At 45.0% G+C, this 259,345-nt stretch overlaps 9 protein-coding genes across 13 annotated transcripts; 4 read left to right on the forward strand and 5 right to left on the reverse strand.

Moving 5' to 3' along the window:
• The first annotated feature begins 312 nt into the window (after window positions 1-312).
• On the forward strand, window positions 313-5,098 carry LOC118788184 (hyaluronan and proteoglycan link protein 3-like). 2 transcript variants are annotated; one of them, XM_036544084.1, is made up of 5 exons: window positions 313-377; window positions 2,101-2,283; window positions 2,397-2,765; window positions 3,287-3,589; window positions 4,215-5,098. In XM_036544084.1, the coding sequence occupies exons 2-5, from the start codon at window positions 2,160-2,162 to the stop codon at window positions 4,496-4,498; spliced, it is 1,080 nt and encodes a 359-aa protein (XP_036399977.1). In that variant the 5' UTR covers window positions 313-377; window positions 2,101-2,159; the 3' UTR covers window positions 4,499-5,098. The 2 variants fall into 2 exon arrangements, with proteins under 2 accessions (XP_036399977.1, XP_036399978.1); XM_036544085.1 differs by lacking the exon at window positions 313-377 and adding an exon at window positions 1,679-1,689 and having other exon boundaries at window positions 2,168-2,283.
• Window positions 5,099-8,734: 3,636 nt separating this feature from the next.
• Window positions 8,735-31,487, reverse strand: LOC118788417 (aggrecan core protein-like). Its single transcript, XM_036544400.1, has 18 exons — window positions 31,165-31,487; window positions 23,422-23,501; window positions 22,855-23,238; window positions 22,345-22,519; window positions 21,600-21,727; window positions 21,199-21,492; window positions 20,643-20,945; window positions 19,389-19,563; window positions 19,081-19,208; window positions 18,319-18,612; window positions 18,126-18,224; window positions 16,702-17,925; window positions 16,396-16,509; window positions 13,284-13,442; window positions 13,103-13,185; window positions 12,168-12,312; window positions 11,523-11,705; window positions 8,735-11,109 (listed from the first exon to the last, which is right to left on the reverse strand). The coding sequence occupies exons 2-18, from the start codon at window positions 23,492-23,494 to the stop codon at window positions 11,021-11,023; spliced, it is 4,050 nt and encodes a 1,349-aa protein (XP_036400293.1). The 5' UTR covers window positions 23,495-23,501; window positions 31,165-31,487; the 3' UTR covers window positions 8,735-11,020.
• Window positions 31,488-46,001: 14,514 nt separating this feature from the next.
• Window positions 46,002-83,164, forward strand: LOC118788400 (inositol hexakisphosphate and diphosphoinositol-pentakisphosphate kinase 2-like). Of its 3 annotated transcripts, XM_036544379.1 has the most exons (31): window positions 46,002-46,078; window positions 50,153-50,672; window positions 51,302-51,497; window positions 51,856-51,946; window positions 52,391-52,476; window positions 54,108-54,262; window positions 55,423-55,524; window positions 55,959-56,120; window positions 56,764-56,885; window positions 56,993-57,094; window positions 57,568-57,654; window positions 57,760-57,835; window positions 58,143-58,252; window positions 59,746-59,831; window positions 60,377-60,502; window positions 63,922-64,043; window positions 64,736-64,918; window positions 65,941-66,082; window positions 66,374-66,597; window positions 66,682-66,809; window positions 67,004-67,118; window positions 67,461-67,568; window positions 67,647-67,763; window positions 67,950-68,090; window positions 68,406-68,499; window positions 69,481-69,606; window positions 72,554-72,616; window positions 76,290-76,469; window positions 79,750-79,887; window positions 80,204-80,317; window positions 80,983-83,164. In XM_036544379.1, exons 2-31 carry the CDS (start codon window positions 50,526-50,528, stop codon window positions 81,540-81,542), a joined length of 4,203 nt encoding a protein of 1,400 aa, XP_036400272.1. In that variant the 5' UTR covers window positions 46,002-46,078; window positions 50,153-50,525; the 3' UTR covers window positions 81,543-83,164. The 3 variants fall into 3 exon arrangements, with proteins under 3 accessions (XP_036400272.1, XP_036400274.1, XP_036400275.1); XM_036544381.1 differs by lacking the exon at window positions 76,290-76,469; XM_036544382.1 differs by lacking the exons at window positions 72,554-72,616; window positions 76,290-76,469.
• Window positions 83,165-92,918: 9,754 nt separating this feature from the next.
• On the reverse strand, window positions 92,919-149,375 carry map1aa (microtubule-associated protein 1Aa). Of its 2 annotated transcripts, XM_036543153.1 has the most exons (7): window positions 148,919-149,375; window positions 142,946-143,047; window positions 107,991-108,073; window positions 107,523-107,663; window positions 99,005-107,177; window positions 98,409-98,641; window positions 92,919-98,249 (listed from the first exon to the last, which is right to left on the reverse strand). In XM_036543153.1, exons 1-7 carry the CDS (start codon window positions 149,178-149,180, stop codon window positions 98,094-98,096), a joined length of 9,150 nt encoding a protein of 3,049 aa, XP_036399046.1. In that variant the 5' UTR covers window positions 149,181-149,375; the 3' UTR covers window positions 92,919-98,093. The 2 variants fall into 2 exon arrangements, with proteins under 2 accessions (XP_036399046.1, XP_036399048.1); XM_036543155.1 differs by lacking the exons at window positions 142,946-143,047; window positions 148,919-149,375 and adding an exon at window positions 125,705-125,872.
• A 9,891-nt stretch (window positions 149,376-159,266) lies between these two features.
• tp53bp1 (tumor protein p53 binding protein, 1) lies at window positions 159,267-175,446 on the forward strand. Its single transcript, XM_036544052.1, has 29 exons — window positions 159,267-159,338; window positions 160,050-160,261; window positions 160,359-160,446; window positions 160,560-160,641; window positions 161,671-161,744; window positions 162,102-162,242; window positions 162,352-162,409; window positions 162,520-162,698; window positions 162,828-162,954; window positions 163,355-163,449; window positions 163,561-163,775; window positions 163,865-165,287; window positions 165,409-165,525; window positions 165,698-165,913; window positions 166,109-166,175; window positions 166,732-166,833; window positions 167,885-168,275; window positions 168,629-168,697; window positions 168,808-168,960; window positions 169,385-169,608; window positions 170,638-170,772; window positions 171,172-171,557; window positions 171,992-172,183; window positions 172,542-172,724; window positions 173,559-173,756; window positions 174,026-174,120; window positions 174,419-174,615; window positions 174,868-175,004; window positions 175,178-175,446. The coding sequence occupies exons 2-29, from the start codon at window positions 160,082-160,084 to the stop codon at window positions 175,360-175,362; spliced, it is 5,709 nt and encodes a 1,902-aa protein (XP_036399945.1). The 5' UTR covers window positions 159,267-159,338; window positions 160,050-160,081; the 3' UTR covers window positions 175,363-175,446.
• A 120-nt stretch (window positions 175,447-175,566) lies between these two features.
• Window positions 175,567-181,892, reverse strand: tubgcp4 (tubulin, gamma complex associated protein 4). Its single transcript, XM_036544238.1, has 18 exons — window positions 181,707-181,892; window positions 181,230-181,358; window positions 180,947-181,069; window positions 180,789-180,842; window positions 180,628-180,684; window positions 180,373-180,452; window positions 179,721-179,922; window positions 178,820-178,985; window positions 178,423-178,547; window positions 178,250-178,300; window positions 178,055-178,160; window positions 177,635-177,742; window positions 177,410-177,554; window positions 177,077-177,254; window positions 176,577-176,711; window positions 176,215-176,331; window positions 175,931-176,070; window positions 175,567-175,833 (listed from the first exon to the last, which is right to left on the reverse strand). Exons 1-18 carry the CDS (start codon window positions 181,782-181,784, stop codon window positions 175,821-175,823), a joined length of 2,007 nt encoding a protein of 668 aa, XP_036400131.1. The 5' UTR covers window positions 181,785-181,892; the 3' UTR covers window positions 175,567-175,820.
• Window positions 181,893-189,011: 7,119 nt separating this feature from the next.
• On the reverse strand, window positions 189,012-190,535 carry LOC118788116 (cocaine- and amphetamine-regulated transcript protein-like). Its single transcript, XM_036543994.1, has 3 exons — window positions 190,291-190,535; window positions 189,998-190,081; window positions 189,012-189,561 (listed from the first exon to the last, which is right to left on the reverse strand). The coding sequence occupies exons 1-3, from the start codon at window positions 190,453-190,455 to the stop codon at window positions 189,454-189,456; spliced, it is 357 nt and encodes a 118-aa protein (XP_036399887.1). The 5' UTR covers window positions 190,456-190,535; the 3' UTR covers window positions 189,012-189,453.
• A 27,043-nt stretch (window positions 190,536-217,578) lies between these two features.
• Window positions 217,579-219,414, reverse strand: cartl (cocaine- and amphetamine-regulated transcript-like). Its single transcript, XM_036543137.1, has 3 exons — window positions 219,170-219,414; window positions 218,692-218,769; window positions 217,579-217,798 (listed from the first exon to the last, which is right to left on the reverse strand). The coding sequence occupies exons 1-3, from the start codon at window positions 219,302-219,304 to the stop codon at window positions 217,691-217,693; spliced, it is 321 nt and encodes a 106-aa protein (XP_036399030.1). The 5' UTR covers window positions 219,305-219,414; the 3' UTR covers window positions 217,579-217,690.
• A 2,316-nt stretch (window positions 219,415-221,730) lies between these two features.
• iqgap1 (IQ motif containing GTPase activating protein 1) lies at window positions 221,731-258,598 on the forward strand. The gene is made up of 37 exons (XM_036543235.1): window positions 221,731-221,942; window positions 224,471-224,573; window positions 235,420-235,576; window positions 235,701-235,778; window positions 236,290-236,366; window positions 237,189-237,256; window positions 238,079-238,192; window positions 238,454-238,632; window positions 238,899-238,986; window positions 239,107-239,270; window positions 239,463-239,547; window positions 239,763-239,926; window positions 240,336-240,496; window positions 240,777-240,901; window positions 241,116-241,279; window positions 244,650-244,740; window positions 244,927-245,094; window positions 245,189-245,331; window positions 245,718-245,888; window positions 246,726-246,809; window positions 247,214-247,285; window positions 248,203-248,272; window positions 248,793-249,157; window positions 249,476-249,639; window positions 249,872-250,096; window positions 250,243-250,383; window positions 250,536-250,620; window positions 251,561-251,793; window positions 252,010-252,142; window positions 252,507-252,609; window positions 252,729-252,864; window positions 253,228-253,315; window positions 253,441-253,650; window positions 254,608-254,774; window positions 254,889-255,011; window positions 255,797-255,905; window positions 256,379-258,598. Exons 1-37 carry the CDS (start codon window positions 221,897-221,899, stop codon window positions 256,490-256,492), a joined length of 4,968 nt encoding a protein of 1,655 aa, XP_036399128.1. The 5' UTR covers window positions 221,731-221,896; the 3' UTR covers window positions 256,493-258,598.
• Window positions 258,599-259,345: the final 747 nt, after the last annotated feature.

Below are 259,345 nucleotides of genomic sequence, written 5' to 3' on the forward strand. Positions count from 1 at the left end.
TAATCATTAAATACTCTGGTTAATGTTATGGCGCTCTTCCTCCAAAGTATCTACCGATTGAGGATTCGCACTCTTTCTGTCACTTCCATTTTTCCTTGCACATCTTTCTCCTTATGTTTAAATATGATGTTCAAAGGTCAGGGTCGTTAATTTCCTCGCATTATTACAGGCATTATGGTAATGTCCCTTTAACAGCAGGCGTTATCTTTGTGCTGAGGGGCCGTCTTGCTCTGGTGACGTCATATTTTCTGTTTTTCTCCAAAGATCAATGAGGAGTAGGGTAACTTTTTCTGTTACAACCAAAGTGCTTCTCTGCCGACAGAGAGGAAAAAGGAGCAAAGAAGCAAACACGACAAGCGTGATCCAGCTCTAAGTCTGTAAGTAACTGTGATGTTTTATAATTTACTTAAATACAGCATTGCCATCAAATGTGTTTTAATATTAATGTTAATATATAAAGTCTAATACACCATCATAAGAACAGAAATACTGTAAGCTGCGTATAAGAAAGTGTTCAGCTGTGTTAAAGTGTTTCATCATATGCGGTACAGTAATGATTGGAAGGATGTATAAGTACTTGATATGCTCTTTTGTCATAAGGTGTATGACCCCAAGTCAGAAGGAAGAAGAATGTCCTATAAGAAAACCGAATCCGTCATTTTAAACTTCTGAAAGCGCAGTTTCGGATGAATTAAATGTTGCAAAAATGGCATGAATCGTTGCGCTATAATCGTCTAAAAACACCCAAAACACAGCACAAAATATAAAACGCATATAGACTCAGGTCAAATGCACTTGCACACCCCCGACAGTATTTAGATGTGTTCCCTTCAAGACAAATGTATCCGCTTCGTTGTGATCAGACCTTGATTTTACATGCTTTTCGCTCACCAGGGTTTTTACCAAATTGATGTTGACAGTGTCAATACAGGCGGCGTAAACAACTGCGCAACTATAGCGTTGGTGTGTTTGAAAGTTTAAACTTAGCTGAGCGCTGGGAATTGTAAATCAAGGCAATCATGCAAATGTTATGCGTCCCGTTTGATGTACCGCTGGACTATTCCTACAGTGTGATCGATGTTGCGTATATCGTAGTCTACTGCCAACAGACTTGGGTGTTGTATTTAAAATTAGGAAGGGGCTGTGGTGGTTAGCGATAGTATTCATCGGTACATAAGGATTCTGTTACTGTCTAAAGTCCTTGATAAAATACATTTTAATAATTCTGTTGACCACAATTAGCACATGACGTTGAATAAAACAATGTCGTTGACCACGCCCCCCTATTGACAGGTGAATTACCGTCCATAATTAAAATTTCCTAACGAGCATTCTTCTCATTTGCTGGCATTTTTCGTTGTATCTGAATTTTAGGGTAATCGTCACCTATTTAGGTATTTGATCTGAATTACATTTAATTCATAGAAACGTTTCTTCTGAAGGAAGACATACATACATAAGCGTATTTAGTTGCTGAAACGCGAGTGACCACCATGAGAGTTCATCTTTTTACAGATTAGGAAAATTACTTAATACTTTTTGTAGATAATTGGCTTCAAAACAGACCAGCCCGATATCACCAATATGCCATTTTTACCAATTAAATAAACTTAATCGATCTTAAAACGTAATTTTGTGTTATGTGACTTAAATGATGATGTTTAGCCCCGTACCCCATATGCTTTCTATGTTTGTATCATTGTATATTTATATAATGTACAATGATATATTTTTTGTAATATTGGATATTGGATATTTTCATGACTTGGAGAATGGATTCTGTTTTTCTTCACTTATTAAAATAGTATAAAAATTAATCACTGCTACAAAATTAATCAACAATATCTTATAACTGAAAATCGTCATCTAAAAAGTAACTATCTTCCATGCATTTATATGAAAGTGTCGAAAGGTGTTCTGCGTTTCGTAGTGTATGCAACATGGTGTGTGACTGTCTTCTATTGGTAGCAATATGTTTTTGCTTAACCATCTTACCTTACCCTATCTTTAGAGATGAAACTGGCTACTAAGAGAACAAACTTAGCGACTGTATTTGCGATAGTAGAATTAATAAGAGCAGTAATTATAATGTTTTTTTAGGTTAGAAAATCATTGTTCGAGGAAGACCGCACAGGGACACAGTAAGAGTGATTGGTACCATGATGAGGACGCGCCCCCTGCTGGCTGTGCTGCTGCAGTTCCTCTGCTCGTGCCAAGCCGCTCCAGGCTATTCCAACGGCTTCTTTTACCATGACATTATGAACGGCAACGGTAACGGAGAAAGTACGCGTGTGTAAAGCTGTGTAACTATACCATTTTGACGATTTTACCGTCTCCACTCAAGGTAATCGGTCAGTTTTCTACTTCAGTGTCTGTTTTGCATTGCTTTTGTACAGTTTATTTCAACGGGGTGCGTCTTCATGTGGAGACGACCGATACGCCGGTGTCTGCCGTGCGGGGGAGCAACGTCACGCTGCCCTGTCATTACCGCTACGAACCCAAGCTGAGCGCCCCCCGCAGGACCCGCGTGAAGTGGTCCTGGCTGCCGTCTGTCGGGGGCCACGAAACAGACGTGATCGTCGCAGTCGGCAACCGGCACCGCAGCTACGGGGACTTCAAAGGGCGCGTACACCTGCGGCAGGAATCCCCCGGCGAAGTGTCCTTGGTCATCTCCGACCTGCACCTCAACGACACCGGGCGATACCGCTGCGAGGTCATCGACGGTCTGGAGGACGAGAGCGCCAGCGTGGATCTGGAGTTACGCGGTACAACAGAGCGTCCATATTCTCCCTCTTACACACTGCTATGCCATTGTACTTTATGTTTGTGTGGTTGTGTAGGATTTAATCAAGCACACCCATTTTACTGGCTCCAAACTACCCAAGCATACAGTGTATACTCCTCCATTCCTTTGATATAACTCTCAAACTTAACCTGATCAGCCTTTTTGTAGCCAGCTGTATTACCTAAAGTCTGATTTGAAGATAAACATCTCAAGGTGATTGATGGGAGAAGATTAGGCTTCGTTTGAAATTTCACTGAATGTTATAAATGATTCGAGGTTTTGAGACAAATGAGATGATTAGTGCTTTACAGGCCAGGATGTTAAAAGGAGCTGAAATAATGTTGAATTCTGGGCCACCCACGTGTGGTTTGAGGTCTGTCCAAGGAGCTACCTTCCAAAGTAAACATATTCATTTCTTTGTCTCTCTTACCAATCAAGAAACCGCACACCTTTGGCAGGTTCTACTCTGAGACGGTTATCCTTTCCCACTCTTTCCCTCAGGAGTGGTGTTTCCTTACCAGCCCCTCAGGGGGCGATATCACCTGAACTTTGTGTCAGCTCAGCGGGCATGCGAGGAGCAGGACTCGGCGCTGGCCACCTTCGAGCAGCTGTTCACAGCCTGGGAGGAGGGGTTGGACTGGTGCAACGCGGGCTGGCTGGCGGACGGCACCGTGCAGTACCCCATCACCCTGCCGCGCAAGCCCTGCGGGGGCCTCGGAGTCGCGCCGGGCGTCCGCAGCTACGGTGCCCGTCACCGGCAGCTGCACCTGTACGATGCCTTCTGCTTCTCCTCCTCTCTCCGAGGTAGAGACCTCAGCACAGTCTCTCTCTCACCCGCTCCCTTTTCCCTTTCGCCTTCTCTTTTTCCTTTTCATCCTCTCTTTTTCCTTTCTCCCTCTTTCTCTCTGTCTCTGTGGTGTTTGCTGCAGCTCAGAGCTAAGTCTTCAATCTGTTCACCACCCAACGCCCTGCATTTTTGTAGATTACTGTTTGTACAGTAACTGATATCCTTTTATCTTGAACCTAACCTTAACCATATCTTGCACAAAGCTTAAACTCCAGTGCCAAGTGAAATGATGGGGCAAGTATGTGAGGCAGTGGTGAGAGAAACAAGCTAGATGTGTAAGGCTTTATACCAACCCCAAACAGGGAAGGTGTAACAATGCTTTGATAACTTCCTGGTTATTTGATTTAATTGAGTTATTAAAGTTATTATAAGTTGTTTAAGTTATTGAATCCTGCGCTGGGAAATTAGGATGGCCCGTCTTACCTTTAACCCACAAGAGCTTATGTTAATGTACAGAAACTTGGAGAGTGAAAACTTAACCAAACATTAAAAATTAAACCAAAACCCACATTCTCGGGTTACCGTTTGTGTTGTGCACATTGTAAGCTAACGAGCTGCTGTGTCTCTGCTCCCCCCCCCCAGGGAGTGTGTACTTCCTGCAGCACCCTCTCAAGCTCAACTTCACTGAAGCAGTGCGGGCCTGCAAGCAGGACGGGGCCGAGATCGCCAAGGTGGGCCAGCTCTACGCTGCCTGGAGGTTCATGGGCCTGGACCGCTGTGACGCGGGGTGGCTGGCCGACGGGAGCCTGCGCTACCCCATCGCCGTCCCCCGCCCCAACTGCGGCCCCCATGAGCCAGGAGTGCGCAGTTTCGGCTTCCCTGCCCAGAGCCAGAAATACGGTGTCTACTGCTATGGCTCCCGGTAAACCCCTGCTTCTCTGCAGTCTGAGTGGGGGGATGAATTATCCTTTTTCCCATCAGTCCGTGGGAGGGGGTGGGTCACCGCTCCACTCACCTCCAACTCAGCTTCTCTAGTGTGTTTATGTCAATGGAAGTGTGCCGCCTGTGGGTGGGTGCCTTTAGTGATGGTGCCGTTTCGGGCTTGGCGGCCATGTTTTAAGACATCCCGGTGGCAGGGCTGCTGAGTTAGAGGAAATGACATGAACCGTACTGGTGTAAATACAAAACAGGCAGCAAGATTCACTGAGACAGGTTCGAGTGAACGCAGGCTCAAACACCCAGTGTAAAGCACATGAGCGTTCACTAATGTTCGCATGAACCAGACCACACACACAGTGCTAGGACTCAGGTAAATGAAACAAAAAGGACTACACAACAAATGGTTATGATTTCGGTAGGGACATATCTTTATGGAAGCATTCTCATGACCCTTGAACTGTTAAGCAGATACCCTTATTAGGATTTACATAGCTCACATTTTTGACATTACAGTTTTTTACGGAAGGATCTTTACTGAACCAATACGTGGTACAACGGCAGTTTCCCATTTGGAATCTGTCTCTACTGTCAGCACATTTAGTTCACATTCAACCTGATGTTTTTTGTGTTTGTTTTATATTGCCATATATTGGCCAATAAATGCCATCATGTTGGCTGTGATAATTGAGGTGGACTGATCTCCAAATGTATCATTAAGTATGCATATGGACTTTAGTTTTCTTTTTTTACCTTCAAGACTTCTGTGAATTCACTGTTACTAGTATTATTATTTATAACTGACATATTCTATGATTTTCTTTTCGATATAATAAAAAGCAGAGAATTTTCCTGGATAATGTAGCAAATTTACTTAAAAGACATATACCTTTGAGATGAATTAAAATGCCATTCAAGGCTGCTACGCTATGGACTGTGGTTGCAGTTTAACAGAAGGACACACCCACTTGATGTGATGTTCCATGTCTGAAACATATACTGTATCTTTTATATTTTACTGAACTTCAGTTTATCTGTTTATAAACACCACTGAAGGGCTTCAATTTCATATGAAAAATAGAAGAGCCCTATTTTTTTGTAAAATAAATAAAGTCTGTCATAAAGACATTAATGACATGTGGCAAAGTGATTCCTGTATTATTGAAATTATGAAGTTCTTGCACTTCATGACATCTACTGTTACTTTTTTTTTACTTTCTACATATATAGGTCCAGTCAGGGACAGGTTGTGTCTAGGATGACCATGAACTTTGTGATTATGGTGAGGTGGTGAGAAAAAGGGCTGAAAATTTAGTGAATGTTGTGATAAAATAGTTGCCAATCAAGAGCCTATCCTTGGATTTTGTGAAAAGGAATGGAGCGATCAATGTGACGTGTAAAGGGAAGCATGTGGCCAACATATTTTTGATTGGTACATTTACTGCCTTCTTTTCTAATGTAGCTTCATAACATTAGGCAACATTTTAAAGTCATTCTACTCATTATTTGAGCTTTTGAAAAAATACACTAAATTATCTGACTGAAGATGTCAAGATGTCCAGTGTTAGCTGAGTGTAACTGCTACTGTGTTACTGTTGTAACCTATCTAGCCAGCTGTTATGATAGACACATAATAACACTGCATGGATTAGCTGCCGCCTTTGATACTACGAAACAAGCGAATTCAAGCCAGTAAGGCAGCTGAAACTCAGCGGTGATAACAATTCTACATTACATAAATGAGCATGATCCAAAAATGAAAAAAAAAAAAGACAAATTAGCATAATTCAGAATTCAATGTCCATTTGTTAGGGATTCTCATGAACACTAAACAACCATGCTGGTAATGGATTTTAACATTATTGGATATCACACCACATTAGTATGCATGTACATGCTTAAACGGTGGGGTTCATCATTGCCAATGCATTGTTCCATTGTAACGCATTACACTAGAAAGGCCCACCATTGGGACTCTACATTGAGACATACTGTATCCAGAAATTCAGTACTGAGAAATTCAACTTTATCCATTTCAGAGAGTAACTTATGAATAACTTGTCAGATGAAGAAAGAAGAAGAATTCTTGGAAACTGTGAAACAACTTGTGAAGCAAATGAGCAAGGAAATATTGACGATGGCTGCCAGCTGGCCAGAAATTAATAACAGACTTAAGAACATAAAAGGGTTGGAAAATGGTAGGACATTGGCAGACAAAGGTGACATGGATGAAAATAAGTTCAAATTAACTCAAAGTGCAAACACTGTGTCCTCTGTCTCACACTGATAGCACATGCATTGTGGGACAGAGGACACAGCCAGGCCCAGGGGCTTACACATCTGTTCATGGGTATCTTATAAAACGAAAAGGGGTAGGTCTGATAGGTACAGCGTCAAAAACTGCCTTTCCTCATCAGCAAAGGCTAATGTGAATACCACGGTATCACTACATACCACAGGACTCACTAAAACTGAGTAAAGGCTGAACAGGATGGAGTGGAGACTGAAAGGGACAAAATGCTGAAGATGTTTGTACAGTTGAACTGTTATTGAATGCACATTTAGCCTTTGGCAGTTGTTGGCAGTTGATATGGTTATGGCTGTGGTTGTGTTCATCAGTTATCCATGTCCATGTTCACCCTTTGCTCGTTTACTATTACTTTTAGAAAATCTGCAGAATTTGGAATTATAATGTCAGTGTGCATGTTTATACATGGAAAGTACAGGTAATTGATGTTAACTATAACCCGTCCTGGCTGTAGTCACGTACAGTAAATGCTGGAGGGATTTACAGTATTCCCTGCTTCTTATATTGGCCACTAGAGGGCGCAGAATACAAGCAGGAAAGGGAGGGCCCCAACGAGGGGCTCTGGGTTAGAGAGGAGAAACGGCACAAATATACAGGCGGCCAGTGTGCGAGGGTGGCAGAGCCCCTCGATAAGGGCTTCATTCATTCAGGGGAAAGACGAATGCATTAGCCCCCCCCTTGAAGGGCGAATGAAAAAAGTCCCTAAAATTTTTTTATTATTCTTACAACTCAAAGACATATCCTTTTTACACCAACCTGTTTCAAAAACACTGCTGAAACTCGGGTTTGAGGCAAAAAAGGCACATTTGTTCCCCTAGCTGTTTAGATAACATGAGGTGAATGAATGTGCACTCTGTGAGACAGGAACATAGCCAGAGATGTGATTGATAGTTATTCCTTTTCTAGTGTTGAGAGAGTGTTGGAGGCAAGCATACACTAAATTGCTCATTTGTAATGACAGTGCTGGGGTATGTAACTTGGGCGTTTACCTTATGTAAGTGAATGGCTAATGACTTTAACATGAATAAGATCTAATAATCCCAGTTTACAATGAAGTTCATAATAATAATGAATGTGGGCACAATGCATAGAAACGTGTCTTTATGTATACTTGATATAGTGAAGGGAAGGCATTGCTTATTTTATATCAGGCCATGAATAAAAACTGTGAACATGTCTTTATGTTGGCTGTTGTTTCAAAACCTATTTGCTTACACCTAATAGTCTATTCTTTTCAGCAAGCTGTCTGCTTCCAAAAATTTAAACATATTTGAAAATGTAAAACAAAATTGCTGAGAGGCAAAAATAAGTAATGTTCATTAAAAATTTGAAGAACATATACTGAAGTTATGAGAAGGGTATGCAATTTAATGAATGACACAGGTAACATATTGCTTGTTTAACATGTCTAAAATACTACTAAGAGAAACTAAATATTGCAAATTTTATTAAACAATTTGTTATACCATGCAGTCTCATCAAAACAGTCACACATACATACATATCACATTTCTGTGTAGTGTGAGACACACATGCAGTACACTCACATGCAACCATGCACAAACGCACACACACACACACACACACACACACACACACACACACACACACACACACACACACACACACAGACCATACACAGGGGCACGCCTCGGCCCACCCCGCACACATGAAGCTACAGTCCTATCAGACATAAAATACAGAGTGTTTTATTTGGCATCATTTGCGATGTCTGAGCAAATTGAAATACACATATCAAAACACAAAGCCGTTTCTCTGGTCATTTCTGGGATGCATTTGCGTTCTGCAGATCTCTGACAGACACCAGCCTGGTGCCATGGCTGCGGCATGATTACATGAGGAGAAGTTCACTTACAGCAACAGTCCCTGCCTCCCCTGACCCCCCCACCCCCCCAGTTCAGTCATTGCGGCTCTTCCTCGCTTACAGAGAGAAAGCTGAATTCTCATTCATTTATTTTTGTATGCAGGATATGTGTAAACTCACAGTGGAGTCTGACGTAAATGACCAGGGATGTGCAAACTTACGCAGGAGTGCTTTATCTCACCCCTTTGTCGAGAGGAAGTGTGGTGTGTTGTGTTTTCGACCATGTGCAAGACGACCCTTTCCCTTTGCCACACGACATCTCCGCCCTGACTCTGCGCTTCGGCTTCTGACAGGTCAATCCATTCTGCCGAGCACAGAGGTCCACGGCTAACCCCACCATTTTCATGGTTTTTGCTGCTTTATGTCTTTTCCGCCCTTATAGGCAGCAGATAGTGAATGAGATGCACTACGATAATTGCAATCCTACTTTTTAAAAAAGGAAACGTCTGGGAAGAGCGCAGTGTTAACCAGTTCAACATCCGACATGAGAAACCCTCAAAGCGTGACCTGACCTGGGATCCTGGCCCACCTCAGATTCTATCATACACTGAGAATCTGCTCTACTGGCTTGCCCATGCAGAAAAAGCTATCACTTACGGGTGTCTTAAATTAGGGTTGAGGGAACAGGAGGCACAGCCTCCATGAACATTATGACAGACACGAGAATCATAGATACCACACGAAGAGCCAAGCAAAGGCAAAAGCTCTAGGAGTCCCAGCAATCGGCATAATGTTTCTTGCGAAGTAGACCAACAATGTGACGCCAAACTGTTTTTTTTTTTTGTGTAATTTCATTTTGTTGTTTCTGCTCCTGAGTTTGGAAGTGCCTGAGACTCAACGACAGACAAAGAGGGAGAGAGAGACCAGAAAGAGAGAAAACAGTTGCTGTAAGCAGGTTGTTCTGGCTTGCACTGGCCCCACAGAAATACTGTGCACTGCACGGCCCTGGGGGGAGAAGACACTGGCAAAAATAAAAGCCAAAACAAAAAACAAAAAAGGCCGCTATTTTCATCACAAAACTGACAGTGTACACGAAAACCAAGGATCCTGCTGTAGCCACAAACGCCTTATTTTCTTCCCAACATTCAGTCACTCCATTTGCCAGGGGAGAGGGTTAACCAAACTCTCCCCCAATGGTGGAGTGTGCCAGGCTCAGCCAATCACAGCAGGGCGCTGCCAGCCCATGTGCCAGTCAGATCCCAGCGCTGTGAGAAATCAATAAATAATTCTATATTCACATTATGCAGACATAACCAGCTCCAGAAAGTACCAAGATTAGTCAGGAGGATGCCGACCCCTGTGTGCTTTGCGTCTAGATCACTATCTTTCCACGGCTGAGATTAAATAGACTAGGTTTCTGCTATGGCCCCTTCCCCCCGCTACTCGTACTTATCTTTTACCTTACAAGTAGGACTTTCTTGATCCACAATTTCTTGCTAAAAAGGTTAATGCCGTACACAAGTCTCACCACTGCTAGATTGTGCTGACGAATCTGGTTGATCACTTCTACCCCCGCGATGGTTCCCCAATAGCTAACTTCAAGATTAAATTTAACAACCTCACTTTCGTGAAAAAATAATGTGCGCTGTTTCTCCCCCTGCTGTTTAAAGCTCAGTCTACGTGCGTTTGACAAGCGCTTCCAGGACCCAAACCCAATTTAACAGGCCTTCAGCTTCCTGTCCTCTGTTGTTGCCAGGGAGACAGCTTTGGTTCAGTTCACAATGCGGTGCCAGTCCACCGCAGAACACTAGCTGGTCTGGGTGTAATATTTACATCCAGATAGTCTGTAAAATCCAGGTTTGGGAATGCACTGGGAAATACAGATGGAATGCCTGAAGAATGCTACGGTTTTAACCACCAACAAAGGGCTGCGATCCAACATGGCTGACTGAGGGGGCAGTAACACTTTAGCACTTCTTCCCAGCTTGCAGACTGCATACAGTCCTCTCAAACTCTAAATCTGGCTTGCTGTCCTCAAAACAAAACCAAAAAAATCCAAATAATCATTTAAACAATAATATAATAATTCAAACATTTTTTTTTTCAGTGTGTCTGGCACAAGAACAACAACAACAAAATAAAATCTTCACTTATTTTATCCCCCTAAAGCAAGACACAGAGTGACACTCAGAAACCAATACATCAGCCAGATGGACTACACAATTACGTTTAACTTGCTTTGGTGTTTGTATATATATACAAGGTGGGCAATCTTATTTCATAATCTCTTTTTTAGATGGAAAATGACTTTTTAATATAAATGTTCTTTTTAAAATAATTATCTTTTAAAATCTCTCTTTTGAATCCCTTTTTTCAGTTTTAGCGGAGTTTTCCCCAAGATTTGCTGTTGGCTGATTTTGTTCGTCTCCTGATGGACCTCTTCTGTAGACTATGGCTGGTTGTATCGGCTGGAAGAAAAAGCACACAGTGATGTCTTATGAATAAGCAGAATGCAGCAAAGTCTAAATGTATTCGGTAATAATCTCTGTGCAGGTACGAAGGAGATATATCTGCATCACTTCTACGTCAACATTCTGGAAGACTTTAATATGCAAAACACTGAACTTCGTTTCTATACAAATTTTCATTGTGCTCCAACCTTACTGTAAAGTTCCTCAGCAAGTTATTGATCTAGACTCTGCAGTCTGCAAGGATGGCCATGCTTTCATGCTTTCTTTTGGGGTTGGAAACAGCTAATGTCATCTGAAGAGGTTTAATTTTCAATAACACAAAAAAGTGCTTACATTACTTAGCGCATGCAGCGTTGAAATAGCTGTGGGTGCAGACATCGATGAGTGTTAGCAGGGCCGGATGCACTCACCTCCTATACACTCCACCCTCGGCCTCTCCCACTGTCCGTCTGCCATGCAGCGGACCACAGGCAGGTGGCGCTGCAGGAACCCGGGGTTACATTGGTAGCGGATTACGGAGTTGACCTGGTAGCGGTCTCTCCTGTTCCCAAACATCCTGGCGTTCTCCACTTCGGGAGGGGGGCCACATAAAACTGAGGTGGGGGGATTATGAAACAAGAACATAAGGTCAATGGAGCTTATTGGAACAAAGGAAACCATTCCCATTTCTCGATTTGAGATTCACAGTTTGTAATTTTCGGGCCAGGCAGCACTTCCTTCTCCTGTTTTCTGTTCTCAGGCCCCAGAGTGCTCTCTCACATTTATTTCACACATTACATGAGTACATAGCATTATTATATAACTGTCCATATGAATCATGTTTATTACATAATTACATTGTTTTCAGACTAGAACGTGTTGAGACCAAATCCCCCTTGTGTAAGGCCTTATTATTTGCTCCAGTGTTATCCCCGTGCAGAGGTTGCATCCCTGTGATTGATGACGGTCTCCTGCATTAGAATGGGGTTGTTGGAGGGAAAACCGCAACGTTTGGGAAGGCATGTGCTTTAACCACCTCACAAAGCAACCACAGTTGCTCTGACTGCGGCACTCACCTGGCCCGGTCTTGCAGGTGAAGGGCAGGTGGTAGTTGCAGGGCACGTCATTCCACTGGCCACCTTCATGCCAGATCATCACCACGCAGTCCTCTCCAAAGTTAAAGTAGTTGTCCGGCTGATTCGGCCTCCAGTTCTCATATTGCTGAAAGTAATCATGTCAGCAGAGGAATGGGTAATATTGACTACTGATCTGACCTTATATAGCAATATAACAATATCATAACTGATTTAAGGACAAGAGTGTAATAACATGCGGACGCAAATTGTAGCAACCACAAAGTAATGCTTGAGGAGCAGCAGGTTTGTAGAGTTATGGAAAAGCATGCAATGAATCTGTGCCTCAGCTGAATTGTAATATGAAGGTGTGTAAATCTGTAGAGTTGCACATTATTTACATTGTGGTTGTCATGACAACGAGCTGTTACAAACTCATTCGAAAAGCAATTAAAATGTCGTTATGCTGGTATAAATAAGGTCAGCTTAATGTAAAGTGTTACCAAGGCATGAAAAAGAATCAGTGACTGAAAAACAAGTTGTTTTTTTTTTTTCTGGATGAGAATCATCACTATGTCGTAATTAATAGACCACACACACTGCCCTGCTTAGTCAGCGTCCACCTGGTGTGACGACAGTGACACTGAGGACATAGAGACAGAGACTCTGACTCATGGGGAACTGAAGAAGAGGAAGGAGGAGGGGAAACCATTGAGCCTCGGGGATGAATGAGTTGAAAGGAAACACGCAACGGGCGAACAAAACGGCCTTTGGGCCGTCTCCTGGGAAAGTCCGGGAAGACTGAGGGCAACGGGCGAGCGCGGGGGATTAGCGCGGTGCCCTGGACACCAGCAGGCCAAGGGGCGCTGTGTAACGAATCACTTCATCTCCCATTAATCACACAGCGGGGCGGCTCACTGGAGCAGGGGGGAACTCACCAGGGGGGTTCCGTCTGTCCAGCGGAAGTCATTCTCCACCGTCTTGTCGTTGAGTCCAATCCACTGGTAGTCCTGTGCGTTGGCTGGAGGGAGGAGGGAGGAGGGAGGAGGGGGCCGGTCAGGACGAGCACGGCTGCAGCAGGAGTGCCAGCCACAGGGGCAGCGAGAGTGGTCTACTCACAGCTGACGAAGTGCTGCTCCTCTGGTGAAACGATGCTGACCAGGTGGGAGTTCAGGTCCCGGCAGCGCTGCTCGGCGTCCTGCCAGGTCTCCCGCTCAGAGAAGTGCAGGTAGCAGTTGCCCTGGAACTTTGTCCAGCCCTCCTCGCAGCTGTGCACATCTGCAGTGACAGCAGGGGGCGACAGTGAGTCAACAAGACCCAATGGAGTGGCTGCGAGTTTTGGGTTTTGGGAGAACTTAGGAAAAGACCATTCGCCAAATTCAGCAGCATACAATTCCTGCTTTCCGTAGAAGCAAATTAATCTTTTTTCCCCTATACCATGATGACTCATGTTCTACCCTAAATGTACAAATCAGTCACACGATATAGGTTTCCAAAGCCAGAACTGATGGCATTGCTGAAACACTGGTCTCCGCACATAAACACAAGCAAATTCAGACATCCCACTTCTCTGGAAAATATAACCTGTAAATTTTAAACTTGAAGTTTATTACAGATTCTGTCTCCCATTTCTGTTAACCAGAAGAAGCCATCAACAGAAAGGACGTGGGCTGTATCCCTTGTATGTGTTTGACACCTGCAGCTACCCTCACCACCACTGTAACTGAGTGCACCAGCTAGAATATAATTCAAAAGCTGTACTGGGTCTCTGTGGATGAAAGCACTGCATCTGTTACCTGATTAATTGCGGAATATACCCATGTTATACTTCAGTTCACATAACCTGTGAGCCTTGTATAACATTAAATAATTCACAAATACAGTACACACTGTATCTCAGACTGAGTGCTTTGTCCACACGGAAAAAAGCTTGACAGAATGTGCCTCAGCTGAGCTCAAGCTGTGGTCCTCCTGTGACCCAGAATGCACCTCCCAGTGGTGACTGACAAGAAGGCACCATAGATCTTTTTTACTTCCATAGACATTTGCAAACATGTTTTTGTTGCTTTAAGGAAATAAACAGTCTATGAGACTGTTTATCTCACTTGAGTGATTGGTTCCCTACAAGTCCCTGCATTATTAAAAAACAAGGATGAATAGTTATTTTCCCATTTTCCCACATGCCGAATAGCTATTTTCCCAGTGTTTTTTTCCTGTAAGAAGGGTGTCATTCATTCATTTGCGGTGCCTTAATGACTGACAATTTCACCAAATGACAACAAACTCCTCCGGCACTCCTGGAGGAGAAGGGTAAAGGTAGCAGACCTCTGGAAAAACACCATCAGTCAATGGAGATCTCGCTGAGCACAAAAAAGAAACACAAGAGCAAAAAAAACCTGAACACTGAACAACAAGACACGCCCCCAATCTGACCGATGGTGCAAACAACCGTGCCTTTTGTTGGTTTGCTTCAGTTTTGTTTTCGTCAGGTTTTTTTTTTTTGAGAGGCCGTTAGTGCAATTAGCTGAAGCCAACCTCATACCGATCTCACAGCGGTCCCCTCCGTAGCTGGGCAGGCATAAGCATTTGTAAGAGTCCGCGCCATCGATGCAGGTTGCTCCGTTGGCGCACGGGTTCGAGTGGCACGCGTCACCCTCTGCAAAAAAGGTCTGGCGGTTAAGATTCCTGCCCTGGGGGGGAAGGTCCCAGCGTGGGCGGTGCCAAAGCCGGAGAGAGGCTGATGGAGGACAGCGCCACGATTGGAATCAAAGCCTCTAAGCCGCTGCAACATTGTTATCCATACGCTGTCCCGAGGGCCAACACGAACACACATTTCCATTAATGTTGTGTACGAGGCAAAGCCAAAGGCATACTACAGAATACATACAGAAGAACACTACTGTATTACATAATACATTTCCTGTGGTTACCCAGCTCATTAATTGTACTGAGGTCAGTCTTGACAAGATATAAATAATTCATTTGAATTAAAATGTAAAGACAAAAGCACAAATTTTCTTTCTGTTTTTCTCTCTTTTTTTTGTTTTTACTTTTAGATAACAAAAGTGGCCAGCGTCAGGATCAACAACATGTTTTGCAGCAGGGCATTGCACACATTTGTAATAAATGCTGAGGAGAAGGAGGAGGTGTTATCAGGTCAGGTGTTATGAGGCATGCAGGGGCTTTGAGAATGGGTTTCTGGGTTTAGCTTACAGGAGCATAGCCACTGCTAGTCAAAAGCAGCACAGCAGGACCATCACCTAAAAGAATATAATAAGGAGAGGTTGTCATCTGGAAAGTAAGGTTTCGTATCCATGACGACATGCCAAACACCCTGCAATCCACACAAAGCACAAAGAACGGCAACAACCAAACCAATCACCGAAAAAAAATAACAGGGAAAAGCAAACAGGATAATAGACACAAACAACGAACATCCAGACAAAGAAAAAAAAAGAAACAATATCAATTCACGTCGAAACATGTTCAGAGCAACTCCTGTTTGACTCTTTTTAAACGAAGATTATCCTAACAATATGTTACTTACCTGACTGTTCGCTGGATCTAACGTGTACCAAAGCATTTAGAATAAACTCATAATCATCACAATCGTACACATCTGCTTTGCCACCAACTGAGTATGCATACGTAATAACTCAAATGTATAAGAAACCACAAAATGAATTTGAAATGACCTCAAAAATGGGTGAAAACCTTGCCCTATTTTTTAATACCTAGATCAATGTAAGTCAGTTCTGTTTTGCAAAATAATTTTCGAGGATACTTTGACGCAGTTCATGTCAGTCAGTATATTATGATGTCTGCAGAAACGAAATCTGAAGCACTTAAAAATTCAATAAATTCTGAAAATATTGTGATGAACGGCTAGACAAACCTCTTGTCATCTAGTTGAAAAAGAGCAATAATTGAAGTATTCCTTATGAAATATTTAACCCCAATCACTTTGTGAATGTAACCTTCATAAGGGTGGCAGTGTAGCGTAGTGGTAAGGAGCAGAGCTCAATACTGAAAAGTTGCTGATTCGATTCCCTGCTGGGACACTGCTGCTGTACCCTTGGGTACTTAACCGAGCTTTACAAATGGATAACATGTAAAAATTGCAACCTGTATAAGTCGTTCTAGATAACAGCGCCTGCTAACTGACAGTAATGTAATGTAAAGTAATATTTGCCGAGTGTGGAACGCCGTCTAAACGGGCACTGGTACTCACCCTGCTCACACTCCTCTCCGCTCGTGCCAGGCGGGCATTGGCACAAGCCGATGCCGTCCTGCACCGTGCATGAGCCAGCACCGCAGGGGTTTGGGTCACATGGATTCGGGGTAGCTGGGGGTTCAAAGCACAATCACCTGAATGACTAAATGTTCCAAACAGCAGTGGGAAATGTGATGGAGCACCTACAGCCCATTTAATAGCAGGCTCCTAATACAGGCTGACTTGAAACACATGACAGCCTGGCAATGAGAGCTGTAATACAGATAAAAGGAATAACAGCAGGAGAGGCTTTTGATGACACACCTTCGACTGACAGAGGCTCTGCCACGACGGCTGGTGTCTGCAGGGAGATGGAGGGGGCGGTGGTGACCGCAACCGGCGCAGTGGCGGTGGCGTAGAATGCGCCGGTGGTCTCCTCCAGCTCGGAGAGGGCCTCTTCCGGTCCCTCTGTCCTAGCGGTGAGCTCCTGATCCTCAGATCCGGTGGTCAAGACCACTGGGGGCATTGTTTCGTATAAATGGTCAACCGAGGGGACTCCGCTGGGAGTTTCGGGGTGGTCCTCGTGACCAGAAAAGAACTCCAGCCCGCTGCCCAATCCGCTGAACTCCACCGGGCCCTTGCCAAGCTCTGCTCTCTCTGTCGGACGGATGGAGACTTCGATCATCTCCTCATCTGTCAGGAAAGAGACGTCCCCACTGGCAGAGCCCGACTCCTCCCCTGAAAGGATACCAGATACACCGTAGGGATAACCGCTCACATCAGCAGATCCCAACCCAGAGGCCTCCTGCTCACCAGGTCTCTTTGTCAGATCAATAAGGTGATGGTCCACATAGATCACATCAGGGAATCCACTTCCCAGTGCGGAGCCGCTAACATCGCCGCTGGGCAAGCCGCTCATCCCGGATGCTGAAACGTCCCCCGAGCCGCTGAACTCCACCCGGCCGCCTCCTTGCTCCTGCTCCTTCGGCTGCTGTGTGGTAGGTATTTCTACCCATCTGCCATCCACTATGATAATCGTAGAATCCCCGCTGCCGGAGACGTCTCCCGAGACGCCGCTGACGTCGCCTGAGGGAAAGAGTCCCGACGGGAGGCCACTGTATCCAGAGAACTCCTCGCTGATACCCGAAGCGCTTGGCACTCCAGAGAGTTCCCCGCTCTCTCCGGAGCCGCTCTCCTCCACACTGACGCCGGAGGGGATGCCAGATCCAGACAGGTCCCCGCTGACACCGGAGGGAAATCCGCTGAAGTCTCCCGATCCCATCCCAGACGGGAGCGTAATGATCCCGGGGATTTCCCCCCCGGCCTCCTCGGGCAGCCCAGACACTGACCCCTCAGCAGAGATGGTAATCCCGCTTCCCGAAAAGGTGACCTCAATGCCTGACCCGTCAGCGCTCAGGCCGGACGCCCCACTGGGCAGCTCCGCGCTGCCGGAAACGTCCCCGGAGAAGCCGCTGGCCCCGGAGACCAGATCAGCGGAGCCTGACCCTGACACGTCCACGGAGATGGGTGGGGCAATGGAGGGAATCACTGCGGAGAAGGAGAAGGGAAGAGGGAAAGGGAGGAGGGGGGAAAAAACAAATAACGCACTTTTACAGCACTAGATTAACACCATTCAATGCTCAGCAGAGAAAAAGATTTTCATAAAAGAGAGCACAGAAAAATCCACACAGAGCAAAATTAGCAACAAAAGATTTCCTGTGCTAAGTTAAAACCAGTGAGGCGTTTACCAGGTCTTAGTAGATCAGTTATGGATGTGATGTTAACCAGTTCCTCCTCAATCGCGGTTATGTTCAATCCGGTGTCGTTGAGAAGAGCCAACAGGTCAGCTGTGAGGTACACAAAGCAGACACATTTTCACTGGGTCCTGGTATAAACGAACAGGGCTGAATTCTTTTTCCTGCGAGGTGGCCTCGCACTCACCTCGGAAGCAGTAGGCATCGTATCTGGCTTTGAGATCAGGGTAGCCGGTCTGGTTGGGGAAGGCATACACGGTGTGGATTCCCGCTTTGTTTCCTCCGCACTGCGGCCTGGGGTTGTTGATCGGGTACCTGACGGCCTGGTCGATCAGCCAGCCGGCCCGGCACTTGTCCAACCCCTGCTTCCAGGCGGCGTACAGCTCCCCCGTAGATGCCAGAGTGGCATTGTGCTCCACGCAGTAGGACATGGCCTCGTCATATGTGAAGCCCTCGGGTGAGGTGCCGTGCAAAACCTCCCCTGTAAAAGTGTAGGGATACGCAGACCAACAACACCTTCACCAGCAACTCTGAACTTTAACTTTGTGTTACTTGAATGTTACTTGCTTCCAGAACTTACAAAGCACTTAGTTTTGTCCCATGACAAAATAAGACCTATAGCTGGACAAAGGAGATGTCTGCAAATGAACACTTTGCTATGCATGCTAGTTACTACCATTACTGGCATTACTGCTAGCGTGTACTTGGTATATCCACATAACTGCTATTCTTGGCATAATTATGATCATTCACTGTCTTTTATCCTGGAGTAAGCTCTTATGAGTAAGCTCTAAGCCACATACTTTACACATACCAGTTGTGACGCACATACTGGTCGATTAGTACAGAATGTTATGAGTATGCTCCTAGATTTTCAAAATCACACAAACCCATTCTATTGAATGTCACCAAAAATACTATGAAGACCTAAGCTGAGCAGAGTTCTTACCCTTCAGCCCATCGATGTAGCAATACACATCATAGCGTTCATCTGCCGGCCTCAAGCCGTAGCTTCTCACACCCGGAAACTGCTCCAGACCGCCTGAGCATTTGTCCCGCGGAAACACTATTGGGTACCTTTGAAATAACAACAGAACCGTTTTAATACGATGAGTACAGGTGCAGCGCAGGAGAGCTTTCCATCAAACACGGGAGACTGAATGCCTTGTAAACTGCTGAGGTAAAGACACAGGAGGGGTCAATGAATGTGGGCTGAGCCTGACTGGTTGTCAGTGGGTGATTGACAGGAGGCTTCACCTGACGGTCTGGTCGAGGAGCCAGCCGGCGTCGCACTGGTGGAAGCCGGCCTCGAAGGCGGCCTGCAGCTGCTTAGGGCTGGCGATGACTGCGCCGATGCCCTGGCAGGCCAGCTGAGCCTCCACGAAAGTGAAGCCGTAGCGGCCGGAGCCGGCACGGTAATGGAAGACCACGCCTGCCCAATGCATTGCACAACAAACAGGGGGGACAGGAAGCATGTCATCATTATTACATTAAACGCAGTTCAATGTACACAGAATCAGAGAGGACCTGAAAAAGAGCAAACCTCTGTTACAAAAAGAACATGAGTTAAAGCATAAGAATAACAAGAAAGCACAAAATAATAGTAATAAGTTAAGAAGTAAGAAGTTATATTAACAGACTATAACTTCCTGACCTATTGGCTTATGCTGATGTGACCTTGATGATATTTCATATGAATACGTACTCAAAACTTAAATGGGGGATGTTGATTTCCAAAGCGATCACAGCTTGACTGAAAGAAAGATTACTAACTGCTAGCTTGACAGATTTGCTCACTAGCTCGATATCCTACTGTGCAAACAAACAAGTTAGCAAAGAGATCTCTAGTTTTCCTCACTGGATGGATAAAATAAATAAATAGAACATGTGAGTAAGATGGGAGTCAGAAAAGCAGAAAAGAGGTTATTTTTTATACCTAGTGCTGTTCTTTCTTTAATATTCTGTTGAATAAGACTACGCTGAACAGACAGGTAATTGTTATAGAGCACAAATGCTGTTTTCTGCCAGCATGTTTTCATGCCTTAATTACAATTATTATCTAACAGATCTAACTGGAGCTCAAAATGAGTTTTAGGTGTGCTGGCAAAAGGTAGCAATTGTTTTGCAAATTAATACCAGAGGTTGTGTCCGATTGGAGATGTCAAGTGGGTGGTTGTGTAGCATAGTGATAAGGAGCAGGGCTTATAATCAAAAGGTTGCTGGGTCAATTCCCTACTGCTGCTGTACCCTTTGACAAGGTACGTTAACCCACAATTGCCTCAGTAAATATCCAATTGTAGAAATGGATAACATGTAAAAACAGTAACATATATAAGTCACTCTAGATAAGGTCTGCTATATGACAATAACGTAATGTATACCAAGCAATGGTCTTGCTACCAGCTTAATAGCCGAAACTCTACCCCTTGTATTATTTTACCATAAGACCACATTACATGCTTTGTGATTAACTTTCTCATGGATCATTCAGATGAGAGCTGCAGTGCTGACCTCTAGGAGACATCACAGGCTCCGTGTCGTTCTCCGGGGGGAACACTGACTCCACAGGACGGACGGTCGCAGCGGCAATGATCTCCTCTGTGACGTTCAGATAGTCTACTGTGGCACTGGGAGGCGGGTACAGGGGAAGCTCTGTTCCGATGGTCTCCCCACGTGCCTCGGTCTCTGCAGTGACCGTGAGGACGACCTCAGGGCCCTCGGTAAGCGTGGCCACGGTCACCACGCCTGGTTCCGGGGTGGTTGTCCGAGGGCTGGGGATTGGTGTGGGAATGGCTGGGCCCTCCTCCTTCACATCTACAAACACAGCAACATCACGGTACACAATGCAGATGAAACCCCTTGGGTTAATCTGGGACCTTTTTATTCATAATTGAACTAAAAATTAAATGTCCATAATGACTGAATAATGAATAATGAATAATGATTCTAGACAAAAATGATGCTATCAAATGCCTTCATCAGCAAAACTGTTCTTGAGTCAAGATCCTCCATGATGTGCATGGTTTCTATTAGAGGGATACCTTGAATTACCAGAGGAGCTGGTTACCTTGGTAGCAGATAGCATCATAGCGCGAGTCCGGATGGGGGTAGCCCGTCTGGTTTGGGTAGAGGTAGACGGTGCGCACCCCCAGAAGGCCGCCTCCACACTGGGGCCGGGCGATGTTGATGGGGTAGCGGACGCTCCTGTCTGCCAGCCAGCCAGCATTGCACACGTCCATGCCTACCTTCCACGCCAGGTACAGCTGCCCCGTGGTGGCCAGCTGGGCACCCAGCTTCGAGCACTGCTCCTCTGCCTCAGCAAAGGTGAACTTGTCCGGGGACATGGAGTAGAAAACCCTGCCTGGGTGTTCAAGAAGCGACGATGAAGGGGAGGTCAAACACCCATGCTGTGCACCTTTCTTTCTCTGAGATTTGGAATTAACTTTTTGGGACAGTCATGTACAGTACCTGTCATCCTCTCAGCGAAGCAGTACACATCGTAAGTCTCGGTGACATCTCTCACTCCATAGGTTCGCACTCCGGGGAACTCATCCTTGTCACCATAGCAACCCTCTCTTGGATCATGTATGGGGTACCTTTAGTAAAGGGCAAAGGTTAGTCCGAAATCACCTCTACAGTAGCACTTGGCATGATATAAATAGCAACTATAACTGAGACTAAAGGAACCATGCAACAAGTTTCCTCCTATGACACAGGAACCTACTTCCTGTTCAATACTGGATGTGAATGCTTTTGCTTCTGTATCTAAAGCTCCTAACTACTCCTGTGTGAACCAGAGCTCTTAAGAGGGGTGAAGAAAAACAGACCTGTGGAGATCAGAGGAAAAGTAAATGTTTTTTCTTCCGCGTTTTGAGACGGATTAAAAAAGGGAAAAGAAAAAACGTTTGTGTGAGGTAAAGGCGAGGGGCGAGTGCCGAATCCTGTCTAACTTAGTAAAATTTGGAAAGAAACCTCAATGAAAGAGGCCTGTATTTTCTACCGTGCTGACAAACACACAGACCAGGCCATTCAAAGTGGCTAGTTAGAGTGAGAAAAATATTACATCTTACACAGAGATTCCTGCACGGTTTCCTCCATAAGGAGGGGAAAAAAAACTCTAGAAGCGCGGAAGCTCACTACAGCCATGCCTTCAAAGAGACTCAATGCTTTGATTCTGCCTCAGCCAGCAGTAGATGTGGAATTCGGGGCTGACCTCACGGTCTGGTCAGACAGCCAGCCAGCATCGCACTGGTGGAAGCCGTCATCGTAGGCGGCCTGCAGCTGGGCTGGGGTGGCGATCACTGCGCTGTTCTGGATGCAGGCGGCCTTGGCCTTCTCGAAAGTCAGGGTATAGCGGGTGGAAATGGCACGGTAGTGGAAGACGATACCTGGGACAGATAAAAACTGCCAGCGTCACCATCACTACAAGCGGTCATTCTCATGCTACTGGCGAATTTTGATAGCTAGCGTGGAAGGGAAACACCGTATATGTCTGTGGGTCAAGGCTGTAGGAGGCTTATGTATATCTGAGCCAATTAAAAAGCCAAAAATGAGCATTTCACATGAAGTAACTAGGCAGTGAAATTCTGAGACTGACTCTGTGGCAACATCTTCTGTCAAATACGTCCATTATATATGACAAACATGCACAAAAATGGCAAGTCATCAACAAGGAAAGCCATATATGGAAACTGTCATTTTCTGTCTGTGTTTTGTACTGTACCTTGGACCTGGATGTCAACGGTGTCGAAGCTGTCCTCGATGCCGTGCATGACCTCGCAGCGGTAGGTGCCTGTGTCGTTGGAGCGCAGCTCCGTGATCTCCATGCTGACGTCCGTCGGCACCATCGGATAGTTGACCATAGTGACTCGGTCCAGGTACTCCGACTCGACTCGCACTATGCCCTCCGTGGCCACCATGATGACCGTCACCTTGTCCTTGGTGATGTGGCTCCACTTGATGCGGTGGGACAGGGGCGCGATGGTGGGGGCGCCGGGGTCATGGATTGTATGGTCCAGGAAGTAGCAGGGCACCACCAGCGTTCCACCCAGCAGGGGGCGCAGCGGGGCATCAGAGGGGATGCTGACGCTCAGAGTGGTGTCGAGATCTGCGGGGCAAGGACAGTGAGTGAGAACACAGCACCCTCAAAAACATCAGAGCCTGCTGAGGGCTCCCTGAGGGCTCATTACAGTTATACAAGTGATGCTGCATGTGGCCTTGACACTCGGGGCAAACATGACCAAATCTTAAACCATTACGGGACATAGTCAATCCACAAAGTGAAACTTACCGGTGCCTGACATGTCTTCAAAGGACATTGTTGCCGCAGTGACGCCCCAAAACATACACAGTAGTAGCAACATGATGTTCCTGAAAATGACGGAGATAGAAAAAAACTATTTCTTAGTAAACTATATAGCATATGCAGCACAACAAAAAATTATGACACTGACATCAGAAGCAGTACATTCAATATCTGAACATTTCTTTGTATGCTACCAAATCCCAGGACATTGGACTGATCATAGATTCTAGCACAGTCTGCCTCAAGACAGCCTCTAGGAAGGTTGTAAACACAGCTGATACAAAGTTCCCAATGGCCATCATGACCATTGCTGAAAATACACTTCACTTTCATTTATGTTACATATACCAACAAGCCACAACTGCAAAGAGCAGTCCATAACTGCGGTCTAGTACAGCTGATACTGCCATACCATCGAGCACTTTTGGAACTAATGAGATGTCAAGGTCGTTTTACATATTCAAGGTGATGTTTTTTTTATGAATGCACACACACACACATACACACACACACACATACACACACACACACACACAGACACACACACACACACACACACACACACACACATACACACACACACACACACACACACACACACATACACACAGACACACACACACAAACACACACACACACACACACACACACACACACGCACACATACAGTACGTGAAGAAAAGACCAATGTTGCTGACCCAGGAGAGTTCACAGTGAAGAATTTAAAAAAAGAATTTTGCTCATTTCAAAAGAAAAGGAAGACGAACAACACGTGATTCACGCAGCCGGTGTTTCCCCTTCCGTTTTCTCAGCTGTATAAAATGTGAATAATTCTGCTCCTTCTCTGTTCCAGGCCTTTCAGAAATAGCTGTTTCTTTGCCATATTTACAGAGGTTGCGATGCCAGACTCGAGCTCAGCACCGCCTGTGTGAAAGATGCAGCAGGAACACAGAGGCCAAAAGTCACCTTACTTGCCACTTCAGATGAATTATGGGGCCTAGCACCCACTCACCACTGCGTCTGACTCATGCAGCCCCCTGCTTTACCATTATTAGTGTGAAATCATTAAATCCATTATCTGAACAATCTAAATGTCTGAGTTCATAAGCCCTATAGCTAACACACATAAAAAAGGTAACAACCTGATCATTGGAAAAAGAGGCAAGAAAAACAGTCCTAAACCTGCACCACAGAATGAAAACATTGTACTCAACTCAACCAAGATAAAACAAACCTTTGTAGGTATATTTTAACACTCTCGGAACATTAACTAATTATTGTGATGTGTGAATGACTTCACTGACCTGACAAAAAAAAGAGATACAATTGCAGTCATTCTCCTTGTGTTTCTCCTGCTGTGTGGTTAAATCAACATATGCAGCATAATTCAGAAACAACTCAATGAATTAACTGCTTGGCTACTTTATAGCACCCATTTGGTCACATACAGATATCGGGTTGCTGGAAAGCACCACAGGGTTGAACTGGCAACACAAAGGGCTGTATTGAAACAGAGAATAAACAGCTTTACATTCAAATTTATTTGGGCACACTTTCATGCCCACTCTAGGCCGACGTCTGGATGGCTTACGGGGTTTTTTCCTTTTTTACAAGAGTTCACCTAATCCCCTGGGAGCTCAACCTCTCATTTAACATAGAGAAAACTCGGGCTGCACATTATGTGGAATGTAATGGTCCATTCTTCGAAGGACCGGCCCTCACACTTCAGTAACATAAACAAAGAGTTAATGTTAACAAGTCAGGCATTCTCGGTGGAAAAGCATCAGTGGCAGAATTCCTTAATCACTAATGTCAACCACACATTTTACTGTGCTGCTCCACAGAGTAAGACTCAATGTGTAAGATTTCAGCGGTGATTTCTAACTTAGCTTTAAACAAACGTCTACTATGAACATGCAATTCACCAGCTTGTATGACAGAGAAAAATGAGTGGAAATCCTCATTAAAATGTACTGTTGTATGCTAAAATAGGCTAAAAGAAGCTATTTATACAGACGCTGAGCTGTCTAATGCTCAGACGTGAGAAGAACAGAGGTAAGATGTTTACAGCGGATATGGAGAGGAACAGGCTGTTTTCCTGGCCTACATTAGACCTGTGAGCTACTTGAAGAAACTGGGATCCAGACGGAGGAGATGTTCGCTCTGGCTCTCGCCAGCGTGAGGAGCCGGGAAGGGAGGTGATGAATGTGAAGCGCTGGCGCGGCTTCACTCGGACCCGCAGAGGTGACACAAACGTCGCGCTCTGGTGAGACGGAGCTCTGAACACAGCGTGCTCGGTAGGTACGCTCTGTGGGAAAGATGAATGCCTTACAATCGCTTAACGCTGGAGCAGTGATTATGTCAGTGTGAACTCACATACAAACCGTTGCTTTAATATAGAATGTGCTCACTGGGTCCCACAGCCTACCAGAGCTACCCCCAGGGAACAAAAACAATCCCATGACTCAATGCACAGAGTAATAGGTAAGTAAATTGGTACATGTAATGGAAAGAGTGCTTCAGCAAAAGGAAAAAGGTATATTAAGTTAAGCTGGAGAACACAGGTATGTGACAAGTGGCAAACAGAGTTTACAATATGTTACTGTATACAGCACTTCCTCCGCAGTGAAAAGGGCTGGGCTCTTCTTATAGATGATAATGTACACACAAGGAGGAAATGCACTTTGCTTGACTGAGTGGATTAAAACTCAGCTAACTGGACCTGGGGTTCAGGGCTCAATATCCACGGCCTATATGTCACAGACCTAATCCAGCTCCCATTCGTGTGTGTGTGTGCGTCTTCAGAGCAGCGTTAGCAAGCACATGTTGATCTCTGCAAACTCAGCGAGTGTTTGCTGACACTGCAAAAATAATCAAACTGAAAAGAGCACTGTTGGCACTGAGATTTTGTTGGGGGGAGGAAAGGGGCGGGGGGGGGGGGGGGGGGGTGAGGGGGGGGGTTACCCTAATCTCTCATTAGCTTTCTAATGCGTTACACCACCAGAGAGCATGGCATTGCAAGGAGCCGGCTGTTTACTGGCCCCACTGCTCATCTTTTCATTGCTGTAACAAACAGCCACTTGATGCGAAACACTGCACTGCGGAGCTCTGGGGGGAGGGGGGGGCGGGGGGGTGAGGGGTGAGCCAGAGTGAGAGAGATGAACACTCATACCCACACACTTGCTCATACATAAACCGCCTGTTCTCTGCCAGTAACAAGGAGTCACTCACACCGAGAGTTTTTTTTCCCCCCTCTCTAAGTAAACTTTAAGGTTTCCGTTATTGCGTTGGTGCTTGATTTGGTTATTTTTGAGTAACAGTCCTCCCCTTTAAATAAAAAAAAAACTGTAGCTTTTGCCTGCTCCTCCAGGGACAGTGTATGAGAGAGAGGCTACTTTCCAGTGAGCCGCCCAGAGCAGGCCCTGAACACCTCTTTTGTTGGCAAGGGGAACTGAGAAATCAGGCGCCACCCTGTGGTGACATATGGACCAGCAAGTACTTGACCAGAACTGAGGTAAGACTTGGAGGTGAGCACTTCATTGATCCTATTCTATCCTGTGAGGTTTATAATCCCTTCTCTGCATGATAGGTCATAAGTGGGATGTTTCTGGACCAAGAGGTGGTTTATGATATGCACCTATTTGTAATGGTCTCAAAGCCAACCATGTTAGTTGATAAATTGATCAACATTGGTGAGACAATCCACAGTTGTATTTAAGTAGGTCTAGCTTTATTACTGTTGTTCACCATAAACTTTGCAACTTTGGAAAAAATTTGAACACCAGGGCCATCTCTGTGTTGCGACCTACAGTCGTGCAACACAAAGTACAAAAAAAAACAAAGTACAATTTTTACTGGTGGCCAAACTGCAGTGAGTTCCCAAATAGCCCACTGGAGATACTGAAAGATCTAAATCCACTTACATTCCCAGGGACACAAATAACGAGAGATCCCTTAGAAGTGCAGCACTCTCCAACCTCTGCCTTCTGCTCTTGGTATATATGGGTTCAATATTTGCACATCTTACGGAGCTCAGATACTGACGATAACCTTATTTTGGGCAGAAGGGCAAAGAGGCACCTGCCCTTGGCCTCTGGAATATCACCTGTATCCAAGACGCCACACCACAGCTTTGGAAGAGCCCCTCTTTTTCTCTCAATGCTAACACTGGCACCAATGCTAAAAGTTTAGGCATTATGGTTTTTGAAAATTGACAATAAAAAATAACTGAATGCACATACATATTTTCACATGTCTGAAATGCTTTTTATTTTACTTCTAATCATTACATGTTTTCTGTCATATATAATTGGTACAAGGAACACAAGCCTGACACCAGCTGTAAAGAACACCCAAAATGCGGTTTGTTGCTCAGGGGGTGCCTGCAAATGGAGGCACTCCCTCTAGAAAACAAATACCTTATTAAGGAAAAATCATGACGTCTGCAAATGAGCCATGAATGCAGAATGGAAACACTACAGGCGCTGTGAGCAGAAAGCTATTCTGCAAAAGGAAGGTAACACCCACATGTAAGAAAACAACAAACAAGCCGGTGTAGAAACTGTCCCTTCAGTACAGGTAATGTAAACTACAACATATTTTAAAGAAGAAGAAATGGTCTTTACCAAGGTTACTATTCACCAAAATCAAATATTAATGATAATTTTTAATTCAGGAATTAAATCCAAATGCATGAAATACTGATATCATGGCTTTCTGGGTTCTGGACACATTTTATTTCCTTAATTCATGTGCTACAGTCCTCCTTTTAGTGCAGCTGTCCCTGAATAACCTTTAGCATGAAAGCCAAGCATTGGCCATCCGTGGGAGGAGGGTAGTGTATAGATTTTGGCAGCGGCTGTGTATGCTGTAGTACAGTATGGATGGAGCCGTGCCATGTTTCTGTGCATATGTGCGAATACAGCAGCAGGAAGTCTAATCCCTTTCACAGACCCACTCCTCCTGCCTGTCTTAGCATAGCAAAACGTTAACGCAAGCATGTCATATGTTGGACTTGCTGAGCATGTGGCATTATTTAATCTGAAGAGAAAAATAAACTTCTCTGTGTTTCCACCACCTCTTAATCAATTTTATATGGTTGCATAATTTCAGTGGTTTTACATTTAACATGGTCTGGGCAGCTGAAGGTAGAACAATGGGGAACTGGTTAATACCCATCAATCCCTGAGATCAATTACTATGACACCTACTCTAGGTACATTTCTGGCAGCGAACTCCGCTGAAGAGTTAAAAAGCTTAAAAAATGTGACTATTCATTGGCCCCTGTGTTATATGGAGGCTGTGCCGGTGGAGGGTCTTACAGTATTTCCATTCAGCTGGTGTGGTATGTTCTATTCCCGTTGAGGTGCAGGCCAATAAGAACCGGTCTGTTCCCACTGAAGTCTGCATTATAGGACCTCTAACTGCATTAAGGCCAACATAAATAGTACAGTGTATTCCAAGGGAGGCCCATGCCACTCCGCCGGTGCCCCATGGCGGCAGAACACTGTCTACATTCAGGTGAAGGCCTTAGAATATATGGCAGCGCTTAGGTCCATGGCAGTAAAAAAAAAAAAACAAAATCAAATTCAATGTCTTTCTGACAGAACACGCTTTCCTTCCTCACTCTTTGGCATTCTAACAGTCTTTTCTGTTTTAAGACACAGGCAGCTTTGCCACCAATAAAGATGCAACCAATTCCATCATTGATGAGTACCATATATTATCAGGAGACAGAATAGTGCAGGGGGTTGCAGTCACACCCATGGGTGGGTGTCACAGCAATCACGTGGCAATAGGGGAGCATTATTAAGTTGCACAGGCATAGCCTACACTTTTTTTATAACTTTGTCACACGTCACACTGCTATATCCTTGAATGTAAAACAAAGAAATACTGATTTACAGAGAAGTGTTAGTAATAAAGAACTCAAATGTACACTGAAATAGCTTTCAAAACTTCTACTAAAGGCCCTACTGGAGTAAGGGTAACCTCATCATGGCAAAATTAATAACACTTAATAAAAATGTAATAATGAACAATTATTTTCAGTACATAATCATTGGACATTTACCAAATTGCAATCAGTGGGTCCTTTTGAGTGATGAATCAAATGTAAGTGAGAAATAGAATTTTCCACTGTGCTGTCCTTGCAAATTGGAAGCTGCTTGCTGTGTATTTGTCAATGAACTATTCAGTTTTCATTGATTATCTCTGAGAGTTCAGTTTTCAAATGAAAGTTTTGACTTTGGATGAAAATATGCAGTTTTTATGATAAAACCCCACCACTGTCCCTTGGTCCTTTCCTTAGGCACTGATTTGCCAACCCTGGGCCTATGGACAATACTGCATCAACATTTGATATACTATAGAGGAAACCCAAGTATACACTATGCTCTAATTCAACATCATTTCATCAGAATTGGCTTAGTTTTCCACTGTAGATGATGCCCCTCAATAATGTAAAGAGATAGACAGTAAATGTTGCAACCTGACAATGAGCACATCAGTAAGACCTCAAACTCACTTCTAAATCTCAAATCCATCATCAGCACAAATTTTAACAATGTACACTCAAAGGATACAAATCTATTATTTTTATTATACAAAAGAATTGTACATAAGTTAAAGACATGTTATTCCTTCTCTTTCCAGTTTTTGCTGGTCTCACTTTTTTGCTAGTATCACTTCATTTAGGCGCAAGTGCATTCTCAATGCACTGCCACCTTTTCAAGGTGCTGTTGCTCGTCCATTGATATGAATGAAAGCGAGACAGGAAGACACTAAATGTATTATTTTCACTGCTGTCTATTGCTTATATTTATGTTCTCGTGACGAGATAGAATATATGTAGGAAAGGCTGGAATAAAATATAATAAAAAGACATTAAAAAGTGTGACTGCCATTAACATAAAAATAATGAATTAACAGTGAGCTTGTGATTAAACACTAGGATCTCCTTCTGTGTGTACCTTGACTGGTTTTTGTCAATACCATATTGTTCACCAAAGGCATATCAAAAGGCATGCAGGACCGATTTAGAGCCTTGTGCTGCTGTGGCTCTGATTTATGCATGATCAGATCACCACCTGCAGAAAGTTAGTCTTACCACATTTTTATATATGTTCATTAAAAAATTCACATATATGACAATGTGTGGTAGATTTGATGTTACCTTTTTATTATTGATTATTGGTGACTATTGATTACATGATGTTTATACTCTGAAACCCTGTTAACCCCTAGAAAATGTTGTACCATAGCTCAAACAATTTAGATATGATGGTGCTTTATGATAAGCATCACTTTGGGTTCTTCTATTGTGTTGTACTCACCCAGCATGAGAAATTACCAGCATCCTTTCAAAACTGGCCACTTCAATTTCAGTTTGCTTCACATACATGGCTAGATCTAATCCAAATCTAAAAACTGGTTCCTTGTTCATTGTGATGTGTCAGAGTCTATTCATAAACATTTGTTTTTGTGTCTACTATAAGCATTATCTTGAAAACAGAAACTTTACTTATCTAAATAAAATGAACAATGGAAATTCTTACAGTACAAATACATCTGAGCTAAACCCTGTCAACATTCAAAGGTAGCATTTACAGTAATTCAGAGCTTGCGAGCAATTAAATCAATTAAAACTTTCTTCTTCCCTAAATACAGTGTCACTTAGTTTAACAACAATAAAATCAACAAGTGTGCATCTACCAAATTGATATTTACCTTCAACTAGGCTGTAGACAGTTCCAGAAATCCAAGTCCCACAAACACCAAAATTCTTTAAGTAGTTTTCTTGAAGGTTTGAAACTTTTCAGGTACCGTTTGTGTATTGTCCGTCTTTTAGAAATGTTATTCTTGCTTTTTCCCCTTTGAAGAACCGATGTCTTCAGCCTTTGGTAGGTTGTGATGCGCAGTGGATGTTAATGGTTCATGAGATGCAGCCGATAATTTCGCCCCTCGTTGAAAATCCTTGAGCGCTCTGACAGCTCGCGGGCCCAGGTAGAGCGTTGCTCCGCGTGTGGGTTAGGAGCAGAAAGAATCCCTTTTCAAACAGTGAACACGTTTAGCTGTCAAAGACCGGGGAAAAGGGGAGGAAGGGAAACGGAGAGGAGGGGAGGGAGATGGAGAGGGCGCGCACAGATTTCGGAGAAGTCCAGACTCCTCCTGCCGGGTAATTAAAATAAGATCTACCGTCGGCGCATCACAGCAAAGACGCATTGTATCACCTGTAATGGACGGCTATAGCCTCTTTGTGGTCTGAATGCATTGTTTACCCATAAGAATCCCGGTTACGTCATGTGTTACCCTTTTTGTTTGCGGGTTTGAGTTTTTATTACTATCGTCATTCGGAAAGAAAAAAGTGCAACAACAGCTTTTACTTCAAAATGTAACATACAGAAGAAGACAAGTTAGAAGCTTTTTTCGTTGTTGCTAACAGATAAAATAACCCTACTCTCGAATTTTTCCTGTAACGTTTTATTGTCAATGATTTAAATACGTGTACGTGTATTTGGCATTGGCAAAGACATGACTAACTTCAGCTCAGAACATAATCATTTCAATGAGCATATTGAGATCTTGGACCCACCTACCTATATGAGATATTGTATTGTAGTTTCTGTGTCAGGCAATTGTCTTTATTCATAGTTAGTGTGGGGAAAAAAACATGAATCTGAATTTGGAATGGATCACACAGTACAGTACATGTACTGTACATATGTGGGGCCAGTTGACCTTAGGGAATTCTGGCCACTGCTGAATTGTCCTGTTTTTTTCTGTTCTTTGCGACTGGATTAAATAACCTCATTAAATACAAAAAAGAAAGCGGAGGATGTTTTGGATTTGGGATTTAGAGTATAAAAGAACATTTCAGGAGTAGGCCAAAGCCTTGCTGGAGAGGAGCATGAAGGTGGAGCCACTATGATAGTCTACGTGCTGAAGTTAATCAGCCTGCTACAGTAGCTTCAATATTGAAGCCTTTTTTAAAGAAAAAAGCACCCCATTGAGTAAAGATGTTAATCATTTTTCCCATACAAACACAGCACTGAGACTTGGCCTCTTTGTTATTTCCTGCAAGCAATACAACATTATTTTATTTTGATCTACTGCAATAGATTCTTGCTTTACGTAAATCATTCATTTACTCCAAGATATCTGCAACAACAAAATATTCTGTCAATAATTAATCCCTAAGGAACACAGATGATAATTATTTTTAATCCTAGTGTACATTGCATAAAACTGCCTGCCCAGTTTAATTGCCTTATTTGCTATGCATTATCTGGTAGCTTGGAAGTCAACATTCATTTGCACAAATGTGAAACACAACACATTAAGAAGCTTAGAACTCTGGAAATGTGGAAACCATGAAAGGAAGTGTCAGGAGTCAGAAGTGACTCCAGGAGGCCTTGCCACTGTGTCCTCTTCTATGATCCCCTGGACTTCCACACACAGGAAGTAGGTCACACAGACTGTGTGTTTTTCCTGTGACCTACTAACATGGCCATGCGATACATGCCAAATGCAGTCCCAGCATCCTGTCTGACAGTCCCATACCTTCAAAAAAGGGTGGCAGAAAGGTAGTTCACTGGGAGGAGGAAGAATGATGGCTAACATGATGACAGTGTGTACTTACAGACACTGGAGTGTCAATGATAAATGTTAGCTCAATTATAATTTACAGGTTACAGTGTTTGCCTGTAACCTTAATGCTTTGAGACTCAAAGGGGCATTACAGAATGTGGCAGGTCACAGGGAATATCTGGAAACATGACAGGTTCTTATAGGATCAGTGGGACAAAGGAGCATCATTGTCCAAACCTCTTGTCTGATGAAGCAGTTTTTCCACTTTGAGGGTCAGCTTTTTGGGTTGAGACTTGCGCTAATCCCCTGGACTCTAAAAGGAAGAGTCCATTCAGCAACTCTGAGAGGTTGTTTTATAACAGAAAAATACTGTACATACAGTGCCTGGGAGTGGTGGGGTGGAGATAACATTCTAACGAAGACAGGTTCATTGATGTCCAGTGGGATGCACTGATGGATCACAAGGGTGGTGGGGAAGCAGTGAGTTCCACTGTGTTCATCACCCCATTTTGTCTTACCTTATACAATATAAACAACAGGAGAGAAAAATAACCACTGAAGAAGTCTCTCACAGCAGTTCAAGATAGGATCTGTGGATGTATATGCATGTCAGTTGATGCTGAGAACCACAAATACTGCAGGAGGCCATGCTAGACTGAGACAGAAGAATGAGAGAAGGCGGAGAATGTCCATTTTAGGGCATAACTTGTAATGATTTAAAATGGAACAAGCTGCACAGGCTAACTTCGTTATAGAAGCCTACTAAGGTGGAGCATATCCCCTCAGTTTCCAGAGCAATCCGTGGACTACGCCCCTGCAGGCCCAGGACTTGCACCCACACCCAGGTGCAGACAGAGGGCTCCTTTCAGTCCGGTCGCGACTGTTCCTGTGGTCGGCCTGCAGGCCTCTGAAAGCTCTCTGTGCAACAGGAAATAGCAACACATGCAATTAAAAAAAATTATGCACATAAAAATGAGTGGGAGGTGAGAGGTGCTTGGAAATGGGTGCTTGGTGTGATAGGTACGTTAATTCGGCAGTTCAGCCAGTTCGATTTTAAAAATTCAAACCAAAATACCAATTTCCCAGTATGCATTTCGGTGCATTTTTTTGAAAGTTTTTTCCTGTTCTATAAACACTTGACGTGATGAATAACTATTAACGTCCATCAGCCTCCAGAAATCTTTCTGGAAGACAGTCTCATTCCTGAAGATCTTAATAACTGTAGATGATGAAACATTGTTTTGGAGATAATTTGGAGTTGAAATGTGTTTTTAGTACAACTGCTGTCTACACCAAAAATAATTGTGCAGACAGCACACATAATTAGTGATAACTTAGTTCAGATTCTTAACAGTTTATTTCCAAACAAAGAGATGTTTGTACTGTGAAGGAATAGCTGCGCATTCAAAGACAAAACATCATTTTCCACCTCATTGCTTTATATATAAGCCTTTCCTGATACAGCCTTGAATCATAACCGGTCAAAAATGTATGAAACACATGGATATTTTATATCTGTTCCGTCAAGCACCGTACCACATAAACATAACTGTGTAGACACAAAAGTTTACTAGAGAGTACTTAATGCACTGGAAGTGTCAACCATAATTTTATAAAATGAGTTGAACAGAGAACAATAATGGTGTGAGTACTTGGCGAATATATTTTTTCACTGTTGCCTCTGTATGTGTACCTTTCGATCATGGTGACATGGTCATGAGCAATTTTAAGTAGTGACAAAATATGTAATCGTTGATGGATTGGATTTACTGTTACAACTCCAAAAGTCTTTATCTCAGCTACTTAGTTGTGACTATGCAGTACAGTCTCTCCTTCTCTTTCTCCTCACCTCTCATATTGTATCTGTACATGCTCATCTAATGCACACACACTAACCTGCTAACCTGGATGCAGTGACATCAGAGTGCATAACAAGCTTGTGTGAGGCAGCATTGCTATAAGGAAATACTTACTCAGAAATACTCTACCACCAGTTTTCTGCTACTGAAAAAAGAATTGTTTGTCAGCTGTGATCAAATGAAAGTATGTTTCGCTCCCAGTTATTTAGAACCTTTAATTTACTGGGACTGAAAACGGCTGGCATTGTGGATGACAGCTGCCAGAACCATTGTAAAGGTGAGCATGTACAGATACAATGTAATTTACTGACGTTATGATTTCTGAAGCATTTTAAAGTCTGGGTCTACACTAGTGTGTTGAAGTATTTTTTGGAACTCTCCAGGTGAATTCCACAATAGTGACACAGAAACCTCTGTTACAGACATCCTGTGGCTAATCTGTTCCACTACTACTACTACTTTCCCACATTGAACACAAGGTCTGGTCCAACCACGTGACTATCCAGAAATCAACTCAAGAGCCACAGTTATTCTTTCTGTCACACTCCTGTCATTAACCTGCTTAAATAAATGGCCTGTTGAATCTGTGATATTTTAAGTAGCTATTGAATTGGAAACTCTGTTACATCTAACTCTGACTTCCTTGTCCTCCATTTGTGAACCACTGGGGTGCTTTCTTTATGTTACCTGGATTTTTCCAGTGAGGTTACTTTTTTTGGTGGTCAGTTGTCATGGCGACACCTTAGGTGTGTCAGTATTTAAATGTTCTCGACTGGGGCTTGTTTTAGGAAAAATCCCAAAGCAGACCGACCGATTTTGTTGATCTCTGACACTTCCATCACTCTATAAATACAAACGTCATGGAGCAGCAAAGACCGTTAAAGGCCAGTAGTGGCTGGGGGAAGGGTTTGCTCATTCCACCTTGCTTGGATTTAAACACAAAAATGTCACAGAGCGGCCTTAACTCAACTTCAAAAAGGGTTGGTCCAGGGTTCACAGCCAACTTGTATGGCTGCATTGTGCGGCCAAGTTTAGGCTTCTGTAAGTCTCAAACGGAAAAGACTTTGAGCAGACTTAGACTTCTGTGAGTTTCTAACGGAAAATAAATGCAAAGGAGCTTTTGGGTTTACACCCTCCCTCCACCTCTTCACCAATTTCCACCCGCCATGACTGCTCTGCGTCAACTGTTCTGTGCTGGTGCGATTTCTGCCTGAACTCACGAAGTCCCTGGTCGCTCTCCAGTCCGTTAATGGCAGTACGGGTAAGCACAAGCAAGACAAAGAGGATTCATTCATACAAAGCTAATCCTGTGTGCTGGGATGCAATGTTTCTGGGCACCTTCTGTCAGTCTGCAATATGTTTACTTGTCCAAATTTTTGTGGGGGTTTGTCTGTGTGAGACAGACAGGAAGAAAAACCCAAAGGCGTGGCAATGATGGGAAAGGTAGGTTGACACAGCTGGGAGAAGAAGGTACATGCTTTTGCGAGTGAGTTTTTCCAGCTCAGTGTAACCTGCACCTCAAGGCACATACTGTAAATATCCCATGACCTCAGTCCATATCGGCTTCACTTAGAAGGCCTTCATACGTTTCCTGTTGCCCGATGAGACGATGTTCAAGTACTTAAATACTTAAATACCTAAATTCAAGTACTTAAAAATACGGTCTGAAATAGAAGGACACTCATTACATACTAAAAAAGAACTTTGAAGGCTCACCTACTTGTTCCTAGCTGCATACAAGTCAATTTGCGAATGCGTACCCTGACAAAAAATCGACGACAACAACACAAACTTAATTTTCTCATATTCGAGAGGAGATCTTCACTCATTGACCCCAAACCTGAAAAAAAATTCAGACTAGGTACAAGAGGGAAATAAACAAATGGTAGGTGGGACTCAAAAATTCTTCTCTGTGCATGACTATTTCTGCCTACAAACAGCCCCATGATGTAATATTAGTGCTGCTGTGCATATTTGGTATTATTGTTTTGACACACCTGACTGCATCTTATGACCTCTCAGCTGACGGGCCTATATTAAAAGTAGGCCCGACACTGTTTTCTGCCCCTACTGGTGTTATTATACAGCATAGTTCAGTTTGTGTTTGTCTCACCGTACACCCTGAAGAACTCTATGTACAGTGCCCACGTCAGACAATTCCTCAGTCACTTTCATCTCAGTCTCTCCACCAGCTACCACGAAACACTACCCAAAATACACTTCTGTAAGAAAACAATCATAAACTTGCTATCATCTCATAATAATAAAGTATTTAATTCACAAGTAAAGCATTTCTGGTAAGAGGGGCCCCTTGTGTTCAACTGTGGGCTGTTTCTGATGTTAGAATATTGTTATAAACGGTACATTGTTTTGCCAGGGGCTGTATTAAGATAAGCCGATGCCTGGCGCTTGAGTGACCAGGCACTTCAATAAAACACTGCAGGCTGGTCCAGCTTGATGGTAAATGCATCATACTCTTTTTGTCTCCACATCTTCCCCTTGGTTTATCGTTCTTTCAGGTGGTTCATTTTCTCGACAGATATTCTGATGAGGGCTCGGCAGGCAGGCGGGTGCTTGAGGCAGATGACACAGTTTCAGCTGAAGCCTAGAGGGACCGGCGAGGCATTTGCCTTTCTTCACAGGCTCTTTTCATCCAAAAGGTCGCAAATGCTTGAGACGCATGGAGCATTCTTACATGGCGGGTGAACTTTGAATGAGCGAATATAAAACGTAAGTTCGCAGCAAAGCACAAAGGCTTCTTCTCCGAGGCCCTGAAAGCAGGCGCGGAGAGTTCCTCAGGCCACTTGTAATTTCAGGCTCTCTTCCTCTCCCCAGACCTGCTGCTTTGTACTCAGCTGTTTGCTTTAGAGTCTGGAAGGGGAGGTGGGAAACTGCCTCAGCTCCAAACTTACAAACTTGGGGATGTATTAACAGAGAGGAAAAAAAGAGAGCTGGAAAAGCCGTGCTGTTGGAGAGCGAATGCCTTGCAGTTAGTGTGCGGCTTTTCCCCTCAAACAGACCGATTTTGAGCCAGTAAAAAATTTGCTGATGCGACTGCCGAAGTTTGTGAGCTCAATGGAAGGGGTGACTATGGAATCAACAGCACACCGAACACGTATACACGACAGAGAGAGAGAGAGAGAGAGAGAGAGAGAGATTTAAATACAGCTCTCTTTAAGTCTCTTTACGCAGGCTGTGCAGCAGAATTTGAAGGAATTTTTAAACATTCATGGATTTCACACAGATTGGTTATAACTAAAATGTTTTTGAACCTTACTTGCAGAACTTGATGATAATATGATGATGATGAACTGTGGCGACCGCATACAGAAGGCTGGTCACCAAGGTCATTTTCCTGCACATCATCGCCGGTTAGAACAGCGGTAAACGAACTGTCATTCTGTGCGCTGCTTCGCGGCTCTACCCAGTTCAGCCAGCAGAGGGAGCCGTCCGTGAAAGGAGACTGCGTGGTACCCGCCACTGAAATTCGTACAGGATCATGTTTGGGCGAGCCATGATGCGCAAAATTACACCGGCCGAGATTTTAAATGTTTAAAGTTGGGATTCAGATAAAATTGTGAGAGTCGCGTTTTCCTAACCCAGTCCTTTAGCCATATGCCTTTGAAATCATCTAAAGGTGGGATCTGTTATAAAATGCTATTTTAAATATTATATATATATTTAATATTACTTTAAAAAATAATTAAAAAACAACAGTTTCCTCTCTTTTTCTCTCGTTTCCGTTCATCAAATACACACACACGCACATATGTATACGCTATAGTATTTCCTGAGCAAGCTGATGGTCACGTGAGGTGAGAATAGCGAATGAAAACTGTTAACTTTTATCAGGAAAAAAGGCACGCTCCTGCTATTTACACGCCCTTGAAGAAGGATCTGTCCTGATACGATTAACGGGTCTGTACACGGTCGTCCCCGCGGTGAGCTTTTCGAGGGGGCGGTTGTATCTGCTATGTAGATCAGTATATCACGCCCAATCAGGGCGGGGTGGGCGGAGCCGAACCAAAAAAAGCCTCTTTGACTCAGTTTCCAATCACCCTTGCACACAAGCTTGCAGTGTCTGTCAGGGGTCTTGAAGCCTCTGAGGGGAAAAGTGTGCTTTTTTCAGTCCATTGAAATGAATGGGTTTATTATGGACACAGTCCTCAGAGCCTTAGTCCTAACTAGCTCCAACTGCATGCTTGAGAGAATATCAAATATTGACCAAATAATTTTTTTATAAATACATCTGGCACTTCGCCTCTATGGTGGTCAGTCATGTATCTTCTGACCAGCAGAGCTGGAAATCTGTATAGCAACATGTCCCGGGTTTACCTCTTCCTGGAAAGATTACAGCTGCCTACAGTATCCTTGTTTTCCACTAATTTATCTTCTTATATATATATATATATATATATATATATATATATATATATGTGTGTGTGTGTGTGTGTGTGTGTATATATATATATATATATATATATGTATATATATATATGTGTGTGTGTGTGTGTGTGTGTATATATATATATATATATATATAAAATATATAAAATACATACACATTTCTCAGAAGATAAACACATTTTCCTTCGTGCCCCATCCACTGCATATCATGCATATTATCCATAAAGAAGCTGGTTTTCATGATTGCCCAATAAGACAAGAAGTTCAGGATTATTTGTTCTGCTGTAAGTTTACTTACTAACTTACTTAGAGCGAGTTCACTCTTCTCTGCTTACAAAAATAATTTCCATGAACGCTTTGTGAATTTCCTGCTGTGCTGAAACCGTCTGATAGCCCGCTGGGAAAAATATCAGGCCGGTATGATCTGCTTAATGTTTCAGCGGTGTAGGGTGATGGGCCTTCCCATAAAGAAAAGCGTCATTGTAGGACCTTGGAGCATTTTTTTTTTTTAAGCTGAACATATTTATTTTAGTTTCCTGTGCGGAGTGAACAGTGCATTGTAGCTGGCAGAGCACTGCTTCTCTATGCAGGGTCGAGAGCAGAGGGTAAGAACAGCGGCATTCTCTCAATGAAGCCCATTTACCCACTAATGTTACCCTAGTGGGTAAATTCATTAGCTGTGACTATGCAATACAAAGTACCCCCCCCCCCCCTTCCTCCCCCTTTCTCCTGCTTTAGCTCTCCTCCTTTCAGTGTGGTACAGGTAAGCGGACAATGCTGACCCAGGTTTACGTTTGTTCTCCAGACTCCAGCCATCAGCGTATTGTTGGGCACACCCTTACCAAATCCCTTCACCCACTGTTTCAGAAACTTCTCTGAATTGGCAGGGGGCACTATGTGTCACCAGAGATGCCCGTGGGCACCTGATGGCAATCAGAATGGCCATCAACGTTAGCCTCCTTCAGAAAACATAGAACTACGATGACGAGTGTGTGTGTATGTGTGTGTATGTATGTACATTTGTGTTTGCGTGTGTGTGCGCCCCCTAATGTTGGAAGTGCCTTCAGATGTATCTGATGTTGCCAGTTACTGTACATTTGGCTCGCTCAGCGTTAATCTTGGACTGGTTAAGTTAAGGTAAAGGTTGCAGGGCTTTAAAGGATCAGCTGCCTTCCTGAGAGGGGAAAGAGGAAAAGCAAATACCAAGGTAAAGTGGCACTTTGAGGAAACAGGTCTCGGTGTTTTATCCTGATGAAAGAAAACACACATGGTAAATGTATGTGTTTTGAAAGCCGGGGATAAAATAGTGTAAGTTAACTTCTATGTAAACATTACATTTTACAAAAAATATTCCTTTAGAATAAGGCTAGAGCATCTTTATACAGTACAAGGCAATGAAACATGGAGGGGTAACAATTGGGCCCATGTATTAATTTGATTAAATGATTTCATAAGGACTTATGTATCAATATGCAATTGTTCCAACTTGCTGTTTAACACTCCAACACAACAGGTTAAACTGTTAGGCCTTGTAACATGGAACAGCGCAAAACTACCCTTCCCTTCCTCTCCTTGCACTCGCTCACCCCGTCACAGACAGGGCGCAAGCCAATATATGAAAACTTAGCGGTGCCAGACAGCTTTCCCTTGACAACTAAATGGACGCTTGGACTGAGTGGTTGAGGGCATGAGTAATTTAGGACCAGCGTGCTAAAATTAAAGCAAGCTTTTCCGCTGCATGGACCTTGGCTCCGGCGGTCATAATCCTGAAGCCCCTTATAGTTGACCGCTGGATAAAAGAGGTTTGCTTTACATGAACCCCACTCTTCTACTCTGCCTGTCCACTTTAGACCAAGGTTGCTGACTGGGAACAAAGGGCTGATTTTTAACAGTGTGAGCCAGGGAAAGATGGATGTCAGAGCTGTTGGGCCACTGGCACCAGCCTGTTCTTCTCTTAAGATAGAAGAAAGGGCACTTCACAACGTTTGGGATTTTGCTGTTGGGTTTAGTTTGGAAACATTACATAATTGCGGCTGTCTGTGCTGAGGCAGGGAGGGCTAAAGAGAGGTGGCGCTAGTGTGTGTGTTTGTGTGTGCACCTGTCTGTGCCTATGTGTGTGTGTGTGTGTGTGTGTGTGTGTGTGTGCGAGCGTGCATGAAGCCCGGGGTGCTGAGGGGGGTGCCCATTTGCGGGAACACTATATCCTTATGCCAAAACACAGACTTGCCTCTCTTCTCCCAGCATGCTTCTATGCTGGAAGAGAGGCCTGCATTCTCTGCACACTGAGGTGATTTAGACACATGCCTGCAGCCTTAGCACCAATCCTGCCATCTTTACTGGCCCTTCGGGGTCCTTAGCCAAAACACTTTATACACGTCTGCAATCTGCATGTATATTTGTACAACTTGCACTTGTATATCAGTTCCTTTTAAAAAGTCCCTTTACAATTGGTTTTGGTCTAATGTAAGGAAACATGAAAACGCTGAGTGGATGAATTGAGTTGTACAATAGTGTGCATGTTTACCGAAGGAAACGGTTGTGATGACAGTGTGAGAGTAAAGCCTGATCTATGGCAGACTGGCAGTATGCATGTGCACATACACTAACATGTTTAACAGAGTTTTTAGTATAGCATTTGTAACATCTCCAGCAGTATAGCAGAATAATTCATATGTCTGTGCATCTTTCTTGCAAATAGCATTGTTTCATGCTACATATTCATTCCAAAACACAATCCTGTTTTAGAATTGATAACTGTGTACTAGGCTTATCTCACCATGACCTCTGCATTTGGGAAGGACAGTTGAAGTGAGAAGAACGCAATCCTCTTATACACTCACATATTGCCAACAGCTATTCTTCACACAGCAAATCACACAGCACACTAGAGTGGAGGGGATGCTCATTGGAGAATAGCCGTTACACTGCTGACATCATCTGAGCAACTCGCATGTACCTGACAAACAGCACAGGGCCTGAGAGAGGTGAGCCAAGGGGACCCTGGCTGAGATTCCCACCCCTTTTCCCTGGTGGAATGAAAATGAATGCCTTAACCACTGAGCCACTCAGGAGACCCAAACTAAAATTACTTAATCCAACACTGACACAATACTTGAATTTTCACAGAATTATGAAATTCATGCAAGTAGCATTTGCTGTTAGAGATTGTATTTCATGTGCTTCAGAACCCTCAATGCAGCCTTGAGATCTATTTTATTAATGAAATTGTAGTCAGTAAAAGGGAAAATGCATATGTTCTTGTAATGTGACAAGGTGTACCACTCATTTATATATATCTTAGTAGTGATATATTTACATATGTTGACATTTCCATTTATGTGCAATGTTCAGCTGCAACACATACCATAGCTTGCAGATTCAATGGAGATATAGAACTGTCAAGTACTTGTCTATGCCACCCTGGCAGTCCTCCACCTTGCTGGCTCCTTTCCCCTGGGTGCTAATGCCTATACTTCAGCAAGAGGTGAGTACAGTGTGTGAACAGTAATGTCTATTGAGATGAATATGTCAAATGTTGCCAGGTCTCTACGCTGACCCTCGGGCCTCTGCAGCCTGCGGGTACTGCAGGAGGTCTCTAAACGAAATATTTACGGCCCCCAGTGCACTCCACCACAGGGGCTGATTTACCATGATGGATGGCTGCTCCTGAATCAGCTTCCCCGTCCTGTCGCTGAGGGACAGTAGGAAGCTTCATGGACGCCAACCCCTCCTCAGCGATCAGCTTCTCTGATGAAAGGACACTCTCACACTTGGCTTCCCCTAAGATCAGGGTCCATTCATTCTCTCTCTCTCTCTTTCAAAGACTGACAGGAGCTCCAGCACACATGTATGATTGCCCTGATGTGCATAATGGCAGCAAGGTGAGCTTTACTTCTTTGATTGCTTTTAAAAGCTTTTTTAGCTTTCAGGTTGTATAAAAGCCAGTCCCTGAAAAAAACTCATACTTTAACAAAATAAGGTCTTTTCTGTTACTGATTTACTTCTAAAACCAAAGAAAGTTTCTGGTTCCCTACGTATGCAGAATAAGACAATGGAGGTTTTGACATCTGTGCGGGTTTATCTTCTCAAGGGTCCATATGTGTGTACCCCTCAGAGAAATGGACACCCGTCCCACAACGCTCGGTTCTAGATTAGTTAAGAGGTCCTTGTGTACATGTCTGGCGTCTGCATTCATCCAGTGCGCGGGTCTGCTGACAGCTCGTTGGAACATGTTCACTGAGAATGAGTGGTGCCCCACTTCCAGCCCCCTTCCAGCAGACATGAACAGCAGATCGCACACATGGCATAGAGTCATTGCCCTTGCTTTTGAGATCCAATGGCGGGCATTGTTGCCGCTGGATGCTTGATAAGAGTGCTGACAAGGGTGCAGGGAGAGCGCACAAAGCCGCTGGTTCTCCAGATCCCGGGTGTCGAGACCCAACCATGGCCTGGGACGGAGCATGGAGATTGGGGAGGCCTCAGGAGGCCCCCTGCGCTTATAATGGGCCCTGTTGTCCTGGGCTGACCCAGCGAGGTCACATGCTTCGCAGCACCTCTGGCTGCACAAAATAGGAAACACATGTGGCTGTTGGACCGGTGAAGGCTGGAAACAGAGGGTCTTTTGTGGATCCATTCAGGAGGAAGAGAGGGGCAGGGTGGAAGGATGAGGTATGCCAGGGCTCAGCCCCCATAGATGGACAGCATGGAGTCCGTCCTCCCATCATCCTCTTACACGGAGCAGGTTCGGTACTCATATCCACAGCACATAAGCCTGTTAGTTACGAGTGCATCTGCTTTGCTGTTTATCCTACATGCTCACACTAAAAATATGTTTGTACAGTTAGATGATACAAGAGAACAGTGTCAAATAAACAACAACAAAAAAGTGCTGCTCATATATTATAACTAATTGAATTAATGTCTAACTAGGTTTGATCAGAAGCTTTTCATGAAATTACATCACCATACAGAACACAGGTATATTACTGGAATAAATTTAGGGTCCCTTTTAATGTTGTTATGGCTCAATAAATTGTAAGTCTCCAGAGGGCAGCCTGTGGCTTCTGCTTATTCAAACACTGTCCACCCACTTATGATTGATTTTATTTTCTTTTGAACAATACTGCTAAGAACTGACCTGACCTATTCTAAAAACAATCAGTAAATCAAAACATTTCAGTGTAGTGTCATGTGAGGTAAAAGCCTAAAAATGTAAGCATTAAATAATTAGATTTGGATTTGTCAGCCACATACAGTAATTAGTTATATGAATTAGTGGGACATGCACAGATGAATACTGGATCTTAAGGCCCTCTGCTGGAATTAGGAGTGACTAGTTGTGCTATTGGTTGGCAATAATTCCTGTTTCAGCTGACAGCTTTTTCCCTTCACTGCACTTGATCCTATATCAAGAACGTTATTTTGCATTCAAGATCTAGGCACTGCTTGTGTTTAATGACTATAGGGAACTTGTCAAGAAAAAATGTGTGCGCATGTTTGTATTTCTTGGTGTGTCAGCCAAGTGTGTGTGTGCATGTTGCGCCCGCGTTTCTCTCAAAGGCGGGCCTTGTTCACACAGGCTGTTGACCTTGCTGTTTATAAAATACCCTTTTCATCAGCAGCATAGAGGCTCACTGTGACCCCACCAACCCATCCGCTTATAACCCCCCACCACTGAAACCGCACCAACAAGTCCCTGCATGGGCGGCAAACAGGCTTGGTGCCAGGGGGGTGCTGGCTTGCGACTGACACCAAGCTGGGCCAAGGGCCCACAGGGGGATCTCTGTGAGAAAGAGGCCATGGTCTGACGTCAGGTTCTAGTCCTGGGCTGGAGAGCGGCCTACAGTCGCTCCAGTGTCCAGAACAAGGCCTGTCTGTGACTCCCCCTGCACCGAGGCAGCCTCACACTGCCAGACATTGTGAGTGAAGGAAAACCGAGGAAACCTGAGTTTATATTCATGAGCAGATAACGCCTCGTTTTTTTTCTTCTCTCCAAGTGACCCAAAACTCTTGAGCTGCTGTTCTGTGATCTTCAGTTACTCCTACGGTACAAAGTCTTGCATCGGCACTACTTTAGCAATCGCACTTTTAACTGCAATGAAGTGCAGCCTCCCCTCAGTCCTCCCACCTTTGCACCTCCTTTGCATTACCTGCACTCTTTTATTTTCCTCAGACTTATGCTGCTCTGTTGGGATGACATGCCTGTTTCCAAAGCAGACAACAATCAATCAATAATATAAAAGTTTTTTTTTTCAAACACACATAGATACAACAGTCTTGAACGCTAAACTGGCAAAAACATGAATTCTAACAATGAATCTACAGTCAATTCAGGGATGAATTTTGCTCAGGTAGGAAAACACCCATTTGGCTGTTTTTAAAAGAGGGAGGTAAAATCACTTTCATGCATGGCTGCTTTCTGTTCGCAATACGCCAGCTAATAGGATAACGAAACTGTGCGTGGCAAGTATCGATACCAACGAAGGCAAGAACTACCAACATCCATCCGCCGTGGCTGCGCTTCGTCATCTGACGGCTAGAGGTCTCGCTCCGTCCTTGTTTTGGGGAAAAAAAATCGAACAAACCTGACACTGCAAATGCCTAAACCTCGCGCTGCCATTGGTTACTCCTCCGCCTTGGAGACCGGCCCCCGCAGGCCTCTCCGCAGCTCCGATTGGCTGAATCCGGTTTGTCGTATTGACGGTCAAAATCCTCAAAGAAGGTAGGTTGTGCCCGCAAGCTGTCAAGGGAGAAGGAAGCGAACAACCGTCAACAAAGTCGTTTAATTTGTAAGTAGCTAGAGCAGCTTGTCTCTGGTGGAATGTCAGGTGCAGTTATCCGTTTCTTTTGTCGCCAACTAGCTATACGTTCAGCCAACAAATGTGGTGGTGCAGATCACACCGACGCGAAAGACATAAGTAGCTAGCTCCATCGTCTTGTTTACACAGCAAGCAAGTTAGCTAGCTGACAGGCTAGCAGCTAGCAGGCTATTGATATCGGGGTGTCTTGCGAGCTAGCTAAGTTAGATCTGGTTGCATATAGGATTCTGTGGAGAATGAAGGGAACGAAACAGCTGCTAAGCTAGCAGGGTAGTGAACTACATGCCTTAAAGTTTAGCTTACATTAGATGGCAAACTGGAGCTTACTCGGGCGGGGCTTTAACGATCAACAAGTGACCGTCTCCGCCGTTTTGTTCAGAATTTTGGTGATTTCAGCTACGCTAGCTAACTAGCTAAGGAGAAGGGCTAGCTCTCTCGCTACAGTGGTATCAGTCTGCTTGGAGTTCGCTACATAGCTAACTCGCTGGTTAACGTTAGTCTCCAATTCGTCTTTGCACGACGTTAGCTACTATTACTTATTTCATTTAGCGTGGTAACTGAAGCTTGGTAACTAGTTAAGCGAATTTGCGGTGTGTTATGTCTTCTAACTAGTCTCACTATAGGTAGCTAACGTTAACTAGACAGGTAGGCTAGCTTTTCAGGCTAGCTAACCTCCCCGTGTATGTATATGTGAGAGTGAGTCCAGGCGCTAAACTGTAGCGTCGTTTAAAGAGTCGATCTCGACAGCTGGCCTGTTAACTAGTCAACTAGTTAGCTGGCCGAGTGACCGAGATTTTTAATGTAGCTAAGCTCCAGTTTATTGTCTACCCAGATCAGATGGCCAATTCAGGGAAGCATTTAAACGACAAATTACAGATGATTATTTTTCTAAGAAAATGTTTCGAATGTCATCTCTGAGATGCTCATCACTTAGGGGGAGGGAGCGGGGTGTTATTGTTGTGCAGTTGAGATGTGCAAAGTGTTGTGTCAGTTATATATAACTATACCTGTTCAGTCCTTGAATAGAACATATAAAGAAATAACGCAGTTAATTATTTATCAGGTTGTTCACCTACTAAATCCTATCTGTAAGATTCTGCCTGGGCCAGGCAGGCATAAATGCAAACCTCCTCAAGGAATAACGCTCGCTCTCGATCTGTCTCTCCTATAGGCTGATATGAAACTGCAACGCATTTTTCGGAAGACACGATTCTTCTCGTGTATCGTTTCAACGTTGCATTAGCTAATCAGAGAGGTGAGGTAAATTAGACAGTTAAGCGCCACCTGTTAATGCCTGGTGTAATCGTGTTAAGCGTGGAAAGGCACCTTCGGTTCGCCAAAATGCAACAGGGTTTGCTTTGTATACCTAGCTTTGATTGATCATTTGTTTGCCATCTGTACTGATCTTGAGTCTTGGTGTGAGGGAGGCTGGCCCATGATAATGTGTGAGCCAGCTGCGTGCTTTGTGATTAAACCCGGTCAGAGATTAGAGTTTTCTTATGAAGGGTAATTTTCGTGCACTTGAAAGCAAGTATCTCAGTTTCTTCAAGTGTGAGGGGTGTATCCCTCTTGGAGGGACACTCTTGGAGGCTGGTGGCATCTTGTCTGCAGACTCCTTCCGGTGTTCAGTGTGTATGCACCAAAACCATGAAGCTGGCAAATTTGTCACCTCCATTGAGGATTATATTATTTCAGAGGCATTAGTGCAAGCTTTTTTGCTCAGAGAAAGGAAAATTGTTGACATGACTCCAGCTTTTTCTGTAGCCCGCATTGAAACAAGCATGATTAGTGTCTATATCTTTCCAAATCGCCTTTGGACTCCGGCTTACTTTGGAGTTTGATAATCTTTTCTACTATTGAGGAGGCTGGCTGATAAATGGTGCCAAGCAGATTAAAGCAATACAATCTCCATTGGTTACTACTGCACAATAACTCAATTTAATGAGCAGGGGCCGATAAAATCCCTTTCCTTTGCAGATCTGAGTTGTGCTAACATGAAGCACTGCACGACATTCTGAGCAATTGAAAATAATTATTACTGAACAAGTATTGTTTCAGATACAGTACATTGTATTGACCTTGGATGTTTGCGCTCTGTTTTTGTGTTAAGAGATTATTATACTGTGATATTTGCTCTTCCAAGAGAATTCTCGAAGACTGATTGTGCAGTAGTTATATAGTGGTCATAAAGATAATCCATGCTTTGTTGCATGCTGGCTCTCCCCTCACTATTCACCCAGTGAGTTCAGGAAAGGGCATTGTCTCAAGGGTAGAAAGATTTTTTTCTAAGGTGGTTCTGTTTCAGGGATTGGTGTCTGTTTAATGTCATTAGTCAGAAGAGTGCTGCGGAGAAACATCGCAGGGCCGAAATGGAGCCATCATTCTGCACTGCTTAATGACTCGGGCAGGCTTCCGGCTGCCTCTGTGTGGCAGGTGTGGCGAGAGAGCTCTGTCGGTGAAGCTGCTGGCTTCTCGCGCTCTGGTCCCCTGTTTCATCACTCCCCTAAATTGCCCGAGTCATAGAGCAGATGTCGCCGGCTTGTTTTCGCCGGGCTCGCTTGCGTGACGTTTTTAGCGTCGGCGTTCTCTAACGTGGGGCGCATTCCTCCCGTGTGCTTCGCTCTTTCATCACCTTGGTTGGTGGATGAGTTATTTTAGGGAAGCAGGGACCTGGGCGCCGGGCCCCCCCGAAAAGCGTGAAGGCAGAGACCGGGGCGAACAGTGGCTCACAGGCTCAGCTTAAAGAGCACGCTGCAGGTTGGAGGACCCAGTGTGATCCCCCCAAAAACACCAGGACTGCAGCAGTCTGTATGAGCCAAATTGTTCCCTTTTTTGCTCTCTGCCTTACAAGAGCTTTCTCCAAAGTTATTTCTTCCAGCACAGGAGGGGGGGGTGAAACGATTTCAGAACTGTATGATATCTCGCTACATGATATCTTAACTGAAGAGTGATAGCTGGTACTGTATACAGTATCTTGCCAAAGGCAGTTGGGCAACCTTTCCCCTTTAGTCATCAGAGCTATCAGGCTCTGCACTGTGGAACCAGGTCTGGTTCTGTCACTTTGATGCGGTCAATTTAATTTGCTTGTTTGGAATTCATGGTGGGAGTCCCTCTTTTCCAGCACCATGGGGCTGGATTAAGTCTCATTTTTCTAACACCAGGCATTATTTTTCCATTGCTTTGTGATGTGGGATTTACTCTCTGTTCAGATCTGTTACCCCACATTGGGTACAGCATGGACACAATATCCAATGTTACACATGTTAAATACACATGGTGTTACAGTTCACCTTGTGTACAAATACACAAGGTGAACTGTAACAGATTCTAGCATCTTTATGTTTATCTTTAACCCCTTGTTTATGACATGACAAAGCAGAGCAGGAATTAGTACTATAAGTTGCCTAAATTTTCCCATGGGAGTGTGCTCTGTTTGGGTATTTTTTGGCTGTGCTGAGTTATTATCTGGTGACCAAAGGTATCACTAGCTAGGCACCTAAAATTGGAGGTAGTAACATGATGTAATGACTGGTTTGAGTAGAGGGAAAACTTTTGGGAAGATGTTACGTGTGTGTTTTGGGTTGCCGTTGTACTTGCAGACACAAGCCCCTGGAGTATAGACTCCTGTTGCCTGAAGCGGTGAGACACCAGAGTGCTGAGTAAGCTGGCACGCCTCAGGGGAGGCAGGACAATGTTAGGATAAGCAGGATTCCTACGGTAGCTATTTGCAATTCTCAGTTCTGAGCCAGGTTGTGCCCATTGAGGGGGACAGAATCGGGGCGGGATCAGGAATCCAAGTTTTAAGGTTGAATCATCCCATGTGGGCTGTTAGAGTAACACCTCATTTTTAACTCTAACTCTTTTTAACCCTTTTCTCTGTATAATGTTCATGTTAACAGTGTGTTAACAAATATAGAGGTTATGATATATTTTTTTTGCCCCCAACACATTCTGAACAGACGTTAGAGTTGTACTCTGAGCTGTATGTCCAGCAGTCATACTCTCTCTACGGTTCATTGAATGTGTTCCATGTTTGTCTTGCAGGCAGTGGCCTTTGGACTGACACTCTGGCCTTTGGAAAGAGGAATGAGGTCCCTTGCAGCTGGTTCAGGAACTCTCAGCTCTCGAGGCGACCGTTGGCCTGAGGCACAGCGCGCGATCGCTGATTGAAGCAGGAGTCCTCTGCATCGCCTCTTCATCACCTCCTCATCAGCTCTGGACCCCGGTGCCCGCCGCCCCTCTCCCGGCGCCCGTCCCGCGGTCTCCCCCGTCCCCGCTCTCTCTCTCTCCTCCCGTCCCAGAGCGTGCCCCGGGCCTTGTGCAGCGCTCGCGGCCCCGTGCCCCCCGCCGGCAGCCCCGCTGTGTGTTGGCGTGCGATGGCGCGGCGGGACACCGAAGGTTGCCGCGCCGGGCTGTGATGTCAGAGCCCAGCAGCCCCGGAGAGAGCCAGTGTGGCGCTCCTAGATTCTTCGTGGGCTGCGAGGACGATGAGAACGAGAGCCTGGACGACTGCAGCATGAGGACAGACATGGAGCTGTACGAGGATGACGAGGAGGCCGACTCGGTGAGGGGGGGCGGGGTCTGGGGGTGGGCACGGGCTGTGGAGATAAACGTGTGTGTGTGTGTGTGTGTCTGTCTCTCTCTCTCTCTCTGCCTGTCTGTGTCAGGGGGCGGGGTGGGAGTTAAGGTGAGGGTGAGGTTGAGGGCCACGCTGTGGGGGTAGATACGGTGAGGGGCTTATTTTCATGAACAGAAAGAGCTCGGTGCAGGATATGTGTCAGTCACCAGACTCAGCACAATCATGTTTTTAAAAAATTTTAATTACATGTTTGCGTAAGTGTAAATGAGCCTGCCACTGTAAACACAATTACTGGATACGTGGATGAAGAAGCGCTTTCATATCCCCTTGTGGTTATGTAACTACACAAGGGAGGGGTGGACTGAAATTACTGTAGATATACTGAAAATGACACAGACACAGATCTTGGCCCCTGCAAGTTTACACAATTTACTCTGCCTGTACTGTAGGCAGAAATGAGTTCCGTGAGCCCAGAGGATCTGGAGTATGGTGCAGAGTGGAGAGTTTATTTTCTGTAGGAGGTGGCTGTTATGATGGCTGATATGACTCCATCGTATGCGGTTGGCGTAGAGAGAGGAGCTGACTGGCCCGCTGCGGCTCCTGTGTCTCCTCAGCCCCCAGAGCGGCAGATCGTGGTGGGGATCTGCTCGATGATGAAGAAGTCCAAGTCCAAGCCCATGACCCAGATCCTGGAGCGGCTCTGCAAGTTCGAGTACATCACCGTCGTCATCTTCCCCGAGGACGTGATACTCAACGAGGCCGTGGAGAACTGGCCCCTCTGCGACTGCCTCATCTCCTTCCACTCCAAAGGTGACGCAGCCGGGAGGGTGGGGGGGTCACATGACTGCCTTTGGCTTTGCTGCCGATCTGTGAAGCCTGAGTCACTTTGGCGAGTAATGCTCCAACAATCTCTGTGTTTCCTGCTTGGCATCTAGGCAAGAGATGGCCTGCAGAGACAAGAGCATGCCACAACAATACTGCACGTTTAATACTTCATTGTGTTGAGTTTTTATTTCCTTGTGCTCATCAAAGAACACATTTAAGCCAGTCAAATGAGTCACACGAAGTGGTCGTTTCTTTTCTTAGCAGTAATGGCTTTTGTTTTATATTTTTGGAAGAAAAACTCATAGCATATCTGTATGTTTGTGTGTTGTGTGTGTGAATGCAGGATTTCCTCTGGACAAAGCAGTGAGTTACGCAAAACTCAGAAACCCACTTCTCATCAACGACCTGAACATGCAGTACTTCATACAGGACAGGTATAAAACTAGAGAGTCCCTATGTTTACACCCAGTCGTGCGCTTCACGCTGTTGAAAATGGCACAGCAACGGGCTGTCAGAGGCAAGTGGTGTATCCCTCAAGGTCGTCTATAGTCGAGTGCTTGAATGTGGGAGGGGTTATACAAATAAAGGCACATATGATTTGCTGTTGGGTGTAGGAACCTGCTGCATCTAGAGCACATGTGCTTCAAATGCACATTTTAAAGCACATCATGTAATTTAAATACATATTTTAATGTATTTATTTATGCATCGTACATTTCTAAGAAAATTCTTCCCTGCACAAAAACAGACGCACAAGTCACCGGCGCCTGCTGTTGTGATAACAGCCAGTGGCTGAAAATTTGTCTCGCTTCGCCTGTTTGTTTTGCCTCCTGCGCTGTGAACACCTAACACACGGGCCTGGCGTAATTGCTTTGCAGGAGGGAGGTGTATCGCATTTTGCAGGAAGAAGGGATCGATTTACCGCGCTACGCCATATTAAACCGGGACCCAGACAAGCCGGAGGGTGAGTGTTGCACTGCGGACGGGAGCCTCATTCAACCGTGTCCTTGCCTCTGAGCTCTGCAGCCCGTTCCAGCAGGGCTGTGGCTGCATCCCGAACAGCTGCGTCCAGGCCGAAAACAATCAGCCGGCCCTTTGCTTCAGTTTTTACCCCACAGGAAACAAATAGGGAAAGATGTCTTAAGCTTTAATGGCGCAGTCCCATCGTGCAGTCATTATGTACGGACATTATATTTAGCCATTTGGCAGATGCTCTTTTCCGGAGTGATTTATGAGGCAAAGGTGAGTGCCTTTGCGTTGTAAGTCGTAAGTCAGGCTGGTCAGCCTAATGCAGTTTATTTTTGTCCCCGAGTAAATATAGGAGCTCACTGATTGTGAGGCAATGGTGAGAGCTTATAATGGATCAGTGAAAAGATTGCTGTTCAACAGGACAAGACATGATTTGCCACATTGTCTCTGATGTCCTGTATGCCCTTGACAGCTAACCAGCTTGACGTCACTGAAGAGTGTTTACTCAGTGTTAACTTTTCCTCTCAAGTCTCAAATGGGTATTTCAGGCTCATTTCAGGAGATTAATAGATGAAACTGCCTGAAAGCCTTTAGAGTGAGAGTTTTAACGCTGATGCGGTACATTGCGGTAGGTACACGGGAATGCATTGAGCTGGGTCCCATATGCTCTAACGAGACAGAGTGATGAGAGAAAGTGGCTCCTTCATTTTGTTAAAGGTTATGGCAGCAGGGAACATAGAATTGTTTTTTTGGTGACTTAATCAGTCATTCAGTAACAATGATTTTTTGACACATACTTGCCAAAAATCTTGGGCAAAATTTCACAATAGGAATTGTAGTTTCCTGTTTGAGAGATCACTGTGGAATTTTGTATTTCTGTCATATTTTAAGCTGGTTTTACTCTACATCCCTAAGCAGTTAATAAGTGAAATACAGTGTGTCCATTGTAGTGGATTAGAGGTGCCCCCCAGCTGCCTCCGACTGTTCTGTTGGAGTTTATTGGGTTCCTCTAATCCACCAAATTGGACATGATTTTTCTTAACAGCGGATTCCAGATAATGGACATATGTGGAATAGAATTGGCACAAACTCACTACATTTCTTAATTAAAAGGAAACCAGGTCAAAAAATGCAAATAAATACTTAAAATAACATCTCATGGGTGTAGTGGGATTTGTCTTTAATTTAATTTTTTTTTTATTAACCCAACACCACCCCCACCACCCTCATCTGAGGACAAACGTTTTGTGAAGTTATGAGAGTGCATATTGAAGGTTCTTAGATGTTCTCCCCCATCCTTCAGACTGGGACCGCTATCAAGCCCCTTCACCCCCTCCCACACCCAGTCAATGTGTGGCCAGATACATTGCACACCGATAGGCAAACGGGCAGTAATTATCCACAGAGAGAAACGAGGAGACCGTAATGGGGCACAGGAGGAGCAGAGCTTGATGAGGAAATGTGATATCTGTCAATAGCTGTCCTACTCATATGCTTGAATGAAAAAGTGAGCAAATTTGACAATTTGCATTGAACTTATAAACCACCCAATGGTTGCTTCTCTCACTATGCTATCATGGTGTTACTCTTGCATCTGATTGGCCAGCGTCTGTTTCTGCATCCCAGAGTGCAACCTGGTTGAAGGAGAGGACCACGTGGAGGTGAACGGGGAGGTCTTCCAGAAGCCTTTTGTGGAGAAGCCGGTCTGCGCCGAGGACCACAACGTGTACATCTACTACCCCACCTCCGCCGGCGGGGGCAGCCAGCGCCTCTTCCGAAAGGTCCATTCCCACGTTCTCATTCCTCCTGCCCCGCCCGTGCAGGCCGGGCCCGTTTAAAATGGCTCTCGTCCTAGTGCCACCCGCAGAGAGAGATGCGCCGCCGGTGTGGAAATAGAACAGGCAGGGTGTGAAGCTGTAACGGCACGCCGTGTCATTAAGCGGTAAAGCACACTGTGGTGTTGTGTTTCACGGCCTGCTGAATCAAAGAATAAATCAGCGTCTTTGGCTGCCGCCTCTCGTGAGGCCGTAAATCCTCGCGCCGTGCAGGCGGTGATCGGCCTTGATGGCCTCCGCGCAGGCTGGCTCTCAGGGCACACATGCAAATGAGGGGGACTCGAGCAGCACGACGCCGTCGTTGTTAGCCTACCATTGAAATGCAAAATGTTTGTCGAGCGCTCTCCGTGTCCACGAGTAGCAAATGTATCTGCAGCTCACCGAACAAGTGTAGAACTGGACAGCATCCAAAACATTGACCCAATGTGCTTGTAACCATGGTGTCCAGCTGAACAGATTGCAGTTTATTCAGGTTTTCAGTGGGCCCGCATGTGTTGTGTACACTGAAATTTTGCTTTTGTTTTTAGCGCATGTTGATTTTGTTACTACCTTGAAAGCTGGATTGCACTGCTTGTGTATTTTTGAAAATTACAGTATTTCTTCACATTTAAATTTTTGGACATTTGTTCTATGAACATTAACTGTCCTTTGTTAAAAAACATACCAAAGGACAGTTAGTGAGTTGTTCTTTGAAATATTATCAAGCACTTAACACTGGCTCAGTAACACTTGTTGGCTAACTGGAAACATTCAAAAAGTTTTTAAAGATAATCCCCAGAGAAAGTGTTTAGCTTACACCGAAGAACACACTTAGGAGCACATCCAGGTAATCGCCCTCATATGACTAGTTCATAACTGCTCAGTACATCCAATCAAAAACTTTCCCCGGATTTTATCCTGTCATTGAACTAGCTGTGGTGATTTTTTTAAGAGTATGAATGAGTAGTTTATGCTGTGTTTTCAAGTGTACAGTGTACTGTGTGTACCAAATCGGCTTTTCCCCGATGACTGGCCAGCAGAGAGTAAGCACTGGCACACATAGGGCTGACAGATCTCTCTCTCTCTTTCTCTCTCTCTCTCCCTCCCTCTCTCTCTCTCTCCTGTAGATTGGGAGCCGCAGCAGTGTGTACTCACCGGAGAGCAGCGTGCGGAAGACGGGCTCCTACATCTACGAGGAGTTCATGCCCACAGACGGCACAGACGTGAAGGTACAGCGCGGGCGTACCCGCCCTCCTGTCCTGCCCTGACACGCGGGGGGAACCCCTTAGAGTATAAAGCAGCCACAGCTCTGCCATTCTGGATTGAATCACCTCATTGTGCTGTTATGTTGGGGGCTGGAGACAGAGATGTTGGAGAGATGTCGGCTTCATAGCTTTGAAAATAAAATGGCTTAGCTGGTTGAGGACAACCACCTGAACATGCCCATAGGGCTCGTATTGCCTGAAGTATCCTTCAGAGTCAAAATTTGCCAATAATCGACTGCTTAGTGTTCACTTAATTCTGATTTAAAAAAAAAAAAAAAATTAAAAAATTAGCAGTGTGTTTAGCAGTCACGCTTTACTGTTTTGCTTTAAGCGACTGTGTGTATGTAAGTTTTTGTTTGTGTGTGTGTGTGTGTGTGTGTGTGTGTGTGCGCGCGCAGGTGTACACAGTGGGTCCGGATTACGCCCATGCTGAGGCTCGTAAATCCCCAGCCCTGGACGGGAAGGTGGAACGGGACAGCGAGGGAAAAGAGATCCGCTACCCAGTGATGCTTACTGCCATGGAGAAGCTAGTGGCTCGCAAGGTGTGCCTGGCTTTCAAGGTGAGGTTTGCCTCTCTCTTCCTTCTCTCTCTCACATACACACACACACACACACACACACACACAGGTGACACAGGTGTGCCAGCCTTCAAGTTGAGCCTTCTTTCACACACACAGGTGGTCCTGGCCTTCAATGTGAGACTTTTATTTCTCTCCCTCTCCCTCACACACAGACAGAAAAACAGGCTAAACCACCCAGCTTACCTGTAATTGCCTATATCTTACCTGTGTTTTTAGAGGTCTCATCCCTCAAATTACGGTATAATAAAGGATTATTGAAAGATTTTGTTTCAGATTGGGCTCGGTTCAGGCGGTGAAAAGGGTTTGTACATTAAATTCCATCACATAAATCTGTATTGCCCATAACATGTTCAGATGTGGCCTGTCATGTTCTGTATGACTTAATTAGAAGCTCTTTTGTACCCGCACTTTGTTAATTGCTCTGGGTAGGAGTGTCTACTGTGTGACTCTGTAAGTCTAAGGTTGGGCCTCTCCCTCTTGTTCAGTTGTCATGACAGTGTGAAAAATAGGATGCCTTGTGTGGCTTTAAACCTGAGGTGGCCTTGATCATTTCCAGTTAATTCCGGTTTAATTCAGTTCGATTTCATTCTGCACAGCTGACTGACGCTCGTTTTCATCACAGCAAACGGTGTGTGGCTTTGACCTCCTTCGAGCGAACGGACACTCCTATGTCTGTGATGTCAATGGCTTCAGCTTTGTGAAGAACTCCATGAAGTACTACGATGACTGTGCCAAGATCCTGGGGTGGGTGCAGAGCACTTTATTCTATCAGCATCTATCAACCTTATTGCGCTGTTCAGCAGTGAAGCAGTAGAAATAAAGACATTTCTCTGGTCTCTGTTCCTTCCCAGGAACATCGTGATGAGGGAGCTGGCTCCCCAGTTTCAGATCCCCTGGTCCGTCCCTGCCGAAGCGGAGGACATCCCCATTGTCCCCACCACGTCTGGAACCATGTGAGTGCACGGCCTCTCAGTGCAGCCAAGACTGACCACTTAACTGAACCACTTAATTAAATGAATTGATGACTAATGCAGACATGCTGCTCAGATTCATTAATCTTTGTAGTCTGTGGACCAGACCATGAAGTGAGTTCAGTGAATAGGCTGGGTCATCCAGATGATTTAATGACCAGAAAATTTGTGCAGCAATGACTCAGAAGCGACTGCCTCATAACTTGCATGCTCAGTATTTTCATATATTTAGTTTAGTACATTTTGTACGTATAACGTACATTAGTACATAAATGTAGTTTTATGTTGCATGTAGTGTATGATCATCTGAGCATAGAGTTGTTACTTAAGTACTTTTAGGAAAGAGCCCTGCACTGAACACAGGTATTTGTTGATGATGGCTTGGTTAAAGCGTTTCACCCCTGAAACTGTGATCAAATCAGTGATCTGTGAATGCTGTGCTTTCTTTGCCGCAGGATGGAGCTGCGCTGTGTCATTGCGGTAATCCGGCACGGGGACCGAACCCCCAAACAGAAGATGAAGATGGAAGTGAGAAACCCGATGTAAGTTAATGTACCGGGAACCAAGGCGCAAACCTGCATGCCCCTCAGCTCCAGATCCCAATAAACCAACGGAGTGCTTTTTTAATTCCTTTTTTTCCTCATTAGGTTCTTCGATCTGTTTGAAAAATACGGAGGCTATAAGACAGGGAAGCTGAAACTGAAGAAGCCAAAGCAGTTACAGGTAAATGCTTCTTTGTTAGGCAGAATCCAAGGGAGCACTTTAATTGCACATATCAGGCATTTATGAGCGGACTTACTTGATGTGGATTTGGTGCAAACCATTTCAAGTTTCAATTAAATATACACATACCATATAAAATAATTGTAAGGTAAACCACTGATATTGTAGCCTACAGAGAGCAGACAGTGTGCCCTTTGATTCACTGTGTGGGATGACTGACATGAGATGCGCTTTTGTGTTACATGCATTTCACGCGGTCGAGTGAAAGGAGACTCATTTTTGTGCTGTCTCTCTCTCCCTCTCTCAGGAGGTGCTGGACATTGCCCGGCAGCTGTTGGCAGATCTGGGACAGCACAATGACTGTGAGATTGAAGAGAAGAAGTCCAAATTGGAGCAGCTTAAAACAGTTCTGGAGATGTGAGTGATCCCATTACAGCAGGGCCAAGTGACATCATAACAGATTGCGTACCATAAGCCTTTAACCCATACAGCACAGCACATGGCTGTAGGACTGACTGCGCTGTGGGTCGTCGTTAGGCGTGGTAGAAAGGCCACTCCTGAAGCTGACTGGTGTTCTGTGCTGTTAAAGGGCAAAGCTCACAGTGACATTTCGGCGCCCTGCTCTTTAGCAGATGAGGCTGTCCCTTCCTCTCCCACCGTTTGACTTCGCTGTCACTGCTGTCTGCACACACTCTGCAGCATCTCTCTGGCTTTTGTCACACTTTTCAGCACATGCTCTTGCCAAACTTCCTGTTTCTCCTTGTTTACATTGGAAGTGAGGCTTTTCATCTGTGTAAAAATAAAAAGAGGAAGTGTGTAGCTAGAAGTATGAAGCGTATAAATGCTGTGTCATGCTTAGGTGTGTGCATGGTACATCCAGCTAACCGCTTTCCTTGGGGGTCATTTTAGGAAATATATTTGCTTGTCAAGAAAACAGAATCAATTTAATCCCCGATTGAAGATGACAATGGGCAATCTACTGATGTTTGACCGAAGTGTTCAAAGGCGTGTGGAGCATGGTGGTGCCCATTGTAAGGCAGCCCTGACAACTTCACATATTGCATTAGTCTTCATCTGTATGTGAGCTGTTGCAATGTCTCCTAGTCATTGTGTTATTTCCATAAGGGGCCATTTCTTACTGATGAACATTTCCTTCCCTCTCTCTCCCTCCCACTCTCTCTGTGAAGGCAATCCAGTGCCAGTGACTTATCAGTTCACTCTCATCACTCATGTTGTTTTTGGAAGGAAAGGAAGGTTTCCCTTTCGTTATCATTTGCATTGTGAAAATAACCTTGGTAACCACATTCACCTTCACCTCCACCGTGGGCCTCTGCTTTAACAGGGGGCCTGCTGCGGGTAATACAATGCCTCCACTGTGGCCGGGAATAAGAGGGCCCCTGTTTGGGTTGAGTTTGTAAAAGAGGCTGTTGGTTTAGGGTTAGGCTCGGCTTGTACCTGCAGTACCGAGGCACATCTGTCAGCCTATTCATGAAAACGTCCCAGTAACACCCTCTGTATGTTTCAGCTTCACCCACTTCACATGTGCCACTGTTTGAATATGCTTACACCAGCCATGGGTTAAAGGTAACCGATTCACTATGCAGATTTATTAGGTGTTTTATGGCCCAGCTGGTAAGAATGTGACATTAACATGCCTATCACTCTGTCAAAGCAGAGCCATGCTGTCAGCCGCTAAAGACAAGATGATTTCATAATGGAGCATGGTGGTGTCCTCTTTCGCTGCCGCTTTTGAACTCTGTTATATATAAAGGACGGACCCCAGCTTTTGAAAGGTCATGGCGACATGTTATCTGAGACTTGCAATTGACTGAGTAGCTGCTACCAGTTGAAGGATTCTCAGCTGAAATGTCATAGGCTCAATGGTATTATTTTATGTTCTTTATTTGCAGGTATGGCCATTTCTCTGGAATAAACAGGAAAGTACAGCTCACCTACCTGCCTCATGGCCAGCCCAAAACATCCAGTGAAGAGGAAGGTAGGTCACGTACACACCAATAATGGGAGATATCAAAAATGTGTCAGCTGTGATGTCATCTGTATGGAAACTCCTAGATACTCCCAGTAACTGATCATAATCATGGGGGAAGATACCTCACCATAGGATGCACTGGAACATGTATATTTTACTAGAGTAGCATTGATGGCTTGGAAAATTATGTTGAATAAAATGAATCCCCTTCTGCAAATGTGTGTATTAAAACAGATTAAATACCAAGGTTAAATGCAGTTTAGTTGATTTTTCCACATTAATAATGTGGCTGTCCTACTGAAGATGCCACCATAAGTGTGTGTATGTATATGTGTATGGGTGTCTGTATGTATATGGTCGTGTGTTTCTGTGTGGTTGTAAGTGTGTGTGCGCACATGTGTGTTCATGCGTGTGTGTGTTTATGGGTATGGGTGTGTGTGTCATGTATATGTAGGGGGTATGGATGGGTATGTCTGTTCTGTATCTGTATGTATGAGTGTGTCTGAGTGTGTTAGTCAAGTGTCAAAGATAACACACTATCTCCCCCCCAGATTCCCGTAAGGAGGGCCCCTCCTTACTGCTGGTGCTGAAATGGGGCGGGGAGCTGACCCCGGCGGGCAGAGTGCAGGCGGAGGAGCTGGGCAGGGCCTTCCGCTGCATGTACCCTGGAGGACAAGGTACAGTACACACCTGTCACGCCTGCACCTGCCGGCACACCTGAGCCTCCCTGCTGGGTCAGCGCGGGGTGCTATCCTGCACCTCTCATTTCACACACGAGGGGGATGTGTTCGTCGTGGCTGTGATTCACTTCCTCTGTGTGAACCAGCAGGAGCAGCAGCAGCTGAGAGTTAGGGTTATTCATAGAGCAGAGCTGACGTGTAAAACCACGGTCCCCAGCTTAGAAAGCCCTTAGGGCGTCAAGTGAGCCGTTCTAATCCTGTCAGTGTGCCATTTTAGACCTACACCACATACCAGTAGTAACCATTGCTCAACAAAATAGGTCTGGCTAGAGTTTCTTTAAAAAATATTTTAACATTTTCCATTTCATACCTCACTTAGATTTTAGATTAGAGGTATTATTAAGAAAAATGGCCTGTGTATATTTGCTCTACTATGCTTTCTTGGATTCATAGTTTTAGGTTCATAGTTTTATCTTTTAATTATTTCTTTTAATTTAGGAACCATATGCTTCCCACAAGCTGTATTATGCATAGGAAACCTTGCCCCGTGTTTATGTTGTGTGAATACAGATATTCCATTTAAATAGAGAAGCATTTTGATTGTGATGTCACATATTATTTCACCAAATCATTGTTGTTGAATTTTCCACATTTACCTTGCTTTCCACTTCATGCAGCTGTCTAGTTAAAATATTTAGCTTCTCTCTAAAAGTGCTAATTCCTTTTTCTTTCACCCCTGTGTTTTTTCTTTCTTTTTCTTTCTTCTGTAGTCTGTTAGGGTTAGGGTTTGAGTCTACTCTTGGAAGATTCTGTAGTCTGTCATTGGTATTACTTGAGTTTCTGCGTACATTTCACTGTGTTTTGTTGAACATTTCAATGTGCAAGGGCTTTTCAAGTTCACAGACAAAACTATTGTCATAGTCAAAGTGATCATAAATTCAGTAGGAATTATACACTGGTCAAAGATGACAATTTGTATAAATTTTTGTCAGCATACGTTGTTGTACCTAAATCTAACTCTTTAACACCTTTATGTGTTAACATGGTTTAGTGTCAGATTGTCTAAGTTTATTTTTTGAAATGCTTTCAATTAATACTTTAAGATAGTTTGTATTTGCATTCAATATTATTACTGAAGCCGTTAACGCAGGTTCTATCTTAGTACTGTGCAGCCGCATGGTTTCCTTGACGATTTGCAGCAAAAGGCATTTCCAAGCTCAATTCTGTGAAGTAGAAATAGTATCCATAGTTGTACTGTAATATGGTGTAGTAGAATCAGATCCACAGTCCTCCACCTTTGTGGATCCTCTCTAGTCTTGGAAATAGTCACTCAGTTGTATGAAAGAGGGACTGCTGGTGATGCGTTCCTCTCATGACTTTACTGAATCACTTTTGTTTTTTTCCTCCTTTTTTTGAAAGACGTTAACATTCCAGAGTTTTCTGTTAATTCTCCTCTTCTCTTCCTGCTTCTTCTGACTCATTAACTAGATGGTAGCTGCAGGGCCCTGGGCTGCGAGTCCCCTATTGACTTTGGTAAGAAGGGCTTTGAACTACTGCTCCCTCTCTGTATTAACATGGGCCTGATGCCTGGCTGCCTCCATCTCCACACTAAAGCCATGCTGCACTTTAACACATCCATCACACTAATAACCCTGAGTGAGATAAACAAGGCAATCCCCAAAACCCATGAGGAACGTTGGAGTGCTGATACCCATATTACCTGGGAGAAGGCCAACCGGAGCTGCCGATGGAAGGACTACAGGGAAAAAAAACCCAAGAACAAATGGACAAAAACCAGAGCAGCTTGTTTCTGTCTTTATACATTAGGTTCTTGAGTGGAGCCATTCTAGTGTAGAGTTATTTTCAGTGCTTGTGTTGCTGGGTGAATGGATTTCAGGTTGATTTACTCATCTGGAACATGGAGAATATGCTGAGTGCAGTCAGACAACTGGGTGTAAGGAACAGTAAACCAGAGATCATAAAAGTGCTTCGCCCTCTGTCCTGTTTCAGCTAGGGAGCTGCGGTGCTTTGATTCTTGTAAAGTTAGCTGAGGGATAAATGGAATGTTAGGTTCAACAGTGATCGAGGAGGAGACGGAATATTTATCTTAAAGAATACGAAGTAGGATATCTTGTTATTATAGAGAATCCTTGAACTAGCTGTGGTGTCCTGTATGGATAGTCATTCCATGCCGAGATGAATATTCTGTTGGCAAACATCTGTGTCAGCAGTTCGCCAACAGAGGGGGGGGGAACTGTGCACTAGGTCTTCTGGGTAGTAATAGCAAGGGGTATTTTGATAGACATTGATAGGTTATTTGATATGTGCTCCATATTCACTCCTTCATATCTTTGTATTGTAGTGAATTAACAGACACAAAACTGAATTGTCATACCATTACTTTGGGAAGTGAGTGTGGATTTTGGTCTTGATTATTTCTTGGTCTCTTGGTCTCAGTTGAACTGTTGATTAAACTAATGAGCGTGTATTTTCCATAGATGACCAGAGGGTGTTTTTAAACTGATGCGTGCAACTTTTGACACTCCTCAGTCTCAGCTGAAAAAAGCTGAAAGTTGGGGTGCACGACCCTCATATTGTCACAGACTGATCCCTCAGACATTCAGTGATGGCACTGGAGAAACATAAGTTGCAGATGTGATGAATTGTATTGTCTTCGTCCCAGCATTCCATTGGGCTTTGTAAGGAGGAACGATCGTTGTTTATTGTTTCATCTTGGTTTTGGCAGAGGGCTTCATTTTCCCACAGTTCCAGCAGAACCAAATGAGGTTAGAGGCCTCCATCCCCATGAGCTTCAGCTGCTGGCAGATCTCCACTGAACTCTGTGGCAAAGCAACAGGTTCTATTTTAAAAAGGCATATTGAGATGGAACATGTTGTACCCTCGGTCACTTCATCTGCAAGCTAGTTACCACAGATTGGTGCTCCTCTCTGCAATGCTGAAAAAAAGAACTCAAATTGGACTTATGTCAATAATCTGTCTTATCGTGCCATTTTAAAATCCATACATATAATCACACGCATGAATTGCATATTTTTAGAGGAGTTAGACCTGATGTATTCTGTCCTTCTTCTCAGTATCTCAGCATTACATCTTGGGACAATTTTTCGCAACGCCGTTTCTTTCTCAACCAGTTCTGTTCCACAGCAGTTGCATGTTATTACGTTGAAAGGCTACTGATAGTAGCCTCATTTATTTACAGGCGGCTGGAACGAGAAAGTGCCCTCTCGGGATCTTTCTATGTGAAGCATCAGCTAATGCACCGTTTCTCTCCCGGGTTTACAGATCTGCTCTCATGAGGTCTCCGTGCCTGTTGTCCGCCTGTCTGCAGGTGTCAGGCGTTTTAGGAGAAGGGCAGCTGCGGTGATGATGCTGACTCTGTGCTGCTTCCCTCGCAGGTGACTATGCCGGGTTCCCTGGCTGCGGCCTGCTGAGGCTGCACAGCACCTACCGGCACGACCTCAAGATCTACGCGTCCGACGAGGGCAGGGTGCAGATGACCGCAGCGGCCTTCGCGAAGGTAGCAAGGCCTGCACTGCCCGCAGGGATCTGACCTGGGGTCTGCAGATGATGTGATGAGAGGGTCATTAGTACTTTGTGTGCTCTGCACACAAACTGCAGCAAATGACTGCTTTGGAAACGCAAGATCTGCTTGCAGTTTAGTGTCATCTTTATCCAGAGTGGCTTTGTTCATTTATTTTTTTGTGGTTCACCAACATTGGCCCTGAGGAAGGAAGTGTCGTGGCTAACTCTATCCTGTATGTGCATGTGTGTCTGTGTTTGTGTGCGTTTGTGGTTTGTGTGCATGTGTGTGTGTCTGTGTGCGTGTGTGTGTGTGTCTGTGTGTGTCTGTGTGTGTGTGTGTGTCTGTGTGTGTCTGTGTGTGTCTGTGTGTGTGTGTCTGTGTGTGTCTGTGTGTGTGTGTCTGTGTGTGTGTGTCTGTGTGTGTGTCTGTGTGTGTCTGTGTGTGTCTGTGTGTGTCTGTGTGTGTGTGTGTGTCTGTGTGTGTGTGTGTCTGTGTGTCTGTGTGTGTGTGTGTGTCTGTGTGTGTGTCTGTGTGTGTCTGTGTCTGTGTGTGTCTGTGTGTGTGTGTGTGTGTCTGTGTGTGTCTGTGTGTGTGTCTGTGTGTGTCTGTGTCTGTGTCTGTGTCTGTGTCTGTGTGTGTGTGTCTGTGTCTGTGTGTGTGTGTCTGTGTCTGTGTGTGCGTGTCAGGGTCTGCTGGCCCTGGAGGGCGAGCTGACGCCCATCCTGGTGCAGATGGTGAAGAGTGCCAACATGAACGGGCTGCTGGACAGCGACAGCGACTCGCTGACCGGCTGCCAGCATCGCGTGAAGGCCCGGCTGCACGAGACCATGCAGAAGGACGAGGACTTCACCGAGCAGGACTTCGACAGGGTGACCCTGCCTGCACCCCTCACCACACTCACTTTCCCTCCTGTCACTGTGGTCAGGCTTCTCATGATACTTAAATACTTTAATTCGGGAAACTCATGGAAAGGTCCAGCAAAGTGGCCAGATATCCGGCTGTCCTTCAAAAGTCATGGATAATTTCATAAACCTGAAAAGGGAAGTCTTTATTACAGACTCTTCGCAAAGTTAATTCTGTTTTCCCTCTTCCTGCAAGGGAAAATCTAATTTCATACTAGCTCACTAGCTTGATGTCATTTACTGTTCGACATTGTCAATCGACGTAAGTGATATTGCTAACAAATTGGCTACCTTGCTGGATTGTACATTAAGCCAGCTAAGAAGTCACAGATGACTTGTGAATGCTGTTAGCAGTGAAGTGTCTGTCTACACAGATAGAAAAAATATTTTGAAAGTGATATATATATTTGTATACTGCATTACATGTAGTTTGTTTACAATATTACATTAAAAATATCATGATAGTATTTCTCCCCTGCAATGTCAAAGTAGTCAAAGTAGCCATATTTTGTGGGACTTGAATGTTGCAACAATCAAAACATTCTTATAATTATCCATAACTTGTCATTGAAAGTAAAGTGAAATTACAAATCTGATTTGAGTTTGAACTCTGAGTCTGGGAGTTTGAATCCCAAAATTATAAAGGAAATCAATCCCAAAAAGACTGTAGGTGGCACTGCAGTAAGCCATGAATCATGTAGTATTCTTAACCGTGTCGTCTTAACCGGCATGGATACCCCCCAATTATTCAGAGATGATGGTAATTTCTCTGAAGTAGCCTCCCTTTGATCAAGCACGAGTAGAAAATTGGCTGTAATGAATACACAGAGGCTTTTCTCTTCGTTCTTAACTGACCTCTGTGAATTGCCATTATGTAATCAGAATTGTCATGGATAATCTCTTCAATCACTTTATGTTTTACACCACTGTGACTTCAGTTTACGGGCTAAACATGCTGTTGGTGTGTGTGTGTGTGCTTGTGTGTACAGCTGGCTCCAACGGGCAGCCCTTCCCTGGTGAATTCTATGAAGATGGTGGAGAATCCGGTAAAAACATGTGACCAGGTTTATGCGCTTATCCAGAGTCTCACCTCCCAGATCCGCAAGAGGCTGGAGGACCCCAAATCAGCAGGTCTGTCCTTCCTTGCATTGCTTTATATTTGCTTAGCAGATGCTCTTATCCAGAGTGAATCACATGGCTCATACTTTGACGTTTTATATATTTATACAGCTGGGTTTTCACTGAGAACTCTGTAACCTCCTGCTGTATTACTTGGTGTGTCAGCTCATATTACTTGGGTACTTTTTTTGCAGCTGTTTTATATTGTGTGTATTCTTGAGGCTTTGTTTTGAGAATTAGCATTTGGGGGAGGTTGGGTAGGTGAGAATTGGGTGTTGATGCACGCTGCCCTGCCCCACACAGACCTGCAGCTCTATCACAGTGAGACCCTGGAGCTGATGCTGCAGCGCTGGTCCAAACTGGAGCGCGACTTCCGCATGAAGAGCGGCCGCTACGACATCAGCAAGATCCCGGACATCTACGACTGCGTGAAGTACGACGTGCAGCACAACGCCTCCCTGGGACTGGAGGACACGCTGGAGCTCTTCAGGCTGTCCCGCGCGCTGGCCGACATCGTCATCCCACAGGTGGGAGCGGACCCTGAGTCCTACTGGATCTTTCTGCTGCATCCCCCCTCCCCATATTCACGTGATCTGATCCCTCTCTCGTAGGAGTATGGCATCAACAAAGTGGAGAAGCTGGACATTGCGTACGCCTACTGCCTCCCGCTGGTGAGGAAGATCCAGATGGACCTGCAGAGGACACACGAGGACGAATCGGTCAATAAACTGCACCCGCTGTAAGCCTGGCACCGCCCAGTCACCGACTTGCCTCCCGGCCTTAATCAGTGATAACACCGTTCTTCGGTGTTTCGGTGTTTATCTGTGGTTCCGTTTTTAACAGCGTTTTTCAGTGGTTCGGTGTTGAGCCGCAGTTCCGGGACTCCCGCGCCCTCGGGTGTGACTGTGTTCCCTCTGCCTTTTTGTGGCGCAGGTACTCCCGTGGAGTGATGTCACCTGGTCGCCATGTGCGAACTCGGCTCTATTTCACCAGTGAGAGCCACGTCCACTCCCTGCTCAGCATCTTTCGCTATGGAGGCCTGCTCGATGTAAGCATAAAACATTCAGGAAGCTCTGCTCAGATATACAGGGGTTCAAATAGCACTCCCAGTTGCGTAGCATAGCTGAGCCAATTGAAGGTTTACTAGTTGCAAGTTAATGTGATGAGAGGAGCGAACCGACCTCTAGCTAACTTGTAGTAAAACCTGGACTGACTATAGCTGCAGTTCACTCAAAAGGCTATGTCCACTCCTGCATATATTTAATGGACTTGAACTTGTGTGTTTGCTCAGCTGTTTTGTCCAGGTGGTCACTAATTGGAACATGAATCTTGGAAAAGCCCTGTAAGGTGAGGTTGACCGTGTATTTATGTGTGTATTTGTTCGCGACAGGAGGAGAAGGACCAGCAGTGGAAGCGTGCCATGGATTACCTCAGCGCTGTGACCGAGCTCAATTACATGACACAGATCGTCATTATGCTGTACGAGGACAATAACAAGGTGCGCCCCTCCAGTCCAGAGCCCTCCGGCCAGGTTCAGCTCAGCTCCTCGCTAACCTCTCTGTGTTTTGCCCTCCAGGACCCCTCCTCAGAGGAACGCTTCCATGTGGAGCTGCATTTCAGTCCCGGGGTGAAGGGCTGCGAGGATGAGGAGAACGCACCCATGGGTTTCGGGTTCCGCCCCGCCTCTGCTGAGGTAAGGGGTACTTTTTGGTGTAATGTGTCTTTTTCGTGTTCTGACAGTAGTAACTTACCTTCACTTTCCAGTGTACGTTTGGTACACAGGGCAGATGGGTTTAGTGTTAACAGGGAAGGTTTTATAGTCTTGTTTTGCTGAAGTTATGTTGCGTGCTATTTTTCCACACCTCTCCGATGGGAACAGAACGAGCAGAAGCAGACGGATCCTGGCAGCCTGGAGGACCTGTCCCGCGACGAGCCCGACCGGGCCGTGCCGCTCACCGAGCCAATCAGCATCCAGAGGAGGTCCCCGCTCATTCGCAACCGCAAGACGGGCTCCATGGAGGTACTGGGCGAGGGCCGCACCCACCCACGGTCAACACAGATTCAGCAACGACTGTGCTCTGTTTTCACATGTGCTGTGGTTGAAGGCTTACGAATACCTACACGTCACAGCTCACGGGTCACTAGCTGGCTTTGTTCTCTTCCAGAGTTCACGGGAGCCCTGCATGCGGCCACAGTCAGGCGGAGGCTCAGAGATACTTATCATAACAGCGTCTGCATGTGGCGGCAGATGCGCCGCGCTGTTTGCTGTGCGGGTCGGGTGGAGGGCTCGGGTTACGGTCCGCGGCCGCCTGAATGTGCCCCCTTGTCTTCGCAGGTCCTCTCCGAAACGTCGTCCTCCAAGGCGGGGGGCTACCGCCTCTTCCCCTCCTGCTCGCGCCAGTCGCCAGAGATGAAGCAGAGCGGATTAGGTTGGTGTCACATTTCTGCTGTTTAGCAACGCAGACAGCGCGGCATTTCTTTAGCTGTCATTAAGCCCCTCTTAGAGTAATGTGAACAAATTACCCCCTCGGATGCCTTGGGAATAATCGGTTTCTAGTGACCACATAGTTGGAATGCCATAGTTCAGTGCCCTGACACTCTTGGTGCTGGATTAAGACTCTTGATATGGATACAGTGATTTTCCAGATGTTGGGTATCAGTAGCCTCCTATGAACATACTACCTGTGTGTTAACTTATTACATATTCTGGTCTGTTACAGTTATATAATTCTGTTAAGCTTGTAATGGAAATAATAGAAACTCATGGCATACAGTTAGGTAAGATCAGTCCTTTAACAGTGTTTGAATATCTTCGGTCTACCTCAACAACCGACTAACACCCATGTAACAACTTGGTGTCAAAAAAGGAATTTGCCAAAAATCGAGTGTATTGTGTGTATTTTTTGTCTCGATAAGAATGGAAATAATTGAATAACAGTTCAACACAATTTCCATTCATATTTGTAGCTGTTGCATTGTAGAAGGAATTGCATGTCTTAATTTAACTTAAGATTAAAAAAAACAGTGTTGTCATGTACCTCAGCTAAGAAGGCTGAAGGAATGAACTTTGCTATCTGTGGAAGTGCATTGCAGTAGTTTGTGTTCATTGCAACACTAATGATTACTGATATAATATATGGCATTGGTTTGGTTTTCTCTCCTGTTAATGTAACTGTTAAACTTCATAGACTACCCAATGGGGGATTTGACACGGGCCATAGCTTCTGTCTGGGAGAAGCACAAGCAAATTAAATGACCTTTGTGTAAGTCAAGTGACTGGATTTAAGTGCGCTCCTCTTGCCTCTTGGCATCTGAGACCCGTGCGTTGTTTGGGTAACAGCATGTTGTGTAGTGGAGACTAATCCGACACCCCCCCCCATCCCACCCCTACCCGTGGTTCTCCTACACAGGGTCTCAGTGTGCAGGACTCTTCAGTACCACCGTCCTAGGGGGGTCCTCTAGCGCCCCCAACCTGCAGGACTACGCGCGTACACACCGCAAAAAATTCTCCTCTGGCAGTCTGTCCTATAAAGACGGTACGTCCCACGAATCTTTTACTCCTGTTGCCATGGCAGTGAGGGATAGTGTAGGGAGGGTTGTGTCCAGTCACCTCGCCCAGGCCAGCTCCTCACCAAACTCTGAGCAGTCACAGAGCAAGCACAGCAACCCCACACATATGTATCTTTCTTTATATTTCTTCTTTTCATCCCTCATATCATATCATACCAGTCTAAGTTATTATGTCATGTACTTACATGTAGCCTGCAAGGCCTGCTTGCTCCCATTACCTACAGGCTGTAGGAAATGATACTCCCTCTGGGGTGATATTATTTTCTGATCTATACAGTAGTGATCAACACAAATGTAGGATTATCTGCATTAATTATTGGAAGGCGTGTCTCAGCTCAAATCTGTAGGTGAGCATACAGATAGAGGCTCGAGCAAGGAGATATTGTCTCAATCTGGAGTTTGCAGATCTTCCCTCGGTTCAGTGTGTGAGATTCCCAGTTTTCTTCAGACACCCAAAGTATTAGCAAAGCACATAATTCCAAACCTTTTTTGCACCAGAGAAGCTTTATACATGTTTTATTTTTTAGTGCCCTATCTTATCCTCTGAGAAATGCAGCCACAAGACAATAGGGAATAGTTCTGGCTTATTTTCAGCATCCATTAACAGCAAATCCACATTTGAACTGCTGGGGTAAAATATAGATGTGTTCTATTTAAGTGATATATTTGGAAAAAATATTAGGGATATTGTGGAAGGCTGTCTTAGAAGTAATTTCCAGAATGTTCCATAGTTTCCTTATGCTTCTTGGACCAAATGCAGTGACAGAAATGGCCACCAGATGGCTCTTCTGACCTTCTGAGCCCAAGCAAAATATGTAATACTGTAAATGAGTTACTGACTTTAATTTGTTGATTTTTATGGCATAATCAAAAATTTAACATGACATAGCTTTTGAGTCTTTTTATTAGTTTGGGAATATAAGCATTCTTACAGAATGTTTATTTTTAATGGTCTGTGAGTTGTTTAGCATTGAGATTTTTTTTATTTGATCATCAAATAAATAGGGGTAGGATTTGGGGTGGTAATTGAATTGAATGGGAGGTCATGTACTGTTAACCTACTAAAAAGGAATGCAGATCCCTAAACACCCTTATCATCTGACACAAAGAAAACTGACAGCATTTATGATGAGCCATAAGTCATGAAAGTTTATGTGAAATACTCATTTTTTCTGGGCTGTGAGGCTACCGCTGTCCTTAAGTCCGTCAGCCTTTGTTTTATCGGTATTGACAGTTGCACTGTTGTTATGAAGATATTTTGACTGCAGTTTTACTCGGGAGTCCAATGTGATTAATGTCACTGTCGACTGAGGTCATAGGCAGTTATTACTGATGTTTTTTATTTGCACAACACTGACAGGAAGCATAGCAGCTGGACACATTTTACAGAAATATTCCTTAAAATTTTAAATTTTACAGACATTTTCCATAGGAACACTCAACACTACACAATGGCTTTTCAGTCCCAGATATGTAGCTTATCTAGTAGGAAATCTTAAGTTTCTGTAATTTATTAATTCTGGTAGACTATAATTAGTTTACACTGTGATTGTGCATGTACTTTAGCACTACGAGGGGAGTATGAAAGAGGAAAGAGCAGAAATGAAATTGAAGATTGTCATATTGCCCACTAGGTGTCACTGTAAATTCACAGAGATGTTTTCATTTCAGCTGCCATTTTCTAGAAGGTTGTTGTGTGTCTTGCTCACCAGCACTGTTATTAGTCAACGTTATGCAGGTCTCACTGCCACGTTTTGTCTTGTCACGTTATTCCATCTGTAGCCATATGTTGTCATATCTGTGGTTTTAGCTATATGTTACTGTGTTAGGGTTAGTACTCCCATTTATGTTGATAAAGAACTGTGTCTCTCTCAAACCTTTTTAATTAGGGTGTAGCAGCCCTCAGTTCAGGCTCTTATTTTGGTTAAAGTTTGATTTTATGTAAGTGTGTGTGTGTGTGTTTGTGTTTGTGTGTGAGTGAGAGAGAAAGAGAGGGATACAACTGTAGCTTTTCAGAACTGTAGAACTAGGAATCATCCTCCTCTACTTCAGTTAAAATTTTTAATCCGAAGCAGATATTATAAATTTAGATGTTTCCAAGAGATTCCTAGGGTTTGGGAACAGGTAGAATGCAGCCAGTAACAGTTTGAGGGTCAAGTAACAATCTGGGGCGTCGGACACAGGTGAAGACTGGAAATTATGTTGTTCTAAGTAGGCCAAGGGGTGAGAGGAGGATACCTGGGTAGGCATTTTTGTTGTGATGTAGCTTCCCTTTCCTCATATAATTAGCACAATAGATGGTTTTTTACCAAGTTCAAGGTCAGTTTTCTTCTTAGAAGAACACATAAACTTTACACTGTTCAAGGTTTATGCTGACTGCTGCTAATTGGTTAGTAGAAATAGATATTGTAGTGATATATACATAAATATACACATGCAGATACACATACATACATACATACATATATACATGTATATACATATATACATACATACATATGTAACTGTAATCCTCTGAAATTGTGGACTCCAACACAACCCACATTGACAGTGTCAGTTTTCTCCCTTATATAACTTTTCATCATAACTTTGTGTTTTTTCCCTCATCACGGTGACCTCAGTCACCACGGAGGTTTTTACATTAGAGGGCCCGGCTCTTGCTCATGTGTATGTGTAATGTGTTTTTCTTTCAAAGCTTTCCTAAAACTAGCGCTACTCACAGCTCCCCCCCCCCCCCCCCCCATCATCCAGATCATACCAACACTCTAACTCAAACATAATATGCTCACCCTCCTTCTTCCTCAGTGCCTCACACCTTCAGCTCTGACCCCACTGCAACAGAATTACAAATAAAGAGGAACAGGTGCACAGTGAAAGAGATGGTAACTCTAGTGACCTTTTTTATTTCCTCAGAGTTGTTGTCTATGCCGGCAGTAAAGCGATTTTCTGTGTCGTTTGCAAAGCATCCGACTAATGGTACGTCTGCTTCTTTCAAGTATATTTCCACCTCTCCACCTCCCTCTTTCGTCTTGCATGTCTGTGGAAAACACATTGTTGTGTTTTTTTTTGTTTGTTTTGTTTCCCGTTATTTTTGGCTTTTTATTGTCCCTTTGGTAATGAACTACATTGTTCACGTTGTCTCGAAACCTTCCACTGTCTCTAGATCTCCTGTCTGCCCGGTCGCTCGGACACTCACTCTCTAACAACCATTTCACATCCTGTTCGTAACTTCCTGTTCGAATGTAAAATTTGTCACTCTCACTGGATGATTAAGTGTTTGGTTTTTTCCCCCTAAATGGATAGATATGTGTATATATGTACACGATAATTCCACACGTATACACATTGCCATCTATCCTCAGGATGTTTTGAATGCAAAACCATCTCTTGGAAAAAAAAATACACCAATTATTAACCCTTCCCCTGTTATTGTTGACCTGCCACTTATTGCCATTCTGTTTCTTACAGCATATTGTAAGAAAACGCCTGTGGGGCCAGAGCATGACCTATTTTAATAGCGAGAGAACAAGGTCTGCCAGTTTGGTTGACGGAAATGTCTGCTGCATGTTTTTTGGGCCAGTCGTTGCTAATGGGGAAAGGGTTAACATGTGATTTGTTTCATCACTCATACCTGTCATCACTCTGATTGATCTGTGAATTCATTTGAATGAATACAATGATGTGCCTGTGTGTGTGTGTGTGTGTATGTGTGTGTATGTGTGTGCTTGTTGAAAGCGAGGGTGGTTGCCCCCCCCCCCCCCCCCCCCCCCACGTCTCAAACGCTCTACATATGGACAATGTGGATGTTTGCATGACAGGAATGTCTGGGGCACCGCGCCAAGGCCAGTACTCCTCAGTAACTGGGGCCCCGGTTGCCGTGGGACCGTGCTCGTTTTGAACCGTAAGGAAACATACTTTCGAAATTGCTTCAAAGTTAAGCGGCAGAGGTGGATGTGGGTCAATTACACCTGTACCTACAGTATATCGCTTCCTCTTTCTTTCCATTAAGGATTTTCACTGTACGGCTTTGTTTTATGTCTCCCGTGGCGACGGTAAGCGTCGAGGCGACACAACGAGACCTCTGCTGCCGCCCGTCTCCTCTGACTCATAGCGTTTTTCCGTTCCATAATGCTCAGAGGGTTTGGGCGATTGATCTCTGCCGGCGAGGGTCTGCTGAACACTCAAATCCCACGAATCTTTATTTATTCATCCAATAAGATCTTTTTTGCCAAGATTACATTTAAGGGCTCGTCTGAGTCTGAGGCAAGTGGGCGGCCCGTTGCAGCTCGTGGTGGAGGTGTGGCCAAGTCCAGATAAATGCACGAATAGTCAGACATCCACCGCGCCCTTGTAGCGAATGAGGCGCTGTTGATTTGTTGGATCAGACCTGCAGACAGCCCTGTACTGCATCCTTCAGATAAGCGGCCGTATAGCTGACCTGTGCGCCAGGGTTTTAACATGGACACAGAGCAGTCCGGCCCCTTTTGTTTCAACAGCACAATCGACACACAGCATCGCTCAAAACTAACCAACTCCGCCCCATCCTCTAACAGCCACTGCTGAACAAACCCGTGTGTGAATCATCCCCCTTCTGCTTACGGCAGCCTGATCCTCCCTCTGTGTGCCGGCAGGCCTGGGTGATGGCCTTTGTCGAGCGAGATGCTGATAGAGGCATCTTTCCCAGCGTCTGATGTAAACAGAATGATTCATTCAGGGATGGAAATGCCACTCCCACCGCAGAGTCCCACAAGTCATTGTCTAGGATTACACTGTTAATACAGTAATAAAGAACAACACCATTATCAATGCCTTTTTCTTAGTATGCTAACATGCTGTATCTGCTGTGCAGGATTGGTATGCCCATCTGGGTGTATTGATTTCAGGCAAAGCAGGACACTGATTTAGAACCACCCCCATACCAAGATTTGTACCTGACAGAGCATCTTCTAATTTCAGGTTCATTAACTTCATTAACTTTTCCAGAGTGACACTCCTACATATGTTTTTTTGTATTGAGTATACATGACTTGACATGTTCTTGACATCACAGCAGCTGTTTGTATAAATTGGAATGTCGTGACAGATTGGAGGCTTCCAATAATTGCTGTACCCTGTATTTTAAAATATTGTAATGTTTTTCACTCTGTCTTAGCACAACCCTTTGAGTATAACATGTAGTTCATAAAGCTAAGAGTTGAAGGGATCTCTTTCATTTAAACATCAGGTGAGACACAGTGTTGCAGTGTTACCTGTGATAGTATGATATCACACACCGATAACAGTCTGTACCCATAGCTAAGTGTGTGAGATGTGGCATTTTAAGTGTTTGGTAGCGCGCTAGTTTCGGCAATGAGGGACCCGCCTGTATATTTGAATAATGCATGCATGACCATGGAGGTCAGCCAGTGAATATTAAATAACGGTAAACCAACTCCCTTGACAGGAGTCTGTCTGCACCCCGGAGCCTGTTATTTCACAGGAAAGCTTACACCATGGCAGTGAACGTTTTGTATTATTAAGATTGAGCTTTGAACAAAAAACGAGTTAAATGCAGTAATGTATTGCATACATGTAGGGGCTAGTGGATGGGAAGTGGACGATCTGCTTTGTACTTGCCCTTTGTGAAAGTCATGATAAATAGAAGTAGTCATCATGCATCCCTGCATGCTGCTTTTACACTTAACCATGTGCGTTCCTTTTGGGGGCTACGGTGCGATACTCACACGCAGACCTGAATGCAAAACCAGACTCCGTCCCTATAAATATTTGTAATATTAATGCATTTGGTAAACCCCAGAGCCCAGTGAGGAGTCTGGGTAGAAGCAGTCAACATTTCTGCTTTTTCTGCATACAAATAAAGGACTGCGGTGCATGCAGTAGCACTTTCAGTGTTGGTATGCATGTGTTAAGGAAGCCTGGAGCTTTGGGCTGTGGAATATGCGATAAAGGAGAGGAGGAAGGAGTGTTGTTTTGCAGGCATGTCTGTGTTAACGTATCGCATGAGTGCTGCAGTTGAAATTCATGCCTTAAATCTGCCGTGCGAGCCGGCTCGAATTTATAGTTCTGGCAGGGTGGACTAGCCTGAAAAGGTGTTACATAGCAGAAGCTCCTTTGTGATATCTGTCTAGCAAGTGTGAGTTACAGCTGATCACGCTCCACTCACTGCAGAGGTATCAAAGTGTTTGTTATACCGAAGCGCACAGTGAAAGTCATTGGAGTGAGACGGTGCGATAGGCTCGGCCGGGGTCTCCTTTGAAGCACTGTTGTGCTGTAGCACACGTGGTTATGGTTCTGAATAGGCCTGTAGTGTGTAGGTAAGTGGGTATTGCAGACTGATAGCGGACAGCTGACTGTGTTCTGCCCTGTGGTGTTGGACCTGGAAGGGAAGAGTGAGACGGAGAGAGAAGCTATCCCTGCCCCCATGCCTTCCCCAACATCCCCCCCCACTGTGTTGTCAGATGCTGGCTCCTCCTCCACCTCCACTTCCCACCTTTTCCCTCCCACCTCCCTCCTGCCTTCTACTTCAACTCCTGCTCCTCCCCCCTCTCCCTCCCTCTTCCTCCCCCTCCCTCTCTCCCTCCCTCCCTTTTCTTCCTCCTCCTCCTCCTCCTCCTCCTGCTCTGTCCTCCCTGTACGTCTTCTTCCCCAGAGCCCCTGGACGAGCACCATGTGGTCCAGCTCCTGAGGCGGTCCTCCACAGACCTGGCAATGGGCTACCCGCTCTTTCTGGATGGGGCGCTCGCCCACCACCTGCACCAGTGCTCCTACCACCTGCGCCTCTTCCGCAACTGGTTACTCTCCGGCCAGGACGCCCTAGAGTACCTCTACGGTCAGCCCTGCAGACCCCCCCTCCCCCGCCCCCTCCTTGCTCCATTGTGCCCGTGCCGGGGAACTGCTTCCGTGGCTGCCTCGGCTTTTTTTTTGCCTTAGCGCTGCTCCCTGACTGCATGCTCGCCTGCCACTTGGAGAAAAGCGTTTGACGATGGGGTGTGCTCCTTTCTGTTTCTGGTTCTGTTCCTATGCACTATGCATCTGCGGATATGTTTGTTTGCGACTTTCCCCTCGCCCCAAACCCACCCCCCAAATCCTCCCCCATTTGCTTCTCTGATAACAATAAAACGGTACAAATTTGAAATTTACCGAGTCCTTAGCCGTGTGGGCTTTCCTCCAGTAGCCTCAGGGTATTACCTTCCTTCCTTCTCCCTTAAACCCATTCGTCTCTTTGGTTTCCTTGCTGTAGACTGGTAGAAATAGCAGAGGCTTCAGTGTAGGGACGAGGTGTCTGTGCTGTCACAGAAACCCAGAAACATCCCCTCTCTCCTGAAGCTGCACCGCATATGGGATGAGTCAGTATAAACTGAAAGGTGAATTTGTCCCCAGCCAACAGGTCCCCCACTGTATTGGTGGCCTAAGTGCTTCTGCAGTACGCAGATAAGTGAGAGCGAGAGTCAGACGGAGGCTGCCGTGCTGTTAGCTGAAGGATGCCTCTGTACGCGGAGCGCTGCAGGCTCATCGCTCAGCAGCACAGGGGCGTGGGCGGCTCCGTGGGCCGGCGCCGGGCGTTCCTTTAAGAGGGCCAGGCCGGCGCTGTGTCAGAGCACGCGCTTCTGAAGTGGGACCCGGTGGGCCGGAGAGTGGCGCCGGCGGGCAGAGATCCCAGCGCGGCCCGCGCGAGTGGGCATGTGGCGTAACGAGCTGCTCGGGTGCCTACACAGCGGCTGCATGCACTCGGAAGGAAGCATGATCTACGCACATCCCTCTCTCTCTCTCTCTCTCTCTCTCTCTCTCTCTCTCTCTTCCCCCTTTCTCTCTCTCTCTCTCTCCCTCTCTCTCTCTCTCCCTCTCTCTCCCTCTTTTTCTTCCTGTCTCTCTTGCTCTCTTTTTTTTGTCTCTTTCTACAGCCTACCCTCCATTGTTCTCCCTCACTTTGTCTGTTTCTCTCCCTCTCTCTCTTGTACCCTTTCTTTTGCTCTTTCTCCGGCTCTTCCTCTATCCCTCTCTCCCATCTTCAGTAGTTCTCAATATATCAATCACTTTCTCTCTTTCTTTAACCCTCTTTGTTGCTATCCCCCCCTCTCTCCCTCTCCCTCTCCCTCTCCCTCTCTCTCTGATGTTGGATTATTTCTGCATACTGCACCTGCTGCATACTGTGTGAGCTGAATGAGTTGGCCTCAGTGAGACACAGAGAGAGAGAGAGGCAGGGAGAGAGCAGCGGCTTGATTGAAATTTTCACTGGCAGCACAGAATTGGGCAGCTAGCAACTCCCATCAGAAGGAGGAATAACAGTCGCTAACTCAGTACCGCAGCCTCAGAAGGAGTGACCGGTCAGACCTTTATCCGACAGCGGCCCGTGAGGGGGAACGGTCATCGTCGTCCTGCCGTCACGGCTGTCGAAACACGTTCTCCCCTTGCTCCTTTTTAGGAGGAGCGGTTTCTGGCTCACTCTGGCGGGTTGCGCTGAAGCCTCTCGCTACACAGAAACCTGAGCTCGGCTGCACGTATAGCATCCCCTCGGTGCCTTTTTCACAGCGCGTCTCCATCATCCCGCCAGCACGGGCGCGCAGAGATCGATCGCAGAGCCTTCTGCTCTGAGGCCCCATGAAAGCAGCGTTCTGCTCAGCGCCCCTAACCATACCGTTCTGCTCCGAAAGAGACCGCTTTCAGCTCCCCCTAAATGAAGTGTTCTGCTCTGAGGGAGAAGGCTGTCAGGTCCCCCTAAATAAAGTGTTCTGCGCTGAGGGAGAAGGATTTCAGCTCCCCCTAAATGAAATGTTCTGCTCCAAGAAGGCTCTCAGGTCCTCCTAAATGAAGCATTCTGCTCTGAGCCTCCCACCTCCTCAAACATAGCTCTCTCCCCTTTTCCCCAGAGCCAGCTGTAGCAGGGGATTTGCTGTTCTTGCGGAGAGCAGATTCACTTTCCCATTTCAGATGCGTCCTTCTGACAGTTTGATCCGATAGGGATGTGGCAGCTACATCATACGGCTTTGAATATCACAGGCCGACAGCATAAAAGGAATTCAGCTTCACAGACGGTTAGTTCGAGGAGCTGTGTGACGAAAACGTCTGGTTTGCTCAGCAAACGCATTGAAAAGGTATGTGTCTGCAGCATATAATAGTCAGAATGGGCCCAAATCAGCAAGTATTGCAAAGGCGTGGCGTTAGGACTTCTGCCAAGGTCCAAGCCCCTAGTACTGAATACTTAACAAGAATGGTCTGTGTGGACAACTTCATTGTACATAACAAAATTTATCATTCCAGACATGTAAGGCTATGGGCGGCGTCTTAAAGAACTGTGGTTATAATCTCAATGTGTTGCATAGAATGACTGATGTATTGGGGTGCTTTTTTTAAGCATGCTTTGATGTGCCTCCTTTTGCCAAGCTTGACCCTAACCACGGCTTGTGTTAACTGTAACACTGTAGAAGCATCGGCTTTGTGTGTCAGATATGATCACCGCTAGCTTGCAGAGTAGAAACACACTGTAGTCACATGACTGCGTCACGTAGACGTCTAAGCTATGTGTGAGCGTCTTGATGCATATGGCATCCAGAACCAGGGTTGTGCTGTAGATGAACTGGACTCTTGTTTGAGATTGTTGTGATGCTCATACGGTCGTAACCAATGCGCTAGCTAGTGGAATGCACCCAGCGAGTAGATGGACTGCCTGACAAATCGACTGCGTTTGATTTGTTGTGTTTGCCGAGTTGAGTTTCTCCGTGGGCAGTCTGGCCTGCAGCGAGTGTTGGAGGTTGATTTGCTACAGTGGCACATGCGCGTTTTGATAGGCTGAGTCCAGTCCAGAGGGGGCTTGGGTATGCGTACTGTTTGTGTGGGGGCGTGGCTTGTATGAAACGTAGCCCATGGGTAGAAACCGTTGCCGGGCGATACTGGGCTCTGGTGACGCGGTGACGAAGCGGGCGGGTTTGGCCGTGTGTCCCCTGCAGCGCTTGGGGGGGTGACCTCTGTACGTGCTGTACCGGAATATGACAGTAGCGGGAGTGACTGGCCTTAGTGACGCAGTGGTGGGCGTGTAGCCGTCTGGAGCCCTCTCGGCACGCACTGACGGTGGGGGTGTGGGGCTGTCGGCTTGTGTCTCCCCTCTCCCGCAGGCTTCGAGGGCTGCTCCATGGTGCCCTCTATCTACCCGCTGGAGACGCTGCACAACTCGCTCTCGCTCAAGCAGGTGGATGAGTTCCTGACGGCCGTGTGCGAGAGTGCCGGAGACTCGCACTCCAGAACCACCAGAGGTACCGGCGCCCCTCCTCCACACCAAAACGCACTACCTGCACATCCAAACACCCACCCTCACGCCACACCCAAACACACGTACCACACACCGCTATGCACCTTCCACCATACCCAGACCCACAGTCATCCACAGCCACCCCAGAATACCCAGACCCTCCACCACCGCAAATACATTCCCCACACACACCCAAACACCACCACCCCCATGCCAGTTTAACAAAGACCCTTTGTTAGAGTTTAGCAGTGTCTGTAGGCAGTGTGTTAGCCTCTGGCTGCGGAGTAGTAATACTGCTCTGTCTCTCTCCCTGCCCCCAGCTCTCTCTGCCATGTTCGACTCTCAGAGCCAGCCCTCTGTGGATGCCTACATCCCCCAGAGAGTCCTGTCCTCCTCCGTGTCCCTGCGCCAACGGGCGGAGCGCCCGCCTTGGTGTAAGTACCCGCTGCCCAAACGCCCGCCTCCGTGCACTGAGGTTACTGCTGCTCACGTGAGCCTATGAGAATCACACCTTCCTGCCGCGACTGCTAGAGATTTCCATCTGGCAAATATTGCGTGTGTATGAGCTTTCCTCACTTTGGCTGGCATATACAGTGCAGCTTTTGGTCAGTCCTCAGAACGTCACAGACTGCTGTTACAGGAAGTGACCATGTCTCCTGCTTGTCATTGCTGAAGGTAAGATGCTGGTTGTTTAGACTCAGGCAGGGCTGTCCTTAGCGTGCCCTTCCAGCAGAGCCGGCTGCTGCCGCTGCAGCTCGCCGCTGGAGTCCGCTCCTCCTGTCAGGCTCTGCTTGCGTCTCGTGTGATTTGACTCAGCCCTTCAGAAGCCTTTGCCGTTGCCTTAGCGGCTTAGCGATGTGGGTTTTTTTTTTTTTGCTAAACTCTAAAAACTGGGTTCCTCTCTCTCACACTCTCTCTTTCTCCTGCTTTCTCTCTTCATAACCCACTTAATATTTCTGTCCTGTGGAGCAGCAGAAAAAGGGCTTGAGGACAGAGAAGTTCTGGTGTTTTTTTGCTGTAATTAGCATCCCTGAGCAGCAGGGTGGTGGTGTGTTTGTCTTTGCCGGGCGACAGCTGCTCTCTGTGTTTGCGTCCGCAGACAGCAGCGGTCCGTCGAGCACGGTGTCCAGCGCCGGGCCGTCCTCGCCCACAACCGCGGACACGTCGCCCCGCTTCAGCTTCAGCGACAAGACCCCGCTGACGCCCCAGAGCAGCGAGGAGGCGCACTCCGGCCAGCAGGGGGGTGGCCAGCCCTCCGCCAACGCGCCCGGCAGCCCGCCGCCTGACGCCAGCCCCACCGCCGCTCAGCCGGACGCTGAGGCTGAAGCTCCGGGCAGCCCCGGCCAGGAGCCAGCGGCAGCACCCGAGGAAGCCCTGGGCGAGGCCGGGGACAGCCCGCCCAGCGCGGCGCTGCAGGACCTCAGCCTGGGCCGGATGGAGCCCTGCTGCGGGCTCCCCGGCTCTCTCCCCGTCCTGCTGGAGCTCCGGGAGAGCGGCTCCGAGGCCGGCTCCAGCGCGCAGACGCCCCTCACCCCGGAGGACAGCGACGAGTTCTTCGACACGCAAGAGACTGTGGACGTGTGGAAGAACAGCCCTGGGAAACTGCCCCACCCAGGAACCCCCCTGGAGGTGGGCGTGGCCCACTCGTCTGAGCCTTAGGGACAGGAAGAAAGAGAGAGAGGACGAGAAGGGGGGGGCAGAGCTGTGTTAGTGCTGTCTTAGACCTTCAGTGATTCAACTGTCTTGTCTTGAAGGGGTTAACCCCTGTGTGAAGTATATAGCACTCATACTGCTATCGAACCAGATGTCTGTTCAGCACTCTGTGGAGCAGTGTACATAGGAGAACAGCATCTCCGTTATCACGGCTCGCTTTGCCACCGCCCTATGCAAAAGCAACAAAAGGAAAACTAGCCTCTCTTACTCGTGTTCGTGGTTAATGTTGCACGTTCATGCACATTTCGTGGGGAAGCGATGGCTCTCATCTCAGCCTCTTGTCTCTTAACAAATGGCTTAGTAAAGTGAAGCATTTGATGCAGCTTCCTTGAACTGAATCTGATGCTGTCCATCTGAATTTCACTCCCCCCCAGCTGCCCTCCGCTCGTGTGCGCTGTACGCATAGCTTAAAAATGTTCAGTCACCGGCTGTGGAGAGCAGCTGACCGTCTGCCCAGAGAGGCCTGGTGGCTTCACTTTCCCTCTCTGTGAGGACAGAAGCCTTTCCTGAGGAGAGAGGCACTTCCTCTACGGGTGTTTCACACCAGGGAAACTCATAGTGGCCAGTGGATCAAGCCAGGACTGCAAGAATCGCAACTGCTGTGTTCGGAAATCGGGCAGTTCTCTTTTTTTGCTGTGTTCATTTGTTCCTGTGTAGGTTATGTCATTGTTTATCATTTCCAATGAAAAGTGTTGACTTTCTATGTCTTTGTGTCAGTACGATTTTTTTCAGAATGACCCTACTGTGGTAAATGACTTTGGAAGCGTAGTTTCTTTTTGAGAAGAGGATCTGGGAAAAGGAGCTTCGGGTCTTAACCACTGTCTGACTCTCATGCCTGCCCTCATGGCTCAAACCATAATGGTACACATTGTCAAGGGACGAGCGTGGTCTTTGTCCACTGTACTGCCATACTGCCACAACGTACACTGATATCAAACCACGTACTGAACACACATTCAAAAAAACCAATCACTCAACTGCTTTTTTGCCAAAGTTTTTTAAGTGTCATCTGCCACTAATATAAAGAAGTAAAGATCTATTTTTGACTGCAAACGAAGACTGCGAGATGCAAGGTAGTATTTTTAATTGCTTAAAATCACAAATGAAATAATGTTTAATCCTGCATCGTGTTTCATATCAAGTTTGTATTTTTGTAGCGTGCGATGTCACAAATTGAAATGAAAACAGTGGAAAATGCAAATCCATGCATCGATTGCTAAAGGAAATTCAAAATTGTCTCTTTTTTTTGTCACCCTGGTTGTGGCTCCACATTTGATACCATGAGAATTTCAAGAGCTGTCACCACTAAAATACTGCTGTTTTTGTAATGCGACCTATTTCTTTTTATTTGTTTGTGTGTATTGTACAGTATCGGCAATAAGTTAAAATGAGATTCTGTATTTTATAATTGGGATTTATTTAGTGTTTCTTTTGTATAGTACAGATGCTGATTTATGTAGGAGGAAAAACATTATTTAATGTCAATTGGAGAAATTATTGCTGCTCAGAAGGAAACACTGTAAAGTATCATGTTAATAGATGTGGAGGAAAAAAGAACAATATTAAAAAGTAAGACATTAATAAGATTCTGTGTGGTTTGTTCTAATTTGTCATATGGTTTAAAATCGCTGTCTGGCCTAGGTAGCACAGTGTAAATGTTCTGTAAATTCTGAATTGCAAATGGAGGATCCAGAGTTGGTTGCATCAGTTTTGTGGATTAGGGAGAATTTCCACTGAATTATCTGACAGTTTTCTGAATATCCATGACATTTGATACTGAAGTTGAAAATATTGACTGAAATAGAAAGTATATGTCTGTACCTTCAAGAAAGAGAAATATTATGACCTCTGGTCCCAACACCAGGTTTGATTTCAGAAATGGGCCGAGCTTAAATCTTGATTTTGAGTCCTGAAGTAGAGCCTTAAGTCAAATACAATTGGATGAGGAAACTTTGGCATCTCAGTCAGGTACCAGTTAGAATTTTAGTATTTGTTTTCAGACTAAAACATGGAAAAGATGGATCTACATGGACTCATTAAGTTTATTCTCATTCCGTTAGCCTGCCCAGTTTGCAGGTTTCATTGTACGGTTGTGTAGGTGTGAAAGAAGGAGAGGTTTGTTTGCTTCAGTTTTCATGGCCACCTCATTGGATCAGGCAATTGTTTCACACAAGCGCGGACCCTTGCGTGGTTGCCGAACGGCAAACGGTGTCATTTTTTCCTCCCAACAATCTCATTATGTTAAATATAGCCAGCTGCTGAATGCCACTGCTTAATTGGGCTCTTAGAGTCTGCTTGCTTTTAGATCATTTTAGAAGGTCACCATTTTTTGATTAAAATGTGATGAGAGGGGCAGTGTAATGGGAAATGCGTGCACATTCATTAATGAGTCATCTGTTATGCTACGGGCAGTGACCTGGACAATACATAGATGGGTCTCTGCTAAGACGCTAATGGAAGCTTCTCCAGAGGTATTTACCACTCCGCCCCAGGGCCGCCATGGCCTGCAATTCATGCACTGGCTCATTATGTTTCGCCAAACCGTCACCCCAAAGGCTGCCTTATTTGGCTCCTCCAGACAAATACCTGAATTGTTCGGGATCATTATATGTGTATTATACATCAGGAGCGGATCCTTTTAGTTAAAACTTGCTCATATTTCCCAAGACGGCAGCGTCTCTGTCAGCTTGGAGCAGGTTCTCGATCAGTCATGTCCACCCCTGTCACCACCCCGCCATCTGTGTGTCTTCTTCAGCGTGTCATTTCCTTCTGTCGCATAACTTCCTGTTTTCCCTGCGTTCCCCCCCCCCCCCCCCCCCCCAGCACTGTCCGCCCCCTCTGTCTCTGCCTGTGCGTGACGGATGTGTGGGGCCCCGCTCAGTCCCTGCTGTGGGAGTGGTGGCGGCTGGACGGTGGTTTTTTTGGGTGGGGGGTGAGGGGGCTGAGAGTTATGGCTGTGTCTGGAGCATGTTGGCAGCCCATCTCAGCCCTGATGATGCAATGCGGGTGAAATAAACCCTGTCTGGGATTTTTCGGATGAGAAGTGACCTTGCTCACCGTTACCGCGACAATCAGCATGTATGGTCCCCCATTTGCAAAAGAATGGTTGCCAACTCCCCACTTGTTAATTATTTTTCTAACTAATCATAGGGTAAGTAAAATTGTGGCTTCAAGTCAAGACGGTAATTCAGGTCAGAAGGTCAAGGCGGCATTCCATGTAAATAAATCAGAGATGCATGGCTGGAATGCTAGTTAGCTAACTGCAAATGTAGAATTGTATCAGAAATAATGTTGTGATTGATCATTCTGACAATTAGGGAAGTCAACAGGAGGCTTAATGAGAATTGTTTACAGGAGCAGAAACTCAGAGACTGAAATGGTGGTGACTACATAGGATGTTATTTATGCCTGAAGATGTATCCATGGAGTAAGTTCAATTTTTTCTTCATACGGAAGACAATGAGACTCAGGGCTCTGTTTAATCTATCCTTAAAGTGCTTTTGATAAGAAATTAATTCAAGTGTTACTGTTTTGAGAGTTTGGTGATACTGTAAGTTAATTAAATAATAAATTAAACATTCTGAGTAAGCATTGAATAAAATGGACACACTTCAACTGGTCATGAAGAGCACAAAGTTAATGGCAGTTAGATTGAACCAGAGACCCTACGGTTAAGCAATTACAGATTCTTATTCACATAAAGTTGACTGACAGACACTTCTAGAATCTCTCAGTGAGTATTGAAGTGAATTCCATTATCACGGGCAGTTTGGCTGAGGAAGCAGTATTTGCGAAGTGCATCGGTTTTTCCCGCTACTTATGAATTCATGGGAAAGACACCATGGAGCCGGCCGCGCTGTAATGGACAGATATTGACGAGGGGCTTTTTTGTGCATTCGTGTCTTGTCGTATTGTAGGGTAGATAAATGTGTGGGGGAGCGGGTAGGGTGCTGTTGGGTTGGGGATGGGGGAGGTGGGGAGCAGGGGGGTGGAATTGTGGATACTGATGAGCCTAAGAGATGCACATTGACATTTCAGTCAGCAACTGGGAAATTGCTGGAGCTTCCAATCGGGACGGCATGCCAGGTTCACATCAACAGGCCCATGAAACGCACCAAAATACGAGCTCACTGGACCGTGATCAGATGGCGGGGGGACAAGGAGGGAAGAAATGGTGGGATTATACCTCAGTGATGAGATATTTGGCCGTGGTACTTGAACTGGGCAGAGGCTGCAGAAAACTTCTTATTGCAAACTGGAGGCATATTTATATTTTGGCTAAAATGGAACATGCTGAGAAAGGGATACAGGGATAGCTGCATAAATGATGCCCATCTGAATTCTGACCTCTGTTTGGATTTTAGGAAACAACGATAAGTCATGAGAACTGAGAGCCGACGTGAGATTCGATGCTTCTCATTGGGCGTAATGAAATGCCGCAGTGCATCTCCCAGCATTCCCTCACTCCTGTGGCCTCAGTGTAATTGAAAAATCACCGCGCAGAAATCGAATCGCAGCGCCGGCCACCTGCCGAGGCCACCTTTTTGGAGGAGGAGGACCTGCAGATGGGACCTGTGTTGTTCCCAGGGAAATGCTTCCCCCCTCCTCCTCTCCACACAAGGTCAGCTGGTGATTCATACTTCGTTATCAGCGTCAATCTGTTGCCATGGCGATAACTTAAGCTTTTGTCGAGAGAGACAGGATTCATGACTGTGGAAGGTGGTTGGGGGGGGTACGTGTGTGATAACCTCCTCATGTTATATGTGAAGTCAGAATCAACAGAGTGCCTGCTCTCTCAACACAATTAAAACCGAGGGTGTTCATTCTTGTTATCTCTCAATTCATTAGCGGCTTCCAGGCTGGGGCTCTCCTCTCCAAGCTGGCTGGAGGAGTCAGCGCGCTGGGATCTCTGTGCTCCTGTTCAATCACGCCATCTGCCTTAATGAGTTTTTGCACCATGACTTGATGCCAGCCTTCACACCTCAGGCTTGATTATACCGTTAATCACAGTGGAAAGCTGAAACAACTACTTTCTTTGTTAACTTCTCATTTGAGAATCGGGTCTGCCTTTCGTAGGAGCTGGCTGTTACGGTTATTCCAGCTCCTGCCCTTCCTGAATGCAGCTGGGGCGGCATTTACCCCCTGCTTCCCTGGCCTTAATTACAAAGCTTAATTACAGCTTTGACACTGACGAGGTGAAGAAGAGAGCAGCGGACTGCGTCCAGTTTGATTAGTGATAGCTCCCCACCTCTGCTCTCCCAAAAACCTCCATTCTTCTGTAAATTAATAAAAAAGTGTAGCCATGGCAACCCTTCTCTGGGAAAGTGTGCCCTGGCTGTGTTGCCTGGTGAGGTGTTTGATGAGTCTTTCTCGCAGAGCCCAAAACAGACAGATTGCCAGGCTCTCAACACTGCCAAGTCTGGGTTCAAATGGTGGCTTCAACAAGTTGCCCACCCCCCCCGACCCCTCTCCCTCCAGGCACCCCCCAAGCACTCACTCATGACCTGCAATGCACTGTGCCACTGTGTGTGCCTGAGAATTCTGTGTGTGCAGTCTGCAAACTGGAGGCACACAATCAAAATTATGTAGTGAGTTAGTGATTTGATTTAGGAAAAAAATTATCAGGATTGATTTAATGAGAATGGGCAGAAAAAAAAATGTAAAAGTCAGTTGATATTTGCACTGTCCAGAATGCATGTTGTGTTGGTATATTGAGTTGTTCTCTGAAGGAGAATAAACTATCAACAGATACTGTTACAAGGCCATATTATTATATGCCATATTATTGTACAGACATCCTTCTAGACTGCCTTTAGATTACCAATTTGGGTCTTATATTGTAGACACTGCAGGGTGCATCTATTTTACTGATCCATTCAATGATGTATTTCTGTCTGTGTTACATCAGGATATCACTCTCCCAAAACACACTTAAAAAGCTGATTTAGATAAGCAAAATGCACATGCTTTTGTTGTTAAAAATGTATTTGAAAGGAATTACAGCTTCAGATTCCTTTTGAATTCAGTGGCTGTTATTTGAATTTACCTGGACTTAAAATGCATAGTGGTACTTTGTATTTGGCATAGTTAGTCCTATTGTGACCACATCTGGAAAAGCACAGTCACGTCAACCTGTAATATATCTTTGCAACAAAGTATGACCAAACACTGGATTTCCAGTTGATGTCTGTCTGGTTGAATTTTTGGCATGTTGACGTGTAAAATGACATGTTTCTGTGCATATTCTTTGGTCCTGCTGAGTGTGTCAAGCTGCACAAAGTTCTACGCTCATGATCAGATCCAGATGATTCAGGCTGTTCACTTTTCCCCCTGTATTAGTTGATCCACATGTCATGAAGATCAGTGAATATAAAAGAATTTTGCACAGCAGGAAGCTCTAAAACAGGACCTCTGTCTGACTGGGGAAAACTTTTTAGCCCTCAGCTGGAACTGACAAAAGAGATCATACATCCGTTGATCTCTTAGTTTTTACATATTGTGCAGACAGATGAACCTGGAATAATAACATATATATTAACTTGACTGGCAGCCCCTGACTGCCACCATGCCAACATCTCAACAAAGTGGTCATGGTCATGGTCATAGGCTCTTGTTGGATTCTTGTTGTTCACAAGAATATTGAAGGTAGAAGTGTCACCTGATTGTCTCAAACCCCATACAATCTAAACATCTCTTTTTCAAGAGGAATACGTCCAATGATGCAACCTTTTGTGCAACAGGGTGTGATGTCACAGGTTCAGAGCAGACCACAAGACTTTCTGTTGCTCCAAATTTTTAACATAAAGAAGGTAATTACATGCATGCATTAAATACAGGTGAGAAGTCAACACTGGAGTAGGTAAACCTTTGACCCATTGCTGCACGCTGTTTGAATCACATAGATTGATGCATTTAAATGGTTTTAAACGGGTTCTCCTGGGTACTCATTAGGCTTGTGTTGCTCTACCTACTTGTCATGCTGTTTGATTTTTCTCCATTGGTTAGTGCACTCGGCAATGCATGCTCACCCACATGCAAATCCCTCTGCGCTCTACAGTCCTGGTGAGTCATCACGTAATTTCATTTTGGTGCAGCCCAGTGATTTGAACCAACTCTGACACAGAGATATTAGTTAATTGTCTGTTATTGACTTCATCCTTTGCCTGGCCAGTGTCTCGCTGGCAGGTAGTGTGCAGCTGATGCATAAATGCCTCCCTGGATTTCTCTTGTCTTGTTGGTCAAAAAATGTAATAATGTTCCCCCAACATGGCACCACACACGGCAATGGGTTCTTTGTTTGCAGGATTCTGGAGATTCTTCCTGGGGTGTTGGAAAGAAAAGCACTTCCGCTCCTAACAGTCTGCAACCAAGCCAGCTGCAGAAGGTCTTCAGTGACAAAAGGCCAAGCAAGATCAAAACAAACAGAAGCTCAGTGGACACTTACTGCTACTGTGCCGAGCCCACAATGGTACAGGAAATGCCAGCGATGTCAACCTTAAAATGTGTCACCACAGGTAAGGTAATAATATAAAATAAAAGTGAAGAAGTAAAGTCAATATGTCTATACATGTTGCCAGACTGTCAGGCTCTCCTTTCACGGGGACACTTGTCTTACAACCTTGAGCAGTAGTGCAGGGTACTTAAGAAGCTCCATTCATCAGTGTGTATGAGCGAGTGCATGTTAGGTTCAAAGGTGGTGTGTTCATCCGGCAAAGCCTAAAGTAATGAATCGATAAGGATCCTGCAGTCCCTTAGGGTCACATTCCAGCTGTTTCTCACCTGACAATCAAAACCACATTTTCAGTTACTATAGTTTACCTGTAGCTAGAGAAGATGAAAATCACACAGGGGAGCCTTGGATGAAAGCCCCCCTGTCTTAGTGAAGGTTAGATTGACGTGGACCTGTTCGCTGCCCCCTGCTGGTGTGGAAGACTGAGAAACAATCATAGGCAAAGAAAGGGGCATGATGAATATACTTGAACCAAGATACAAGACCCTGAAAAATGCACCGGGAAAAAATCTCTTTCTCTGTCTCCCTCCCTCTCTCTGTGCAGTCTGGATCTACGGTTGGGAGAGGATGGTTTCTTGGTGTTGGTAGCAAATTTATTGTTCATCCCTTTATTTTTTTATTTATTTTTTGCTAGAGTTGAATGGTATATCGGCTTTCCAAAGCTCCTCTTAAGGGTTAATCCAGCTGTATCCATGCTGCCTTTAGGCATGGAGAAGTAACAGTTTGCTGCTGTTAATTGTAATAGTTTTATGTACAGTTCTCCACTGAAAGTGCTTCACTGTAATGCAGAATCATTGTGTATGATACACTATACCTAAACAGTGAATAGCTTTAAAAGTAGGTCAGTGTGGTTCTGGCTCTGCCTCCACGACAGGAAGCCGAGAGTCTGCCCCCGCGCCCGGCACAGCTTGCATTTACACAGACACAAGAGCTCTGTTCTTCCTCAGTTCTCTTCGTAAAACAAACAGATTTTTTTTAAAAAAAGGATGGAAGAAAGGAGAGAAAACTTCACTTCGCGAACATCTGTCGCCTCCTGGTGAAGGGCGCCCATGTGACCCAGGCCATGATGTCACGGCTCTGTGAATTCAGCCAGCGCCGGACTGGCACTTGGGTCCTCACTGTTCACCAGCCAGCCCGTCAAAGCTGGGATTGTGCTCGCCTCAATGGTCCTCTTGTTGTGCAAATACTGAAATTCAGTTGATTTGATTTTTTTTTAAAAATGTTGAAAAAGATTTCTCCTTAATCCGACACAGCCGGTGACTTTCACGCTGACTCTAATTAGATGTCTGGATTAGAGAAAAGACAACTTGAATAAGTCTACTAGGCGTCATCCTACCTTCCTCACCTAGTTTTTAGTGCTAGTGCTGTGTGCTAGTGCTAGTTCCTCACCTTCACATATGCTAATGCCACTCTCATTTCATGCAATGAGGTAAAGTCCTCATATCCCGCAGGTGGCGGGACACAATCCCCTTCCACATTTTCCACACATTAAACAACCAATAATAAGCCTGGGTATATCTCAGTAGATCTAAACAAGAAACGATGGAAAGGAAAAATGAAAAACATCCATTTCTTTTCATCCCCGTGTCCCTGCCTTGAGATATTAGCATGACAGACGACAGCAGTTTTGTGAGGCTGAATGTCCATTGTAGTGCACCAAAATGAAAATGACATGCAAGCAGTAATCTGTGCCTGTCAGATGGCTGTGGAATAATAAAATCCTTCATATTGAAAAAGAGTATGCCTTCACCGCCGTAGTTTATACCTTTCTTTTGTGGAGATCAGTCCCTGTGCCGCTCCATTTTAGCCTAGTACAACAGCTTGTTTGTGTAATGTTGTCCTGTATTGCTAAAGTGGAGCGTATGTGTAGTCTCTATGTGTGTTATTACCAGGTTTGCAGTTTCAGGATCTTGGTGTGACGCTGGAGCCGTGCCCTTTGCTGGGTGCGAAAGCAGACGTGCAAGATCACATTATGAAATGATGGGAAGAGACAGCAATGGAATCTGACACACTTTGCCCAGTCATAGAGGGCTTACACTAAGCAGCACGGAGCAAACACTTCCCCTCATTCTCTCTCTAACACTCCACGCTCTCAAAGGCTGCTTGTTTACGGGAAGTGAATTCCTCCTTTCACTCCCTGTACAAACAGTGCTTTTTCTCTCTCCTCCTCCTCCTCCTTCTCTCTTTCTATCACTCCCTCATCGTAACCCCTCCCACAGCTCAGTCCCTGCTTGTGTGTGAAGTGAACGCAAAAAAATTCCACTCCACCTTCCGGAGAAAAGCAGCTGACTGGTGCCCGCCATGCACTGACCGTGTCCAAGCCTCTCTTTTTGCTTTCCCCTCTCTCTCTCGGTTTCACGGCGTGAACAATACCAGCGGGCGTATTTCAATGACAGTGGCAGAACCACCTCTTCCCAGAACCGGCTTTGCCCCCTCCGGCAAAGGGCCTGCAGGCTGCCAGGGCAATCTGCTCATTGTCCCGCTGCCCAGACCCTCTTTTCAGAGGCAGAGCGAGATTAATCAGGGTCCAGTCACTCCTTCGTGTCTTCGGCATTACATCAGCCCTGATTTTAATTTCCCTTCAGACCTGTGAATAAGGCCTTCAGGCCCTCCCCTACTCCTTCTCCCTTGCTTGGAGGCACTAATGTTTGTAAAACCTCAAACCGCATAGAGAAATGTTTTTTTGCGCCTGGATCAATGCTGAACAGTAATGATCGGGTCAGCATGTGAAACAGCTTCTCTCTGCTCCTCAGAGCATCAGGTCCACAGCGAGGCAGCTAAAAGGCTGAAAAAAAGGCAAAGGACTCTTTTCCTCATTTTCAATAAATGTACTTTATTGGTGATCACCAGGCTGTTTCCCTTTTACGATAAATCTGCAGTAGTTCTATTTTTTAATTTTAGTTTCAAAGAGAGAGAGGAAGAGAGAGAGACAGAGAGAAAGATACAGAGTATTGCACACAAAATAACTGATGAACTAAGATTAATACAGCGCAAAAGAGAATAACTATCACAACGCCTTCTTTACAACACCGCGTGGCGAGAAGAGAAGGGCGGCCGGGTAACATGTGCCATTTCAGTACCATTAAGACAATTTGCTTTTTTAAATATTTTTTTTTTAAAATAGTATTTTGTTCCATTTTTTATTTTAAACTATTACATACAGGATTATAACTTATAAGATCACATGCAGAAACAAGCAGGGCTCATTTGAATGATCCATAGGCTTAGATGTTTAGGTCATTTAAAGGGTGACGGATGTGGAGAATGAAACAATGATGCAATTTTTTTTTTTTTTTACGCAGTACATCTATGTAGTTGTTTTTTCACATTTTATATTTTCTTGAAAAATGAATCGCATGGGCGATTAAAAAAATCTGGTTAAGAACGAAATGTCTAACAAGAATGATCAGATCACAAAATCTGGCAGTCAGGTTTTTGTTTTTAAATATGCATATCCATATTTGTGTATGCATATGTGTAGATATTGGTCTGAAGTCAGTTTGTGTTTGAAGTCTGTTTTCAGTTAATAAAACTTTGCAGCCCTCGTGAATCACCTGAAGTGATTGTCAGGGCCACAGGTGAACGGTCTTGTGACTGGTGTTAGTATTTTCCCTTCGGTACAGTAAATGAAACCATAAGGTCTACAAAGTAAACAGTTTCTGCACACAAACAGCGAGAGATGTCATTAGGCTCCAGATTCCTTCACACCTTTGCGTGTGAGTCAGTGTCATTTCTTTTAGCGCTGCATCTTCCTTCCTGTTATTTCATGTCATAGTTTCATTCTGCTGTGTGTTTGCAGTCTCTTTACTTAGCCTCTTCACCTCTAAAAGGAATAATTCAAAATTTCTACATTCAAAATGGTGATTTCAGCTTGGCACGTATGCCTCTAGAACTGCAATAGATTTTCCATACGTTTCACATAGTTTGTAAAGAAAAACTATGTTAACTGGGCACCAACTGCTGGCCATAGAGGCCTCTCAGCCATCTGGCTACACCACAATGTAAGTGGCAGACGAGGACAAAGACAAAGACTTATCATTGGAATATTTCAACGCCGAAAGATGAGCACACATTAAAAAGTTTAATTTCAGCTATAATAACACTACAAAACAGAAAACTGCACTTGGGTTTGACTATGACTATTGTCTATGGAAGGAGCACAAAAATGATTTTGAAACGTTCAGACACAAACAGACTGGCAGGACTGAGTGTCTCGATAGAGCATCTCCATTCAATGCTACCAGATACAAAATGGTCTCCTTTATGATAATGAGACCTTGACCACTTTCAGAACACTCATCCCCAGAGTCTTTTTCTTGTGCGTGGAGAGCAATATAACATACATTGAAAGCCCGCTGCTGAAAAATACACATTTGCTTTTGCAGAACCTCAAGCATGATTAGCTTCATTTTTTGAGGCTGTTTAGACCTTTTGACTGTATATTTGCCACAACAACATCACTTGCATGCATGGAAAGTCTGGCGCTGTATCTTACACAAGGAGTACCATATTATTGAAACTGACAACCAGTTTGACTGCTGGTATCAGCTCATCCTACTGCATTGATACTCTGAGGGCAGACTGGAGGTACTGTGCATGCTCTTCAGTGGCCTATTTCAGCTACTTCCCTACAGATTCCGCATGACATTGTTTAATGCGCAGGCAGAGCTGGTAATATAAGCAAAGCCCCGTAAAACCACCAAGGTGACTTGTTCTGTTGATTCCAGAACTGAGAGGTGCAATGGCCTGGCACGTTTATGATGCTGGCCTCTGTGCATCGGCTGTGCAAAGACTTCTCTGCATCTTGTTATGTCCCCTTTTCTGCTGCTGAGCTGGAGCCAGGTCAGTACAAGCTAGAGCCAAAGCTGGCGTACCTGGAATAGCAATGGGGAATTGCTTTCCCTCTGTATTACTCCCAACTGGGTCACACTGAGTTCTGCCATTTGCCCAGACTGAGATGGCTGCTTGGACATCCTGCAGGCAGCCCTCCAAAATAAAACTACAGCCCACATTACTTCGATCTACCTTGGTTGCCTGCTGCAACGGTAGCATGCCCCTTAACCAACAACGGTGCCAGGCTGAGCTGACGGGGGGCAACATGACCTTGTCCATGTTCTATCATGGAAAGGCAGGTTCCAGGTCTCCAGCAGCAAGGCTGATTCCAGCTCAGCAGCATGGAAAAGGGACAAGACACAGAGACAAAGTGGAGCTTCTCAGCTCCCTCGTCCACCCCAGTCCACCATGTCAGAACCCCCATCTCCTCCAATCCTCAAACTTTCTCCTATCACTTCACCTTATGCAGCATATCAAAGAGTATAGCATTTGTTAAACAATCATTCAGCAAAAATGGTAGATATCTAGACTGCACTCTCAAAAAGAAATTCTGATTTGTCAGTCAGCTATAAAAAAATGCCATAATGCAAATAAAGAGGAAATGTAAACAACAAGCCACATCTGGTTAGTGTTACAAGTAAATAAGTAACTGTGAAAACAATAAAATTGATAAAAATGTAATACTGTTATGGGTAATCATCTTTACAATAAAAATAGTAACAAAAGCGCTTATTAAACCAATGAAAAAACATTCAAATATACATAACATTTAGGCATAACCATCTACAAGCATGTTGAGATCTTTACAATAAACCAAAAGCATCTTTCACTGGTCCCATCTTTCAAGATCTACTCAGTGCTCCAAAATACAGTACATCCACAAACTACAGTATAACTACAGTAGTGACCACATACCAGAAACACACAAATGCAACGCATCTCAAAACTGTCACACACAACGTCTTCAACCAACTACAGATGTTTCCATTTATGTGAAAACGTAATCCTAAGGTTTGAAAATGACCACTTTACCATTTATAAGTATATTATACCTCACCTGTTCTTTTTATTTATTTGAAAGGCTTGCTTTATTAACAGCCTGGGTTCATGTTTTTCTTTTCAGCATAGTAACATGAAATGCTAGTAGTTCATGTTAAAAGTGGTCACTTATGTCCATACAATATGTGGTTCTAACTCACTCCAGCCTTCCATTTTGGGACCAATTCATACTCCCAAAATAATGGAAAAGTGCAGTCTTGCTTAGTGATAATAGCTTTTGTTTACATCTAGCAAATACTATTTTCCATTCCATTTATTCCACTGTTCCAGTGCAACTATTAATGATTTCACTGTGTCCCCTGGTTAAAAGGATCCCCTTCACTACAATGATTAAGGCCTACCTGCCTAAATTCTATGAGAGGGACCACCCAAATGCCAGTTCAGCCCCAATTCCACTGCAGGCTACAGCCCCAAGGCACATGTGGGCGACAGTCACGCTACCATCATCTGTAAAGTACACCCCACAACGTTCCTGCATGATTCCAGAAAGCACTTCTCAACCGTCATTGGTTCAACACAACAGGCCTCATCTCCTTTTGGAGCAAAACAAATCAGTCAGGATTCTCACTATGACAAACAGATTCTATTGCTACATTTGCAACATGTGCAAGTGCATAAGCCATAGCTTCCCATCACTCATAGCCACCCCTGGGAACAAAATCCAGGTTGTGTTGTGATATATTTTGAAATCTAGCTTTTGGACTACCATTTTTTGACAAGCACAAAGTGCTCAGAAAAAAAAAACAGGGAAAAACAAACTCCAGATAATCAGTACTCTTAACTATACATACTATTCATTAACAATAATAAGAAAAACCTATATTTCCTCTGAATCCGAAATGGAGATGGTTGAGGATAGTTCAGTGTATAATAAAATACATTTTAGGGTCTGTTTCATATATATATCCGCAACATCTTTAGTGTTGTGGTTCTTTTCCCATCAAATGCGGAACATACAAAAAATGTGCAGCTTCCAGTCATGACAGAACCTGAATGTGCTCAAAAACATGCTCAAACAGCATTATCAATTTAGGTGAAATTCCATTTTTTTTTCAACGTGTAATGCAGAGAAAAGGGTGAACTCCATCTCATGATCATCTGAATAAACGAAGCAGTTACCTACAAAATCTGCCGAAGGTTATATCTCAAATACTTCTTTATTATTACTTGGCAACAGCAACCATTACACCTCAAATATACTTTATATATAATATGTGCATTTATCTATATTTGGAATTAATACAATTGATGAAGACCAAGACATAGACTTGCGAGACTGAAAAGAAGCCCTATTTCTTACAATCTTCAGAAATTATGCGAGGACAGAGAATTGTCACTGTGCAGATGGATACTCGAAAATGTCTTTACTCTATGGTCAAGAATGCTCAGGGATCAGACAAAGCCAGCAGTTTTATTCTGCTTAAAGAAAACAGCTAATCTGGAAAACAAAAGTCTTCATTCAACTGGGCGTAGTGAAAAGGCATGGTCGCCCACTTCAGAGCAGCAATTCCAACTGATATGATCACAGAGACCGCAAGATGGTGCTTATTCAAGCATTCCGAACACTGGCAAAACATTTAGTTGCAATGCCTCATTAAAAAAAAAAATTCTCAACTCCAACTAGCTGCCTAAAAACACAGTTGACCATATAAAAAGCAAGGACTTTCATTCCATTTGAGATTACCTTTTCCCGTTCATTGAGAGAAGTGAGATCTCCCATTGTGAAAATGAAATGTCCTTCACAATCACGTCAGATTTTAATATAATCAAATTATTATCACAAGACCACAAGCACAATATCCTTGACATTTTAACTGTTTGCTCTACTCAGAGACATAATTGTATGATACATTTCTCAAGACTGAGTAGGAGACACTGAGAAAGATCTGAGATTAGATTAGATTAGATTAACTGTTTAACACCATAAGAGTTTAGCACTCCAGAACTCCACTGAATTAGCAATCCAAATAATCATTTCAGTAATTAAGAGTTGACATTTTATGTTGATGATGCAAGGTTTGTTAAGAATGTTCTTTAAATTTCTAAAAACAAGCTTTAAAGAGTTCCCAGACTTTTTTCTACACCAAATCTATAATTTAAATGCTGTTGTGCCAGCACCAGGAGGCACACAAGTGATTCACCAATAGGGATGAAACTCAACAGGTCTGGAAATCAATATCCAATGTGGACATGACTTAAGCACTACCTTACATTAATTTAAAGGCTTTAGTTTCAGCCAGCAACATCTATCTCTGTCCATAAGGTAGATGTAGGTTGGGATGAGAGTATAAATTTGCATATGTATTTAATGTGTCTCACAATGATAGCCTTGTAATTTGTTCTGGATAAGATTGATGTGCAAATAAATACAAAATATAACTGAGCAAGTGATTCCATAAGAAAACTGATTTATCTTTGCATCCCACCCAAGGAAATGCAGCATGTTGTACCAAAAAAACTGTTGTTGAGGTGTCGGCTGTATGCTGAAATATTGAAGAGAGTTCACGTGCATTTTGATTGAATCCAATTAAGAAGTATTTGTAGTGAAGGAATCACAAAAGCATCCCTTTTTTCCAATTCAGTCCACTACATACAACCTGCCTTTGTGGATACCAAGAGTGAAATATTTTGGAGATTTCCCATGTTATCTCCCTTCAATTTAGGAAGCAGTGTTTAGCAAGTGTGATATTGATGTAAAGGCATTATTTACCTTTAACCTCTCATAAGGTGTACAAATCAGAATGTACTGATGCTATATGATTGCCAAAGTTACCATACTGAAAGAGAGAGTCTCTCTCTGTCTGTGGCAGACTTTTTCATAGGAATCTATGTATGTTACAGCATGACATTTGTAGGTTTTGTAATGAATTGGATCAGTGATCATTCAGTGACATAACAGAAAAAAATTGGTATTAAGGACATTGGTAAGAAGTGCAGAAGCTTGGAAAATGAAGATGAGGACGTATGAGTGTGTGAAGTGAAGAAAATGGGCCTAAAATGAGTCTTTTCCATAGCCCCGGAGACAGAGGGACAGAAAGACGGGCGGAGAGATGGACACTGTAACTGAAACAGTGAGGCTGTGGGACTCCTGGACCTCAGAACTCGATCTTGCAGGCTGGGAAAGACTCGTCCTGCATGACGACCGTACTGCTGCTGGCCAGAACCATGATGTTGAGCTCCTGCTGCTTCTCGTGGGTCTGCTGGTACCACTCTCTGGTCACCTCCGTGTCATGAGTCGGGATCAAAGTCACCTTTGGGAAGAGGACAGACAGGAACGGCCGCTTGTTACGGATGCCCTACTGCAGGGAATGCTTGTGTTGAACAAGTTGACGTCATTCAAGGGAGAGAAGAAAGGAAGAAGAGGATGGAGCTCTAAGACTTTGGTGGTTAATGAACAGAGGTCATGTTACCTGGAGATTGGAGCCCCACTGGGCCTTCCCCTCTAGCAGTGCATCCAGGACCCCACGGCTCGGCTCCCCGCTGCCTGTGTCGTTCCCGCTCACCACGTAGTATGCAGCACGCACGCGCTTAAAAAACTCCTGGTCTACATTCTTGGCACTGCAGTGATTGGGGATGTAGGCCAGGTCTACATAGATTGGCGGCCCAGGGGGGACAGCCGAACTGGATTTCTGAGAGTTGGAACCTAAGGATGAGACAACCAGGACTTTCAAATACCGAGCCTTTTACAGAACACCTTTTCAGTTTCTCTTTTTCACTTCATGACATCTTAATACTCCACCTGACAAAACCAGTTGTCAAAATGTGTGGCAGGTTGCAGTAAATGCAGGTAGGATATGATTTTGTTTGCATTCTGTCATCTGCACTGTTTGGGCTAATTGTCCCTGACTCTGAATGTTAGCACATCAATAAATAAGTCAGATTTTCTAAGGAACTTTGAGCAACTTATTCTTTCCATTGTATGTTTTAACTCCTACTCACCATACACACATTAACACACATACACGCATATTATATATGTGTGTGTATGGGGTTCAGTTCCACATACCTATGTTGCTTTTGACACCATTAACAAGCCCTTTGCCTGGGTTGCTGGCTCTGGACACCTCATCCCTGTCTTCTCGGGATCCTTGACCATCAGACATCCTTGATGTCTTCTCTCCCTCTTTCTTTTTCAGCGAGGAGGCCCTTGGTGAGGAGTCTTTTGAAGCCTGCTTCACAGGGGTGGTAGACCTCTTACCCCTGGTTTCTGCTTTACGAGCCGGAGAAGCTGACTTTGGCTTCCCCATGGACTTCCGCAAGCCTTTGTTGGTCTTGACATCCTTCTTGAGCAGTTTATCTGCTTGGTTCTGGTCGCCGGAGAGAAGATCTGGGTCCACCATACACACGTCAGGATGGGGAGGACGAGGGCAAGGGTCCATCATGGGTGCAGGTAGGGGGTCATGACTCCTGTCAGATGACCTAGAAGACGATGAGTGGTGGTTCCCCCCTCCACCGGCTGTAGCCGATTTATCCACTGGCAAATACTCTGTGTCCTCGTCTGAGTCCAGGTTGCCCTCTGCCGTGATTGATGGACACTCTTCTGTCTCGGGAGGGACATCAGAGTCAGACTGAGAAGGCAATGACTCGCTCACAGAGGTTGGAGGGGTCTCTTCTCCAGCCAGCCCCATCCCGGCAGCCATGGCACCAGGGTAGTGCTGGGACCCACTGTCATCATGCTGGCTATACGAGTGGTGGCGCTGCTGTTTATGGGACCTCCTCTTGACAGAAGGTTGGTGTTGGTTGTCATCACCCTCCTGCGACCGGTCACTCCTGTCGTCCTCTTCTTCATCCTCACTAGAGAGCTGGTGTGGGCTCGGATTGATGAACGATGGGGATATTTCTCCTTTGCGGTGCTTGTATTCACAGGAAGAATAGCCGGCAGATCCCGAAGAGGTGTAGGAAGAGGTGGCCCCCATACAGACATCTGGAGGAAAGTCAGTGTCATCTCCTGATTTTTTGGATGCCTCTGGGTAGAAGGATAAGTGAAAGGTCTGGTCAGCTGACCCCAGGGAAAGAGGACGTGCTGGACGCTCTGGTTCCTTCTCCTCCTCTTCCTCGTAATCATCGTCATCTCGATAAAGTGGAGGGGAGGCACTTGGACACATGCTTCTTTGTTGCTGCATTTCCCACTGATATGTGCTGCTTAGGCTCCTCTCCTCCTCCTTCTCTTTCTTCTCTCCAGCACTCTTTTCCACATCTCTCTGCTCTGGTGTCCCAGTGATTCCACCTGGAGTCTGAGGTGGGGCTGCGCTAATCTCAGTTGGCCCGTTAGAGGCTGATGCCTGTTTACGCTGCTGCGATGGGGATGTGTATGATGTCAGCACATCCGGGAGCACGCTGGTTGTGCTGGAGGTGGTGACTGCCTGACACTCGGACATGAACAGCGCTGCTCCCTTCTGCTCAGAAGGGACAAGAGAAGGAGATCTTTGGCTTTCGATTCTGGATGATAAGGTGCTTTGTTCCACTTCCTTGCTGCCTTCTACCTCTTGCAGAAAGTGTTGTACTGTGGACCCTAACTCACCAGACTGTGATAGCTGGGAGTAAGATGCAGATGACCTTGACTCATCAGCCCATTCAGGTTTATAGAAGGGTTCAGAATGTTGTGCCTTGTCCGTTGTTGTGGCTGAAAATGAAGGAAAGGGTTTGATCTCCTCAAAAGGACTGAGTGGAGAAAACCTTGTAAGGCTGGAAGTTGATTCAGCTGTTGTTGTGGCAGTGGTCAGCTTTTCAGAGACCTCAAGGTACTCGTCTTTCACTAGTCCCCCAGAGCTTGAAAAAGGGGAATCCATCACCAGGGAGTGCTCATCTTTGAAAGATGAATATTCAAAACCAGTGCTGTCAAGATCGGGTTTGAAGAGCGTGTCTGAGGTGGCGGGTGTCTCAAGCTCATCTCCAAACTGGCGGCTTGTTGAGAGTGAGGCAGAGGCAGAGGAGGAGTAGCTATATGATGATGAAGAGGAATATGCAGTGGCGGATGTGGTGGTGTAGTTGAAACCTGAGGGAAAGGTGTCCCCTGATTTTTTACTCAAAATGTCAGGGGTCTTTTGTTTTTCAAGCTCAAGATCTCTCTCACTGTGGTAGTATTTATCTTCATTTGTCTTAGTTGGCAAGTTGAAGTCAGAACGATCAGGGCTGTCATCTTCATGTTCCTTTGATCCCAAATGGCTGCTGAGGAAAGATCCATTTCCCTCCCCTCCATAGGGGTATTCGTATCCAGAAGAATATCCTTTAGATCCAGTTAATCCCATCTCTGTGTAGCTTCCAGTTAATGGGGAGGAAGCACCACCCTTGCTCTTTTGGAGAAAATCCTCTGCGTCGGTTCTCTGGCTGCTGCTGCTGCCAGTGGACTCAGAAAGTGCTGATGCAGAGGGTTTCCCCTTTATGTCAAAACTGTATTCCTGTTCACCTGGGAAGGTTTCCTTCCTGTCCTCTTTCTTCGTTTCTGGAAATTTGGAACTAAGCACATCACCAAATGGACTTTTAGACTCTTTTTCAGATTTCTCTTTGGCACCTTTCTCCAAATCTGAATCACTCGCTCCCTCTTCCTCTCCTGTGCCCTCCTCATCATCCTCCTCATCCTCTTCATCATCCTCTTCTTGCATGACTAACCTCATATCTCCCCTTTCCAGAGCTGCTTCTTTCTCATAAGGACCCATCACAGATTTGCTAATAGCAGAGCCGCTTTTGCAAGAATACTCAGATGCAAGAATGTTGTCATCTAAGTGCTGGCCTGAAGGTTCAGTATAGGAGGCTGTGCTGGCCTGGCTGTCCTTATCCTCTGACTGACCTCTAAGAGAGAAAAAATCTCTGTCCTCTAGAGAAAAGTGACCAGAGGATGACTGTGGTTTCTCAGGCTCAGATGTGTATGGTTTCCCCATCTCTTGCTCAGCTGATTCTTTCCCCTTCTCTGTCTCTTTCTCCACAGAACGCTTCTCAAGACTATCATCAAAACATGAATCTGTGGTAGTCTGACCCTTGAGATTAGACTGACTCCATGAAGGTGAAGAAAAGTCTTTGTCACTGGATGTGCCCATGAGAAATCCTTCTGTTTGTGTGGTGTCTTTTTTATCTGCAGCTTTCTCCCTCTCTGTAGTCATTTCTTTCTCAAGGTTGTAAGGGTGGCTCTGCTGAATGCCAGAGGTGAATGAATATGACTCCGTTGCTGGAGGTGTTTTGTTGTCATAAATCTCTGTGTATGTAAAGCTCTTGCTATCCACATAAGGAGTATCTTGCCTCACCTCCCTTTCATGTTCTTCTGTTTGGCCCTTCTCACGATTTTCACGCTCTGGGAAAGAGTAAAGATTGAAATGAACACTTTTTTCATGTTCTGCAAAACCTACTGTGTGGTGATCCATTTTGCCAAATGACACTGCTTCCTCTTTACTGTGCTCTCCTGTGGAGAATGCAGCTCCATCTTTGAGGTTTCCTCCAGCTGCTGACTGGGAAAATGTCTTATTGTCACCAGTGTCTATTCCTGCTGCTTCTTCCCGTCCCATTGGGAATTGGAGTTCCTTCTTTGAGTCCCATTCCTGATCCTTCATGATTGGTTTTTCATCAGGATGATACTTTGATACCTCATGCTTTTCTTCATCTTTCTCCATACCACCAGTGCCTTTCTTATCTTGAGCAGTCTCTTGAGTGGCATCTTTTTCCAAATGGAAATATGAAGATGGGGATGTGAAGCCTGGAGAGACAGCCTCTCGATCTTTCTCTGTTTCCCATTTTGCTTCCTTCCTTAGTTTCTCTTCTTCTTTGGTTGCAGACTCTGTGGTCTCTTTTGAGAAATAGTCACTATATTTGCCTTGGCTGTCAATGCTAGAATGTGTTGAAGTAGTTGAGAGTGACGATGTGGTCTCAATTTTCTTGGAGAATGTGCTTTCTTCATCCAGTTCAGAGGAGATTTCATACTTCTGGTCTTTGGTATAAGGATGAGGCGATGTTGGCATTGTGGATGCATATTCATCACCTCTCCCTTTTGTTTGATCAGCAGTGGCCGTCTGAGATGAAAGACCTGATGGCAAATCTTGAGACATGAAATCCAATTTGTTTGGTTCCAATGACAAAGGCCTGGACCCTGCACCACCCATGCAAATGGCATCATCTTCCTCATCTTCCTCTTCATCTGAGTACAGCCCCTGTGTTTTAGGTCCTTGACCTAACTGAGATGCCTCCTGCGTTTTGCCTAATGAAGTCTGTGTTGTTTGTAGGTAGTCATATCCAAAGTCTTTCTCTGGTACTTTATCTTTTTCCTCTGTCTTCTCATCTTCATAGGATTTAACCTCACAAGGGTAGTCGTCATCTAAGAACCGGCTCTCTTTTTCCTCAACATATTTGGTTTTACTGTGCATTTTTGTACCCCTGCTTGCATAGTCTTCTTCCTCTTCATCACTGTCATCAAACATCACTCTCTCCCGAGAAACATTTCTTTTCTGAGACTCTTCTTCTATAATTGACTGTTCCTCAAAAGAAACAGGCCTTTTCTCCTGTTTTTGTGGAAGTATGTCCGCTTCGTATTTCTGATGTTCAAGTTCTGCCTTGTCTTTGTCCTCCCTGTCTTCTGCTTTGGCAGCGTTTTCATGCTGTTTCATGCTTTGGGTTTTCTCAGTCTCAGTTTTTTCCTCCACAGGCGACTGATGGAAAGGTGTATGACCAGCACTGGTAGGTCCGGACTGTGTTGGGGAAGCCAGTTTCACAGTACTTTCATCTGGACTGAGACACCTTTCTTCACTCTCCTGAAAACTACCAGAGAAAGAGGGTGGAGGGGACAAAGGTTTTGCAGAGTCTCCAGACCTTGTGTCATCTTTTCCATACGTGGCAGATGAATGACTAGACTTACTATCCACAGGAGACATTGAAGTAATAGGTGATACAGGTGAAGTGAGCTTTGTAAAATCTCTCTCTCTGTCTTGGAATAGTAAAGGCGATGCATAGCCTTCCTGGAGCTTACCAAGTGGAATGTCAACATTGGGAGTCTGGTCTTCATCTTCCTCCTCTTCGTCTTCCTCCTCATTGACTCGGGTGATTTTACCCCCACCATCCACGTCTGCTGGAATGGGCTGGTACTCCTCTGATGGAGGTGACTTGAAGCACTTGTCCTCCTCCAGGGAGGAAGTAGGTGAGATAGTCCCAGCTGAGTGCAAGTAGTCTTTTCCCTGGGTGGCTTCAGTACGGGTTGATGACGGTATGCTGTTGACAGTGTCGAGGAGCAAAGAGCTTCTTCCAGTTTCTTCGGTTTGAGGCGCTGTCACAGATGCTATGGATTGATCTTCAGCAACAGAGGTGGCAAAGGATGATAGCTTATCACATTCAGTGATGGACGTGGCTGAGGAGATGTGTTCTTCTTCCGCTAAGGGCGCTGCGATGATATTAGTGGAGTAGACTGCTAACGCAGGATCCTGCCCTCCAACAAACCCCTTTGCTGCTAAATCTGATACATCCTGCATAGCTGCTGCTTTCATTTCTCTCATACCATGGATGGCATCAAATGACCCAGTTTCATCAGGTACAGAAATATCATAGGTTCCAACTTCATAGCGGAGATGTGGTATCCTGTCTTCAGTTTCCTCATGAATCTCTTCATCTGAAATGGTCTGTTCAGTTTCAGAGTAACCAGGAATGGTCTCATCTTGGATGTAGGAGATGGGCTCTGCTGCAGTGGCACCTTGTGCAGTTAATGTAATATTGGCTGTAGCAGCTCCTACATTTGACAGATATGCATCTTCGTCCTCTTCTCCTTTGGCTACTAAGTTGCTTTCTGTTTGTTTGGCATTCCACTCCTTGTCAAGTTTTTCTTTTTTGACATCTTCAGTTTTGACTTTCACCTCCTCGTCAGCTATTGCGTTTAAATCTTCTGCTTCCTCCAGTTCTGCTTTTTCAATGACATATCCATCTTCCTCCTCCTCTTCATCAGAATGACTACTTTTGAATTCCTTTTTCATTCCATCCTGTGCTGTATATTTTTCAGATTTCTCCATTTTCTCCTCTTCATGTTTTCTCTCCATTCTCCCATTTCCTTTCAATTCTTTCCATTTATCCTCTTCTTCCTCTTCCCCCATACCCATATCCTCCTCCTCCTCCACTGTCTTTTTCTGAACAGTCCCTTTCTGTTCTGGCTCCTCTTCCTCATCTTCATCCTCCAAGGCTGCACCCTCATCTTCAAATTTTTCTCTGTACTTTGCGGGTGATTCAGTTTTCTTCTGTGAAAGAAGCTTTTCGTCATGTGGAGATTCAGCCTCCACATCTGTAGTTGTTATCCCCTCATCTGGGGAATCCAAGGGTGGGAACTTTGTGTCTGTCAGCGTCTGGGAAACAATCGTTTGTTCTGCCTCTTTCTCCAGGTAAGGGCTTTTGATCACAGTGTCTGCTTTCGCCTGCGGCTTTGACATTTCCTCCCTTTTCAGTTCCTCAAAGTCCTTGGTGAGATCTTCTGGGGAGGATACGATGGACCTATCTTCCATTACTGCCTGCTCTTTAGTTGTTGGCTTTTCAGTGGTAGGTCCTGCTGTAAGTTTCTGTTCAGTCGATTGTTCCTTGACAGCTTTAGCTTTGTTTTTGTCCGTCTTGGGCTTTCCGTGAACCTTAGCTTTGTTCAAAGTCTTTCTGACTTCTGGGGTGAAGGGTTTCAAGTCAGGTTGAGTGATTTTTCTCAACTCAGGCTTAGCAGTATCCTTCTTTTTCTCTTCCTTAATCTTGGTTTCTTTCTTCTCATCTTTTTTAGCTGCGTCATCTTTCTTTACCTCACGCCTTTCCTTCTTGATCTCCTTTTTTTCTTTGTCCTTCTTCTCATCCATTTTGGAGACCCTTTCCTTGGTGTGCTTTTTCATGGACTTCTCCTTTAACAGCTTCTTCTTTTCTTGTTTCACTGTTTCAGACACCTCTGTCTTTTCTTTTAGCGGTTTGGCAGGTTTTTCACTCTCTTTCAATTTCTTCTCTTTCTTTTCAACCTTGTTTTCTTTTGCTGAGTCACTCTTTGTTTCTGCAGCTGATACTTCATCATGTCCATTTGTCTCTTTCTTAGATACTTTAGAGGCTAAATGTGTCTTGGGAGAGGATTTAAGACTTTCTTTGCTATCAGTTCTTTGCTTGATTTTTGTCTGTTTTATTACAGGAGGAGGTGCACCAGAGGATATATCCTTCTGTGTAGCCACTGGGTATCGTAGGAAGTCAAGGTGCTTTAACTTTTCAAGTCCCTCAAATATTTTGTTTTGGGGTGCATTTCCAGGAAACAGCACTCTCACAATCTTTTCTGTCGGGCTAGCAGGGAGCCATACCACGAGAGCTGTAACAGAGGTTAGGTAAGGAACAGAGATTTCTCCTTCCTTCCCATTGGGTAGCATTATTCCAGTCTTGGCCTTGCTGTTGCCTGCCCACTTCTGCATGAGGAACTGCATCTCCTTGCTTTCCTTTAAAGGGTTCAGTACGTACATGTCTAACCTGCCCACGCCCATCTTGTGGAAGAGCGTGATGGGCTCAATGGTGTTGCTGACCACCCTAAAGAGTGGCTCAGGCTTGATCCCCAGCTTGTTGAGGTACTGCAGTGTGAGGCTTGCCTCTTCAATGCTTCTCTTGACTTTTAAAGTGGATTCAGGCATCCGCAGCTTCTCAGGAACATTGAAGAACACAACGCCAAGCTCCGGAGAGATCAGGTTCTTCATCCAGTCGCTGTAGGTGGTGGAGCCCTGTGACTGCTCCTCGTCTTGTTCGGCAATCTTCCTCTGCAGGAGCCCGTTGATGCCGGGGAGGTTATCCGCTCCGATGTGGGTGAGGAGAATGGAGTCGATGCGGTCCAGGTGTCTGACAAGCTTCCAGAAGCATGATCTCCGCTCGGAACCTCCGTCAACCAGGATGTTGAAGCCGTTCACCGCGAACAGGGCAGAGTCCCCTCTCCCTCCAGGGAAAATGTAGCAGCAGGGCTTGGACAGCTTCAGGAAACCTCCGGAGGTCGGAGGCTCCAGGAGGTCAAAAGGGGATGGGACATCCACCGTCTCGGAGATGTACTCCGTGAATTCCGTCACTCCTTCCATCTCAGGCAGCACAGGTTCGGGGTTCAGTCTGTACTCCAGGAACTCCCTAAAGTATGGTTGCTGCTGCCCCAGGGAGCTCCAGCCCCCCTCCCCTCGGCAGGACACTGTGAGTGTGGCCCGGCACTCTGGGGCTGCTTTGCTCAGCAGACCACTGACCTACAGCAGAAAACCAGAGAAATAACCAAGGTCAGCTCTGACAGGCCATCCGCATTAGATTACAGTGCCTGTCAGATAATGGAAATCCGTCATAATAGCACTGTAAGAGCTTAAAATTGCTTATTTTTTATTTACATTTAACACTGTGGATAAGCTCCCAAAGAGAAATTTTATATGTACTGTAGTTAACATGCAACATTCATGTCAGCACTGCCCAGAAATACAATTAGTCTATGCAACTGCATTACCATGTATTCTGGTATCCAGATCTAACAGAATGTGTGTTTATTTACATAATGTGACCATTAAAGGAAATATGAATATGCTGAACATATTCTTACTTACTCCAGGATCAGCAAAGATGTCTGAGACGTTTTTGAAAGTAAACACCCCGCTTTGCAGAATGAGGTCACCACCTTGGTCTGAACTCTGACCACTCAAGACCAAAAGCTTGTGTGTGGCGGAGTCAGTGATCAGAGACTGGATCTAGATTGGAAGGACAAGTGGGTTAAAAGTGGCATTACAGCACAATAAATTAGCAGTGTGAATTACAAATGCTCAATTAGCTTGATATTCTGAATGGCATTATGCCAGAGTTTTTCAAGATTGCTGTTGCTAAGTTAAAATGTCAACACAAATGTGGCCTCATCATTTTTTAAAAGATATTTTACTTCACAAACATGAAATGTGACTTTAGGTGACCCACATGACTAGATATTCATAAAAATGAAATCATGAATACATACATATTTCTGCTACTGTATTGTGACAGTTTTCACTTCAGAGTGACTTGTTCTCTGCAAAGACACATACCTCTGAGGCAATCGATTCTTCTGATGGATTAACTAAAACGACGGTGTCAAGGACATCACTTTTGTATTGCAGAATCCTCTGTCCTACAGTGCGGAAGAACAAAAAAAGATGTAAGCATACATTTTCTTATTCCATCTTTGTCAAAGCAATCAATACGGTGTCTGGCCCAGCACTACTGGAGGGCTGTCAATATGAGGGGTGTCTACAATCTAGGGACTGTGCAGTCTCTGTAAAGAAACTCTGCATGCAGGCTTTGGGTCACAGAGGTTTATTGATGCATACACTGTGGGGCATAAGGTACTGTGGACACAGACTCCACCTACAAAAGTTCACTATGCCCACGGGACAGCTGAAATTGGAAAAGGGTCATCAATGAAAACTTCCTGTGGTTTGAAACAGGAAAACATCTGAGAGCATATTTTCTAATAATCTTAAGAAATAGAACAACTGTAAATCCAGATTTTCAATACAACCAAACAAGGCTGTGATGTTATGAAAGATACTGAGATGTTTGTACTCTCAATTGTATGCACTGTTATAAAAGTGCAGGTACAATAAACACCCTTCACTGCATTTGTCACAAAGGGCTGCCATGGCCTTCAGCCACCAAGGACATTTGTCCAGACTGTCAGGTAGGTGGCAGAACTGCTCTTTTGTTATTAATTATGCTAAATCTACTCAGCAGATGGATGAAAGGACCTCATAATTACCACAGGGGGCATTGCTATATTTTTGCTATACAACGGCCAACAAATAGGTTGGCTGAAAAACACAATGCAAAGCATTCAAGAGCTCAGGACAATATAGTAGCTAAGAAAGAGACAGCTGCTTTGTCAGCATCTACATAGCAGTATTCGCAATGAATAAGGTAATGTACACAACAAAAACAGAATTAGGTATATGGGTATCTGTTTGAACTTGAACAGCCAGTCTTTAAGCAGAATGTTGCCTGACTGTGCCTGAAACAATTATAGCAAATCAAAGGTGTGTGAAGATGATATTTGCATTCTCTTTGCTGGATTACCAGCAGGGCCTCTGATAATGACCCAGGTTATTGACACGATAAACAGCCACAGAGAGTTAGGTTGATGTGTCCTCTATATCCCTGCGGCTCATGAGGCTTCATTATTTTTACACATGCGCTGTCGACAGCTGCTTACTGCGAAACAGCTCAACACAATATGGCTTCCACTTACAGTAGTAGAGCACTTAGAAGACTGATTTATGGCTTAAAGGCACAAGTTAAGGTGAGAAAAGGATAAATAGGCATGTGAGGTATCTGGCAGTCTTGAGTGAACATTACCCCCATTATTATTTCTTACATGACAGAATATTTTATTATGGAGGTATGGCACAATTTTAAATCCTGGCTGCCTTACAGACTACAAGTAAAAGGTGGCTGATTTTTATTCTATTCAGCTGAATAATTAATTCTGCAGTGGATAAAGTGTAGTAATCATATTCTGCCTTTGAAGTTGTCTTCTAAAATACCCAATATGTCATTGAAGCGCTCCAGGCAAGAGCACTGTACTGCAGGGATAATCCTCGCGGGGGAACGCCTGCAAACGCTGCTACGAGATTGGTCAACTTACTGCCGACTTACAGGAAGAACACAGCATGACACGCAAGGATCAAAATAGCACAAAACCGAAATACGGGTCTGATATGAATCATACTGAGCATACAAAAAAAAAACAAAACGCTCCTTTATATTCCTACTAGAGCTCTGAAATAAAACTGCAGTGTAGGATACACTAATCACCCCTTGTTCCCTCATATACTGGTTTATATATGCCTGGTTTAAAGAGGATTTGACTGCTGAAAAGCAATAATAAGGTAAGGTGATCTAATGAAATATCTGAAAATACAGAAAACAATGGGGATGTTTCCCTTCCTCGGTGCCAAGGTTGTAGCTCATTACTGTGTAACAGAACAGACTTTATCTCACTACCTGTCACAACACAAAGCACAAAATGAATAACCGAAGGTGAGCAGAAAGAAAAAATTGAAAGGAGCATTATTATTAGGCTCTTTGGCACTGACTAACCAGGTTTCTCATGAAAAGGAGATTCTCTAATCCCCATGGGAGCACCTGGATAAATAAAGGATAAACAGACAAAAATAAGACAGGTTGATTAGGTAAATTCTGAAGGCAATGAAAAGATGTTACTGTAACACTGTACTTGTTTAATATTCTTCTCTTTATATGCACCCATACACAGACAATAATATTGCAGTGTCCTAATTTGACATTTGAGGAAAAACTATTCATTTCATGCAGAACGAATTTAAGAGACAAAAACCAAGCAAAACAAGAGCTTTTTCTAATCTCCAGCTGTCTCACCAGACCCCATCACAAGCAGCACGTGACGGCATTCTCTGGATCTTCACAAAACACGCCCCGACCATGGAGGAGGAGGATGGGTCTCCTCCTCTTCTATTTTTTCAGTCTGCATATTTTACCCATTGGTACCCAGAGATGACCCCCCATGAGTTAATCACACCAGTGCAGGCACCTCTGTGTGACGCTGCCACAACAATATTGCACCGCTCCGGCAAGTGAATGCAGCTCTCCCATTGGCTGTTGCCATGGGGACGGCTGGCTGGCTGTTGCCGCCAGCCTCGTTACACTGACCTAGTCTTGCCGCTGTGAGACGCATTGCAGCATTTCTGTGCAGCGAGGAAAAAAAATCCTTCCCGGTCTCGGGGAAAAAAAAAAGGCACCAAGCATTGCACAAAGAAGCCAATCAAAAGGCAGCAGCGTGCAGGTGCTTAATCAGATAAACTATATTTAGCGCAAAATGCTCATTGGCAATGTTTCACAACAGAGAACTGAGCTGTGCGCTCCACAGCGAGTGGGCCGTCTTCTCTGCAGTCTTCCGCCATCGTGGGCACTGGCAGCGAATGGGTGATGGGAGAATGACAGCCAGAGAGGATTCTGGCATGGTATTGGGCAGGGCTCCAAGTTGTCCCGGGGTTAACAACAGGGCAGACAAATTGGGGTTCCTTTCACCTGGCTGTGTGCAAGCAAGATTAATGCTCTACCAGCTAGTCGAGTGAAGGGCTATGTTCTGTGTTGGACTGTCATTCCATGAACAGTTCTGATTAATATTTCTTTTAATGACAGCAGCCTTGGGACATTTCAAACTGTGACAGAATGGCTGGACATACAGTAGAAGTTCAGTTGGCATTTTATTTAATTAACGGGCATGCAGCACAAGAGGCTAGTGACAGATTTCCCTGGGCTGTTGAACAAGTAAATAGACTGGAAGTAATCATTTTAGCCTGAGAGACCAAGATGGGTTTTGGATTAACAATGCTCAATGTAAGAAAGGCCAATTTGCTATTAGTAAAGCATTTCATAAGTGTTGCTAATTCATAAATATTAATTGTTAATTTTCAGAGATTGCCAGTCATTTCATATCTTCATATTTCACTTGTGTAGCATCTCTACAGCAAACAAAACCACTAATGTTCACTCTCCTCACACTGGGAGTTCTGACTCAGCCTACTGTACTGTACTGTACTGTGTGCTACAGTTTGGTTTCTACGGCAACATGCTTATGGAATGCACACATATTCCAATGACTGATCCTGGGCCTCCATGGGCAGCTCAGTGGGTTAAAACATGACTACAGTAATTAGAGCACTGCGTTCACGACTGATTTACAACAAATTAGTCTTTGGTTTTACTGCCAGAGGAAAAAAATAAGGAATCTGCATCTTTCTTGTGCTGTTTACTGTTGCAAGGAAAATATAAATATATGCAGATAGAAGAGAAAAGTAGAAATAATGGAAGAAGATATACCTATTGTGCCTTTCAGGACCCCAACAAACTTACTTATTGCAAAGTTTCTGCACAATAGCTTTTGATCCACGTAATTTCTAGAATTGAGTGACTCATTCTTTAACCTTTAGGAGGGCACTTATTTGGTTTGTGCTGCGCAACATTTGCTGGACGATGACAGGGAAACGTTCCTGTCACGATGACCTCCAGATGTGCTTCGGCAGGGACAGCGGGGAGCAGAGAACTGCAGGAATAGCTGATCTCTGCAGCAGGGTCTGCGGTGACATTGAGCGTCAGGACCACAGGGTCACTGAGCGACGCTCCCGAAGACAAGCTCAGCACCGCAACTGAAAATGTCAGCGGGTAGCTCCACCGCTTCAACCCACGTCCCTGTTTTTCGCTCCACCCTGTCGTGATTCATAGCGGAGAGGAGGAAGGGAGCACTCAGCATCCACTTCAGATCTGAATCCAATAATCAAGCCAATACAGGCCGTCTTTCACTAACAATGCAGTTTTAATCACTTACATGAGGGTCTGCAGAATGAATTGGAGCCATGTGAGCGGAGGAAGAATGAGCATATGACATTTCGAAGGAGAAGGAACTCTCCCGTTCCACCAACCTCCCACGATGTACTCGTAAGCTCGGTTTCTCGACTTGAAACGCCCACATTTTCTAAAATATTCACTGTGCGGAAAGCGCACACAAAAGCCCTGCGCACTGTAGATAAGAACAATTTCCAAACTCCAGCCACATCATCCTCAATAACATCAAAGCCGAGGATCAGCGTCATTAACAGAAGCGGCCATTAACGCGCCATAGCATTAGTGCCCGTTAATCTAATCACGAGGACAGTGAGAGGGAACGGCCATCCATCATAGCTGCTATCATTAGTAATCAAAAGTCACTCCAGCCTCCTGGGGACAGAGCAGTGGAATGAGCTTCTGACGGAGAGGCGCTCTCACACCATCCGCTGTACCAGACAGCTGGGCTTCACGAGGCAACATCCGGAGCGCGGGCCCCAGTTCTTCTGTCGCTCCCTGCTGTCGCATCCCCTGGGCGCCCGCTGTCCGCCCTGGCCCCGTTTGACCAATCAGACGGTCCACTTACACGCTGGATTAAACTCTTTCCCTGACTGAGGCGTTCAGCTGCCTCAGTGCTGGGCTTCCAGAGCCTTTGCTTCTGAGTACAGTATCAGTCAGAAGTTTGGACACTTTTACACTTGGACTTTTATTCTTTATTTTTATTATTTTCTTACACATTTTAGAATAACAGTAAAGACATCAAAACTATGAAATAACAAATGGAATTAGGCAGTGACTAAAAAGATGTTAAATCAAAATCTTATATTTTAGATTCTTCAGTGAATCCATACAATATTTGTTAGAAATATTTTTTAAAGAAATTCATACAAAGGCATCAACTTCACTACTTATATTTGTCTAAGAAACAAATTTCTATTTGAATGCATGTTTCCCATTATCCTAATCAGGTGTTCTCCAAACATTTGACTGGTACTGGCATTGGAAGAAAAAAGAAAGCTTATTGCACGCTGTCTTATAAGGCTCTTATAACCTGACTGCAATGTGGCCTAATGACAAGAACAAAAAATGTTTCCTTTATAGATTTAGCCACCCCCCCCCCCCCCCCCCCCCCATCTCTCACAGGCCCCGCATATTCTGGATGACGGTGTCTGGAGGACGCTGAAACGCCCGGCCCGCAGGTGGAAATGGGACCACACAGTTTGTGTTTGCATCTGTGTCACTCAAACAGCGGGCCTCTTTCACGAACCTAATCAATGCAATCAAATAAGCAGCTGGGGAACAGGCCACAGGTGCAAAGTAAATCTTACGCTGGCTCCTTTCAATGGCTCCGTAAATTCACATTGACGGCACTGTAGACGCACGCTGACTCTAAAGGGAAACCATATTCCTTTCCGTGGTGTGGAAATGTCTTCTAAACGTACAAAACGATCCAAACCTGCAAATTCTCCTACATACTGTGCGGGAAATGTGAGGTGAGAGCATTTCCCTGGTGTGCAGGATTTGTTTAAAAAGTGCTTAGGAATAGGCAGCGTGTACAGCCAAGAATCTCATTCATCTCAATGGATCTAATTTTCTGGTAATGAAGATTACATAAAACATAAAGATCACACAGAAGATGATGAAATGCTTTTAAGCATCCATCTGGAGATAGAAATCTTATCCCCCGCCCCTCCCCCAACCAAACTCATTCCTCTATTCACAGTTATATGCTTTTACCCAAAGTTAGTACTGTCAATTGATCATGTTCCCCATGCTCCTCCATTAAAGGGGAAAAACTCAACTGGACCACTTTTAAGATGTACCCCTGTCATAGTACAATAATTCTTTTTGCTTTTAGTCCTGAAAACTTTGAAAGCCTCTGCAATAACATTTCTGGAATGGAACCACAAAGCATATAATATTGAAGCCTGCCTCTCAGTAAACATGCGCAGGGTTAGGGTAGGATTTAAAAAATGTGTTTGTTTTTTGAAATATGTGTGAGTGGTTATACATTATTACTCCTCTGCCAAACAGCTGAAATGACAGTCTTAAGGTGTTACAATACTGAACTGAATCCTGAATACAATACTGAATAGACAGAAAGAGAAAGAGAGAGAGAGAAATTAACAATCAGCCACTCTGTCAACCTCTTGCATCAACCTATTTTGCATCAGATTTGCATCAGGGGTTAAAGGACAGTTTCCATGCAATAAAATTAAAAACTAGAGTACTGAAGTATGCAGATGGTTTGTATATTTTAAGGGGTTCGTTGACAGCGTAGCTTGAATATACGCCATGCTATAGGCAACTTTCCTTCAATATTCCCAGTAATTTATTATTTTGCCGGAGTTGTAGTTTTCCTTTCTGTTACAACCAGATTAAAAGTGGATTACGTCTATGGCTTTGAGGTTTGTAGAAGGCGCAGCGGCTTCAGGTTTCAGGACCCTGGACAGCACCTCTGGAAGGCCTAAAATATGAGACTCCCTTTCATCTGCTCTGTATAATTTCATGCTCTTTTAGTGTAGTTAACTGTAAATAAAGAGAGAATGGTCCCATGGCCTAGTGCTTCAACTGAATGCCTCTGAATATTTTTGAAGAATAAATAACAGCATGGTTTCTACGTAGCAAACGCGGTTCTTACACATAAAAGCGTTACTCTACTACTCTTTGATCTATGCCACTGTATACATTCCATTTTCAAAAACAGTCCTATATTTTATTGATTTATGTTATATTATGAAAAGTCAGTTTTGTCTATTTCAAGTCTATTTTTGCATAAGTCATATCTGAACCATCTGAAACAATGAGGCATGGTACTTTTGAATCAAAGGTATTGGACCTTATACCTAATGTGCCTTCAGGCTCCACAAGGTAAGCGCCTTTTCAGTTAAGGTTTCAGATAAATTCCCCTATTAGTGGTAACAAAGAAACCATTTAAAATCAGTTCATTTGTTTAAATGGAACAGAACGCCATGACAGAGCTTTTGAGCATGACGTTCACAGTATTCGCGCCTTGCGTGCTAATGCGTATCCATCCCAGTGTCAAGACAAATTATTATCTTAGTGCTGCAGACAGGTACAGTAGGTGGGAAGTGATTTTTTTAGAAACCTACATAAGGGAGTGGTAAAATTGCAAATAAAAATGTTCACTAAATGTAGAGAGAAGCTTTCTATAACCCCCGAGAGAGAATTCTGAAACGCACAGCTGAGAGCTGCGTTCTGGAATTTTCTGGTGACACATTGTCAGTTCTGAGAATGTGTATCACCTCTGAATGCCCTTCATAAAGCCCTGCGTGCTGGTTGGCCCCGGGCGGTTTCCTTTGCTGGCTCATTCCTTTAACAGGCCTCCCACCGGACCTCACCCTGTTCATGAACAACACCTGCCTCTTCAGTAGCTTTTACCATCCCTGTTTCTCTGTCTTCATCCTTTCTCCTCTCTGCCTGTCTTTGCCTTGCTCAGCACCTTTCCTGGAGGGTGTGTGTTCCTGTGTGTTCCCTGTAATCCTGTGGTCATGTCACTTAGCCAGGGCCGGAAGACCTCTGTTACAGCCTCATCCCGTTAAAGCTTCAGCATTGCTTGCAGCCAGTCTGCTGAGCCTCCGACCCCGCCCTTCACAGCAACAGAGGCCACGCCCTGCCACACACCACCTGCCACCGCCCACACTCTGCCACTAACAGCCAATGAAAATCATAATGCGTCAGGTACAAGAAAGGATTGGAAATATTCATGGGGAATCACATACCCAAGGTCACGTGCTACCGAATCCCTTGATTGACAGCCTGTGCCTGTGGTTTGCATAAAAACTACGCCACAGGATTGCCAAGGAGAAAAAGGAGCAAAAGGAGCAAAATGAAATAAAACACTGAGCTCTTCTTGATGCAACGGCAGAAATTCGAGCTCATTATTTTCAAACTGAATCTGTACAATAAAAATAACTTGAGAGAGAAAATTTTCAACCGCTAACATGCGGGAGAAAAAGATAACCACTCAACGCCCCTGAAAATCAGTTCTACACACTACAAACGTCACTTTTACTAGCATTCAAGTTTCAGACTATAACCTTCGTGAATTTTGCATGCACTAGCTGGGGCTCTTCAGAACTATGAATAACTGCTGCTCAAACCAGCTTCTTGAAGCTCAACATCTTAGTATTGTCTACCACTTCAGTTACAAGAGAATTAAAAAGACCTTGTGGAAGAAATTCTTGTAATTATGTTTAACCTGATATAGGCTAGCCTTCTGTTGTTTTCGGCATATGTGACTAATGCTCATTCCCCTTAACAGTTAATCAACTTTGCCGTCAAGGATGACACCGTGGGCGCTATATTTCTAGCTTATGTACGGGGTACTGTTATCTTGTGAGATTGGGCATCTAGCTTGTCTTCTTTTGTGAGAACGTTCCAACATTCCACATTTACATCCCAGCATGTATCCTGTCATAGTTACTTTGCTCACAGTCTTTTTATTTTTTTAACTCTAGGACAAAATATATATTCAACCTTGTCTGTGCTTGAGTTAGAGAGCTGCAGCGCTCTGTACTTCTCTCCATGATATCATGCAATACAGCTTGATCCCAACTGAAGTCTCTGGTTGTCTGAGAATTATTCGACAGACCTGTAAGCGGGACCAGCCATTGGTCTAAACCAATGTTAAAATCACAGGCTACAACTGTTTAGTTAGCAGGGACAAGGTTCTGATCATGGGCAAGAGCTGTGCTTAGGATAATTAGGGTCTTCAAACTCAACAAACACGTGGATGAGTTTCCACTGTATTTTTTCTCCATTACTAATTTAAGTGTTGTGAGAGAGGGGCAGAATCACAAGCACACTTCTTATTGATATTAAGCAGCTCAGCTGCTGCTATTCAAATATCAACACCATATGAGCTATAGCTAAACATAGAGATCCACAGTCCCACTTATTGAATGCAATGCAGCCTGTGAGTCACATTAAGCCCATTCATAACTCAAATGAATGTGCATAGTTCTGAAAAGGTTTTTTTTTCTCAAACTTCAGTAACCAGTCTTTTTTCCATTACTCTTTTTTTTCATTATGGCAGAGGAATCATATTTCTAGAAAATTTGTTTGTAAAAGGCAGCTGTGAGTGTTCCATTAACAGTGAGTTCCACTCAAAGGTAGCCTCACGCCCAGAGGTACACCGATATAAATATCACACCGTGAACAGTCACGTACACGCCCCTGCAATGCAGCCTGAATCATGCACACCGTGTGATATACAGAGTGTCATGCTAAAGCCCTACCACACAGAACAAGTGTTAGACGTCAGACTAATATGGATTTCCGTGTCCCAGTGCGCATGACTGTTAAGAGGCTTGGAAAAACAGACTATGAGGTAACCACAGTCTTCTCAAACTGTTCCACACATCACTGGTAGGAAAAAGTTTGCCACTGTTCTTCTGGGAACTCCAGTGTGAGGGAGACAGAGGGGGCTGTGAGAGTGGGGGGGGGGGGGGTGTTTTCTGCTGGAGTGCACTTCCCTTCACAGAGACAGGGAGCCATTTTGTGATGCAAACCCATCACAGTATTGAGCAAAACTGCTGCTTTGGTTGGCAAGACAACTGCATGCCCCCCCCCTCTCTCTCTCTCACGCACACACACAAACACTCACATTCACTCTACAATCAACAAGAAATAAACAACAGTAATGCTAATCGGTAATTTGGGACCAGTCATTTCCGCCGGAGAACAACAAACTCCCGCAGTTTCGGTTGGCAAGACAACTGTCTCTATCCACACCAAAACATTCGGAAACAAAAAACAGAAATGGTAATTGTTAATCTGGGACTACTTGCTCACTGGCAAAAGTGAGCTGTTGGGGTGCGGTATGAAGGAAGGCCAAAACAAGACAGAACCACAGCGAGCAGCGATGAGGCAGCCAACCAGACGGCTAAAAAGCAGGGGATGTGTGCCATGTCATCGCCTCCTGATGGAGGGCTTTCCTCCTCCTTGGCTCTTCTCACTGTGGCATTGCACTATGCCCCCCCCCCCCCCCCCACCCCCAAATAACAGCAGGCGCCAACGATGAGATCAGAGCACTCAGCCTGGCCGCTGAGAGATTCCCAAACAGTCCGCTGCGGTTCGGTGGTCGGAGGAAACATGGCACCGACCGCAACCCTTAAACCGCACACCAAAAGGAGGAAACAAAAGGGTTCAACACAGACGGGGGTCAGGTCCGCTCTGACTGTAGGTTTTTCTTTTTGGGTTACAAAACATGACAAACCTCTTGCTTTCTGTCTCTCCCATCTCCAACTTGTCAAAGAAGAAGCACATCACTCTGTAGCTGACAGGATCAGTCCTGTGTTAATAGTCTGCTGTCAACATGGCTAGAAAAGGCAGCTAGTGTACACCTGTCAGGACCAGCCATTTACAGTGGAAGAATTTGATTACATCACTTAATCAATAAGTACACACCTTAATCCTGGTCAAAGCTTGACAAGATATCCATTCCATCTGGATATTTACAGAACCTGCTTAGACGAGGTACATGTACCATGCTCAAGGGTGTACCTGTGACCCACCTCCCAGGATTTGACCCTTCAACCTTATGATTACAAGTACACTCCCCCCTAATCACCACTCTACACTTCACCTATAACTCTAGCACAGATAGATTCTGCTTAAAAGGGTGGGGCCCCGGTGAATTCACATGCCCCACTGTGGGCCACTCTATTCCCAGAGGTCGAGTCCTCGTTTCAGTGGAACTGAATTACTGAAATGATGCTGCCGCTTAATCAGTCAGCACTGACACCTCATTCATCAAGCTGTCACCCATCAAAAGAAATGAGGTCACAGGTCAAGGAGGTGAGAATCATAAAACAGGCTGATAAAAAGGCAAAAACCATGATCAAGATGAACATTACATTAGGATGCTGACCCAAACAGAGAATGCTACATTAACATTAAGACAAGCTCTATTCTTTCTGCAGAAGAGATGAGATTCAGGGACCCATGGAGAGATATGCTTGTGCTGAATTTACATGTTCTGACCATAAATCATCTGACTGAAGCCAGGTCAGCACATTATCAATAGGTGGTAGCAGCAAGCCAATAAATCCTTTTTTCCAGGTTGTTTCCTATGCTCTGATTTTCATACACACATTATTCCATACGAACTAAGACAAAACTAGATAATACACTTTTGTTTTGAAGGGCCAACAGGACAAAGGAAACCCTAGAAAGGAAAATAATTCTGTTATTCTAGTTGCTGTATCTGTGCATATATTCACATAGGATGAGACAACACTGGGAACACTGCAAAAAAAGGTAGAGAGGATTTACTGAAAGCTAAAAGCGGATTTGAGCGCTGCCAATGGTCAGGCCCAGGGAGGCAGACTGGTTGCTAGGCAATACTGGCTTACATAAAACGACGGTTTAAAAGATGCCGAATATGTTTGCAAACTAATGTGCAGCTTTTACTGTTTGTTAAGAACTTTGAGTGGACTTTGGATAAGCCACAGCCTATGATCCTCTTCCTCCAGACAATTAAAGAGATTTTTCGAATTATCAAAGGTTAATAATAAGTTAAATACAACAATTTTGCTATTACAAATGACTAAACACACCAATTTGGAGTTTAATTTCAGAAGTGAGTATTTCTTTGTAGCTTTATGCCTAAAATTAGTAGAGAAGAAAATGCTTCCCACACGAGTGTGTGTGTGGCTCAGCGCTGGCCATTCTGAAAGTGAAACTTTAGTGGGTGCTTTTCTTCTGTCATTTTTAAATGAGAAAATATTGGTCACATGTTGGTTGGAAACCCATATTATACACTTTGAAATAGCACTGATGTCTAGGTAATGCTTAATCACTTTTGAGGACAACACCCACAAAATGCCTCCCTCATGAAATCCATCTCCTAGCTGTGAGTGTCATATTTATTCAATGCTGAATCAGCTGTCACTGAGTCATTTATGATGACAGTATTACAGGACATCAGTAATTTTTAATGGAATATTCAATAAAGGTACCATCCACTGCATTACACATTACCTATTTTGCAGAATTTGAAAAATTTGCCCCTTTTTCCTCACTGGCCACATTCGGGTGGAAATGCGGTGAATTGCATCATTTTGGGACTATTCAAGATGGTGATCTAAGCTTTTCTTTGAATTTTTGCGTGCTCATCTAGCCCCATTCTGACAATGTCTAAAATCAACTCACCCCCCACACAACTGTTGTTATGAAACAAAACAGAGTAATACCTGCAAGTTTTCAGCATTCAGTTTTTATTGTTGTCCTGTGTGGTGCTACTATTCAAAGTTGTCTGTGTAGAATCTCACCTTAAAACTGATTTAACAGTTGTATCAAAACTCCATCTAACTGCTCCTGGATTGAATCTCTGCCCAGATATTAACACCAGTAAGAACCACCCGCCTCACCCATGGCAAAGACATTTCACTGGCCATCAGTCTTGTAATCTCTCTCACATTGACACAATAAAACAAAAAGACAAAGACTTTCTTCATTGCACTGTTTACTTTCAAATGAAACAATCCTGATCCACTCTCCCGTGTTCAGTATATGATAACTGAGCCAAGAAGTTATTGTCCCCGACCACCCAGAAGAACACCTGGAATATACTGTATGCAAACACATGAAAAAGCCCTATTATATGCACTGAAAGATGAAAGTAATTCAATCACCTGCAAAGCTAACATCAATCAATGACTGTCCAAATAGGCATAGGAATGTCCAAATCAAATTACTTGAATTGCTGATCTTGTGAGAGGTGTTGAATTTGCTGTATTTTGAATCTGCAGGCACAATAGTATGGCTGATTTTTTTCATTTTCTTGCACAAATAACAACGTATCTGAACGCAGTTAGGAAGTGAGGGAAATGGGCAACAAAGTAGGACTTATCAGTAGAGGGCCAAGGACAGATTTAACAGCAGTAAGCCAGCAACACTGTCAAAACAGGTCCCCAGAAGAAAGTGATTTCTTAATCATTTGAATCTAAGTCAAGAAATCAATGCAGTCGCATCCCATATCTTGCATTTGAGATCAAATCGATTCAACTTAGAAGTTTAGAATACAATATTAACGACTTCAGATTCAGAAATTCAATGGAGACGTACTTCAGCGATGGGAAAACGTGAAACAGAGCAGTGTGTGTGTGTGTGTGGGGGGGGGGGGGGGGGGGGGGGGTAAACAGTAAGAGACAAAGAGAGTGAAAGAAAACTACATCAGTTGCCATAGTCAAAGCCAAAATATGTGCCTTTCACTTGGCCTGCTGCAACCCAGACTGACAAGCCTTGCTCTCTAGAATAAACAGCCCACTGCAGGAGGGCTATGACATCATATGTCACGGGCGCCTGCATGGACCTTTTGTGGCACGGTAGCCTGAGAATCCCTCTTTCTTACTGAAAACTCTCAGAACCAAGGGGTAGTGGAAATGAGAAGAATTAAATCAGACCCTCGTTGCCCTGGACGCCAGGGAATAGAAAAGACTTAACGGATGAACACTGTGTGTAGTGCTGCTCCAAAGAGAGACACAATATTGCCTATGAAAGGTATAACTACAGTATACACCCACCTTGCTGTTTTGACAGCTTAGTTTGTGCCTGCCTGGGGGGGAGGGGGGGGGCAATTGATCAGTTAACCTTCTGCTAGGGTACTGCCACCATATGCCCTCTGAAATGTAATAAACTCTGAGCATTTTTCAGTACCTTATGCTTGAACATTCTCCATACTGCCTTTCCACACAGTTTAGCATATCAAACAGTTTAATGAAACTCTAAGCATAATAACCATTTCCATTGCAGCAAAATAGCATCTATTAGAAATTTCAGCATCAGTGGTTCTCTAACATCACACCCTCACCATTCCTGCTTCAAATATACACCTTCCTTTTTATGTCACACCTCCATGGAAATAGAATTTAAAAATAAATCCCTACCAGCAAGATTGTTTGGTGGGTTCATAGACATGAAATGGTAACACAACTGTGAACTACTTTTTTAACATCAAGCAGAAATCCCAACCCCAAAGACTTGTCTTGCTTCAATGAGATTGCTGTTTCTGAGAGTACACAACAGTCAACACTATGGTTATCCACATCAATCCACAGTACCGGCTGATAGAAAAGTATTGGGGGTAAGCACATATTTGTACTAATGAGTGAGCTATTTTGATATGCAAACTGGACAACTATTCCTGGTTTTGTCCTGTGCATTCTGGCCCCCATGTGGTGGAACAAGTGATCAGGACAGAGGAGTTGGTGGCCATCTTCTGTTGCATACTGCAGAGCCATTTCATCAGACTGCATCTCGGCTCCTTCTTAATGTTAAATGTCAGATTAATGGTATAGTCAAAACAACAAGACCCCTATAATAACTAGAAGCAAGACAAGAACAACAATTACATAACAGAAATTAGGATACATTTTAATATCTAATACATTAAGCAAGGCAATTTGACCTCTGTAAGTAAATGTAATATTTCTGATATAGTTTCAGGAGAGTCACAAGTGTTTGCTCCCAATGACTCTGCACTAGTACACTGTTTCCTTGAATCCATCGTACGTTGTATCCTTTCAAGTAACCTTGGAATGACGGAATGACTCAGCATTTAAAAGCTTACAGGATGACAGCATGAAGGTAATTGTGCCTTTCATCTGATATTTGTTTTCCCTGACAGTGTACTTCTCAGAAGTGTTTTGCACCAAAGGAGTCATCTCACCATAACCCAGCTACTATGAACCAATTGGCTGCAAATGCACTGCACATCTCTTTAACAAAGATAGGACTCAACCTTCCTATTACTCACTTGTGACTGACAGCAAGATGATAAGGTAGTGAAACATAGGTTTCTGAGCGAGATGAAGATGTGCCCACAGCCAGATCACAGGACAGGACTGTTTGGCATCTTTAACTTCAGCATCACCACTGGGCTAGGCAGGTCAGTATGGGACAGATTGCGCTCTGACAATGACCAGAGCACTACTTCACTGCTCACACAGTCCAAAGATATTTTTAAAAGCATCAGAGATATTTAACTGCATAGCACTTTATGGTTTAAAACCGTAGGAACAGCCAGACAAAAAACAAGCTAGAACTGTATGAGAGGGAGATTACTCTTGACAACAGCAAAATGGCTGACGCTATGACAAAATGAACACATTCTTCCCCATATAAGGGTGAGATATACCTGCAAGAGAATGACAGTAACCATGTGCTTCCTTTAAAAGAGTCACTTTGGTTGTGGAAAAAAAGTTATATTCTTTTAACAAGAGTATTTTATATCAATCAAAGCTTGAGATAGCTTGGCTCAATCAAAATGCCATGTTCTAAAACTAAACAAGGCTTCTGAAGACTTTAACCCTGTTATCATCACTTTAATCTCTCAGCACCCTATGACACATGATGGTCCTCGTTCCCATCGATCGGCCATATAGCCATATAGTATTGTCAATGTAGTCATGCAATATTGCATCGGTAAAGTAGAGTAGAGAGTACAGTAGAGGTTCATGTGTACCACTTAATGTTCTCACAGTTCAGAAAATATTCAGTGTGTAAATGTTATCCATGAGTAAAGCTTTCTTTTCAAATTAGTTACTCTGTCCTATAAAATTAACAGATTTGCCTCAGTTTAACATTATTTGATAAGCCACTGGTAGTTCTGTTTATAAGGTGAAGTGATCAGGCCCTTATATACAGCATCTGCATTATGTAGTAAAAGAACGTAAAAGATAGAGTTTATGGTCTTTTATACTCACAAATGTTACTGTGTAAATAAGATAAAACAGGACTTGACGGTGTTTTCTTTACATTTTTTGTTATTTTTGTTTGGTTGGTTTGTTTCGCGCATGCCGGCACAAAGTAAAATATTGTCCTTTGAACAACTCGAGGCTATTTTCCAAAAGAGCAAGCAGAGCACAGAATGTCATGTTTCTTTATGAAAGGTTGGGTGATAGCCTGTCAGTTGCCTCCATAAACCGAGATTTTTCCGCGTCGGTCTGAAAGATCATGAAAATGATTGCCACTACTCATGCTGGCGGACGGCTCTTTTCCTGTCTGCGCTGACAGCCACACAGTTCGCGCGCACCGACGAGCCGAGAGGAGCAGGCTGGGATAAACTCACATGAGCGCGCACAAAAACCAGGAATCGACCCCCATTCATACTGCTGGCAGATTGCCCTCAACATTAAAACTACATTAGCATTAATCATTGATGTTAATTTGCTAATACGTGTTTCATAAACAGATGGAGAACGAAATACTCTCATTGTCACTGTCTTGTGAAAACAAGAGGAAAAATAGGCTAACATTAGGACATGTTGGCATTTTTAAAAACAGGAAAAGGGGAAAGATACATGCTTTTTTTCTTTTATACGGTACATTGCAACACAATTGCGCTGTGTGATTATAAATGTGCATTTACCGGGTTTTAGTACATACAAGACAGAGGCAGTCACGCATCAATCGGTGCTGGTTTGCCCGTTTCATTCACACAGTTTGCACTACGGATCGAGGCTACTCGATTTCATAAGCTCGTATCAGAACAATTTTGGATTTACTCTCTTTTCACCTGAAGGCATGCTTATATTTAGAATGAGGTCACATACCTCAAGCGACTCACCCAACCTTCAGTTCGGCGAATTCGTAGCACCGTTTTAACACAAGGTGTCGTTTACATAATAAACATATACTCACTGAATTTGTACACGTACGTTGAATTGGGGGCGGGGTGTTTTGCCTTTGAGCAAAAATCAAGACCACCCTAATCGAAGTAGGCTATGCCTTTTGAATACAAGACAAACATCCAGTTCTATACTTTGCATATTAAAGAATCTATCTTCATCGAGCCATCTAGGCAAATGGTTTTCCAGACCTCTGTTGCACATCCACAAGTCTCCGCGTCCCAGAGCATCACCTCAGAAATTTTTCATATAATTTAGATAACGACAGAGTGGAGAAAATACGATCCTTGCGATTTTTTATATATATACCTCACCCTAGTTATGTTTAACTAGCTGTCTGATTGCTAAATTACTTCATTCTCTCTTCGGCCAGACTCCGGTGTACACACTTGTTTACCCTTTTCCAGTCACAAAATCCACTGATCTTGAATCTTAACGACCACGATATCATCACATTTAATTCTATACAAAACAGTACGCCACAATAAAATGTGCTACCGCACGTTTAAAACACGTCGATGTTATACAGAATCCAGATATTGGCAGAAATACTCACACGTCGCTATCATGCGATTTTCGACATGGTCTGACAGCTCAATATGCAGTCCCCAATAAATGACCAGCACCATGCGATTACGCAGAAAAAGGAATAACCACAATTAAACCATAATAACGAAATCACTATCCCGACGATAGTGCAGTCATTACGATGCTGATTGCCAAAATGTCTCTCACAACCCGATACGTACCGTTGCTGATGCAGGGCTGTTTATACACAGCACCGTGAGTCTCGCTGCTGGAGAGTGAGCGAACGCCGCGCAGTTCGTGTGTGCTTCGGTCGGTCAGAGAGAGAGGGAGGGGCCGGGTGGGAGGATGGGTAGATACGGATGTAGACAGTGTAGCTAAAGGGATGCAGCAACGTCGTCAGCAGCCACAAGCCGAACGGGCTCAGGCTGCGGTCCAGGGAGGGGCTGCTCGTCTACTCTCAAAATACACCGGCCCTTAACCCCTCCGTTACTGAACAAAGTCTAATTTCCTACCCACCCACCCACTTCGTCCACTTACTCAGGTTGAGACACAAAGAGTAATGAATTATCTTTAATAATGAGTCAGCATAGGGATTGCAAGTATGTTTTGGGTGAGCAGGGCATATCCCTTACCTACAACACCAAGTCAGGCGCTTTTTTGAGGTTCCCTATAGAAATAACCACGATACTGTACCTTTGACACATGACTACACATATTTACATATTATACACTTTATAGACATTTAACTCTGTACCATCTAACCTACTTGTTCGCACACAATTCAGACTGCAGCTTAGTACGACCACAAAATAAATGGACCATCTTGCATTTTCATTCTTATCTTCTTCATTGGGTTCTTTTTCTTCTTCTTCTGCTTGCTCCACATTACTTAATTGCAGATCGTCCAGTGACCCTAATGATATAATGATACTTCTCACTATCGGCCTGCCCTGGCTGGGTGGAATATTACAGTGACATCAATCATTGCAGCCAATTGCTAAGCATTATGGGTAATAAAAATTCCAGACACACTCATGGATGAAACAGTAGGGCAAGAATACCTGATGAAAGGATTGTGCCTTTAATTGGACTGATGCAAAGTCATTGTATGTGTGCACTGTAAGACTGATGCAAAAAACCCCACAGCAGCACTACGAACAATTCCTTTGGTACAGTCTCATTTTACTGAGCATGAGGTAAGCTTGGTAAAATTGTTAGTCACAACTTGTAATATGTTTATCTACTGACATGAAAAATATGTGATGTGTGCCTGTGTACATATTTATACTCTGAACATGATTTTTTTTTTACAGATTACCATATATAGCACTCAGGAGTTCCCTTCCCTAAAATTTGGCAATCTGGTAGACAACCTGTTAGAGCTTAGTAGGACTTTAAATAAACAATTAAATTTACTTAGCTAGCAGGAATGGAACTCCTTCTCAGTTGCTCTTCTCACAAAGATCCAATTCACACTGATCTAAATGGCATAATGAGATGAACGCAGGCACCAAACCCAGCATTAAATGAGTTTATTGATTCAGCCCGGAGCCCCTATCTGAGAAAAAGATGCATCTACCATCCATTATATGCTACAGTGCACAGCACTGAATATGGCCTACACAATTCACACAATGCCATATTTGCTCTAACTGAGCATAGACTCCTTGTCATGGGAGGGAATGTGCAGAGAGGAGATGGTATTTGTAGATTAGCGGGTACAGTCCAATCCGTGAATCACATTTACTGTTTTATAGATTAAGATGTTCATATTGATATCTTGTATGTTCAAAGGCTATATCCAAGCTCAGTATTCCAACTTAATCTGTACTCATGCAGAACATAGGGAAGCCCTTATCATGTGGCTGATTTAAGGAAGTGCTGTTTCATCCCGCAAAATCCAACTCGTTTGCCCTTTCATAATTTTACTACACTCTTGTGAATCCACTGCTACACTTCAGGAACGATACTCTCTAACAGACACATTTGTCCAATTTGACAAAGACAAACACTTCTCCCCTCTGGAACTCCTGTAAATTTAATGAAGTATTCAAAATGCTGTACCGGGCAGCTCAGAGTTTCATTCAACAGTTCTATCTCTTACCGTTCCAGTCCCACACCCCCCAGCTACTAGCATCAAAGAGTTCAGAGGACATCAATATTTGATGCTCAGTTGTATGTGGTTCGTGGCATCTGAGCAACTTCAAACAAGCCATTTCCTTTTAAGCTCAGGTGCCTCATTCAATGAACTCTTATCAGTATTGCAGTTCTCTTGGACACAATAGAGGGAAATAAAACATTGAAGGACATGCTAAGCTATTTAAAGCCATACGCTTTTACTCTTTTTTTATTTTATAACCAAAGTTAAATAACAGACTGCCTCCATTACCCCGAAAAATGGACAAATGCAATGTTTCATATGCGCTTTAAACCACCATGGTGGCAACATATTTTTTTTCTATGACTCTGAGGATAGATGGAGATTTACCACTGGAACTTTGGCTTAGTAATCATGGCCCTCTGTGCAGCTGCCAGCCTGTGATCAATAAAGGCAAAGGAAGAGAAAGACAAAGTGGAGGCCCTCTCATAGACAAGCTCGCATCTGCCGTGTATGGAATTCTCCAGCTATTCCCATAGAAGAATTTAGGAGATTACCTTTAAGACACCATTGTATATACTGTAGCCTCAATGCTGTCTTAATTAAACCAAAGCCTGTCTGTTTGACTAATGGCTAAATCTCTGATAGTGCTCCTTCATCCACCATTGCAATAACACTCTATTGTAATAGCATTCGGTCAGGCCCTCCATGTACTGAGCAGAGTCATAGCCCACCTACTGTACCAACCACTGATTATATCCAGCCAAGAAAAGCTTTAGGTGTTTGTGGAGTTTTCTCTACTGGTCTTCACTTAACTCCTCTGACCTGTTTTTCTGTCCTTTTGATGAGCAATGCTTCAGCTAAGTGCAATACTCCAGTCACATAATTATTATCTTTCATATCGTGACTTGCCCCATCCTTGAGACCTGAATTTCAGATACCTTTAATAGACATCTCTGGAGTGCTTCAATAACACGTCAGCAAGGGTGCATCAAAATGCTTCCTGGTGTGTTTTGTTTTGATGAGTTCATCCCAAAAGCCTGTGTTCCATTCTCAGTCATTGAGGCAATATGTAATGAAGGAATGTCATACTTTTAATGAAATTTAAAAAAAAGACAAAATCCTGGAATGGGAGTGGATTATTGGGTGTGGCCGGATTATTGGGCACTTTGTACCCAGCTGTCCCTGACCAAGCAGCTGATGGGTGAGACAGCCCACACTGAAATAGCAACCAGACACCAACAGTAATGTTTCAGTTGGCAGAGATAGAGAAAGAGAGAAGTTGTAAGACCCTGGCCCAAGATAAAAATCATTGACGCTGTCAGTTAAGTGAAGAATATTCTAAATTAGAACACCCTCAAGACAAAGAATGCACCACACTCATATCACTCATAGGACTGGTTATGTGGTCTGTGACTTTTTTGGGCCTCATTATAAATGTGCTCTGATGAAAGTACAGCTTCTGTTGATCTCTACTTGGAGCTGTGTCAGGCCACAACAGAGGAAGCAAGGATATTGCTATGGTTGCATTAGCAGTCAATAATCAATATGTAATAACAGCAATTAAGGGTGTTAGCAATCCCTGTCCAATTCATGGTTTGCATTAATGTAAACCAAAATACAATGTAAACACAGCCCTGTTTTTATTTATTGGTCCAGTTACTTATCTGTAGTGTGTGCTCAATGTTCACAACTTTCATTCATATTAAATAAGGAGGATGGATAAAATGCTTTGATTAAATACATTATGTTTTCTGGATATGCGCAACAGCTGAGAGAAAGTCTCTTGATTTTTGCTTATCACCATCTTGCTACATCACACAATGGAAGTCTAACCACCAAAGGTACTTGGATACACAACTTTGTAATGTAAATGCACAAAACACAGAATTCACCAGAAAGGATATACATATACAGAAATCAAACAATTTATTCACAGACACTGACACAGTGCACAATATATGTAGCCTCAGGCATCACAAGACCATTAGGATTCAATACAGTACAAAGTGAATCAATATGGCCAGCCTCCTCCCTGTTTTAGAAAAGTAATGCGTCTGCAGATCTGCAGGGGGTGTTTTTTTGTGGGCTTTGTTTGAGACGCGGTCTAAATTTCAGACAACTGTTTGGCGCAGAGATACTGTTGCCACGCCCATCCCACCAGGCGAGTGACAAACTCTCTCTCTCTCCCTCCAGAATCATCCCAGCTATTCCGTCCCTCCCTGCGCTTCCAGCTCGAGCACCCTTCCCGAACGGCAGCTGGCCCTGGTCACATGACCATGTCTGAGGGATTAGGCCCTGCTTCCCCGGAGGTTTTAGATAGCTGCCTCTCTCGCTCCTCTCCTTTGCCACTTCCCAAGGAGAGGACAATGCTCAATTGGCGCTGGTTCGTTTACTAGTAGCACGTGCTGTCCCTGACCTCTGTGATCACCCCCCCCCCCCCCCGACCCCACCCCCCACCCCTCCAAAAAGGTCCACCTTGCCAAACCCATCTCCATCATCACACACCCTCTCCAATCCCCTGGACGCAGCTGTAATGAGAGATGACAGGCATAGAAGTCTTGATTCAGCACCACTCTAAAAATCACCCCGTACTGTACCACAGGCGCTCTCCCCAAGGCCACTCTACAGCAACCGCAACTTCCAGGAATGTGTAAAATTGCCCCCCTGCCGACCTCCTTTGGAGACAGGGCCGCTCTGACACACGCTATAATTTTACAGTGCTGCACCGAATTTAGTCTAATTGGGGGAGAGTGGAGGCATGGGAGGTGACAGAACTGCACTAGCAGTTGTGAAATGAGGCTACCGCGAAGCTTCGGCCTAATTTATTTTGGACAGACATTTCTCTTTAGTGTTTTTATCACATGGGCTCCTCTGTGTTCAAGAAGATGAGTTTACAGTGCATACAGACAGACCACTTACTGCAAGTGTTTCCTCTCAGTGGGTCTGGATGGCAGAGTCGGCGCCCTGAATTGAAGATGGATGGCCTTTGGGCCTGCTCATCTGTGTAAGCCCTGTATATGCCTACGTCTCTCTGTGGATTCTGCTGCTGTACTGTTTCTGTGTCACCCTGCTGGGTGTGTGTGCGCATGTGTGTATGAGAGTGTGTCTGTGTGCACATGTGCGTCTGTGCGTTTGACTGTGTTTGCGTATGTGTGTGTGTGTGTGTGTGAATGCGTTTGTATGTGTGTGTTTGTATGTGTATACGTACGGTGCCGGACCCAGCGCAATGATCAATAGCATGATGAGGCTGGATGCAGACACCTCGCGCTGATTTACAGGGCTCGCCTGCAGACTGCAGATTTATCAAGGTCCAGGATCAATAACATGCACTCAATTATTAATGGGCTTCAATAATACATGAAACACCCCCCATCTTTCAGAATAACACCTCTCCCCCACGTGGTATTGCTGAAACCTGAGACTGGCAAAGTTTAGCTGATCTTTTATTCTGTTGTTTTCAATGCAGTCATTTAGACTGGTCCTTTTTTCATTTCAAGTAGCTGCCTTTGCTGGAATTACACCAACACTTGACATCTCCTGCTTGATATCCAGGTTAGGGTAAAGCATGGCACTGAAATCTTTTTATGTATGCATTCGTGTGATTGTCCTGGTCCATTCTCAAAAATAAACACATTTAATTTCATACAATATTTAATGATTTCTCTCATTGCAATTCACATTGCATGCTTGCCATTTTATATGATTGCTATTATGCCTTAAGTTAAAACCATTTAAGTGCTAACAGTTGATTTTCAGTTTGCTGTAACCTTAAATATCCTGATGGAGGCTGGATAGTCTGACATTGCATTCAAATTTTATAAATAGAAAATTGTAAAATAAATGGAACCACATAGAGGTATCTTGTCTTACCTTGATATGGTAACCTTTCCCAAGTCAGCCTAAATTGACCCCTCAATTATTGTGCAACAGTGACAAATGAATGTAACTGATTTCTGTAAAGGGTGATTTATATCTGTCTCCAAAATCATGACGAGGCTTGACTGGGTCATTGTGATTAACTGGTTGTTATTTTCAAGGGCGCTGAACTGGAAGAACTATAATCCATAGAACAAGTAAATGGGCAGAGTGAATCTTTACTCTGTAGCTGCTAAGGACATAACCTTATCAGATATACTTGTTCTCAAATGAATCAAGCAAAAGGCAATAGAGTTATGCTGGAAAAATACAACCACAATACATACAAATACAACACATGATAAAGCAAGTGCTGATATGGGATAACCCAGGCATTGCCGACCGATTCAGACTGAAAAATCCCAGTCTTTGAATTGTGTTGCCTTGGCATTTCTTTTGCAGCATGTTTATATTTCATGTAAGCATGAGCTGTGAGCAATATGACCTTGTGTTTGGGGGGTGCGTGGGTGGGTCCGTGGGGATGTCGATTACAATGGGATCCCTGCACTTTGGACGGGCTCGCCCTCTCAGGCCATGACTCATTTCCCAGCCCTGTCAGCCTCCCTTTCTCTTCCTTCACTCACGTCCACAGTCTCCCAGTCAGCGAGGACACAGCAGAGAGAGGGGGCTCTTCACAGTTCACAGGTCACCCGTCGGCAGCGGGGCATCAGTAACCCTATGCCTGTTTGGTCTCAGCTGGACTGGAGGATAATGCGATCTTGCTGAGAGGGGTGTGAGTGTGATTGCGTGTCTTTATTGTCGGCCCTGGGGTGGTATAACCAGTTAATTGACCCGGAGCTGCAGACAACAGCTGAGGGTCTGGTAATGACTACACCCCCCACCCCCCACTCCACCCACCCTCTCCTCTTACTCGCTCTTTATCTCCTGGGACGTCGAGTGATCTTTGATGTAGCCCATTTATTGCTGTACCTCTTCTTCTAGGCTGAGACCAGAACAGAGAGCGCCTCCCTCTGGACAACGGGCAGGCAGGACACCTATGATGACATGTCTGTCTGTCTGCCTGTTTGTCTGTCTGTCTATCTTCATCTCAGCATCTCACTGCAACCCATTTGTTAATTCATGCCATGTTACTTTTTTCTATTGTGGTCAACCTCTTCATAATATCTTCCATAGGAGAAGAGCAGAAGAAAACTGCAGGTTCATTTTAATCGTACAGTGTCAGATAACAGTGTGCTGCTACACTGGTAAATCAAAGTAAAGTGAATAAATCAAAGCTGTTATAATGCACCATTATAATTTTATATAAATGCGTTAAGCACACAAACTACCAAGCTCTGCCATGCTGTTATATCCACTTGGCTACACTCAAAGACTCAAAGCTTATACCTTTTTTTCACTACTGTATCAGAGCCAAGCTTGTGTATGGCTCCAAACGATTTTCTTTATTATTTTTCTCTGGCCCCAAAACTTGGTGCTGGCTAGGTTACAAGCAGGCCACTATAAAGATTAACACACTGCACAATGGTGTTACCAAAGCTGTCAGGAAAAAGGTAGGTACAGCATGTTTGGGGGGCTTTGTATGATCCTGTTAGGTGTAGCTGTCTATTTAGTAATCAAAAAGATTGCCTGTCTAAACTCCCTGTCCTTCATTATTGCATGTACCAAGGTTGTGTAAGTATACTATGACCCTAAGAACACTCATGGTCTTTCAGTACCACAAATTGACCTCCTCAGACTATAAGTGAGTTCTTCAAGCTGCCATCTACACTAAAATGCCCACTTTTTAAAAACATTTATTGCATGAGACTTCCTGACCACTTAAAAGATTGTATTACTAGTGTACTAATAAATGATATAAAATGTGACTGTTTGCTACAATTTCCCAGTGATGGGTGATTTCTTACTGTTTCCATGGAAATGACTTAAAGCAGACACATAAGCTTCACATTTATTTACAATGTAATGAGGTATAACATAAATTCAGTATGATTCTTTAAAAAACACATAAAAAATAGGTCCTTCACGGTCAAATCAACCAAAAATATTCAAACCTTTTTTGTAATAAATATGTTACAATAACATCAAAATGACTAAAATATAATTTAAACCAATTTTTTTAATGAATCCTCTTCACCAAAGTAACACCATGTTATGAAATAAATCAAAGGTGAAATTATTCTGCAGACAGTACTTGCAAAAGACAACTGACCACTGTGTTCAATGTCAGTGAAGCTTGATGTGTTCTCACAGAGGCCCTTTGTCCAATCAGGGCCTCAGCTTTGACCTCTGATGTCACAATGTAGCAGCTGATCTTTCTGCCTCCCCAGCCCCTCACAGAGAGACACCATTGACAGTCACCATTCTCTGTCACTAGCAGTTACCCTCACCTCTTGTCTGAGAACTGAACAGGGAAGCCTTTTTTAGAGACAATGGCTGCCTTAAGGCAGTGAAACAAATTAAAAATAGACCAGAGGCCGCTACTAAATGGATGGAGGTGCACTTTCAGCACATATGTTATCTATCACAAGGTCTGTGCATTCCCCCTCCTGCTGAGGCCACTAGTTCTCTGTGCCCTGCCAAAAAGTGTCCCCCTCCACAGGGGGAAATGACCTTGTTAGTCATTGTGAGTCATTATGGCCAGGAAAAAGGATCAACAGACACAAGTTTCCACTGTCCACAATCTACCTTTAGTGTACTACTGCGCTACAAATGGCAAAAATTAGCTGGTTTATAAAGTCATCAATCTTCAAATCCTGCCCCTGACAATGTATGCAAGACTGTATGGAATGGTGATGTAACTGTCACTGCTCTGGGTCTGGCAGTGAGTTATACCCTTTTCCACACAGCTCATCAAAGAGGGTGCCCTCTCAGAGATAAAGGTGACCAACGTAAGAGTGGGGTGAGTGTGCAGTCTCTGCCCGATATCCCCTAAAACTGTGAAAGCTCTGCATGCTGTTATCATTCACAGTGGTTTTGCGAGGCTGGTGTCTATGTACCCTCTCCGAGACAAATCTACAAGCCAAAAGTGGCAGTTTGGCTTTTGTGCATGTACAATATGGAAAGGTAGTTTTTGGCCTGGAGTTGCTGGGATTGTCACAAAGGCACATCTGTAGAGCCAAATACTGAGATACTGAGGGATAGAGCAGACACATGCAGCTCGCTTCACACTGTTAGAATAATGAATCAGGGTTTGTCCCGCTCAGAGCTGGAGCTCTCCATACATATGTATCTGGGTCTGTTCTTAATCTTCTCTGACAAAAAAATCCTCAATCAGGCAGCATGACAAAAAGGCTACTGTAAGAGAATCCAAAAACAAAGTTTAATACCAACCAAAACTGACCCGCCAGAAGGGCTTCATCCATTATCTTGCTATGCAAGCCCATAAAAATATCTGCTGACAGAGACCAATGAAAATGAATCCTTGCCAGACTGGATTCAGCTGAGATGTCAGAAGCATGTGTTGGAAGCTGTCTCAGAAACAGACTGTCTGTTGCGTGAACACAAACTAGGATTCCACTACAGCTCATGCAGCAAGGCTATACGCTCCTTTGAGCTTTCTCTCAATTTGTCCGAAGTGTAATGACCCTCATGCAATCTGCTTTTGGTGAGCAGAACACGGCGGTATCTCAGACACAGTCAGCCATGATGACAGTGCATTCCGGCGCTTTCCTAATTAGTATTCTGGACAGCACAGCCGCGCGGCTGAGCGCAGTCTCACCGCAGGCTCAAAGCCCCTGAGACGCCCTCACGACGCCGGAGCCCTTTGCGAATGATTTTCCTGAAAAGTAGGAGTCTGCCTCCTGTCCGCAGCCCAGACCCGGAGTCAGGGAGGTTCGCTGCTCGTTCCGAGCTGTAATGAAGGCTGACAGCGCCTCACCTCTCATTAGAGAAACTGCAGATATCTCTATTGCTCTCCCTCTCTGTCGCCCCCCGCTGCAGATGGGTGCCGGAAAAATCGGCCTGCCATCTGGTTCAAGTGCACAGTCTGGTAATGCTGAAGGAATTCAGTCAATTCCTTGCCACCAAGAACGTGGTATGAAAGAACTCATCTTGTGTAAGGTCTTTTGTCTATTATCAATTATCAACTGAGATTAAATCATGTAAGTAATAATTATATATGAATTTTAACAATAATTTATATATATATATATATATATATATATATATATATATATATATACTGTATATATAGTTTTTGGCCTATGTAGCACAATTTAATGCAATTATATGCTGACGTAAATAGAAGTAACATAATAAACATATTATTTTAACAGAAAGCTCAGTCAAGATAAAATACAGTTCTACAACTGAATAACTTTTGGGTACAGAGGTCAGAGGGCAAAAGAATGGGTGAGAGGATGTGTATTGGATGAGTGTCATGAGTGTTTTATTCATATTTCTCCTGCAGCTGCTTAACCTGTAACTTGACTGAACAAGAAAATGCAATTTCACATTTAGTTTGGGGGACTCTGGCCTTCAGACAAACAATGTTAGACTTAGCATCTGAGCAGTCAGGCAGCACGTTGAAAATACTGTAAAGGGAAGACGAGGGCACTTCAGCACCCTCGGAGAGGGCTGGCTTATATAACACAAGTGCCGGTATGGGGGTGAAGGGCAACAACAAGCCCTCTGCAAACTGGACATCCTGGGTGACAGAAGGACCACATTCGGCAGCGTCTAGACAAATGAGTTCACACAAGCACTGGAAAGCATACAGAAAGGCACTGGGAACTAATGAGCACAGACTTGCAGCCAATGAGTCTGAAGAACTGTTGCTCTATTGCGTCATTCTGGCACAGAACCTTAGGGTTCGTCATGGTAACATTTGCACTGCGGCACTAGTATTGTATAAAGCTGTTCACTGATTTTACTACCACTGACAAATGTTGTGTCTGTCAATGCTAGCATAAAAGTTGGACCCACTTTTATGAGTTGGGCTTGTACCAAGGAATTCACTTTTAACTTACGGGCTGACTGCTGCTCATATGGAGAAAATCTTTTCTAATACCAAAGGAACACTATGAATTATTTATAAACCCTTGGCATAATGAAATTAAGGAAATCATTTCAGGTCATGGCCTAGGAGAACTGTTACAGTAGGTCTCAAAACCTACATAGACATTGGGATCAGTGACAATCGGGACCTGAGAGTGCATTGTGTATCACAGCGCATTCTTACTATACCGACAAATACATTGTTATTTTTGTCTGTTTTTTCCCTCATTACTTTAAATAATGAAGAATGCAAGGTTATTAGCATCATTATTGTTAATTCATGTAGAAGCAGTTTCTGCTGAGAGAGGCCTGCTATAGCATTATGACTTCTAGCTTTTGGCGATTACTGACTCCTCCACCACATGGCGTACACCAACATGTGATGCTGATTGTGATAACCCACCTGACACACAAACACACAAAAAAATTCAATTGCTGTTCCAGTGCAGAAAGCTTTACAACATATTGTAATAACAAACATGCTCTATATCACCATCCATGACCTAAACAACAAAACTACAGCATTCTGATTTGATAATTTATGGTGAGCTATATCTGACAAGTAATGTGACAACAGCTGTCTACACCAACCTGCACAGGCTGGTATTGGTGTTTACGAAAGCTTAGGTAATACTTATGAAAGTGTAATCTCTTATGCTGGACCCTAGATAAAAAAAAATGTAACCAAAAACATGCTAATTAGCAACAGTAAAATCTCTCAACTAAAAGCACTTATTCTCTCTTTTTGCCATCTAAAAAGGCCCATCTCTGCATCTCAACCTCTAAACAAGTGACCCTATAGATGGTCATTTCCAAAGCTCTGACCTATTGAAGTGCCCTAATGCCCGAAATCTACCTGTTTGATAAGTAACTCCTCACCCACAGCAACCACTGTTCAGAAACACATACAAGGAAAGAATAATGAACTCTTCATCTCTCTCCCATTTACTTAAAATTTCCAAAATTTAAGACCCTGGAGTGACACATACAGAAACAAGAAGTCACCATAGCAACGCGGCCTTAGGGGAGGGGTGTTGTGATTGTGACCGATTGATTTTTCCACCCTTTCGTTTTTAATTTTCACTGCAGAAATGCAAGCAAAATAATAATTATCTGTGTATTAACAGACCGTTAATGTGCTATAGTCACTCTGCAGGAAGGAACATTCATTATTCCTGTGTGTCTGCATTCAATGGGTTCCCATCCAATTAGAAGGGGACTGTGGCAATCCTGCAGCCTGTTAGTCATCTCCTTCATATTTTTGAATTGCTACCCACTGGATAGTCCTTTTGAACCCTGTGTACAGCAGGAGGAGATTAGATCTGTAGACTACTTAAGGTCTGGCTTTCCACAGCCCTTTCTTTTGGTAAAACAACTCCCAGCCCACTTCCCTCTCCCAGAGAGTGCTTCTCTCCAGCTTCAAAGTCTCTGGGTCTCTTGGGGATGGTGAATTCAAATTCATTGCTTTTTCATTCTCTTATTCTGAATACAGATAACACCCTACAATGGGCTGGCTCTTATTAGGGGTGCATGCTTGAATTTTCCCTGAGTCTTATGCCCTATGCATTGAATCCCTCATTTTGAGAAAACCCATAGTGGTCACTCAAATGCTGACATTTGTTACATTACCCCCTCAAAGAGAGACATTACAGCTGGTGTATGCCAGAGAAGTGAAAATCTGTTTTGACCATTGGGTTTCAGAAAATTGGAACATCTCTACTGCTGTTGGCTTTTTGTACACAAAGTCAACACCAGTCTTTTTCTCCCTCTCGTTCTCTCTCTCACTCTCTCTATCTCCCTCTCTCTCAGTTATATATATAAGACTTAAGAATTTATTTTTACAGACAGTTCACAGTAATCTGTGCTTTATGTCTGCCTCAGTCTGGGGCATTATAAGGTAACATAGGGTGTGTTTAGTCAGTTGAACCCATCACAGCTGCAATGTGGCACATTTTTAAAAAAAGAGATTCCAGAATAGAATCCCTCAGCACTTCATATACTTTCATGGGCTATCCCCTGGCTTCCTGTAGAGCTGTCTCTATATGAATGGCTATGGCTGAGCACAGTCATACAGTTTATAAAAAGCAAACAGAGGTTCTAGGTGTCTAACCATAGCTACAACCTAACAAACAATCAATGTTATTGTTGTGACAGAAAAGGTTTGCAGGATATTAACCACAGAGCCTCCACGCGGCAGCCCTTGGGATGAAGTGGTCTGTTGGAGTCATCAATACTGCCTCACACCGTGCTGTGCTCTCAGGGAAAAGTGAAACGCGTCACCAGTAGCGGCATAAACAAAGAAACGCCCTGTCCTCTGCCTGAAGTCCCTTTCATATATGCTTTCTCTGAGGCTCTCTCACAGCAAGAATACCTCACAAGCCATGTCTCACGGGCTCTCCCAGGGAAAGATGGATGTGTTTTTCAGTGAGGCCTATCCTGGCAGCGACTGGGTTAATTTATACTGCTGTCTGGACCTATAAGCGATCTTAATTCTAACTCCCCTAAGAACTTCACCCTCTCCTTTGTGCCTTAACAGAGTTCTCAGCCTGCACTAACACATAATGAGACAGAGAGAGAGAGAGACTGGAGAGGGAGCGGGGAGCAGAGAGAGAGAGAGAGAGAAGAAGGTGTGAAGATGGAGGTATCGGCTCATTATCTGTGTGAGGAAGAACAGTAAGAGGAGGAACTGCTGTGTTATTCATCCAAAAGCCAGGGGGGAAGGACACACACACACACACACAGTCAGGTAGAGAGGAAGGACAGTGGCTGGTAGGGAGTGACGGGGGACATGATTCAGTGAAAAGCATGCAGCGAAGGATGGGGAATTTTAATATAGGAAAGGGAGGGGCACGGAGGGGGAGAGGGACAACCTAACAGACAGGAGTTGGTGCTCTGTAAGGCAAACAGGAGGGTGAGGAAGGGAGAGAGAGAGAGACAGACAGACAGAGAGACAGAGAGAGAGGAGTCTGAGCAGAGGCCAGTGAGGAGCTATGTTACAGGGGGCAGTGTGGAGCTTTGTTACATGACGCTGCAGCAGAGATGAGGACAGATCTGCTGCGCTATCCCTTACAGCTCGATAAATATTAATGCTGGCCTCTGCAGTGATACGCAGCGGACTGCTGCTGGAGACAACCAGGGCCACACTCCCGCTCACTGCCCCTGGCTGTGTGGTTGTGATATAATGAGGCCTGAATTATAACACACAAACAGCAATGATGGCTCTCCTCTCCCTTCTGCACCTCACACCTTAGGAGTCTGAAACACAAATGCATCTGTCTAATTTAGTAGGCCTTCAATAAGATATACCACATCACTACCTTCACTTGTTGCAAATTGTATATGAATGTTATATATACATCGGGTATAATGCATTTACATGTCACGCACATATTCTACAAACATGACCATATTAGTACCTACACTCTAGAATAGCATTTTTCAGAAACAGGTGATTTTTGTATTAATGCAGGACTAAGACATGATTAAGCAGGGACAGTAAAGACACTCACTGTTTGAAAGGGCAGAGTTCATCATCTTGCTCAGCAGTAAAGCAGAGATACCATGGGCGAGCATGGAAGCGTGCAGTTCTAGAGTGCTGACAGTGCAGTAGCACTCCCCTTTCCCTGGGGGGGCGCCCCCCACCCCAAAGCTAATTGTTTTGATTTAGCTTCCTTCATTTTCAAATGAAATGTTTATTTTGTCACATTTTATTGCACTGAAAATCTAATTCAAATATCCTTATGATTTAATTCTAACTTCTCATAGGAAATTATTTAAAAATTGTAAAAACGGACCTTTTGTTATGTACACAGTGTTTTTGTGGGACATAATTTACATTTTACATGATTCAGTTCACTAGACTTTAGAATCTGTTAACCCTAAATCAAACTTCCCATGCCCCCTACGCCACCAAACTCTCACTTGATGTAATTATAAGTGAGTCATGTTCCCTGGGTATGCTCATGACTTGATGGACCGACGGCTTAATCTTGAAACCTCCAATTTATTTTGGTACTGGGGCTCTGTGTTCTCTTCACTGAATTACTGACCAGATTAACAGACAGGATTAGGCACTGGGCACTAATGGAGACAAAAAATACCAAGGTAGAATCTGTGGATGAGGGGAGACAGGACAATGGACAAGATACAGAACAAAAAAGATGATCGCATTAGGTCGGGGCAGTGGCCATTTCATCACCACCAATTATGATTACGAGAACATAATAACGATGGTGCTGCAAGTGGCACAGTGTTTTCTCCAGGTGTTATGCGTACAGCCCACCTTTGCCATTGCCGACGCAATACCAAATGTCACCGCTGATGACGCATCGCATCCCCTGGCAATTCCGTTTATGCAGCATGACGCCCTGATCTATTTTTGCACCGAAGGACCTGCGTTCACTTTTACATTAAGGCCATTGATCTGCGCTCCACAGTAATACAACCTGGACGCGAGGGGAAAATCGATAGGCTTGTCCCGTCTATGGTATATTTCTAGGTGCCTACCCTGTCTCAGGTCTCGGCTCCTCTGGCGGATCAAATACAATTTGAGATGCCAGCGAAAAGGAAGAGGTCTTCCTGTGGCTCCAAAGCCCAAAGTCGATACAATCCGATCTTCTCCCTGCACGCCCTTCATAGGCCTCAGCTGTGAGCGGGCGGAAAGCTGCTCCGGCTCCACATCAGCATCGCTGTGAGCTGTCTTATGCTGCATATTCCCGAAGCTCCAACCCCCCCCGACCCCCTGCAGTGCTGTTTCAGCAGAAAAAAAGCATGTGTTACCTTCTTCTTTTCTCCCTGTATCAAGGAAACAGCATCTAAACATGCTGCTCCATCCTTTCAGATCCTTTGGCTGTGTGTGTTTCTCACTTAATTAGTTCATTAATTAAACTCAATATGTTCTGTAACACACAGTAGCAGGGTGTGACGTGTGTAGCAGCAGTGCAATGTGTTACAGTGCAGTACCCAGAAGGTTGCTGGTTTGATTTCCTGCTGAACAAGGTACATAACTCACAATTGCCTCAGTAACCCTCCAGCGGTATAGATGAGTAAAATTGTAACCTGTGCAGGTTGCTCTGGATAAGTGTGTGCAAAATGACAATAATGTAATGTAGTGTAATTGCTTTCAGCAACTGAGATCATTATACAGCAGAGCTATGCCACATAAACCAGCCCACGCATTATCGTGCTGCTTCCCCAGTGTTTTCCAGCACTTGCACTGCATATCCCCTTTGAATGTTTAACACCATGAATCCATGCCATGTTAGGTTTTGGGAACAAACCCCTACAAGAGATGCACAGACAGCGGAGCTGAGGAAAACCCCTCATGCACACAGTAATATGCATACCTTCATTATTGTGTCACAGTCTTCACCAAGACCGACTGTGTTGCTTATTCAACAAATCACTGTCAGTGTACTTTAAGGTTTTGTGTGGGTATTTCTGAAACATGACCTCCTCTTCATCAGGTTACTACTGTTCATAAACCCAACCATCACCCACTCTTGATTTCTGTAGAATCACTGACACAGGAATCCGCCTGTGTTTCAGTGCATGCTGGATTGCTGCACATTTTGAGTTCAGGCATTTTGCCATAACTAACAGCCCATTCTTTGAACAGAATGTATTTGTATTGTGTTATGACTGATTGGCCACAATAATGCATCACTCATCAGAACAAAGATAAATATGCCACCTGTGGAGAAACTTACCTGGCAAGATGCGGTTAGCCCTGGAACCTCCATTCACCTAAACCACACCTCAGAGCATTATGCGTCAGACTCCTTGCCTTCATCTCAGATCACACACATACACACATTCACACATTCACACACACACACACACACAGACACACACCAGTGATTCAGCATTGTGGCTGTGATCGTGTGCTGCTCCATCACCTCAACTGGCATCTAATCATCATTATAAAAAGAGACAGCGTGGCAATGTAATTGTGTCTGTAATGGTAGCCTAGTCCCTTGCAATGAAGTAGCAGTTATTTTTTTCTGACAAAGAGTGAAGTGACGTGGCTATTCTAATTCCAATGAGTGCTGTTTTACATAAAGCTGGCTCTAGTTGTGACAGCAATGTCATCACTCATTTTTCCCCGTTTCAAACAATCAATTTGGGTCTTTGTTTTCTGAGCGCACGACTTCACACAGAAACCCACTGTGACTGCAGCTCCATGCCCTGTACTGGTACTGAATGTTGCAAATATTTTTAGTCCATTTCATGAAAGGATATCAGGGATTAGGAACAGCAGCCATAACATGGTTTAGCCTTCTCAATATTTGATGAGTTCAATTGAGAACAGATCAATCACGCAGAAAGCTTTTAGTAAATCGAAATCCCACATTTGACATTGGACAACGTGACAACGTCAAGTCTGTGAACTACGTAGTTTCATTATCTTAATGTCACATCGGTACATCTTTCAAAGACCCTGCAGTTCCCCTTGACCTTTGACACCCCCCCCCCTCCCAGGGTGACTGACCTCTGACTCCTGAAGAAAACTGGGCGGAGTGTCGCGTCACAAAGAGCTGCAGCTGCTGGTTCAGGTCACAGGAGGCGAGGCTGATATCCCACGAGCGAATCCCTGTCAAAGCCACAATCACAGCGACAGTCAGGAACACAAGTGAAAAGAGAAAGAACATCCCAGTCTTGTCTCACCTCTCAACCAATCATCAAGAAAGTGGTGTTTGTTCTATTTTTCTCCCTTTTATTCATAATGAAATGCCAAGACGTGCATTTCACTTATTTTGCATGCATTTAAACACTGAGACTGTGATGAATAATGTTTGCAAATAGGAAACAGAGGTGATGTCTGCAGTCAACAGGAGGCACAGTGTGGTAGCAGAGATTCACTGCTGTTGTCAGGTCTCATTTCACAGGGTACACACGGCTAACAGCAGGGGCCTTCGTCAATGCGGAGATTCTGTGATTTTCCATTCCCCTGGGTGTCACATTTTCATTTCCACACAATCCCCCCTCCTCCTCCTCCTCCTCCTCCTCCTCCTCTTCATATGACTGCCGCACTCCTCTGTGAAATCTCTCCCCAGTAAAGGAAGATAATCTGATCTATTTTTGGATTAAGTTTGGCTTTTTTCTGTGGATGGCTAGGGTATTGACCTTTCTTATCCAAGCTGCTCTGTCATTGAGGCTCTTGTAATGTGCTCTCCTAGTATTTCTAAACCAGAATGTTCATCATGGTTATATTTATCCATAGTTGAACTGAGATGACACCCATAATCCCAAACACACTGTTTGACTTTTATATGAAAATACAAACAGGAACACACACACACACACACGTTCACATACACAACATACGTACCTGTACACACACACACACACACACACACATACACATACACGTTGACGTGTACACACGTACCTGTACAAACACAAACACACACATTGCCCACACACATACACAGCGAGAACTCTAAGAGGGGGTATTGATTGCAGTGCGGTTTTTTGGAGATGCATCCACATTTAAAATACAAGATGGTAGTGCGTGATTGGTGGTGTTAGGAGCGCCCTTGACATCACTGCCGCAGGGGAGTCACCCTTTGGCCCTCACAGACTGTACTGCCCCTGGCTAACAGAGAACAATCCATCAACACTCGGGTCAAATTCCCTATCAAGGACAGATGGGAGAACAATGTGTGCTGAGGTGGTTCTGGCTGACCGGTCAGCCAATAAGAAACATTACAGCTTTGCACAGTCACCTCTGATGCACTTGGACAGTCCCAGCACTCAAGAGGCTCTGACATCAGTGCTGCTCTGATACAAAGATCCAACAAAGTGATGTCTGCTTGTGTTTGACATTCATTCAAGACTACGCCTGAGTTCACCCAACCTGAACCTCCTGTGAAACTGTTGACTGGACTGAGGCTATTCTCCTAAGGCATACTCTGTGTCCTCTTTCATATCTCTAGGCTTTGACTAATATTGAGATTGACTAGTACAGGTTGTACTTGTGCTGGCTTAATTGTTTAATTGAATGGCGCCAATGTGTTATGAAGTGCTCTGTATGCATTGTCATCCCCGGGCATTCGACAGTGAGCGGGCTGCGGTGCTGAAGATCCAATAGGCACACTAAAAGTAGATGAGGCTGATTTTGTGTGTATGCGTGTGCCTGTGTGTATGTGCGTATGTGTGTGTGTGTGTGTTTGTGTGTGTGTGTGTCTGTGTCTGTGTGTGTGTGTCTGTGTGTCTGTGTGTCTGTGTGTATGTGTGTGTATGTGTGTATGTGCATATGTGCGTGTGCGTGTGTGTGTGTGTGTATGCCTGTGTGTGTGTGCGTGTGTGTGTGTGTGTGTGTGTGTGTGTGTATGTGTGTCTGTGTGTATGTGCGCATGTGTGTGTGTGTCTGTGTGTGTGTGTGTGTGTGTGAGACCATCCACAGTGCTCAGCTGGTTTATCAGGGAGCTGATGAGAATGAGAGTGAGGATTCATTGTCTCATTTACAGTGCCAAGGGCGTTTCTTCCACAGCTGCCTTTGTGTGCAGTCTTTCACTCTCAGCTCTCCCAGAAGCCAATACCACCGTATTTCTCTACAACTCAATTTGCGTCGGATGTAATTTGTCTATAAATCCACATGTACACACTGGCTTACTCTCATTTTATTTGTGCACAGGCCTGTCTTTCCTGCTTTATTAATCTATTGCACATGAAAGCAGAGGAATCTTTACAGCCCTTTTCAAGTATAAATGCCAAAGGAGAAGAGGACCATGTTTGTCATTGGTACTATATCTGTGGAAAAGTCATATACGTCGACATATAAAATCCTAATAGATGTGGAATATTTGATATTTTCCAAACACATTCCCATGTGTTCTGACATAATAGAGACATATCTGTTAGAAAGTCTGTCTGATTTTTAACATACATCTTCATAAAATCATATTACATTTTACATGCACCCTTGCTCTGTTGGGCACTACAGAACAGTAACAGTCCACCACAAGATTATTTGATCAAGTTTCCTTAAAAGGAGAAAACCTGTGGGGGTGCCCTGCAAAAGGCCATCTGAGAGAAAAACGCCCCTACAAGCATTGGCTTTGCTTTCAGTGGCATACTGAGGGGTTTGCAGTGTTTTTCTGACTCATTTCTCTCTAACATCTGTGTTGACTGCACTAATGAGGCCAAACCGAAACACAGTAGAACTGACATGACAAGAATCGTGATTGAAGTCTCATGCTTCGGGTAAAATTCACATCTGGTGAAAGATGAGCTGAGGTTCTGTATGAATGTAAACGTCAACTTAAAAACATGATTTCACTTCAGCTTTCGTTTCAGTTTTGGTGTGTACACTGAAATGTCCATACAGCACAGGAGTCAAGAAAGCTGGTTTTAGTGCTGAAACAATACGGTAACCTAATGCATGAATATGGCGCAGCATACTGAGGGTCAGATTTTACATTTCATATCAACAAAATTCAAAAGAAATATGCACATTCAGGCGCAAGTTAAAAGTTCATAAGCAGAAAATATATATATTACCCACACACTTCTATCAGGCTCCAAACACATGATTTTGCTTCAAAGATAACTAATGCGCGTACATAAAATTAGTCTTAGGAACACAAAAACTTACTGCATGTCACTGAGCCAGCACGATCAGTTTTTATGGCCTATATTTCCTAAATCATCCCTGAGCAGAAGCCAGCTGAAGTGATTAGTGGCTCTGCCATTCTCATTTATCTGCTACTCCCTGGCACAAGCACTGTGGCCATGAGAAGACCCAGTTGTAAAATGAATGAAAGGACTGATTATACTGGTGAAGGCCTTGCAAAATTTGTGGGCGGCAGGCGGGAGCGTAGTGCAAGGCCGCACTGTGGTACATTTGGGACGGGTCAACAGAAGGGTGGGGCTCGGGCATAGGGAAACTGCTGCCCAGCCAGTCCCAAGTCTCCAGAGACAGCACAGCAGAGTCCTCCACAGAGCTGGCAAACTGCTAAGATGGTGCGGCTGCCTCAGTCCTGAGAACAGGCCTAACACACATCTCTCCCTTGGCACTACCAACAGAGGCACCTAGACGTGCCTGCCCATGATTTAACACTGGCTTCTCCCTGAAGGCATTCTGGTATCAACATATTTATGACGGGCAATAATACCGCGGCTGCCCTGAAGCAGAACTGCATGACGAGTGTGGCTCCTCACCAGACGCCAAATAGATTTGCAAAATGGAGAAACCTGAGACTCATGCATGGCAGAATTTTATATGAAGAATGATCCGGTCATTTTTCTCTAGTGGTCATAACATTTCCATCACACAAGGACAGCCCATACTACCCCAGCTTCCAAAGGAATGATGAAATCACACGTCATACATGCACACTCTCATGCATAGTGCAGCACCCTGGACAGTAACATGCTTTGATGAGTTGATTTGTGTGCCGCAAGACTTTTTATGATAGCGAGGCCTAGAAGAAATTCGGTGTATTCAATTTAAGGGAGTATTATTTTGAAATGTATTGCACTGTCTAGACTACAGAAAGCATGTGCAAGTAATAAAAAGGTAATGTTACCTTAAATCAGTTATGCTTTCTTTTACAAAAACTTACCAACCTTATGCTCTAGAGTCTTGTACCATATTAAAGATAGAAATGTAATGTCTAGACATGAAGAACTCTTTCCTTCTTGACTATTGTTAGCAATGGCATTCCAAATATCAGCAGAACAATTGTAATTGTGTTCTGATCCATGGTGAGCAATGGCAACGTTCCATCATGAATGACTTGTCATGAACAAAAGTCTGAGCTGTTTGTGCTACATCACCTGACATGTAGCTATCTTTATCAGTAACAAACACTTACATGGAAAAACTGAAGACACTTCTGTACTATGGATGCAAAACTACTAAACATATGTCTCTTTCAGCAATGAACAAATGGTTCACTATTCTCTTGTGAATGCCATTGAAACAGATGTCAGCTGAGTTGATTTTCAGTTTAACACAGAACAGCATTCCAATACACCACCACATTCCCTATTGTACCAATATGGACAAATATCAGTTCTTAGTCTGCGAGTTACGTTTTCATTGCTGTGCATTAATGTAAATAGGATTGGTTCAACCGTAAAGCTGCAAATCAAAACAAATTAGTCTTGGCTAATGTAATTTGCCCGTGAATCGTATTTCCCCGAGACCACATTTTGAACGAGATTTTGAATCTCATGGGATATTTTCCTGATAAAAATATGACGCACTGTAGATATGAGCACAAGTGTGGAAAAACCGTTGTACTAATACCTGAGATGTGGCGCAGCTGAGAAAAGCTGAAACAAAAACGTAAATTTAAAGCGCCAGTTACGTGATAACAGCAGGCTAGTGGCTATAGCTTGTGGTGTTTAGTAAGGAAAAAACACGGACATGCGCTATTTGCATTCCAGATTCTGTGTTACTCGCACCCCAGTCGAGTCTGTTTACCAGTTTTTGGCTGCTGATTTTGGAGCGGCTTATTTAGAATGCTGTACCCGAAAGGCCCCCTGGGCGCTGAAATGTAAATGACTGTATTCTGCAGTGTTTGTTTCACAACAACACCGACGACAACAACAACACCGGGAACAGCAACAACAACACAACCATAACCGATTAAGTCTTTACGCATTCTATTCTAAAACGCCTTCCGTTCCTGTTTGATCAATGTTACATACGGGGAAAAACACTGACGTTGACTGATCCACAGCGTAATTCGTGTCCTTAAGGGACCTAGCGGTTTTGACGCGTGGCGCAGTGTTTATGTGGATAAATTGCATTCTGAGGTCCGTTGGCGCCGCAGTGTGAATTTTTAAGAAGACTGACCAGCAGCTACCTCTGCAGTCCTCCTTTAGCGGATGTGTATGATACCAGAGGCGCAACTTCTTATCGCGTGATCAGGTTACACAGAAATCCGCAGAAGACGATGCATGCAGGTTTATCATAATTCCCGAATAACATGTAACGAGTGTTTAGTGTTTTGCTGATGAATTGTGCTTCGCTTAGAATTTTACTCAAATCCTTTAGAGGTCCAAGGTAGGTCGTCTAATATTTTAGTTTTTCTAATAAGATTTTGCATATTTAGCACATTGACTAGCTTTATTTTTTTCATTTGAAGACTGCGATATAAAATGCCGTTTTAGTTGTTATTAGAATTTATTCTCAGTATTGGTTAAAATTTATATTTACAATATTAACTTTGTATAATTCATTAACTTGTTTGTTGGAGAGACGCCTCTGACACTGGATTCAAAGTAGCATATTGTTTTCCTATATTATTTATAGTAGATACTAGGCTGTCATCCTTAACAACACTTTTTCCCATTCCAACGGTAGCTGGACGGTCTGGATGCACTTTTTAAAAGTTATATTAATTTCAATCTGTCAGTTGATTGTTTTTTACGACTTGTCAAGGTATACTTGCATAGTTTGGCGCAGCTCAAAAACAGTTTCGAAACTGAAAACACTTCACGCACTCACCTTGTTCGATGTGCTCTCTGACGGACTGGAGCTGGTGTTCCGTCGCCACCTCCCCGATCACGATTAGCATGTAATAGTTCCCCTGGCAGAACGGTGGTCCCTCGCGCCGCTGCTCTCCAAGGTGCTGAACGAGTTCGTGCCGCTCTTCGGGTTCCAGCTGCACGCTGCTCTCGTTTTCTTCCACCACCCCGAGCGCGGCTCCGGCAGGGATCTCCATGGCAACCGCACAGGGCTCCGACGCTGGGCCTTCTTCCATTTCCATGACAACTGCAGCCACTAGCTCAGCGCGCGAGAAAAGATCGGGGGTGGGTTCACGGAGACCGGCGTATTGCTCACATTCGGAGGCATTCGTCTCCTTATGATTGGCTACAGAGCCATGCGGCTATTTGATGTCACGCTCAGCCAATGAGCATATCCAATGGGAGAGTTTGAAAACGGCTATATGAAGAGGCAAAATGTTGTATAACGAGTTGCAGTTCTGCTGGAGGGACGTGAAATCCAGTGCTGCAGGATGTGGAGTTCCTTTTAGCTGTGGACTTCACCTCCCATCAGCACCCCTGCGAAATGTTGCGCAATGTTTTTCCTCTTAAGCACGAAGCTACTATTGGCGATGGTCAGTTATGCGCCAGACCTTGGCAGATTTCCTGATACGCATCGCAGAACACCTTTCGATCGCCGTGTAATTGTATCTGTTACTTGCCCTCGTATTTAAACGAGGTCATGGAATTCATCCTGCAGGTTTTCAGAGCTCACCGCTTTGGTGAGCAAACATAACCCTTTCCGGGATCTGAAGTTGGTCATGACGACAAGCGATAAGTGAACTCTTACAGCAACCTCACATCACGATGCTTCGTTTAAAATACTGAGGAAATAAATGGAGTGGTAATAAGTAAAATTCCAAGGTTCAGAATTAGCAATTTAGATAGTTATCAAGAGATTAGTGTATAGTTCTGACCCAGTAATTACATTTTGGTCTTAAAGAGTTGCACATTTCACTTAAGATGCTTAAAATTAACCACTACGAAGTACAGACAGTGAATTCCACAACTTCCAAAACCTTAGCCTAACAGTGTCAAAAATTGGTGGGGGCAGATGTGTGACACCAAGAATCAAAGGCAACATAGATGGGACATCCTGATAATACAGTTTGTGCAGAATTGAAAGGCAATAAGAAGTATTTACCCATGACTGCAGTGATGAAACCATGGTTACAGTCTCAGATGTATTTCTTATATCTAGTATGTGCTACTGTTTGGGGGTCTGTCTGCTTTACCCCTCAACAGCAACAACAGTAATGACAATAACAAAATTGTACTGCATGGTCCCAGTTCACTTTCACACCTGCTTGACTCTGTGTACTCCAGTGCCATAACATTTTCACGAACTCCAGGTCTCTTACTCATCACTGTACTCAGAAAATAGCCTGGCCCCCACTGCACATTTTATGTACAGTACAAGGCAATTTTACAATGTTTACCTTCTTATTTATGCACCCAATTTTCTCACTAAAGCAATAACAGCTATAAAATCATGAGATGTCATATTATTCAATATTAAAAAATACCAGAAAGGAATTTGGTAGAAAGATTTAACTACTGCTCCATCATCATGGAATGTATTGCACAAGAAATAAAACTATATCATTTCATCTCATTAACTGTATTTTTGATTAAGGTCAGGGAGTTGGCATGCAAATAATTTATTGATAGTTCCTGATTGTAATAATTATCAAAGATGGTCTGACACTTTGATGTTTTGTTTTTTTCATCATTTAATGCTATTCATTGTTCTATGCAATTGCTAATTGTATGTTTAACTGTATGTGCAGCTTCTTGGCCAGAACACCATAGGAGGAGAGATTTTAAATCTCACCAAGATGATTCCCAGGTCAAATAAAGGATTAATTAATTAAGGTATGCATCACCAGCCACAGACACACACAAGTACAGTACATCAGCCGTTACATTAGCGTGTAAAGTATTCAGAAAGACCCTGAAGCCATGATTGTAGACGCCACGCCTTACCAGCTGGTGATAGAGCTCTTGAAATCTGCACAATTCTCAGATGGGGCGTTGTCGCTAACTCATACCAAGCCACACTCAGAAGTGTTCAGTTCTTGCTTGTCATTTCGCTTTGTTGTGTCTTGTGCCAAGCTTACTTTCCTGTATCAGTTAAGTTCCAGAAATGCTGAAGTAACCTCTGAGGCTTCTTCAATATGTGCCTATTTATAACAGTCTGTCTGTGTTATGAAGTGTCAGAAGCACTCAGAAGATGCACAAGCAGCTCAGCGATGATGAACCTGCTTTATACTTTGTTTAGAATCTTAACATATAAAAAACAATATCTGGAGCAAAGTTCTGGCATGCTCCTTTGAAGAAAGGTAGGCATCAGATTTGTTATTTCTGCCTTTGAGGTTTCAGATAAAGACTGTTGCCAAAAATAGCTGGTATGTGTCTATTTCACTGAATATCAAGTCTCAGATATTAGCAGAATAAATTCAGAAATAGTAGCACTGACAATGACATTCTTAAATATATGTAATAGATAAATGCTTTACTTAAAACTTTACCACTTGAACCTGGATCTATCACAAAAAAAAAAATCTTTGAGATGCGGAAATGTGATTATTGCATAGTACAAGCTGTTCAAGGTCTTACTTGTACTTGGCAGACTCTGACAGTGCAATGTTTAGGTTAACCCTGAGGCAGATGCTTTATCCGAAAAATGTGACCAAGTCAGCTTTTCTCCTTGACAACCTTGTGGCTGTACTTTACAGGTCTGAATATGGTTAGAAGCGCTTTATGCTAAACGTGTGACTTGAGGTAATGACCCGTTTACCACATCGGCATACAGCATTTGACTTGACCGAGAGGATAACCTTACTGTTTGCCAGAGGTCAATGCCAGAACACATTGTGCTCGTCTCAGGGTGAGCAGCGGCTGAAATAAAAGACGTGGGGGCATTACTGCTGTCTCTGAATCTACAGGGAAACAGGAGCCGTCCCACACGTGCTTACTTTCCAGAGAGCGGCACTGCACTGCAGCAGTCTGCACAATCTGGGCAATTATCCAAGAGGGCGAGGGAGGAACGGCAGAGATGGAGGAGTGAGCAGAGAGATGCCAGGAGCAGGAACGAAATAGAGGATGAATGAGAGAGAGGGTGAGGCAGAGGAGAAAGACCGAGATCATCTAAGACAGATCTTGAAGAATCAACCAAGACATATAAAAATGCACAATGCCATTTTTTATTTGCTGAAAAAAAAAGATAATAAATTCTATTTACTGTTTTGCATTCTATCTCTGCCTCTCTCTCCATATCTCCCCCCATTTCTCTCTCTCCGATCCTCCCATGGCATTCTCTGTAATCCCTGTGATCTGCATTTTTCCCTGATCCATTTACTCTCTGAGACATCTCAGTTTGTTTTGATTGAAATATCTACAGTATGCCTGATGTGTTTGTACTGAATTCCTTGCTGTGAATTTATCATGTATTGAGATTTTAAAGGTGCTTTCAAATTATGCCCCCCTGTCTGCTGTGGTACCTGCAATCGATTCCAGAGGTGACAAATTGCTGCTTCACTCCTTTCTGTTTTCGGAGCAGAAAATTAAATCGCCGGGATTATTAAGTATGCCAGGTGCGGAGCATTTGATGCGTGAGGTGAATTCCTTCCAACAATCTCAGCATGCCTGTGCACACCAGTCAATTGGCCTTTTACATTTTCATTTGTTATGTTTCTCTTTCACTCCATGTCTTTCCCCTGCTTACTTTACCAGTTTTGCCCAATTACTTAGTTTTGTTTGTTTTTTTTTTTCCTATACAAAAATCTCCTGTACCTGCACAAGCAAATTGTCTGCTCCCTGCAGACACTGATTGGCCTGCAGTGCTTTTTGCATCCTATTTATGGAGTGGACCACTTCCTGCCCATTTTCACATTATACAAGCCAGCACGCCCCAGACGCTGGCCCACCCCTGATAAGCACTCCCGGATTCATCATTCCACAATATGGTTTTGGTCCCACATATGCCAGGCAGCGCAAATTAAGCTGTCAATTATTATCCAGAGATACAGGAAAAAACTGTGAGCTTTGCATGGGCAGCAACCACACACACATACACACATACAGATCTTGTAGAATCCCTTTGAGGTGTGTGGTGTGATTTGCAGCCACACCTCAAAGGCCCATTAAAGCACTTTATTGGCTGTTTGTGCCAGGGAGGTGATTGTGACAGCGCCTGCTGCTGTGATTGATCACTGCGACCCCTCCTCCTGTGTGCGCATGTTGTTGAATTCCTCTCCATCACAGTGCACCTCGCAGTGAGTCAGCACTCTCAAAGCCCGCATTCCCCAGCACTGCCACTCACATGAATGATGCCCTCTACTGCCCCCTGCTGGATTTTATTTTATTTTATTATTTTGGAGTTATTTTCTTTCCAATACAAAATCAGATTGACATCTGTTCTGTCGAGGCTGTGTTCTAGAAGCAGCTTCACATCTTTTAAACCTTCACCTCATAATTGAGTGTAAAATCTCCTGTTAAGCTAATAATATGTTACTCTGTGTAACTGTTACCAGTGTGTTATAGCATTCACATGGGTAATATCTAAAAAAGGAACATGGAAAAGCAAGAAAACATCTAAAATACATTCCTTGAAAATGGAACCTTAAGCTTAAAGCTCAAATCTGTGAGGGCATCAGGATCAGACAGCTTGACTCTGCAGGCTTTGCAGATGGAAGAAGACAGACTTCTGCATGTAATTTGATTATTTTCTGTATTCTCTCCATGACCTTGAGCCATGGCTGCAGATTGTGCAATTCAAAGCAATGGAAAGTATCATTTATGCCAATGTGTCTGTTCAACTCTGTTTTTTGTTTAAATGCCAATCTAACATTTTGAAGCAAAACTAATTTCAACTTTTGAACCAACACCAACTGGAATCAGCTGTTAGCGGCATTGCATGAGATTAATTTTTGATACCTTGTGACACTTTCAAATTTAGGAAATTGTCTCATAATGAAGGACACCTGAGCATTACTGCTGTTTCATTTACATATTATTCCTTCAAAGTTGCTATTGTGTCATTGATGTGTGTAAAAATTGTGTGATATCCTTCCTGATTTAAACACTGTATTCTCGAAAGGCAAGTTTATCACCTAGCAGCTAGCTGAAAGGGTGATGCTAATCGAGGTAGGCGAGAAAAGGGGGTGTCATCACAGGCAAAGAACCCGTGTGTCATACTGTTCCTTGGCCAAACTAATGGAATTTTTCTGTAGATAAAATAAGTACTAGTAAACAGCATTCAGGAATAATTGAATCTTGTGACATTAAAGAAAGAGCCAAACAAGGACCAACCTGTCAACACTTTGCAAAACTTACTATTTTAATTAGATTCAAAACCAAATGGCATTTGTAGCGGATCTGGCTACACCTCTTTTCAGTGTCTACCTATGAGCAAAAGGTTCACCATAAATGTGAGTTTAGCCAGTGTCTGCACTCATATCAGAACTGATCAAGGGAGGAATGACTGTGGTCCTGCCCATGGAGAAGAAGCAGTACATGTCCTCAACTGCTGCTATTTTTAAAGAATTAAGACTTTTCATATTAAATGTAAATATTAAATTTAACCTTCATTATTTCTGACAGCGTACATTCAGTAATGATTACCAGGCTGATTTACTGTGTTCTGTTCAGCTAGCTTTCTGTGTCAAATAGCTAATGCTAAATGTTCTACAATAACTAGTGCAATTGTCACAGCAGATAATCTCGTTATATTCTTGATATGACGACGAAGATGGGGAATGTCATGGAAGAGAGTAACCTAAAATATTTTTACTCAATGAATTGTTACAGTCTGAACAAAGAATGGTTTTGTGTTAAACTAGTCACTCTGCAGATAGAACTCAGTCTTGGTTATGATTTTGTTAATTCATCATTTGAAGCAGTGAATTTGTTACCTGATAATTTTATTCAATTCCCCTTTCTGTCTACATTACAACTTCACAAGATCATCTATTCAAGCGATTTTTATTAAAAACAAATACTACTCTTGTAAAATATTTTGTCTCATTGGTTGTCTTCTATTTATTCATGGCTGTGGCTGTACAGACCAAATGAACCTGAATAATGTTCATAGTCTCTTCTTCAATTCTTTGTTAATTAGTATCCCCTAATATGAGGAAGTATCACAATACAATTTGTGCAGTTACTTATGATATGATGTAAGGCTCAAGCACAAAGCCAGGGAAGGAAACCTAAATTCCATTGCCAGTGTTAATTGTAATGGTACCCACAGGGAGGCAATGCCGGGGAATGCTGGTGCAATAAAACTATCTTCCAGTACCCTTAACGTCACTGCATAAGAGTGTGTCTTTATTGTAACAGTAATGACAGTCACCATAGCAACCAGGTTACTTCAGTTCCATATTTTGTGGCAGTATGGTAATCAGACCTATTGATTTCCATTTAAGCTCTTGAAAGGCAAAGCCCAAATACATTTTTGGATGAGTTCTGGTTATTTGGTTACCTTACCTTTGCTATTTATTTTGGTTATAGTTAATTCAGCAATTTGCCATTCAGAAAGATGCTTTACCAAGGGGTCACTAATGATACCGGTTGGTGGGAGGTACTGCATACATGTATCTGTTTTGTTCAAGTGCTTCTTGCTTTGCATGTTTTATCCCAAATGTCTAGCCATGCCAAGAATCCCATCTACTATATTTTAGATTAGTGAGGTGTAGTTAGGAGAAGTCAGGGTATACATACAATTCCTGCTTAGTTTGTTTAATTCTTTTTAAAAGGTGTAATACAAAAGGATATATGTAAAGCTGCTCATATTGGCAAAATGTATCAAAATGCTGAAAGTCTGGAACTCGAATGAAATGTCCATCCCTGTGCCCGAGCTGATACTGTGGAGTCTGCTGTCCTTTCAAGCCAAACCTAAATTTCCCAGGCAGAAAGAACATCCTATGAAAAGAACCACGCAGCCTTAGCAGGCAAACTTGAGGAAATGGAGATGTCCTTGACCCACCCCAGCAAAACGAATGTTGTAGAGGTACACATCAAACACACGAGCAAACGCGCGCACATACACAGGCATCAAAAAATGCCATTGCTTCTTTAAGTGGCACTCATGTATCCCACACCCAGCCTTTCAGGAGAAGCAAGGAGAGAGAGTGAGAGAATTGGAGGCATTGCTGTTAGAGCCAGTTGAAGCCGGGTAGCAAAATTAAAACAGTTAACTACTGTATAACACACAGCCTGCTACGGGAGAAAAATACATTCACCAAAGCGAGGCCAACTTTACAAAGGTAAACCTGTGATTTATTTATCACCGGCAGCTAAAAAGAAAATAGCCTATTGTCTTTCCGCTGTGTAAATCGGATGGCAACGATCTGCGTTCAGGGACGTATCTAATGAGAAAAAAAATGTTTTATCGGTCATACAAGCGGATGCCGCAAGTAGCATCCCCTTCTGTAGCTGCGCAATTCTTTCTTTGGGTGTGAACTGCATTCGGTGCTGTGCTCTAGTCTCCGTAACCGCCGGTACCAGTAGTATATGGGTGCTGCACCGCCTCTGTACGTAAACGTTCGTATGCATGCCATAGTAGTCGCAGCTTCTCGTGTGTTATACGAACTATTCAATCCATTCAAAGTTGCGTTATGAGGATGACAATAACTTACGGCACCTGCAATGCCCGTTAACCAACGTACAATATCATTTAGCTGATGCATGTTAAACCAAATCGAGCCAATAAGGTTATTCTCCTCATCCTGCCCACCTTTCATTAACTACAGACTGTAGTGTCCTGGAAGCGAAGTGGACATGATGGTGGTAAATATTGGGGCGCCAACCACTTTCCTGTATGAGAAATGAGGTATTTCTCCGGCTAAAAAGGGGGGTAACCACCCAAACTTCGCGCGCCCACTCGTCCTCTTCTCTAGCAAATAGGGTCTAACACATTGACATCTCAACTATAACTACGATAGATAACGTGGGTCTTGGGTTCTAGTACGTGTTCAGGTACAGATTCTGTGCTTTTCAGAAACATGTCATATTTATAAAAATGTTACAAATGTCCAACTGTTAATGGAAATGTGTGAATATATGGGTTTAGTGATGTGTTGATGGTATCTTTAAACTTCCTTGCCTAAAATAACAATTATTATATGGACCTTACAACACAGCAGCATCTACGATCATACCTGAAAGTATCAATATTTATGCCTGATTATACATGATAAAATATGCTCCGATGGGCAGGTTAAATTTTCCTCTTTGTGATACTCCAATATTCATGTACCTGTTGTAACTTGCTTACAGTATGTCTCTTGGAAATTCAGTATAATTTCAGAATAACTTATCAATGGATTGGATCTCATATTTAAATTAAGTCTTTGTTTTTCTTTGACTCAATGGTTTAATTTATTTTCAAATTTGCATGTATCAAATTTCTCTCTTCCTCAAAATGACCTCTAGTTCAGTGCTACATGAGACTGAATTAAACAACATCTTTCAAAAAGAATAAAAGTTACAAATAATTTCTAACGCTGTGATAAAAATTAAAATCAGTACAAGCTCTTGTTTGCTCTAAGGCAAAAGCGTTTCTTAAAGGGCAGCAGGGTAATATAATGACTTGGAAACTGGACTGCAAACAGATGCAGGTCTGGACCATCGTTGAGGGCTCTGAGTAAAGTACTGAACCCATATTGCCAGACTGACTGAACATCCATCTGTGTAATTGAATAATATTTAAAATTTAAGTTTCCCCAGATGAGCATGACTGATAATTTTCAGTGGAGTAGACAGGGCTTACATCATTAATGTGTTAGCCTCCATTAGGAAGTACAACCACATAATAATTTGATCTTAGCCTGGGGTTAAACTACCAGTAGGAGAGTGAGTCTTCATGAGCCCTGTAATGGGGGGAGTCACTGTATGTTGTCCATAACAGACTAATATAAACTGCTCTTAGCAGAATGCTACAGTAGAGGTACGTTGACCTTCAAGTCATTAAGTAGCTGGTATGTGTGTGTGTGTGTGTGTGTGTGTGTGTTTTAATTTATTTTAGGCTGGCTTTGATGATTTTCTCCTAACTGGCCATCAGGCTAGGTCACAAAATGGCCTGGCAGATCTGTGGCTCCTTCTTGAGTGAGTGGCATCCTTGGCTCCACATCTGGATGTAGCCCTATTCCAAGTCAGCTCCTCTAAAAACTGAAACTGGCATTCATTTCATCTTCATCAAAGAATAATTTTACTAGAAAATGTGTTCATTAAGTTATTTTCATCATGTCATACACCACCTCTGTCTTGCATGTCTATTTCATATTTCCATTTATTGTTTTTTTTTCTTAGAGAGGCTACATGATCTGTTGCCTTAGTAACAGATGGACATAGTTTATGTGTCACTAGACATGGTCCAGAGAGATGCTGATAAATTACATGCATTTTAAGGCTGCAAGCATATGGCAGTTTGCTGCCATTTAACCACATTTGAGCACTTATCTCACTCTCATCAGTTCAATGACTCATTTAGGCCTACCCTATCTGCCTTTGTATTTCAGCAAATTTCTCCCTGACCTAAATAGCTGCAGGCACTGCCTGTTTCATGGCTGTATAATGTATTCTGTAATGTCTGTATAGTTTTCAAAGATATGAATATTTGTGTTTATCTTGACCCTGGTCTATGCCACCCCACCGGTCAGGCTTGTGTCATATTCTACATCTGTTGTGTTGAGCCCCCCCCCCCCAACACTAGGGTGACCATACGTCCTCTTTTTCCCGGACATGTCCTCGTCCTCGAGACCTAAAACATGTGTCTCTAAACGAGGACATGTCTGGGAAAAAGAGGACGTGTGGTCACCCTACCCCAACACACACACACACACCTCATCCTTGCCAACCTATCCCTATCCCCTGTCCAAGCATAAATCACCGTCCCTTACTAGTGTACTTTCACTGTAGGGTATATCGTGGGTGTAGGTTATGTTTTACTGAGCCTGTCTATTGAATGCGCTTCTACGCGCTGGTGATCACAGCACGATGTAAGGGTCCGACGCTTGTGTCCTTTTAGTCCCGCTTTATCAACTCACGTTGTATTCGCTCTTTAGGCGTCAGCTACATGAAAAGATGTGAAAAGTAAACCTAACTAACATTCCTAGTCGTAAGACTGATGCGGCGTTCAGTTGCTGCTACTGTTTCATTTACGGTATTTCTCGCTCAGAATGCAGAATGTCACGCCTTCATGTGCGACGTTGGCCAATCCGAGTGGAAGGAAGTTTATGGTGACACTATGACCCTTACACAGTGGACCAATCACAGCTTTCGGTACGGTCAGGTTTGCCGCGAAGAGAAGGCGAATGTGTGCAGACATGTCGCAGGTAGCTTGCTAGTTGTGCCGGGACTGGAGTATGTGCTTTGCTCAGGTAGGAATCAAAATAACCGTGCGCTGTTAACGTTTCTGCTTTTTGACTTTTGTGTGTGATCTAATTGTTTAATATTAGGACCTTTTGGACATTTTCGTTCGAGTGCTCCCTAGGCATTTCTCTTGCTGGCTAGCAACAAAGAGGGGGAGGGGATCCTCTGAGATTAAAATGTTTTTGGCCAGTTTGCTCATATCTGTTTATACACCTAGCTGTATGCTACATATGATAGTGAAAACTAGTCAGAGGGCATGTGTCTATGATATCTGTGTGTTGGTGAAATCCGTGTTGTTTCTGCCTGGGTAATAGTTTTGAATCTTGGTTTTCCTTTTGTTTTCTTGAACAAGATGGCCATTGGTGGCGTGCTTTTCCTCAGCAGTGAACTAGGTAGTCAGCTAACGCAAATTTGATCGTAAAGCAGATCATGCATGTTTTTTGCGCTGGTGCATGCAGGCTCTTTTACCATATTTGGTCCACTCCATAACAGCAATATCTGATGTCTCAGCTAGTTGGTTTGAGGGGGGAGGGGGGGGGGTGGCCTTTTGCCCTGAAAGCATATCTCCTTTGATTAATGGTGAAGTAATGGTGAACCACCAGACTGAAATGAAGTCATGAACATTTCTTGTAGGGAGGCTCGTGCTGTTTGTCCCCACAATGTCACAATTTGTCTTCCAGCTTGCTAATGCTTAACTCAGTGATGTTTTTTATTTGCAGTCAGTGCTGCTGCCAGAGCCTGTCCCTTCTACATGGATCCTGGGGGCAGTGAACTGGATTCCAGTTTGTCCCAGTTGGACAACCCCTGTCTGATAGTAGAAGACTCCCAGCCCGACAGCGCCGCTGCTGAGGACGACCCGGACAGCAGCTATCGCTCCCTGCTGGCCCGCCGCCTCTCCAACCTGCAGCCCACCTCTCCCAGCCCTGTCCTGGTAAGGAGACTGGTACAATAGAGCTCTGCATGTGGGGGCAGCTGGACACTACCATACATATGTTCATCTGAATGCCCGCTAATACTGTCATCCCCAGGAACTGATATCTTCTCCGGCAGGAAGACGGTGTTCTCAGACTGACGGTGCAGCGGACGTGGGACAGAGCGACACACACCACAGCCCAGGTCGGGGATGTGAACCTAATCCTGTCCTGGCAAATGTTCTCGTTTTGTTGGATAGCTTCTTTACAGGGATTTTCCTGTTAATTTCACTGAAAAATCTCTTGTTTTCTGTTTAGCCCCCTTGGACTTGAACACGCATTCAGAAGCACGGGAGCATAGTCAGGTTCTTGAAGTGTGCTCCCCCTCTAACCAAAAGAGGTATGCAACCATCAGTGTATTCCCTAAGAATGGTCTAGAAGGTTGTTTCTAAAGATGTCCACATCACACTGATTGTAGAATTGATGTGTTACTTTTTAACAGCAAGTCTGCGGTAATTGATATTGTTGAATATCCTGACTTTTTTCTGAAATTAGGATTATTTTTATTGATCCATATGTTGATGGTTTTAAAATGAAGTGCATGCACTAACACTCCAGAGTCATATATCTTTATGCAGTTTCAAAGTCAGTACAGTGTTTTTATTTCATTTGTGGCTAATTAACAGATTACTGCGCTGATCTGTCAATCGCAGTTTCTAACTCTGATTAGAGAAGGAAGCCTGCATCTTGGCAGAGTCAGCTGCATGCACATGGGATTGTGTGGTTATCTGTGCGCCATGAAGTAGAATAGTGTTGTGTTTTGATTTGCATTATATAGGTTAGTGAACCCTCATATCCAGGTTCTTAACACATCATGAGAGTGTCACTAACACACAGTAGGAATGATGTAGACTGTAAGTAGGTATCGCAGTTCATAACAGGGTGTAGTGATTGAACCGAGGTTCTGTGTGGTCAGCTGTCACCACAGTTTCAGTGCAGCCAGATATTGATTTAAGCCGTTTTGGCTGAGCGAGGCCTGCCTGGTATGACTTGCATAGGGTACAATCTGACACCATTCCAATATTGGGGTAAATGCTCTGCCAGTTAAAAGGTCAACTTTAAACAGGTGAATTGAACTTAAGTCTGGGCAAACTGTTGAGAGTTTATCGCGATGTGGCAGTGTGCTTTTACTTTGATTCCTGTGTAATATTGGGATTTTTAAAGAAACGGTCAATAGGGCATTTTCTTCTGCCCCGAGCCCCTCATTTTGTCTAATTCAAAAAAGTGAAAGCCTGTCTGTGGAGTGGATTTCGGTGGTTTGTTTTCTCATGCCGATTTGCATAATGAGTTTCAACAGCCCACAGATACATCTTTGATGTGCAGTGCAGCGATCTTTCCGTGTCGCTAACAGTGCTCTGACTCCCATCAGCAGGAAGTGTGTGGGGGGAGATACGGAGATGGACGCTGGGGCAGATTCCACCACGCAGTCTGCCCAGTCTGAAGGTGAGCTGGCGTTCAGTTGCACAGAGTACCCTGGGGGATATTCCATCAGAAAGTAATCAATATTGCTCCCCAAAAAAGACAGCATGTTTTGTTTTTCAAGTCTTTTCACTCTATTAACATTCTTCAAGTTAATTCATCATGGACATGTAGGTCATCCTCAGTGAAGGCACAGATCAGTAAATGATAAAATAAATTAATATGGTATGAAATGGCTTCTGGATCTTTCCCCTTTCACTGAAGAAATACTATTTATGTTAAGCACTGATTTTTTTATAGGTGTCTGTGATATAATGATGTTTATGTAATGATGATGTTATGTGTGTGTGTGTGTGTGTGTGTGATTTTGTTTCTGGGCAGGAGGGGTGTCTCAGTTTGGTTTCTTGGAGCTGTCGGAGACCCAGGGTTTTGGCAATGAGCTGGATGGCAGCCAGGAGAGCCAAGAGGAGGTGGACAGAACTCCAGCTGGACAGACGGACAGTCAGAGGCTGGCTAGGCAAGGTATGCCTTTAGCTTTCAGTATCCAGCTTCTTTTCGTACCATTGTGAATTTAGGCATTTGGCTGTTGTCCTCAATGCTTTGCCAGCATAATTTTTTTTCTGTATTTCAGGAGTAGCACAGAACACAACAGGATTGGGTTCAGGCAGCCAAAACAGCGCATCTAAAAGGTAACAGCATCTGTTGGATGAGGCGTGATAGAATAGTGTTGTAACCATATTGTATGTGGTTAGCGCACACACTCTGGTCTGAAGTGCAGCCTGTCTTGCCCCCGTCTCAGGTCAGAGGTGAGCTCCAGCAGCTCGTCCGAGCCTCTGTCCAGCGGCAGGAAGGAGATGACCATCCAGGATCTGCTGCACACCCAGGACTCGGAGGCCTCGGCCGGGGGCACCCTGGAGGACGTGGACGACGACGAGGTTCCGTCCTCTCAGGACGACATGTTTGACATGGACAAGACCGGTAAGCACCACGGGGAAACGGCTTAGTGCCCCCTTTTGGTCCGCCCAGGCATTGTGACCTCTCCAGATTTTAACCCAATGAGCCGAATTTCAACAGAGACACCGTCTCCTTCCTCTCTTCCTGCTGCAGGCACCAGGGTGGACAGCACAGTATCGGAGCCTGGGAGCCAGCGCCTGCCGACGTGCACCCCAGCCAACAGCCTTCACCTGCTGCATCTCTCCGGCCAGGGCACCCTCGTGCAAGAGAGCCTGTCCCAGTAAGAGCCCCCGAATCACCAACACATACTGTCATCTACTCATCCTATTGGCTGTGCTTGATTAAGCTGTAAAGGGATGTAAGCGGTGGTAATTATCAGTAGTAGTGGTAGCAGTGGCCCAGATTTACACGTGGGTGAAGTGAAAGAGGTTTGGGAACCAAGGATTTAATATGGCAGGTACTGCAAAGCTTAATTCTTCCTGTCCACTCTGATTTCTGTATCACGCTCTAACAAGGTAAATAATGTACATTTATGTTTGTTTCATTAGTCATGAAGGTGCCAGGTTCAGATGAAGGTTTATTCCTTATAAGGGAATGTAAGTTCATGGCTGGATGCATGAATCGATTCAATCATGCATGTATGTTGAACCATATTCAATTTCATCCTTCTGTTCTTTTAGGAGCTCAGTTGAGTTTGTGGCCCCCACTCAGGACAATTTAAGCCAAACACCCCTCATAGTGCCTAACTCACCCACAGCACAAGAGGACGATCAAGGTAATTCACGCTCCACATGCTGAAATGGAGGTTATGCAAAAAAAAAATCTGTCTCCAGCGGTACCTGTCCAGGGTGCCTCTAACAGTACTATTCTCACTGTCATTACAAAGCTGCAGAGGAACCTATGGATACATCCCTCCCTCCTGATGAGCCTGACCACGCACGCAAAAAGGAGGAGGAGCCAATGGAGATGGATCAGCCTCCTGTCCAATCAGGGGTAGCCCCGAAGCTACAGCCCTCTGCGTCTACTCCAGTATCCCAGAATTCCCCTGGTTTTGTGCTGGAGAAGAGCCTGCCTGTGCCTACCCTGCCAGAGTTCTCGCATGTAGGTGTCTGATTGTGAAAACAACAACAAGCTGGCAACTAGTGACTGATGGGTTGTGACGTAAAATTCTTTTTTCGTTTCCTCCACAGGATATTTTTGTCCCAACACAGAGCCAGGAAACTGGAAGCAGTTGTGGCAAGACTGAAACACTAAGGACGCAGGCTTCTCACAGGGAGAACCCCGTAACAGCGGAGACAGGGTCTCCAAAACGTGCTCGTTCAGGGGAGAAGCACAAAGCACCCATCCCCAGCCAAGCGCAGCACAGCGTAGTAGCCGAATCCTTCCGGTTGGAACTCTCGTCTCACAGCGAGCACAGCAACATTGCACATCTGTCACGGGAGGTGGAGGTGGAGGAGGATAGTCAGGCGACGCAGATCGAGGGGTTGGAGGGGCCCGCAGACACAGCCGCTAGTGAGTCTGTCCTTGCTCGTCACAGTCAACAGAAGGAGGGGAATTCCGTGGAACCTGAAACTGAGCCAGAAAATGCTGCTAGTTCCCCAAAAGTTTCCCAGGTGCCTGACTTGGCTAAAGATACCAGTTTGCGTGATGGTATCGAGGAGGTGAACTCCACAAAAGAGAAACTTTCACAAAAGGCGCTCTCCGAACCGCCCAAACTCACTACTCAAGCCGCGAATGTGACAAAGCTTGCAGACACTATCGACTTGACCAGGACTGGCGGTTCACAAACGCAGGACTCTTTGCCCTCAGAGCCTGCCGCTAGCTCCCAGCGGAAACTTGAAACCGTAGACTTGACAGCTAGCAGTGGCTCCCAAGACAGTCTTCCAGCCTCAGCTCGTAAAGCCAGTGGCCCTTCCGTGGTATTTTCCCTGTCCGAATCTCAGTCCGTGCTTCCAAACACAACAGATGGAGGTGCTGAGGCCCAGGACGTGGCTATGGAGGTCCAGTCCAAGAGCCCAGAGGTCATTGCAGACACAGGGACAGCAGCTGTGGGGTCGAGTCAGACTGCCTCACAGAAGCAGGGTCATACTGCTGGCAGCAGCGTTGGTGAATTGGAAGTGGCAGATGAGGGTATGGATGAGGCGGAGGACCGGGAGGAGACGACGGGGGCAGAGGGGTCGGCTCTCTGCCTCTCCCTTTCCCAGAGCCAGGTGCTCTCCCCAGAGCCGATGGAGGAAGGGGGCTCTCCGTCATTTGAGGAGCAGGACGGCAGCAAGGATCTAGTGGTAGAGGAGAGTGAGAGAATCTCTCAACAGAAAGGCAGGGTTGTGACGTCACAGTTAGAAAGGGGCGTGGCCTCAGGCTCTGTGGGCGGCTCTCAGCCTTTACAAAAGGAGGGGACACCTGCTGACATCACAAAAGAGAAGGTTGTATCCTCTCAAAATGGCACCGGGTCCCAGGCTCAAGGCTTGAGCCCTGTCCCAGAGAAGCATTCACAGTCTGATAAGGCGTCTCTGCAGAGCGCCAAGCCTTCTGACACAAGACACCCCAGAGCAGCAGCAGGTCACAGTGCAGAGAATTCTGGGAGCAAAAGTCCCGGTGATAGCTCTGGAGGTGCGTGCATTTATAAATATCCTCTGGACTTGAAATTATCACCAAATCATGAGGCATTTGCATGGAGCTCTTTAATATATATGCATTTTCACATGTAGATGTTCTTTTTTTTTTCCTTCAGAAATCCCATTTCATTTCACTCTTCCAAAAGAGGGAGAATTGATTCGCCCTGTGCCCAATGCCACGCCTCCTCTGATCAGCCAATTGAAACAGACTCCCAGGCACAGCACTCCAATCGGTGGGTCTTTTCTCTAAGCCCTTTTCATAATCATTCGGCACTCTAGATTTCTATTTTTAGGTGCTGAAAACAATAAGCCTGCCCTGTGTGAATGCATCAGTTTGCAGTTGGCTTCTGTAATCTGTGCTGTGCTGTGATTTTTTTCTGACTCCATGGTAATTTTCTCACACAGAAATGAGCTCGTTTTCAGAGAGATCAGCGGGTGATGTCACAAGGGAGGCTGAGATGGCAGCTAGTGACATCGCGGTGGAGGAGAGCGGGGAAGAGGCCAAAGGGGACTCCACCATCTCGGCCACCACAGAGCATGATGGGAAGTTGAGTTTGAGGATGAAGCTGGTGACCCCAGTGGAAGAGGGGAGCTCAGGGTCGGAACGCTTCAGTCTGCAGAGTAAGTGCTGCTGTATGAATCTGTTCATTGTCATTGCTATAAGCAATGCTGTTTTTCATGCCTTGTCATTTGATAAATCCTCCAAAGAAACCATTTTGCACATCTCAGCATCTCTGACATTTCCATCATATGATCAGGAATAGAGCAGCTCACAATCAAGTGTCTGACCATTAAATTGTCTTTTTTTTTATCCAGAACCAGCACTATCAGAGGAGGGAGGCTCTGTTTCCAAGGTTACCACCGTTGTCAAGGCTGTTACCAGGTAACCTGCCTCAGTTGCTATGCAAGGCAGCTTATTGATATTGGCTCTGATTTCAGTTTGGTCAGTCATTTCAGCAACTGGATCGTTGTTGCTTTGAGAAGAGCATGGTGGGGCCAGGGCGGGGGGGTTACCTCCTACAGCAATGAGTGCACCACAATATACATTGTAAGTTCACACATTTAATAATTTAAGTGAGCTCTACAGAACATTCTGAAAATGAAGGAACTTATATATATATAATAAGATGTCAGTAGACATCTTTATCCAGGGTGATGAGCGTAGATCACATTTTTACATATTTTACAAATTTCCTACAAGAGTCCATGGACAGGGTTGCACCTGAGAACTGCAAACTACAAGTTATAAGCCCAGGTCTACACCTTCAATAAGGACATTATTTCCAAAGCTTTACTAGGAGATACAGAGATTAGCGTCTTTAGACTGTGCTTTATTGATATAAGTTGTATGGCTAACCTGAGTGCTGCTTACATTGAGGAGTATTAACAGTATAGAAAAGGGGTGTGATTTTTCTGACTGATGTCTCCTCCCCCTGCAGCCCCAGGCCCAGCCCCTCCGTGTTCAGCCGGGTGTGTGAGGTGCGCAGGCAGGCAGAGGCGGAAGAGAAGGGCCTTCCCAGCATGCCCTGCACCCCTACAAGGTAGAGCCCAGTGCAGCTGCCTACTTCTCAGCCTGCGTCAGTGACGCTGTGGGTCTTCACCAAACTCTGTTTATCTGTGCTGGAGCTCCCTCTGCTGGTCATATTTTGCAACAAAGTCCTCACTGCAAACTGGGATGAATTTGGGGGCTGTTGAACCATTTTTACGCTTAAAATTCTTGCACAGTACCTGTTGATTCGACAGCTATGACAGTGCTTCAAGGCATGTTTTATTAGTGCCTGCCTAGTGTTAGGGTAGTTTATGCACAGAAAGTTAACCTGCAGTTTCGTTTTGGACGCTACTGTTTAGCTTCTCAACCTCAGGAACATTTTAAGGCTTTTAGACTGATGTTGTTATGACCTTGGCTGCTCCTTGGGAAATATATATAGACCCCCCCCCCCCCGTGTGCCGTATCTTTAGAAAGCTGAAAGTAGGTCCTGGAGTGTCTCAGTTACGCTGTCGGAGTGGAAGCTGCTGGCTGTGCCGGTGCCTGACCCACTTGTTAATGGCGGTTTTTCGGATAAGGCGGCTATTCTGGGCTCCTGCCAGCCATCCCTGGAGAGCAGGAGAGAGGAGAGTGTCTGTTTGTTTCTGCTGCAAGGTCTTTCTCAAGGTTCCCTGCGCCCCACTTTCCTCCTGTCCTCCTGCCAGGACATCGGCCGGGGGCCCAGTCTCTGCCCTATCAGGGTGATGTCATGGTTCTCACCAGAAGCGTTAATTGGTGCCCATTCTTGGCGTGTAGCACCGGAGTGGTGTAGCAGTTTGGAAACAGGACTCGTGTTCCAGGAGGAAATAGGTTTAAATCCCAGACAGTGTTGTTGTAGTCTTCAGCATGCTGCTTAACCTGATTTGCCCCTAGTGGGCCACTGTATACAAGAATACAAAAGGAGAACTGTAAGCTGCCCTGAAAGAGGATGTCTGATAGGCTAGACAGTAGTATAAAGTGGGTTTTATATGTGGCGAGAGAAGCTTTAAAAGCAGAAATGTGAATGAAATGTGCTTTCAGTGCTGTTGTGAAGATGGCCTTGATCGTTGAATTGGTCTTTTCTACAGGGGAGACCTGTTCGGCTCGCCTCTCTCGCTGGAAAGTGACTCTGAAAGGGACCTTCTGAGATCACAGAGTCAGAGGCCCAAGAACGCCCCTGGCAACAGCCAGTCTGAGCTTTCCCCCAGCCCCCAGGGGGAGGGGGGGGCGCCGGCCGGCATGACTGGCAGCTCGACGCAGGAACGGGTGCAGCGCCACGACGTCCAGGAGAAGGAGCTTCACGCAGAAACCCAGGGCACGAGCCGGGCAGAGGGCGTGGCGGCGCATGTGGGGAGGGAGGGAGAGACGAACGGGACCGGGGCGAAGGGACTGCCAGCCCCCAGGACTCCACCCAGACAGAGAGCAGTATCCCAGCAGACCAGCTTCGACACCACCACCATTCCCAGCCCTCCTAGCAAAGTAAGGAGAGTCAACAAAAGTGTCTAGATCATTCACAGAAGAAAAATGTTCTCTAGATCCCCATGGACGAGGAAATCTGAAATACTGTTAATACTACTAATAAAGGCTATTGTGAAAAGGGCATTTTGTTCTTTAACACAAAAAACATGTAACGTAATGCTATAATTAAGTGACTAATATGTGTAATTTGTAATATGTAATATTTTAATGTTAAAAAAATAAAGGGTGCAGGCCTGGCCTTCTGTGGCCTGAGAATAGGGAGTGCTGCCCGTGCCAGTATTCAAAACCTATGATTGTCAGGCCACACCCATCCAGAGGTACTCGCCGGTCTAACCCCATGTGTCACGTTCCAGCTTCGCCAGAGAGCCGTGTCCCAGCAAACCAGCTTCGAAGCCGCAGGCCCACAGTACCCAACAAGCAGGGTGAGGGACAGATTCAGTGCATCGCTAATCAATTAGAACAGGCCACACGCACCTCTTCCCGGCTGCTTTCTGTGCATTCTGCGCTAACTTGCTCTGCTCTGTGTTGAAAGGGTGAGCCGGAGACGCCCCCTCCCCGCCCTCCCGTGGGCCAGAATGTGCGCAGACATGTGCGCACCATCAAGGAGGTGCGGACCACCGTCACCCGCATCATCACGGACGTCTACTACGAAAACGGGCTGGAGGTCGACCGCAAGGTCACTGAGGTGAGGCACACCCAGATCTGAAGATCCTGTGTGTTTCGAGATGTGTGCTGAGCACTTACACATTCAACTGAGCGTTTCAAACTGGGCTTAGAAGCCTGCCGTCCTCCTGCAGTTGATGACAAAGGCCGGCCTTACTGCCAGCCATTGCTTTTCACTATCACGATCAGAAAATTACAAATAACGTACAGATAAAGCTGCTTTTCCACTGACAGGTCTCTTCAGTAGTTTCTGTAGCGAAGGATCACACAGAAAAATTATTAGGGAAGCAGTGTATTGTGTGTGAATCATAAAAATGTAGTGTGAGTGAAAAGAATGTGTTCTTTTAGAAGGTTATCCTCCATTGAAATTATTCCTATCATCTTAACCATTATTTGTGTGTCTGTGTGCACGCGTGTGTGCACGTGTGCGTATGTCGGGCCCTCAGGAGACGGAGGAACCGCTGGTGGACTGTCAGGTGGTGGAGAACGACATCTCTCCGTCGCGCACGGGCAGCTCCATGACGTCGGGGGACCTGGCGGACGTCAGCTCGCTCTCCTCCAAGGCCTCCAGCCTGCAGCACAGCTCCAGCGGGGCCAGCAGCAGCGGGCCGGGGCCTGCCAGGAGGCCGGACTTTATCGTGCCGTCCAGCCGAGGAGCCAAGTCCGCCAGGTTGACCTCACCTCCTCGGCGTGTGTCGTCTCTCCCTTCTCTGCTTGCACTGCTTTCTGGGAAACGTCCCCTCTTGGCCTTGTTTTCTATCTTAATCACTCCTGTCTCTTCCTCTCATGTAGCTATTAACCCACAAGGCTCACCCAAAGCTGACCTGCCTGGTTATTTCTAGTATTTCAATAAGAAAAGCTACACAGCAAGATTTGTGGAAGAAACGTAATACACACACACAAGGGAAACTGGCTCTCAATTAGTTCAAGGGTCATGAGAAATAAAAAATTGCCAAGTAATTCATTAACCTTGATGAAGATCCATTCTTCAGTCTTGGTTTGATTCACAACCCACTTATGTTACATTATTACATAGCAGACTCTCTTATCCAGAGCAGCTTACATTGGTTACAGTTTTTACATGTTATCCATTCATACAGCTGCATATTTACTGAGGCAATTCTGTGTTAAGTACCTTGCAGCAGTACCGCGGTGTGGAACGGCAGCCTTTCGGTTACAAGCCCTCTGCCTTACAACTGTACTGCACTGCCGCCCACTTATGAATCAAACATAAACGCAATAATAATGTTAGTAATAGCTTTTATGCCAGAAGTTCTTTTTATGGGTGCTCTGTTTTCTGGAGGCTTACAGAAAACAGATACAGAAATCAGACTCAACCAGTGGTGGCTGGTGAGCTAATGGAGGAGGCACAGGCCATAGCTTTAAACCAGCCATTAGTTTCAACTGTTACCAGTTACTTTGCTTAATAAACAGTCTGCACTCAACATAGCGCAGGATGTAGGCAGGCACATAGAGCACATACACTTTAGAGTGTATTTAAAAAGTGTACTTTTTAGAGTCCAAGCAGGCAGGTAAAAAAGTCTGAACAGTTAAGTAAGAGTCAAACATTAAACAGCCTTTGAAGGCCTGGAGCCCAGCGTCTCGGTGGTGACACCTCTTTGCCCCGCCCCTCGCCCAGATCAGCTCAGGGAGTGTCCACTGACCACTCTTACCTGTGTCTGTGTCTGTGTCCCTCCAGCCCCAGGAAGGGGAGGGGGGGGTCTAACGGGATGGAGGAGAGGTACGGAGCCCGCGGGACCCGGGCCCTGACCCCACTCTCGCCCCGTGGAAGGGCCCGGCGAGGCAGGCCTCGTTCCCGCGGCCCCCTCTCCAGGTGAGGCGTCTCGGGACAGGTCGCAGGAGCCGGAGAAGGAGCCCGCAGCTTCCCCTAACCTGGCCCCAGCGCCCCCGTACCCGCCCGCACCATCCTCTCTCACTGCATGTGTGAACTTCCTTCCTTCTCCCCCTCTTTATACTCCTACCTGGATTACTAAAACATGTTGCTCACACCCATAATATGTTATCAAGCAGATCCCCAGAGCTCCCTTGTCAGCTTAACCCCATTTTTATCTTGAATCTGTTGTGCTGCTGCCATCCAAACCAACTGATCAGTCTGGTCGGCGAGAAATCCGCTGCAGGTCCCAGGGTTAAGTGTGTCTGACAGGTGGGCGTGTAGTTTGAGAAGAGGAGATCCGGGTGCTGAGTTTTCCCGTACCCTCCCGTTTCTCCCCAGGGGCGCCGGGACTCCGTCCAGAGACGCGGTGCGGGGCCCGCCCCTCTCCTCCTCGGAGGACGAGCCGTACACGCGGGTGTGCCCCCGACTGGCGGAAACGCCGCCCAAGCGGCGGGCCCCGGGTCGCTCCGCCCCGCTGGACTCGTCCCCCGACAGCAGCGGGGGCGCCAGCAGCTTCGTGGGGCTCCGGGTGGTGGCTAAGTGGTCCTCCAACAGCTACTTCTACTCGGGCTGCATCACGCGCGACCTGGGGGAGGGCCGCTACCGCCTGCTCTTCGACGACAGCCACGAGTGCGACGTGCAGGGCAAGGACATCCTGCTGTGTGACCCCATCCCCCTGGAGACGGAGGTCACCGCCCTGTCCGAGGACGAGTACTTCAGCACAGGTGAGCCGCGCGGACACGGACAGCACCTGCACATTACAGCATTCATTACATAACATTGTTGACATTTAGCAGACACTCTTATCCACAGCAACGTAGGTTAGTTTTTTTACATGGTGTCCATTTTTACAGCTGGATATTTACTGAGGCAATTGTGGATTAAGTACCTTTTTCCAAGGTTACAACGGCAGTGCCCCAGTGGCGAATCGAACAGGCAACCTTTTGCTTACAAACCCTGCTCCTTACCACTGTGCTACTATTACTTTATCTGACCTTTAACCATTGATGTTAATGAAGAGCAGTTGTTTTTTTGGAGTTAAGACCTAGGTAAATAAAGTTGGGCAGGGCTCAGCATAGGTGGGGTGACTGCGACAGCATACTGACTGTGAATTTGACCAGGACAGCGAGGTTAACCTTTCTGGCTGCTGGGCCTCCAGGTGTGGTGAAAGGCCACAGGACCGAAGGCTCCGAGTTCTTCTACTCGGTGGAGAAGGACGGCCAGTGCAAGTGGTACGGCCGCATGGCCGTGATCCTGTCCATGGAGCAGGGCAACCGCCTGAGGGAGCACTACGGCCTGGGGCCCTACGAGCCCGTCACACCCCTCGCCAAGGCCTCGGACATCAGCCTGGGTGAGAGCGCCACGCCGGGCCTGCTGTCGAACCCAGAGCTGCGCCGTGTGATAAATTATGCAGGAGTATTTCTTTCTAATAGTAATATTGGATTTCATTTATGTAGCCTCTTTCAGGAATCTTAGAGCACTTTACAGTGTAAGGGAGATGACCCACCTCAGCTGTCACTAATGCGTAGCTCTCACCTGGGTGATGCACGGCAGCCATTTTGCAGTTGCCGTGCATATTTTGCATATTTAGCCTGTTAAACTGGGGTATGGCTAGATTAGTAGAGCCTGGGACTTCAGACGGGGTACTGGGGAGCACATAATTTCCCTTTGGATATGCTGGAAGTGTAAGGATGCGCTTTCTGCCACAGATAACCTGGTGGAGGGGAAGAGGAAGCGCAGGGGGAATATGGGGGCCACCGGTACCCCCAGCCGGAGCTCCAGCGACAGCCCCAGGACCCCGGGGCCTTCTGGGAAGAGGAAGCTGATCAGCTCTGCCGACGACGAGAAAACGCCCGCCAAGAGAGGCCGCAAGTCTGCTGGTCCCAGAGCGGGTATGGACACCCCACTCAGGGAGGAGCCAGATGACTGATGCTGCCCAACCCCGCCCACTTTTAAAAATGTCTAATTCCATTGGACCTTTTATGTTTTTTACAAGAACGGATTTTAGAAGCATGCAGCGGAACTTGTTTTAAATGAATTATTTAAATATTACATGGACTTTTTAATAATGAATCTGGGATTTTATCTTTATAACTGGATAGATCATTAATAAATCAGATGTTCCTTTTATGGCAGAACATCGCAGAACAGATTTTATCATGTACATAAACAAAATCAAGTAACTGAAATTTTCTGCTTTTTAAAATAAATGGATGAATCTGCTTTAATTGTCTTTTTTGAAAATCAAGTCAGGGCCATGGAAATTGTGCTGGTGAAATTTAGTGTGGGAGACCAACACTGGCTGTTTGGATTCCATAAGCATCAGCAGTCAGTTGTCCTGAAAGCCAATGAAATGTCTTCATTTATTATTCTGATTTCATAGAAAATCACATCCTGTTCTCCCTTCACTGCTCAGCTGGTATGTGACTTATCATATATTCATTTTGTGTTTCAAGGGGTCACTTAAGATGAAGCATTTTTCCAACATTTCATTTGGTGTTTTTTTTTTTTTTTTTTTTTTTGGGTCCTTGTCCTGTCTGAATTTCACTCAGTTAACCCAGATTCAGAGTGTTTGGTAACTGGGTAAAGGATCCTCTCCCATGTTGGGATGGTGAGCACAGTGTGGCACATTCGTTCTCTCTTGGCACCGCGGTCTGTGGGTCTGCACAGGAAGCTTGACAGTGGCCGCTTTCCGTTTCTCACTCCTGCTTCTGTTCCACACGCAGGGCAGCGTCCCAACGTCTGCAACACGTCTGGGAGCGGCACCGACCTGCCCTCTGACCCCAACGACCTGGTGGAGACCCACGGGCCCCTCCCCCAGACCGCCTCCCTCTTCCTGGGCTACGCCTTCCTCCTGACGGCCTCGTCGGAGAGCGACCGGGAGAGCAACCAGCAGACCGGAGAGGGAGAGGAGGAGCAAGAGGGTGAGACGGCTGTGAGATTAGCTTTCTGTGATCGCCCCCTGCAGTCAAGTGTGTGTCATGTGCTTCTCATGCTCTGTCAAGCTCCTTTTTCCTGTGTTGTCCAAACACATTCATTGTGAGTCACCTCACAGCAGAGAAATAAAATGGTGCACAAGTCCTGCAAAAACTGACCAGCAGAACCGGTTGTAAACCTTCACACAAAACGTCTGCATTAAAATTCTCCTTCTCCTGCCACCAGTGCGCTTCAGTTTGGCTTGTTTGTGTTTCAGAGTACGTGCAGACAGCACCTTACAACAAGCGCTACACGGAGCGCCAGCTAGAGGCGGGAGGAGGGTACGTCCTCCAGGACTTCAACGAGGGGCAGGTGAGGACTGCAGGGACCTGTGCCTGCTCTACTGGGTTTTCGTTAATCCATTCTGGTGGTGTCAGTGCCTCTCTCCTTGAATGGGCTGCTGTAGGAATGGAGTACAGGGATGGAAGTGGAACTGCCGTTTTTCTTTTTACGAGAAACAAGTCTGCGTATTGTTTAGCTCTCAGCTTAATCTGGTAAAACTTGGAAGTTCTGTGCTTTTCCATAAATCTGAGCTCCATTTCCATCACCGGAGGGTTCTGTCACTGCCTCGTACCATCACTACAGAGGAATGCCCCTTGTGTCCCCACAGTGCAAGGCGGCCTATCAGAGCCTCCTGATCGCCGACCAGCACTGCCGCACCCGGAAGTACCTGCTGTGCGTGGCGAGCGGGATCCCTTGCGTGTCTCACATGTGGGTGCGGGACTGCTGCCACGACAACCAGCTGCTCAACTACAGGAACTACCTGCTGCCTGCTGGCATGGGGCCGGAGGATGCCATCGTGGAGTGGTGAGGCAGTACTTCTGACTCTGGAAACAGTGGACCATTTGGATTGGGAGTAGCATCTAATCTGACAGTTTTTTCTATATTAAGTATGGCACTGGTCATTAAAGCAGTGATGGATTGAAATGGGTTTGGATGTGATGTCGTGTTCCACGGTATTGTTCTTGAGTCCTTGCTGTATGCGCTGTTATACCTTTGCTTGTAAGCTGCAGTGGGTAATAGCATCTGCTGAATAGCCAAATGTGACTGTTCCTGCAGGCACCCACGCCGCAGTCCTTTCAATGCCCTGAAGGTCCTGCTGGTCTTTGAGGAGCCCACAGAATTCTTGGCCGATTTGCTGAAGATGGGCGGAGCCGTCTCTGTGTGCCACCATAAAGCTGACAGCGATAGTCCAGGTGGGTTCAGCTTATCCATGTTATCACATTCCGCCGAAGTTAAACTGCCTGCACAGACGCCAAAACACACTGTCTTACTTTAGACTGGAGACAAATTATTTGCATTTCCCACTGTAAAAAACTAACACTTCCTTGATTAATCCAGCATGGGGTTAATGTGCATTTTTGTGCAGGCTTCTCTGCGGACGCCCTGGACCTGGTTGTGGCGGGCCGCTCGTGCCCGCCGTCGGTGCTGAAGCACGCGTCATCACTGGACCTGCCCGTGGTGTCGGCGGAGTGGCTGATCCAGAGTGTGATCTGCGGAGAGAGGCTGGGCTACAGCAGCCACGCCCAGTTCAGACATGACTACTCCCCCTAAGCCCCGCCCATGCAGAACCCCCAACCTCTCCAACCTTTTAATAGCCCTGTGATCGTTTTAGTGCATGTCCTCTTCTGTATATAGTTTTACTGCCTCTGTTTTTATGGAAAACACAATAAACTGTGATTGTTTCATTTTAACAAGGTTTTATTTTGCATTCCTTTACAACAATGGATTTATTTACACTTTGTACAATAGCTGGAATATGAGAGATGTTGTTAAACTCTTAGTTACTTATGAGTCTCTATACATAACTTTATACTTAGGATGTGGGCATGTGTTGAGGTGTAACATAACAATTAAAACCACGAGAAGCACGATCACAAGGAGACATGCAACAAAGTAGGAATAGCCAACATTTTGGATCGTGTGTTGCAGAATCTCTCCCTACAGCATTCCTGCCAGTTGTATGTCAAGATCCTCTTATCAGTGCTGCAAAGACTTTTTCAGAAACTGGATCACAATCCAAAACTGCAAAAGAGAAGAGTGATTTTAGTTTTTCTGTTCTGTAAGGTGCCCCCAACGCCCCCCCCCCCCCTTTCCCTGCGTCTGTGCTGATGGGTCCTACCTCCCCAGGGTCCCCCCTGACTGGGTGTAGTACTTGTTGTAGTCCAGCCGGAGCAGGAGCTGGGCCAGGTCTGAGTTGATCTGGTGGTTGCGAACACTGGACAGGATCTTGAAGAGCAGAAAAGACTGCCGACTGAAGCCCTGAGAAAGAGGATGTTGTTTTGCCTCATTTAGCATTCTGTGAAATAATGTAAACTTGTAGGAAGGGAACCTCTTACCGCAGCTATTAATCACAGCCCTGCTAAAAGTCCACTGTGTGTATGGAGCTTAGGGGTAGACGCTTACCTTGACTAGGATGTCCAGTTGGGCTGTTCCCCGGTCGTCCAGTGGGCCCGTGTTCTGACTGACCAGTGAACAGAAGTTGTGACAGAGCTCCAGAATCTCGTTCAAGCAGTGAAACACCTGGGTGGGGAAATAAGTACAAAATCCCTGAGAGGTAGTTTCATGGGCCTAGCACACTACCTTAAAGTGTTATTGATTTGTAAAGAGGTGTGAAAGACTGAGCAGATGTTTGTCTTGGTAACTAGAGGTCTTGCTTTTAGGCACACACAGGCTGGAGCATGGGCTTACCATACCCCCACCACTACCACATCATGACCAACAAGATACAGGATCTAAAACATGCAAAACTACACAGAGTCACTCACTGGCTTGAGCAGGATGAAGGACTGTGCCAGGAGGTTGCTCAGGAAGTGATCGTGAGCCAGTCTGATGCTCTCAAAGTCCCTGGTGGAGTTGATCTGATGCAGGAGCTGGGAGAACTGAGACTCCAGCACATCAACCTGCGCAGAGGTGGAGAGAGCAGGTTAGGATGGAGCAAAACACAGCAGGAAGAATGCCTCTGAGAAGAAAGACTAAGACATTCCTGCTGTCTGGGTGTAGACATCAACTAGAGATTTAAGTGCAGCACTTAAATCCCTCCTTTTACTTAAGGGTATTATTACAATTCGACACTAGATTGTTATAGTCTGTATTCAGAATAGCACTGGTTAAATCACCTTGTGACAGGTTAACATGGTCAGAACAGGTTGGATTCTATACATACTGTTTTCATTTGGCTTTAATACATTCACTATGTACCTTTGCGTTGCACGTCGCTCTGGATAAGAGCACTGGCCAAATGACTAAATGTAAATGTAACGCAGACCTGCAGGTAGTACTGCAAGTTGTCCACCAAGAAGGCCATGTGGTTGCGCAGTCTCCATTTGACTGCATCGGTCTGGTTGGATTTCAGGTGTTTGCGCTGCATCTGCAGGGCCCAGCAGTGCTGCAGCTCCGACTGCACCCTGCGTACGCTTAGCAGGTAACGGAACACCACGTTGTACCTGAGGAGAAGGAGGTATTAAGTATGAAGGGAGTAGGGAGCATACAAAGGAGCAGACACTGGAATGAAAGGGACAATCGTGAAGCAAAGAACATATTCAATGGTGGGCTACTTGTCAAAGATGAGTGTATGCGGTAAAACCCAGGATTAACTCACTTTTCCAGGACTGCAGGCGTGAACAGGATGTGCAGGGGCCACTGCACCTTGTAGGCCAATCCCAGAGCAGCCCAGCCAGTGGGCGGAGCCTCCCGGGGAGACGTCTCCTGAGGAGGTGTGGCACCCTCACGACCCCCAGCAGCCTCTGAAAACACAGACAGACTCTTAATCACACACTTGTACACTCCACAGGCTATGACCAGACGTGTCTCACACCCAAGGTACCTTTGGTCTCTTTTCCTTGGTAGTCGACGGTAAGGTGTAGCAGGGGTAACAGATTGTCATCATCCAGCAGCACCTTGTGAGCAGCCTGCTGAAACGCAACATTGACATCTACAGGAGAGAGACTGCATTAGATCACAACTTATTGCCTGTTTCACACTGAAATTTGCTTCACACCTTGCCCTCCCATACTGACAAAAATAAAACAATTATCAAGATCCTCAGTGCCTGCACACACTCACTGCATTCAGCAGGTAACGATAACCTTAGACTGACAGCACATTTCATCAAATAAGATTAAATCACTTCCAGTACAGAATTTGTACACAAATGTGCGATATTCATTAAAAAAGTGTTGAGAATCAATACTATATCAATCTGTCTTATGTCTGCCAGTTAATGTCTGTCTTTAAGGCTTCATACCGTGTTCCGTGACAGCGGTGGGTGGGGTCTTCAGCATGTGCTGTGCATGATCAATGAAGACCTGGAAGAGCTCGCCACGCCCCAACAGGTAGAAATCCTTAATAATCTGAGAGAAAGACCAACCAGAATCATGCCACAGTCAGAGGAGTAAAACCACCCTGCCTGAAGGAGCTGCTACTGGCAATGTGGGCTGACCTTCAGTTGCCCCAAGAGGTCTGACTCCTCCACCATCAGCGTCCACAGGTGCTGCAGAGAGATGGATGGAACCCTGTTTTAGGGATGTTTTCTGATCCTTTGTGAAAAAGGATTACTTGGCTTACTTTTGCCCTGGTCTAAAACAGTGAAAAGTGCCAAACATCAGCCCCCACCTCAGCGACCGTGCTGCGAATTCCATCGATGAGGTTCTCGAAGTCCACCAGACTGAAGAGGGGCTGCTGTTTGAGTCGGTGCAGCTCGGCAGCAAACGTGTCCTCCTGGTGCTTCAGGATGGAGCCTGACAAGGAGAACGACCTCAGTACAAAGGGGGGCTGTGGTTTTGTAATCTGACCACGAGATGAAGTTGAAAGAACCACAATGACGACATCAAATCATGAACTACAAAGCATGTCCAAAACTCCTGGATTTTATGGCTTTTATTGGGTTTGAACGCTGCTGTAATGATGTAAGAGAGAAACAGGAAGTACACACAGTAGCAGAAGCCAGGAGTGTCTATTGCATTTTCGATTGTCACGAATCAATAAGGGACACAGGAAGCTGCTCCCTCACCAGCACGGGACGGGTTCTGGTTGTGGTTCTCGAACATCTGGACTGACTCCCCGACGAAAAGGATCTTCTCTGCCACACGGATCGGGATGTAGGAGGGGAGCATCTCGGTGCGCAGAGAGAACTGCTGCAGCGACGGGGCCAGCATGTTCTCCTCCTCAATTAGCCGCTTCGTTACCCACAGGAGGGGAGACAATCAGGGGAGAGCAGTGGACCGTGTGCCCTAACAAAACAACCTCTCCTCTCTCCTCCCAGAATATTCTACAAAAACTCCTGCAAAAATATTCTTCATATCATTCATGATATTAGCCCTAAAGGGTATATCTACTCCCAATCCAAAGATAGATGCCTTATCCATTAGGCCACGCAGCCTTTTAGCATAGTGGTAAGGGGCAGGACTTTACCAAAACATTACCGGGTTGATTCCCAGATGGGGCAGTGCTCTTGTACCCTTGGGCAAGGAATTTAACCCAGAATTGCTTCAGTAAATATCCAGCTGTATAAATGGGTAACATGTAAAAAACTGTAACCTATATAAATTGCTCTGGATATGAGCATCCGCTAAATGCCAATAGTGTAATATAATGTAATGTAAAATAATCTACTCCTGACTCAGCCTCTCAATGACAACAGTGCACAGTAAAGAGGCTTTTCTGTGTTCTCCCTCATTATTCTTGAACTCCAAGTGGTTTTGCAGGTCATGGCATTGCTTTCAATACACGTTCACGCTAGTTCCCGGATCCTGGACATGGTTTAGAAGTGTTCTCTGCCCTTGCTCTTTAAGACCCATTGGTTTTGTAGGTCAAGCAGCAACTTCAGAGCATGCCCATGTTAGTTCCCAGACCCTCACTCATAACGGATATATTCACTATTTCAGGCTCAAACGGCCATCTGGTCCCCCTACCAAGTCCTGAAGCTCTCTCAGCTGCTTTCCGCTCAGGCCTCCGATGCCCAGGTCCTCCTCCTCTTCCTCCTGGGCTGCCGCCGAGCCTCCAGCGCTGGGACCCTGCTTCACGAAGAACTCCTCGCTCTGATCCAGGAGCAGCCCGTGCAGCATCCAGGCAGCCAGCTGCTTGTACATCACGCCGTGACACACTGCCAGAATCCTGCACCACGAGCGAGGACATTTCAGGCACAGGCGAGAAGGCAGGAGTGAAACACTACAACACACATCTTTGAGGGTAGAAATTCTGATGCATTTTCAACATGCACATGACACAAATAGGTTGGTATAGTTAAAAGAACCTTGGGTTTGAACAATGCTGCCAAAGGGTTGTTCAATAGAAAATATGACAATAACAAAAAGTGATTGGCTGTATGCACAAAGGTATCTAATAATGAGCCTTGTGGGGATCATATACTTGGTACAACTACAGACTTTCTTTGGGGGTTATTCTAAATTATGTTGGATTGATACACACGTATTAAAAGAAGACTGTATACAACAGGACATTTTCAGAGTACAGTCTTTGGTGTCCTTTAACCATTAACATTCCTGTTGAAGCACACATTTTAAAAAAGCTGTGTTATTCAGTCTGAGTTACAGACTAACTCACTTCTCCAAGGCCATGCGTACAGGTGGCAGTCCTCCACAGCTGTGCTTGTACACAGTCTCCAGAATCTGGCACCCATGGATCTGATTCACAGAATTGGAACAGAGCGACACAACAGACAGGGTTACTCTCCTGTTATCACGGTGACCTAATTTCACTAACAGGTGTTTATACTACTGTCTGTGACTTGCTGAGGATGACAATACTCAGATCTAATTTCAGCCTGTCGCTTTAACAGATCAGTGTGGAGGATCTTACCTTCTGGGATTTGATGGTCTCTACCACCACCATAACGGAGGGGAACAGCAGCTGAAACTGGATGGGAACACAGCATATGATCAGTGATCCACAGGAAGACTGATTCGAAAAGCTGATCTGATCTCAGCGGGAAAAGAACCCTGAGTGTGACTGTATATTACCTGGTCCAGCATGTAATTCACATGAGAAATGGACAGATGGGGATCACCGAGGAACTGCATGAGGAAAAAAAGTTCAGAAAAATGCAAATGTACACAGCTAATGTTTTTATTTTGGATATTGCCAAGGCATTCTGAGTCAAAGGCATGCTTTATTGTACCTCCTGTTCCAGGTCAAGCAGGGCCTGTCTATAAGGCTGCAGCATTGAGTCCAGCCCAGTGCAGAAAGCACGAAGGTAGATCCCATGGAGTCCCCCTTGGTTGGGCTGGGCAGGGTGGTGTTCCTGGGCAAAATCATAAAAAAATTAGGTTGGGTCAGCAAAAAATATGGTGTAACACCTACTAATAACGTATCTTTTGTGCCCTATTAAAAAAATTCAAAATTTCTCAGGAAACAAAGACCATTAATGGCACAATTCAATTTTAACTTGTGTCCGGGCTCACCTGCTGGTGCACATGGCCTGTGTGCTGCTCAATAAACTCGGTGAAGCGAATGTAGTCGGAACCAAGTTTGCAAAGCCGGTTCAACACACTGGTCTCGCTGGGATGGAGAAAAGGCAAGTCTTGGGACACCTACGGGAAGATCCGAGGACTTCAGAACGATGTGGTAAATTACAGTGTGTATTTTAATATAACAAAGAATAACAATCGGAGATCTTTTCATTTCATCGACAGATTACGATTTTGATCAACTCGGGCTGCTATGACAGAGCATGTGACAAATGCAGCAAGCTGTTATTATGAATTAGAATGCATACTGTTTCTAGCTGGCTCGTTGGCTAGCTGCATTTATTCCCTAATTTTTCAGTCGTTAAAACAGTTTCGCGACAGACATCCCATCACAACAGCATAAACTAGCTAGGCAGCTAGCAAGATCAATCCTGACTTCAGAGCTAGCTAGCTCGTCTCATTTGGATATACCTGTAGACCAGTCCTTTTATTCCACGTGAATATGGTGCCAGGATATCCACTTAAAGCTAGCAAGAGCTCGTGAATCATTTTGTCGCGGACAGTTAAAAGAAACACTCGATTGTAATACTGTGATATTAATTATGTTCACTGTCAGATTTTTTTTTTCAGAACACCGCCGATTCTACCGCCGCGCAAATCAATGACGTTTCATGACAATAATGCGTTGCATTGTGGGTGATCGTAGTTTTCCACGACGCTTGCGACGAGAACGAGGAGAAATGTCCAGTGAAAAATATAACTGCCACTAATTATATTGTTTTAACCCACAGCATGTCCTTTATAAAATGCGATCCTTTTTTTAAATATGAAAGTAAATTCTAAAAAATAAACGGTTTGGTTTCGACGTAGCGCCGGGTTTTTGTGTTTTGTTATATTTTATTTATCTTTGCTGAGAAGTGTTAGACTTTGAAATTCTCTTCACAGCATCTCATATTTAAGCGTTTTGATAAATCCCACAACTGTTATAAGCAATAGCGTGCGCTTTTACAGAGGACTGCATCAGAAGAAAAAATAACTGCAGATATCCCCAGTCTGCCATATGCACGAGGATTGAGACAGCAGAGGGGGTTGTAGATCATGAAGCTTCAACAGTGGAAACGATAAATTCGATAAATGAGCGGGGAAGAAGACTGGATTGTGATATATGCTGCAGATCAAATGAAGACAAAAAAGCATGAAAGTGTCACCACATAATAAAGAAGCCTGTTTCATGTTTTGAACCCCGAACAGCGTTTATGTAGTAATTGTGCACAATACACATTGGACGAGGAGTTAAATATTGACACATACAAATGATCGATATCAAAGCCTAATTAAACTTTTTGCTCAGTAATTGCATGCCTTTAATACTTTAATGTGGACATATAGTTAGATAAGTTGTTCCCTTACTGATTATCCCTTGGTTGGTAATGGAGAGTTTAATTTTAGCAACGATCCGCCAAAGCTGCATAGTCATTAATAAACTCTCCATTACATCTTTGATGAGTTCTGTGTTTCCTGTGCAATTACTGGATTCTGATTTTGTCCTTGTTTTTGCTTTCTGGAATCCAATGTTTAATACACCCTTTACTGAAGTACCTCAACACAAATTAAAGTGGCTGCTACACCAAAATAATAATGCCTAAACCATTAATAATTTAGGCATTAATAATGCCTAAATTTCTTACACGGTAATGGAATCAGATGACAGAGACTGAAATTTCCTTACATTTTCCACGCACAATTTGGCTCAGAGTCAAGTACAGAGATTTGAAAGTAGCAGGCATCATGTTGGAAGCACATAAACAAGGTGACAAGGCAATAAGGAGTCTCCCCCACAGGTTTTATCAGCTTTCTTGTTCTGGTCAGTTGAAATGGAGAAGATTAGATCTTCCCCCACCAACGCCGTTCAATTTCCAATTAGAGTTGGCGGTGGAAGGCCTTTGATTCGTTTGTCTACAGGGTATCTTTTTGATCTGGCTGGCAGACAGGGGGATGAGCACTTTGTGAAGGAGTTGAAGGCTGGGAGGAATGAGGTAGAAAGCAAGAATGGTGAGAGAGCTGGAGTGGGGGCTGCAGGCATCAGCACTCTGAAATTAAGACCTCCATCACAGGGCCCTGCGTCATGCCGGTGTGTCCTCAGCCGACTCGGGTCTTACATGAGGTCACATGTGGCCAGTCTGAGCTGCATCTTTCTCCCCTAAAGATGCCACCTGTCATGCCTGCAAGCTGAAAGACAGGCAGGTTTGCGAGATGGCTACACTGGCTTAGGGTATAACCAGGACAAGCCACAGTGCCAAGGTTTTTAGTGAGGCCCTGAAAACTCTATGAAGACAGCAAAGTGACAGTGAAGATCTACTTCTGCCAGGGGCGCGCTGAGGACCTGATCCTCCTGGACAAGCAGCAGATGCAGGCCTTCTTCCCCTTGCCCTTAGCAAACCGCCCCTCTGGGGGGATTCGCAGGCCGCAGCCCTCTCCTACCACAGACTCACCTTTAACATTGTCATCAGTGTCTCACTTATATTTCTTCTGGCACTGTCAGTGTGTGTACACTCTAAAAGAGCAAAAACACGAGAATCCCTCATTCTTGCTGCCTCGGGAGACATTTGCCACATGCAGATCCATTTAAGATACAGGCAGTGTATTTAATCCCTTGGTTTGGCAGCTATAGAGTGATGTTAGGCTGTCTATGGATAATGTTGAATTTCTGTGAATTTTGGAGACATGGCTTGACTTTACATTACATGTCATTACATTCAGTTAGCAGACACTCTTATCCACACCGACTTCCAGCACAAGAGAACAGTCAAGAGAACAGACTTCCCAGGTTTTTGGAGTGCAGTGTCATAGAATGCTTTTGAATGGTAGGGCAAGCATTTACAGACACTTACTCTGAAAGGTATTTCTGCCGTCTTTGTGATAAAAATAAAGAGTTGAATGGTTACTGACCCTAACTCCATTGTGTTCTGACCTGTACAGTGAAGCTGGAATGCTTTTACTGGGAGAAATTTGCTAGATATCATTTATATTAATATCAAAAATGCTGGTGATAGTGACAGTGTTGCATAGTTAGTATATTTGTATTACTTAGGTTATATTACTTCTTCTTGTGAACTGCAATGTCTTTATGGAATTAGTGTGCTGAATGCTCAAGATTGCATAACAATGCTGCAGCATCCAAACATATGTTATCTATTTTAAGATGCTTTAGGTTTTGTAATGACACAGTGCCAAAGAAACACTCAACACTAAAAATACAAGTTATATAAATGATGTGTTTACTTTTCAGAAGTTAAAAGTTTAGAACAGGTCTGCGTAAACCTCGCTGTCTCACTGAGGTGCATTACAAAATCTGCAGTTCACCATAAAGCTCAAAAACACTCAGGGGCCTTTTGCAGGATAAAACGGTCTTTGTTAGCAAAAACACCAACGCATTCCAGCCTAAAACTCCACCAGGGATCAGAGAGCAGACGTTAGAAGTTTATGAGTTTTTGATTTCTAAATTTGGTATATGAGTAGAATAACTTTCTTTTCGTGTCACAAGGAATCTGTGAAACTTGCCAGGGAGTGTGCACTGAATGTACTTGGTGTGAATAGTGAATATCTCCAGAATAAAGAACTTGGTTACGTTTGGGGCTACTCTGTCTTCTCCTGGGTAGAAAGCTACATTTTTTAGCTGTTTAATTCTAAATTTAATGCTGTGGCATTTGTTTATTGTTTCATGTTAGCAATTACCAAAAAATCTCTTTATGCACATTATAAGATAATGTAGGTTGACAGATTTAAAAACTTGTATCCTTTGTATGAATTTATTTTGGTTTTATTTTGTTAAATGTGTTTCGTTTGTTTTGGTACAGAATATTTTAATTTAAAAAACTATGAAATCAATGCTCTTATGGATTTTGTTATTAACTACCATGACAGATGTTACCTCAAAGGCAGACCCTAGAGTTGAATAGCTGTAGTAAACTTTAATTCTGTACGTTTCTGACAATGCCGGTGTTTTTTGTTTTTTGGAAAAAAAAATACCGAGCGAGTTACATCAGTTGTTCTGGCAGTTTTTTATTCAGCCTGTAGAGGGCAGACATTGCACTTCAAGCATATCCTTGGATGATAGAAAAGAGTGTAGTCTCCTCCAGAGTTTGAATTGTCCTTGGGGAAACAGTTTGTTTGAGGACTCTGGGCCTATTCTAGCGCCACCCTCCAGTGTGTACATAGAGTGCTAATAAAGAACTTAAAAAGTGTCATCTGAATCTACATTAGAACTGGTGTTAAATGTCAATGACATATCATAGGTCATCTTGTTATATAAGCACTTATCTTTGGGCCAGGATGTCTAAGATGTATCCCACTCATATTAAAGTTGATCTTATCCCAGGGAGGCGGTGAGCCAACTTTACAGTTGCACAGAGGAGTGATAACAGCTATATACCTTGACTCCGTGAATCCATTGAAAGTACATTTCATTTTACGTACAATTTACTTGCATTGTCAAAAAATTTACAAAACTTTACTAAAGTGTGAGGAAAAAACAAAATGATGTTAAGACCATCATAAATTTCTATATGAGCTCATTTTGTTCTTTTTAACTTCTTTGTTGTTGAATGATACTAGACTTGCTTTTTATTTTTTGAATTATTGACTGCACAAAATCTGTCAAAACTGGCTGTAGTTTTTGTTGATGAAATATTTCTTGAATCTGTATGCTTTTAATTTACACATGCAAAGCTAGAGTTCTTACTGTAGATAGGAAAAATGATTTCGTGGAAACCAAGAGGCAATCCAATCTTTCTTAAATTAGCTGGTATCGTCTGTTTAAAGGATAATCAACAAAGTCAGTGTATCTGCTAATAAGCATTATTACAGACCAACTTCTGTATAAAAAATTGTATTCCACATGAACAAACTTGGAATATTTGGAATCAAGAAAAAAAGGATAAGAACAAGAGTGTATAAATGATTAAAAATGAGTAAGCAAAATATCTTGGTGGTTGCATTTAACATGTGTGGAGATACAGGATATCTTTGTTTTCTCCCTGGGCTTTTAATATAATTATATTTTGCTGAGGAATATGATACTTAGCCCCTTCTGGCTTGGTCACTGGATGTTTTTTAGAAGGAGGAAGTGATATACAAGCAGATAAAGCTTACCCAGCTGCCAGTTTGCAGTAGGCAAGGTACATGGTGGAAGAACAGCTAGCCTACTCAGTGTCAGATATAAATATATAATTTGCATGTCAGTTCTTGTTTCAGAGTTAAACCAGCTTGTTTGCTTTATTCACGGAAGGATTTGAGGCACTTTTGTTGCTTGACCTGCCATTGAACTAGTGTTGCCCTTCGGTAGAGCCAGTCAAAAGCTGTCCGTTCTCATCAGCATATTTGTTTGAATCCTGAGAGTTGAGAGTTAGAGTTAGCATCCGGGATGTGATTTGTGACTCAAGACTTAGGTGCTGTCTTTTTATCACCCAAACCAACAGCCAAGCTTAACCGACTTAACAGTGTGAAAGGCATCCATTTAAGCGTTGAAATGCGTCATTTGCTGCACCTTAGGATGTTTGTTCCACTGATTTTAGTTCATGAAAACATCATGTCCTGTATTTGCTTGCAATAATCTCTCTGTGACCTTTACTTGTCAAACACCATCATCTTCCAACATACTCGCCTCCATCATAGAATTACCAGCTCTCTTGCTTGCAGTGTTTTTTTTCTCTTGATGACAGATTTTAGCACTTTATTAACGCTTCTTATGTGAGTTATATCTTCCTTTTCTGTAATGTGTGTATGCCTAAATGCCGGTGGATGCATGCATGTGTTTTCATGCTAAAATTATATGTTATGTGGTAACATTTTGATTTCATCATCCATGTTGGTTCTGGTTATGTTTCAATGAATAATGTAATACATAACATTTATAGATATGTTTTTGTTTCAGTAAATGGCTTTGTTAGGTATGACCTGGATTATGTAAAGACATACATTGTCCGTTTCTCTGTGAGGGCTTTTAACATGGTCCAGGCTGGAGATTCTAAATATAGCTGCAGCCACCTGTCCATCACTGTCAACAGTGGAGATGCCCTCTGGCATTGCAGTAATTATTGATAAACATGAATGAAACTAACAGAGAGTGAAAGGAGACAGGTAGGTGGCACTTTGATTGGCAGCTGAGAAGACATGGGAGCTTATCTTTGTCGCTGGCTCGGTGCCAGAATTGGTGGAAGATGAGTGCACCTGAGCAGGGCTAAATGATGGCACAGACGGCTTGCGCTTTTTCTGTCAAAGGCTATTTGTAGCTTGGATTCATTCTCTTTCCTCGTGAGAGATCGAGTTGTCATGCTGACATATCGGAACGACAGCTAAGGCGAGTGAGATTGGAGCTTTAAAGGACGAGGGTGGAGATCAAAGGACTGAAAGTTTGGCTGTAGTGATGTTAGAGGAAGTGACAGGTAAATTGCAGCTATTTTGGTGGAAGAAATCCATAAGTCTGAGTGAGCAAGTTCAATTTGAGCAATATATATGGATCTGGATAAGAAAGATGAAACCATGGAGATCAGAGTAAGAAAATAGATGAGTAGGTTGGGAATATCTTCACAGGTGCACACTCATGAATGCTGCTCTCAGAGAATAATGTGAAGCTGTAATTCTGCAACTGGTATCTAATAATGTTTCATGCACCTCTGTTATTTATCTTTGGCTAAAATAAATATTCATTTTAACTGAGCCGAGAGACTAATTGTAATGAGATCTGGTCATAGAAATTGGGATTCTTGAGAGGAAAAAAATCAAGAAGGGGTAATTTCCCATCTTAAATTCTGGGCCAAGTATCTTTGTCATATATAATTGGTCAGGTGAATGTCTTCCTTCTAATACTTACATGCAGCTGTATTGATTGCTACACTTAGTCATGGCAATTTAGAGTGTGGCCAGTGCTTTTAAGAATAGCAGAAGAATGGTATTTGTGTGATGTTTCCAAGGGAAGTTCTTCTGGCACCTCTGACTAATCTCCTGCTGTTATAACAGACAGAGAGGGACCCTCTATTATAGCTGCTGAACGCTCTCCAGCATAAACAAACTTTCATATTCTGTGCGAGGAGTTATTTTTCTGGCCTTGGGGATCGGTGCTGGCAAAAACAGAGCATTGACGTCAATACCTCCGCGGATCTCAATTCAAGTGGTAACAAAACTCACCCGCACTGTGGGGCACCAGCTCATATACAGCTGGCTATTGCCAAATTGGCTGAAAAGGAGACTTTCAGATTACACGCTAGTTGTATGCCAGAACATTTCAGCAGGATAAAGCAATGGTGTGGAAATAGATTTGTCTTTGTGCTATTTGGGTCAGAAGTATATGAACCGGTTGTATTATGTAATTGATGGGGAAAATGTATATTTACCTTTCTCCCTTTAAATCTTGTCATCATTTCACTTGGATTCTAACTCCATAAACTGCATACTGTGTAGCACAAATATATTTAATGGATAAAGCCAATATTTGCTGAGGGAAAGAAATGCAGGTCCATCCATTTTATTTCAATGTTTTTGTTTTCCTATTTTTAGATACACACAGTTGCATACACACATACGCCTTCACACACATGCACACACACACACAACAGCAATCATACATATACAATAGAGATATATATGATTATGCTCGTGTGATATTAGTGCTATACACACAGTCTTTGCAATTTATTGATGAACAAAGTATGTGTTTTGTTAAAGTTCATGTGTACTTTCATTTTCCATTTAACAAATATTTTGTTCTCTTGTGGTCTCTGTGCCTCTGTGTTTAAATACATCCAAATGTGTGTGTGCCATTCACATTTAGGTAAATATTGTGTTTAAATCTCTAATTGTGAGTCAACCTGCTGAACTATCAGTTCATGATAAAAATTTGATCTGGACAAGCTGAATTTTACCCAAAACAGTGAATTCAGTGACCACACAGACTGCTTTACAAAACAAGATATAACATATTTTAATATGCCTAAAGTTTACTTACATTAACATACAGGTGGCAGTAAAATATTTCCATAAACGTTCTGATGCTTCCAAGATTCAGACAGGCTTTCCTTATCAAATCTTTTTCATGACTTTTTATGTTCTTGTGTCCTAAAAAATTATAGAAATAATAGATTTCATATATGTTACTTTTGATGTATGTCTTATCTATTGTACCTCACCCCGCACCTTAAAGTACATTCCAACCTCGTATTCTTCACAAGCATTTAAGAAGGAAAAAGTTGCAAAACGCCCCCCGTGGGCAGTCGCACATCTTGCCGATTCGAGCTCCTTTTCTTACGGCACATTGCTCCCCTACGTCGCACTGGAGACGGACAGAGAGAGAAAGCAATCTGTTACGCATACTTACAGTCATATACGCAACTCAGATTATTATGATTGAACTCGCCTGTCTTCAATGATGTATAACTAAATGAAAACCTTAATGCTCGGGGGATATTCAATTTTGTTTCAAAACATTTTTTATTTTCTATTTTATTTTTTATTTTATTTTCTGATAATTTTCTATTATCATGGCGAACTACTTGCTGTACAAGGCAATTAAACACATAACTTATGGCTTGTTACTTTGTTGCTTCGTTTGTCACTTCAGACATAGATTCTCATTGCATAGGCTTATTCTGATTACATAAGTGAAACGAATATATAGTCAGATAGAATTTAACAGCAGAATGCTTGCAACTTGTCCTGTCAGTGAGTTCTGAAAAGTAATCAATTTGTGCTCAATGTCATGTATTTACCGTGGGAACTTGACCAAATTTCTTTTCCCATGGCGAGATTCTTTTACTCTGCAGTTTTTCCAGAACTTCTTGGAGAGCCCCAAGCTGTTGGAATGATATGCATACATGTTATCAGAAAAGAATATCTGGATTCAAGTTTATGACATTGCGTATATGTTTGTTTCAATAACTGTTGTAACAATAATTGCTAATAACACGTTCTAAGCTCCGTACTTGGCCAGAGCAATGACTTTGCGCTATTGTGCTCAAAATGATCGCCACCAATGTTGCTTTGTGAGAGAGCCAAAACTTACGAGCTGCTTTTCGCTGGTCAGGTTCGGATCTTTGGGGTAGAAGTCCGTCAAGGCTCGTGTCTCTAAGTCCAATTCCAAGTCCGATTCGTCCGTTTCAGCACCACCAACAACGGAGAGCAACACGGCGCAAACCACAGCTATTGTCCACAGTCTAGAGCTGTCCATGGTCCTGTGCGCTGATAGATCTGGCACTGAGATGCGCAAAGTTCTGTTCCCTTTCTCGGGGATTCGGTTTAAATACCCAGTCCTCGCAGTCCTGTCACCTTTTATCTGTTTCCACATGATTCGTGGTCATATTAAATTCGCTTGCTCCTCCTCAGTCATTGATTTTTTTTCCACACGTAAGAAAGCCTGCGTGGGTGACTCATTGCGTAAACTTCTTGGGTAGTTCATATATATTTTAAGAATATGCGTCTGAAATCCCTTGACAATGACATTTTTCAGCTCGGTTCCTGCAGCAGACGTCCTTTGTGGCATTTAATGAACAGTTGGCAAAAATAACAAACAGAAACTAACCATTCCAAAAATGCAACCACTAATGTAATTTCCCCAAATACTTCTGGAGCTGAGACAGACAAGAGAGGCTTAAATACGTTATTCCGCACCAAAAACAGCTGCTGCAACATTTGTACTGAATGCTTTTATGAAACTTTCCACTGCTCCAAACAATACGTTAATGAAGTGCTAGAGGAACCTAGTGCACGGACTCGTAAAGTCAGGTTTTATTGGTACTTTATTGCTCCGATAATTCCTTTTTAAATTCTATGTTATGGTATCTATATATTTGTAATATTGTCCGGATTCATCAATTATATTAAATCTTGCTACATTTTACGCTTGTACTTTACAGTTTTATCTATTATTTCATTTGTAATATAAGCGCATTTGGACTTGAATTAGACTTTGTAACTAAAACTTTGTAAACTGATATCTTGAAAATTCATATTCGAACTGGATGAGATTACACACATATAATCAGAGAGGTCATAAAAGAGACATACATACATTGGCAAGTATATTATTATTTGAACATACGTATATGTGAGTGTTAATATACTTAAAGATTCCCATATCATAATTCCATGATGCATTTGGGACGTAAATAGAGAAGCAGCATGCAACGGAGTGACAGCACCAAAGGTCAAACCAAGGCATGGAAGAAAAACAAACCGCACTACCATAATTTGACGTTCCATTTTTTTCATGTTTATTGTCGTCCACGCAACTTCTAGTGACGTTTAATGTTATGTAATGCAATGTTATGAAAACGATTTCACTTTAGAGAAATTTCTGCAGTGTTTGCTTAATCTCCGAAATTCACATTAGGATTTCATATTTCATAGTGCTTAGTTACCGTGTAATGACCATATGTCTGCTCATGTAAAACTTCAAGTAGGCGGCAGATGTACGACATCTGCTGCTGGTATATCAAGGTTGTTTACAAGATTGGATAAGCAGTAAAACTGTGTAAGAAATAAAATTGTTTCAAAAACAACCTTGCCTCAGCACCCTTCAGAAAGTTTCTGTCTGTAGTAAATACTCAAAGCGCGGACCGGCTTTATTGTTGTTATTTACCTGATTCTGGGCGAGTGACTATAAAGGTTTCGAGTTTGACTTAATCCCTAAAAATATCAGATTATCAACAGTTTCTTAACGGACGTTCAAGAATTACAGGTATTCAGGGTCTAAGCATGTCTTCTCAGAAATTCGTGAACTGTGTACTTGAGGAACGTCAATGTTTGTTGTTGCTCTTGGGAATTATAACATTTGGACGCATTCATTCATTCATTCATTCATTCATTCATTCATTCATTCATTCATTCACTCACTCACTCACTCACTCATTCGTCTGCCTGCCAGGGGCTTTGTCTGTAGCCGATGTCTCTCTAACGAGTTATGACTGTATGTGACTGAAATGCCTCAGGTGCAGCAAGTCTATAAATCTTACAACCTCCTGTTGATTTATAAGCTATTTTTCCAACATTGGCCTCCACACACCACTGCTCCTTTACAGGACCAAAATCTACATTAAAACTCGAATCTCAAAATTTTCTACTGTAGGACGCCTCATTTACGTTAGAGTTTCTCTCTAGTGGTTGGAAGCCGGCGTATTAGGATCGATCAAAATTAATTTTTGATACCAGACTGTTTTGCTTTGTTTTATTATTGTAAGAACAAGAGTGCTTATTAACCAAGCTTTGACTGTGTATTCCCAAGTAGAAATATTTGTGGAATGCAACCATAATCGTCAGAGCGAGGATGGAAGGCTATATTCAGATAAAGAATTTTGATCGTCTTTTGAAGGGTGACATTCACTGTTGTCAGACTTAAACTTAGTCAACGTTGTGTCCTGAAGCTCACTAGTAAAAGTTGTCACCCCTCCTTGCAAGTGTAGGAAAGGTACCCATGTCCCTCAGCCCATCAGTGTACCCAATCAGTCACGCAGCTCCCATGGTGTAGACACAATGGGTTCAATCACAAAGTACAATGGTTTATGTTATCAAAATCTCTCCTGCTTCCCTTCCAGAAAGAAATTGGCACCTTGATGCTTAATAAAGAATGATGCTGAAAAGCACAGTGGGACAAAAAAAGTTTGTTCATTTCAATTTTTAAGGCTAACCCTGCTGATCTGTACTTTATGGCAGCCAATGGCAAATTTTATCATGAGTGAGGTCAAGCAGTATGCACTGATTGCCTGTTCAAAAGATTTTTCACATCTCACACTTGGGAACAAGCTGAGGCAAGTCTGTTGTAAAACTGTGTTTGTCAGAGTTAACTGAAAGTTCCCTAAAAGACCTAGAAGTTTTTTTATTACTTATTAATGGACAACATAGAGAAAAAATAATGAATAAGAAGGCTTAAGGCACTTAAGGGGAAAGAATGATTTGAACAAGTCATGTCCATTTAACTTTTCAATAATGAAAGACTGCTTTTGCCTTTTCTGACATCACGTACCAAGAGAAAGAAACTACAGAACAAAAATGCTTTGAGCCGCTTTGCCTGTAAGACAGTTTAAGATTTTATTTGGGGTTTGAACATCTTGTCTTGTTACCTTAGAATAATACATTTCCCTTTCTGAATTAATGTGTGAAAAGAGTTAGTTAAATATTTAATTCAGCTGTGACGTATTGAGTCCATTAATTACACAGAAGCAAAATTACATGGTAGGAAACATGTCAAAGAGGTCTAGGTATCTCTTAATCACACTGACAAAATGCAAATGAGGGCTTCTGTTTTTCAGTCCCTCGCCAGGACTCAGACAGAAGTCAATAAGGTGAATGATGCCTCACTTTCAGGTTCTCTCAGAGCATATTCCCATAGCTGCAAAGCAGCTGCCCACGGCTAACACAATGGATGGAACTGTTCATTGCCTTCCAGCAGATGGTCCTCCATGCAGCTGCCCTTTCACTGACATTCGGTGTCACCTTTGGGTCACTGCCGAACATGGCTGAAGGTACATCTGAGAGACAGCATCTCCCTCTGTCCTCTCTCAGCGCCTCTGTACCCACTGACCCCACGTATCCACACCACACCCTAAGCATGTCCCAATACTGATGTCAGCTTTTTAGATATCCGGACACCTGCTGTGTAAACTCAATATTCTCCACAAATACCACCGGAGACAGCAGGCGGGCAGGGTGAGGGGGAAGTGGTGAGCAAAAGACATTATCACATTGACTCTTACCAATCCTCTACGACAGAGAAATTACACAGGCGCCCACAGAGGCTAAACACGCCCTTCACAAGATTGTCTTACTAGATAGCTACTCTTAGAGCGTCAGGCCAGGGAGTATGTAATGCCTAAAAAAATAAATTAAAAAAACTGTCAAATCAAAGCCACAATCATTCCTGTGAGAGACAGCAGCTTAAGGAGGGTATTAAGCTGCACGTCTTCTGCTCCTCTTCGTTACCACAAGGTTTAAAGCAGTGAATAGCTTCTGCATTCCAATAAAGGGAAGTGGATTAGGTTAAAAAATATCAATATAATATAAGTGTCGCGTAATGAATGTAGGAGTGCATTGTGGCTGCAGTTATGAATAATGCAGGAAAACACTGCTGTTAAAGTTCAAGCACTATCGAGCCCCTCCTCAGACTTAATCATTTCTGGGGAGTCTCTGTGGGCTTCCATGAACACCACAGGTCACAAACTAACCCTTAATTTGAGGCGGATCTGTTGGTATGGGTTTTTCCTCTGTTCACCCCTTTTTTTAATCCCCCCACGGGAATTCTTCTGACCTTTCTGCATGTTGTTTTTGACGAGAAAGGTGGTTATTGACTGAGGATGATTGTTATCCCTCTTGGTCCAACTAATAAAGACAAGAGTTTTCTTCCTTAATGGGTAACTTCTTCATGAAATGTTTATATACCAACACATGAGTCATGAGTCATGATACTGAAAAGAGGGTCTTCACCTATTTTGGTAACTACTGAAGGAAACAAGTTCATTTTAGGATGTAATGGTAGATGTTCTACTCTCTGTACACAAAGCTGGTTTGTTTTTTACAGTGTGAAACTACAATTTATGAGGCAAGCCTAAAAGAATGCAGTTGGCATTCACAAAAGTAGGTGGTTAAAAAGGGGAAAAAATGTAAAAAAAAAAAAAAAAAAGAAGAAAAAGGCTGGTTGCAGGGGGTTTAAGAGCCCGTTCAATGCTCTCACATTAGAAGTAATATCATGTGCTGATGTTATAGCATGAAACTTTACCTACTATGAAACCAGCTCTTTTCTTTTAAGATTACCTACCAAGCGCTACAATACAGAATATCATATATTTATGGTGACATTAACCTTTATCAAGAGACATTAAATTTTATTGTAAGATAGAAATAAACATTTGGCAACATGGCCAAAAGTCTGTTTCTTCTCTTAAATGCCAGGGCACAGTGTGTAGTCTCTAGAGCACGGAGCTGCTGTCATATCAAACAAATATTGAATGCCCTTGATATGTAGGTCCCCAGCGTGTTTTATAAACCAAGCATATGAGGGGGATTGGTCTGAATTATGATTGCAGGGGAATGGACTCTGCTTGATGTAGAGAAGTGTCACTTTGTTTCCCCACTGGTATTTATCGGGAAGCGCTGGGGACCAGATGGCTGAGCACAGGGGTGAAACGGAGTGGGGAGACAGAGAGGGTTGCAGGTATAATTTTAAGCCATGAGTCACAGTCCACCAGTGTGAAAAACACTATGCCCACCGGGTTACCTCATGGCACTCTGCCCAGCTTTCTGTGAAAGCCCAACTTTCATCAGGCCCACAGCCACCAGCACCCTCAACAGCTGGGACATTTCCAGGACCACGAGCAGCTCTTCATCTTTGCACACGCACTTGGCCTCCATGAAAATGGGCATTTTTGCAATGCATCGAACACCATGAAGACCTATACTATGAATTTGAAGACAACACGTGAAGGGGTCCTGTGGCATTTGTGGTCTAGCAAGGGAGTGTGTTTCGTTCCTGTTCATCATTTGGGATTTGAAGTCTCTTCCTCTCATATACCCTCACCTCCTGCATGTGTACACTGCTTCCCAAAACCCCTGTGCAGGCCATCATGTGTCTACATCAGCACTCTACCTACTTCTTTAACACCTCATTCTCTCAGAAGGTCAGGGATGAAAAGAAATCTTAAGAGGATGAGCCTCCAAATGCTGTGTTCAGCTCTGGCACTCAAGAATACTTCTACGTCTTGGGTTAGCAAAATAGCAGATGTTCCATCATGTAGATAGAGGTTTTGACAGGCAGTCAAGTAATGTTACGTACCTTGCCTTCATAACAAACAGGTTTGTAGGAAGCACCATCAATCTGGGAGACTGGACAGGAAACTTGACAATAGTGATGTCAGTAACGTATTTGCGTATTTGCATATTTGCGTTTGTGCTTTGTCAGCCAGAGATGAGAGGGAGAGGATCAGGCTGTTGGATTGTTTCAGGGACTGTATGAGTCATTTTATAAGTCTTTTTTCTAGCCTGTATATTATGTTGTATCCTACCAATAACATTGAGCAGTTTCATCTTCACTCACAGATTTTTTTTACCATCATATTTTTGACCTCTGACATGCATTCAAACCTCAGACAGAGGCAACTGTAATAGAACAGAAGATGACAGATGCAATGATTACAGTACTTCTAGTTCATTACCACTTTCCTTTATATATCCAAAACATAAAGCAGCAATTTTCCCCTGAGGAAGTTGGCGCTCATTGATTTCCCCTATTGATCTGAGGGCAAACGCAGGAGCCAGCCTGTTTTTAAATGAGTAAAACGAAGTACTTAACAGGTAAAGCACACATTCACATTGCCGCCTAGCTTGAGACAGTATCTAATTACTTTCTAGGGCCTTTTAACCTGGATTCTTTGTGTGTGTGTGTGTGTGTGTGTGTGTGTGTGTGTGTGTGTGTGTGTGTGTGTGTGTGTGTGCATTAGAGAGAGAGAGAGAGACAGAGAGAGAGAGAGAGAGAGAGACCTTTTCTTGTCCAGCTTGGGAGTGTATCATGAAAAACCTGAAAATGGTTTTGCCTGGTGCTGCATTTTCCCTCCCTCTTTGGCTAAGTGTTGCTTTTAAAATAATTTATACATTAAGTTCTCCTTGCCTAGAGGAGCCTGTCAAAGTCAGTATGACAGAGACATCTAAAAAGAACAGTGACTGGATAAGACACGTTGTTGACAGGCACTGCACTCCTCAATATAATGGAGAGAGGGCTCAGCTTGAAGGCTTACAACAGAACCCCGACCACAAGAATCAATTACCTGTTCATTGTGAGAGGAAGGTTTCTGATCAGTGTTGTTTAGTTGGTTCTGGTTAGTACCAGAAGGTTCATATTCTGAAAAGCAGAGTGGTGTTAGCATTTGGCCAAAGGAACAGGGGTAAGCCGTTCTGATGGTGAGGACAGAATGCAGGGCTGAATGTGGAAGCTGGGCTATTCTGGATGCAGCACCGAGGCTGGCAAGGAGTCATGGCATACAGTTTCAGTAGCTACACACTCATCTTGAAATCGTCAGTGGTTCTGAACGTGTTCGCAGTTATTCTGCATGATTCCCAAGTGTACCAGTGTAAACAAGGACCACCTGCAGTAGCAGAAGCTGATTCCCCTTTTTACCTGATTGCACATGATTGAGTGGCAATAACCTTGCAGCCTTTATGTGCTTCTTTATGCACTTACACTGAAAATGCTGAAGGCAACACAAAGATCAATAAAATCAAATTCACATTTTTATGACAGAGCTGATTTCATGTTAGTCTTTGTGTTGGAAGTGAAATTATTTTATGTGATGTACACAAAGGCAGTGCCACAACATTTGATGCAATCAGGTAAAAAGGGAATCAGCTGCTGGCCGGTGATCCATATTTAAACTGACGCACTTGTCAAACATGGAAAGCAATCAAAAATAGGTTCAGGGCAATAAGCAGTTCAAAGGCAAGTTTGCAGCCTCAAGTTTTGCAGCACACAAGTTTGTGCTCCAGTAGATTTCATCAAGGTACTGAGGTAAAGAGCATGAGGAAGCATGGAGAGAGTCTATCTGTGGGTGTCAGGGGATCAACGGACTGAGGGGCATCACATCTGGTTTACATGCACAGACAGCGTGCACATTCCATTACCCCCAGACCCTTTGGGACTGTGTTGAGATCAGACGAGGTGACGTTTAGGACACGCACCGCAGGGGACCAGAGGGAACAGGGACAGCCCGCGGAGAGCCCGCGTGTCCCTGTGTTCAGGCACTTGTGTCGGCCATTGTGAACGCAGGTTAGCAACATCAGAGGTTTGCGCCTCAAAGCCGCACGTCTCTGATTTGCCCCTTCCTGTCTGAGGCCCTGCTGTCAACGTCTGTTTTTTATGCCTTAATTGGTTGTGACGCTGGCCCAGGCACCTCCCTTTGCGCTGATTAGATGTCAGCGAGGGGCTGCTGAAATCTCGAAACTCCACGGGGGACCCGTAGCACGGTGTCACCGCAGCTTGAAATCTGAAGGCTGTGTCAATCACAGCTCTGCACGGCATCTGACCAGTTCCTTATTCTGACAAGGGGCTGAAACAGGCCCAAAGGCCAGGACCTCCAAAAATAATCAGTTAGTCCTCAGATATATCAATTCATGTTAAATTTTTCATAAGTGTTCATTTTGATATGTCCCTTAATATCTGTTCAGAAACTAAGCGGTTTAAGAACCTTATTTACTGAGTAAATCTGAGAAGCGTGCTGCTTGTGCCATTCAAATATACATTCAGTCACTGCACCTCTTTTTTTAGCCAGGTGGAGGTAGGACAATGTTGAAAATTTAACTTTTCAAATTTAAAAAAAAAAAAATCTCTGAAAAAGAAGCCCTGATGATGAGACAAAACCAGGGCTGAGATGACCATGAGGTAGTGTATCTTGTTTTGGGGCGTGGGAACCCGATCTTAATGCAAGAAGCCTCTCCTCATGCTGTGGTCTTCTGCTCGGGGACAGTGGGATCTCACCCTCCAGGTCACTGGAGAACATGGAGGCAGCACACTCCCTGTGGGTTTGCACTCCCCTTCCCTGCTTGCAATGGTGCCTGGGGATGATTGTACTTGTATGTGAACACTGTACTGTATTTAATGAAACATGTTACATAAAAGGCAATGAGAATACTGAACGTGTTCAAAAGTAAAATCAGGAGAGGGGCAGATGACTAGTGTGTGTGTGTGTGTGTGTGTGTGTGTGTGTGTGTTTGTGTGTGTTTGTGTGTGTGTGTGTGTGTGTGTGTGTGTGTGTGTGTGTGTGTGTGTGTGTGTGTGTGTGTGTTTGTGTGTGTGTGTGAGTGTGTGTGTGTGTGTGTGTGTGTGTGTGTGTGTGTGTGTGTGTGTGTCTGTGTGAGTGTGTGTGTGTGTGTGTGTGTGTATAGGGGTATCTGTGCAGGGGTGTCTGTTTGTGCAGCTTCCTGCCTTTGAAGCCAGCTCCCAACAGGGAGATCCTGCTTTTGTGTGGGAGAGGAACCTTCATTATATCCTTACCTAATCATTTCTCCCCACTGTCTCAGAATCAGAGGCTTACTTTGGTGTGTTTGTTGTTTGAGATATTTAGATTTCCCCTTCTTAAGACCCTGCACCCTGCCCGTCAATGCTTCCACCCCCCTCAAACTCTTTTCCACTGTGTGTGTGTGCTTCTAAGGACAGCCCAATTTCCATGTGCTGACAGAACCCGGTGTCACTATTGATTGTGTGTGGGTGAATGATTAAATCTCATTTCCCTCTGATATTTAAATGCTGTTTTTCGTTTCTCCACCACACAGTAATGAGATCCAGACTTGCATAAAGGCCTTGACATGTGCTTGCAAAACTAGCTGGGCAAAACAACAGATTTGCTCATTTAACCAGCAAATCTGGGGAACATGTTCATCCTGGTCGTTACATTTGCTTGTGCTCTTTAATTCTATGCACATTGCTTTGCCCATGAAAAGTTTCAGTAAGCCTGCAGTGATGAACAAATACACTAACAGTCAAAACTTTTATTCCTTATTTTTGCTATTTTCATCATTGTAGAATAATAGTAAAGCTATCAAAACTATGAAATAACACAAATGGAATTATGTAGTGATCAAAAAGTGTTAAACAAATCAAAACTATCTTATATTTTAGATTCCTCAAACTAGTCAAAATTTTTTAAAAAAATATTTTTTTGGAAAGAAATTCATCCATAGGCATCAACTTCACTATTTATGTTTGTCTAAGAAACAAATTTCAAGCATTTAAGCATAAGTCTTCAGGTCAAAATGTCTTTGAACGTATATTTCCCATTATCTTAATCAGGTGTGTCTAAACTTTTGACTGGTACTGTATGTGTACGTGTAACTTGCAAGGAAATTTCAGAACTTGTATTTCTGTTCTTTCTTTGTAATTATAGACAACTGTGCTGTGCTGGCACAAAGGCAATGGGCACATTCCATATATGGAGAAAAGGAAATCTCTCTTCTTTTTTTTCCTTCCCTCCAACATTAAACATCTGATGACATCACTGGTGCTATGCAGAAGAGTGAGGCAGCAATCATAATCAAAACACGGATGACCGGGGGATGTGACGGGGGGGGGGTGGGTGGAGGCGGTGAGGTTGCACTCAGCAGGAAGGCGGTGGGAGACGGGGGTGGCGAGGTGGAGGGGAGGGGGCCCTCGAGTAATCAAACCAAAATGAGATATCTCACTCCTGGGCTCTAATTACAGGAATGTTGGCAGGACAGGGCCAATGAAACCGCGGTGGCTCATTAGTGCAGGACTCTGCTCGTCCACGCTGGACCGCTTGAGGAGCTTCAGACTCGAGTGGCAGCAGAGCAGCCAGAGGAATGACACGTTCCTGCTCTCAGGTCGCTCGCACCAGAGTCCCAGAGGGCGGCGAAGACAGACCCTCCGCTCGGATCGCTAGCTCCCACAGGTGACCCCGCAAAGGGAGGCACGGGGTTTATTTTCAGGGTTTAGATAATTACTGTGCCGTTGTTGCAGTGTTTTTTTCTTTCTCTACCTCAGCAGCACATCTTGCGTTAGCACGCAGTCTGATTGGTGGGTGTGATGTCCATGGATAAATAGCTTCCTTTGGTTGCCTCTGTAAGTCAGAGGCGTGGGAATGCAGAAAGACATACCTAATGAATGCTGATGATCTTTCAAATCAATTGGACTTATAGAGGATAGAGTCTGATGGCTGAGGAATTCTCACCCTTGGTGGCCACGCATGAACTCAACTGCACCCACAGTTAGAGTGTCAGGACAGCAATTAATTGTTGTTTTTCACCCCGTGTCATCAGGTTGACCGTGCAAAGTCATGGACGGTCATAACTTTGCACGGGGAAAGACACACAGATTTCCTTGCATTTGATCTGTAATGCTGCACCTCATGCCCTCTCACATCACTGTGTGGATGATGTGCTCTTCAATAATTTGCACTACTTTCAAAATTTGAATATTGGCGTATTTTATTGAACATTTCTATATTTATATTAACTATAAGTCTGTTTTCTTATGACTATTGCATTTGTGATATCAATACCACCTGTTTCACCTTATTTAAGGACTTGTTTTGCAGTGTGGATGGGACCAGTTTCTCAAACATAAAATATGTAAGAATTAAAACACTGTGGTAAAAAAAAAACAAACTGGCTATCACTTAGACCACCCAGGAGGAGGAGTAGGAGTTCTCCCAGGAGAGCCTGACTGGGAGAGATTCACCGGAACAACATGTAATCTGCTGCAAAAAGTTCCACTTAAGCGGACGGTATCACAGATATCCAGGTAATTCATTGGCAGGGGTTTGGGGAACTCGGTTCTGACGGGTTCCTAAAAGCCCATTGTTCAGGCATGTCAAAGGCAGTCAGGCTGTGTTTAAAGCAGCAGGAGTCCTGACGGGGGCTGAAGGCATTCCCTCGCGCCTCGGCTCATCTCTATTCACACCCGGCCGCCGCTGACAGCGCCGGGGGCCAGGGGCCTGACTCGGCTTGTCATTCCGGTCCCGCCAAGCGTGATGCTTTCCGAGCCCGGCGTGAAGAAGGAGCAGCGGGTTCCTGTTTTGTTGCTATCTCCCTGTAATTACTTTTTCATGGGCCCGGTGACAGAGATGCGCCGGTCACACGTGGGCCCTGTCGGGGGCGCCGTCTGCTCCCCCTCGGGGGTGGCGCGTGGGCTGCTGGTGGGGTGGATGGAGAGAGGGGGCCGCGTGACGTTAGCTGCAGAGGTGCGTCATCGAACAGGGCGGAGACGAGCAGATTTCTTCATCTGGTTTCCACTCTGTCGCCTCGACTCCCAGTCTGACCATCAGCTTTCCTGAATCATATTTCCTGAACATTAGCTATTTCTTTTAACCATGGGTAAGGGGATGGGGGGGGGGGTTAAAATCAATCATGTTAATCTAGTAATCTGCACGCTGCAACATCACACATCAAAAACGACAGTTTGTATAGACCGTTGATTCAGAATGATGACACATCTGTGGAAGGGGAAGATATCAACATGGGTGTGCCAGTAGCATGATTTTGAATTTCTGCATGTTACTGTCTGGGAGATCCTGCAGCCATCACTGATAGTTTGCAAAGGAACAGAACTCACACCTGTACACCTAATGAGACTGAGTCTACCATCCTAACATTTTAATCCCATTAAAATGTGTTGCAACCTAATGGTGGTGCCCCCTGACCTGTGAAGCCACAGAGTGGCACAGGTGAGATTCTGCCTCCAGCTCTTCCACCCGGGCCAGTTTAATCAGACCCCTTCAGCACGGCTCTCTGTGCAACGCGGACGCTCGAGGGATGAAGAGCAACGCTGAGGCAGTAGCTGCTCTCATCAGAGAGCTGCTGTGATTCAAGGAGGGGCCCGGAGCCGGAGCCCACTGGCATATTTGATTGGCGCTATGCCCTCAGAATCCCAGAACGAGGCGTGGGTCACCCGGTGCCGCTAAAGGAATGAGTCATGGAAGGAACCGGAACTTTCCGGCCTCAGTCAGACATCACATCTCTCACATCTCCGCTTCAAATGCGCACAAGATCCTGCGGAGAGACTGCGCCTCTAATTACGTGGGATTAATGCGAGAAGCATTGCTCGTTATGAGATATTTGAAGGCAGAGGGGAGCGTTTGATCTCGCGTCCGTCTTTTGCATTAAACATTAAAAGTCAAAATCGATATGATCAAATATAACACATTTGTAGGGAAACGAGAGTGGGGAGGCTAAGCAGGATTAGAGAAGGACAACAAAGAGCTCAAAGGATGAACATGGCTTGGTTTATGTTTATGCATTTATTATTTATGCCTTCGGTGCAACAATTTTTTCAGACATAATGTAAGTGCAGATTAATGTTCTCCAACTGACCCTCTTAATTAGGGAGATATCACTTCAAATGACATAACATTCCACAGTAATGTTTTTTTTTATTTATTTCCCTTTTCAAGTAAGTTTGGAATTGGAGGGCTAATGATGCCGACGATGTTCCCAAGCTGCTGGTGAATCCTACTTTCATAATGAATCCCCAGTTCTGTGAGGTTTTTTTTTTTCCATTAATGCATGAAACAGAATACTTTGACATTATCCAGTGCTTTGGTCTGAAGGCACAATTTGTCTGTCAGAAATAAATTCTATCTGTCTCACAGTGGGTTTATGACAAGCAGGAGCGTAATTGGTGCTCAACTCTGTCAACCAATAAAGGCGAGTTCAGAAATCTGAGATTTAAACTTTGGTTAAAGCCATTAAAACTCTCCTTTCAATTTGCTCCACGTGGAGTTTATTTGAGTCCCTGTAGGAGTGTCTTTGGAAACAAGCCATTTTTAGTATTCGTACCCAGTCGGTCTGCCTTCATAGTCATAATCCCTTGTTACCATAATCCAGGAAAGACCAATTATTTGTCTGTACCTGCATGTCCAGGTGTCACCAAAACAAGCTTAGTAAGCGTTATATTTTCACCATTGGTATCCACAGTCACAGATATAGTTTTAATGTACTGAAGTAACGCTTCTACTGTAAGTTCTCCTGCTTGTGGCATGTGGAAATAGCACAGTAGAGGGCTCATTGCGTTGGTGCAGCTGAATGCCAGACAAGTTGGATTCGGAGGCCCTGGGTCTACCCCCTATGCGTCATTGTGAGGTAATTAGAGGGCTCTGAAACCTCTCTCTGTCGCATTTTCGCAAACCTTTTGCTCAGCCTACACAGCTGTATTTACTGTGAGACAGAACATGCTTATTTATTTAATTACAACGTATGGATGTCATGTCTCTTTTGACGCTAACCTTTGTCATAATGCTAAAAGCCATCATCTCCACTCTCCCATCCATTCCCCCACGCACTGCAGCTTCCTCATTTACTCTTCTGCATTTTTTGGTCAAATAATTATCACATTACAAAGTTCATCCCTCTCCTAGCAACTGAACGCAAGTGACATGATGAATTTCTCAGAACAATTACTTACATTTCACCAAACTCACAAAGGCACAATAATTGCAAGGGCATGCTGGCAAAATAATTGAACAGTAGGACTTTTGGTGCATTTTTTTTCCTATTTAGTTGAGGGAAAGGTAAGGAAACACAGCAAATTATACAAGAATATATGATATATATTTCAAATAAAGGAGGGATCTTACCGTACATTACTCAACAGAACACTTGAACAGTTCCAACCTTTCTTCTCTCAAAACAGATTTGAAGATTCAGGAGAGGGTGGACCTAAATGGGACCAGCTGCAAGTATAAATATCCCACATATTTGCATACATTCACTTACATTAGCTGTTTCATGCACCCCTCTCTATCCCCACCTACAGATATGTGTGTGTGTGTGTGTGTGTGTGTGTGTGTGTGTGTGTGTGTGTGTGTGTGTGTGTGGGTGTGTGGGTGTGTGTTTGTGTGTAGGGGTGTCTGTGTAGTGGTGGAATTGCAACCAGGTGCAATTCCTTCCTCAGACTCCCAGCTATGTATAATGTTCATCAATAAATGTCACAGATAGGTGTTTTCTTTGTCTTGCACTGTCTAAATGTAGCACCATGAGTCCCAGGGAAATGTTATTTCAACCCTATTGTATACTTGTATATAGATGGGCTGACAATAAAGCTCTCTTGACTCTTGAAATATTTTGACAAATGACAGACATGTACAGAGGTTAAAGTTAAATTTTTCATTTATTGTTGAACGACATGAAATTACCCCCAAGACTCCACTCCTTACCAGACAAACAGAACATTTTGTCCACAGATTGCTGCACACTACCTTGTTAAGACTGCGACGGCTGTACTTTTCCAATGGTACTTTGCTCACATCCTACTGTGTGCTGCTGAAGATAGAGAAACTATAAACAGCAAAAGCAAACCTCCCTCAACACTAACCTGTGAGAAGATACTTCCAGTGGAAAAACAAACACGAAAGTACACCTGGTCATTTGTGCCTTATTCCTGAGTGATTGAATGATATAGTCACCCATTTTTAATAAGAAATGCAATTATTCTGACATTTTCCAAAATGCAGTGCAGAATCTTTATTTGGGGAAACAGAGTCAGGTAATTAGTGCTGAGGGGTATACAGCTGTAGGATTATTAAATGCAAACAGTCTGCACTGCTACCAGCCAGTCTTGGGAGATTTAATTACTGAAATGTCATGCACCGGCTTTAGACATGGTAATTCAAGCTGCATCCTTTTAAAGTCATCCATGATGACATCAGTGTGGCCCAACTCAGGTCAATGTGGGGGTGTCCAGTTGAGAGGTCATTGCTTTTGGAAGACAGGAGGAGGTTGGTCTCCAATTGGGGATATGTTTTTGTGGGGAACAGGTAGTGGTCACTCAACTGTAGGATGCTCAAGGTTGGTTGGTGAGCTGGTGGAGGCGTTTCACACCCGATGGTACCAGAGGGGGCCATTGATCCTGCAATGACGGCAACTTCATGAGGATGGACCACCCCTCTCTTTTCAAAGGGTTGAATTAGGTGACTTTGCATGTCTGCTTATCTTTCCAACTGCCTGTGGTCTTCCACTGTAGAGATGCTACCAGTGTTCAAATATGGGCTCTACTGACTGACTATGGATTCTAGGCAGGGGTTTTGCTAGAGGAGATAATCAACAGAAGATCTGGACTTGTTCAATTAAATCCTCCACGGAGACCAATGACATCAGCTGTACTGGTAGATCTACATCATCACCTTGGTCTAGGTCTGCTACATAATGTTAACGGTTCATGGTAAATAAAGTGTCAATTTGTAAATAAGTCAAAGGGATCCTTCTATTCTGTTTCACATTGTATTTTAATGGGTGTTTTGAGCTTCTTGATCACCTTGACATCTGTGTGCAGTTGTCCCCAGCCCCAGGCATCATGTGACATTGTCTGCTCACAGTTGGTGTTCATATTTGAGAAAAAAAGAGAACCTTCGTACCGAACCAGTTGCTACACAGTCCCCCCTTTCCCCGGACCCCACCCCCACCCAATATAATTACAGCACGATAAGTCATTTACCCTGCCTAATAAACAATGCTCATTAGAATCTTTCTAATGGCTGGCATTACTTGTTGATTAATTCCTTCCTTGCAGGCTGACACAATTATTGCAGCGAAGTCTGATTTCGCAACATTTACAATGAGATCATTATCTACGTTAGGGCAATTACTCAAACCCAGAAGTTGTCACTGGTATGACCTAATCCTCCACTGTGGATTGCATGAAAAATGAAACTTTTTTCAAAGTCCTTTTTCATCTAAGTGACGTTCAACCTTAATCAGACAGAAAGGTTATAACATATTTTATGTTACTTGTTTCCAAAGAGGATTTCAGACCCAGATCAATAACAGGATGGATTTGTGTCTTTTTCATAATTTTTTACTGTCAGAGGGAAGAAGAGTGTGTTCTCTGTGTTGTCCTCTTGCCTTATAAGGAAGCATAGAGAGACAGCCAATCAGAGAATGTATTTGTAACGTTTAAAGGAGCTAACTATATCAACGTAGTTGCCGTAAATTATATTGATAATACATGTATTGATGTACTATTTATTAATCTATTTATTATGTACTGATATATTTCAAACATTATATAGATGTCATACAACATATTTATGTCAAAATGGGTGGTTTCAAGGTTACTGAATACCAAGCATTGAAATCCATTAGCACATTCAATACATCACTTCTGAACTGTTTCATATGCGTTTCTGTGTCTGTGTGAAGAGTTCAAGACTGTTCCTGGGCTGAAATGAATTGTAAAACCACCTTTTATCCATCCAGTCCCACAAATGTCTCTAAACTAGCCCTTTGTAAAAGACAGATCTGTATTGTATTTAATATAGCTTCCACTGGTCAGTGTAGCAGGGATTCAGAGCATCCATTCTCACGAAACAGAATGGTAGGGTCTATTTGGTGTCATTGGTTATGCTATTTTGCAGACATGAGATAATGTCATTTGTCTTAATATTTTATGATCAAATGTAAAAGAGTGCAAAATGTCTGGAGCCTAAACTTCCATGGCAAAACACCTTTAAGCAGTCTGCTAACCATACACTAGAAGACTTTAACAAGACTGAAAAGACCTTTGAAAGACTAAAGTCTGACACCCTCTCACATCTAAACACAATGTATCATGAGTCGCAGAGTTTTTAGTCACAGACTATGATTTTGCAAAGACTGGGGATCTTGCAGGGTCACTATTTGCAAGACTGCAACTAGATTTCTTTTATTCCCCATCATGCTCCTGGCGGAAATTTACAAGAAGAGAAATGGAGCACAAGCAGAAGCAGCTTTTGGCCACAGCTGCCCTTGTGTGTGCCATGATTTGTACAGAAAAAAAAACAGCCAAAAAGAAAAAGAGAAGACACCGAAGAATGTGGACACGACCCTGGTTGGGTGAACAGGGACAGAAAGGTCTGTCTGTCCTACAAATGGAATTGGAGGTGAGTTATGTCAACTCGCTCAGTAATTCATATTGTCACGATGTGTCCTGCCATACAGTATGGCTCAATTCCACAACTTATTGGCCAAGGTTGTCATTTAATCATAATCACCAGTTTCTCCTCCTTTGGTACAGTCCAACAGAACCGCGGCCTCCCTGGAGTCTCCTCCATGTCTATCTCAGTCTATCTATTCCTGTATCCGCTTTGTTGTTTCCTGTTTGGTGCTGAGAGAGCTCATCTATTGGTTGTTGACAATGTCGACGTCACTATTTGCATTAGCCAAGACTAAAAACTTATGATAATATTGAACATGGTTGAATTTATCCGAACGTCAAGACGAGAAAAAGACTGACTTAAAACAGCTCGGATTACCACCTTACACCAAACGATCGAGATCACGGGAGCGTACCACAACTCTAGCAAAACTCTCATGATTTTATCCCGACACTGGAAATTTGTCTGCAACAGTGAAATCGCTTGAAAGTCGTTTGGTGTAAGGCCGGCAGAGGAGATTTTTCTCTACAATGTCGTTGCTCTTTAGATTTGGAGGCGGATACTGCCCTCTAATGTCTGGCAAACGCAATTACTCTCTGGCTGACTCAATGAAAGCCTATGTAGAAACCTTCACAATCACACAATCATCTGATTAGATTTCCAACACAGTGTGGAAACAACTGGCTGTTACAAACTCACCACTCTAATAATGACGATTACATGACATATCTGATAAGTTACAGCTCTCAAAAAGAAAACTATATCTTTCCTTTTGTATGACTAACTATAGCAGTATCCAAATTAAATGTGACTGTTCCATCCGAATGGTTTAAAAGCACTGGGCCAAGTAGTTGACGTGTTTGGGGCTGCAACATCTACCAGAAGGACTGTGCTTAGCTTTGACATGACTCCCCACGTCAGAGTCCCCAAATCCCTGTCTTTAGCCCCTGTCCGTCTCAGAATCGCGTGTTAGAATAAACAGCGTGAGTCTGCAGCTTATTTTGCAGAAGGTGCCAAACTGTTCAAAGCAGGCGTCGCATTTTTATAGCACACTCATCCCCAAAGTGAAGCCGAGCACGAAGACAGAATGCAGGACAGTTACATAGCAACAATAACTTCCTGTCACATCAGCCAAAACTAACTGCTGAATTAATTCACCCTGCGAAAAGCTGGAAGATTTCAGAGTAATCAGAAATAAAGCCACTGTAGAAAGCTAAAAAAAAAACTGCTTCTTTAGTGCTGATGATCTTAGACAGTCCGACACACGCAGGCAAACGCACGCACGCTCGCGCAGGCACACACGCAGATGTCAGTTGAGGTCGGAAAACTTCTGGATTACTTTCAGAGAGTCTCTTTTGTAATGACAATTGCCACTGTCTCGGGGGTATGGGTTTACAAAGAGAAGACAATCATTTCTTGTTCTAAATGTGATATTTGTCTCTTCTTTCCAGGATTACATAGACACACAGTAGTCTACTATTTTGTACTTGCGAACAGCCTGGAAGATCTTGTAAAACAAGTGTCAGTATCGCTCTATTTTTAAACAATAGAGTCGCTGTGCAAATATGTTGTTACCATTCTATCAACACAGTATCCAAGGGCTGTAATAACATGCCCTTCATGGAGAATTAGTGCACACCTTAGAAGACCTATCGGTTCAGTTGTGTTGTGTGCACTTCAGGGCATGAATGTAACAGGCCACTACATTCTAAAGCACAGTCCATTCATTATAACTGCATATACTCGTTACGGTGGTGACGTTAGGCACCCATCCAAAGCATGCACATAACAGTAATTTGTAAAGTCAGTTATGAGTTTGCTGTTAACTGTTATTGCAATTATAGGGAGCTAAATGTCACTCAGATGCAGCGTATAATTATACATCTTGAATATCGGTGTGTCTAATAACCACTGCATAGTTTCATCGCATGTCGTGTCTTTTCTCAAATTGACCACTGGGTGGCAGTTAATATCTAATGTAAAATAGAATCAGAAATAATTTCAGACATTAAGAAATTGTTGCAGATTACTACACTGATACAGTTCTAGATCCTTCTACGCATGATATATGCTGTTTTAGTTTCTGTTAGCCGACAGTTTCGGCATTGATTTCATTTTTATTTTCCACCCGGTGCTGAGACTTTGAAATTTATCTGAAATCTTGCAAAATCATACCGTCAGATTCCTGTTTAATCCAAGCTTTCCAAAGGCAACTCTTGTCTGACTACAATCATTTCAATTCGGTCAACTACGCGGGTTGATAGTGGCCCTGGTCATCGTTTATTATAGTTTTGTTCCTGGTTGGTTCAGGTTGCTTTCTCACCAGTGGGACCGCACCAGAGTTCACCAGATGATGCGGATCGAGACCACCTGTCTTTGGGGGTCTCGGCAGATTATTTTGGTGCGGACCAGAGTGCGATTACTGCGTTCTGACCTACGCAAACGAACCGAACCAAGGGGTCAAACGCACTACGGTTCGATTCAAATGGACTACAGGCTGCAGGTGTGAAAGCACGCTTAGTCGGCTCTCAGATGTGAACTGTGTGAAGAGAAGGGAAGTAGTACCTCTGTAGAGCCTGATGGTGGCGTTAGTGTCACATCTCGGATGGAGGGTAGCTGTGTTCAGCAATGGATGAGGAATGGTATTCGTAGCCAGAAGGTCGTTAAATCCTGGCACTGCTGTTATACCGGTTATACCCTCTAGAACGGTAATTCACCCCAATTGCTTCAGTAATTAGCCCGCAGATGAACAGGAAATTAGTAGAAATAATATAAGGTGGAGAAGGGTATTTGCTGAGAAGACAAATAAAGGAAACGGTGCTTGTTTGTGAGATTCCTCTGGCTGAAGTAAGCGTGCTGATACCAGATTAAAGAACCGATATTAAAACATATAATGAAAACGTGTCCTTAAATCCAATTTATGGAAAATTGGACAGTTCAGACTGATTAATCACATCTCGTGTATTCCTTATTTTGTGGAGCTCTGGGTACTCACTAAGGTGAACCATGGAAACATGGACGTAGGCCTAATTTTAAGAGCATTGTTTATGATTTGTTTCCATCGGTCGTGCTGCTCCCAGAAGTCATGTGTATGAAGCACATGGTAGTGCGGATGCGGATATAGAGTGGATTTGTCAGCAGGTCATTTTTTCTGTTGAACGCATAATGCAGTATTAGATTCATTTAACCCTTTTTAACAGTCCACGTTTCATCATGCAAGAGGGCCATGACAGCTGATAGTTTCCAGTTGTTGTGGAGGTTCAATCACTATTTAAAATGTTTTCTTGAATGAAATAATAATAATAATAATAATTTTTTCGCATAGGAACTTCCTTTTATTAATGCGAAATTCGGGCGTTAAAAAGAGTTAAAATCTTTTTTGTTTTTAAATAACACCCTCCCAATTACCCACTGGACGACTTTGATTAACGAAGCGTTTCTGTTTTCATTAAATTTGGTCATTACCAAGGGGCTTATCGCATCATACTTTAATTAATAAAACAACACAATTAAAGCATTCTTCATTTAGCGTAAGTAGACGCAACTATGAATTTTTGATAACCATGTAATCCAAACTGTGTACTTTTTAAACCATGGTAACGATGAGACTTTCCCAATCAGGGTGAAGTCATGGCTGCAGATCCAGGTAGATTTATTCTGGTTCAGGAAGGTCTTTATTCCCGCTGTTATCCAACTCATAAACAAAAAGTTGTGTTCGAATATGAGTCCAACAGTTGTAATAGTTGTAAGAGTACATGTCCGCATATTGTGGCACTTTTTATTATTATCGTCAGTACGTATTGGTCATTTTTCATGGTGTTTACTATATATTTGTAGGTCGTTTATTGATTGTCCCTTATTGAGATGCGCGATGAATGTCCTCTTGAAAGGATATTAGAATTAAATCTGAACCTGAATTTTGTGAAAGAGTCGCTAAGACTCTTTTCAAATGATCATAGCTGGAGTCAGAGGACTATCCAAACGAATGGCATCTGATTTAGGATCATGTGGTTTAATTAGAGTGAGTTCGATGGTTGACCCCACTGTGATAAAATGCTGACGTGTATTGATTATGCGCACGGAGTAAAGCCTCGGGACATGATGGGGAAGAGAAAGGCCGTGAGACTGCACAGCCCCAGGGACGGAACAGCAATATCAGGTCAGCTCTTGTGTTTCAGTAATCTCTCATTGTAGCTCCTACTTAAATGTGTTTACGACACCATAGGGTCCCTCAAGACCTCAGTACCAATAATACGCGATTGTAACATCCAAAAGCCACAATTACTACTACACCTACCCTGTGACACCTAATGTGTTACAGGGGAACAGTCATAAAAAATAATGACGGCATGCACCAAACAAGGAAAAAAAATCATCAGGAAAGTGGAAGAGTGGTCACAAATCAAAGCTCACTGACAATGATAGAGGGACATTTAACAGGATAGTTGCTAAAAACGACAAAACAGCGGGTTCAAAAATGACCACAGAACTGAAAGAACATCTCCATAACCCAAACCCATAATTGTACATCATGAGCTTCAAAACTGGTATTTATTGCAGGTCTGACATTCAGAAACCACTTTTTTAAAGGCCAATGCATCGTGGAAGAAAGTGATATTGTCTGATGAGTCGTTTTTTGCTTTTCCTACATCTGGATGGGTTTGTGTTTGGAGAAAGCCAAAGGAAGCCTAACCCACATTGCCTGTTCCCAATTGCTAAACATGGTGATGGATCCGTTAGGGTATGGGCAGCCATCTTGTGGGAGTTATTTGGTCAGATTATTACTCTGCATGGTAGAATTGCAGCCAAGGAATACAAGGCCATTTTAGGTGACCAAGTTTCCAGCAACAACACATGTTATTTCCTCAAGATGTTCCCATATTCCAAGATGATAACACCCCCATACACACTGATAAACAGATTCAAGAGTGGTTTCATTAACACCAGGATGAAGCCAAACACCTTCCATGGCCTCCTCAATCACCAAATCTGAATGTCATCAAACCTTTATGGGATGTTTTGGAGCATGCAGTGGAGAGTAGATTTCCTCCTCCTTCAGCTCTCAAAAAACTGGAGGCTTTCCTTTGTGGTCCAATATCCCATTAGAAACAAAACTAGTGCAACTGCATTCCCAGAAGGATTGAAGCTGTACTGAAGGCAAAGGCCCAGGCCCTTATTAGTTAATAAATATTCATGCATTGATTGATGTTTCCATTGTTTTGTTTTCCCCCTGTACTTTACACTTACATGAAGCCATTTGGTAGATGCCCTTACCCAGAGCGACGTACAGAGCAAAGGTACAAAAGTGCATAGAATGAGATCTTATGAAAAAGACTACATATAGAGGAACAACAGGTCACATTTGGAGGTGGATCTTCAGTTTGCAGTGGAAGATGGCTTGAGACTCAACTTTCCACTATGGGTAGTTCATTCCCACAGCTGTGAGGACCAGAAGGCGCACCCCATAGGGGAGGGAAACTCAGGAATTCTGAGGGTCTTGGTAATTTTCAGATATCCTAGTGGTTAATTTGTGAGTCAGTTATGTTCAGCAGTCATACAACTGCAAACATACAGTGTGCGACCATCTAAGGTAAACATTGAAGAGCTAATTATCATAGCATCTCTTTTGCTATAGCCTTTAATGGTAAATATTTAATGTAGTGTCCACCTTTTATAGTACAGAAGTAAATAGCCATGTTGGCTTGAGTTGTTACATCTTCCACCCAAGTCTGAAACCCACATGTTTCTCTGTGGCTGGAAGCAAATGATAAGTTAACACTTGGTTCTCACCCAAGGGTTGACTCAAAATGTATAATGAGTGCCATAATTAAATCTCAGGCTGAAGTTAAGCTCACCTCATTATTTAATAAGGCTTGGAAAGAGTCCCACACGGTTGCCCCTGTCTCCCTGTGATACCAACTCCAGTAATTAGTTTGTACTTCCTACCACAGCTTCTTAACACTGGCTAACTGTCCAGTGTGTTCACTTATTAAAATCCCTTCCTGTTGAACAGTGGAATGTTTTGTTCTTTTTTGTCTTTTAATGGATTATTTTCAGTCTCATTTTTAAACTTTCCTCCAACTCCCTTCATTGTACACTCTAACTGTATGCACAAAAGAATCCTTTGTCTGCATGGTACGTGTTTTGTGGAAATTTTTAATTGGTCTCTTGGCAATGAAAGGGGTTATCGCTGAAATGCTGTCCAGTAAGGATGGACTAAAGCACTAATACACACACTGCTGCTAGTGTCAGTCCTTCAAGCCAGTTGGTGCCCTACTCTTACACAACAGAGAGGGCCTGCATGTCTCTTGGATGTCCCCAAGGGTGTCCCTGTTGTGGACACCCTTGCACTCCAGCGGATAACACAATTAACACGGTCTCCCTGTATGCTCCAGTCTCCACTGCCCCGCAGCAGCATAACCACAGCACTGTGACAGTAGTTAGCACACACAGACTTGTTTGTGTCTTGCTCTAACATAATAAGAGCTGCTCAAGGGAGATGTGAGGTCTTAGGGCTGGCAGAAAGGCTGGATGAAGTCGTTCACCCCACGTCTGCAGGGACCTGGCAGGGCAGCTAACTCGACGTAGAACAGCGCTAATTACAGCCGAGGAGATGCTTGCTCTCTGCTCACCTTTTCATAGCATGTCAAAGCAAACTGTCATGTTAAACCTGGGGACAGGAAGCACCAGGAAAACTGGGAGCGGGGGGAAGTGTTATCGGTCTGAGCCGAGCAGGAAAAAACAAACCCTGGCCCTTCTGACCACGCTGTATGTCTCCAACAGGAGACATGATTGGTTCATTGAGGGACCCAATTACACTCTTGCTCTGATTCTCTTCTGTAGCAGACTCATGTGCTGTTTGCATATTCAACTCTCTTGTCTTCTGCACTGGACCTTTCTCTCCTTCTTAAAAACATGGTTGGGTGCTCTTCACAAAAGGAACCACTGTTGCTTTCAGGTACAAGAAGTTCAGACTGTTGTTACTTTATGGCACAAGTCTAGCTTTTATTATATTAAATGCTAATGCTTTTATGCTAACGAATATATCTACTAGCACTGTTCTGTGGTAGTTCATTCTGTCTGTTAGGGAAAAGGGCATGTTTCTCTCCTTGCTCTGTTGTTTCTACACTATTGAATTCCCCTGAGGAATCTCACATTGATGTATGAAGGGAAATGCCGGGAATAACACACACCTCATTGCCCTTTGTGCATTCCTCTTGGAATAATGGGGGCTGAACACTGTGAGCTTAAGCTATAAAGATGAGTTTCCATTGACTCGTTTTTATTGAATGCTGAAATGATGGTCTGGTTCAGCATGAGAATGGTACAGTTTGCATTCACTGTCTGCCCTGGAGGCTATGAAACAGCAGTACCTTTAAACAAGCTACAGCTGCATTTATTGTTATTTTATGGATTTAGAGATATCCTCAGTGAACTGCTGGGGTTTGCAGTTTAGTGGATTGTGGTCTATTCTAATTATGCAATGCCACAGAATTCTTACCCATTCAACAATTTGACAGGACATTAAATACAGTCTGCATTTCACAGTCACCATGTGCCATGGTTATTTACCTTTTTATTTCAGTTTTGTTATGGTTTTTGTGGTATTAGTTAAATACTATACTCTTCATTAATTCCCTATTGATTGCCTATATCAGGAGAGGGGTCACTGGTGGCCAATCGTCTTGTGGTTTCATTTCAGGACACAGTGAGAGATGAAGCTATCTGAGACATCTGAGCAACACCCTTGGGCAAGGTACTTAACCCGGAATTGTTTCAGTAAATATCCAGCTGTATAAATGGATAACATGTAAACATTATCACCTCAGTAAGTTGCTCCGGATAAGAGCATCTGCTAAATGACAATAACATACTGTAATATTAGACAGATACTTCATTGTGAGCACCCATAGGGTTGTGTCATATCCAGGATTCTCTGCAATAGGTTGAAATGACCCATAGCTGCCGCAGTTCTACGTCATTAAATAAAAGCATCTCTTTTTTGTGCTGGAAACCTCATTCAACTCAACTCCATACGTCTCTGGAGAGTCACTGTTAGGGGTAAATCAGAAAATGATACACACCTTCTTAACATCTAAGACCACAGCCTGTCTCTTAATGTCCTGATGTTAATCCCAGCAAAACTGGGGACCTACTCCATTTAACTGCACTGTACATTGTACCTTGGCATGTCACAAACAAAAAACTTTGACTGTTGACTATCACAGCATAATTTTATATTCTTTGTCATGTGACCTGATTTATGCAGGGAGAATCCATGATTCATCCCCATCCCGAGCATGATGGATGTGGCTGTGGTAAACAGCGCTTTGACCACTGCTTTTAAACACTATGGGCTACAATGGGCTAATGGCCAGTCTTTCTGATGCCCCCACAGTGTGGCTGTTCAGGGCCACCTGTCTGTCAGAGTCCAGACTCAGCTTCCAGTCAGTGGTTAGTGAATAGGTGCTAAGAGTGAGGAGGAGGACCCAGAGACTGGCACGCAACAGCACTAGACCAAGCAGGAGGCCACTGGGGGGAGGACAATGTGACACCAGTCTACCCAAGGCCACGCATACAGCATGAGCCCACACGCACCTGGACCAGCTCTCAGTAAACACAGCTGACAACAAAACAAGGACAAGGCCACCCTTAACAAAACAAAACTGAAACCGGCTTCACGGAATCTGACAGCTTTTCATTGCTACCCTGAAAGCTTGCTGTTACAATAGCAGGCACACATATTACATGATGCAACACCTTAATTTTTTATGATGCAGTCAACAAATGCTTTCAATAACTAATGTTAGCTTGGTCTCAACAATGTTTGGAGACAGCTGGTTTGTGGTACATTTATGATAAGCTTTGTTGACAAAAGTGACTCAGTAAGCTGTTGCTAGCCATTGTTGGTTTTGTTATGCCTTCACTTCTACACAGTGAAGTGCCACTAAACTGAAAGAGAAAACTTTTAAGAATTTGCTCAACAATTTCACAAGTAGACTTTGTCTTCCTTTATTTGTTCCTGAGATCAGTAAATGAAAAATTGTTCATCTTGGTAGCTGTTTGTCACATTGATATTATTATATAAATGTACTGAATGAGGTCAGAGCAGGAACAGCAGGCAAAATGCTAACATTTACTTTTGAAATATTCATTTTGAATAATCATGTGCATTGATGTCACCAAAAGGAACATGGAAACCTCAAAGCAAATACATGAATTAGACTTCTTGATTTTCATCAGCTCGCTTCCTTTATTTGGTCCTGATATCAGCAAAGGAAATATTGTTCATCTTGGTAGCTGTTTGTACTGAATGAGGTCAGAGCAGAAACAGCAGGCAAAATCCTGACATTTCTTCATAAAATATTCATCTTTAGTAATCATATGCATTGATGTAACCAAACAGGAAATGAAAACCTCAAGCAAATACTTGAATTGGGCTCAATTTTCATCTATTTACTTGGAATTTCAAACTTGCCTACGAACATTTTTGGTCAAGGTTAAAACAGGTATTATGAATTTTATTTCACTTAAATGTGTTGTGCAATAAATAGTCTATGATGTCTCCTGCATTTCCTATAAATAACTGAGGTATCCTAGTCTGAACTTGCTAATGAAAGTTGGTTAAAAATAAGATTTGTTGAAATATTCACACCTATGAGTATTCCAGCATGGATTTAAAATAATAGATCCCAATAAACCTAGGTGTCAGAATTAAAGATCTGAATCAGGGTAAGGTGAGGTGATTGATACATTTATTTGTGTTGCAACCAATACATACATGATTTGTGTTTCAACATTTTCAGTGATGTAACATACACAGTTATGAGCAATTCTTTGCAACGATGCAGTTAGATGGAACAAGGCATTGAATGAGAACAGAAAAAAACCAACAGGCATGGCATCTTCTGCCTGTTGTGCCCAACACATATTGGACCTGGAGCAACACTTGATGGCTTTGGAGGTTGAGGGGAAACAGTAGCATTCAGGCAGGCGAGGTGTCTGTCTTGCCGTGTGCCTTTGCTAGGTGTGGCAGTGTTCGTGCAGGGGTGCTGGAGGGAAGCATGGGGTCTAGATGCACTTAAGGAGGAAGGCGTTGCAGTTGCTCCTTCTGCCGCAGTCACAGAGCTTCCCAATGCGTGGACCCAGCCTCACGGCACAGCGGTCCCCGACCCCACACTGTGTGACAGAGAGAGACAGAGAAAGGGCGGGGGCAAAGCAAAGCATTATTTTCCAGTGGTAGATTTACAAGTTAGCCTGTTCAAAACATTGACATGCTCAATTAAATTCAGCTCCGTTCAATTTTATTTGTGTAGTGCTTTTTACAAGGGGAATTTGACACAGAGCAGCTTTGTAGAAATCCTGGGCCTGAACACCCAAGAACAAGCCTACAGCGACATTGGTGAGGAAAACTCCCTAGCTGAAAGGAAGAAACCTTAGGCTGGACTCAGCTCAAAGAGGGAATCCACCTGCCTGAATAAAGGAAGCAGTAATGAGGAAAAGATCCCTGGTGAATTGCTCAGTAACCAAATGAGAAAAGCACGCAGCTTGATGCCAAATAATTAAAGGTTAGTTAATTAGCTGGATATTTTCAAAGGAGGGATGGCTGACTGTTTTAAATGTTTATTTAAGAATCACCTTTGCTAACAAGCATTAATTCCATTATCTTGATAGGCTTTTAATTGTTTTCCTGCCTACTTCTAGCTGTTGGCTTTGTTAATTGGCTGCCTGATCTGCATGACTGGCTTTAAATTGATGCTGCAAATTAGCATTTAGAGTATTTAATATTGCATGATCCCTAAGAACAAAAATTAAAAGTGCAAAATGTATTAACGTCCAATCCCACTCCATCATTCTAAGGACAGCCAATTAACAGAGTTTAAGCAAATGTCAAAACTAAAGGAAACAAACAACAAAGAGACACCTGCAAAGAGACAAAGGTCAAATGAGGGAGTTGGGGTCTTTTCCCTCTTTAATTTACTTTAATGATGGCGTTTAAAAACTATAATAACAGGAGATGTCTGAAGACTGTTTTTAGGAGCGGACAAGTGACGGATGCGCGATGGACCCACCAGCGGGATGCTCCCCCTCTTCTCAGTAGACGGCAGTGTGCTCTGGAACTTCCCCAGCAATTCCTCCATCGCTTCCACCTGGGCGCGGATTAAAAGTTTCGGTGAAGATGTCAATATTACAAAATTGACAAGTTTACTGCATCTGACGATAAAGGAGATAGCTATGGATGCAGAAGAGAAGAGCATTTATATTTTACGAATGTGGCGCTTCATTAATTTGATGGACTGCAGCTTATGAGTTTGTCTTTAATCCTCCATCACCAAAGCCAGAAGTTGTGCTGTTTGTGTTTATGGTAACAAAATTTAATTCCCAGAAATAGGATCAAAACACCCCCGTTTAAAATGGATAACGGTAAGTTATCCTGGTTCACTTTTGTGAATTTGGCAGCAGCTCTTCTACTAGACACTGAACTACCTTAATACTTAAACGATGAGATACCGTAAAAGTTGCTTGACATCACTGGTTACTGTTACTTACGAGTTCTCGCTCTGTGGAAGCAGGGGATTTCTTCGCTTCGTATTCCTCTGCGGACACCTCGCGTGACTGTCCGCCGCACATGACGGACATGAGGCTGACGCACAGCAGACCCAGCAGCATCCCTGAGCTCTCCATGGTACTAAGAGTTGTCAGCGTGCGTCGCCTTTTCCTGGTGGCACCTCCGTGGCACGGAATCACTCGGAGTTGGAAGATCAAACGGAGGTCGCGAAACCCTTTAATGAATAAGTGCGGCCACGTTCTTTGCAAGACTGGACAAAAACATGCCCCTTTTATAAACAGACAAGCCCCGCCTTCAAAGCCACCCCTTAAACTGTTAGGGCCCTAAGTCGGAATTTAAATATCGGAGATTCCAAATAGTATACCATTTTTATTCTCTGGCGTAACAGACTTTCGCTTGTCGGTTGGTATTTATCTCATATTCAATGATATTATCTCTTAAGAGCTTTACTTTATTGTAAAACCTGCAGCACTTGCTTTTATTTCCATTTTAGTGGAAAATGGAATATGATGTAAAATGTCACCACTTTCATTTATATCCCAGAAAAGTCAAAAATATATATCCTTGCACCCTCTTTTGCATTTATGTCTTTGCTTAGTACTCCTTCAGAAAAATCCCCAAAATTAATTAACTTCATCTAAAATGTGATCAGTATCTGTTGAATTAAAATCATATACAGCTATAGCTATTTGTTTATAGCTACAGCTATAAACAAATATTTATAATTACTGAAAAGGCTTTAACCCTCAGTATTGAATCTCTGAAGCTGTTTCGTACCTGACTGAAATTTAAGTGACTTTCGACAGCTCAGTAGTGAGATTGGGGATAGGTTTAATTGGAAATCTCTGCAGGAATGCCCTGGGGTCTGCAGCAAAACTGTTACGACAGTCATGTAGAGAGTCATTGGATTTCAGTGAATCATCAGATTTTGTTGTGAGGCAGTTGGACATGAAGTTTGGCATCTTCCTGCCTTTCTGTCCACCCCAGAACCTACTGTTAAAGGTGTAGGATACCATCACTGAAAATTATGTATTAAACTTTGTAAAATCTTTGATTAACTGATAAAAGCTTTTCATAGGTGAATGGCCGTCTTTATTACTTCAAACCTATTGGACTCTGCTGAGGCAGACTGGCTCTTCTAGTACACAATCGACTTCACTGATGGCCTTCACCTGTCTCTCCAATCAACAGTTTTCACATCATCTGGAAAGAAACTGCTACTAATATTACCAATGTTCTCTAACAATACCACTCCCCAAACTGGAAATGTTTTATATTTGTCCTTGATACCCTGATGAATACTGAGTATGCATTATTTTACAGTTTTTGGTAAACACATGTTAGGGTAGGTCTGTATATATATATATATTGACAAAGAACCATGAAACAAAATGAAACAGAAAAATATAATGAAGAAAGTAGTATAAGGGCCAGCTAAGTCCTAATAAATTCAAGCCACAAAAATGCAACCATACAATATATTGCTGTAGTTTATTGATATGAGCAAGGAATATTTAGTCATTTATGTGAAGTCACATGAGGTGCTAAATTCTGGTTGGGTTTTGGTAAACTACTATGTAAATTCAGAAAAGACAGGGGAACTCATGGGTTTGGGGTTCTTTGGTCCTTTGGATAGAAATTTGTTTGGCAGAGGGTGTACATGTATGAGCAAGGTCACAGAAATGTTCTTTGCCCAGTGTTATCATGAGCCTCGGTTTCAGGAGCACCACAGTGAACCATATGTCCCATTTATTGTGTGTGTCCAGGCTGCTCTGAGTTCAATAGTTCACACCCTTCATGTAAGTAAATAGGCACAGTTCATCTTGATAGTTTGTATAAAGCTCTATGTGTATGCTTGTGTACCTGTGCCAGCAAGTGTGTATTTATGTGTGTGTGTGCGCGTGCGTTGATTTATTCATAACTAATCGGTATAGTTAAATTAAGTTTTCCTGCAGAGTGCTTTGGTTTTTCTTTTTCATTTTCAAGACAGTAGCCTACTACAGAGAGAACAGCCTGCATGTTTATTCAATGCCCTTAATTATTCAGTCCCACACAACTCTCATTGTTTTGTGCATTGTATGATATTATCATGGAGTCACATGTAATTTAATAAAATTTACTGTTTATCTTTAATATTTTGCGTGTTTAATTTAAACAACAGTTATGACCTTTGTAAGCAGGGTCAGCATCCTTCTGAATATGAGGTTCCTTAAAGCTGTGCAGCCAATAAATACAACTGTGTAGTTTGTCATGGATGAGTAACATAATTCGTGTTTTATCTATATTGCTTTTCAGATAAGAAAAAAGTTACACAGGGACTTCCTCTGACAGAAAAAAATTGTGCTGCACAGAATTCTGCGGCATGTTACATTTCTTCCGAAAAATGAACGGGTAAATTTGGGGAGCCGCCTACAGTGCCCAGCAGAGGGGGCTGCAGCTTAGGTTTGCTTTAGTGACTGTTGATGGGTGTTTCCTGAACGCATACTTTAGGATTTAGGAAGGAACACACCCAGTGACATCAGTAAGGTTGGAGGAAAAAAAAAATCTTACACGGACGCTGAAGTGTAGGAGCAAGGGGGCCAGGGGCGCCTTCCAACATCGCTGTTTTCTCAACTTTACACTCGAAACTTAAATTAAGCAATATTCACGTAGTTGTAACTTCAACAAGTTAGTTTCATTGTGGAGATCTAACCGGATCTTCAGAGAAAATGTCAACTTCAGACGAGGCGGACGGGCTCCGGCCGCGGTATGGGTGTAAGTATTAAAAAAAACTTTTTTCTTCCTCACCTAGCTAGCTTAGCTAACAGGCTAACGATTCACCAAGTGGAGAAGGGATAGTTTAGCAATTGCGATTATAGAATCGAATGCAACAATCCAACTAATAAGTTTGAATTCCACGGCTTAGCAACTTGCTTTAGTTTTTCATACTTTAAATTTCTTGGCTTGCCGATCAGGACGGCGTGGTAAACCACACTTCCGTGTTTTAAAATTATGAGTAGCCTACATACGTTTTTATATTACATAGTACGTTTTTGCTTATTTATATGGGTATTAATCGGTTATTGGGGGACTCACTACTGTCAGTATGTATGTGAAGAACCATCCAATCTCTTTCAGGAAACTAGTTAAACACTTTGAGTGTGAAAGAAATATGATAGGCGTGATCTGTTTATTTCCAACATCTTGGCATCCGAGCCTCCTCTAAAGTTATAGAATACGGAAAGATAATGTTTATAGTCTATAGCCGATACAGACGATAGCAGGTGAAATTCAAAGATTTTTTCGTACTGTGGGGATGAAAGTTTTGAACATATAAACATGGAAGTGAATCAGACTCCATCGTAGTCATGACCTTACCTGGCAATTCATAAAACCATAGTAATATTTCTACTGTTATTCTAGTACTATTCACAGAAATCCCCTAATAATGAATGGCGACTTGCATCATTGGAAAAGCATTTTCACTTTTTTGCGTTATTATTACAATTATTTTTTTCTTTTTTGCATTTTTGTATCCTTCAGAAACTGCTGTCACTTTTAAGTGGCGTCATACTTGAATGAGCAGACTAAGAATACCACTCCTTGCAATATGGAATGAGGCGGTGTGATAAATTGGCACAGAAGTTCGCCTTTTCAGACAATTATCAAACCAGCAGCATTGCACGCGAGTGCTTATATTTAAATATTATCTTGAGGCGCTTCCGATATAGTTTCTTGAGAGCAAGTCCTGTAAAAAAAAAAAAAAAAAAGTGCTGCTAGTTCTTTTCCTGGTGTGATGGCATTGCGTGTCATAGACACACTCCATGGCTAAGCGGCTGGCAACAAGTTGTCCTTTGTAATGCGCGCGCTCGCTTCCACTGTTCCTCGACCTATTGCTGCACGTGGAAAAAATAGTCTATTTCCAGCGACTTTACTGTGCAGGCGGGAAGATATTTCCGGTCTGGTTAACCATTTGGGGTCTTGCGCAAAAGTACATTCTGACACTTTTCATGCAGTGGATTCATTCGCAGACCGCCCCCCCCCCCCCCCCCCCCCCCACTTTCTCATAAATGTTTCCTTTTTAATAAAGTGGTCATCGAGGCTGTGCAAGGTTCCCTTGGAGCAGATAACAGTTCCAGGAAAACTGTCTGTTAAACGCAGCTTCCCCTTCAGCAGATTTCATCGAGTTATCATTACTGCTATTATGAAGAGCAGGCGTTTGGGAACTTGCCCTGACCTAAAATGTAACTGTTTTGATTTATTTCTGTGAAAGATTGTTGAAACCTACAGAACTTAAATAAATAATGTATGCAGGCATACAGGGGTGGGTAAATGTCATATTTAGGATTGTTTGTTGTGCAGTCTATATACTGCACTAATAAGGATGTGTCTGAAATTAGGAAATTGTTTTGCAAGTTGCATACAAAGGCATTCTTGTTTTCAGTTATTCAAAGTACACAAACCATAAGGCCAGACTGAAATAGAGCTCTAAAAATACCAATGCTTCAAAGGCAGCAGCACAGTATTAAAACTCCTTGTTTCTTTGCTCCTTATTCTTCCAAGTATTTTTGTCCTCGGCCTCTTAAAATGTGTTGAATGATGGCAAGTAGGCCTACCTCAGTCCATAGCATATCTTAATCCCACTTTTCCCACAATGCACTGCTGTAAGTGCAGACAAACATCCAGATGACTTTCAATAGACCTTTGTAAATCATCTCAATATGTGAAACATGCACAGGAATACAGAGAGAGCCAGAGGGCTGGAACCGTGGCCAAGTTATGCAATCTGAAAAGACAGAATATGTCAAGCTCTGAAAGACCAAAAACAGACTGCAGAAACTGAAATTTGAAAACCGAGAGAGATTGCTTATTTGATTTCATGCATATTCATTAAAGAAGAAATTTGTGACATTTCTGAACTTCACAGGGCAAACATTTTAGCAGCAACAGTGAAGCATGATTACAGATGGCATCCCATGTCACTGTATGCTGCACCATAGCAAGCAGCAGAAAACTGTTGCTCATTTATTTTAAAAATGTTGCCCTGGTGGTTTTGTTTTGTGTGTGTCTTCTTGTGTGTGTTTTTGTTCATTAAGCAGCTCTCTTTCTGCCTGGTTGGCATTCTTGGATGTAGACAGGCTGGGGATTGTATCACTTAGTGTGGGGGTGATGCACTTCTCACAGTACATGTTCTTCTCTGATTGGCCTCAACAGCCAATGTGACACCTCTAGGCCAATCACTGATGAGAATAAGGCAGCTTGGATGTTAGATGACGTTACCTGAGTTGTGTTTTTCTCTCCAGCTGTCCTGGATGGAGTGGAGCGCCTCACGGCGGAGGAGATGGACGAGCGACGCCAGCAGAACATGGCGTATGAGTACCTCTGCCACTTGGAGGAGGCCAAACGGTAAGGGTGGACAGGGGAGGAGGGCTAACTCTGAGGGGGCCAGTGAAGGCAGGGAGGGCATTAAAGGGCACCAACAGCGTTTTGCTGGGGGAAAAATGAAACTTTATTTGAGAATTTACCTCACAGTGATCATTATTCTGGACATTTATGACTGTTTTGAGCTTGAAGTTACTTTCAGTTTCCTTGCAAAAGGCCAACAAAGTATTCAAAACTGAACCCCAGGGAAAGTGTTTAGTTGGACACACAGCACCAAGCACGCTCAAAAGCCAAGTGACCTGTGCTGGCCCGCTCTCTAAATGCTTGGGTAAGCCCAGCAAATACCCCCTAGGTTTTACTTATTACAGAACCACCCTGGGTGACATTAAAAATGAGTCATCCCAGAGTCTGCAGGATTAAGTCCATTATTACTGTGAGTCATTCAGTTTCCCCTTTATGTGAGAATGCAGAGGTAGAGCTCTGGAGATGGGTCCAGTGAGGAGCACCTTGTGTAAGACAGGCTATTGCATCAGCACTTAAACCTTCCGTTAAAGGAGTATTTTAAGAATGTACGGCATACTCTGACTTTCGTTTATGGCCTTATCTGTGTTGCGCCTGACTGAGTGTATGCCTGAGTTCTTATGAGAACTGCGCATGTGTTTGATTGATTTATTTTGAGTAGCCAGTGCAGACTGACATTGTGTTGCGTGTTGAATTTGATTCATTCGATGAGGCAAAGTTGCAAGAGACTTGTGCTGCTGTACAGAGGTCTGGTCAGCACAGACTGGTCTGTCCTGGGCTTCAGGTTTGCTATCCAGAGTGATGCCCAGAGGCTGGCTGGGATTGCCATGTCGAAGGGCTACCGGGAGAGTGGGAATCTGCCTTCAGCGCAGTGCACTGGTGATTCGTTGTTTGGAGGTTAAGTCAGGGAACACCAAGCACATATCAGTCACAAGTCAAGGTGTCATCCAGTCACAAGGACCTTATGTCACCTCTTGCATGTTGCTGGAAATTAGCAGGTATGTTGATGGTGTTTGATAGCTGCTGATGTTACTGTTTAATGACCTGACTTCCACTGCTGATTCACGCCTTTCACCGCCCGTTTCTTCTTACTGGGTGTAATATTTTGCACACATTTGCCGTTCCTTGGTAAGGCCAGTCTTTTAGCAGTGTTCTATTCTTCCACTTGCGTGCCTGTGTCTCAGTCCCTTTCTTTCCCTTTATTCTGCTGTTTGTGCCAAGGTTGCCTTTCGAGGCTGAGACTGGAGAACTTTCCTGTGTGGGGCAATAAAACCATGCAGCACTTCACTTTCCCTTTCCAGTATTTTCCATTAGCCTCAGCAATATTGTTGCTAGAGGGATTTTTATGCAGCCCTTTTGTCACGGGCTGTTAAGATTTGCTCTGATTAAAGCTTGTTCGGACAGCGGTGTATTATTGATTGTGGAGCACTGCCGCTGTTTTTAAAATTTGCACTGTTTGACATTAGAGGATCAGGCATCTGTTGGTAGTGCATGCTCACCCCTCTCTCTCACACGTTCCTCTGTGGGCACAGACGTGCAGGAGGAAGGAGTGATTGCAACAGGAAGTGAGTCAGTCCCTGCTGATCGCAGTATCTCACACTGTTGCCGTGGAAACCCTGGGTTGTCATGGAGATGGGTTCCGGTGTGTTTGTCTGAGTGTGTGCGCGTGTATGTGCGTACGTCTGTAGGGAGGTTTTGCTGCACGCAGATGAATTGAGGTGTCTTGTCATGTGGGAGGTTATCACAATCCCATGATCTGTTGGGTCCCTTTCGTTCTCACCACAAGCTGTGCTAAGTACTACTCCTGACCACTAACACTGTAGTGTTAACCCTGTCACCTCATCACCACTGCACTGAGAGAATGGCATCAATGGTCCTGTCACCTCACCGTCAACAGACTGAAACATGTGGCCCTGCACACTGTCACCTCATTATCGTGGGACTGACACACTGCGTTGTTCATCCTCTCACCACGTCACCGCCGAAATGAAACACTCCAGCATTCACCCACTCGCCTCAAACCCACACACAGACAAACCCCTCCCCGTAGCTCACAGACCTTGCACAGTGTAGCTTCCTGAAATGCTTCTAGCCTGGTCTCTGTGGAATGCGAGGGACATTATTGATCTTGGGCAAGACGCTGCGTTATTCTCACGGATGGGAGTCACTGTTGTTATTGTTCTCTTAAATTGCTGTCTGATTGCTTCAGGGAAAGTTCCGCACAGGTTGAAGGTTTGGGGAGGAATGCCAGTGTGGCGGAATGCTTGGAGGGCGCGCTCATGCGGAGCGCCTGGCCCTGTGGCATGATGGGAATGCGCTTCCAAGGTGCGCTGACGTCACAAGGTCCGCCCGACTGCTCTCCCTTCAACAGACAACAGCCCTCCCTCCCCGGGCTCAGACTGCCCGTGAAGGGGGCTGTGTCGAACGTGTGACAGTCGTTGGACTCTGCATTTTTTTTTAATGAGCGCCGTTGCTGCAGCTTCACCGCAGGGTGCAGGAGGGCTGGTGGCGCAATGTACGTGCGCTCGGCCCGCCGTTCGATGTCTCTCTCCGCGGCATTCCGGAGCCAAATGCAAACAAGTCAGGCCCCGCTATCGCCTCCCCATTTCCATGCCTCGCTGTCTCCCTTCTCCTGCAGCTCCCTGTTGTTTGCGCTGGATTTTCATGGTATCAGGAGAGGCGCGGGAGACATTTGAATAGTGGCTGGCTTTAATCTCTCCTCCTGTCAGGTGCAATTTTCTCCGCAGCTGCTGTGAGCTTCAGAGCTGAATCTGCCGCATCCCCGGAGCCCTGCCGGAGCGGAGCTGTCAAAACCTGGGAGCTAAACAGACAAGAGAACGTGTTTATGGAAAAAAGCAACCTTTTTGGGGGAAACGTTTGCGCAGTCAGATTTTGTTCGGAGGGGAAGAAAACTGCACCCCTGTCATGATGTGGTTTTTACAGCTCTTAGCCAACTCCATTTTTAGTCTTTGCATATCTAAATGTTTTGCTTCTTTGTGCCAGCGCGATAACTGTGCGAACCAAATGTTTTTTTATTCTTATATTTGTATCTATCAGCTCTTTGCAGCACTCTCATGGGGAATGCAGCCCAGCATGTTCCAGGGACTATATTTGTTGTTGCACAAAATAGCTGAGTTTGCCCTGCATGACATCTCCAGCACTGTAGATCCAGGCCAGAACTTTCCGCCGTCTGGGTGAAGGCATGCTCTCTGTCCCCCTGACCGCCCCCCCAACACTCAAATCAGAAAGGATTGCTTTCAGCTCTGTTTGCAGTTGCCTAATAAGCTCCAGTGTAGCCTAATTTCGCCCCCTCCTCCCTCTCTCCTTCTCCCGCCATCTTTCCCTCCACTTTGTAAGTCAGAGGAAGACCGTTGCAGTGTGGGCTCTGAGCCCATGGCCTGGTGTCGCCCATATCTTTGTACTATCTTTTAGGACGATGAACGTTGAGGTCAGAGGGCCATTGAGAGTTGTTCAGGTGTGTGTCTCTCAGAGGATGTGAGTGGCAGTATGCAATGCGACACCACTTTCCCAGAGCTCGTGTGGTTTCCCCTCTGTCAGCTGCGGGGCTGCAGGCCCTGAGAGTAATTGCAGATAGGCCTCATTTACAAAACTGCTAAAACGGGTAATGACAGCTTTAGCACTAAGGGGTTGATGGTGGGAGGCAGTGTGAGTTTCTCGGGGGGAGGGGCTGGGTGCACTTTAGCACTAAGCTGAGTTGCAAGGGAGAGACAGTTGGACAGCCTGCTGAAGTGAGACTCTGCTTGCGGTCCAGTTAAGGGTTTCCATCTTACAGCAAGTTGTCAATCGTGAGTAGCTCGGGGGAGGTGCCGTGTCCTTGGAGGTGGAGTACTGTGAGGAGGATACGTGCCTGAAATCTTACTTGCCCGGCTCCGCTTCCTGACTGAGTGCGCAGAGTGTGGTCGACTTGTATTTATTTACCACAGCATCGCAGGCCTTTCACCAGCGCTATTTCTGGCATTCTGGCACGCACCACGCAGCGGCACACAAGTGCCTGATAACCAGTGCAGAACTGGTCTTTTCACAGGGGAAGCTGGTCACGCCCAGTGTTCTGAGGGCTGGATTCTTCAAGTGTGTCACATACTCAGGTGTTTTGACAGAGGTGTAAGCAGTTGCAGAGAATCTGATCAGGTTCGTTTCAGCCAATCCAGTGAGGTGCACCGTGAACAAATTGGAGTTGTCAGGCTCATTTTGAGCAAGTTGTGTGTGTGTGTGTGTGTTTGTTTTAGGGAAGTTAACTGTGTATGGTATATACCCTGTGGAGCTATTCAGTTTTTTTCAAAAACATTTCAACATTTATATTCCCACATTCACGGTTTTGATTTTTAGGTTAACAAAACAGTGTAGCGTTTAGCCTTTAGCGTAGCAGGCAGAGTGTGCCTGCTGTCAAACCGCTGAGGAGATTCTTTGACAAAGTGCCTTTGATGGAACTTTCTGGAGCTGGGCTTGTGTGTGATAGGCTAAGAGGCCTTACTGACTGTTTACGAGTGTGTGACTGGGTGCGAGGGCTTATCGGCTGTTTGTGAATATGACGGGATTAGAGGGTTTATCGGCTGTTTGTCAGCACGATGTGATGAGAGGGGTTTACCGACTGTTTATGAGATTGTCTGTCACTTCCCCCGCCCGCTGACAGTGTGTGTAAGAGCGTGGCGGAGTGCAATGGTGGACGGTGTTTGATGGATGTTTGACGGGTGTTTGAGGGGGCGACGCACAAGTGGAGTTCTCACAGAGCTGTGGGCCCTCTCCCGCTCACCCCCTGCCCTCTCTCCGGGTCGTGTGCGGCTGAGGAATTCCTGCTGTCAACAACACGTCGGCGGCAGAGAGCGCTTTGCGGCAGCTTCTCACGGCCTGGCCCGGCTGCGGAGGGGCTCACGAAAAAAAGAGTCTGGGGCACAGCAGCCAGTCCTCGGGTAAATACCGCTGTAAATCACCGAGCAACCCGCTGAGAGGGTCGGCTCGGCTCGTCGGCCCCCTCAGATCCCTTGCGGAGGAGGCTCCCGACAGGCAGCCCCGGCTTATTGCAGAAGCCATTTTCATGTGATTTCCTGTTGCGCCAGGCCCCTCCGAGATGTGGCTGCAGAGGGGTTACATAAGCCTCCGTGCCGTGTGTGTGTGTGTGTGTGTTTGAGGATGTGTGGAGAGGGCAGGGCTTTGACCAGCGCACTGCAGCCCCTGCTCCCACCGTCTCTGCTGCTCCTGTGGAAAAAAAGGCCCTATTCATGCTGCCTGCAGCGGCGCACCCTGCAGATTGAGTTTCCCCTGCGCACACAGGAGGGACTGTGTAGTCTGCGCTAAGTGGCTGCTTGTGGCAGCTCACTGAAAAGCTCCGTTTCCACAAAGGCAGGGCCCCTTGTTGTGGATGTAGACCTTGTCCCGTCCTTCTTCAGAGACACGGTGTGGTGCTGCGTTCCTGGGGCTCGGGGCAGGTGGTGTGACTCACCAGGCACCCGTGGCTTCTGTTTGTTACCTGTGAGTGACATCGGTTGCCTGGCAACTTTGAGGGAAACCGCAGTGTCAGCAGTGACAGGCGCAGCAGCGCGGTGGGGAGTCTCTGTGGGGGAGGGCGGGGCCTTCGGGTCACAGCGCTCGACAGGCCCTCGCCGAGGCACTGCGGAACCGCTCTCAGCGTCGCCCTTCCCCTTTCTGTTTGTGCGGCGGGCACGCCCTCCCCGCCGAGGCTGGAGGGGTTACCGAGGGGTGCGTTCACAGGCGTCGGACTGTGAATAAACGCCAGCGTGCCCGGCGGTTAGGGGGCTGACCCCGGGGGTTCTGGGGGAGAGGGCGGCCGTTTTGGCCAGCCGCCTTGGCTCCCTGCCTCGCCCGTTCGGACGAAGGGCCCGCACCCTTTTGTTTGCCCCTCTCTCTCCCGCCCCTCGCTGTGTCAGGTCCGGCGGAGCGCGACCGCTGTGCACGGCGGGCAGGAAGCTGGCGTGAGTCAGATGGGCAGGGCAGTGCAGGGCAGTCAGGCAGGTCGTCTGTTGCAAGGCCGGCCCTAGCGCGTGGATCCGCACGGCTCGCCCTCGCTCGCCCTCGCTCTCCCTCGCTCACCCTTGCTCTCCTGACGTCTGGCTGGAATCAACTGGAAAAGCAGGCTTTTCCCCTGATCCTGCAGTATTTACTCTGGAAGCGGTGTCGGCCTGACAGGCATGGGTGTGGGTGCGCTTGTTCAGTTTGTCCTCCAGTGAATGTCCTTCCTTTTGCCTGTCATGTCTTTAAGAGAGAGAGAGAGAGAGAGAGAACGAGAAAGAGAAAGAGAGGGGAGCTACTTCTAGGCAGCACCTGAACCACATCTGGAATACGTATAAAGGCACACATATGACATGTGTTTATCCATCTGGACAGTTAAACAGGATGTTCACATCCATCCAGAAGGAGTATCTCAGGACATATGCCCCGCTCCTTTCCCTTCCAACAGCCTATGTTGGTGGAGGTAGTGGTGGTGGGGGGTGGGGGGTAACCAGCAGAAACACGGGACATTCAGCCAAGCTCCCTGTGTTCTGTCATTGTAAATGTACGCTTCACAGTGCATGGCTCTGCTGTGATGAATAGGATCCCCGTGTGAGCTTTGGCCGAACCTGTTTTGAGTGCGCTGAGCTGCAACAGGTGACACAGTGCGCTTTATACAGGGGCCTGATGGTCTCATTATGCTGAAAATCCTACAGCTGCAGCACTCCCATTAGTCACCGTGACCTGTGTCAGTGTACGGAGGAGGTAACGGAGCCCCCCCCCCCCCCCCCCGCCTCCCATGTTTCTGGTGGGAGAGGTCACTCGGCACCAGATTCCAGTATTGCAGTTAAGCATGTAATGGCATATTTGGCCAGCTTACAGCGGGAGGCTCCCTCTCCGCGTTCTCTTGCCTGGGGTTCCGCCTCGGCACCGGCCAGGCCGGAGGGTACGGCCGCGACGGGAAAAAGGACGCGAAACTTCAGTTTGTGCGCCTGATTTCGGGGGGGGGGGGTAACCCAATCTCATCTCTTCTGCCGGTTTCCACTTCGTTGCTCGCGCACAATATGGTCTTTTCACTGCGGACGCTCTCTCTGGCTCACAGAGGGAGATTTAGGACTCCGTCGGACAGCAGATGGCAAACCTTCCACCGCTGAAAGTTTGCCAGAAAAAGAACAACCACACCAAAGTCACTTTAATGGCAGGCAATGGGAGCATTTTGAGCATCTCGGGCTCGGGGAAGATAGAGGGAGAGAGTAGTGTGTCAGGGCCACGCCTACGGGTTTATCTAAACGCGCCGACCGCATATTTACCTGGCCCTTTCGCGGCGCGGCGGTGCTATTTAAACAATTCGCTCACACACAGGCTCCATTGTGTGTTTCACGCGCCGCATTCTCATCCTATCGCGGGAGCGCGCTGCCAGCGTGCGTTCGGGGCAGCAGAATTCGGCCCTCGACGCCCCCCCCCCCCCCCCCCCCGCTGTGCCTGTCCTCGCTCTCGGCATCATGAGTGTGGCGCCGGGCGCAGGAAGCTCCTTTTGTAAGCGAGGAAGTGGCTGTTTATTGCCCGCGGGCCGGTGCAGGGCTGTAGGGCTTTCAGGGGATTCTCCAGCTCAGACTACAGCAGCCTGTGAGGTCACAGGTTGTTTTGCTTAGTCAATATCGAGGAACATGCCCCCTCCTCCTTGCCAGCAATATTCCCAGTGGGTGCTAGTGCCAGGTAGAGCTTTAGCAGTCCCTGTATAACATATGGAAGAGTCATTGCTGATATTTTAATTGCTCCCTAAAAGGGAGGCTGTACTCTGAGAGCAGTGTGATGTATGTAGATGCTTGACTAATGGATGTCTGACAGCAGACAGAGGAGATTAAGTGCTTTAGCACAGGTGCATGCTGGGATTGCACAATGCAGCGGGACCGCTGCAAGCATCTTTTAAGACGGGTGTGAATTCAGGAAGGCCAGGGGGCGCGCGGAGAGTGAGAGAGGCCTCGGCGTTTCCTCCTTGGAGAGGCGCTGGTCCGTCGGCAGGTTCTTCCTATTGGAGTGACCTCTGCCTGCGCCGTCTGCACGACCGGCTTCCTGTGACACACGGCCTGGGAGGCACGCGCCGCGGGCCGTGTCGCTGAGCGGACGCCCTGGCACAAGCGGGGCTCCGGGAGAGCTCCAGCGCGCTGGCGATCTTTCGGCTTGTGTTAGCATACGTGGCCCTTCTCACATTCCGGAACTCCGTCGGGTGTCGGCGATCTGCAAGCCCCATTCATCACGGGGAGCGACGGGAGGGTGCGTCCCGCCTCTGTGCGGATGGGTGTGCCGCTCTGATAAGAGCCCCGTTAGCTTGGACTTTTCACGACCTGGAGTGAAAGGAAGGCGTGTCCTTGCCGAGGGCCCGCTCCTGAAAGAGGGACCTGTTTGGAACAGCAGCGTGTGAGTGGCTCACTGGGTGGGGAAGCAGAGCTGTGTCAGCTGGCATGTGTGTTCCTGTCGAAAGGCTTTCATAGTCTGTGTGTCTCTGTTTTTTTCTGGATTGAAGAGAAGCTCTTTGTTCGGTGAGGGTGGAGCTGGTAGTTAGCGTTAGCCCTGCCGGGGCTGAACGGTGCAGAAGGGGCCCAGACAGGCGGGCAGGAGCCCAGTCTCAGCCCCCGGGACTCCGCCCACACAGGCTTTTCCATGGCCACCTATGGGAGAAAACTTCCTAGAGAGATAGACGGACATTGAAAAAGAAAGAGCGAAGGGTGTGGTGGGGAGGGCTCTCACAAGACCGGGCCGGTGTCAGATTACAGATTACAGTCACTGGATGGAAACATGGAAACAGGTTGGAAAGAATGTTTGACATATTTGGCATTCCCCTGTTCTAAATTCCATCACTCACATCACTCAGTTTTTTTTTGTTGTTTGACAGCTAAAATGGTGCATGCCCACAGACTGTAGCATTACACGTACTGAGTGAATGCAGAGTAAGATAATGGCGTGGTCCGTTAGGATAGCGTTTGGGGTGCTGCAGGTCACCTGGGGCTTAGCCAATTCCTGCTGGACGTCTCCTAACCCCTTACCCAGTGACACCTAGCTTTTCACAAATCTAGGCTTACATGGTAGCAAAGACCGCTGAGGTAAGGTCACCAAAGCAAGAATTCCTGAGAAGGAGGAGCCCGGCCCTTTTAGGGGAGGCCGAGAAGCCGGATCGTGGGAAAGGCACCGCCCGCCTTCACTCAGGGCTAATGATAGTGCCCAGCTGATAGAGGCTGAGAGTGCTGTGAAATTGGACTAATTGTGCATTCGTGCGTTAAGCCAGGGGACTGGCAGCAGGGACGCTGACCCTGTGTCTCCTGATCTGAGTGAGAGGGTGTGTGCTTAAAGCTCAGGTCAGCGCGATATGTATATGTATATGATATATATGTGTGTGTGTATATATATATATGTGTGTATATATATATATATATATTATATGTTATATATGATATGTTACTTTTACACTGAAGTATCCCTCTGTGGACACGTATTGGAAGTTAGCCATGGCTAGAAACACTTCAGGCAATGCATGTCCTGTACATGTCCTAATCAGATAATTTCTTAATGGTGTGTCAGCGATTTAATTATATGTGTCCTGTTCAATAAATAAGAAAATGAGAAAATGCACACGTAATGATACAATGGGCAGAACAATGAGATTTGTGTGGGATTGAATAATTAAGGGCATGGAGTAAATATATAGGCTTTTCTCTCTCTCTGTTGTATTGTCTTGAAAATGAAAAACAAAAACCAAAGCACTCTGCAGAAAAAATGAATTTGATTACACCAATGAGGTATGAAATGTGCAGCACTGAATAAATCAAATACATCTGGAAAAAAAACAGCCTAAAAAAAAACAGCCTCTCATCCGCCCTCTACTCTCTTCTGTGTCATTAAGTGATGATGAATTGTATTAACACACACACACACATTACGCATTATGTGTACACATGCACACATATACATGTAAACACATCCGTTCATATACACACAGACATATGCGTGCTGAAACACAAACATACAAAAGACACGCCCGCAGACGCAGGTGAAACGTGACGGATGGGTCTGAGCTGTCTGCACTCCGAGTATCCGTGGAATGAGAGGAACTTGAGAGATGCGCAGCGAGAGTGAGCTTGGCACGGCGTGTGGACTTTCCTGAGAGGTAGCCTCAGCTGTGCTCCGGCACGTGTGCGTCCCCATTGATATATGGCGTTCTGTTCCGAAATTTACACGCACCTTCATGGCAGAGGAACGCGGTTCGCTGTGTTCCCTGTAGAGCGCTGAATTTCAGTGCGGTGGCGTCAGCAGCGAAGAAGTATTTAGACGTTGGGAAGAGATCTGATCTACAGGTAGTGTGAGAGAGTAAGAATGCGAGCGTGATGTCATGCCCACAAATGTTCACCCAGCCACGCCCCTTGTTGCTCAGCACCTCTTTGCTGTCAGACACACCAGAGATGTTTAAACATTGTGCCACTTGCACTCACTCCCTCATATGAATGGTTTTTATGGCATTTTCCATTTCCTAAGAACGCTGGTAGTCTTTCTTAAGGTACCTCTGTACCTCTGTCCTTTAATATTTGATGGTCGATTTTGTTCTTTTTTTATTCTCACACATCCACCTCCTTTCTCATTCCTTCCAGTTAATGTTATGATTGTAATGTGAGGTGTCTTTTTGGTATTAGATAAGACATTTTGCTGTAACGGCTAGAAATAATGATACTTAGTATTGATTTAGTGTCTAAATAACGGACATTGTTAAGATATAGAGGCTAGAGGTAATGAAGAGGTGTGGAGAGGGACTGCCGGTTGTTTCCATGGTAGCAGAGATCCCCTTTGAGCTCTCCCCTGCATCTCTGGTGATGCACCCTGGTCTTTGTCTCTCCAGGTGGATGGAGGCGTGTCTGGACGAGGAGCTGCCCCCCACCACAGAGCTGGAGGAGGGGCTGCGAAACGGGGTGTACCTGGCCAAGCTGGGCAACTTCTTTGCCCCGCGGGTGGTCTCCCTCAAGAAGATCTACGACCGCGAGCAGACGCGCTACAAGGTGAGGGGGCGCAGCGTGACGCGAGGCGGGACGGGTGGGGGGGGGGGCTGCAGCTGCGGGGGCGTGTTCAGCACGTCCAGGAAAAGAGTGACTAAATTTGACATTTTTGTCTCCCGTGCCTCAGGCCACTGGGCTCCATTTCAGACACACGGACAACGTGATCCAGTGGCTGAACGCCATGACGGAGAAAGGACTGCCCAAGGTCAGGGGGAGTATGGATTTGTGTAATGTTAATATAGTGCCTTTCACTCACCTCACCTGGGGGATGCACTGCAGCCATCAGCTGAGGTGCAGAGGTTGATAGAGGTTTATCTGGCTAGTTACACTTAGGCAGCCATGTTGTGAATTCTGCCAGCACACTGGGGCTCCTCCCACTTTTGTGATGTCATAATATCTCAGATGGCCACAGTGAGTCAGGCACTCAGTTCTCACCTGGAGCTTAAATCCTCCAGGCTTGATGCACCCCAGTCATACCTGTGGGTGATGTCATTGTGTGTAGGCCTGCAGTGTGAGAACTGCCCAGCCCCCCATGATGTCGTTATATCTGCACCCCCATCTGTGAGTGTTGTTACTGAAAGCAAGTGGAGGCGTTGTGAGGCGTGCTGAGACTGGTTTGAGGCCCGCACCCTGTGTCTGGCACAATGCAGAAAGCACAGGGAGGCCCCATCAATGCTCTGGCCCTGAGGCCTGCTCTTCTTTCTGTCTCCTCTCAGATCTTCTACCCTGAAACAACAGACATCTATGACAGGAAGAACATGCCTCGCTGTATCTACTGTATCCATGCGCTCAGGTACCGTGCCTGTATCTAAATCATAGGTGCACTTACATACTGTGCTTTCTGTATATGTGATGTGTGCTACAGTCAGCTGTACCTGCTTCCTTACCAGTCAAGATTGTAACTGCACCAGACAACATTGGTGATATTAACCAGAAGGCATGTTTTGCTCATGTATCACCAACCCCTGTATCAGATTGCGCCAGTCACTAAGAATACCCCATGGTCCACGAAATTTTCAAATTCCCTTTATGTTCATTTGAACACACATTCTAGGTGTGTCACAGTTGGAAAACTAATTTGCTTTCTGGGGTGAAAAGTGAAGGATTTGACAAGCAAAGTTAAAAAAAACCTCCACAAAGACCTGTTTGAACGCAGCGTTCTCATTAAGAGTGGATGTAGGAGCTGTAAATCTGGGCCACGGGGGTCAGGAGGTCAGGGAACAGGATTGGGGGGGGAGGGGGGGGGGGCTTTCGGATAGGGGGTGTGGGGGAGAGCCCATGTTCTCCAGCCCTTTTGACTCGGTCTTTGTTGACATTAATGGCGCCCGGCTCTGCCCAGGTTGGGGTGTGTGTGCAGTAACTTAATCCTGAATGTTGGGAAAACATGTTTACGAGCGGAGTGGCGATCAAAACGCCATCGAGCGCCATTAAAAACGCAGCAGGCGCTCCGGACTCCGTAGAGCTGTGTTGTTTTTGCCTGCCCCGCTCCTCGTTAAAGCTGCAAAACTGAACCCCCCCCACCTGTCAGAAGGGTTAGACGCCCCCCCTGTGGAAATGACTGTTATTTCCTGGCTGTGTTCCGGTTTAACCCCCCCCCCCAATCTTTTCTCTCCAGTCTGTACCTCTTCAAGCTTGGACTGGCCCCGCAGATCCAGGACCTGTACGGCAAGGTGGATTTCACAGGTGGGTGCGCGGGTTGGCCTCGTTCCCACCGCGAGCCGCTGCCCCCCCTCCTCGGGTTCACAGACGCCGTGGCACGGCCGCCAGCAAGAAGCGCAAGGGGTTAAGCGGCCCAGGGTTTGGGAGCGGAGCTGCTACCGGCAATGTGAAACTCATTAGCGATTGTGTGAGCGTTTCCTGTAATTTCTGTTGCCCGCTCCGGCTGCCAAGCTCGGGGGCTGGGGGAGCTGTTTATCACAGAGGCGCAGAGAACAATCCGTCTCCAGCCCCTCCGAGCCCCCCCCCCAGCTGTGGGGCCTTTCGGAGGCAACAGATGCACTCTGCTCTCAGATACCAAACGGCGGATACGCCAGGGCACTGCCTACTGGACGGGGCAGAAGTTGTTAACAGTAATACTAAGACCCTGCTGTGCAGGGCAGCTCATTGTGTTGGAAGCTGAACAAAAGGTTGAAAGTTCAAGTCCAGGGGGGGCCCACTGCGGCTGTAGCCAAAAGAAAAGAGCTTAAAAGTTACTGCATTATTCCAGGTTCATAAATACATGTTGCTGGAAAGCAATGTGATTCATAGAGAGGCAAGGATGTCTTCTGACTTAATACACAGGTACCACTGAATAAACCACACTGATTGGCTATATCCCTCTTCCCTCCTCCTCGTATGTCCATCTTTCTGTGCCATCTCTCTCATCTTCTCTGCTGTCCTCCTTGTTCTCTGCCTCACTCTTGCTTTTTCTCTGACTCACACATCAATCATCTCTACCTCTGTCTTTCTCTCCTTTCCTCTCCTTCGTCTCCACCCTCCCCTCCTCTCTTCCTGTTTTTCTCACAGAGGAGGAGATCAACAACATGAAGAGCGAGCTGGAGAAGTATGGCATTCAGATGCCCGCCTTCAGCAAGATTGGCGGCATCCTGGCCAATGAGCTGTCAGTAGATGAAGCAGCCTGTGAGTTCTGTGGGAGGAGTCTGAGTTTCAGGGGTGGTTTCTTTCCTAATACGTGAGTGTGGGGACAGTTTCTTATATAGGGGGAGTTGCAGGGTGAATTCTCTGCAAAATGAAATGAGTAATAAACACATCAGCGGTCCTTTGTGGGCAAATCGATGTAGCGAATCTGAAAGCAACCGCCCAACTGTTAATTCCAATCAACTGCTGACACGATCGCCCAGCACCGACATGACATCATCCTCCCTCTCTGTCTCCCCCTAGTGCACGCCGCTGTTATCGCCATCAATGATGCCATCGACCACGGAGTCGCGGAGGGCACGCTGGCGGCCATGCGCAACCCCAACGCCATGCTGGTGAACATCGACGACAGCTCCGCCCAGCACTACCAGGACACACTGTTCCAGGCCAAGTCCGAGAAAGTGGCCAACGCCCGAAAGCGGGTACGGCGCCGCCCCACCTCTCTGTCTCAGAGGCTTTCTTTCCTGGGTGCTCTGGAGTCAGACTCTGAAGCCGATGTTTTAAACACGGCCAGATATATCTCTCATCTGCATCTGCTCACTGTGTGACTTTCACCCACAATTAACAGACGCATTTACCAACCAGCCATTGTTACCATGAGAAATAATATTGAGGGTGGACTTCCCTATTCTAAAGAAGCTGTAATAGTTGGTAGCATTTTAAAATTGTCCATGGCTCCTGTTTGTAGATTGGAGAGAACTCTGAAGCAGAGAGGGATGTTTATGAAGAGCTGCTCACCCAGGCAGAGATCCAGGGCAACGTGAACAAGGTCAACGGTGAGTACCTCTCAAAGTGAAATTCTCAAAGTCAAATTTCCATAACAGCCATGGTAGTGTGGGCCAGCTCGGCCAAACTCCGCTGAGCAACGCCACATGAACCCTCTGTTTGTCTGACAGTGGCGAACGCCCTGGCGTCCACGGAGCAGGCCCTGCTCAGCGGTGATGAGGACAGGCTCTACGATGCACTCCGGTCCCAGGCTTTGGGCCTGCGCTCTCTGCAGGCCCAGAACAAGGGCTGGTATCTCAAACAGCTGATGGCTGATCGGGAGAACAAGGAACAGGTTGGCATTGTCTTTTAATGTGATTGGTCATGATTGGTTCTGAGCTGAGGAATGTTTCGGTTTATCTTGATTTTGTACCGGCTGAAGTTCAGCTCTCATAATATTCCAGTGTGGACCACATGGATTATCTGTGCCCACACGGAATTCATTGAATGGAGGTAAATAGTGTGGTGTATCTATATTTTTACCCAGAATTCTCCTGGGGAGCCACTGACAAAGGATGAACTACAGAGCGGGGTGGACCTAGCTAATGAAGATGCTGCTAGCTACCAGAAAAGTAAGGCCTTCTCTCTCTTATTCATTGTCCAATCCTCTCTACTCAAAATCTGCCTTTACTGTTCCCTCGTAAGCAGTTACTGCCTCTCTGTAGCCTCTGTTGGTACATACTACAAGATGCTGCCGTGGCAGGCGGTGTCTGGAGACCGCGGTGATGTTCAGGGTGTTGACGTGTCCCGTCCCCCCCCCCCCCCCCCGCCCCCCTCTGTGACCCAGTGCTGCAGGCTGTAGAGAGGATCAACACTGCCATCAGGGCCGGGGTGGCGGAGAACACGGTGGCGGAGCTGATGAACCCGGATGCCCGGCTGCCGCAGGTCTACCCCAGCGCCGCCGAGCTCTACCAGCAGGAGCTGGCCAGCCTGCAGCAGCAGAGCGCAGAGGTCAGTCCCACCCCGCCCCCCCGAGCCACGGGTCACACCCCCCCGAATGCACAAACCAATGAAACTCTGCTGGTTAACGTATTGCTTTAGAAACAGGGTTATTCGCCTCTGGTATTCTGTTCTTGAGTGTCTATCAGGTGAATAAGGGAGTTTGTGCTTGGGGAGCTTGTGGTTATGAATCTTGGCTCATAACCAGGTTACAGGTTCAAACCCCCCAGGCCAGGCAGCTGCAGTTGTACGCATGAGTAAGAGTTTCTTCACATAAATGGACAATAAAAATGCAAATGTTAACCTGAACAAGGGTATCTGCTAAGCAAATAACATTAGTAATCTCTCCTCTGTTGCATTACAGCGTCAGCGTCTAGTATCATACGACTCATCTCATGCTGTGTCTCTATTGGCTGTGCAGGGCTCCCTCACACACCCGGAGCTGCTGGTTGCCGTGGAGATGCTGTCGTCGGTGGTGCTGATCAACGGGGCGCTGGATGTGGGGGACCGGGCGGCCGTGTGGAGGCAGCTGGGCAGTCCGGTCACAGGACTGAGCAACGTGGAGGATGAGTACGCCCAGAGGTGAGGGACAGTGACACTGAGCATTAGACCAGCCGCGGACTGCGTGCTGCCACATTGGGGGTGCGGTGGCGCTGTGTATGAGATCAGCTCGTGCCTAAAATATACAGCCTACAACCACAGGAGAGGCACAGTGAAACATTAGATCAGGGACACTGCTGCCCAGTTTAAGGGGGTGATGCCAGCTGGGCCCTGACACGTTACTGCCACAGGGTTGTATACAGTGAAACTGGACAGCAGATGAGGGATACGGCTGCCTGCTTTAACATGGCGGTGCCTGCAGGTACATGGACGAGCTGATGCGCCTGAAGGCGGCGGCGCGGGAGGAGGGCAGTGAGTACCTGACCTGGAACGACATTCAGGCATGTGTGGACCAGGTCAACACGACCGTGCAGGAGGAGCACGAGAGTGAGTCCGCCTCGACCGCACACCGTGGCCCAAACGCATGCACAAGCGCACGCTTTACTGGGAACTGAATGTAATGATAAGGATGTAATGATAAACGTGGGGAAAACAAGCCCGTTTGATTAGCCTGCAGAAGGCTGACCATTAGAGGACTGCGTGTGTGGATGTGGGTGGGGAGTTTTAAAATATTCAGAGTGTCTGATGCGCCCCCCCCCAGGGATCGTGGCCATCGGGCAGATCAACGAGGCCCTGGACGAGGGAGACGTGCAGAAGACGCTGGCTGCGCTGCAGCACCCGGCGGCCAAGCTGACAGACGTGGACCCCCTCGTGGCGCAGCACTACTATGACAAGCTGCTGGAGGCGCGGCGGGAGAAAGCCCATGTACGGCCCCTGCACCCCCCCCCCCCCCAATCCCTCCCACCACCTACCCCTCCTTACTCTTACACTGCCTAGGGGTCCTTTCCCCCTGCAGGAATACTGCGATTTTAGGCATGGGAAGTGAGCTAGCTCAAAGGCATTCAGAGAGGAGGGTCAGACCAGGCCCGATTAGGCAGAGTGAGCTCGAATTGGCCTGCAGGTCTCTGAGTGAGCACAGGATGCCATGTGACTCAGCACTGACATATCCGCATGATCGAGGCCCAGTGATGTCATAGTTTCACAAAAAATAACCGTCTTTTTTTCTCTCTCTCTCTCTCTCTCTCTCTTTCTTTCTCTCCTTCCCTCCCTCTCCCCTCTCTCTTTCTCTTTCAAGGTGCTTTGCAGGTAAAGCAAATTTAGTGACAGATAATTCAGCATATAATTATATAACTCAATCTGTGTCTTTCTCTCTATCCCTTATGCACGACTAAAAAGCTTAGCTCTGTAAAGGCTTTACAGAGGTGCCTCTTAATGATGACAATGTAACAGCCATGTACAGTATGTTTTGTTTGAAAAGGCATTGCGTGTTGGGCAGAAGGGAAGTTCAGGCTGGAAACTTCCCCCTGGGTGCTTCGTTTGACTAGGCCTCGTTTTCATCCCACGTCATTTCCTGTGGTCTTACTGAGAAGACACCCGAGGGAGCTCTGTGCATGCTATCCACAGTGTCTTTCCTTTCTGGGTAAACCCAAAATCCCAGCCATGCCCTTGCGGGAGGAGCGGGGGGGCAAAGGTCAACGAAAGGTCGTGGTTCGCCACATCTACGGTGGCCGTCTCTGTGAGGCTCTGCCCCCGGAGATTTGGGAGGGGCCCGGAGAACAGTCTAGACTGTCCGCCCCTCCGACACACCGAGCTACGAGTCAGAGCGCTTGTGTCACAGTGAGCTATTCTTTCCACACTCCCTCACATTTGTTCTCGGATGACGTGTTCAGACTTCAGAAGAGCAGAGTCTCTAAATAGAGTCTCTATGCCATGCTTGGATCCGTATCTGTGTTTGTACTTGTTTTTTTTTTTCTTCAGTACGCCATCCAGAGAGGGAGACGAATGGCCCTCGTCCATTTTTCATGTCGACCCATTAGTGAAAATGTTTCTCCCTCTCTCACTCCCTCAATCCCCCGGCGGGTCCAAAGCATATATTTATTGTTCGCAATTATCAGCACTATCTCAGGCAGTGGCGATGTAGGCGGTTCGGTGCTCGCTCGTTGCCAGAATCCATTTCCGAAGCACGTGCTTCCAAAGGAAAAAAAAAAGAGAGGAAGCCGTTTCCCCCATGATCATTTTCACAGGGGTAGGAACTATCAAGCCAGGCGTCTAAATAACTTCCTTATAAGGTAATAAAAGCCACAGAAATGGCGCTGTTTTCTGTAAAAACTGGACCTTGTCAGAAACCTGGCTGTGGTGTCCGGGCTGGGTCTTTTGGGCTGTGTCGTTGTGTGCTTGTTGAATCGGGGGGGGGGTGGGGGGGCTGCTGAGGGTGTCCCTGTGTTTTCCGTGTTACCCCCTCCTTCAGTGGCTGCGGGGTGGGGGTAGGAGGGGTGTTAGCGCAGGCCTCTGACACAGGAAGTGGTTTTAGAGAGGAAGTTCTTGGACTTCAAAGGGCTGCTGCCCACATGTTGCAAAAAGCTGAGAGACAGAGCGGGAGGGAGAGAGAAAGGGGGAGAGCACTGAGAGGAAGTGGAATGAAAGGGGGAACGGATCAGATGCCCCGAAATGCCACATATGTAGCGTGTGCATTTTAAAGCACTCTCTCAGCAGTGAGTGTGTGTCTGTGTGGTTTTCCACTCTCTCCCCACACTCAGATCGGAGACGAGGCTTATCGTAGCTGCCGCTGTGGCGTCTGTCAGCACCAGGCGAGACGTTCGCTTCCGGCCGGCTCTGACCACGTCTATCTCGATATCACGAGAGGAACGGCTGGAGATGTGGCCGGCGTGTTTACTGCTAGCGCCCCGCTCCCTCGCCCGCTTCTTCGGAGAAGCACGCACAGCTGCGTGTGTGTGTGTGCGCGCGTGCACGCGCGCGAGAGACACGCCTATCGCTTCCTGCGTCGATCTGACAAAGGGAAAGCGCTGCAGTGGACCTCCGCCGATGCCCTGGCTCGCGTCTGCATCTCCCGCTCCTCCTTCCCAGCGCGCAGCGTCCGGGATCGCGTTCTCCCGGGCTGGAGAAGGATGTGGGAGGAGTGCTCTCCACATTGCACTGTGACCAACATGGTGGGGAGGGAGAAGTCTGCCTCACCGCACCCGCTCTCTCACTTCCTCAATTTGGCACAGAAGAAGGGGTGCTGGGCGCTTATTATGTGCAAGTTAACAGAACCATCCGATGTGCGCTCGGCCGCCCCTCCCTGGAAATAACCCCCAGGCAGGTGCAAGGCTGTATTTAGATGCAGATACTAGCTTATCTCATTGTTTAATGTAAACATACCATCCGCAACAGTACACAGTCTCTGTTTATTGGATCCATGCAGCAGGAACTGGCCTGTGCTCCTCATCTCCCATCAGGGTGTCACCTGCTTTGTCCCCTGTCTGTAATGGGACAGCAGGAAGTGCGAGGTAGGTCCACAAAAAGGGCCCAGAGTTACAAAAGAGTTTACACTCCTTTGGCTCCGGAAGACAGGCTTTGTTGGCAGCTGGAGGTGTTGATGGAGATGGAGCGCCATCTGGTGTCAAAAATGTGTCACTGCCAATGTTGTTGGAGGGACTTGATGCAGTAAGAATTTTTTCCCTTGCATATTCTTATTTAAGCGGTCAACCTCTGCTTAAAGCTGCAGTGTATTGTAGAAGGGTGAATATACATATATATTCAGCAATTTAAGTAAGTTTTTGTGCTGTCCCTTTAGCAGGCCAGACTACTCTTCAGAATCTTGCTCTGAATGGCGTGCTTAAAATCCAGCTCACTGCTACCTCTTTCCGTAGTGAAATATTCTGTGCGACACACTCTGGAAATATGAGCCGGAGTTGACGTCGCCGAAGACTTTAGAAATAGAAAGTTCTCAGAGGCATAGAAGAGGGGAGGAGGGTGCCCTCTGGTGGTTATTGGTTGCTGTGTCAGTGCACATGGAAACTATCTAGTCTTAGTATAGAAGTGTCCTTCATATGTTTCTACAAAGAGTTGGGGTGGGGGGGGGTGAAATTATTTCTATTAAGATCACATACTCTTTGTTTCTGTGATGAACACTCTATGGAGTATTCATGAACAGGCAAGCTGTCTTTGCTGTGATAGATTGGCTGTGAGTACACATATCTGTAATGACATATCCAGGGCTCAGAGCCTCCCACATCTTGTTAGCACGTGTACAGTATCTCTTTGAGGGACTGACCCGGTGCGTCCGTCCTTGCAGGAGACCCAGGACCCCTCAGCTGTGCTGTGGTTGGACGAGATCCAGGGCACGGTGCTGAACTCCAACAAGGACACCCAGGAGGCCCTGCAGTGTAAGGGCGTTCTCTCTCTTATCCCCCCTGCGTGGGGAGTTCTCTCCCTCTGACAGTTTGTTATTGCCAAAGAGGAGTTTCTGCCCAGCGGTCGGCAGAGAACGGCCATATATTTTCTGCCTCTGACAGAGGAGGAGAGGTGGTGCCTTGACTCTGCCTGTCTCTGTGTCTCTGCCCCTCCCCCAGTCTCTCAGGCCATCCTGGCCATCAACGAGGCGGTGGACAGCGGCGAGCCGGCCCAGACGCTGGCCGCCCTGCGCAGCCCCGGCGCTGGGCTGTACGGCGTCACCGCCGAGTGCGCCCAGACCTACCAGGACGACCTGGCCAAGATCAAGAACACCAAGAAGGAGAAGGGTAAGCGCTTCCCCCACGGAGCTGGGATGCGTGTCGGTCCCCTCGACCGTGCTGCGTACCACGGTGCTCAGCGTGTGACTCTCTGCGCCTGCAGGTGACAATAACAGCGAGTGGGTCAAGCACTGGGTGAAGGGAGGACACAACTACTACTTCAACCTGAAGACGGGGGAGGGCACCTGGGAGGAGCCGGCCAGCTTCGTCCCCAACAACACCCAGCTCAACAAGGAGGAGATCCAGGTTGGGCTACGGGGGAGGCGGTGCAGGGCAGGAGGGAGGGGGTGATGGTGTGGGACTCTCAGAGTCTGTCCTTTATAAAGCGCCCCTCGGCTGTTTGTGCCACAGTGGAGGAGTCAAGAGGCCAGAATAGAATGACCGTTGTGAGGACTTGAGTAACGATAATGCCTTTTTTTTCCCCTCTCTCTCTTTTGTTGTTCTCTCTTACTCTTTCTTTTCTTCTTTTTGTTCTCTCACAATCTCTCAAACTTTCTCACCCTCTCTCTCAATCATTTTCTCTCTTGCTGTCTCTCACATTTTCATCCTCTCTCACTCCCTCTCCTGCTCTCTCATGCCTCTCTCTCCATCTCTCCCTCCTCCCTTCTCTCTTGCTGTCTCTCTGTTCCCAGTCTGTGGTGTCGGGAGTGACCACCGCCTATAACCGCGAGCAGCTGTGGCTGGCCAACGAGAGTCTGATTGCCAAGCTGCAGGCTCGCTGCAGAGGGTACCTGGTGAGGAATGGCCTGAAGGAGCGCCTCAGCTTCCTGAAGGAGCAGGACCCGGCCATCACCTGCATACAGGTAACCGACAACCCCACCCCGCCATCACCTGCATACAGGTAACCCACGACCCCACCCCGCCATCACCTGCATACAGGTAACCAGCACTTCCCCATCCGCCATCACCTGCATACAGGTAACCCACAACCCCACCCCGCCATCACCTGCATACAGGTAACCCACAACCCCACCCCACCATCACCTGCATACAGGTAACCAGCACTTCCCCATCCGCCATCACCTGCATACAGGTAACCAGCACTTCCCCATCCGCCATCACATGCATACAGGTAACCCAGAACCCCACCCTGCCATCACCTGCATACAGGTAACCCAGATAGCCCCGCTCCGCCATCCCTGCATACAGGTAACCCAGACAGCCCCGGTCCAGGTAACCCACACAGCCCTGCTCCGCCATCACCTACATACAGGTAACCAGCACTTCCCCATCCGCCATCACCTGCATACAGGTAACCCACACAGCCCCCCCCCTGCCATCACCCTCATACAGGTAACCAGCACTTCCCCGTCCTCCATCACCCGCTCATAGGTAGCCTGCTTGGCCTCCCGTCCACACATCCCCATAATAAGCCATGTACACTACCCCATAGAGCCGTCCCCTGCCATTGTATCACTGCTAGATCAGGCTGCAGTTCCACAGCACTCTGACTGTATTGCTGTGAAGCGCGGGACCTCGGCGAATCATTTCCCTAGGTAAACTACACTGCTGCTTTGAATGGGACACTCGCGGTGGTATTTCTTAGAAAGGAAAACCGTCAAATGCAGTGCTGTATGCAAATGTGTCCGTACTGTTTGCGCGGCATCTGACTGTCCCTCCTCCCCCTCTCTCTCCTGCAGGCCCATTGGAGAGGCTACAAGCAGAGGAAGAACTTCAAGAACAGGAAGCAGTACCTGAAGGACCACACCGATGACGCCGTCAAGGTAACAGTGACTGCGGGGCGCTAGCTGTGTCTGCAGAGAGCTTCGTTCGGAGCGAGTTTGATGTAACCGTTGAGGCAGATTGGCATCATTCCCAGGGTGGGTGTATTTATCCATCAAGTTGCTTCATGCTGCAGAAATCCAGATAAATCCTGACCCTGGCAACCCAGGCTCAGGCATGCCTGTGATTCCATTCCAAGAAATAAGTAGGGGGGAAAAAATCTTTCGAGTAAATATTGATATTGCTGTTGACGTGTACGCGTCTATACCTTGTTTTCAGTTTAGACATTCTAAATGATCATATTTCATCCTGAAAAAACAAGATAATAATTAGAGTTATGATTGGTAAAGGAGATGAAAAACATGGCGTAGTCTGATTAGAGTCTGACTGATTTGTTTTGTTTAAGATTCAAGCAATGGTGAGGATGCATCAGGCCAGGAAGAAGTATAAAGACCGTCTCAAGTACTTCAAAGACCACGTAAGTGACTCTCTTCCCAGTGTCTTCCCAGGTGTTTCAAAACTATGCACTGAGGACAAATGGTTAATTTTTATGTTGATAAGGTAATAATGACAAAACAATAATTTAATTATTAATTGCATTTAAGCATGTCAAAAATGCAGGTAACCCACACAAAGTGATACTGTTTTTCATTTTGGTAAGGCCGAGAGGCATGACTTGTGATGTAACTGACTAAAAATGTGTGTTAGCCATATGCGAAAGACATGAAGGTTATGTCTCTCAAGTGTGGACCAACCTGTTATATTAATATGATAATGTAGATGTTTTGAGTTTGTTTTGCTTTGGGTTTTGTTTTTGTCCTTGTCCTTGTCCTTATGTCATCCCCCAAGTATTCTCGCTTACATGTGACAATACCTTAGGTCTGTGACCCATCTGTCAACATGATGAGGAGTCGTGACTAACCAGAACCTTTCCCTCAAGCGTTCCTCCTGCTCAGATTGAATGACAAATTATATTCAAAGTGCAGTTTTTATAGCCTTTATAGTGCCACTGGGGGAAAAAAACTGAAGGGTCATATTATTTCATCTCATAGTGGAATGTGAAAAACGGTCACCTTAAACAAGACCTCTGCCTAGGAGTGAAACAAAACCAACCTCTTAATCGTCTGTTACCAGTGTTCTCCACAATAACTGATTGATTTGAATCTGTAGATGATTGAATGAATGGGAGTTAAATATGTGGCAGAAGGAGAGATAAGTGTGCTGACTCATCAGATCTCCCCTTAAAGCATTCAGTGGTATTCATCGTTTGTCATGTGTTTACTGTGGCGTGACAGCGCTGTACACAGAGAGCCTGCCCACCTGGCTGCTCTGCAAAGGTCACACACGTTGACCCACAGTGGAATCGTGCGGTAAGCGCTGTTTGTTTTGCTCCAGATGGACGAAATTGTGAAAATCCAGGCGTTCATCCGAGCCAACAAGGCCAGGGACGACTACAAAACCCTGAGTGAGTACGCCCTGAGATCGGATCGAACCCCCTCCATCTCTCAGAGCATTCAAAAGGACAGACCTGTATAGCGTACGAAGAAGACGTTTACATGACGTCACTGTCCGTTTTCATTACATTACATTATTGGTATTCAGCAGTTGCTTTTATCCGGAGCAACTTTCGTAGGTTACAATCTATTACATGTTACGCATTTATATAGCTGGATATTTACTGAGGCAGTTCTGGGTTAAGTACCTTGCCCAAGGGTATAACAGCAGTGCCAAGCAGGGAATCGAACTGACAACCTTTCGGTTACGAGTCCTGCTCCTTTCCACTATGCTAAACTGCTACACAGTGTTTTCATGAAAGACTGTCCCTTTTTCCCATTCATCCTTTGTTCAAGCACTTTTGTAGCTTTCTTCATGTCGTACCCTGCTCCCACATCTCTTAAATTCTGTGATCACCTTTTACTCTCTGACGTTACCTCTACCTTCTCATTCACCCCGGATCGCTTCTTCTTTTCCCCCCTGTCCCTCAGTCAACGCGGACAACCCGCCCATGGCGGTGGTGCGGAAGTTCGTCCACCTGCTGGACCACAGCGACCAGGACTTCCAGGAGGAGCTGGAGCTAATGAGGCTGCGGGAAGAGGTGGTGACCAACATCCGCTCCAACCAGCAGCTGGAGAACGACCTCAACCTCATGGACATCAAGATCGGCCTGCTGGTGAAGAACAAGATCACACTGCAGGAGGTGGTCTCCCACAGCAAGAAGCTGACCAAGAAGAACAAGGGCGAGCTGTCCAACCTGATGATGATGAACAAGCAGAAGGGCGGCCTCAAGGCCCTGAGCAAGGAGAAGAGGGACAAGCTGGAGGCCTACCAGTACCTCTTCTACCTGCTGCAGGTGAACCTCTCTCCCATGGCCCACAGTCCTCTGTTCAGCCCAGCCACAATGCACCTAGCGCTTAATTTGAGCGCTTAAGCCAGCGATGTCCTTTTAATGTCTCCCCCATGATTATGAGCCTGGCAGACATTGAAATCAAAGAATTTTCTTGTGGAAGGAATGTTCAACCCTTCCAAGGACAGGCCGTATTGCAGCTAAAATGAATTAGCATTGTCTAGGCCTGATTGTTACATTTTAATTGGAGCTCACCTCTCGATTGTACTTTTTTGATTGTTATGATTAATGTGATTTTAACTGAGACGTGTTGTTTCTCTTCAGACAAACCCCACCTACTTGGCCAAGCTGATCTTCCAGATGCCCCAGAACAAGTCCACCAAGTTCATGGACTCTGTGATTTTCACCCTGTACAACTACGCGTCCAACCAGCGCGAGGAATACCTGCTGCTCAAGCTCTTTAAGACAGCTCTGCAGGAGGAGATCAAGTAAGAGCCCAGAAACGCCAGTTCAGTCACAGAAAGTGTAAAGCGTGGTACGGTCAGTATGCACACGTGACAAGATGTGTCACAGGTCCAACATCAACCAATAATGCCAAATGCATGCATGTTGTTGACTGTAAGCTTGTCTTTATCTCATCCACATTTGTGAGACTGGAGCATTATTCAGACGGGAGTGAAATGTATCAAAGTCCAATCAAATGCATTCTTGCACACTCAGATCTAAAGTGGATCAGATCCAGGAGATCGTCACCGGCAACCCCACTGTCATCAAGATGGTGGTGAGCTTCAACAGGGGGGCCCGCGGTCAGAATGCTCTGCGGCAAATCCTGGCCCCCGTGGTCAAGGAAATCATGGACGACAAGACGCTGAACATCAAGACCGACCCCGTGGACATCTACAAGAGCTGGGTGAACCAGATGGAGTCGCAGACCGGCGAAGCCAGGTAAGGGTAGCCACGGTCAGAGGGACCCTGGTACCTTTGTGTGACTGCATGTGCTTTAACAGTACTGTAAAGCAGTAAGGCTAGGATCGGTGCACTGTGAGGTTCACACTTGGTTCTGACCGGAGCCTGTTTTCTCCTGTGGACAGTAAACTGCCATACGACGTGACCCCAGAGCAGGCCATGAGTCACGAGGAGGTCCGAAACCGACTGGAGGCCTCCATCACTCACATGAGGAGCGTCACTGACAAGTTCATGTCCGCTATCATCGTCTCTGTCGACAAAATCCCGTGAGTGGTGCTCTCGGCGCCGTCCCGCACGACTGAACCTGTGTGATTTCCCTACAGTGCAAGATTACCTCTACTTAATGTGCGTGGAAATGGCCACAGGCTTTCTTTGAAGCTGTGAATGTTGAACTCTGTGTGTCCTGGCTGTGTTGTAGGTACGGGATGCGCTTCATTGCCAAGGTGCTGAAAGACACGCTGAACGAGAAGTTCCCGGATGCCACAGAGGACGAGCTTCTTAAGGTTTGTCGACCCCCCCGTCCCTCACCCCCGCCCCTCACCTCACCTCACCTTGCATGCTCCTGAGTGAAAGGCACATTGGCCCCACCCCAAAACACTGCCCCTGTCTCCATTTCATTGGGGGACCGGATGGCACCATGCTGCGGCAGTCATTCTGGTGGCTCTGCCTTGTGTTGTTGTTATAAATGCTGCAGCAGTGACAATCAGATCAATATCTTCAGAGCAAAGTCTCCAGTGTAGTTTTGGACTTTGTCCCAGGCCAGAGAATGAGAGCATGTGGCACTGCTGTGCTGAAGCCCACTGCATGCGCACTGCCTAGACCGCTGCATCACTGGAACTCTCCACTTGAAACTTGCAGCACCTCCTCTCCCTTGCTTGGCTGTGCGCTCTGAGGCCTGTAGGGGGCAGACCTGAGCACTCTTCCCCTCCAGCCTCCCCTGCCTGCACTCTGCTTCCACGGTGGCTTTGGCTGTCGCACACCTCTGTACTGAACGCGGTTTCCCTCTGTCTCTCCTCCTCCTCTCGTCTCTGTCTCCTGGACTCCAGCTGTCCTCTCTGCCCCTGCCTTTGTCCCCCTCGTGTGGGGACACGTGCTCCAGGGCCCCAGCTTAGGAAAGGTGAGCTGCACTCCTTCTGCCCTGCGTTTCCTCTTCACCCTCCATGGACACACAACACCTGCTTCTATCTGACAGGGACCTAAATACTCTGGCATTGAAAACTGAATTGGGCCCAGTGTATTCTGGGTAGCCAGACAGACAGACAGACACAGTGACACCTCCACTTACGAGCATATATATCATTATTCCATTTGTTCCTCTGAAGACTCCACTCTAATCTCTTCTCTAATCTCTCAGCCACTCAGAGCAGAACTAACCTCACTGGCCCGTTGCTGCTGATGGTCAGGGCTGCTGGGAATGGGTCTCTAACAGTCTGTCGGTTTCAGATTGTGGGGAACCTGCTGTACTACCGCTACATGAACCCTGCCATCGTGGCGCCCGACGCCTTCGACATCATCGACATGTCGGCCGGAGGTCAGCTGACCACCGACCAGCGGCGGAACCTGGGCTCCATCGCCAAAATGCTGCAGCATGCCGCCTCCAACAAGATGTTCCTGGGGGACAACGCCCACCTAAACCCCATCAACGAGTACCTCAGCAACTCTTACCAGAAGTTCAGGTGAAGCCCTACGCCATGTAACGCCCTCTCTCGCTCTCTTCCCCCCCCCTTTCTCTCTTGGTACATCTGCCTGTCTCTCTCCCTCTCTTGCATTCTCTCACAATAGATGTATGTCTACCTGCCTGTATCTCTCCACCTCTCTTTCTGTTTCTGTGTCTCCGTCTCTCTGTGTCTCACTGGCTCTCCTCACCCTTAATCTCTCATCCTCCTCTCCAGGCGTTTCCTGCTGGCAGCCTGTGACGTCCCCTCGCTGGAGGAGAAGTTCAACGTGGACGAGTACTCTGACCTGGTGACCCTCACCAAGCCCATCATCTACATCTCCATCGGCGAGATCATCAACACGCACACGGTCGGTTTCTGAAAGCATGGACCGTTAGGTGTTTAAAACCCACACAAATGGTCAACAGTCAAACACCCACACACGGTCAGGGTCAGAAACACACGGGGCATGGTCAGCGTCTGAGCACAGGGTCTGAAATGAATGCACAGTCATGTGTGTGAAGCAGACAGACACAGTCAAGTGTTCACAACACGTGCGTACGGTCAGTGTACAAAATATGCTCACAGGCAGTGTTAAAAACACAAGCACAGAGTCAGAGTTTAAAACATGCACCCAGTCATTGGGATGAGCACACACACACAGCAGTCATGATGCTGACTTTCTGTCCATCCGTTCTTCTGTGCGCCTTTAACACTTTGCTCCACCCTTACAGCTCCTGCTTGACCATCAGGATGCCATCGCCCCGGATCATAACGACCCCATCCACGAACTGCTGGAGGACCTGGGAGAGGTGCCCACCATCGAGTCACTCATTGGTGAGCGCTACAGAGAGGCATGCTGGGATATGAGGAGATACTCCTCCACGCAATACTCACCTGGCCGAAGGGTTGACCTCCTTTTCTGTCCCTGACCTGCTGTGTTTCTACCCATACAGGTGAAAACCCTCTGCCCCCTGATGACCCCAACAAGGAGATGATGGGCAAGACGGAGGTGTCCCTCACCCTGACCAACAAGTTTGACGTTCCTGGTGAAGAAAACGCAGAGATGGACGCCAGAACCCTGCTCCTAAAGTAATGGGATTTGTTCTTAACTTCCATAGCCTTTATTTCATAGACTCCCCCCCACACTTACTGTTATATAATGTATATAAAAGTGCATTAGTCAAAGCCAGTTTCTTTAAAGCGCTCATTTGTTTAGCATTATCACTAACTATGTTAGGCTAACAGAGAGACTGTTGAATGTGAGAGCATCAAGCTGCAAAGTACATATCACAACTTGCTCTCGAGGATGCTATCATAGGAGCCGTGGTACTTGTGTCACACTGTGGCGTGCACACATTCCTTTTTGTCATTCTTGTTGTCGGGTACACTGGCACTCGATGCTCAGACAGCCGAGTACAATACAACTGAAGCCCAACCCCTCTGTCCTTGCAGCACCAAACGGCTGATTGTGGACGTGATCCGGTTCCAGCCGGGAGACACGCTCACCGAGATCCTGGAATCCCCCGCCACTCAGGAGCAGGTGAACAAGCACCCTGATATCCAGACATCCTGGGAAACAATGTTCCCGAATGGCGATTGAAATGACCAAGTACGTACTCCTGGCTCTAACAGCAGCTTTTTTTGTGCCTCTTCCTCTCCGTACAGGAAGTGGAGTACCAGCGGGCCATGCAGAGACGGGCCATCCGCGACGCCAAGACTCCGGAGAAGATGAAGCAGTCCAAGCCGGTGGTGGACGACAGCCTGACCCTGCAGGGCAAGAAGGACAAGATCAAAAGCAGCCTTCAGCGCCTGGCCGAGCTGGGCAAGGTCCACCCAGAGAACCGCTACCAAGACCTCATCAACGACATCGCCAAGGTACCAGCCCACCAACGCTCAGTCTCAACATAAACCCAACCACAAGGTCTTTCATTCATCGAAGCTTAAATTGAGCGCTCCTCTTCCAGTTTAGTAATGTCACGAATTGGTTATTATTACTTTTTTCACTGCAATTTCAGTGCCTGTGCGACCCTCTCTCTGCTCAGAAACTCAAAGCTCAATAAATTCTGTTCTTCAAACTGGCTCTGGCAGAGAGCATGTCCCCTTTAAGAACTGAACGTTAGGAGAAGCGATTTTTAGAATGCAGAGATGGTTATTCATAACTGTTGTAATTCTGCAGTTGTAAACACAGTGAGTGAGTCGCTCGGTGACGGAAGGACTACGAGAGTGTTATGTATCATCGTGCCAGTAGGGGAAAAGGGCCGTAAAAAAGATACGGGGAATGCAGCGGACAGTGCTGTGCTCGAGTGTCTGTGGGCAGGTTGGTTTCAGGCTCCTGGCTCAGTGAAGGAGCCTTTTGTTCTGACTGACGCAGGGAGCGGCGTTCGGAGGTATCATTAAGAGAGAGATGTGCTGGCTCCTGCCTGCTGGCTGCAGAGCCTCGGGGCCTGTAGGAACAGGCAGTGGGATTGCCCCACGCCGCACAACGCTCCTCTCCCCGCTGCTTCCCAAAAGCCTCTCATTCCTGAGCTGTCCTGCTTTCCCTCAGTCATTAACACCCCTCTGCCCAGCCCGTGCTTCCACGCAGTGTGCTGCAAGTAGAGTGCAATCATTATGTCCTGTGGACACTTACCAACCTCCTCTCCTTTATTCTGGTTTCCTAGTTCCCGAACACTCTCTCTGCCCCCTTTCTCACAAAACTGCTTTGTCATGCTATGCTTTTGACCACTGAAAACTGTTATTATCTACTTCTCCCTCTGTCCTTGTATGTTTGAATGTGTCTGTGGGTGATGTTTTTGTGTATGTGTGTGTGTGTGTGTGTGTGTGTGTGTGTAGGATATCAGAAACCAGCGAAGGTATAGACAGCGGAGGAAGGCGGAGCTGGTGAAGCTTCAGCAGACCAACGCTGCCCTCAACTCCAAGACCACCTTCTACAACGTGCAGATTGACTACTACAACCAGTACATCAAGACGTGCATGGACAACCTGGCCAGCAAAGGAAAGTGAGTGCACATCCTCTCCCGTTGTGGCCAGTCTGTTGGGGTTTAGCGCTGGGGATCACCTGTGTCGGAGTTTGCGGGTTTGTACCTGTTGACGGAGCAGGGTCTCTCCTCCAGGGTGTCGAAGAAGCCAGGCGAGGCCAAGGCCAAGAAGAGCAAGCAGGTGTCCCAGAAGTACACAGCTGCCAGGCTGCACGAGAAGGGCGTCCTTATCGAGATTGAGGACCTGCAGACGAACCAGTGGGTGTCGGCGTCCTCCTCCCTCAGTCTCCCTCAAATTATAGCAGGGACTTCTACAACTGCCTATACCTTCTCACACCAATGCTATGCCTGCATATACCAGCACTCTGTGCACCAGTTCACACCGATACTACACCTGTGTGCACAGACACAGCCTCCACCACCTCACACTGCTACCAGGACCGCACAAATACATTATCTGCATTTCAGACTGGTACTACAGCTGCACACAGAAAGTGCCCACCAGCTCATACTGATAGCTGGCCATGAGACTAAATCGTAATAATATGGACCTTTGCAAAATCAGAAAATGATGAAAAATTTCGTGGCCCTGAGAACATTTGCAAACTGTAATTTCCTTGCAACTTAATTTAAAACTGGAAAGAATGTAATGTACACCCCCCCCCCCAAAAAAAAAAAATCAAGCCAGTGGAATTTTTACTTGCTGTACTCATTCTGTCCATCACTCCTCTTTGTTAGCCATCTTTGAACTGCTCCTTCATAATAGCACTGCTGCATGATACCAGCCAGACAGACAGCAGAACGGCGAAAAAAAAAAACTGAGATAGGAAAAAGTGAATACAAACGTGTGGTGTGACTTTCATTACCGCGCACTTTATTCCGATTGAGACTCAATTTGTACTGGCACTCATTTAATTTGATAACACAAAACACAAAAAACGCGGAAAAACGCAAACACGGTGGCGGAAGTCTCTTGTCAATCTAAAACGCTGTTCGCGTTTGACCACTGATGTGTCTCCCATCTCTTGGCGTGTCCTTTTCAGGTTCAAGAACGTCATCTTCGAGATCTCGCCGTCGGAGGTGGTGGGGGTGTTCGATGTGAAGGCTAAGTTCATGGGAGTGCATTTGGAGACGCTAATGTTGGAGTACCAGGTACAGCGTCCAATGATTGTCTTTCACAGTATTCGCTTGTGCAGGTTATGGCCCGCCTCCAAGCCAACTTGCGTCAGAGTTTGCATACTTTCAGACTTTGTCATCCGTTCCGTGATGAATGTGACGCAAGAACTCAAGGATATTGACAGTTCTGCTTGCTCGTTATAGTTCTCCACCTGTGATTGGGGTAGGGTGTACCTGCGTATTGGAGTGGGGGTTGGAAGGCAGTGGATGGGGGTGGGGCAGCTTGTAGAGCGAAGGTTGCCAGTTCCATTCCCAGGAGTGGCATTGCTGTTGTACCCTTGTGTAAGGTACTTGAATTGCTTCAGTAATGCACAGCAGTACAAATAGATGATATGTAAGCTGTTGAAGTCTTTGAATGATTGTGTCTGCTATGCAAATAATGTCATTCAGTGTAAGGTACTTGCATTGCAATGCACTTGGCTTGATGCAGTCCGCTCGCCCTCTTTCAGGACCTCCTGCAGCTACAGTACGAGGGAGTGGCAGTGATGAAGCTCTTCGACAGGGCCACCGTCAACGTCAACCTGCTCATCTTCCTGCTCAACAAGAAGTTCTACGGCAAATAGAGAAACAGACTGAGAGAGGGGCTTCAGACGCCGCTTGAAAAAAATAAAGAATTCCCATTGTACACACCCAAGAGACACCCTTACAGCACCACCCCCTTCCTTTCAACCACAAAAGGAATCCCTTTATCGCAATACCCTTAATATGCCTGTGCAGCATCTTTTTACTGCCTTATTATCTGAGAAAAAAATGGCCGCAAGCTTTCATCCAGTGCCAAGTGCCAAGCAGTGGAGGCACATACTGTAATGGGGCAAATGGAGTGAAGCCCATGGAATCCAGTGTCCTCACGCTTAACGTGTTTGGGTTTAGCAGCTCACAGGTCAGAAGGAAGGGCTTTCCTTTTTAGCTGCCTCGGGAGTCATTGCAAATTGCTTGCATGAGCTTCTTTCGCTTGTGGAAACCCGTGTCCCTTGCAAAGGGCAGGTCTTGCGCTCCTCTGTCTGTTGACCTTTGACCTTTGTCAGTACAGTCTGCCATCCTGCCTGTCAGTCAGAGAGCCCCTTGTGCAGCGAGACTACCATGACTCCCCATATCAGCAGACGATGAAGACTTATGCCTCCTCTGCTTCTGTGCACCGCAACGGGACACATTCCATACTTTGAGACAGAGGGGAATCTCCCTGTAGTGAAATGTAGTCCTTTGATAAACGCCTAGTTGCTTTCTTTAGGGGGTCTGCCCCAGAAACGTTGAAGCCAGGTGCTCTGTCTCCTCTGTCCTCTTTCTGCAAACAGTCCTCCGCTGTCCTTGTTCCCGTTCCAGTTCCTGCTCTGTCCCTGTTCTTCAGTGAAGGGGGGACTCCAGGGACAAAAGAAGGACTTTGCTCCAAGCACTCTAATGTCACCGAACGCAGCGTTTTATCAGCATTTTGCATGTTTGTTTTTGACATATTAATTATTTGTTTGAAGTTTGTTGTCTGTCGTTTTTGTATTTCATCGCCCCACGTCCTGGATGACCTGCAGTGGGGGGAGGGGCGGGGAGGGGTTAAACACTTTGGTCATTTTTATGGCCCCTTCAGAGAGTTTCAAAGTTTCTGTCAGGGACGGATTGTGGTGTGCGCAGGAACGGGTTCCACAGACCCAAACCAGGTTCCTGTGGCAGAGGAGCCAAGCTGTACAGGGGGGATTCCTCCCCTCTCCAGCACAGCGCCAAACTGAGATTACCAGCAGCAACGTGTAAAGGGGTGGAGCAACAACAAAAGAAATAAATCTTCTAAAACAAAGCTGGCGTTCCTGGCACAGGAGGTGGTCTCCCGGAGCCTTACCAGCCACCCAAAAAAAACAAACAAGCAAATGGCTCTAGGACACAATTTGGTTGATCTGAGTTGATTAGAGTAATGTTACTTTAGCACTGATTCAGAACTCAATTCCAAATTCGAGGTGTGTGTCTGGGAACAGTCAAGGCAGAGCCAGGCTTCAAATTCCAGCGCTGTAAAGCCAATCATGTTTTTGCATACTGTATTAAATAAATAAAACACATTCCATATTGATGTATTGAGTTTTTTATTGGTCCTCCAGATTATTTAACATAATGAGTTTTGAGAAGGCAGAAAAGAGCAGAAATTACGCTAATCGAAAACAGCTGTTTCAGTGTTATAGTACAGTTTTCACCAGTGACATAACACTATCCGGTTTACTGTAGTTCTGTACCTGTCCGCTTAACTACTCTTCTGGCAGAAACCAAGTCATCTTCCTGCTCAGACAGTTTCAAAGGGAACAATGCCAGAACGATCAGTAGTATCATAAAGCAATACGTGCACTATGCATTTCAGTCCACCAGGTGTCACTGTGTGTAGTATTTATCAAAAAAGGAAACTCACTCTGAAGTGTTGGCATTCAAATAGATAATGAATGGTCTCCTGGCACTAAGCCTAGCTGATTGTACTGCTCTTTTATACATGTATAATCAGAGGTGTGTATATTTTGTCCAGCAAACCCCGAGTCAGCTCAGTATCAGCACCAGGCCTCTGCTTCCACAGGATGTAGTGATTCGTAAGAAAATGTTTTGTTCGTTTGTGCTGTTTTTACATTATTACATGGAATGTCTCTCAAGTATGTTTATTTTACAGTAAAGCTTTAACAGTACCAAATAAAGTACAGTCCTGAAACAGCCCTACAGTGTGGATCATTGACTCAACTCTTAACTGATTGTTTTGACTGAAGCAGATAAAAGGCGTACCTCTTTGAGAGCATTGAAAAGATTCGGATATGTCCTTATAAATGCTAAAAACGAAGTGTGATAATCGATTTGAATTGGGTAGTGTGATTTGTAAGTGTGGCACAGCCAGTGGAGCGGCTATGTGCTAGTTTTTTTTCCCCTTTTCCACTTGCAGCCTTATCAGTCATGCATGGTTTGCTTGTTGAGGGAGGAAACAGACTTCAGTTGTACCAAAGAATAGAAACCACATTTTAAGGAACTCTCCCAACAATTTGCATACATTTGGTAAAACACCGAAATGCAAATATGCATGGTGTCACCGCCAACATGAGGCAAAACATGAAATAACTGCACAGGGGAAAGGGCAGGATAATGTTTCCCTTAATTAAGAAGGAACGGCAATAATGAGTTTCCGCTGACTGCTACATGCATTCATAATTGCATAGAATGCAGTGCAAGCAGGAATCCAGTTCAGTACTGGAACAGCAGGTGTGACAATGCCAGAAATAAATTTTTCACCCATCACCATATCCTTTGGCTGTGTCTCACATTAAATCCCCAATTAGAGTCTTGAAATACCATTTCTCCCTGCTGTACCTTAAATATCTGCCCTGTTGTGCCATCCAAACATTGAAGCTGAATACACATTCATTGGTTATCATTGTGTCATTCCACAATTTCATTACAAATAAGAGTCAAGT

This window comes from Megalops cyprinoides, chromosome 13, assembly GCF_013368585.1.
Source record: "Megalops cyprinoides isolate fMegCyp1 chromosome 13, fMegCyp1.pri, whole genome shotgun sequence".
NCBI classification, from domain to species: Eukaryota; Metazoa; Chordata; class Actinopteri; order Elopiformes; family Megalopidae; genus Megalops; species Megalops cyprinoides.

Bases quoted from the DNA above. Each gene is read 5' to 3' on its own strand.
- LOC118788400 (XM_036544379.1), top strand. From the start codon at position 50,526: ATGTCAGAGCCCAGCAGCCCCGGAGAGAGCCAGTGTGGCGCTCCTAGA. The intron at 55,525-55,958 runs GTACAGCGCGGG...GTGCGCGCGCAG, and splicing joins CAGACGGCACAGACGTGAAG to GTGTACACAGTGGGTCCGGA. The intron at 79,888-80,203 runs GTACCGGCGCCC...CCCTGCCCCCAG, and splicing joins GCACTCCAGAACCACCAGAG to CTCTCTCTGCCATGTTCGAC.
- cartl (XM_036543137.1), bottom strand. From the start codon at position 219,304: ATGGAGAGCTCAGGGATGCTGCTGGGTCTGCTGTGCGTCAGCCTCATG. The intron at 218,770-219,169 runs GTAAGTAACAGT...ATCCGCGCCCAG, and splicing joins CTTCCACAGAGCGAGAACTC to GTGGAAGCGATGGAGGAATT. The intron at 217,799-218,691 runs GTGGGTCCATCG...TCTGTCACACAG, and splicing joins AGAGGGGGAGCATCCCGCTG to TGTGGGGTCGGGGACCGCTG.
- LOC118788184 (XM_036544085.1), top strand. The intron at 2,284-2,396 runs GTACGCGTGTGT...GCTTTTGTACAG, and splicing joins CGGCAACGGTAACGGAGAAA to TTTATTTCAACGGGGTGCGT. The intron at 3,590-4,214 runs GTAGAGACCTCA...CCCCCCCCCCAG, and splicing joins CTTCTCCTCCTCTCTCCGAG to GGAGTGTGTACTTCCTGCAG.
- map1aa (XM_036543153.1), bottom strand. From the start codon at position 149,180: ATGGAAATGGAAGAAGGCCCAGCGTCGGAGCCCTGTGCGGTTGCCATG. The intron at 143,048-148,918 runs GTGAGTGCGTGA...TGGCTTTGACAG, and splicing joins CAGAGAGCACATCGAACAAG to GGATTCGCTCGTGGGATATC. The intron at 107,178-107,522 runs GTAAGTAAGAAT...TTTCTGCTGTAG, and splicing joins ACATCTTTGCTGATCCTGGA to GTCAGTGGTCTGCTGAGCAA.
- iqgap1 (XM_036543235.1), top strand. From the start codon at position 221,897: ATGTCAACTTCAGACGAGGCGGACGGGCTCCGGCCGCGGTATGGGT. The intron at 240,497-240,776 runs GTGAGGGACAGT...CGGTGCCTGCAG, and splicing joins GAGGATGAGTACGCCCAGAG to GTACATGGACGAGCTGATGC. The intron at 252,143-252,506 runs GTCGGTTTCTGA...CCACCCTTACAG, and splicing joins AGATCATCAACACGCACACG to CTCCTGCTTGACCATCAGGA.
- LOC118788417 (XM_036544400.1), bottom strand. From the start codon at position 23,494: ATGTTGCTACTACTGTGTATGTTTTGGGGCGTCACTGCGGCAACAATG. The intron at 13,186-13,283 runs GTGAGTAGACCA...TCCTCCCTCCAG, and splicing joins GGAGCAGCACTTCGTCAGCT to CCAACGCACAGGACTACCAG. The intron at 12,313-13,102 runs GTGAGTTCCCCC...GATTACTTTCAG, and splicing joins GGACAGACGGAACCCCCCTG to CAATATGAGAACTGGAGGCC.
- LOC118788116 (XM_036543994.1), bottom strand. From the start codon at position 190,455: ATGGACAGCTCTAGACTGTGGACAATAGCTGTGGTTTGCGCCGTGTTG. The intron at 190,082-190,290 runs GTAAGTTTTGGC...TCATTCCAACAG, and splicing joins TGACCAGCGAAAAGCAGCTC to CTTGGGGCTCTCCAAGAAGT. The intron at 189,562-189,997 runs GTAAATACATGA...GTCCGTCTCCAG, and splicing joins AATTTGGTCAAGTTCCCACG to TGCGACGTAGGGGAGCAATG.
- tp53bp1 (XM_036544052.1), top strand. From the start codon at position 160,082: ATGGATCCTGGGGGCAGTGAACTGGATTCCAGTTTGTCCCAGTTGGAC. The intron at 162,699-162,827 runs GTAAGCACCACG...TTCCTGCTGCAG, and splicing joins GTTTGACATGGACAAGACCG to GCACCAGGGTGGACAGCACA. The intron at 165,526-165,697 runs GTGGGTCTTTTC...TTTCTCACACAG, and splicing joins CAGGCACAGCACTCCAATCG to AAATGAGCTCGTTTTCAGAG.
- tubgcp4 (XM_036544238.1), bottom strand. From the start codon at position 181,784: ATGATTCACGAGCTCTTGCTAGCTTTAAGTGGATATCCTGGCACCATA. The intron at 181,359-181,706 runs GTATATCCAAAT...ATCTTCCCGTAG, and splicing joins ATAAAAGGACTGGTCTACAG to GTGTCCCAAGACTTGCCTTT. The intron at 178,986-179,720 runs GTAGGGGGACCA...TGGGTAACGAAG, and splicing joins TGAGAGAGCTTCAGGACTTG to CGGCTAATTGAGGAGGAGAA.